Source organism: Thunnus maccoyii, chromosome 10, assembly GCF_910596095.1.
Source record: "Thunnus maccoyii chromosome 10, fThuMac1.1, whole genome shotgun sequence".
NCBI lineage: Eukaryota > Metazoa > Chordata > Actinopteri > Scombriformes > Scombridae > Thunnus > Thunnus maccoyii.
The window spans coordinates 22,386,558-22,674,915 of NC_056542.1; the positions used below are offsets into that span (position 1 = coordinate 22,386,558).

At 39.6% G+C, this 288,358-nt stretch overlaps 2 protein-coding genes and 1 long non-coding RNA gene across 7 annotated transcripts; 2 read left to right on the forward strand and 1 right to left on the reverse strand.

Moving 5' to 3' along the window:
- Nucleotides 1-48,027: 48,027 nt before the first annotated feature.
- LOC121906295 lies at nucleotides 48,028-54,297 on the forward strand. The gene is made up of 3 exons (XR_006098584.1): nucleotides 48,028-48,315; nucleotides 52,148-52,228; nucleotides 54,173-54,297. It is a non-coding gene; the product is annotated as an uncharacterized LOC121906295 (long non-coding RNA).
- A 48,876-nt stretch (nucleotides 54,298-103,173) lies between these two features.
- irx2a (iroquois homeobox 2a) lies at nucleotides 103,174-219,973 on the reverse strand. 5 transcript variants are annotated; one of them, XM_042423182.1, is made up of 5 exons: nucleotides 118,139-121,274; nucleotides 116,308-116,414; nucleotides 108,779-109,003; nucleotides 107,078-107,483; nucleotides 103,174-106,159 (listed from the first exon to the last, which is right to left on the reverse strand). In XM_042423182.1, exons 1-5 carry the CDS (start codon nucleotides 118,158-118,160, stop codon nucleotides 105,264-105,266), a joined length of 1,656 nt encoding a protein of 551 aa, XP_042279116.1. In that variant the 5' UTR covers nucleotides 118,161-121,274; the 3' UTR covers nucleotides 103,174-105,263. The 5 variants fall into 5 exon arrangements, with proteins under 5 accessions (XP_042279116.1, XP_042279119.1, XP_042279115.1 ...); XM_042423185.1 differs by lacking the exons at nucleotides 108,779-109,003; nucleotides 116,308-116,414; nucleotides 118,139-121,274 and adding exons at nucleotides 200,384-200,458; nucleotides 219,675-219,973; XM_042423181.1 differs by lacking the exon at nucleotides 118,139-121,274 and having other exon boundaries at nucleotides 116,308-117,187.
- Nucleotides 219,974-246,834: 26,861 nt separating this feature from the next.
- Nucleotides 246,835-251,629, forward strand: irx1a (iroquois homeobox 1a). The gene is made up of 4 exons (XM_042424640.1): nucleotides 246,835-247,272; nucleotides 248,688-249,777; nucleotides 250,135-250,210; nucleotides 251,201-251,629. The coding sequence occupies exons 1-4, from the start codon at nucleotides 247,030-247,032 to the stop codon at nucleotides 251,274-251,276; spliced, it is 1,485 nt and encodes a 494-aa protein (XP_042280574.1). The 5' UTR covers nucleotides 246,835-247,029; the 3' UTR covers nucleotides 251,277-251,629.
- The last annotated feature ends 36,729 nt before the right edge of the window (nucleotides 251,630-288,358 follow it).

The following is a 288,358-nucleotide window of genomic DNA, read 5'->3' on the forward strand; positions in this document are numbered from 1 at the left end:
CCCCACCACCACTTCACATACAGACTGCTCTTTCTCCTCCTGCCCTGCAGGTGTCGCTGTTGAAGCATTTTAACCAGAATTTCAATAATGGATTTTTTCCAAAGAAGAGAGAAAAAAATATTTTATAAATAATACTGAGATTTGGTAATGGTTCATTTCAACCAAATGTTCTTTTTTATATTTTGATCTCCCTCTTGCTTCTCAAAAAATAGAGGAGGAGCAACTTCCTCTGCCTCTATGGACCAGCCCCCACTGGTGCAGGTGCATGTGAGTCAATCCATGGGTTAACTGTCTAGTGGAGTAAACCATGTGTTCTTTTGCTGTTGCTCAGGAAGGGATTGAGTGTCACTTCAAGGGATTTTCTCTCATTTTCTTGCCAATAACACTCACTGTGCTAGCAGTGGGTGAATATTGGCTGAATTTGGAGGCCGTGTTGCTGTACACTATTGCCACAGAAAGTGTCCAAACATTTTCCTGCATGTATTCTACATAACACAAAACATACAATAGCTCGATCCTATAATAAACTCTTGAAAACCTTCCTGAATACTGACATATATAAAATTACTATCACTTTTACAGAATTACCTCACAGCACTGTAAAACTGGCTGGATGTTTTTGAGTGGAAATCCATCGACATCATACTGCTTTGAAGAGTCAAAATATGAATTAGAATGAAGTTAATATTAATGAATATTCAATAGAATAATTAATAACTCATAGAATAAATAGAAGGAAATGTTCCCCTCAATCCAAATTCTTATGAACTCTTGACTTCTTTTCCAAAATTTCAGGTGGCAATTAATATACCATTTGATACATTAAATTATTAAACGAAAAGAAAAGGAAAACTTAAATAATATAACATTAGTAATTTTTTTAAAGATGTCTTGGTGTCAATCACTGAGGATATAGTCTGAATTTTTACACACAGTGAGCAAGTATGCAAGACACATACTGTACACACACTCACTCACACACACACACACACACACACACACACATACACACACACACACACTCCCCTCTGAATCTCTATGTCTGCATGGGTTGAACCAGCTGCATCTGTGAACACTGATACCAGCATTGATCCAACCTGGGTCTTTGTAATGGACTCCAATAACAACTCCATTACTGCTGGCACACTGATTAGTGTGTGGGGCCGACTATAAAATTAGCTGCAAAGGAGCCCTCCAGCCCTCCCCCATGCTTACAGATACTACTCACATATCCAATCAGGTACTGGGGCAAAATGTATGCATGGACAACACAGACATTACAAATTAAATAAAACACAAACACACACACGTATACTGTGTCAATAGTCATTCAGTATGCAGGGAGAGATTAGCTGGCTACGGGAGAACAAAGGTGTCCCCTACATTGGCAGGCCGACATCCTCCTCGCCAAATTTAAGCCCAGATATTGATTTTCCTTAACCCCTCTTTCTCTCTCTATCACTCCTTTTCCTTTGTATTTCACACAGGAGTATGACATGTAGAGGAAGTACATATGCACTGAGGAGGAACAGGGGAGTGTGTGGTGACATGGTGACAACTGCATGCACACAAACACCCCATGACCACTCTCTCTAAACCTAAGTTCAATGTGTATCTGTCGCCTCTTTTTCTATAGGCACAAAGTGGGGCCCTGGTTGCATCTGGGGGTAAGACCACAAGGCAAATTAAATCAATGGGCTTCCCACTGGCAGATGGCTCACTTTAACACTCAGTTAGCCTTTAGATAATTGAGGCGTTGACTCTGCGGCGGTCATAAAAAAACGGATGGCTTGTTTACGTTTCACTGGAATAGATCAGCAGAGGTTAAATAAATGAAATCCCATTTGTCAGGGAGAGGAACCCTGGTAATAATAAATGCCCCCCTCCACGCCCCCCTCTGCAAACATCTCCACTGTTTGGCCTCATAAATAGAGAAGGAGAGGGAAGATGTTACCCACTCGCCCCATCCGCGCCGCCTGGCCACGACGCCATCCTGCCATTGATAGGGTAGCCCTGCTTAATGAAACGGTCCTTCCTTCCCCGCTTCTCCACTTGTTTTTTCGGGCCCTCCTCCCTCCTGCATGCAGTGTGATAAGTAGCGAACCAGCGAAGCCTGTAATTACAATCTTACAGAGGAACCCTGGCCCAATCTGTGTATAAATCTCACCATCCAATTACAAGATGTAATAATTTTGCAGTCAAGCTGGTAATGAGGTCTAATACTCATGCATGTGATAATCCCCCCTGGATGCTGACTCTATCAGATGTTAGCTTTGTAATTATACTGGCAGAAAATCATTATTTCATGTTCAGCAGAAAAATGAGCTTGGTGGGGGGAAGTTAATTTTCTCTATGCTCTGTGAAGCATAGACTAAATTTTAATGATCTAATCATTACCCCCGACTATCCCCGGCTGCAATTGACCCATGTTACTTGTGTGAAGCAACATTTTGCTCGTTTAAGAGTCCCTGATATGCAGTAAAGGTTTGCCAGGTAGGAGCCTTTTTATTTAGTAATTATACCACAATAAAACTATTATGCTAATGATATGGAAATCGATATCATTGGGCCACAGTGTCATTTAACAGCTGCACGGAACATAAATCACATTTTTAATTGTAAGCTGTTAACATTTCCACATTATTGCTTTATGTGGGTTTTTTTCCAAGCATGTGTGTGTGTTTTTTTGTGTTTGAAGGGTTGATACCAATAGTGAGAGAAAAGGTCAACCGCTGGCATCTACGAGCTAAGAACATCTCTGTTTCATCCTCTCTCTCTCTCTCTCTTTCTGATATGGACTGATGTAAATATCTGCAACATGGCATGCAGTAGCCAAAGTAATACAGTATGACCATATGCATAGATATCTACTGTGATCTATACTGTATAAACCAGCAAATACTGAATGCAAAGACATCTGTATCTTTCTAAGCCAGATTGCAGGCTAGCTGCAAATATTAGAATTTTTTCTTGACCTTCCTTGACCCCAACCCAAGTCCTGAGATAAACTACAAATTCATAGGACTACAATGATATGGTATGTCACTAAGCCATATAGGCAATGCACAGTGAAGAAGAGCTCAAGGGTGTCTCAACAAAATGTGTATTTTTAGCACTTGTTGTATGTACATGCCCACAAGTTACCAGTTAACATCATTACATAAATACAACAATTAACACTTGGGTCACATGAACTTCTAATTAAGTTATAGGCATGTATTATAATTATTATATTTTGAATGCATGTAAACACCACACTCCAAGTATGCGGTATGAAGCACACAACAGTTTTCAATCAAGTAAACAAGACGTGAAAAAAGAATCATCTTATTCTGTTGATATCTCGACTCAGGTTTCATTCATCATTCCTTATTAAATGAATTCACAGTAGTGAAACAAACTGTGTGCATGAACACCTTTATATACAGTCACATTCAGTCGTATTTTATCCCAACATTTGGGGAATTTTTGGGGCAGTTGGGGCTTTTTTTAATTTGCAACAGAAATTCCTTCTATAATAAAATCAAAAGTCATCCGGTCTTCACAGTAAGTTTCAGACTAGGCCAAACCATACTCAGTCTATATTGATAGGCCTAGAAAAAGCTACAACAGCTCAACTCAGAAGGTTTCACTCACTTTAACTGGAACAGCCGATGCTGCCGAGATGTCATGGTTTGAAACTGTTTTGCCTGTGAGGTATTAGACATTAAACCTATTCTATATATACTTTATATGGGAACATTTGAAAAATACAAGAACATGCTTGTCTTGAGCTATATTTCAAAACAAAATGCCTTTAGAAAGGTAACTGCAGGGAGCATACTTTGCAGTTTACAGTGGTTACTTTCTGATTAGTTTGACATGTTAATTAATTTATTAGTTTTAGGATATTAATTATTGTTAATTGTATTACCAACATTTTGGTTATATGTAATGCATTACAGTTAAAACAGAAAAAAAAAAAACATTCATACAATGAATATATAAGGTATATTACTTCTTTCAAGAACACAGTAATATTGTGCACTTATACTGAATTGGAAATTGGATTGGGTGATAGTAGTATACATAAATATTTTAGAGTTATTCATTTTAAAGGGATTGTCCCTGTTTTCAGCCTGTCTGAGATGTTTCAGGTTATATGGGTTACCACAGGGCCACAATGAGCAATTGTAGCAGCCTGATAAAACAACTACGAGACAACAGGATGCGTATAACACCACATCAGCAGACAGCAGAGAGAGGTGTAAAGCAACACAGGGGTGTCAGGGAAAGGAAAACGTGGCATGCATGCTGTGATAAAATCTGAGCTCAGCTGTCCAGGGGTCATGGCTGGCGGAGCGCGAGATATGGCCGTTAATAGAGATGATTGATTATAGTGGGGCAACCCAATAGCGTCTGTAACATGAGACATTATTAAACACATGATCTGCGTCTTTCCTAAAAATTCTGTTGTTTTGGGGGGATATGATAGAGTCAAATGCAACAGTTTAATATGCAGATAGTATACAGACAAGGAAGGACAAAGGTTAGGCTTTCTGACAAATGTTGGCCTAATCTGAATGTCAGTAAATGTCAAAGACTACACAGTGTTTTGTGTCCCAAGTAAAGTTCAGTGTTGATACATATTCTGCTTGCAGTTTTATGTTGCATGCCAAACTTGACCAGTTTATATGAATATTACATCTATTATACAACTGGATTTCATGAAAACACCAAATATTATCTTAGTGTCTAAAATTCAATGCTGATTCAGATTGTCGTGTATGTTAAAGCATTACACAGTGGGCTTATTTTCAGTATTGGGCCTCACACTTTTATCTTTTTACAGCCACTCTAGAATGTTCAGTAAACAATAAATAGCATGTGCACTCACATCTTGCATAACAAACTACATATGCGTGTGTTTTAGGAAGAAAGAACTGATAATAGACAATATTTGATACATTATCTTAACATTATTTCTCTGTCTGTCTTCTTAACGCTGTTATCCTAAACTGGAGAGGGATCATCCCAAAGGTAAAATGAAACTTCGCCTCGTACTGGTGTGATATTGATATTTACCAAAAAGAGCGCCTCTTATCACATATTTGATATGCAAAAATGTAAACACATTTGAGAATTTGCCTGTGCCCTTGACATAGTTATTGTTGTATGAGGGACGTCACAATCTAAGCAGATTATGTTTTCATATGTGGTCCCTCAAGGAGTGATACTGAAATCAGCATGCATTGCTCACTGGGGCGTACGTCACCTTTTTCTCAGCATGATGGATGTGCATCCTACTCCAAAGTGATAAGAGTCATTATTTGATGATCAACCATCCATTGTATAGCATACATTTAGTAGTCTTCATAAATAAGGTGCACTAAATCATATGTAATATCATATCCAATTGTGGCACTATTTGATGTAGTATTACCTCTCACAGATGAAGAGGACTTGTCTAATTTTCTGTTTGCGATGTGTTCATTCCACCTAAATTAACTTAATAAATTACTGGAAACATTGCATTGGTGTGTTTCGTTCTTGAGCATGGCCTACATTAGCCTCAGTACTATGAAACTGCACAAAGGCCTGTTTTAAATTCTCAGAGGACTCTGTTGTTGAGGAAGGAGAACTCTTACTTACTCTAACTTCCTATTAGATGTTATTTAAATGTTATTCAAGGCCCCCTGTGCATCTGGCATCCGTGCCATGTGAAATTTATTTATTGAAAGTTTTGGTCACACATGGAAAGTTAAGCAGATGGTGCATCTACAGCACTCAGACACTCATGCACACACACATACACACACACACACTCATGCACACACACACACACACACAATGCCATCAAGAGAGCCAGGAAGCGTGGGGCCCCTTTGTATCCTCCTTTCTCTCCTCTCTTCTATTTCCCCCCTCCTTCTCCCGATGCTGTTATATGTATTATCTTTATGCCTGCCCATCTCTGGACACAGACGCCTCTTGTTTCGCTATTTTAAACAGATCTAATCAGCAGTGTGTTAAACAAGAGTGGATCTTTTATGCATTGGGTGTTAGGACAAGCAAATCACCGCTGTAGATCAACCGAATAAACAACTCCACCCTGATTCAATTACAACAGCTGGGGTCTGTGCTTTTATCTGGCACGGACATCATTTCAATCAAAATGTAAAATAATCCAATCCAATAGATGCAATAGCTGAGATAGGATACAGACTGCTGAGCTTAGTTGTTTTATTTAAAAAAAAAAGAAAGAAATACAAGGCCTTCTCTGCCTGTTCTCTCGCTCTCTCTTTCTTTCTGACAGCTATCAAGAAGTTCCCATTCCCAAACTCCATTACCTTGTGTAATAGCATTCAAAACTGAATTGAAAGGAAGGTGAGGGAGAGATTGTTGGCTATATTTTTATTACTCAAAGCTGTTTTCCGAGACACAGCCTGGTGCACTTTTATTCATTTAATTAATAGTAGCATCAAATTTTTCTTGTCCCCTCATGGACATCCTCGCCTTTTTGTCTTACAGTCAACAGCAATTATTGTGTAAGATCATACTTAGCGGGAATTGAAAAGTCTGCATAGGCAGTATTAATGGCAAGTTAATGTAAATGTTTTCTCTCTAAGTTATGGATTTGATGGCAATAGGATACAGGCCACTGCACTTTAGCCCCCTTTAATTAACTGAGCAGAATGCACCATGACACAAATTTGGAACAATCTCGAGAAGGAAGAAAGAGAGAGACAGCAAGAGAAAGAGAGAGTGATTTCTCTCAATAATAATGTTCAAGGAAATTGAATGTAGGAGAATGTACAACAATGTTAATAATATGGCTTGGTCTATCTACAATAATGTAATCTAATAGAAAGCAATTAATTTAGGACACAGGCCACTGCACTTTTTACTCATTTAATTAACACATGGGATATTTGCAAGGAGTTGGAATATAAAGCTTTGTATAGTATTACACCTCCCCTGTCACACCATGAGATGTGGTGGCTAAACTCTCTCTAAGGTAAATTAAATGTAGTGTAAGCTATAACTGAATTTGTTGACTATTTTTTATATGAAATAAATCATATTATGTGTACTGTATGTTCAATTAAGTACAAATTATAGCATTTTGCTTTTTAAAGAAGTTCAAAACTGACCAGTCCACAACAGTGACAATAGGCTTGTAGGTTTTACACCAATGCTCTAATACTAAAGTCAATAAGAGTTACAGAATTGAAGTATGAAAACATGTATGGTTATGTAGTCACACATTTTTTTGACATCCTAATATATCATGTTCTGCTCAGGGTTGTTTCAGGAATTTTAGAACTACCTTTATTTATTTATGTTTTTCCCATAAATACTTAATCCCTAAACAAAACTGAGTCACAGAGAACACATCAGTGTGAACTGGCTACGCTCTTCATTTGGTGTGAGTTAATGTGGTAAGAATCAAATGGGTTTTGTATATACTGCTGATTTATTGAGAGTTTATTATGTACAGCATTGTTTGCTTGACAGTGTATCAAGCAAGCATACTGAAGCTTATTGAAGCAGCAATTTTGACCAGTAGCATTAATTGTGCCTGGACATAGGCTAGCATATTAGCAAACAATGTCCTACCTACATATATAACATATGTTTATAGCAGAAACAGAGTAGCAGAGGAATCCTATTGTGGTCCTCATTCTGCCCACTGTAAGTTCAGTGTGCACTCACCATCCTTGTACTGGTCCTCCAAAAAGTCTTTTTTTTTTTTTTTTAACCTCTTAGCTGTTCTACTTTTGTTAGCAATGTGTACCTCTACACCAGTTTACACTGGTTGGGTGTCTGAATTAATTGGCACTATCAACCCTCTCATACACCATAAAATAAATTATGTTCAATTCATTCAATGTTAATATGAAATAATTATTAATTGAAATTTAACGCTTTAATGCTCAATACACTCAACCTAATATAATCCATAGGCACTGTTGCTAACCTCTACATGACACTGAAAAGGTGTGAGGACAGTCAAAAAAACCCAAGCCTAGTATATCAGGGCACATCTCATCCACCCCTGGTGCCTTGCTACTGTTGAGCTTTTTGACTACCTTAGTGACCTCTGCTAGAAAAATAGGCAAGGCCTCTCTGGAGTCATAAAACTTCAACTGCCTTCCCTACTTAGGGCATGTCGGTCAGGTTCAGAAGTTCATCATAGTGTTCCTTCCACTGCCTGACAATATCCTCAGTCAAGCTCAGCAGTCTAAGGTCCTCCAATGCTGACAACAGCCTGACTTCTAGTCTTCCTTCCCAAGATTGTGCCTCAACCACAGAGGCTGAAGACCTGATACCTGTCTGCTGATTCAAGTGTTCCTTGAACAAACCAGGGCTTCCTTCTTTAACTTGATAGCTTCCATCACCAATGGTGGTGATTGTGGTGATGACAGAACACCATGAGGTTGCCTCTATGACAGGCACCTACAACCTTTGGCAGCACTGTGAGCAACCGCTTACTCAGCGGCGGCTTTGAGCATTATCAACTATAACAACAATATAATCGGGAGAAGGGAATTTAAGCCCTTGTGCAAAGTGGATTCACCAAGAGTTTCCAGTTCACCCTATGAATCTGGCAGCTGCCCCCTGCCACCCTTGGTCACATATAGCCAACCCTCTCATTCTTTTGACAATATTTCATCTCACAATGGATAACTCTGGAAAAGGAGTTGAGCTCCTATCCTGGATTCTGGTTCCAGAGCCAGTGCTTTGCATATAGATGAGCTCACCTAGTTGATATCACTTATCAGCTAGGTTGATATTGCATAAACTCTGGCTCCTTCCTCACCAGACAGGTGACATCCCACATCTTAAGCTCCCATTTTAAGATTCTGCGCAATATACACCAGACCCATGAGGAACCATGTTGCCTAGTGGGAAGTAGACCCACACAGTGGTGCCCCCATTCTGCTCCTTGGGGCTGAGGAGGACTGGGCTCCATGGCTACAGGACCTTTGGAGGCTGTTCACTCCAGAGGTTTGCCAATCTATATAAGTCTTTGGCTTATCTTTAGTCTGACACATCACTTGGAACCAGTTTGCTTGGGAGACCCTATTAGAAGTTGGTTAGATTGTTTTTACATTTGGGTAGGAGTTTCCATGCTGAGAAATGTTTTGAAGCACCAATTTGACCAATTTTATATTCATTTATTCTTCAATTGAGAGGTTCTCTCAGCTGAAAATGTCTAAGCCTGCAACTGCCAATTTCTTTCTAAAATCCCACACGTTTGAGAGATGTCTATCTGTTGTTGACAGTTTCCTTTGATTTCTTCCTGCTTATCACTAGTTTCAACAGAAAGAATATCCAAGTACAGGCAGTGAAACTACTTCCTGTTGTCTCCATTCACTTCTCCTGTAACTTTGTGATACTTGCGCATAGGAGTTGTTACCAGTTCCCACACATATTGACTAATGACATAGGTAATAATATGCATAAAACTCCCTTTTTTATTAAAACGTCCCAACAGTGATTTTCTCCCCCTCCTTTTTTTTATACAGGCATAGTAAAGGTTATAGAAGTAAGGAGAAGGAGGCACACTGCCACTTTTCCAGCTCCCTCACACCCAAACAAGCATTTTATAATTCATCACCAGGCCATGACAGATGAGTCCTGCTGGAGAATATTAGAAAATGTCTCAAATCTCATATATATGCTAATGGTATGCTGAGACCCGTTGAGTAGTGTGGCAGACTTTTTAATCTGCTCTTGCTACTACTAGGACCACTGAGTGAAAGTGGAGGAGACAAGTCATTGCACTTCAACAATGTATGATCAAACAACTTGGTTTCGGAAGCTGGACAGAAAGACAGAGAGAGAGACAGAAAGATGATAGAGAGGATGGAATAAAACAAAAGGGGACAGGGCTTGTTCTTGTAATTTAGCAAATGTGTAATCCCAAATAGCAGAAACTCAAGTCTTTGACCATAAAAGATGTTGAATTAGTCTTGTCACTGCCGCTTAGTCACTGTGCTGCATTGTAATCCATTTCATTTTCATTTTGATTTATGGCATTTTGTGTTCTGCATGAATGCATTATGCATTCCTGTTAAGCGAGGGACTTGTAATAGAGATATTACTGTGATAAACATATGTATGCCCAGTGCATTTATCTGCTGAGCTGAAAAAAAGTGTCAAAATACGGTTTGCTTTTTCATGCCTTGCAATGTATTAATGATGATTTGATGGTGACTGTGAGTAGTTACATGTAGTCCAGTCCACCAAAAAAAGAAATGAAAAATGTGGTGTACAATTTACATTACACTGATTGTTGGTGACATTATTATATTGCACCACATGTTCTCAGTGATAAACTGAATTGAATAATTGAAATGGACTCCCCTCCCCATCTTTCCATTTCCAATAAGTTGCCTCCTCTTTGTCAGGGAGTTTCCATCAGTTTTCATTGTACTTTAATATGCTATTTGTCAACTATGTTAATTTTCCCAATCCTTTAAGTAAAATGGAATAGAGTGCAGAGTATTTGCAAATATATCAAAACCTCTAAATGCATTTGAAAAATGTTATGCTTCCTTGTATTTTAATATATTGCATCCATGTAAGAGCACCTACTGCAAGATGCTGTTTCACATTTTCAAAGTCTACCTGCTCTTTTTTTTTAGCCTCCCTCTTCTAAACCTGTGCACGTCTATGCAAAACATACACTAAAAGTGATAACATAATCACTCAAAGCCCACGATTCCCTGCTCTATTGGAGCTTGTGATGAGGCATTAATAACAGTGAGGCTGGTGCTTTATTTTTCATAAATTACATATGTCAAAGATAAAACTCTTTTGTTGAATGTCCATAGGTTGCGTGCTGGGATAATAAAGGTTGACATAATTCTAAGGACATCCTTTCATAATCATTTTAAATGAAAAAAAACCAAAAAGGTGCACCAAGACGTTTGAAACAGACATATTTTCTAGATTTTAATCTTTTGCTTGCTGTATCATTATATTACAAAACTAAAAACATTCAAATAATTACTGTGCTTTGACCTGTAACAGTCACTTTTTTGTAAGAAAAAACAAATTACAAATAGATTGTTTATGAGTGTATATCATGCACATAAAACTCTTTGGAAACAAGCTGCAATTATATATCGCCTTCTTAAGGAAATAACAAATAAATCAAATATAATGTAGCTGCATTTCTTTACTTTTAGGTTACTGTGAGAAGGTTAGGGTGGGGGGAAATAAGTCAGAAATATTTTGGTGGTATGAGTTTAAACTGCTGAGGGAAAAATTGGGCTTATTTATGCAGGGATTAACCACGACAAGAGTTATTTTCAACAGGGGTCACTTCAAGTTTAAAATAATAATAATAATAATAATAACAATAATAATAATAATTGACTGCTAACTGTGTAGCCACAAGGGAACTTAACCTTGCCTCTCTTTGGCAATAAATGAAAAACCTGATCAAATGTGTGTCACAACAGGTTTTCTGATTTGGGTTTTCTGCTGCAATCTTACTCTTACTTCTAGAGCATTTACTATTGTTTGATACACTAGTAATTGATTGTAGTTGCCTCTTCCCACATCACACAATATGTTCCCTCATTTATTTGGATTGCTTCCAACTTCCTGTTTTTCTTTCTATTCACTCCTCCCCCTGCTGAGGAGACCTGCCTTGTCTACTAACTGACAGAAAATTATTATACATCATTACACTTCTGAAATCACAATTTACCCAGCCTCAGCAAATTACTCTCCGGTGGGTGACAGGGGTAATGGAAACTGTCTTCTCCACTTTACGTCCAGCACCTCTCCTGCTCTGTCAAAACCACACCAAGTATCTGTCTCTAGTGGCGAAGAAGAAGCCCTTCCTCCCCATCTTCCTATTTCACGTTCTCCCTTTCTTCATTTCCCTCTCCTACATCCTTCTCTCTTTCCTTGCTACTTGCTTCACTTCTTCCCTTATTTTGCCCTTCCTTCTCTTTTCCGTTTTCAAATCAAAAGGACTCCAGTGTGTCTCCTCAAGTTGACACTGTTTGTCGCAAAATTCGACATTATACCAGTAACCAAAGGTGCAGCACTCAAGCGTCTATTAGATTTGTTATGAGATGGAGCAGTACTGACAGGATGTTGTCTTACTCAATTTTATTTAAGTGACTGAGCAATGGCATATTTTTTTTTTCTTACATGCTGACTTAACTGTGGTTTTCATGGAGAGAAAGAATCAAAAAGGTAATCAGTTTATGGCTTCATACTGTAAGCCATCATGGATATTGCCAATTGGTTCAGCTCAAAAGACACCTGGACATTTTTTTGCCCACCTAACTATACAGTGTTAAACCTATTCGCCTACCCATTTTCTCCATGCAGTGGGCATTCTGGACTGGACTATGCATACCTTTTTAGTTTGACTTAAAGGCTCCACTTTGTACTGGCATTGTTCATGATGGGAAAGATACTCTGAGGGTATTAGCCTCTGGCCCTGCTTTCCTCTCTTTTTCTTTCTCTCACTGGCCTAGCTCTATCTCTCTCTTATGGGAGATTTCAGTCTTTCTTCTTCCTCACACTTTCTGCACCCCACTGACCTCTTCTCTATGTCCCTGCATTTATGAATCTCATCCCTTTTTCCCTCTCGCTTCGTTCTTCCCGCTGTTTTTCTCTTACCCTCCTCTTTCCTGTTAACTGTTCTTCCTGGCAGCTTCCACATACTTTCTTTGCTGGTTCTGTCAAACCAGACAGAGGCCAAAGTATTGCCTTTCTTGTAGGCCCACAAAGCTGCCACATTCATAACTGTAACTACAGCTTCCAGACATTTGTCTCAGCTTTGTCTGAAATAATTTTGGGGAGCTTGTATGGGCCAGGATGAATGGGCCTGGCTGGCGTTAAGTGCCCTAAAAGTGCCCGGGGATTTGAGCAGAGATGGAAAGAGTGAGAGCGGCAGACTGAGTGATGAGGGAGAAAAAATAATACAGAGATGGGTAAGAGTGGTAGAGAAGGGAGCAGTTTATTTCCAGATCATCCTTCTTTACTCCCCCTATTGCTTTCCAATCATCTTCTATACCTTTGCTTAACATCCAGTCCTCCCTCCTTGCCTGTTCCATTATGCCTCAGTGGGAGAATGATGATGAATCACCTGGCCGCAAGGAAGCAAAATATATCAAGTCCGGGTGGATTTGGGAATTGGTTAAGTACTTCTGCAGAGCCCTGACCTCATAATCGCTTTGAGCCTGCAAGGACCTCCTGATTTATAAAGTAGCCGTTGATTAATGCCCTTTTAAGTGGACAAGGCAGGCCAAAGACGCAGAGGCCCAACCACTCAAACATGAACAGCACTTGTAAAAAAGAGAAAGGAGTGTGTGTATGTCGGTGTGTGTACAAGGCAGCGGCTGTGGCAGCAGCCGATGGAATAACATGCAGTCAGTGTGTGAGTTTAGCAGTAAAGGTAATTGTGGCAGCAGCAGCAGCTTCTCGCCAGTCAAATCTTCCTGGCTATAAATCATCGCCGTTTGGCCTCTCTTTGACACCAATTGCTGCCTGTCCCCAAAGCCTGCCTAAAGCCTCTGTAGGTCAGCAGCCAGCTCTTTAAATACGTCTTGTCAGACAGACAGGCAAGGCGGATGGCTGCTGCTGCAATGGAATAAGTGATGGTAGGAATACTACCATTTAAAATAGTAATATCTATCCGTCTGTGTATGAGTGGTAGCATGCAAAACTACCTTGCATAATGAGCAGGGACAAAAAATTAAGAGAAATATCTTGCTCCTTCATCAGGACATTATGTATTGATGTTTGTTTTGTTTTATCTATAAAATCGTCATTTTTTTGTGAAAAAATACAGGAAAAACAGAAAATACTCATGAAATCACTTTTCTTTTTTGATGAGGCAATCATGGTTATATTTATTGGTGATTTTGTTTCTTATGACCACATTTACCACAGAAAAAGCTGACATTGTGCACCTCTAGCAAGTTCATATAGATCAGGTCATAAGTTGCCATTCAGGGGTCAGAGAGGCAAACCAGTGCCTTTTCTACTACAAGTCTCTGGACTAAGACACCTTCTGATCTCATTAGGTTACCCTAATTAGACAGTGTCACTTTCCATTTCAGAGACAGTATCTCAGGCGGTAATTCTGCTCTACTCTCTCTCCTTCTTTTATTGCTGCATGAGACCAGACACTGTCTGACTTATAATTGAATGAAGGCATATTAATTTACAGGGTGTTAATTGGTGAAATTGGTGGTGGGAAGTGACACACAGCAGTTCAGATTTCAGAGCTGCTGGCAAGGAAATTTAGACTGTAAAAATTGAATGAGGTATTTGACAGCTTGATTTTTCCTGAAGAGGTTTTCTTTTTTTTTTTTAAATAGTAATTTAAATATGTTAAAAGTATTACATTCACAACAATATGTATGCATAGCACTTGAGATTCTTTGTTATTATATTATCATCTGTGGAGGCAAAGCTGAATAAAAACAGGTATGTTATTTATTCAGATAGATACACAATGTTGACCATGTTCCACTTCACTAGAGTATGGTGCACCACGCCGATGAGGTGACATTTTGAAATCTATTTTTCTCAACGTAAAACTTTCCCCTCCTTGTCTCTTTCACAGCGCTGTGCTCTGAGATTGACAGCTTGCTCTCTGGGTTCTAGAGAAGGGTTTGAAAGGAAATTTACTCCAACTTCTCTCCTCCCCTCTCTTCACCTGCGGCAAGCGAGATGGCCTGGCGTGTGGGAGAAAGACGTGGCGATGGGGGGACGAGACTTCGCCGTGCAGCGGAAATGGCAGTGTCAATTAAATATCACTTTCAATTTCCTTGTTTTATGATCCCCGGGCTACTAAGCACCAATAATCCCCCCCTCGGCAGGCCCTCCTACCTTGTCTTGAGGAAGATTGATTACACTTGTCGTCTCCTATAAAAAAGACATTTACATGAAAATAAGAAAACAACTTCTTTGTTTGCATGGAAGTGAATCAAGGAAAAAAGCAATTCCCAATTTGATTTTCATACAAAGGCGAGGCAAGATAACAATCTCATGGCGTCTCATCTGAGTGAGTTTTGGAGGTAGAGCAAAGAGGGGGGCGAAGACGTATGTAGATTGAATAAAGCTGGCAAATTATTTCCATGCAACGTTGATGGATGTTGTCTTCACTCACACAATGAAGATGTCTTAGATTCTGCAGCAGAGATTGCTTTCGACATGTGTGTTACATGCTGTGTATTCCATATATTTCTGCCCTGAAGATTAATCGCATATAAGACACAAAATGAAGTTTGACTAGAAACATTTCAGTAATATTGCTACACTACATAAAATTGATTTATATACATGATTTGTTTCTTTTTTGTATCAGATTAAATGATATTTAGACATACTGAACAGTTTTTGTTTTAGTGTTCGAGAGAGGAGCTGTTTAATTTTTTATTTCATGCATTGTGTACTATACTGCCTCATAATGATTACGTAGATTTAGAAAGACAATTAAATATCCTCAATGCATGGGCCATTATGGTTTTGTTTTTTCTGTCCATGTGTTTTTTTGCTATAATACAGAGAACACAAGAACACAAGAATACAAGAGGGAAAATGACTATATGGCCTTAAAATTCTAATGCTTATTGGTAAATTAAGGCAATTAATTTTTGCCATGACCTAAAATGTGCATATCAATTGATTTAAGTGAAAATCAGGGTGAAAAATTACATCTCAGATTTGGATCTGTCTCTCTCTCCCCCTGTGTGTGTCTGTGTATATGTTATTAGCATTGTCCTCAAATTGGAATACATTTTTACAAATTCTTGTCCTTCGCAGTTTGTTCATTTTTCACTTAGAGGCCTATAAGGAAACTGTGCAGCAGGGGAAGTTTATTTATATAGCACATTTCATACACAAAGGCAATTCAGAATGCTTTACATAATGCATTGCTGTAGCTGAGGTCTAGTCAGCATGAAAATCATCTTGCAGAGGCTCGAAATTTGCATGTGTTAAGTAATCAATTACAATGTATATATGAATATATCATTTTTAATTTCATCAAAGTTCTCCAACTATTGCACTGAGATGTAAATGAGAGTGTGAACTGATTTCAAGTCTATTTGTGATAGTGTGTTCACGTGCGAGTCAGAGGCACTGAAGATGCAGGAGTGTGATGCTGAACAGCATAGCAATAATGCTGTTGGGAAATCACACACAGAACAGACTCAATAAGTAAATTTAGTGTCGTTAAAAGACTAATTTTACATTTGCATGTGCAGTGATCTGGAATTCCCATCCCTATGACCTTTTGACTGCATAAAAACCCACTGGAGACTTCTGCAAATGGCAAACAATCTACTTAGCATCTAGCCAAGTCACCCATACCTTCTCCAAACCAGCTAAACTCAAGTGTGGTATAAGAAGCTGTCCGTCATACAGAGAGGAGGGTTTGTCAAAGAGATCAGTTGGTAGCAGTAATGTACCTATTTGTTATTTGCCAATGACCCAATGTGCAATACATTGTGACACTTCCATACAAAAACATTGTGGTATGCTTTGACATATGATATCAAGTTACATTGTTACTGTTGAAGGATGAGGATGAGCATTTGTGTTAAGTACTTTGGTGATTTTGTGGCTCCAAATAAAAAGAAAACTTTCTTGTACTGAGATGGATGAAGTGCTGCAATTCCAGTTGTGTTTTTGCAGGCCAGGCCATGCAGTACAGTTTTGGTACTTTGTTTTGGCAATTTGCATTTCTGACTGCTAAAACTAGCTCCTATCACAAATGCAGGTGCAGAGGCTTTAATTGGCAGAGGTGCACACATAAAACCTTTCACAGATGACAAAATGAAAATTATTGTTGTGTTTTGCCTCTTTGAATTTTATATACATCTAGTTCAGATTTAAGTGCACATCAAAAAACACATTTGTGATTGCCATTAATGTCAAGCCTGTTATTCTAAGTTTGATGAATATGTGAGTCTGAACAGTAACATATTCACAGTTGCTTATGGAATGAACAAGGTCCATTCCTTTCATTTGATTTAATACCTGTAGCCATCATACAGCGGCACAAATGAAATGTGCATTTGATCTGACTCAAATTTAAAGAACATGCTGGTTATAATTATACACAGGTAATTAATTAATAGTCGAAATGCAACAAAATAGGCACATGACCTTTTGTGCTTTTCTATAAACCAAACTGTTAAGCATTTCTACACATATTCCAAGTTTCTTTAGCGAAATCAACTTCCACTGAAATCATCAGTCTTCACTTTACTGACCCATGTAACTGTATGAGTCTGCCATTGTGAAACGCAATGAGAAGATTGACTAATTATTGAAAAGCACTGCATCCATTTTCATACTTAAGCTCATCTGGTCAATCAAAGTGTTGAAAATGGTATGATGAAATTTCATAACATGACCTCCATGATACATACATACACACACACACACACACACACACTCACACACACACATACACACACACTAGTGGTCCAGGTCCTGCTAACACATTCCTTATTACCAGATTTAGAAGTATATGTGGTAAAATAAAGAGTTAAATCATAATACAGTAACAGTGAAATATGGTAGCCCAGTATCTCTCCTTCTCTCTTTCTGTTTCTCTCACATGAGGATATGTTGAACAACATGTCAGAGGAGAGACAATTCTCTCACTGCCATATAAGGATATGTTGGAGACAAATTTTACTAATCAGTTCACAATGGGATCAGTAATGTGTCTGTGTCTGCTTGTGATATGCTTGCTGTTTCCATAGAGCAGTTTCTGGTAAAGTTATCTCAAACATGGTCAAACTATTTTATACACAACACTGCCTTACAGTGGCCACTTCTGAGGAGATCAGCTCAGCAAAAATTGTTTTATTGTACAAATGATTCATTTTTAAAATCAGTATTGTATTGTATTGTATTACATGGTATTTTACTAAAAAATTAAGACAATGACATTCTCCAACCCAGACCACGGTGCAGTGAGAGAGAAAAAGAGAGATGGACAGGGGACACTGAGATGAGGTCATGTATGGAAAAAAAAAAAAAAAAAAGCGACAGAGACAGAAAAGTAGACAGGTGGCAAAGTAGAGAGTGAGTTAGAAAAAGGGAGGGGTGGGGTGGGCTGGGGTCAAATAGAGAAAAAGGGATTACACAGGCCATTATCAGATATAGCATCCATAGGTATTTCTCAAACAATGGCAGCAGCAGCTGATATGTCCATGCATATATGGTAAACAGTGAAGAGAGATTAGTTTAAACCAAATCTCCTCTGTGCACCTTTAAGTCTTTTGTCAGTGCCACAGAGGCTGTGTAGCAACCGGGTGTGTTGAGCATGTTTACACAAAGCATAAGAGCATCGGTGTCCAATAATTCCTGTCTCACATGGTCTTTCACCACTTAAACAAGGTCAGAGCAGCAACGTTAACAACTGAGCTTCCTCACACACACACACACACACACACACGCATTCGGTCATATCTGGGCTTTGAACAGTGCCGTATTGTGCCACTCTGTGTGTGTGCCGAGATAAGCTAGGCCGCTAATGCCGCGCGTAAGACACTAATAAACAAACAGTGTTTAAATTGGCCTGAAAGGAATCAGTGATGCGTAGGAAGCACCCCCGGCGCTTCAATGGCTTAATCTGCCTCCTTCTCACTCTACTTTTTCACATTCTCACAACAGATTAGGTTGTAAATGAACACAGAAGAAGGGATCTGGATCTCCTCGACACTGGAACTTTCCACCCTAACATGATTCTGTGTTATTTTGATGATTAGCTGCAGGTGCCCGCATAGGTTTGATGTACATATGTGTGTGCACAGTGCACGATTTTTTTTTTTTTTCCCCCCAAGTGTGTGTCTGACCTGTGTGACTGATTTCAGTCTAAATTATTTACCTTTTTAGTCTGGATCTCTGAAATGAAAAGTATGGGGCCAAAATTTTGCTGATCAGTGAACTTCATAATGTTATGTTCAGCATCATCAGTAAACATCATCTCAATTTGGAACCTAGAGCTATTAAAACTATATTTGGCCTTTTCTTGTCATATAAAGACAAGTCAAAGAGGATAACAAACATCCAAATTTGCAGCAAAAACCATACTGATAACATTCATAAGCCCAAAATTAATGATCAAATGACATATCTTTAAAACCTGCTGTGAAATTGCTATGATGTTAAAGTCGATACTTTTACTAACTTTATAAATTCATTATAAATCCTCTACTTTATTTCCAATGTTGCAACATCCTGACAGGCACAGTGTTTTTAAAGTGCACAGTGTGCGTGAGTGCACTTGTGTGCTGCATCTCTGTGGGATATACAGCAGTGTCACTGACTTAGTGGCAACTAGAGGGCAGACATTTGTCTTCATTGTGAAGTGTATGTATGTGCTTGGGTGTCGAATGTCTACTTGTCTACTTTACCTTTCTCTGAAGATTGATGTTTATTTATTGATTTAATTGAATGATCTCTGTTTCATTAATTATATGAATTCTGTCTATTAGGAGTTGTAAAACTCTCTTTTTGTGCTTAAGTTCTTGAACATGATAAAGCCTATTCCTCTTATTAACCACTGTGTTTGCGTAAATTGCCATTTCTGACAATGATAGATATTTTCATAAATAGATACACCCAAAAAGCAAACTGCATATATCATGTATCCCTCTAGATAAAGCCATGGAGTTATCATTTTTTCCATGGTGTAGTACCAGCATTCCAGCAGGGCATTACAACAGTGTGGAACCCTTAGAGTCATGTGTTGAAATGTATTAGTCATTGTGCTATTGGAGAACGCACAGGGGGAGAAAAAACACAGTCCTTCCGGAGAGCGATTCATCAGGTTTTTCCCAGAGCCCTCCCGGGTCAAGTTTTTATGGCGCCTGTTTGGTTTCCAAATGCTCTTTTCTCTCACCCCCTCTCAGCCACGCTATAGTGTCCAAACTTGTCTACATTTGCTTCTCGTGTTTTTGTGCATGGTAGATGTCCTTTTAAAAAGACCAATCTCAAATAAGTCTTTATTCTTGTTTTGTTGGCTCATATTCTCTGTTTTCATGAACTCTGGCCCCAACCATGGCAACAGCTAGAAAAATGTTAACATTGATTGACAGGATTAAAAAAGGCCCCCTTCCCCGGTACGCATTTCAAACACTTTGGGAACAATGGTGCTTGGTGTGATTGAATTAATGAGGTATTGCCGACTGTCAAAAGAGCACACATACTTTACATAAACCTGATTATCTTTGCATGGCAGAAATAGAAGAAAAGGGGAAGCGAGGGAACTGAAGGAGGAGGATGGAGGGAGCAGAGAGGAAAGAGAAGAGAGGGGGAGAGAGATTTGGATTTCAGTGGGCATCTCCCAAAAAAAGAGAAGAAAATAAAAAGGCATCAAAGTGTGCGCTGGATGTTGGGGGTGGAAGGGGTGCTCACAAAGTAGTGATGTTCTGGCTTGGGCTTGCCTTGGCCTCTCCCTCATGCCTGTGCTCTGTTTAGCATAAACCAACCATAGGGGCTTTAACAAATCTATTCAAGGAGCATGGGGCCCCAGAACAACATAGTTTTTCACAAGCCACCACCCCCAAGCAAGACGTTTTTTGCAGGGCAGCCATTGTTCCGCTTGAACCGCACAGAGATTTCATCGTCTCCCCGACCCTGAGCCGAAGGAAAAGAAGCGACGGTGCCCTTAGTGAACCCATGAAGTGACACCCGGAGTGACTGCCAAGAGTGTCACTAATTCTACCAACCTATTGAGACAGGAAAATAGAGTGGAGGAGTGGAGGGTGGGATGGATTGTGGGAGGGAGGGAGAGTGAAGGGGTGGATAGAGGTTCTCTGACTGAAATGCTCACCAGATCAGCAAAGTGAACCCTCTGAAACGTGAGCTAATTCTCTATTTAATCCTTTTAGCTGCTTTTTTCCCCCCTCTCTATCTATGTCACTTCTGTCCTCACTCTACCCCCCTCCCTCCCTCCATTTCTCTCTCTCTTACTCTTTCTTTCTCCTGTCCTCTTTTTTTAACACTCTTTTCTAGGAGAAGTGTCAGCAAAAGTTCTTGTTGAGCAGCAGAAGAAGAGGCAGGGAAGAACGAGGCTTCTAGGAACGATTCAATGTGTGTGTGTGTGTGTGTGTGTGTGTGTGTGTGTGTGTGTTTGTGTGTTAGTGTTGGCTAAGTGAAAGAGGGTAAGTGTGAAGAGAGCTGACTGTGTAGGCTGCTCCTTTTCCTCTCTGTTTTTTCTTCAAGAAAAGCTCTGACAGCTGCGGTTTGATTTCTCGGGTTGTCAAAAGTCATCTTTGTTAGTTCTCTCTCCCAATGAATGGCAGCGGATTAGAAAAAGAGGCGTGTTCGCACATCGAGCTGTAGGTGGGCTTTGCCTCGAGTGGTTTCCATAAAGGAAAAGGGGAAATCGCACAACATTACTCTAGGGGCCTCTGAAAGGAAAAGAAAATCACACATTACTCCAGAGGCCCCCATTGTCTTACCAACTAAACCCAAGCATATCAGATGCCTACAGATCCCCACCCTCCTGCCTCTGAACGTATAGCTGAGAGCCTGCATAGAAAGATACAAATTGTCTCTCGTGCTGTGAGGTTGCTGGAACATAAATTGAGGGGAGAGGCATTGTTGTCAGTGAGTAATATACTTAGCATTATTCACAAAGAAGAGGAGAAGATTAAAAGGTGTTGGCTGCTATTCAAAAAAAAAGGTACTTGACTGTGCGGCTGACACAGGAGTTACATATGGCCTAATGTGGGTTTTTATCTGCTGCAATTGTCAGAAATATATATCCCTGGGGTTGTATCCACTGTGCACGTCATTGTACTAATATGAACAAAACGAATGACAGGAATAATAATAATTCACTATCAGATTTATTGCCAGATGGAGCAAATTACTCCAGTGGAGTAGTGGATTACTGCTCAACTTTGTGGGTGTATGTATGATCCAAATTGTCATATTTATAATTATTCTATCAATATTGTTTTTGGTTATTTTATTTATATTTCCCATATTTTCTTTTTTTTTTTTTTTGCATACACTGAACAGTACAGAACTGTTGTATGGTAGTGAAATGTAATGTTTTATCAGAACATATCCTTTCACATATTATTTTTGACCAAATTAAACAACTGTAGCTGTTTGGGGGGATTAACAAGAATGGGAAGCTAAATACATAGTTTTCTGTCTCAGTGGGTTTTGGTTTTCTGCTCGATCAATTTCGCAGTGGAAGCTCTTAAACATGAAAAGTATTTCCTCTGTCTTAGTGAATAAGTTAATAAAATGGTTGTCAACCAGTTTTGTTAGGCAAAACGCTCCTCTGTGCAAACATGTGTTTAAGATATGGTTCCCAGCATAGTCAGTTGCTTGCTTGAAAGCAGCAACACTCAGAAGGGTTTGAAAGGCTAATCTTGTTTTTGGCACCTCTCTTCTTTTTCTTCTCTGCACCCCTCCAGCTCCCCTGTGTTCTTCCCTTAAGCCCTCAGGAATGGAGGAGAAAACACTGGCTGGCTTTGAAATGGGTTAATTTCACAAATATTTATTAGCAAAGCTTTACTCAACAACAAAGCTCAACCTTGGGTAAAGACTCATTGAAGACTTTTGAGTGATCCTAAAATATGAGCCTAATGTAGCTCTCAATGCTCGCTCCTATTATATCAACACTCTAAATGACTCAAACATTGAACACTCATCTAACCAGTGCCTTTTCTTTAAGCTGTCATAGGTGTTGGCAGTAAATTAAGCAGTGGGCTGAGCAACAACCCCTTGACTTTTATTGGGGCTAGGGTCTAATCATAATTCACCGGACCAGACCTTTTGTGTCACTGAGTGCTTCATTTGCAGTTTGCATGAACCCTGGAGACATTAACTCTGTCCTCTTCTCCATTCATTACAATGCTATTAGTCTCCGTGAATTGATCAATATATCATGTATAGAACATCTTGAATGTGGACGTCTGGCTCCTTTGTGAGCCCTGAGATAATGGTTTCCCCATTCAAGCCGGCTTGTAGGAACATGGAGATAAAGCAAGGCAGGGAAGAGTTATACCGCTTACAGCTATGGAGAGGGAGCTATCTCATCCAGATTATAAGTGGGTGAACTAAAAACGCATAAAAAGGGAGAGTTTATTGTGAGGAGGAGAGCAGCACTGGAGGAGGGTGTAAAGATCTGAAAGACTCAAACTGGCACCTTTTATTCTCCTCAGGCGTCCAGGAGGGAAGTAATCATCCATCCATTCTCCTCAGCACAGCCTGATAGAGCTGTGCACGCTGTGATGCAATGCCAGCTCCTGCTGAAAGACACTGTACTTTTACACAGAATATTTTTACATTTAAAATCTGTGTTAGTTATTTTTACCTTTTTACACTTGGAGTTGGTGGACAGGCATGCAGTGGCAGTGCATGGCAAATATTATCAAGGAAGCAGTCAGCTTGGTATGTAGATCATGATATGGAGATTAAATCTCCATATGATCACATGGAGATGTCATAGTTACTTGCTTTCACAAACCAGAATGAAAGAGTCCCGTTACTGTGGTAATGCTTCTCATTCACACTTACAGCATTTACAAGGCTTTTGTGGACAAAACAACACGAGATGCAATTTATTTTCTCTCTCCAAATACTGTACAACAACACGTGCAAACTTCTCACAGCCATAAGCTCTGATTATTAGTAACAGAATTATGTGCATACCTCTATGAGGGGACATCTCCAACAATGTAACTGCAAAAGAAACAATAATGCTGTTCGCTCTAAAAGATGTGCACAATCATACACTATCTATACATGCTACAACATGACGCCACCACTGATTTTCTTCTCATCATCTAAAGAATAAACACATAGCTGAAGATTAAATATCACAATTAATTGGATATTAACACAGTGCTACTGCAGTATGTTGCTGTAATGCTTAGACTGCTAATAACCCAATAGGTGGCAATAGTACGCAGACTACGGACCTCATATAAAAGTGAGTGACATTTCTATGCGTTATCAAAGTGAAGTAATTAAGACAACTATCATGTTCCCCAGAATATATATAAAACAATGTATGTAACCTTTTGCAAAATAACAAAGACTAAAACATTAGATTGATTGTATAATTGTACAAGAAAATATGTTGTCATGTAAAGACAACAATCCACATTATCAGAACAAAGGTAGCTTACTGCTACACACAGGTAACTTACTGATATAAGAGAGGTTTGCCAGATGAACGAATCCTGTTGTGCCCCATATGTTGTTCAAGGAGCAGCTTAACCGGTCAAATAGTAGGCAATGCCAGCAGAAAAGCTGGTTTATCTTTGCCATTCTAGCATAGTTCCCATCACAAAAAGACCTAGCTTTGCCCATAGCTCTCCCCTGAGTCAGGTCCAGCTTCATGGTAGGCCTCCCATTCTGTTTTATCTTCAGGTGCAGCTCAAAAGCAAGCTCAGTAAAGTCATTTTTCACGAGAAACTCGAGGTCCTAACTGGTCCAGCTGGTGCTACTCAGTACAGGCAGGTGGGGGTTTTTTTTGTTTTGTTTTTTGACAATGACAAGTCGTCATCATAAAAAACAAAACAAAACAAAAAAACTACTTGATGACAGTGATTTGATTGGTGAGAAGCCAGGTTCAACCTGGCCTCTTTTTTTAACGATGAATTGACCATTCATTCTTGCGTTCAATGTTACTTTTTTTTTTCTAAGCCAGGCAAAGCTGGCTAGTTTGGATAACAAGAGATCAAAAATAAGTAAAAGACACATATGTGAGAATAACACATTTTGTTTTCTTTATTAGAATATATTCATGGGGGAGGGGCCAGGCTTCCTTTGGCCTCCGCGAAAAACCGCCTCTGCAGGCATGTTGTATTTTTCCCTCTAATTGTAGCAGCAACCTACAAGCTATTTCTGCTTAAACGCCTGACGCCTGAGTTGTCCTCTACATTCTACTTGTTGTACATTTAAGTTTCCACCTCTTGTGATAATACACTTTAAATAAAAATGGAGCCCTTTTTTTAAATGCCAATCTAGTTGTCATCCGCTGCAGTATGATTCTCAAGTGGGCATAGGCCTACATGTCATAACATGTCAAAAATAAACACACATGCATGCAAACACATTCAGAGTAAGAAGCTTGGTCTCATCATATTTCCCTTGAAGTACATCCTCTCTGTACACTCTGGTGTCGGACCATACAGATAGTCTGCGTATTGTGGCACCCCTAGAGAAAGCTGACACAGAAGAAGGTCCTTGATAACATTTGTTGTTGGGAATTGAGATTCGGTGCGTTAACCGAATCTCTAGAGGGCAGTAGTACAAATGTTGTTTTTTTTTTCTATTCAGAGAAGACTTGCCTCTGCCTGTGATAAGCAGCAGTGATCCAACTGGCTTGAGAGAGAGTGGCAAGAGGGTTTTTAAAAAAGGAGAAGAGGCTGCTCAGACAAACTGCTTCAGAGGCCTCCCTCTTAGACTCTGGAGGTTGAAAAAAACGTCTTTGTCTGTACAAGATAAAGGGACCACAGTCACACTAAATAGTCCTGGGCTAGTATAGATTAATGGGGCATTAACATGAGTCAAATGCATGCTAACATCCCCATGTAGAAGTTAAGAAGGTTTTAAACATTCAATACTTCACTATGACAGAGAACAAACAAGTGGATTTGGGACTGTTTACACTGTACTTTATCATACCATGGACCTTTCCATTTGAGTTGTTGTTGTATTTATAGATTAAATAACACCATATATTTCCATGTCATTTTAAAATCCACCTATGCATATTAATTTCACCCAGTGCTATGATCACTGGTATCAAGTCAAGGACAAATGATGTTCTGATTGCCGTTCTTATTTTTATGCTGTAACTTTGCTCTGATAAATGTAAACGTATCTGGAAAACAGAAAGCTACTTTTACTCCACTGAGGTAACAGATGCAGTCAAATCACTGGAGCAATGTCACATTCTCTCCCTTGTGTTGTTACTTGATATTTACAGCGGTACTTGGGCCTAATCGATGATGTAAATGCATCTCTCTTGGCAAAACTCCTCTTCCTGTGGAAGCTAACCAATGTGCAGAGCTGTCAAACACCCAGGACAGAATCCAGCTTATGTTTGCTGTCCTCTCTCTACATTTCCTTGCAGAGTTTTGACCTTTAAGAGATGTCAGCGTGAAAAAAGTCATGCATTCCCACAGCCCTATGGCAGACGCATGCGTGTGGGGAGGGCAGGGGGAGACAAACTCTGTGTCTTGTGCACACACTCACACACACGTACACACACACATACACACACAAATCTCTGGCTAACAGCCGTGGAGCCTGGGTTTGAATTCACTCTGCGGTGGACCGTTTAAATGAGCTTTAATTTAGCATCCTGCTGGCTCAATTGGGATTGTAATAGAACACATTACACCTTGTCCTGCAACAGAAGCTCTCTCTCTCTCTCTTTCTCCCAGTCTTGGGAGAATTGATTTTTTTTTTTTTTTTTTCCAAATGCTGGGAAACAAATCAAAGGACAGAATGATTGTGTTGCAAAGAGAAACAGTATAGACATGGCATTGTAATCAATTTGACTATTAACTCACCAATGTTTTCCTTTACTCTACAAGAATTTTTAGATGATTATGTAATGAGTTAGAAACACTTTACTCTGTAGTAATTACAAACTTGATAAACAAAAACAGGGACACTGAATTGGTGAAGCCTTTAAAATTGTCAAGTGAGTTGTGAAACACGCATCAGCGTTAAAGTAATCAAGACAAAATGTAATTGGATGCAAAGGTATTTGCAATCACAGCCAGCAGCTCTTGTTCTGCACTGAGCTACAATACTGTATTCACCACCTGCAAGAGTTAGTTAGTTAGTCTCTCTCTCTCTTTGTATTTCTGTGTCACTAAATTTCTCTTACCCCATCAGCACTAATTAATTGTGACCAGAAGATTTCAGTAACTTTCCTGACTTCCCAGAATTACTTCCCCTGAGTTACAAAGACACAGTGAAGAATCGTGATAAAAAGAATGACATGAAACACTGCAGTAATGAACTTGTAGTACAAACTGAAGCAACAGACATACTTGAACAAAGCTGTTTAATGTTTTGTCTCCCAAACAAAACTGACTCCTCCCTCCTCTTTTGGTTCTGCCCCACAATATATCCATCCCATACCATCGAAGGAGCTCACCTTGACAGCTCCTCCAGTCACCCTGTTCTAAGTGGATGATTAAAAAGAGATGGAGGGGTTTTACTAGGGGCCAGTATGCGTGGCATCCCAAGAGCCCCCGCTCCAAGCTAGCCAAGCGGAGCGAGCTACAGCTGTCCTCCAAACAAGCCTGCCATCCTTTATTTATTTCTGTTGAAATATTGATGCATGTTATGAAAGGTTTAAAATAATGTGTCTGCCTTTTTCCTTTGCCCCAGCACACTGTTTTCTAATGCATAAATAATTCTTCCCTCGGACGCTGCGTGGACACTGGGTCCGGTACATTAGGTGGGTTGTATCCGCTGTATCACATTCTTTCTGCCTGAGAGAAAATACCCATCCCTTGTAATTTCCTACACTTATACAATCGGCGTTGACAGTAAATAATTGATGTATGAATTTAGGGCTAAAACTCCAACACAATATGACTTCATGTCAAGGGTTAGTCCCTGCAGATTTGAAGCCAAATCATCTCGCAAAATGGATTCTTCCTCTCCACAAAAGGGGTATCCTTTCTGAGTTCCTACTTTTTATTCCTCCCTTCATTGCTGCCCCCCTCATCCTCATCCATCCTCTCTTCCAATAGAGAGAGGAGACCTGGGTATTGTAGCCCCCTTGATGAGGTCTTGCTTTGCATGGCTGGTGATAACTGAGTGATTTAACCCATTATTAGTTGAGGATATGTTTTGTTTTTGAACACAAATGGGTTTTTCACACTGACATGAACCCGTTTTTGATTGTGTAGGAGAAGGAGTATGAGCCGGGCACAGTGCAGGGAGCGCCCTCTCACTTCTCATCTCAGTATCTGTGTTGTGATGTACAATTACGCCTCTAAATTTGCTGGCCAGATCCATTTGTGAGATAAGAAAGGAGGGAGCGGAGATGAAAGGTGAATGGGGTAGAATAGTAATTTCCCTCTATGCTTCAATTAACGCATTGTAGCAAATACAGTTGCTTTCTGCACTCCCCTCTTTTCTCTCAGTTCGGGCTGTACAAACGATGAGAACAAAAAATCCTCATAACTAAAAAATGAATTAGTATGTCAATGACTTCCAAAACGGCCAAAAAATGGCTCAAAAATGACATAGGAGAATTTTCTGATCTGTCATCTCTATGCTCAATGTGTGGTTAAGTTTAGACAAAACCAAAGTTGACTGTACTGTAGAAGACAGGATGTGAACCACAGTCTCTGGTGCCGACACCATACACTTTGTATACCCAATGATCCACCTAACCTCCTGCAGGTTTTTTGCAGTGGCAGCATCACACTGATAGAGGACATTTATTGTTTGTGTCACTGCAAGAAAGCTTTGTAATGTCCTGTCATTTTATTTTTTCAGATGAGGACTACAGTACTAATTGCTTGTCATCCGGATTTAGTCAAAGTTGTGCCTATGTAATGATATTGCAACCTCCTAACGCACGCAATCACCCACTGAAACATGCATGCTCCAATTCGACCCTTTCTGCCGCCAAACCTTCTATAAATGGAAGATTGACCCATGGGGAGCGTGTATCGAAAGGGCCGAGCCAACGGAGTGGTCTGTGAACGCATCACCATCGGCTGCCTCAACACAGCGTTAGATGTTGTGTCCACTTCCATATTTCCCACAGAAATAACCGGAGGGGAGTGGAGTAGACTTGATGTCTCCTCTCCTCAGTCCATGTGCAGGCCTGGGGCATTACTCTCTAAGGAGGAAGTAATGTTGCCAACTGCACTATTGTAAAACTGAGAGGTGAGCTGTGTATGCCGGTCCCATGTAGGGAAGCAGCGAAAACAGCGGGAGACAGTGCTGACACTAAGCAGACATGAAGCATCCTCTCCATGGTCAATGTGTGGGCGTGGGGCATAATTCCTCACTGAGGATATACTGCCGCTTGCCACCTCACCATCACCCAGAGAGACGAGCCACACTGGCTAGTCCAATAGATAACAGTGGCAGCGAGTGCAGCGAGAGACAGATCTGCTTCTCTATGTCACTATTTCAGGCAGGATGTGTTTCTTTCTTATAACATCGCGCCTAACGTAGCACTCATGAATGAGCTCAGCGCTGAGCTTTCTCCAGCTAGCGAATCATGCAGCTGAATGAGGCGGCTCACCGTCTGCTTCACTAACTGTGGGAGGAGAGGCAGGGGCATCAGCTGAGCGAGTGCTTCTATATTACGCAGCCTCTGTGACCAGTTGGATGAAGCGGGCTGGACTGCTATCATCCCAGCGCCATGGAAGGCCGGAGAGGGGAGGGTGGAGGATTTTGCTCTTTGGTGGAAAATGTAATTTGTTTTTATTAAAACATTTTCAACATGAACATGAACATTGGTGGGCGGGGGCGGTGAACTGCCAGCACATCCGTGGGGGGGCTGTTGAACATAGCCCTTACCGATGTGACGCTCCCTCCCTCTGACAGTCATTTTGGCATCGCAGACTTTCCCCGTGCGTAGGCCAGCTTCTGTGGGGGTCTGTCAGTGCTTTTCGCCCTGGCATGGGCCTCTACGCAGTTGCGGAGGGGCCAATGCTGCGGTGTCTTCATCAAGGTGGTCTGGGAGGTGGCTGATGCGGTGGGGGCTGGTGGAGCTCTGCCTCCTTGCTATAGTGTTGCAGCAATGCACCTCGTCTCCTCTCTGGCTAGCAGAAGGCACAACCGGCAGATGACGGCTCGGCTGTGCCATCTCCTCTTCCAGCCTCTTGAAGCGCTGATTAACAGAAGAAATGGACCCGAAAAACCCATCCAGAGCTGTGGGAACTCCCAGAAGGTCCTCTCTGTCCTTCCTCCGTAGGGCGGTGAGTCCCAGCCACACGAGACATGAGCCCACTGTGTCAAGCAACATCACCCGCTCTGCGGCAGTAGCAACTCCCTGAATCAGGTTATTTATCTGGCCGATGGTGCAGCCCAGAAAATCGGGCTGTTCTGCTGTGAGGGGTCTGTCCAGTGGTGTATTAGCTGCAGCGACATCCAACACTCCCAGATTGTTAGCTGCCATGGCAAGCTGCATGCCTAGGCAGAATATTTTCTCAAAATATTCCAGCGTGTCCCTATCCTGTACCAGCGGAGGCTGCGGATTCCTGCTCATGGTCCAGCCAGCTGAATGAGGAATCAGGAGGGCTGTGAGGGCCTCCTCCATGGGGGGCACACTGGGATAGCCTGTCTGTGGCCCTACGCTCTCAGGAAGGAAATCAGTCCTGCGACTGGTGACTTTGTTTTCAGCGGCACTTTCCAGGACACCTCCACAAACTGCCAAATGTCCGGGTGAGGAGGCAAAATAAAGGCAGGTTGAGCCAGATAATTCAGGCCTTCACAAAGCTGGCTGACCAGTTTGGGTGGGATAGGTGGGGGCAGTGATAGCCCTACACACTCCACCACCATGGCCATAACTTTCAGGAAATCATGGCGAACTGTGGTCAGTGGTGGATTTCTAAAGGTCAGTGGTGTTGCAGACACAGACAGGAGGAAGTCCATCTGCAAAGCCACTGGGACAGTATCAGCCAAGGCATCCGGCAGCAGCAGCGGAGGACTGGACGAAGTGGGGGACTAATCCTCAATGCGGAGATCATTCTTGATCTCTGGTTCGCCCTCGTCGCAGCGGAGTGAGACATCACACGGCCGAAAATGGTCCCATCGTTGCGTGGATGCATCATGCCGCTCTCTGCGTGGTCCAGTCCGAGGCACTCGAAGCAGAAGAGATGCCCGGTGCTGGCGCCAGTCCTGATTGGCCGGCTACGTACATGCAAATTTCAGTGGGCGATTGCGCACATGTGAGTAGAGGAGAGTATTACCCATAGAGTCCAGTAGACGGCAATGTCTATGTGAGATAGAACTGATTTGCAGTCAATTTAAACCTACGGGTGTTTATTTGCTGAACACAGAATAAGGATAATTCTACCTTTAAAAAATAAAATGATTAAATAAAAACATATCTTTTATAATTTCCTTCAGAAAATGTTTATCATCATTTTACACAATTTATAACACTTTATACGATCATCTGACTCTAACATAATTCAGTTTTTGCACAGGATCAGGAAAACATAGTCACAACTCTTATGATTAATCATGATCACAATCCATTTAGTTTCCAGGTCAGTAAATTGAGCACTTTTTAAACTCTTATGAAGATTTTCAGACATTTTATTGGGTTGTGCATCTTCCCTTGAGGCTGTTGTTTTCACACAGGCAAGATGGGCCTAGAATCACTTTAACTGAATTAAAATAGTTTGTTAGCATTAACATTATTGTTCTTCATATAAATGCATGATGTCATGGTATCCCATAATGTAACAGAGATTGGCTTGCCACCGGGGGTGGTGTAAGGGTCTTAAGGAGAGAAAAGGACTCAAAGCTTTTTGATAGATAAAATATTGTTATAGCACTGAATAAGCAGCAGTCAAGCAAAAATGAGTCACAATGTTCAAATATATAAAAAGTGTCTTGCATATCAAATTACTGTAACGGACAGGTAATTTTCATGTCATAATTGCTTACCAATAACTTTTTTGTTTCAGTTTACTGCTTTCGCTGACTATATGTGACTATATCTGTAAGTCTATATGATGTGCACGAAGGAAAGGGTTTTTTCCCCTTTGTGAAAAGTTTTCCAAGAATCACATAATGTGTGTGTAATAGAATGCATTGTTGGTGTTGTTGCATTTGGATAATGTGGGCTTGGCATTGTTATTGTTATTCCAACAATGGAAGGCTGACTGGAAACATGTCTGTAGAAAAGAAGATCAAGTAAACAGACAAACAAATATCTAAATAAATTTTTTTTTTTAATTCAGTGAAACCAAATTTACTTCAGCCATGACACGTTTAAAGTGTCCCATCAGCTGTTCTAAATATCCACTACTCTTCAGATATGTTTCAAGAGGAGGTTTGCTTACTTGTTTTTATTCATCATCTGCTTGAGACCCTAAAGTGTGTGACATGATGACAAAAAATAACATTACAACCATCAGTAACGCTCAACTCACACATTCTGCGGAACAAAGACAAATCTGCTTGAGATTGTTGTGTGCGGTAATGAGAGCGTGAGAGAGACAGATATTGTTTTGATATGAGATGGTCAGTCGTCATACCCTCAAGGGTATTTTTCCAGACATTTGTCATGAACAGAGATGACCCCGGGAACTGCCCTGACCCCTGTGAAGTCGTTGGATCAATGACATCATTGCCTTTCCTGCTCTTCCTCCACTCTGCTGCACTGGCTTTGGAAAGAAGAAGTGCTCGGGGCTACACACACGTGCTGCCCACCACCCCCTCTTTAGATTGTGTTGAGACGTGTCTGTGTGTGTGTGTGTGTGTGTGTCCAGGCCCTCTAGTGTACCCTTGATCACCTTGCACTGTAATCACCACACACAGCTGCCACCTGCCTCTCTCTCTTTCTCTCATTTGATCCTTCCGTCTCTCGCTCACCCCCTCCTACGCTATAACTGGTATGATCTCAACAGTGGATCCTAATGTCTCTAGCCATGATTAATCTGATAAATAATAAATATATCAATCTAGCCTCTCGACAAGGACTAATTCTAACCAGCGGGAAGGCACAAGCCCCCTTTAACTGCTGCCTGTAGCTGCTAGATTAATTATTTAATGATTAATTCTTTAGGAAATGGGAAAGTTTTGATTAATACTGTCCAGGCATCTGTCTTCAGTTGTTTGATGTATGTCAGAGAATTCAACCCTCGCTCTCTCTCTGTCCGACCTTTATGCACACACATAAGTACGCACGCGCTCACAGTCACACATGCACATACAGGCACATGTACGAATACACACACAGACACACACACTCAGGTTAGAAGAGAGACGTTTTAGCTCTTATGAACGAAGCCAGAGGCTACTGTCACTGAGATCAGATGCTGAATATCTCACAATAAATTACAGCTGGATCTCAGAGGCCCTCATCCTTGAACCTTGAACGTGTCAGCTTTGGATAACACCCCCCACCCCCCATACCCTTTGTGTGTGTGTGTGCACATTTGAGTGAGTTTTCGACCCTATTTACTAATGGAAGCCTCTAAGGCCCTTGAGTTGCTATACATTTTTAATGATGTCAAATTGTCATTTCGCTCTGTTGTTTGCTGTTCAAAGGAAAAAGAACGTTGCATCAAACACAAATGTAATAAATTGTGTGTAGACACAATAAAGAACAAAATAACATGGCTGTCCAACAGGAGTGATATCCAAGATTCAATCTTGGATATCACTGAGAGAAACAGGTTAACTTTTCAACATTTACACTATTCAAAGTAGAAGATTTTTTTGTCCCCACTTCAGTAGTGGTTAGGGTTAGGGTTTGTCATTTGTAGACAACAATTTTGAAAGCATTCTCATAACAGGCTAATAATGATAAATTCGCAAAAAATGTTATGTAATTGACCAATGATATTATACATTATACATTATGGATTGAATTTAATGTTAATATAGTACAAATGCTGAGAATCCAAATAAAATGTAATAAAGAACAAATCCCCAGTGATATATTGCTTATTGTAGCGATTAATCTCCAAGTCTTAAACTTTGAAATTAACAAATTAGCTTTATGTGTAACACAAAATTTACAAATTCTGACATATGACATAAAAAAAAATCTTCTGGATAGGCTTTTTCACATTTTGAAGTATGAATGCACCATTATTGCAGCACTTTGAAAGTTCTGAAAAAGGTTTGTATTTCTCGCTACACTTGAAACTGTAGTCATACTGGGGTAAACATAGGTCATACGTAGCCTGCTTCTATATTAATAGTTACTTACTTTGCTGGGGAACCAATGACACTTGTTGCCATGTATTCCACATGATAACCACTGCAGTTTATGCCATTTAATTCAGGTTACCCCAAATCCTCTTTACATCGGCTGTATTCTGACAAAGATCTACAGCTACGGTAATGTAACTGTATTGTAGATAACATTAGGCATTTCAATAACCTCCCCAACACATTCAGTGGCTCATAAAGAGGTAAGAGGGGAAGCTGTGAGATGTGCAAAATGATTCCATATAAAAGAAATACACTGTGATGTCCCCATAGCCGGATTAGTCTCTTCTGCTCTCTCCTCTTCTGTTTTTGACCCCGAAACATGATGTTATGGGACAGAATGTGAACGGGAAAGCTTATTCTCACCTAAGAATGACAAACTTTTGAATCTGTTGCTCATTTAACCTCTTTCAAATTCATTTTTTGGCCCATTTCACCAATCACTCAAAAACATACCACAGCTAAAATGTAAAATTCTTAAGTCAAAAAGGTTATGCTTGCATAAGGGCGTATTTGCTATGTAGTTATGAAAACTGAAGAAACTTAATTTCCTGTCAATAAATCAGTTTTACAATTTTTACTTTTCTTAATCTAAATAAAACTATTAAAATAAAAATCTAAATAGGAAATTCTGAAAAAAATTTGAACATTTCAGGTTCAAAGAAGCCAGCCGTTGTGATAAACAGTGTTCTGCAGTTTCATTCATCATTGTTTTGTTTTTAATCCTGATGTGGCTTCCTTTCACCTCTCACCCTTGCTAAAAACCAACCTGCCCTCGGGGTGAGGGGACAAGACCCGCCTTTAATAGGGCCAACAACCCAATAAATCTCGCTCTGTCTTCAACAATATATTTTCACATGCAGACACACACATACACACAAAAACATAACAAACACATGTTCTCCACACACGTGCATGCAAACACACACACACCCACAAGCGCTAAAAATGAGTGTTTCCGTTGGTGAGAAAGACAGGAGGCCGGCAACTCACCATCAGAGTGACAGACTGCATTGTCCAAGTGAGCTTTGGTGGTTGTAACAAGCATCAGGACATTAGAGCAAACAAAAGAAGGATTGGGAGTGTCATCAATCAATCGCCTGACAGTTGACTTCAGTTTGTTTGTCCCGCACTCTGCATAATAAGTGATTGGATCTCAGCTAATTAGATATTGGGTAATCAATCATTGCCAACAAGGCACTTGGCTGGCTGAGGGGACTCTCCCTTTGCGTGTGCCCGTTGTCATGAAATAAATTAGAAATAAAAATTATTTAGTGCCAGCCAAAAGGTAATTCCCACCAGTGAGCTGTCCAGCCACTGCTTTTGTGCAAAAGAGACACATGGAGAGAGGGAGGAGGGGGTCTCATGTCCTAACCAATTACTGAAATATTCAGTTGAGGAATTTACATAATAAATGAAGCAATGAAATATTGATATATTTGCTTGGAATGATGTTTTACCCTGCATAAACATGCATCTAACAATATGTCCACATGGAAGCGAGCATTTTTCATACATGGAACAACACTAACAAACATAATTTACAGACCTTCGTAGTTGGAAGTCGACTTTAATGAACAGATTAATGAAAAATAAATATGTAATTAATAATCTTAGCATACTGTCATATTAGCTTTTAAACCACAATTACCACAAAATATAAATATTGAGAATATGAACAGGCACTTTAATCACCTATTAAACTGTTTAATCGCTTTCATTTGTTTTATTCAGATTAATAAAAGTTAAGTTCAACAAAAACAAACGTAGCTAACTTGTTATTTTGGTGATAACTCAGCCAGCTTGGAGTAGAGCAGATGGTATGATATCAGGTAGCCATCTCAGTCCCTCATGCCTTCAAAATCACATTGGAAACTGAGAGCGAACTGCAGCAATGAAACACTGAGTATTTGTAGTGTCACAGTTTGTTCCCACCTTCTCTCTTCACGCTGTCAAAATGTCTTCCTCACGCCTTCTCTCTTTAAGCCCAGCCAACACTCCAGAGGTACAATGTTGGCTCTCTGTACTTCTCTCTTTTTCTTTTTTTTTACCCTCAGGTAGCCGCTGTAAGATGCACAATGTGTGTCTCCGCTAACACTGCAAAACATGCAGTTTGGGAAATCATAAGACACGACAGAGAAAAAGAGAAGGAGGGGACGAAGGAAAGAGGGACGGAGTGTTTTGCGAAAGTAAGCATGTGATGGAAAAGTACAAGCGAAAGAGTGAGGGAAGGAAGAAGAAGTTAGGAACAAATGAGGGATGAGTGAAAGAGAGAGAGTGAGCGAGACCACTGCTTGGGGTGGAGGAAACACTTCTTTATTTATTTATTTTTACACAAAGCCAGAATGTAAGTAAGTAAAGCAGCCAGCTGGGCCTCAGTCTCTCAGCAGTGTGTCGGAGCCTGTCACCGCCACTGCCACCGAGACAGCTACAAGTTTACAACAGCTGCCGACTAATGTTTGATCAGTGATAAAATATGCGGGGGTGACAACACCATGCTGTCCATGCATTTGTGGGGGCCTTGCACATTAAAAATTCAGTGCCTGGCAAGTATAGAGGGCCCTGATGGTCTCAGTGCTGCTGCCGCTCCCTGCCCGTTCTCCCTCCCCAAACGTATACCCAGGGATGGAGACAACTTCACAAGATGTCAGAAACCATCTCTGTTTTGTGTTCACCGGATGAGCTTTCCTCCGAGTAAACCCGCCCTCACGTCAGCTTTTGTACTGGAGGACCACCACTGAGACCTTCGAGGCAGAGAGGAAGAATTCAGTGGAAATGAAGGGAAGAACCAGACAACACTGACAGTGGACAAATAGAGCAGATGTGGATGACATGTAGGTCATGTAGGTGTCATAGACACAGTAAGCACTGCAGAAAAAAGACCACTGAAGAAAAAAGCACCGAGGAAAACAACTTTTTTTTTCATATTTTCTGACGGTTTCTTGGTTCAAATGGTTCGATCAGATCACCTTTTTTTTCATGTGATTTTTCAAGTATGACAAAAAGTTAAGTTAAGTAAAAGTTTTACGTCCAGCTGACTTCTTTTTTCATTCCATAACAAGAAAAACGCAACAGAAGATATAACATTAAGGTCACAAAATAGAAAGTTTTCTTGTGATTGCAAGAAAACAAAATATGAAACATCCCGTCCTCTCTGGCTTTCTGTACACCTTTAATAAAAGGTTAATCAGACAAACGCTCTGTCATTTAAATGTTAGGAAACTTAACGTCTTTGTTTGACATTGTTCATAAATTATTTAGGAGGTTATTAAGTGAAGCTTGATCATCGACTATGAGGCAATTTTGTCAGTTCTTTTCTGAAGCATTTCCAGTTGTCTGGTTGTCTGTTTGTTCGCGGTGAAGCCAACAACATGGGCATGCCAAGGAGAGTCTCCTGGTAAATGTCAACTGTCAGAGAATTGAGGCCTCCTCATCAATCGCCCTGCCATGAAGCCTTGGGCAATGAAACCCCTCCAAGAAACACCAGAGAGATAGAGAGAGGAGAAGAGAGAGAACACAATGGCACTGAATAACTGAAGGAAGACATGGTCAAAAAAGAGAGAGAGGGAGAGAGAGTGTGAGCGAATCAGATTTCCCTTCCCCTGTGACAAGGTCCTATGACAGTTTTGTTGCTGGCAGTCTGAGCAGTAGGCTATGATTGCCAGAGTGCATTAGAGGCCCTGTGTGTAATTTGACATCTCAATATTGAAATAGTAATGCATCCTCATACTGCATAAATTGGTGCCTAGTAATTGGATTCCAGACATGCAGTACAGGGAACCGAGATGTCCTTGCAAGCTTGATAATGCTGTGTCATGGTAGCTGGAGAGAGAGAATGATGTTAAAGTGAAAAATAAATCTGATGTGGTCTTGAAATGTGGTTATTATTTACCCATCTAAACATACAGTAGCATCCAGTATTTTCTCCTTCTTCAATGCAATATTAGGGATGATTTTTCTTTATTTTCTGGCTGTTTGAACATCAGGTCAGCACTTATACAGTACACTTAGAGCCACATTCAACATGTCACCCCTCCTCTCCTCCATGGACACACACCTATGCAGTGCACACAGCCCAACCTCTGCTCTTTTGTTCCTCCTTGTTCAGTTGCGGCTTCTTGCCCACCTAAATAATTCAGTCCTAGTGAGAATCAGCATATCTTACAGCATACTTAACATGCCAAAAAGAGCAACAGACAAGGAACAGGAGGCCGGGCTTCAATTAGGTCTTTTGTAACAGACAATAGGGCGACAAACTCATTTTGTTACAATGCCTGCTGTTTTGTGAGCCATCAATTTTGTGCCTGGCTATTTCCTCTGCCCTCTCTCCCCTCCTCTTGTGTTTTTTTTTTTTTTGTTGTTGTTTCACTAATGCTGTTGACGTCTGTGCCCACTCCCTTTCCCTGCCTCATTTTATCGTTACACCATGAGCCTCAGGTATCAGGTGTTTGTGTGTGCGTGTGTTTGTATGTATGTGTGTGCGTCCTGGGTTTTATGTTACCTTGGATCAAGTGACGGTGGAGCCTCGAAAAGCGCCGGCTATTCTTCAGGGTCGCTGAGATACTGCCGACTAATTGGATGAGGTGTAAGTCAAGCCAACAGGCCTCAGACTTTGATGTGACGCACCGGAGAGAGAGAGAGGGAGAGAGAGAGAGAGAGAGAGAAAGAGAGAGAGAGAGGTGCTGCACTGTTTGTTCCAAACACAAACCCTTTGTACCCACCTCCACCTGTTCACACACATACATGTGCACCATGCAAATGGCTGCGATCCGCTTCGTTTACGGTGGTTCATTAATTTTGCAACCAGTTCTTTGGTTTCCTTATGTTAAGCTACTTGCTTTTCATTTGCTCCACCTTGTTTGTTTGCTGTTTCATTGTATAAGGGGAATGTACAAGATAATTGACCAAAGTTGATTCAGTTTTTCCCTTCACGATAGTACATAAAGAATAAAGATGTTATACAGGAAGTTAAAATACAGAATAATAGCAGTATATTTTCATTATCTTTTTTTCTTAAGCTCAGTGACAATGCACTTTTGAGAAATCCAACAGAATGAAATGGTTCTATGAGATGTGAGAGAGCACTGATATTTAGCATTAAGCAACAAGACAATTTATTTATTTGTTTTTTTTGTTTGTTTGTTTGTTTTTCTTGTTTTTTCTATTTTTAAATGTTTATGTCAATCTGTAAAGTGTAAATGGAGAGCAGATTGGCATTTGGAAGAAGTGATGCAGTGAAGTAAGGTGGTTAGGTGGTTTTTGCCATATTTCATGAGGTTAGCAGTAATATCAGCTTTACAGAGACGTATTCTAACCATCAGTTCTTCATAAATGATAAATATACCATCCCATACAAGTTCTGGAAGTCACAAAAGTTGCAAAATAACTTTGAATAATTGTTGGAGAGGAAAGTGGACCATGGCATCAACACATAACAAGCTACACAAAAAATAGACATATCAGAAAAATGTACTACAGGACATAAAGATTTGTGATTTGTATCTTTTGAAAAAAAATACTGAATTACTGAAGTATTGAAAATACTCAATCAAAATTCTGACGAGTTCTGCTGAGAATCAAAAATGATTGAAACATAGAATACAGTGTGTACAGTTCTATACCCCAGGTGTTGACTTCACTGTACATTGCTAGATACTTATCAATGCAGTCAGATGACCATAAGGTACATATAAACTGAATGCTAAGTATGTCATATTTAGTATGGGCTAAATAAGCAATGGAGTAAAGATTAATCCTGAGCAGAGGTACTCCAGGATTGTTTCTACTGGCAGTACAACTTAGACCAAATGTCATATGTTGTCCAAAGTTTTTGAACACAGAAGTTTTTTGTGGTGGGAACAATGGAAGGGGACTGTGGTTTCATCAGCTTACCATAGAGTGTCCACTCTGGAGTTGCCTTTAGCTTGTCAAGGCTGAGCTCAACAACAGAGCCAGCCTTTATCACCAATTTGTTAATCCTGTCATAGTGCTGCCTTTTTAAAATGTCACTGCAAAGGACAGCGTACAGGCAGCAACAGATTACATGCAGGGAGTAGTCTGTTAAATGTGCTGAAAGACTCCAGCAGTGCATTTGTGATGTGATATAATCAGATACTTAAAAGGAGGAGCTTGTCACCAACTCTCACTTCTTCTGGCCTAAAGAGTTAGAAAAAAAAGAGTGAAAAAGAAATGGGGTGGAGGGGGAGGGAAAGGGGTTGAAGTTACAGCAACAGCTGGTGTATCCCGGGATGCCAGCCAGGATGTTGACTCTCTCTTTCACTTCCCATCTGCTTTCATATTCCTGCAATCCCTTGTCTGCACTCCCTCCTACTCTCTGCCCTTACCTACTGTAAATTTCTATGTCCTGACCTGCCTCTGCCTTATGCTTAATGTTTGTCTTTCCCTTTTATTTCCTTTACAGTGTTAGTAAAGGATTCCCCATTAACAGCTAGGACATAGTCAGTGAAAGCCATCATCTGTGGAAGCCACCGGGGCCCACTCCCTCACACAGTGCAATCAATTTCTGTTATGAATGAAGAGCATCCAGAAACAAACATCAATGATAGACAAACAATGGCATACAGGTTAGCTTCACTTAAATGACCTTTTAAAGAGGATTTTCATTTCCCATTCATCATACAGTGGTAGTGGAGGAAAATAGAAAGGGAGAGGCAGAATGTATTCAGGCACAGATCAGAATTACATGCCTTAGCCACAACATATAGGATTTGCCTATTATCATATGACTCAAACGGCAGCTGTTATGGTGTGCAACAATCACAGATGTTAACCTTTCAAAAAAGTCTGAGAAATTACTACAGGTTTACCCACAAAAAGCAAGGTTAGCAGCTGCACCCGGAAACATACACCACATATAGACAGAGGATTTTGTGTGTGTGTGTGTGTGTGTATGTGTGTTATACACCTTAATGCCACATTGTTGCCTCCCTTTAAAATGTCACGACAGGACATGCCATATTGAATGTAATTATGATATGAAAACATTGTAGTCCCTAATGTTGTGCGCTCCGTTCACCATGTTCAATTGTCTGTGCTTTGGTGGTGTTTTCAAATGGTAAAATCAAAGAGAGGCCATTGTACATCGCAGAGTAGACTGACATGTCCCACATTGTTAAAATAATCCTTTTAAAATGTGTGAAATAATTTAGTTCCCATAATCCCTAAAATCCCCAGTAAGTATTACAGGGTGAGAAATGGATGGAAAATGACTATTTACACAAGAAAAGAAAGAATCATTAAGGGTATTTCATTGCAAGGGTAATTTGACATGCAATGTGCAGTAAAATGCTTAAATGGTTAAAAAAAAAAAAGAAGAAGAAGAAGAAAAAAAGTCAGCTCCAGAGGCCTCTCATCTGCTTCTAACTAACTCATCCTGCCACCCTGCATTGTTAGAAGTGCTACTTGCCCTCTCTCTATTCACAGTGGGCTTTAATCTCAAGCGGGTAGCACAATCATTGGAGTGGCTGTACAACTGTGGGGACTTTTTGATTCGGAGTGCTGTTTATTAGCTTGAAGCATCTGGGCAAGGATCTTGTGATTAATTGGGGTGAGCCGCCCCCGATATAACAAGGTCAGCCCTCGCCAAGCCTTCTCCACTCTTTCCATTTACATCAATTAGAACTAAGAGGGAGAGCTGAGCCCAGAGCCCAGACACGCACGCACACACACACACACACACACACACACACACACACACACACACACAAGAGAGAAAGGACACACAATGTGTGTGTGTAAAAGAGAATGTGAGAAAAAGAATTATGCAGAGAATGTGTGAGAGAGAACGAATTCATACATGTTGCTCCAGTCAATCTTAGTTTAAATATAGCTCACAGTGGCCTATACTTAATTTAATGCAAATGAGACTTTTTGCTATGTTTCTGTGCTGCTTTAGCCATTTTACTACTACCCCTGTACAACGTCAGCCAATTAGTAGGCCAGCATGTCACAGTGAGAAGAGAAAAGGATGGAGGGAAGTGATAAATCTAATAACAATTTAGAAGACAGTGTCATGTGTGGAAAAAAGCAGCAAAGAGCAAATTTATGTGATTTTGTGCATGATTTTAGTGCTTTTTGCCACATTTCATGTTTTTTTTTTTCTTTTCTTGTGATGTGTTCTGTCTTCTTTGTTTTTATATTGCATTTAACGTTTTATGTTGGTGGTGGAGGGGGTTGATTCTACTAACGCATAATGTAAGCTGCTGTCTGCAGGCCAACACTTTTTAGAATATGTTGCAAATTGGGAGTGTCAAACCATCCTCTGGCTTTGTCTCTTGGTCCCTGATTAACTTTATATTCGTTAGTGAATTATATTAGTGATTATAGGCTCATCAACTCGGGATCCCCTTCTGTGCCAGTGGCAGCCCACCCACACATTGAGACATTATGAATGTTATTAGAGAGGCACACTCTGTCTGAAAGCTATCCAAATACAGCATGTACAGTAGAGGGCGTTTTCTATTACTTCAGACAGAGGGCGGCCTTGTGTCAGCTACCTCTCATTCTCACTCTCTCTCTCTCTCTCTCTCTCTCTCTCTCTCTCACCAGTGATATGAGGGATGTGAGGGAACACTGGAGATCAGAGACATATAGTGAGAGATGGCCTCTGTTTCTGTAAGGAAAGGACCATTAAATAGCTTATGACCAAATGTTCTTTATTATCGTTTTACACTGTTACACTATTGAAGTTTCCACCAATAAGCAGTGGGAACAGACACATTTGTCTGTTTGTTTGTACAATATGAGTACTGTAGTTGTTGTGTTCAAAGGGTGCTTGGAGAGTTACAATTTGTCCAGTCAAATAAATTACCTTTTTTTGTATCTGTTTTTTTTTTTTTTTTTTTTTGTATTTTGATTTAGAATCATTTCCAGCAAAAGAAATCCAACTCATTTTGTCTCATTTTGTACTGATGTAAATCTGGACTACTTACTAACACACTGTCAGAAGTTGTTTTAGTTTTCTAGAGTTTTTTTTTTTTTTAACTTACCTAATTTGTCATGTAAAACATCTTGAGTATCTAGAAAAGCACTCTATACGTAAAATGTATTACTTTTAGAAGTCGTGATTTCTGATGTGAGCTGGTTCATATTCTTGTATACCCATGACAAGGCTTCAGTAGCCACAGTAACAGTGTTTTAAAACAGATGGGACAATCTCTCCACGACTGCCACAGTAAGCTCTGATTGGTCATAATCTGTATGGGCAAAAAAAAAAAAGGAGGAAAAACAATAGAACAGGAAAAGAGGAGGAGGAAAAAAAGATGGCTGACCACAACGTTTTCTCCGCCATCAGATAAGGAGACAATACGTGGATGAACACATGTTTTCGACTGTAGATTATGACGGAGCACTGTTATTTCCTGTACGAATACACTTTCAATTTCCTGCCCGGCACTTTAGTTTTATTACATTGATAACACGATACCATCGCCCGTAGCCATGGGGACGAACCAACGGTGCTTACAATAGAGGAGAGTGATAAGAGAAATGATGTGAAAGACAGAATAAAAGAAAGAGGATAGGATAGAGCTGAGAACAATCAGTCCCTGACAGAAGTCTGGTTGCAGCCAGCAGGACATTCATAATTACTATTATTTCGCTATTAGTTACAAAGGACTATTTTATAAGGAACACCATTCTCCCAATTATGTTTCTTGAGCCCTTTTCAAGGCATTTAGATTAGGTTTCTTTGTGGACTCTATTCAGTGCAATTGTGTGTACCAAGTCACATCTATGTGGTAATTTGATGGAGAATGTGAATTGGATTTCCACTTTAAAGTCTTGATTGTCCATCATAACAAAATCTGTGTTTGGCAAAGACAGTATTGATGACATGGATTTTGTTCTTCACATGTTCAAGAAAAAGGAAAAACTGATATATCTTCATGTGTGCATGTCCTTGTGTTCGTAAGCGTGAGTGAGAAAAAGCGTGTGTAAATGCTTATTTACGTGCACGATTGTGTATGTGTGCACAGATACAAGCACGCATCTGTGTGTGTTTTTTCTCACCGTCCTCTCCTCTGTCCTTGTATCTCCTCAGGCTTCAGTCAATGACCCCTTGTTTCCACAAAGGTCCACAAACTGATTTCCTAGCAGCGCTGCAAATTTCCAGCCAGGTCCTGATCCCCACTTAGACCAATTGGAGTCAATTTGTTATTGCAAATATAAATTTGGTAACTTGTGAGCCAGGCAGGGGAGGCCACTGGCAAAGGCCAATGCTATTTTCACTTCTGACCCCTCATTGAGACAAGCCTTTGTTAGCTTAGGCATTCAGCTGCCAATCACAGCAGAGTTTTTCATTAAATTCACTTGAGAAACTCCCCAGGTCCCAACTGGGCAGCTACCACAAGAATTCATGGGATGGGGGATTCTTCTTGAAATAACTAGGGAGGAAATGCTGACCTGGTTCTCACTGCTAGGTTTAAATATGTCTATAAGCAGCAGGGGGAAATGTACTACTACCAACTACTATTTAAATTCAGTGGTTCAGATAAGATATGATTAAAGACAGAGAGTGAAAGTTTGCACATTTCATGAACTATACAGTATTTTACTGGGTTTGTCACTAGGGAGGATGAATCATGAAATAAGATTTAATAATTTGTTTGAAAATGTCTTCAACGTTACTATGAAAACACGTTCTAATATTTCTGTATCGGCCGTTACTGAGTATTTGTTGAAAGTCTTACTTACAGTCTTATCGAGGCTCCACAATGTACAATCACATGTCATTTTGTAATTAAAAGACATGGAGTGTTTGAATGTGTGTGTGTGAGTGTATATGTGCACAAGTGTAAGGGAGAAGGGACAGGAGTGGGCACTAGAAGTGTGAGGACTTACTTGACTCTTTGGCCTGAGGCAGCACACACATAGAGAAACACACACACTCTTTAGGACCAGTCTGATTCCCCCTGAAGCGGTTGACATTTCCCCCAGAAGGATAATTGAGGAATAACATTTGCGTTACAATTTAACATGACCCCTGCCTTTGGAAGCCCTTTCATATTACCCAGCTGAAGATGGCTGCTGACACCCACTTAGGCAGGGGGGATGATGTGCGTGTGTGTGTATCTAAGTCCACCTTTGTGTCTGTTTCCATATACTGTATGTTCACCTGCTTGTGTGTGTGTGTGTGTTTGCATGCTTATGTTCCTTTGCATGTAGGTATATTTAAATGTGTATGTGTGGTTCTGTGTGTGTGTGTGTCAATAGCCAGCCAACATATGGGAAGTGGATGGATGGCTTCAAGCACAGTGATAGGGTATTGTTGATGTTGGAGGAAAGAAAGGGAAAAGAGCTTATTATTACAATGGCAGAGTCAATGTCAAGAGGAGCTGCACTGACCTTTTCAAGTCTTTGCCTAGCAACTAAAAAATGTATCAAGGCGGGGGATGGTGTGCGTATGTGCGTGTGTATGTGTTTGTGTCCACATGGCAGTGTGCACATTTGTATGTGTGTCCAAGACTCAGAGGTAGTGACATGAAGCAGCCGCTAAAAGCTAAGGTTAATGGATTGACTGTTACCTGTTCTCAAGGCTTAACATTGGCCCATACACAAGGGGAATCATCAGTGTTTCTGCTGAAAGGCTAAATTAACAGAGCTGTGGCTTGTTTGTTTTAGGAATTTTGGAGGGTTTATCTCAGTCAAGGATACAAGGTCGAGACACAGTCTTTAATCACTGTACCTCACAGTGATAGCTTTATCCTGAGGTGGTGGGTGGTGCTTTCACTTTATGCTGTGTACACAGTGGCCATAATCCCATGAAACATTTATGCTATGAAAGAGACATCAGTTACACCTCATTGTGTGTTAAAGCTAAAATCTATAACTTGAAAAATATTCAAAAGTCAGAACATCTAGTATTGCATTTAGAAGTTGTGGTAACAACTTTACAATAAGGGTACATTAATTAACATTAGTTAATGCATGTAATAAGCATTAACTAACAGTTAATTAACAGTTAACTAATGTGTAATCATTTAGTAATGGTGTTCATGTTAATTGAGGTATTAATTTATACAATATTTAATAGTTTATGGGTGTGATATTAACATTAGTTAATGCAATAATACACTTTAAATAGCAGTTAATTAATACAATAATAAGCATTAAGTAACTGTTAACAAATGTCACTTGTTAACATTTATTAAGGGTTTACATGTTAATTAAGGTACTAACTAATATTAGTAAATGGTTGATAAATATGTTAATTAACATGTATGTCATGGAGCTCACAGCTAAGCCATTACATTGAGAGAAAACTGTTTTTATAAATGTTTATTTAAGAATTATGATTGTCCATTTACTTGTCCATCCTCCAACTTATGACTTATGATTTTTGGTAACAGGTTGAGCGCAGTGGACACGCTCCATGGTCTTCATGTGGAGGTTTGCTTTTTCCTTTATCTCATGTAGACGTTCCTTAAATTATAGCCTAACCTATACATCATTTTGCACGTTATACTTTATAAGCGTTACTTAATACTACATAATACATAATTGGCCATTAATGAATGCTCTTTATGACCTTTATTGTAAAGTTGAAATCATGTAAACAACACTTCATAAATGTGTAAGAGTGCTGAAAAATACATTACTTAACCATAATTAACCATGTATTAATGCTCTGTGTGACCCTTGTAAATTTGAAACACACATCACACAGCTATTAAACATTAGTGAAACATTTCCAACTGGAAATCAATTCATCATGACAACTATCTGTTATCAACATGATTGATTCCGCATTTAAAAAGAAGATTTGATGCTAAATGTTCAAAGAAATTGCAACTATTTTGCTTAGAAAATTCAACAATTTTAGCATCCTTTGAAACGAATAACCAAAATGTGATTTATCAATTTCACTGTTCTATGAAAATAACGACAAAAACATTATTTAAAATGCCACTTGCATGCCTTTTTGAAAACTAAATTTTCAACTAAAATTAAGAGCCTCCAAGAGGAGTTAATGGTAGAAAAACGTGTTTTAGAGTGGAGGAGATCTCTAAAAATGGGATCATAGATTTTACCATATCTGTTCTTCAACATTACTAACTAAGACATTACAATTTAAAGAGTAAGTAAATAAATTGAAAGAAATTGTACTGTAAAAGAAAGTGATGTTTAATCCCATGATATTACAAAGTCCTTACCACATGCTTTCATCAAAATGGATAGTTTCCTTTCCCATGCAATATAGACAAACTTGTACTATATATTCCATAGTGTTACTAAATAAAACATGACATTTTATTGAAAAGGTACGTTGAAACAGGAGAACTGTTAAAGAAAGTAACACTTAATGACATGGTAGTTACACTGTACAAAAAAAAGTCCGCTTGATATGTAAGGATCATAAAATAAACGTTATAATACAATGTAACTATATGTACCAACACAAAGCTTAAATTGTCATTTCCATGTTAAAATATAATTATTATGCACTTAATAGAAATTGGGTTCAAAGAGACAACTCCCTACTGTAGCACTTGTATTCAACTTAGGCTATGATACTACTTTGTTTACCTGAACTCTGAGGAGTCAATATAAGATTGAGTGGTTAATGAAACAGTTTGCATGTTTATTACAATGCATTCAACATTTCTCTTACAGTTTACAAAAAAAAACCATAAAGAGCTCTTGTAACCAAAAATAAAATGAAATAAAATAAAATAAAATTTCCTTAGTCTCTCTCTTTTTTTTTTTTTTTGCTTAAATGTCTCTCTATCTGGGTGTTTATGTTTTATCATCTTTTATCTACAGATTAGTTTCAAATGAGATTTCATCCACTCCCTCAATTTCACAACCCTATAGTCTAGGGATTTTTTCTTATAATTTTATAGTATTCCACCAAAACATTTCAGTGATGATTTAATTAAGAACTATTTTGAATTTTCAATTGAAAGTTGAATTTACCAGAAGGATTGTGATTAGCAAAATAATTTAAATTATTTACTACTTGTACATTATATGTGTGGCAGCAAGCAACATGTCTTTTGAATAGGGTTTGGCGGGACATTCAGGGTGACAGCGACATTCATGTTATACAGTAAACAAGCCAGGTCAGCCCTCCGAGTTAATGCATGCTAACGAATGAAATGTGCAACATTTTTTGCTGACACTAGATATCAAACAAAAGCCAGAGACTATATCGTATTAAGTTGCTGTGAGGTGTAAATTCACTACTTCTAAGCAGAAGGCAGAATATACCGTCATCTCGGAACCTGACAAGCCCCGGCAAGGCCTCTCTTCTCCGGGCAGGTCTCCTGCTCCAGCTTCCTTGTCTGACTCACCTAGGTTAGCGGCTGTCTCCTCGGCCTAACCCTGGGTGTGCAGCGCTATCTCCTTCTTTTTGCCATTTTGTGGTGGGTGGCAACCAGCATTAAGGTACATTCCTGCCTCCTACTATGTTTGAGTGTGAACCCGAGTTATCTAGCCCAACAAACAAACACAGTGAACCAGCAACTTTCTCCAGCGCATGTAGGAAATTCATTTTTCCCTACCGGCCAAAGTGGTGGGTGGTCTCCATAATTTACTCACCAAAGACTATATTTACCCATATTTGTGGAATGGCAAGTGTTAATTTTGGACCCTGGTTGTATTCATGATAATATGTTGAATGTAGTTATGCTAGGCTAATTTCTGTAAAAGCTATTCTGCTTTGTTGGATCCTGTTTAAAGGGATTATAATTTTATGCTATATGAGATACATGGGAAATGTATTTAATTTATATGAGCAATTCATTGCTTTAGTGATAAAATATGAAGTTAATTTTTGGTGGAATACTATAAAATCATAAGAAAAATCCCTAGACAATAGGGTTGTTGGGATGAGTTTTGAGGAAGTGGATGAGCTCTCATTTGACAGCAGGCTGTATGATGATTTATCTGATTTATTCTGGACTGTATATGCTAATGACACTGGATTTGTAGCTTGGAGTTAAAGGACCAGTGTGTAGGATTTTGTGGCATCCAGCGGTGAGGTTGCAGATTACAACCAACTGAATACCCCTCTCTCACCCTTCCCTTCCAAGTGAGTGGGAGAACCTAAGGTGGCTGTGAAAAAAAAAGTCCTCTCTAGAGCCAGTGTTTGGTTTGTCAATTCTGGGCTACTGTGGAAACATGGCAGTGGCCGGCTCCATGGAAGAGGACACACTCCCTATGTAGATATAAAGGGCTCATTCTAATGTCACAAAAACACAGCAATTCTCATTTTCAGGTCATTACACACTAATTAAAACATACTTATGAATGTTATATTTGATTTCTCCCAATAGATCCCCCTATATCTTACACACTGGCCCTATAACTCTTTGCTGGAACTCTTTGCCAGTCCCAGTGGTGAAACATTCTGAGGGAAACCTGGAAGTGGTGTAGCCAGCTGCTTCAGATTCTATTTTGCAGGATTGACACAATGGATTTGGAGAAAATTGCCAGATAAGGAATGATCATCACACACCAATTTATCCTTATTTATCCATAAATGTCTCTCCGGATAGAGAAACATCTAAGGGGAAAAAAAGAGAGACAGTAAGGGCATTTTATTTTATTTTATTTTGATTTTGGTTACAAGAGCTCTTTTCATTGTTTTTTTTTCTTTTTTAATTTTCGTAAACTGTAAGAGAAATGTTGACTGCACTGTAATAAACCTGCCAATTGATTTGTTAACCGCTCAATCTTTTCATTTACTCCTCAGAGCCCAGGTAAACAAAGTAGTATCATAGCCTAAGTTGAATACAAGTGTTACAGTAGGGAGGTGTCTCTTTAAACCCAGTTTCTATTAAGTGTATAATAGTTATATATCTACATGGTGAAAACAATTCAAGCTTTGTGTTGGTAAATATAGCTACATTGTATTATCACGTTTATTTTATGATCCTTACATCACAAGCACACTTGTTTTAGTAAAATGTAACTACCATGTCATTAAGCATTACTTCCTTTGACAGTTCTCCTGTTTCAATGCACTTATTCAATGAAATGTCATGTTTTAGTTAGTAACACTATGGAACATATAGTACAAGTTTGTCTATATTGCATAAGAAAGGAAACTATCCATTTTGATGAATATGGTAAGGACTTTGTAATACCCTGGGATTAAACAGTTTCAGTTTACTTACTCTGTGAATTGTAATGTCTTACTTACTAACGTTGAAGAACAGATATGGTAAAATCTATGGTCCCCATTTTTAGAGATCCCCTCGACTCAAAAACATGTTTTTTATGGTTAACTCCTCTTGGAGGCTCTTCAATTTTAGTTGAACATTTAATTTTCAAAATAACATGCAAGGGTCTGTGAGAAAAACATTTTTGTCGTTATTTTCATAGAACAGTGAAATTGTTAAATCACTTTTTCGTTATTCCTGTCAAAGAATGCTAAAATTGTTAAATTTTCTAACTAAAATAATTGCATTTTCTTTTAACATATAGCATTAAGTCTTTATCTTTTTAAATGTGGAATCAATCATGTTGATAGCAGATGGTTGTCATGATGAATTGATTTCCAGTTGGAAATGTTTCACTAATGTTTAGTAGCCATGTGATGTGTGTTTCAAATTTACAAGGGTCACAAAGAGCATTAATACATGGTTAATTATGGTTAAGTAATGCTTATTCAGTATTTTTATGCATTTATGAAGTGTTACTTAATGGATACATGTTTTCAATTTTAAAATAAGGGTCCCAAAGAGCATTCATTAATGCCAATTATGTTTAAGTAATGCTTATACAGTATAACATGCAAAATAATTTATAGGTAAGGTTATAAGTTAAGGAACGTCTACTTGAAGACCATAGAGCATGTCTACTGATCTCAACCTTTGCCAAAAGTAAGTCATAAGTTGGAGGATGGACAAGTAAATGGACAATCATTATTCTTAAATAAGAATTTATAAAAACAGTTTTCTCTTAATGTAATGGCTTAGCTGTGAACTCCACGACATACATGTTAATTAACATCTTTATCAACCATTTATTTATATTAGTTAGTACCTTAATTAACATGTAAACTCTTAATAATTGAGATTTGTTAACAGTTATGTAATGCTTACTATTGTTTTAATTAACTGTTAGTTAATAATTATTACTCTATTAACTAATTTTAATAGCATCTTTATAAACTATTAAATAATGTATAAATGAATAGCTCATTTAACATGACACCATTGGTAAATGATTACTAGACACATTAGTTAACTGTTAATTAACTGTTAGTTAATGCTTATTACTGCATTAACTAATGTCAATTAATGTACCCTTATTGTAAAGTGTTACCAAAGTTGTTAAATGTATTATAAAATAAACAGGTAACATGAGCCATCAATCAGTCAGTTGGTCCACCAATGTGGTCCAGACTGAAATATCTCAACAACTACAAGATGGATTGCCGTGGAATTTGGTACAGACATTCATGGTCCCCAGAGGATAAATTCTACTGACTTTGGTGACCTAGTGTATTTGTTAGAGAAGTTAAACCAAATTAATATCAGTTGGCATAACAATTCAGTAAGATTCCACATCACTCCAGGCAATTGTACAAATCTCATACCAAACCACATTCTCAAATGAGTCATATAATTACTGTAACCAACACAACTGCCATGTGAATCATCGTCTGAACATATCAGTGTGTTGCAACAGCGGGTTGCAATTTATCTAGTTTATCTGACAGCCCAAATGATTAGATGTAGGTAAACGGACATCTCATCTCTAGTTTAGGCAAGAGTGGAGAAACAGAACAACATGTATGTGGCAGTGGCTCTTACATGTATATGTCCACCGTCAGCACCAGTGTTATATTCTGCGTATTGACCATTTTTGGAAAATTATGTACAGCAATACTGATTTTGCTATTGAAGTCTGAACATTTACTTCTGAGTGCTGCAGTACTGAAGGTTGCATTATAAAGTAGCCCTTCTATATTGACTACATCTTTATTCTACAATGCTATTCCCATTCCTCTTCATCAGAGCAGCCAGGCACACCGTTTCACACCAGCTCGCACCATACCAACTGACTTCCACTGATAAATGAGAGGATTAGTGACTGGTACACTTTATTAAAAAGTAATAACAATTTTTGTTGGCACCCTTCACATGGTAAGGAGTGCCATGAATCACAGGATATTGGCTGTCTGTATCTGATGAATGCATCGTTTACCAGCCGAGGAGTTATTTAGTAGCTGCTATTAATTTAAATCACATTTATCTCCCCCCTGTAGCTCGGGATGGGGGAAACACAAGCTCTGCAGTGGAAGGAAAGCGGAAAGCAAAGAATTAGACTTCACAGAATGGATATCAAGGTATTATATCAAGGTAATTTCCTTCAGTATGTCTAAAATGATAATTAGGGATTTTGATACCACTGTTTGATAGTGCTGCTATCACAGAAATCAGCATTAATGCCTGACACTTCAACAATGAGTAGCTGCAATTCTTTTGGCTGCTCAGCAAAATTATAGTTCCTAAACTGGCTTTTTCCAAATCTCTTGCACATAAACTGTATTTATTTCATGATAGTATTATGAAACATTCTGTCAACCCCAAGTAAAATTCATTATGATCATTCATCATTTCAGACTGACAATTTGAATTAGGGTGACCTTTCTGTCAATTCTGGCTCTTTTCTGAAGTGAGTCTGCTAGCTAGTGCTCTGTCTGAGTGCTTATCATTGTTAGAGTCAGTATGCACCAATGCAAACCACACTGTTTTAGACTGACTGACAACTCCATCTTTGCAACTCCAAAGATAGAAAGCGTGTTTCCCTTACACATATTGTGCTACTAATTGGTGATATTTTTGAATAATCTTACAACTCATAAAAGTCTAATAAGCTGAATTACAGCACAGAGTATCTCATGTCTGGAAGATACAGTTTCTGTCTATCTTTGATATCCCTCACCCACACGACCATGTCATGAAACGTTGGTGGTCCCTCATTTCCTTTTTCCTCTAAAAGGCTTTTGAAGGCTATCCAAACATAAAATGGGGGGCTCATGTAAACATATAACAGCCTTAGCCAGACATATAATCAATTATTCAATACAATAACAGTGTTTCAAGACTGAATAATTTGCCCATGGCTATGCATTTGGAACTGTGAAGCAGGCACACCTGAGCAGGAGTTTATTACACTTTTTTAACGTCCCTGCTGCATGTTGGTATTCTTCTGCTCCAGAATGCTTCTGAAAAGACTTGAGCATTATCTAAAAAAAACCTCTTTACTATAAGGAGTTAGTGATGATCTGTATTGATTGTGCACTATAAAACCAGCTGTTTACTAATCACATGCAGGCCCTGCTTTATCTTATGGCATGTGCCTTTGAGTTTTCTTAGGATTTTGGTTCTCTTTACCACAACTCAGTTCAAGTTGTGATAAACCTAATTGCTTGCACCTTCACTGACTGAGTGCTTATAGAATATTCCTTGAACAATAAATTAGTTCCCTATACTGGTTTGTACAAAAGAACATTTGAGGAAAGTTGACATTTACAGCTCTGATAATAAAGCAATATAGTCAGTGATGTGTGGGTGTAAAACTGAAATGAAGTTGACTTTTAGAGAAAATGACTTCTGGATGACTTTTAAGCTTAGGGGCCACAACCCAAATTACCAGCTCCCTCATAAACCAGCCCAGGCTAATATTTACCATAAGTCTGGTCTTAAACTTAATTAAATAGGCAGATAGCAGCATTTAGGATGGAAATGTGTGCACCCATAGCCTAAGTATATACTTCATCATGTTTGCTTAACCTTCCTGTGGACTCCAAAGGTGCGTCTGGTAATTGAAACATAACAGAATTAGGTTACAAATGTCTAACAGAGCACTGTGTGTACAGTAGAAGCCCATACACCACTGAGCTTAGCACATGTTTTCATTTAATTAGTTTTTCATTTGGCCCTGAATGCCTTGTGTCAATACAGGCAAACAAGTTGGTGTAGGGGATTTTCTGTGTGCATGAGTTATGCCCAAATATATGTGCTCATTTTTGATTTTCTGCTCACCTCATTTGGCAAAATATTGACAAGCAAGATATTCATGAATGCTAAACTGGTGCCACGATTGCTTCAAACGCTGGCTACTATGTTAACTAAGAAATCAAAAGCTATTTTTTAAATTCATCATCTAGTTTTATTTATTGATTGGAAATGCCCAAACATATCTTTAATCTGTTGCCTTCTTGTCCGTATGATCTTGACAGTTAAACATTGTTTTGATTTTTTTTCCCCTCTGTCTTCCCACACAGACACCTGAGTAAGTGTGTCAAAAGTGAAGCTCAAAGGAGTATGAAATGCTAAAAGCTAAGGTATGGCTGGCTGCAAAGTGCTATTGATCTTTTTTTATCTTTGGTGTTAAAGAGGAATGCATATCCCCTGTCAACTTCTTTCAACTTCAACTTCACACACGCACAGCTCACTTCCCTGAACAGAGGCTTCACAAAAACACTTTCAGTTATTGACATTTGTTGTCAAAACCGTCAAAGCTTCATGCTTCAATTTTTATTGTTCTTAAATCTTCACAGTATGATGACGAAGAATAAAAAAGTTGATTGACAATTGACTGCATTACCTAAAGGATATTTACAGAACGCCTGCATATTTTTGTGCTTGTATTATTGAAGTTAAGTGTTCTGTACGTTTCTGCATGCCTGATTCCACACTCTCATACTATATGTGTATTTGTATATTTGATTTTGTGTGATTAGGTATGTCATATCATGTCCAGCAGAATCGTACAAATCCAGTAAGCCAAAGAAATAAAAAGTGTGGGGATAAAGAGTAAAGGTTACCTTATTTTTACTGTAACTTTGTAAAAGTTGACTTTTTGATACTGTGGGAGGGTTTTGTGGTACACTGGTGATATGTATCTCTATTCTCACTGCACTGTCACTCTGTCCGGATGATTAATGTAAAAGAGTTTGACAGAATTCCAGGCCTCATGTCCCTCCTGGGCGACGAGTGATAATCTGCCTGCTCCAGGCAGCTCTCGAGCAGGCAGGGAAGCTACGTAAGGCCTCCTGTCCCAGGTGAAGAGCCCCGGGGGTTTGGGTGTTGAGCCTGGAGGCTGCCCAGGTGTTCACAGTTATTACTGACTGCCTGTCCCAGCTGGGGAGAGAACAGCATGAATATCAGTGAATGTAATGTTTGTGTTCACTGTCAGGTTGTGTTCTCCGTCTGTCAGGTTTGTCTGACTGACTTTCTGCCTCCCTTTCCAATCCTTTCTGACCTTTCACATGCACACAGACAGACACTTTGTTTTAGAATAATGTTTAACATGACATTTTCATAACTTTGACTGCTGTGAAGCATCACTGGCATTGTTTTCTGCTTGATCTTCTCGTCTTTTTACACCCTTTAAAAACCCTTTGAGCGCTTTCTATGTAAATCATATATCCATTGTGAGGCAACAAAATACTAGCATTTGTTACAAAAATCACTCACCTCTCTTGGATTAACCGACTTCAAGTATCAACCTAGCTTTAAATTGATATTGAACACAGTGCTACTGTATCTGCACTGTGAAGGAATGAAAGCTGGCATGGAGGCAGCATAATTTCTAGGGCACAAAGCCGACACTAGATGGCTGCAGATAATGGAGAAAAGGAGCTAATGATACACACATACTGTAGGCAGGGTGACAGAGAGAGAGGAGGGAGGAGGTGGGGATGTGCGAGAAGAGGGTGAATACAGCAAGGGGAGACTGGAGAGATTAAAAGAGAATGAAAGGGAGAAAGACCAAGAGCAAAGAATGAGACTGTTGCTATTCAAATATAATTTTTATATGCATTTATATATTAATATTAGCCTTGATCTATTCACATCTGTTAGCATGTTTAAATGAAAATATACAGCAGATCATGACTGTGCCTCATGTATGGACATGCATAGATACTGTTTTACCTATCCTAATGACAAGTGGGTGATATGTCTAAATTTGGACCTTAATTGGGCCAAAAACAGATTTGTATCACATGAAGTATATAGGAACATGTCAAATGATATGATTTGATGACGCTTTGTGATTTATTCTACCATTTTTTTGTCCATTAAATTAGTTATAACATGTACATAATTACTGAAAACAATTTTCCTTTGAAGGAGATACTGTAAACATAATAGCACCTGCTCTTATACAGCATTAAATTCTTTCGAACTGTATTTAATGCCAAAACAAAACACTTACAGAACACAATAAAGCAGCAGATGTAAAAACCCACCTGTAAGCAGCAGCGATATTTCAAATGAAAATATAGTAATGGTTCTGGGCGAAAATGGGTGGTATACATCTCTTTGTCTATGGAAAGATTAAGCTATTTCACAATCAATAGAGCAGTCAGAATACATTTTTATTGGGCGCATTACACCGCAAATGAATTGTGGAGCTTGGTAAAAGCCAATTGGAAAGGTGATGGAATATCTGTGAGCGTCTGTCTGACAATTGGTTATATTTCCAGAACATGTAGATTAATGGTGTTCACAGCGTGCCACATCTTGGGCATTCATTACACACACAGACACACACACACACACATGCTTGCACATCATTTTCCTCCATTCAACACCCAAAGAAGGCTGTAGAGAGAGGGATAACAAGAGTCATTGATTATCTCTAAAAGGCAAGAGGAGGATCATAATCTCACAAGTGGGGGAAATCTTGAATGTAGTTTAAATATGTTCTCAGCGCTTCTGAAATATTTATCACTTTTGAAATGCAATTGGTGCATTTGCTTGGAGTTTATAGCATTTTCTTTTACTGCCGCTGAGGGAATAAATGGGAAAAGGGGGAAATATAAAGGATACGTCTTTATCAGGATTGGCTCAGACAGGCTTATTAGGGACTGCTATAGTATGTACAGTAGTGGATACTCTTGTCTAAGGCGCAGATCACAGCATGAACATCAGTGGAAAGATTGGTCTTATAAACTGTGGGGTATAAGTAATGTAATACATTTCCATGGCTTTGGGACTTCCATTTTATTTATGCTTTGTGATTTCAGAGGAACTATCTCCATTATTGAGATAAAGAGGCTGGTTAAAGTATAGGTGCGCTTTACAAAAACCATGCACTGTTTCTCTATCCTTCACACATGAGAAATGAGAAGAAAGTCGCCAGGCAATCAGCCAACACAAGTCATTGCAGCTTATTATTTAGATTGATTGTGTATGAACTCTGGTCTGCTAATAGCAATTCTACTGAAAAGCTAAGTGTAGTCAAACATCATAAATATGTATTTAAGTGGTATATCACATCAACTATTAAAACAATCATGAACTCTACATGGAAATGAATAGATACTTAAGTGTGATTTTCTGATTTATACCGCTTCTTAAAACTGATGTAAACATGTTTCTCTCTGAGTTTCAAATCAAACACTATCAATATGTGCAACCAGTACCTTCAATCATAACACAAGCACGATGTTTGGAAAGCTGTGATTGAAATTATCCAGCCAGATGAGTGGAGCTGTAGAGAATGAAGGAGGAAACTTATTTTAGACATATGGTCACACCTCGGTAGTGAATATTTTGCTTCCTTTTGTAAATAAGAAACTGATGCCTATGATGGAAGTGGAGTAACAAATTTAAAAGTAGGCGAGCTTAAAAATAAATCATCTTTCTTTCCACAAGACTGTGTGATGAATTGTGAGGGACTTTAGCTTAGATATTGGGGTTCAGGGCATCTCTACACATCTCTACACATACACACAGTCGTGCACAAACAGATCAATTTGCTCAAACACACATATGCACACTCAGGTTGATATATATTTGTGAGGGTTATCGCAGGGTTTGATACCAGTCCAATTTTCTTCAATGACAACTATAGTACAGAAATAATACAGAATTGACAGTCAAGTGTTTTCCTGATCTTACTCCCACTAGAGAAAAAGTTGAATACACACATACACACACACAATTACTAGCTGGTGTCTTGTTTAGTCCAACCACCTGGAATGAATAAGGAAATATACCCCTGAAAGGTTCTGTTCATCTTTTTCTGTCAGTCTCTCAATGCCATTCCTCATTTCTCTCGCTATACATTATATATACAGTTTCTTCCTCCCATAACATGTTCAATGTGCTAATTGGATTTGATGTGTACCATAATGCTAAAGACCCTTAAAGAGAAATCTTTATTCTCGACAGCTTAAATGTCTCATTTCCAAATGCTGCTATGCAGTATACACCACCTCAATTTGAGGGATTTAAAGCAATCATATTCCAGTGAATCCATTTCAGTAGGAATTTGGGTTTACATCTCATTATCATTTTCAAGCACACAGGTGATAGGCTTCTATTTCAACTCTGTGACAGCAAATATATATATTCCAATACAATATCTAATCTATTAGCTACTGTAGAGCAATAAACAGGGATAAATGCATCTTTAAAGTTCCCTTAACGTTCTTTAACATTTTATTGGCTTGGAGCTGTAAATCACCTCTTTTATTTTCCTTTTAACACTGTATGGATGCCAACTTCCTACAGAACAAACTTTTCTCTAGTCAGTGTTTGAATATCACAGTAGAGGATGTACAAAATTACATTGGCTGACACACACACGCTTTTTGAGGGCAGCTTCACAATCTACATACAATAGCTCTCCATGAGTTAAATTAGACTCTCCCTGAATGGGAATTTGATTCTTAATTCAGAACTTCAGAGGCATGTTCATTACATCGGCAAACAACATCTAACAATGAGTGATCTGACATCGACAGGCTTTGTTGTTACAAAAATGCAAATACTCACAATGCAGGATGGGTGCAAATACAAAGACAACACACATTCTTCCTATCAGTTCAAATTAAGGAAAAGGCAAAGAAAAGTGGTTCCATCGGGACGTGTTATCCTCTTCGCTGAGTTTATCTGGGCAAAGAAATGATTGGAGTAGCTGCTTTTAGACCGAAATAAACAGAATTATAAAGAGATTGTGATAAAATTGTATTTGGGTGATACAACAATGCATCATTAAGCTTCAAAAACAATGATTTTTGTGGTTAATTACTGTAGTTGACTCTCTATAAATTGTTTTAGCAATATTGAGGGTTTCTCCCAAACAAATCTACATTCTAGTGATGCTGTTGTTCAGCTGCAGCATGAACTGTAGCAGCCACAAAGAAGTAAAGTCTTCCTGTGACTTAAGACATGTTTTTGTTTTACTTACATTAACTTATGTGCCACAAGCTACATACAGTATTTACAAGTCTCGAGGATGGTGGAAAAGCCTTTACTTATGAATACACCATCAATATTTTACTGATTAGTCATGAAATATTCAAAAAAACAATGTTGATGAGTTCAGTGCATGGTTATATGTAATATAGTTTTGTATATTATATATGTTATTGTAGGAATATTGATGTAACTTCACTGTCTACATTTTGCTGAGTATCCGTGATAACAAGAAAAAACACCTCCAAACATCAAAACAGTCCCACAGTATATACAGTCTTACAAAAGATACTTAACAATTACGTGTTATTATTTTTTACATGTTTAAAGTTGTGTTTACTGTAGGAGGGCTAATTTCCAAGTTTCAACTGTCTTCAAAAGTTACTTTCATCAGTGAGACACAGAACATTTTGTATTTGTTTTGTATTCAGGCAGAAATAATACTACTGGGAACAATGTATTTATCTCCTGATGTTGGAAGCAGGGCTCCTCTAGGGCTGGCCTGGGGCCTGAGTGCCAAAGAACAGGACAGGAAGTCCCTTGTTACAATGCTGGTAGCATATTCAGGGGGCAAACAAGCCACAGAAGAATCGTTATTTGTGGATGTAGCAGAACTTTTCCTAGTATTTGTGACTTTTTTATTGTTGGGACATTAGAGTTGGTTAGATAGTATTTTCTGAAAATATGTTGATTAATTCCATTCATCAAGTTGTAGTAAATTCTGTATTATTCAAATGAAATGTGGGATGGGTGAATCTAGGTGCACATTTTACCTCTCACTATATAAATATTACTTAGTACAAATTAAATATCAAAGCCAACAGCAATGTTTTAATCACATGAGACCATGGTATAGGTTTACCAAACAATCACATTATGCATTTTTTTTTTTTTCAGTCATGTGATCATTTTTTAATGGCTCCTACAGGAGCACACATACCTTTCCTACTTCACACTTGGCTGCCTAGAGAGATAGGCAAACTGTGTTAATTCATCATCATGGGACTCTGATCATGCCCTGCAGCAGTAATATAGTATGCATATGACCTATGTTAATTAATGATATATTGTTTAATATTAACATGCTATGGTCAAGGTAAACGAGGATCAGAGTTAATTTAATTAAGTGCATGGCTTCACGTTCCTCTAGTTATGTTTCAGTGGTTTCATCTAATTCTGGGTTACTCATCACCCATTATTTCATACCATGGTCGGTCATCATCACTTGGGAAAAAAAAAGATAATTAGCATACATACATAGCAGATGGGGTTTCTGGTATCCTTCATACATGTTTGGTTTTATTGTTTCAATACTTTAAAAGTTATACTTGACATTCTTTGTAATATTATAAGCCTCAGCTTCTTTGGATTTTAAGGGGGCAGTTGAAAAACATTAACGATAGAAGAACTAACCAATGAGTCTTCTTTCCCTGTGTCTGTTTCTCCTGAGGCATTTCCTCAAGCAATTCCAGCCAACAGCCTTCATGGCGCCAATCTAGACCCTGTCTTCAACTTGATTTTACACCCCACTTCTTCAAAACAAGACCTTGTACACAACCTGACTTTGTTTTTTTGTCAAATCTCTTGTACAAAACCATACTCAAATAATCCTTTATGACACAAATGACCTGCTTTTACTTGAGAAGCATCTTCACATTTTGGGTATAGAACCAAGACTCTTTTTACCATAGAGTCCAGGATGATTGAATCCAGAGGTAGCGAACCTCTCTCTCTCTCTTTCACTTCTTTTCACTGTGACGTTTGAGACGCGGAGGCCGGCTAATTCCTGTTAGTCATGAGAGGTTACATGAATGATCCTTTAAGCCAGGTGAGGAGAGAGAAGGACGACGGTGATATTCCGACACAGGTTTTAGTTTCCAGACCATCTCATGTTTTCTCTACGTCATGTTAACACTGCTATTTGATACGTCAGGCAAAGTAGACATATTCATTACAAACAACTAGTACAGCTTCTAACACCCCTAGCTAAGATCCAGGCCCAGATAATGGAGCAGGGAGAGGCAGAGGATGTCTTGTTGTTGTCTAAGCACTGTCATTATAACATTTAAAGGACAAAATAGGATTGCATGACTTGGCGGGGCACGGTTACAGTGTCGGCCATCTTACATATACCTGTAGAAGACTCATAATGCAAACCCACAGAGATCAAATTGCACATCACATAGGAAGTTATAGGACGTGACAATTTCAGAAGGTCTTAACTTTATTTATCTTTTTAATGTCAGAGCGAAGTAGGTCATGGGTTGCTATAGTTACCACTTTCTTGTATATCATTCATTTTCCACACCCATTTTATTCTATCCAGGGTCACATGGGAGCTGGAGGCCAACCCAACATGCATTTGAAGACAAGGCAAAGAAAAAAACACAGATAGACCTCCAGTCCATCAAAAGGGTTCAAGGAAAATATAATTTTTTTGTACAATCTTACCACGGCAATTAAAAATATTCATCAAGGAAAAATGCACGTATGTCTTTTGTGTTTTTAATGGTAATTTATTAAATTTGTTCACCTGCTTTGTTCTTTTCTAGCACACCACTAAGAGAATCAAGACCCAAACAAGTCAAAACAATTACTCATGCTCATTGAAAGGGGTGATATAGCAGCATATTTTCCCTCTCCTCCGCTTCTTCACTGAAAACTGCATTTGTGCATATCTATGCATGGTTGGTCAGCCATATAGATGCTCATCTGTGTCTTTCATCAACTTGACAGCTTTTTTCTCCTCAGAAAGATAACATTTATTATAAGCGTAAGCAATACATATTGGCCCGGAGTAAGTTTGTGGCACATTCCCGCACCTCATAATCACGGCTGTCTGCAGTTAAGTATCCCCCATGATCTATTGACTCCATTTTTATTCACTGCATTTCTACCCTGGTAGGTAGAGGGAGTCAGTTAAGCACAGAATGCAGAGCAGCCATAATTCATAAAATATACCAGGGAATTAAATAAGATGTCTACATCTCCAGGTACTCAGTGATTAATCAGATTTAGTTGTTACTTGAAATATGAATATATGCATTTAAAAATCACTAACTCTAATTATGTAGAAGAACACAAGCCAATATCAAACCACTTAAAACATATTGGATAAAGATATATTTGGTAAAAATGATTTTATATTTCAAATAATTAACCATTTTAAGTATAAATCCAAGTGAAATGTATGACATTTATGCCAGTGATCTGATATAACTTGACTCTTCAGCGTGGCTCTCATTGTGCCAGAGCTGCATTAACCTTCATTACAATCATAAGTTATTGTTCTATTGTGTTTGTGGAATATGTAAATCTAGCCTTAAGAGAGTTGAACCTACAGCTGAGAAAAATAAAGAAAAAGGAGAAAAAAAATGAATTCACCAGGAAATTGATGTTTTATTAATTATGCTTAAGATAATATATGATAGGACTAATTTTACTCCTTTTCATAAAATAAATACAAGGGGAATGATATCTCATGAGAGAAACCACGTTCTTTAATTTATCATGAAATTAGCTTTTCTACACTAACTGCTGGCGTGCCATGGGATTTCACATTGTGTTGTGTTCTGTTCTCATATTTTAATCACTCTATGGGAAAAGCACTCTTGCTCCCAGCATTATGCTAATATTTATTTTGGTTTGTATTACCCTAGTGTTTACAGCAAATATGCTGGGGTCAAATGAGAGTCAGTATTACTAATGTGATCAAGTTTCATGTAATTTTCTTCCTCTTTTCTATTTATTTACAATAAACGGCATCCTTAAATAACATTAGGGACCATGTGTATGCTCAGACATTTACACAAATTCCAGGTTGATATGATTTCTTTAAGGATTCTGCAGGATTACAAGAAGCAAAAAACAAAGAACTGACAATCCACAGTTAAAATTAGATGAAAAATTCTCCTGTGGTGTATGTTTTCCACAGAAATCCTAACATGATAATCTTACATTGTCAGTCTATCTCTCAAAACAACAAAGCCTAATTGTCATGTGGGTTTTCAACATTTGTTTGGATATAGAGGGAAGAGTTGCCAGTTTTGCCAAGCCAGTATGCCATATGGCCTGTGCTGGTACGTCTCACAAGTGCCCCTTGTCGTATCCCAGCCTAGTGGCTTTCGATTACCTAGCTGTGGCAGTTCCTTTCCCAAGCTGCCACTACTTCTGGCAGATTATAATAAAGATGACTCTTTCACAGTGTGAACTGCTCTCTCAAGGCCAGGAAACCAGACACACACGCACACACACGGTGAACACATGCACAGGACACACGTAATACACACAACTGCATTCTCCTCATGCAAAATACACACACACATCACAACGTGTTAACAGCAGGCTGAAGCTGAGCAGGGCTGCGTGGTGACTGACTGGATGAAATGTGAGGATTAATGGATATTTATATTTCATTATGTTTTTATACTGGCCACAGAATAATGTATCACTCTCTGGGAGATACTGAAACATATGTCAGCCCCTATCCACTTACGGATATAATCCAATTTGACTTTAAACGCACTAATCAAATTTTATTAAAGTCTAATACATCTTCCAAAAAGGCACGCAGATACATTATAGCTGTTCCACATTCATCAGATAGGGGGGCACATGTAGAGCTGTAATCCAGTTTAGGGCATAATTTTGGCGTGTGTTTGACAAACAAAAAGTGATCACTGGAGGCTAATATACTGTGAGGGATTCTTATCTAATTGAAGGAATTAGCACTTTTACTAACGATAATTTAGAAATGTTATATTCAGTGCAGCAACTAACCATTATCTTCATTATTGATTAGTCTGCCACTTGTTTTGTCGATCAATTGATTAATCATTAGGTCAGAAAAGGGTTAAAGAAAATGCCTATTACAATTTCAGCTTGTTTTGTCCAATCCAAACAACAACAAAGTCCAAAACCTTTAGATATTCTACTATCATATCCGACTAAAAAAATCAGCAAATGTCCCAAAAAACAAAACAAAAAAAGCTGTGGATTAATTTTCTGTTGATCGACTTATCATTTAATAGTGTAATTGTTTTAGCCACATTCACTTTAATATCAACGTAACACATGTTGTACACTATTAAACTCACAAAACAGCATGGTAATCATTATGGGACAAATCACTTACAGATTCTTATTTAAACAATATTTATAATGTGATTTATTCACATCTGACACAAACATTAATTTCCTTATGTATCTTTTTTTTCTCTCACTGATACAGAGTCTTAATTTAACTTAAGTGCATTCTCTATTTTATTCATTTTTATGTAAACATTTGGGACAGGTAGTGCTGTTAATCTCATGAACTGACTGCATAAAGGGTTACATTACATTCTCATAGATGTAAATGTCATGAACATCTGTAACATATTAAGGGAAACTCAATACTGCTGCTGTAATATGGTCTATACTGTACATATTACCATTCTTTTCTATTATTTTAATTTTTTTAACTTGAAATGTTAAAATATCAGTTTTGCTATATATTGTCTTAATAATAAAGGCCGTTAAGTTTTAATACTTAAAAAAACAGTGTGCTTAAATTTGGGGGAAAACACATCCCCTTTTGGTGGACAGTATTTCGCCTGCTCATGTGTTTCATCACTGTCACACCAAGCAGTGCTTCCCCAACTGTTTTTTTGATACAATATTTTCCTTATGTGAAAAGGTACTTGCAACTTGCAGCTAATTGTCAGAAATCCACCAACTGCAACTCCTCTCCTCCTCCATCCACCTATGAGCAACAAAAGGCTCCAATCAGTAACCTTACCACAAACAAAAAAGCAATCCACATTACTTATAGCTGTCAACTTCCTGATTGAGGTAACCTGCCACCCTCCACAGCCAAATGACTCACCTCAGTGAAAGAGCATCACAACAGCCAGGACAATATGCTTCAAACGCAATGACAATAGCCATTCTATGACCATGGCCTGTTTGTGTGTGCGTGTGTGTGCATATGTGTGTGTGTGTGTTCTGCAGGTTTTGTTCAACCCGTCACACTACACTTGGCTCCTGGTGTTGCCAGTAATCAATACAGGCCTGAAATCACCTACTGTTACCCGCCTCCCATACTGCCTGTTTTGTCCCTGACTTAATAATGAATTAGATCCCCCTTCAAATGCAGTGGTGACTCTCTTTGTAGCCTCTCATGAAACACACACACACACACACACAAACACACACACACACACACACACACACACATTTATGTAAATACATATAATATACAACCACATAAGAGTGCTTACTTCATCCTGTGTGCATACAAAAGTGAACATGACTGCATACAAATAGCTAGTATGTTAATATGATCATATGAACATACACTTTTAAAGGGCTGACCAAATGGAAGGAGAGTGGTGACACACACACACACACACACTGCTCAGCCACCCACATCAAGGGTAACATTTCTATTGCATTTGCTAATCACTGATCAATAATTCAGAGCCCCCTCTCATCTTGAAGGGTCCCTGGCTTCCTGAAACATATGGCAGCTTTATGTGTGTATGCACGTGTGTCTGTGTTTGTGTGTGTGTGTGTGCACCCTTGTCTGACATCTTTTTATCTGCTATTCAAGTTACCATCTCCTTATCACAGAGGCCTGTCTGCTATGACGTCCAAACAGCGAAAGGAAACAACTTAGTTGAAGTTGTTTTTCAGAACTTGACTTTTGTTCCTTCCCTCCCCCAACCATGTTCCATCTAACGATGGAGCGCCTAATGCCAGTTATAACAGCCAGCCCAGTAATTTGCTGTGTAAGTCGACACGATGGTTATCTGTGTACAGGGCACCTTTCATTTCCTCCAAGCCGGGCTTTGCCTCGATTCATGCTGTCGTTATCTTTCTCACTAGGTCTTTTGGTAATTTGTCCAGCATGGGTTGACTCGCTAAAGGTCTCCTGTTCCACCCTCTCCACCCACCCCTACCCCTCATTTCTTTATCTGAAGAAAATTCTGATTAAATGGCTTGTATCTTTTATATCATTGACTTATGTATCTCAAAAACCTGATAAGTGCATAAATAGTTTCGTGGAAGTAACAACTTTCACTTATAAAAAACTTTTTTTGTGTGTGTCACTTATCTTTTTGTGGTACAAAATGTCAAATCAAAAGAATAAACCACATCTGTTGGACCTTTTAAGTTCTTAATTCCTTATTTCTATCACCCTCCTTTCATATGTTATGTCTTTGCTGGTGTATTCATTCCTCCCTGCTTTAATCCTACAGTATCGGTTCTTTCGTTTGCCATTCTCTTTATCTTAAACTTTTCTCTTCTCTCTCCTCTATCTTCCTTTATTCCATGCATTGGTCACATGCTCATAATAGACTTGTCTGAATAAACAAATGCAGACTTTTCTTATGGTTCTTAATTTTAACAAGTGGTTGAATACTGTACTTTCATTTAGGGAGCAAACAAGATATATCTTTTTTTTATTAAAAGGCCAATAACAGACCAGAAAAGTTAACCAACCAAAATCACAGAAACCTGATGAAGGTTTTTCAAAAGACTTTCAGTTTTCTCCTGTGTTACTGAAGAGGGAACAGTTGCATCATGCAGTTTTGGCTGGCAGTCTGTTTTGTTGTGCTGTGTGCTTGCATCTGTGTGTAAGAATCTCTTTCCTATTGAAGGATGGCTCTTCTCAGGCTTACCTACATCATGCTGTGCGCATGATAAATAGAGAGAGATGGTCTTAGTGGTTCATAGGAGGTCCAACCGTGACCCCGCAGCTCCCCTGTGGTACTACAGTACTCTGCTTTGTCCTGGAACAAACAACTATAAACAATGAGCTGAAAACTTTTCTTGAGAAGCTTGATGAGATCATACTAAAGTAGTCTAGGATTTCTTAGATCGTAATGAGTTAGATTTAATGGTTAAATATTGGAGTAGACAAGTTGAAAATGATAGGGAGAAATTACCATTCACAACCAGACATTTGATAACTATATCCAGCACTTTCTTTGTAACAAGTGGTTGGTCACGAATAATTAGTGTTGATAAACTTATGTGGGGATAATCACCAACCTCCTAATGTGGTCTCTTTGGATCACTGCTTAAATCACCCAACAGGAGAGGAAGCGAGGGAGAAAAGAAAGAAGAGGAGGGAGAGAGTGTTATGAAACTGAATCTCATCCCTTATTTATTTATTTCTCTCCCTGCCTCTCGTCTTGGGCTAATTCTAATGAAGAGGCCTCAAATGACTTCATTTAGAGTGAAGTTAATTGGGTTTGGTCCTACACGGCTGCACTTCCTGCCTGGATACTTTCCTATGTTTCCCTCCTGATTTATATACACAGAGAAGGGGGTGGGTGCAGAATATGAAAGAAAACAGATATAGATGGAGAGGAAGATAACAAATAACAGAAAGACGGAGAGTGAGATGAGAAAATTAAAGCGAACAAGAGAGAATGAGAGGAAGTGACAAACACGGAGAAATAGAGATGAGTAAGGGGCTGGGGGCCCTCATATCAGGCGCGTCACCCCCGTTAGCCCAGGACTGTAATTAGATCTGGCAGCCACCCCATAATGATAAATGCCGGGATGATGAATGGAAATGCAAATGTGTGTGAAGTAGCCCCAGCCATCAAAGGGGGAATATCATTAACACTTTCCTCTTGTCAAATCCATCATTGTCAGGGGTGGCTCCCTGCGTTCCCCATGTCCCACCAGCTACACAGGGGCAGCGTAGGAGTTAAGGAGGAGGCACTGATGAAGAAAGCAAAAGAGGAAGAGAGTGTATGTGTACCAGTTAAGGTACTACTGCATATCTGTGATTGGACACACACATAACTCAAAGTACAGAGGATACCCAGCTGTGTGTTATTCCAGTTAAATTGTGTGGCATATTTGATTTTCATAAGACCATATCCTATTCCATGCAAGGGAGGAAACTAGAAACAGACCCCACTGTGGTTGAGCATATACGTAATATATCTTACTGTATACTGTTCTGGAAAAGGCAGAAAGTGACATAAATATAGAAAAATATGGCTGTAAAGACACTAAAAGATGATTCCAGTATATTATAACTCGGGTCTTAATTCTATAGTCTTGATACATCAATACTGTAATCAATGTGGTAATGCTAACATGGTACTTAAGGTAATTTCTGAGATTTGGGAATGTAGTAACATCACTAAGTGGAAGTCCAATGGGGGAAGAAACCAAAGCACTCAGATAGACTGGTTTCAAACAAATCAACACATAAGCTTACACTTATTTAGCAGAGAAAACAAAGGAAATTGATAAAATTATTACCAAAACTATATGTTGTTATATTCTTCACAGTTTACAGACCGTCATGGTTCAAACATGATCTACCATTCTTACTGTAGTGCACACATAGTTTTGTTGTGCATCGAGACATTATTACCATCATTTTGGATGTGCTCACTTCCAGTTTAACTTTCTAGCTAAATTGTATAGTAGCTTGCTACTACCTGCCCAGTCATCTTACTGCTCATATTTTCATTGTAGCAATGGGTTTGTGTTGTGTTGTGCGAACATGGCAACATCACTACGACAACTGCGACAAAAGCTACAAAAGAGACCAAAGTTGAACTATCTGTGTCCTGAAATTATAAGTTTACAGTTTTGTAATATACATATTTTTAAGTCTTTTCAAGATTACAGTGTTCAAAACAGTCATAGGGACTAACATGGGAATGAATGAGTTTGGAGAAATGCTAATAATATACAAGCCTCTTAAAAACTATTGGGTGTTTAAAACAAGTTATTATCAAAAGCAGGGATTGGAAGGTGATGGCAGAGATGCAAATAACTATGAAAGGAACATTGGATGTTTTTCTTTGAGTCTCTGTCTCTCTTTCTCCAAGTCTCTCTCTCACACCTCTAGACACCAGCTACATCACTTGAGCATCTTGTTCTTCGCCCTTGCCAAGTTCCTACACCGTGCCAAAAAAGTGCCAACACTTCTGCATTCAAGGCAGCAAAGCCTTTACTCACACTATACTGGATTTGATTAGTCTACGTGCATTTGTCCGTCCAAACAATGTGTGTCCATAGCCCCTGTCAGTTTATGCTAAGCTAACCACATGTGTTTATATGCTCACATGTGTACCTGCTGCCCTGTGAGTGTCTTCTCATCTGACCTTGTGTCTCTCTGTCTTATGTTTGTCTGCCTGTACATGCGTCTCTCAGTCAGCAAGTGAGTGTTCCGAATGACGCCCGTCTGCCTGTCTTTTTTTCTTTTTTTTTTTACCCAAATGCAATAACTGGATTGACCTCTGAGTCACAGACACGATCCAATTACCTCCTCAAGGACGAGTGTGTAAGTTATACATGAGTAAATCTCACACCATTAGTCACAGAAACAAAAAAAAAATAAGTCAGGGACACAAGCTGTTTCGACAGTGGTCCTTATCCTTGTCACATTCTGGTTAATGGAGTAAACAAAGTGTCTGTGGTGTCAGTGAGCAAGGTGGGTCTGCACAGTGTTCGTGGTGATAAGGGGCTGTTAGCCATTAAAGTATGTAGGCTACAGAGCTACACAGTAAGCAAGAAAAAATACAGTATTAAAGTTAATCAGTTCTTTAAAGCCAAACTGTAGTAAACAACTCTCCAATTCATGAATTTGTTAGTTTCCAACTTAGTCTACAATCTGCAATTTTTGTGATTTCACAAACTAAATACTTCAATATAAGTATTTTATTGTAAGTTTTCACTTGAGATTGAAAGAAAACAGTCAACATTTAACTCACAATGTTTCTCGACGATGTGCTACAATATTAAGTAAGTAGGCCTTATTCCTGTTTCCACTACTGTTTTGTCTGCATGTATTCACCTCTAAACACAAATGTTTAATTGCGACAAGGAGGTGGTGGGGGGTAGAGATGTAAATCAGCGAAGCAAACGGTAGTGTCTTTTACAGGGGTTGTATGAGCCAGGGCAGCTTTGTCTGACACCTTGCACTGAATTATTGAGTGGAGGGGGGAAAGAAGCAGAGAAGAGGACGGCGTGACATTAGTGCTTGTTGTTGTGGCTGCTGCTCAGCCTAGCTTATAGCCGTACTGAGCATGTGAGCGTGTGTGTGTGTGTGTGTGTGTGTGAGTGTGTATGTGTGTACGCATGGCAATTATATAGTCATTGAAGGGAAATGGGAAGGAACTTTCTGACAGGTGAATTGTACCTGTACAGAGTGTCCTAACAGGATCTTTGATGCATTTAAGGATTATGCATGGAAAAATACTCTGACATACAGTACATCTACCCTACCTTGACAGATATAAGGAATTGCTAAAACTTTCTACATACTTTCATGTTGTTATTTTGATAGAATTTATACAATAATCATATGTAGTTCTGCACATTGCTTTTTGAATCCTTGTCAAAAGTCAAAGCACTGTGCACTGTAGCTCACCCAAGTAAGTGCTGGGAAAGTACATAACTATACTAAAGAACTACAACAGAGTATTCCTGCTTTAAGATGTGAAAATGTGTCTCTCTGTCAGACATCCTACCATCCTCATCCTCCTCCTCTGACCCAGACACTGATCTCATCGCAAGTAATAAGGGGGGCCTCTTGGTCCTAATCAAATCACTCATTAACTATTTAGTGGATCAAAAGTTCAGTGGACCATTGTTGCTGCATCAAGCATCTATTGCACCTAAACCACTTCAATTAAACACACAAACATTCATGCAAACACCAACAGGAGCATGAAACACTCAAGCAAAGTACACTTGAGCCACAGATGTGTATATGCACTTAACTCACACAGAGAGAGACACACACAGACTTTGATGAAGCCAAATTAGAGTACAAGGGTGGGGGTGGTTGGCTGGTGTGCTGCTTATAAATAATTTGGTATTCGGGCGACTCTGCTTACCGCCGTCTGTCGGCGACTAAGAGGTCATCTGGGCAACTAGCAGGAGAGCAGATCAACGTCACTCAACCTGAACCAAACCAGGATTAGAACTTTATTTTTTTTTAGTTTATATACTACTCATTCAAAAAGGGAACAATGGTTGCCTTATATAAACATACTTTTATATATATCTAGTTTAGGTAATTTCAGTCTGCAACTCAATTTGTAGATGGTTTATTATAAGAAATTATCATTTTTTAGATATTTTCTTTCCTGTACTTTTTTGTTGCTCTAGTAATTTTTACTATAAAGAAAATTTTTAGAAATGATGATCAATGGTTTAAATTGTTCCGAATGGCAAGAAAGCATTTTCTCCAAGGTAGAAACACTGTCAGCTGTCAAGGATGGCACCTGTCAAAATCAGAAAGTGGAGGCCAGCTGTAGACACATAAAGCTGTGTCCTTTATGCTGCCTCTGTTAGAGGGTGAGGGATTGTCTCTGGACACTGCGCTGTATGTGTCTTACTGTCAAGTATAATATGAACAGAACTGACAAGGTCTATAGTAGCAGCCTCTTCATTCACCTGTCCAGTTTCCATGTGTGTTTATGCCGTGTGTGTACATGTGTGTCTGTTCCTGGTGCAAGGGGAAACATTTCTGACACAGCAGAGGTGCACACAACATATGCACACACTGTACTCCCTACCCACCCTGTCTTGTTTGTGCTCCAGAACAGGACATCTTGAGAAGAGTTTCTGATGGACCTATCATCTGTTTAAATCTTTCATGGACAGATGTCCACTGAGGTTTGCTGCACTGTGTCCTAAGGACATAGCCTGAAGCTAAACACTCTCTTACTGTAGGTGGTCACTGCTGTATTACAATGCTTTTCCTTGTTCGTCAGCCACTCTTGGCCCCAGAAGAATGCCCTGTAATGGAATGGACTCGCACCTGAAAGGCCCAAGAGCAAATACGAACTAACAGCAGAAGAAGTTAAGGAGACATGAAAGACCATTTGTCAATTCCAATAACAGAGCATGTAACAACCACAATGACCAGTGTTCTTTGTTTTTGGGCATGACTTATTTAGAGATGCTGCTATGTGTCTCTTACCCCAGAGAAAAGTTTCTTCTAAGGCTCACGACCGGCGTGTGTTTGCTAGAGTCTAATAAACAGATTAACTTGTGTATTTGTTTAAAAGTTTATATTGTTTGAGCATTAGAATTATTGAATTTCACACTGTGACCAGAGGAATAAAAACATCCTCATAACATCATGCAATACAAGCTAATTTTAGCTTACTTTTGTCAAGATCGCTACTTATGTTGTTTGCAAATTTACTTTCTGACCATTTGTGCACCTCATTTGGAACAGCAAAAATCAACTTTAAAGAGGATATGTGCACATTGCCATGTCTATATTTATATTCTGGGGCTCTACTGGGATATACTTTTTTAATGATAAGTTTATTAATTTTGATAATATCATTAGAACCAATATCAACACACATTAAGACTCAACAACAGAACAGCAACAACAACAAAAACACAATGCAAAACTTTCCAGAGAAGTCCGGCCCCACCTCACTTTAGCTTTTAGTCCCATCAGTCCATCAGTGGTTCACAGTTCAGTATCCCTTCTCAAAGGCTTCCATTCCAGCGAACATTGTCCTTTCATCAGTGTATTGTACGTTTCAACAGAAAGCTGATCCAAGAAAGGCCTCCACAAGTTTATGAATTCATGAACATTTCCTTTGAGTACAGAGTTAGTTTTTTCATGCAGAAACATATTAAAATCTTCTCTATACCACATCGTAGCAGTAAGAGGAGTGTCCTTAATTCAAAAGAACACATTTTTACACATGTTTATCAGTAGTTTATGTATCAGAAAAGGAGGTGACACACTTTTAGCAGGTGGACTTAACAAAAGGAGTTCTGGTTCTTTCTTAATAGTGATTTTAAAAATACTACTAACTTCCTTGTCAATTGAATTCCCGAAACCGTGAAATGAAATGTATTTGCATTGCCAAAAAAGATTAGTCCATTATTCTACTGGAATATCTTGATTCTTGATGATATTGATCTTGACTGATGATCATGGTTTACAGTTCAAAAAACTACTTATTTAACTCATACTGACCCTCAGTTCAGCTGCTGTCTGAAACAGTTTCTGTCTCTTTATAGCACCACTTCCCCATGAGTCCACTCTGTTTTGATTGGCTAGCTTCCTGATGCTGCCCCTCAGCAGACTTCCAGCAGTTCCAAAAGCTATGTAAGCACACGTCAGTATTCTGATTTCACTCCTTTTTCTTCTTCTCTACTCGAAATGGAAACTACTCAAATACATCTGTACATGTGCAAGCTGGAATCTAATCTGAAATATGTGAGCGGACAATGCAAACGACCCCTGGATCAACCTTAGCAACAAAGAGTAAGGAACAGACAGCTGTTTTGTGGACATGCACGAACAATCTGATGTCATCACGAGGAGGAAGTAGAGGTAACATTGCAAATGTAGCATTCAGAGCAGGCTGAAACCTGGATTTTTGACTTGCATGGAGCATTTTTACAAAAATTCACCTCAAGTTTTGGAATTTTGACCATGTTTAACAGAGACATTCAACATCATAATGGTATAAAAAATAACAGCATATCACAAAAACATGATATGTCTTCTTTAAATATAATTCAATTCAATGCAATAACACCACAAATAGTGGCCTAAAAATAAGTCTAATAAAGGTAATGTTGATTAAAGGAATATTGTATTTTACTATGCTACAATGTAGACAGGGTTCTATTTTTTCTTTTCAACATTTCAGATTCAAATACTGAATGTGAAACTCAAGTTGGTACAACATGTACAACCCTCTCCATAAAATCTGTTATCTGACCACAGATGAGACTAGTATGTAATCAGCACTCTTATTTTGGTCAGGTTTCACAGTCTTAATTTTACTAAACTATTAATCATGAAGCAAAACACCTTGGTCTCATCTTGATAAGTAAAACTGTATAAATTTTTAGTATACAGTATATAACAAATGCTTGGTTCTGAGATGTGTGATAAACAATAATGATAATAATAATAATGATAATAATAATAATAATAATAACAACAACAACAACAACAACAACAACAACAACAATAATAATAATAATAATAATAATAATAATAATACTTCTTATTTATAAAGCGCTTTTCAAGGTACTCAAAGATGCGTGATGTATAACTTTGACATCCTCATCATTAAACAACCACATAGGTGGATTATACCAGGAACTCCAGAACGACCCATAGGAGCATTTTCTAATATGCCGCCTCTATCAGCAGCAAATGACTGTTAAAAAATAATTATGTTTTATGTTGCGACAATGCTGTAGTTAAGGTCTGGTAAGGTTTACTGTAGGCACAAAAAACACTTGGTTAGGGTGAGGGAAAGATCATGGTTTGCATCTAAATGATCACTTGAAACATGATGTGGGTTAAAGTTAATACTTCCTTAAAGTTAGGAAACCTCTGTCGTCATTGCAACAGTAAACACCACGTCAATCTCCTGCAGCAAAGTCCACTTTTTGCCATCTACCTATCTAGCCATCTACCCAACCCACCACCTCCAAATATGGAAATGTGTGACCTAATATCGACGTCATCTGAACTGCGTCACTTCTCCGGGTCATAATTACTATGGCTGCTAGATGGGATCTGTCACTCAAACTTAACTATAAGTCATGTTCGGCTACTGTTTTTCTTGAGAAGATGGGCTGAGCTTAGATGTCAACTTTTCCATCTATCAGTATGCCCTCAGGAACTTAAAGAAAATGCTAATGGCATCTTCCAGTGATCAAATTTCAAAAAAAGATGTTGATATATAAAAGGAAAAAACTACAGACCCCTTTCTCTTTTGCAGTGTAGACAACTGCTTAGCAACACAACCTGAAATACATACAAACACACAGACTAAGACCCGCGCACACAATACACATTCCCATTTCTCCAGGGTTTAAGCTTTGATGTGACGCCGTCTTAAGCTTGCCAAGGAGACTGCGTCAGGGTCTCAGCCAAGACTCTTCACCTGCAGCTACAGACATCTTGTCAGGCCCCAAAGAAGTGCATACACATACAGTCTCTCCCCCACTCTCTGTCTTTCTCTCTCTCTCTCTCAAACACACACACACACACACACACTCACTAAAGGGCTCTGCCTTAGATCTTCTACACTGTGTCAGTCCACTGATAAAATGTTTGAAATAATGTGTGTGTGAGAGAGACAGTAAGAGAGAAAGAGCTAATGAGAGAAAGAGAAGAGAGAAAATCAGAGAGAGGCAAAAATGAAACAACTCAAATTATAAACAATGAACTATGTATTAGACTGAATTTATGAATTTCATATTTATTTGTGTTTTCCTCCCATAGTTCTGCCTTTGATGAGGGTGATAGAGGATGTGCCTCATGTACACACACATACACACAACATTTTAACACACTATATTCACCAGTCCTTTAAATTTTGCCCTTTTTATAGCTACACACATACATTTTACATGGGCTTCTACAGTATATCCCCATTTCTAGGTATGTGGATCCGATATATAAAGCACAGTGTGTAACCCTGATGACAAGACCGGACAGTGAGAGCAACACAGCTCAGCATGTTTGCTGCAAATCCAATTATTACTCACCACCTTTGAATTCAGGAGCGGATCCACAGAGTCCTAAAGCAATTATGAGACTTGGTGAAGGAAGGAGGGAGAGACACACAGAGAGACAGAGAGAGACAGGTTAACTCTGTATTGTTTTTTGGTTCACACCAGAATCTCAGTGCCACTGCTCTTATGTTCTGAGGTATTAGGATCACTTGTTCCATCAGTCATATATTCCATTAAGCCAAACCAAAACCTGACGTCATCTTATAGCCTCAAACTATGTTTGCAGTGTGGCAGCCCCTGTTGAAACCCCGTCATCTTTGAAATAACAACACGGGCATATAATAGAGAGAAATTATAGTATTAATTTGTGTGCTTCAGGAAAGGACACATTGTCATAATATTAAGTACATACGTGATAGAACCATCAGGTTCTTTCACATATGTCACATATTTTTCATATTTTTATATACAGTATTTATTAATACAAACAAGATCTAAAATATATCATTATTTCTATGTGATGCTGTCTTATTGCTCTTGAAAACAGAAAAGCACTCTACATATATCCATATGCCAACTTAATAAGAGTAATAAGAATGATATTGGACAGAAATGATTTACGTGATGACAACACTGTCTCAGATATCCCCAACATGTTGTTTGGAGTGTAAAGAGGAAGTTAGTTGAAGTAGCTGAACTTTGTTTATGTAAGTAAATGCAACAGAATTTCTCTAAACACTGATTTAGAAGCTACAGTTGTGCAATCTAATGCAATCCAATACAACAGACAACAAATCCTACCTTTGTGCAGCTTATTATGTTCAGTTTTTGTTGACACTGTGTCAAATATGTGTTCAACACTGGTAATTTTGGAGGCTGTCATTATTAATGGTGGTGTCGTGGAATGCACCGCACTGATAATGAAAGGTAATTCTGATGTTTTGTCTGCCCACATCTACTGTACATGAATGAGGAACTGGATTCATCGCATGCTTTTGATTGCATTAGATTGTACAGGTGTGCTCTAATTACACTGGTAAATGGAGTCAAAGGCCAATCCTGTGAATTTTTGCTATAAGTAATTAGTTACCACAAACATGTCAAAATGTCTCCTCTTGCTTTAGTTCAGACTTTCCCTTTACAATTTGAATTTATAAAACAAACAACAAACAGTCAAATGCTCAAAGTTTCAACAGGGTCATAAATGACGATCTTTGGAAAAAATGCTGTTCCCTTTAATATTGGTACAAAGACAGTTATCTGGATCACCCTGCTGTTCTTTATCTAAATAGAGCTCCAAATGTGAGTAGTTGAAATAATAATGTTTTTTGTTTGGGAGGATCTCCAGGTAACTAGAGGTGCCTTAAGCTCTGTCTGTCTGTTACCTGACAGAGTGCTTTCATCATGAAGCACTACATAAGCATTCTGGCCCAAACATCCAGCCTTATATCATTCTTCTAAAAATAGTTTAACATCTTAACATCCTTTTTTTTGTCACCTTTTGATAGATACGTTCTAGATAATTGTTGAACAGATATTATTGTAGATTACACTTATACACATGACAAAACAGACTCATTCAAAGGTAAAAACTTGTCAGTTTTGAGTGTGACTAACAATTACATTTTTCCGTTTATAGCTTAAGCAACACAAAGAACTGAAAAGCTGATATAACCACTGTTGTGCCTGTTAATGTGGTCTATTTGACTGTATTGCACTCCATATACATTCCATAAACATTCAATCATTACACCTAATCAAATGTATTTTCTCTGCTACCACTATGGGACTTAATTATATGTATAAATGAAAGAAATTTAATAACTGAAGCTTAATTGCACCCTATAATCTTTTTTACAATCCTCAACTGTCTCATTGTACAGTAGTTGATTCTGGATAGTCCACATTTCTTTTTCGACACTGATCATAGATGGGGCTATTAAAGAAGACACTTGCATATCTAGTTTATCTATATTTGTGACAAATACACTGATAAATATTTATGTGGAAGAACAGCTACTGTAAAGAAATTCAGATGCACAGAAACAAGTCAATAGCAAGCGCAGGATCTACATTATTTTACTTTCATAGCAGCAACAGTGAACACCAAACCAAACCAAATCTGCATGCTAAAATTGTACTCAGATGAAAGATTGCAGTGCCTATTTTTTTGTTTTGTTTTGTTTTTTTGCGGGGGGTTTGGTACAAATATTAATCATAAAATCACAATATTGTGAAATAAAGAAACAGTCTTAGCATAGGCCTAAATAAATATGAAGCAATGCTCAGTACTGTCTGGGTGGGATCTTTAGGAACTGTCTTGTTTAATTACCTAGACTAAGCACAGAACAATGCCATTGTTGATTTAGCAATGATTTACTGTTAAGCCAAAGACAAAGCAAATTCCTCCATATAGACAATATTGCATGATCCCTATTCAAACGTGTAATACCACAGAGACATAAAAGACAACTAGAGGTCTTATACAATCAAAACTAACAACAACGGCACCACATATTGCATGTGCTGCATAATCCTGACAAGCAACCTTTTGATGATGATGAGACGATCATTGTTGTACAACCATGAGATGCTTTGAAAGAGCTCCTAATGCCCTTAAAATATTTGACTTGGCACCTTTTCCTCTTTCTGACTCTCCTCACTGCATTTGCATTTCAGTTGGGAGGTAGTGAGAAAAGAGGAAAGGAAAAAAAAAAAAACAGAGGAGTATTTTAGAGAGACTGGCAGCACAGGTACATCAGATGATCAATCACACTGACAGACCTGAAACAAACAGAATGGAATGAAGATGTGGCAGCCTGTTTGAGAACCCAGGTGTTTCTCTCCCTGATGCTTATCACTTCTGTTTAATCTGTCACTGCTTTTCTTTACTCTGTTTTTCTCTTTCACTCTCTTTCTCTTCACAGTCTCTGCTATATAAGACAAACATTGTTTTTTTTTTTTTCTTTCTTAAAGCAGGTTGAGCTTTAGAGTCAGCATGATTCAAACTTCAGTGCAAGGATGGTTGAAGTCATAATCATTTTTTTTCTCTCTCCATGTTTCCTTTGGAAATTCATTGTTGAGGCATGAGATGATCCACAAATGGAACGCCGCTGATTTTATACATCAAGGTGTGCAGAGTTTACAGGTCTTGGGGAGTACTAATGCATATGTGAAAAAGTTGTATAAAGCCTTTTGTGGCTCCAGACTTAAAGTGACTACTCAGTGGGGCTGAAGACTATAAGTTTGAAAATGAAAAAATTCTGAGGGTGTGAAGTGAGGTGAGGTTACCAGACCTGTGTAGCCTGCTCCTCATCTCTGCTTGAGGCTAGAGGGTCGAGGCTGTATTAGACACTATCAGCATAACACATATGAATCACCAACTGAACCTTTGGTGGTAGAGTTGCATTTTGGGTATAATGTTGGAGCCAGGTCTTGTACTCTTTTAAAACCACTGTGTTTTCAATGTGGATTAGCTGCTGAATTTATTATCTTCCTTTCTTTTTTATTTAGCAATCAGATATGATTGTCTTTTATAAGAGGTGTTCCGATCTCCTGAGCAGGACAGTACTTTAGGCAAAATACTTGGAGCTAGTCACTTCATATGCTAGACGCAAGGTGAGGTGTATGCCTAATGTAAGGCCTAAGAAGCCCTAAAGCATCACCTGACTGAATAGAGAAAGACACAACAATTCTAACAATAAATGATCCAGCAAGCTTACTTTGAAATAGAGCAATGACCTGAGTATCAAGTGTTAGTGCAACATTCAAGCAAAGTCTTACATATAGGTAACCCTTTTCTGTTTTTTAATATATATTTTGTTTGTTTGTTTAGTCCTTTTTTGCTTTATACGAATCACTGCTTCAGGACTACTGGTAAAAAGTGTTACACTGTAGGAATATTGCACATTCAAGAACATGACACACAGCTTAATGTTAATAGTAAGGCTATAAGAATGAACAGTAATCGATTTCCACAGACTTGATTAACTGGTATTTTTTACACCCTCTCAGTCACAGGTGAACAAATTCTTCCCAACATACACCTTTTGTGGATTTCTATGCTCCAGTAAGTTTTCAACACAGGTCATTGCAAAGGCCGGCCTTTAACTCCATACATACAACTGGCCACAGGGAGTGTGTGCGCGTTTGTGAGTGTAAAGGCTAGAGGGTGGCAGCGTCATAAAGCCATGAATGCATACACTAATGCCCAGTAATGCACACACTCATATTTGTGTGTTTCAATGTGTATGTGCTTGTGTGTATGAGTGCACTGGGCTGGGCTGGCTGACTGCTGGGAGTCTCATAAAGCTCTCAGTTTGATGACCAACTGAGCAGTAAATTAATTAATCATCATTTTATGCCTCATCAAGCGCTTTGCCCACACCTCGCCACGGGAGCCCGTCCCAATTAGCCAACAGCAGAGCCAATTGTTTTGTTTAGCTTAGGTATAAGAGACAAAGAGACAAAGACGCAGAGAAACAGAGAAACGGAGAGCAGTGTGTGTGAGTGAAGAGTGTAGATTGTAAAGTTGGCACAGTGGTAAAATAATAGTGTGTGTGTGTGTGTGTGCATGTGTGTGGATTCAAGTGCATGTCTTTATGTCAGTGTTATTGTTCTTTTGTGTATGTGTGTGTGTGTGTGTGCTTGTGAGAGAGAGAGAGTATGAACAAGGGCGAGGGCAGAGGAGGATCTGACAAGCTAATAAATATGTTATCTGTCTGTGTCAAGAGACTGCAGGCCTGCAGACCTGTAAGTAACTGAGACCCACTGGTAAAGAGCGAGAGAGGGAGAGAGAATGTGCTTCTACAGCAACATCCTCAGTGACCTGCCCCCTACAGCTACAGTAGTGTATTTAGAGCCAGGGCAGACACAGAAATGCCAAGGCAGAGGGTATCGCAGTGTGTGGAAGTATGATCTCTTTTTTTTTTTTTAAATTAAAGTTAAGTTTATACCAATTAAATGAATGTAACAGTTTTTATGTGTCCTAATTAGGATTTGAGGATTTTATGAAAAACATATTACAGTATTACTTGAAGTAAATTAATAAAATGTGTTATGTAGTATTTTCCTGCTATTGAATTATCAACATATCTGTGCTGCTAAGGAGCAGTTTTTATCTTTTTTTTTTTTAATTAGTGCTAATTCATCTTAATTGCAAATAACAAAAACAGAACCCTGTCCTGTGAGTAATTTGAGAGGAAATAACTGCCAAAATTAATATTTCTTTGATTTTCTTTAAAGGTGGTAGCAAGTATAGTGGAGGAAATACAGGTATATGTGGGTAAAGTCAAGACAATGGACAACTAGGACAGATGTCCCACAGTCTAAGGGGACCCAAACCAGAGCAATACAAGGTAATCAATTATATTTTCACAATAAAAAAGTAGGACCCATCATGGGAAGTAGAGCAGCCCTGGAAGATGACACCACGTCATTTTATTAGGCCTGTGTGCGAGCTGGAGCTACTGGTCCCAGGCTGATGAAAGAGAATGGGCCCATGCAAAAAAATGCCTGATTGTCACTACACATTTTAGTAATGGGTGACAGAGAGGCAGACAAGATGACATTGTGGCAGTGCAGCCAGGAGGAAGCCAGCAGCCACGCCAGGGGCAGGGACGGAGGGACGGATAAGCAGATGTTGTTCATCACCCAGGGGTGGTGGGGGTTGCCTGTGTGTGGGCTTCTGTGCGTGTATATGTGTGTGCATGTGTGTTTGAGGAGTCACAAGGTGGAGGTGGTTCATGATTGCGTATGAGTGAGCATGTATGTAATTCTGTTTGCGTGCATGTGATAATGTGTCTGTGTGCATCAGTGAGAGAGTGCACGCTATGCTGCATGTGTGCATGTGCGAGTGTGTATACCAGCATACGCAAAGAGCTTGAGGGAGAGGCACCTACAAAAGGCATCTGGCAAGGAGAGCCAAAACAACAAAGGTAACCTTGCCTCTAGTGATGTACTCTGTGTACAGTCACTGTAGTGGAGGAGAGTGTAATGTGGATGTGTCTGTGAGTTTCTATGGCTGGGCCTAGTGTGTCTTTGTGGGCATGTGTGTACTTTTAGTGTCTTTGTGTATCTGTAACTTTAAAACTGATGCACTAATGTATATAAATATACTGTATTGAAGCCTTCATTATAATCGATATCTAATATTCTAGCCATCCATCCGTCCATCCATCCATTTTCCACCACTTATCCAGGACCGCATCACAGTGGCATCAGACTGAGTATGGAAACCCAGACATCCTTCATCCCAACAATGCCCTCTAACTCCCAAGGCGTTCCCAGGCCAGAGGAGATATGTAGTCCCTCCAGCATGTTCTGGGTCTACCCTGGAGTCTCCTACCAGTTGGACGTCCCTGGAACACCTCCAGAGGGAGATGTCCCAGAGGCATCCTAACCAGGTGCTCACACCACCTCAGCTGGTTCCTTTCGATGCAAAAGGATGCCCGTGCTCCTCACCCAAACTCTCAGGCTGAGCACAGACACCCTCTGAGGGAAATTCAATTCAGCATTGTATCCGTGATCTCATTCTTTCAGTCACTACCCAAAGCTCGTGACTATAGGTGAGGGTTGGGACGTAGACTGAAGATACATGAACACCTTCACTTGGGGCAGCAACTCATTCCCTACCCAGAAGGAGCAGTCCAGCTTTTCCCAGCAGAGCATCATGGCCTCAGATTTGGAGGTGCTGACTCTCATCCTGACCGCTTAACATTCAGCTACAGACTGTCCCAGTGCCTGGTGGAGGTCATGGTATGTTGAAGCCAATAGAACCACATCATCTGCAAAAAGCAGAGAAGTAATCCTGAGGTCCTTAAACCGAAACTCTCCTCCCCCCGGCTGTGCCTTGAGATTTTGTCCATGAAAATCATAAACAGAATCGGTGACAAGGGACAACCCTGGTGGAGCCCAACACCCACTGAGAATGAGTCTGACTTACTGCAGAGAATGTGGACACAGATCCAACTGCGTTTATATAATGACTGAATGGCTCACAGTAACGGCCCTTGTACCCCATATCCCTGCAGCACCACCCACAAGGTGCCCCAAGGGACACGGTCATAAGCTTTGTCCAGGTCCACAAGGCACATGTAGACTGGATGTGCAAACTCCCATGACCCCTCAAGTATCCTTGCAAGGGTGAAGAGCCGATCCACTGTTCCACGGCTAGGACAAAATCTGCATTATTCCTCCTGAATCCAAGGTTCGACAGTCAGCTGGAGCCTCCTCTCCAGCACCCTGGCATAAGCTTTCCCTGGGAGGCTGAGTAGTGTGATCCCCCAATAGTTGAAGTACGCCATCCAGTCCCCTTTTTTGAAAATGGGAACCACCATCCTGGTCTGCCGGTCAACAGGCACTGTCCCCGACCTCCATGCGACACTGGAGAGGCATGACAGCCCAACAATATCCAGAGCCTTCAGCATCTAAGGGCGAATCTCATTCACACCCAGCGCCTTGCCACTGAGGAGATTTTTGACTACCTCAGAGACCTCTGCCAGGGATATGAGTGAAACTTCCCCTGAGCTGTCCAACTCTAGACCCTTTTACACAGCCTGTTCAAGGCGGGAATGCTGCACCTTTATTCCACTTTGCTGTTCTGTATAAAAGGTACAGACATGGAGTGGGGGGGGCAGAGTTACTCCGCAAATAAGCCTGCTACAGAGGTAGTCACAGAGCCGGATTGTGTGTGTAAAAGGGACAGCCGGTATGGCGGGACAGGGAGCTGACAGGGAAATGACACTGTTGTGTTACACGTCACACCTCTGAATCTGGAACACCAGCAAGCTATGTAAAAGAACACACGGGGGTGGCAGGTGAACTAGGTGAACTCCACCAGAACCAGCACAAGCTAAAGCTCACAAGAGGTGGGATCCATCTCCCAGAAATCCCTGCAGACAAAAATATGGTGCTGCAATGTGGAATCAGCTAGACAGGTCTACAAGGGAACAAATTAAAGTACAGCCTTTTGTTGCTATTATTTGATGTTTTAATTGCTTTGTTGTTTGAGTCTTGTGTTAATTAATATGTGTACCTCAAGCTGATAGAAAGCAGTGAGTGGTTTATCCTGGTGAAATTAAGTAACTGAATTTATTTAATGACCTATGATGGTTGCACCACATTGAGGATTGGTGGAGGACAGGTGCATGGCTGGTACTACTGAAGCACCAGTACATGGCTGCAACTAGATGCAGTGTCTGAAAAGGCAGAGCCAGCCTGAGGTAAAGTTAAGGTAGATTAAACTGACTCTGACATTAGTGGTATTATCTAAGCTGCTGCTGCAGTGTGTGAATGTGGGTGAAAATGCATGCAACTCTGTGTGTGTGTGTGAGTGTCATAGCGTGAGTGTGAAATACCTTTAAGCCGGTCTGACAATTGACCCAGGTATATGTGAAGGGTCAGGAAGCATATTGGTCCTCTCACTCATCAATCAAAGATTTCAAACCCCTAGCACCTCTGCAGTTTGGGGCCCCTGGGGGGTTGTGAGGGGACAAATGCTCTCTGAGGTTCCTGATAAGAACTCTAAGTGTCAGGTAGACTGTATTGCCCTAGTGAAAAGGCTACACAACAGCCAAGAAAAGAAAGAGTGTTGTAGTCACAAACTGGTGCATCCAGTTATGTGTTGTGTTCCTGTTGTATTTGTTGATTTGTTCATTCATTCACGTTCTTTGGCTTGAATTCAAATACACACTTGTACATAACACAAAGAAACATGTCATTGATGTTGATGTAGCCCTTCAGTTAAGCAAATACCAACCTCTAAATGAGTTCAGATTATGTCACCTGAAGATAACAGATATCCAACGATCTTTCTCTAATGTATTATTGACGGAGCTGAAACCGATACTTGTTTGTTGATGTGCTTTATTAAGGCCTTGGTTCTGTGTAACGCCTTCAAATTTTTTTGGATGGCAATCACAGTAAATTCAGTGTATGAAGTGAGGTTTGTGATCATCTCAAGTGCATCAGAGTAAGTTTTAAAACGGTGCAATTAACTTCAGTCTTCTTCCCGTCAGACTCATTTCTGTCCACCATCATAAGTGAATTTTTGATTTCAGAGAGGTGTAACCTGACCCTCATCAAAACCCCGAACATCACTGAAGTGCTCCAAAAAATGGATCTACTGAAGATCACATGGCATCAAAAAAATCATTTAAGAAATATTGTAAAAGAAAATGACACCTGACAGTTCACTAATTGCCCGTTTCTGATTTCAAAGAGCCACACTCGTGCTTGCCCCCACTCATGTTCCTCTTGCAAAGATTCTGATTGACAGACGGTTCGAGATGGAAGTGTAGGAACTGCTCCTCCCACATCCTCTTCATGTTTCTGTTATCGCCTTGAGAATTTTCTCTCGTTAGAGATACATTTACTGTGGAGAAAGAAAAAAAGAAAGTATCTTCAGCATCGGAGCTTATCTTTCCATCAAATATCCTGCAGGAGGAGTGTTTGGTGGTAGAGCGTGTGCAGGTGGGGAGGTTATCAAACTCTGGGTGTGAGGCAATGTTCGACACAGTCAAACTACCCTGATGCCCTGCCTAGCGATTTGTCAAAATGAATTGTGGTCAAGAATCTTATTAATAACTTTATAGAAAAAAAAAAAAAAAAAAGAAGTTACTGCTCTCTTATGTCTCTGCCTGTTTCTCTATATTTTCTCTCACTACAGCTCAGTTGACATCACTTACACTTTTTATTTCTGTGCCAATCTATTATCCTCTGATTGTGTTACAACCTTATTAATATCTACTTTCTACAAAGAGCAGAATTGACAGTACATGTTACAGTTCTTTGGTCCATCAAATGATTTTTAAATAAATCCAATCAATAAATCTTTTTTAACCTCTCTCAACCTTTTTCTATGTATATGTGTGTCTCTTTCTTCTCTCGCCAGGTCTCTGTAGTGGTTTTAAAATACTTCTCAATGAAATGCGCTGAATTCCCTCTCAGGCAAAAAGCATCATCTCACTGCAGGGCTTTGATAAATCACTGGCCAGGTGCTGCTCCAATTTGTCTTCATCATTAATTTTTACTGGGGTGTAACCTATCTGTCATTGAGCAGAACCCCTAAGCAGAGGTTTTTGATGTGTTCATGTGTGTGTGTACTCATTCAGCTTGCACTTGCTTAAACCCTCCATTAATTGAAAGGGCCTGAGGCAGTTGGAAGAAAAGTGAACTAGAAACACCTTTTTTTCCCCTATTTTAAAGCTCTTTTGTATGTATTTTGGGTGTTAATCATGGTGGGTAACATCTGTACAGTCATGACTTAGTCACCTCCAGCACTTGCATTTGAGAGTGTACCTGAGGAGCTGTGTACTTGATCAGTCATGAGGGAATTTTCCTGCATTGGTTTGCTTGAAGACAAGCTTTTGGCTTATCTTCATCACAAACTTGGGACAAAGACTGTATAGTGCCTATCCAATGTTATGTACTGTGTGTGTGTGTGTGTGCGTGTGTGTGCGTGTGTGTGAGAGAGAGAGGGAGGGAGAGAGAGAGAGAGTTGTACTTTCTGTGTATTTCAAACCTGACTTGCAGGATTTCCAGACCCTGTTGGCAGGTACCTCAACTTTGAGAGACAGAGTTCTAACAATTTATGTTCAAAGCTACTGAGTGATCCATTGCACAGTCAACTATGCGTTTGCGGTGGGTGGAGGCTTGCAGGTGTAATGGGATGAATTAAGTTAATGCCAATTCAGGTGTTCATAATGAAGCTGATATATTGCAGCATGATCTCAAACTGATGATGTGCGTGTGTGTGTGTGTCATACCATCAAGGGTGTTGACATCAACCTTGTGTGCATCTGCTTGTGCAGCGCTGAGTGTTTGGGTGTGTGAATGTGTTTGGGTATCACATCAAAGACATGCTTTGTGAGGAGGAAGAGCAGGAGGGAGAGATGGAAGAGGACAATGGGATGGTAAACGATTAGTGTCTCTCTCTCTTGCACACACACACACACACACACACACACACACATACACACACACACACACACAGACACTACTTAATGCATGCCTGCAGACACACTTCTGGGTAGCTAGGACTCTATGTTATCTGCCCTAGCCTGCAGATTCTTAGAAAAACCTAATTCCCTAGGTTGCATGTGTGCGTGTGTGTGTCAAGTAAAGGCAGAGAGGATTTAAACAGCGTCCTGCTCCATCTGCATTGCAAAGCACACATGTGGTAATTGACAGTGAAGAAGCACTGAGAGAAAGACAGAGGAGGTAGAGGGGGGTGGGTTGGCACATGTGACACTGGGTAGATGCTCTGTCGGGCTGGATGGTTTGTGTGTGAAAAAATGAAGAACACAGATATCATCCAGTCTATTCCCAGGGCCTGTAACAAAGCTTGACACCATGGGCTTAACTCAGGAAAAATAAAAAATAAACGTTTCTGAAATAGACTCTAAACTCTGTTTTTCTGAAACAGAGTTTTGCTGAAACAACAGCCTGGGTGTCCGAGATTCATGGTATATTGTCAATCATGTTCAGGTGTTGAGTTCAAAAAGCTGTAACTGTGGTTTCCATCTCCCAAAGAACCTGCAATACTGGTATCTGCTTCTGTTAAACTTGCCTCCTTGTTACATTACAAAAAGTGTAACTTTTTAGTTGAAATAGGCTCTTTGGTTTCATGTTGTCAGTGATTTTGAAGAAATATTTTCTTGAAGTATGTCATTAAAAAAATAAAAGGCTTCTATTACAAATACTTGTGAATAAAATAAGTAAAAGGTTCCACAGACACACATTTCATTTAATTTGTTTTATTGACAAGGACATCCTGTGTGTCAACGATATGCACATTCAGCCCATGCTGTAATGATGAGACAAAAATTGAAAACAATAATTTGTTGTATTTGAATTATGCTGTAGGTAGATGCAAGTTGCCTGATCAGATTTGATAAGAACATTTGATAAGCCCACACATTACAAAACTACTATACATGGAATTATCAAATTAGGAATTCAAGATTGCATATAGTCCCAAAAAATGGCTCTTTAGATGATGTGCATTAAAAGCCTATTCTGATTTGCCATCGATATGTTATTTTAAGAAGAATCGACTTATATCTTTAGTAATTTAATGTTTAAAAGTTGTTCAGCAGTTGTTCATATGTTTAATGTTCATATTATTACCAAAATTTCAACTGATATATAACAACTTTACGTTATACCTAGAGGGGATCTGTGGGTTCAGTTCAAACTTTGACCTGCTTAACACAATTTCTGTGAGTCTGCTATAAATATTCAAAGTGAAAAACACCACAGCGCAGCGTGGTTTGATGATCAAAGTTGAATGCTGAAGACATACAGGAATATCAATTATATATTATACATTATCAAAGAGGTAACACGGCAGTATATGATGAACTTAAACAAAGGCGTTCTTCCAGCATTCTGTTAATCGGCACTGACGGTTAATGAAGTTTTAATTTACACCTAATCAGATCCTGTAAACCATGCCCAGTCGCCTCGGACCGTACAGGGAGGCAGAAGGGCCAAAAGACTGGCTCCTCAGAGACCTCCACTCCACTCTCATTAATGTTCAGAGGTCTCTGCTCCTCCTTGTTGGCACGGGGTTCTTCAAATGTATGCTTTGAGCAAGTCAGTGTGTAATTTAAATGTTATTTTTATGTCACATCCTCTTTGTTACATGGTTAACAAATGAGACTGACAGGCAAAATGGGAAAAAGAGGGAGGCTACACACATGTTAAGCCATCAGATGGATTTGGAACGTCAAATGTTTGCACTGAAACCAGATGGGATACCAATAATTTATAGGTCTTTACATGCCACACATTATTCTCCTGATGTTTAACAGTTGGTGTAGGACCATCAAAAGGCACTACAATTTATGATAATCCTGACTTAGACTTAAAGGTATGAAGAATGAAAGCTTACAGTTATGCAAGTTTTAGACAAATAGATATGTGTATATTTATTGTGTATACTTTGTACATTCCCAACTCTTAAGGAATTTTAGATTGATTTCTGCTTTCAAGGTTTAGATGTTTGCTATACTCTAAAGTCAACAATATATTACCAATAAATTGTTGCCATTTTATTACTCTAGGTACCCTATTTAATAATTAATAAAGCTCTATAAAAAAACACACAGTTAAAGCAGTTATAATCACAATACTCTGTTTTAAAATGAAGTGACAAAACAGAGAGGAAAAACAGTAAATGTGAAATCATCATCGTTGTGTTCCCTGAATGGTTACTATGGAGTTTTGAACATTCAGACATGCTTTTTGTCATTACACTCTTGTAAATATGCTAATATTTAGTGAAATAATCACAATGTGCTTTCATTCTTTTATGATAGTTAAAGGAAAAGGAAAGAGAGACTAGAAACCTGTAAAAAAAACTGTGGTAAACTCTATTGCATTATTTCAATATGTATATATGTGTATATAGTCTGTTGTCCTTAATTCTACAGTTCCTTTATAGAGATACAAAGTTATCAACACAGCCATGAGACCTAAACTGACGGGTATCCTTTATCTGTATTTCCCCAGTTCTAACAGTGTACAAGACAGTGTATTACTGAATGTTATGGATTCTTCAAAATAAAGTGTCAGCCGTAACGATGCAGCTCTCCGTGTCATATGATCCAAGAGTAAAAATGCTTTCAATTTGAAGGGAATATTTTTTTATGTTTGTATACACTGTAGGCTGACTTCTAAAGCTTTGGCAGGACACATAGTGAAGAAAGGTGTTTGTTTCTTTTAGGTACCATATTAACCAACACACAATGGAACTAAGGCGGCCCGAAACTAGCGGGTGTGTGTTCTGAAAAGGCTCTCATTTACTTCTTCCCTCCTATTTTCTCCTCATAAAATTCCAGCTCTGCCTCTGTCATATTTTATATCTTTTTTATCTTTATCTTTCACACAAACATATACACTAACCCATAATATCACACATTAATTACCACATCTAGTTCAACTTCTATGAACATTACCACCGACACCTCATTTGCTTGGAAAAACAAATATTAGCCTATTGGATCAGTTTCTTCCTCACCGACCACAAAGCATTCCTGAGTTTGAGTTGTTTTCATTTGGCACAGTAAACACTTAAGAGTGTGGCACTATCAACCCGGCAGCCAAATAACAAAGATGGGCTAAAGAGATTGAAGTCAGGTGAAGGCATTTCACTTGAATTTGCGTTGACATGCTTTTAATTAAAGTTTTCCCACACATCTTTGTTCAAAGACCCGTGAGGTAAAATGAATCATTATATGCTATGTGTGTGTGCATAAATGTGTAAATGTTGGACCGAAAGTCAAAAAGAGGCATTCATGTCTGTGTTTGACAGTAATGCAGTAATACAACCCTGCAAAGACCTCACATTTTCCATCTAATATGTCTGTGTTTGAATTACTTGACAGCTGGTGTCTTCTATATAAGGAGATGTTGGAGGAAAGACAAACCATTAATCATGATTACATTACACAGATCCAAGGAAATTGTTGAGCAACGTTAAAATAAATAGTCACTAAAGTTATTTATTTATTTGTATTCTCTACATATCTTATCGACACCTGACATTGTGTCATCAGAGATACTGTGTAGTTTTGAGTTTAATAAGAGTACATTTGTCAAGTCAAGTCCATGCATTTTATTTGTTTATTTGATCTGATATAGTTTTTTGGACTTGCATCACATATCATTTAATTTTTTTTTTTTTTTTTTTTTTTTTTTAACAAAACCTGCCACAGTTCATGATAAACCAGAAAGGCTGAGTGAAGTCTAAGTTGGCAAAATCTAAATATTTCGTCTAACCTTTAAAGCGTAGTCATATGCAATACTAGAGTATTATATGATTATGTGCTGTGAATACCTCTTTGGCAGGAACTACATCGGTGTTATGGAAATGGACGTACAAAAATAGAAATACTCTTATGGGGGCGACACCTCTGTTAATGTGCATTCTGATCTATAAAATACCCCACGTCCTCACCCCAGTCACCTATACTTGGATAACAGCATGTATGCTCCCTTGATATTTGATCCGCTCTGTGGTCTATCTCGCTTGATTTTTGGTCTCCTCTAAAATGTGATGCAGTGGATCATATAAGGCATACCCCTCATAGGCCAAATGTCCTAACTGCATACTTTCTCATGGGAGGGAGAACTCAATCTGTGTGTAGTGTGAAATCTACGATATGTCATAGCAGCCCCATCAGCTGTGCCGTTCATTCACGTACTGTATTGTTGACTCAAAATAAAGATGGTTTGATTTCACTCTTATAGTGAAGACGAGGAGAGAAGCCAGATCAGATTCCAGTTAAGATAATGTCAACAGCAAAGTGTGGTCTCCAAGGAATCTGTGAGATGTGTGATGATGGAGGAGTCTTGGCGATGGGCTGTGATGGGAAAATGTGTATCATTATGGTTGACTTTTGTTTTTGTTACTCGCAACTTTCCCAGAGTAGAGTGTTTGATACTACTATATCGATTTTTTTTAAATCTTTCCATCATTTTAATCAAATCAATTAAGTACCAGCCTAAGATTTTATCACGTTTACTATAACTCAATTTACTGACATGAGATCTAAGAGTTCCTCAACACTATTACAAGGTCACAGATTCTTATTTATGATTATAGTGTTTGTTCTGCGAGTGTTAAATAGCAGATACTGACTTAACTGCTGCCTTTAAACATTGCTGTATGTAAAATTACAGACATTTAAGATATATCAACTACCATCCAAAACAACAGCAAAAACCCCCAAAACCCTTAATTTGTCTTACATTTATATCCATTGTTAATAGAAAAGACTTGACCTCTACTGAGTGACTAAGAGCATATCAATTTATAAATGAAGGCATATAGCTTGAACCACTATCAATAAAGATGTACACTGAATGCAACCATGTAAACAGACAGTCACCATGAAATATAGCAATGTTAAGAGGTAGCCAGGATAAATGATTTAAATCTCAATCCTTTAGCGGTATAACTCATCAGAATTCTAAAAAAAGCTGAACTATGCTTAATCCAACAAACGAAAAGCACTTTGGTGTTTAGCTTCTGATAATACACATCACATTAGAACAGTTGAGTGTGGCATCTCGTTCTCTCTCCCTCTCTCTCCCGCTCGCTCTTGCTCTCTTGACTTGTGCTCATTCAAACAGAAGTAACAGCAACTGCCAGCAACACATTTTGACATCTGCTGTTGGTGGCAGTATTTCATGACAAACATCCACACTGCCTGTCTACATCCACATTTGACACAAATGTGTAGCCGTCATCATCGCTTTCACAAAGCAGCTACAGGCCGGTAAGCTGCAAATCCTATTTTTGACCACAGCCGATAATTCTTGCAAAAACCAGAGAGTCAATATTTTATCACAGGGGTACAGCAAACACATGCAGATGCATTGTTGGTATGTTTTCCTCTTAAATATTGATTCCTAAGCCACTCTGCAGCCATCTGGTCTGTGGAGTATATTCTGCATAAAACACACACGCACGCACATGCACACAGGTGCGTGCAGACGGGCACACACACACACACACATAGAGCCGCATATGCAAATCCATCTCCTTCTCTCTCTCACACACACACACTAGCATATAAAGATGAGCACACACAAATAGACACATGAACATGATTCTTTCTGGCCAGCATGCACACAAAGACACTTTCACACACTCTCTTCACACACGTCCTTGCTCAGGGGGGAGTGAGCTTTCTTTCCGAAACTGAGTAACAAAACACATGAAAGGAATTTGTTTTGTCCTAGACTCCAAATGTAATTTTACGTGTCCTCTCTAAACCGCAGCCATGTTGCCTGCAACAATGGCCTTGTTCCACTCATTTCCCTCTTTCTCTATATGTCACCACTGAAGTGCCTTTGGACAGCTTCAAGCTGCAGATGTTGCTACAGCACCTCCTTCCTTCTATACAAGCACTTTTTTTTCATCAGCGTAATTGTATTAGAATGCACCTCCAATCCTCTGTAACAGAAAGATGTAAGCCGCTTCACTTGCTTGTGGAGGGATCAACAGTCTCTCTTTTAAAAGCCTTGCAAAGCTGTATGTGTGTGTGTGTGTGTGTGTGTGTGTGTGTGTACATATACAGTATGTGCATGCACAGCTATATGTGTACACAGACTCCTCTACACACAATCCTTCACCTCAAACACTCGCACACACATACAATCACACAGTATACGCAGAACCACCTCTGTGTAGTGTGATTAGGTATAGCTGTCGCTGAATTGTGCTGAGCACAGCCAGGGCATTGCTGAGGATTGGGTTGCCCTGTCTCCACAGAAAAAGGGAGAGAGAGAGAACACACACACACACACACACACACAGAGCCTGTCTGTCTCCACCTTGTCTTTAGCCAGTCGCCAGGAAGCAGCTGGCCTGAATATCTGAGTGCCTTTAATGAATTGAAATCTTTTGGGTGCGAGGATTCAGTGATTAAATGCAATAAGACTAATATTCCTGGGTGGGTTGGGAGTCGAAAGAGGATTGTCCTCAGAGAGGGAGAGATTGAGGAAGGCAGAGAAAGAGAGGAGTGAGCTTGGCTCAAAGTGCAGTCTCCCTGTGCTCCTTCCCCCCTCCCCACCTCTTGGGGAATAACCCTATTTAGAGCAGAGGAGGAGTACAGTTGGAGCTTTAGAAGAGGGAAAGGAGGGAGGGAGAGACATTTGCTGGTGGGTGGTGGAAGTGGAGGGCATTTGTGCTTATGGATTGAAGATTATGTTTCATTTAAACTGTGATGGAGAACTTTGACCTTCCGAAACGTGTACTTAAAACAATGGCAATACACATATCAATGCAATAAAATCACTCCATAAAAAAATACTGTATCTCACAATTGATGACCTTCATTCTTTGCGTAACAAGTTCAGTCCTCGATATTTAGATATTCAACCTGGTTCTTCTTTCTTGATGAATGGCTTGGAGACCTTCCCTTTTTTTCATAATTTGCATCTTTGTGTATTGACTGACAAGTCCTAATGGCCCCTTTTCCTTTCAATCAAGAATCAAAGTTGTATTGAAGAGCTACAGTATACAGAAGTTAAGCTATGAGAGCTGTGATATGCCGCATAGTAGGTAAATTTGACTGACCTCATGAAGGACACCGCTGACATCATAATGCTGGCCTGCACATCTGTGACACCTAATTATAGAACTTATTTTGTGTAATCTGGTGTGCTACACGTACCATCATAACATTATATTCTAGTGACTTAGAAACTTTAGTAGACATTCAGACCAAAATGGCCATGGTGACAATGGTTTTATCTTTCTTAATGATTGTAAAGGGAAAGAGAAGAATAATGCTATTTACATTAGAAAGTATCAACCAAGAATCAAAAAGGTGCAAACCTTTTTACTTACTAGACTAAACTTGCCTTACTAGACATCATTGCATTTCATAGCAGCAAATGTTGAGACAGCTTCACCTGTTTTGCAAGATGACCCGTTTTTTTTTTTGTGCCGGACCCCTTGGCATTGCTAATGACTCATTGAAATGAATGTGGAGGCTGTTGTTGGTCTAAACATCGCCCTTATCAAAGCAGTTGGATCCTTTTTATTATTGAGAGACTCCAACTGTGCATTCATGGTATCAGAAAGTTATGACATTAATAATATTCCTGAAAGTAAGTCGAGATAAAAAAAAAAAGCTTGCTGTAGTCAGGTTAATGATTTAAAGCACTTGAATGAACTTATTTTTGAAAGATGTTATACAAATAAACTTGACTTGTCATGATTTAGTCTTGTTCAAATATTGCCGTGGCTGGCATCCTCATTGCACAGAGGAAAAACACTCACCCAGCATTTCTTTCAGAGTGGGAAGCCAGTGAAGGATCACCAGTAGGTCAGAATGCCTCTACAGACTATGGAAGTGTGGGGTAAAGTTTGAGCTTTGGCAAGTGTTACCCTGTCTGGACTTGTTACCCACTCTGGCTCAACTGCAGGTGAAAAGAAGCGACTGGTAACTGTGTTATTACGTGACAGTCTACACTCTCCCAATGGACAGCAAAGACATTGGAGACAAACACTGTATTTGCTGACCAGTCCAATTTAGGAGTAAAAGGGGAAAATAAGTGCCATCTGCCAGTACTCAACATTTTCTCAAGCTTTTTTTGGTTATTGACATTAATATGATTCATCTTCCCTTTTTTTTGCATTCAACAGCTACATGATCCTGAAACAGCCCAGTATCCCTCGGAATTACATCCATATTGGACAATTCTGCACTTCACAATTAATGTCCAATTCCAACATTCAGTGGCCTCACATCAGAGCATTTTAATTAATTGTGGGTAAACACTTTGGGTTTAATGAAAAAGTGAGGGTATGTTGCGTTTATATTAACCCCAAAGTGTTTTTGTTGCCTTATCTTAACTATACCTTAATCATATCTTATTTGCTATAACCGCAGTCTTTCTCTTTTATTTTAAAATAATTTGAAAAACATTAACATGGGATTTAAAAAAACGGATCAAAGGTTTTGCAGAATCATCCAATATTGAAGTTCTTGTCTTGCAATAGATTTGTTTTGATGATGAACATTTGAAATGGACTCGCATGGAACTTAACATGGTAATTAGATAATAAAATTTGCATTTACCTTAAATAAAGTGCATCCCACTCGTCATTTATCCAGGTGGATATCTTGCAGTTAAAGCTGTTTGGTGTTAAAGATGTTTCCCAACTGCTCGAAAGGGCTTCTTCAGCTGCCTTTGATTTTCTACATCTAGATATAATCTGAAGTGATGGAACATGTTTAAAGAATATTCCTAAAATGAACATTTTGGCAGCTAATGTATAGTGCCTCAGACTGTGCCTCCAGGCATGTCTTCTGGGTTATTTTCATTTCACACTAGCATCATAGGTCAGAGTTTTTCTTTTATACATTTACATTTAATGCTGTTTGATTTGCACACTACCCCATTACTCAGTGGCTACTAGCTTAGGTTGAAAGCTGTAGATTTAAGTGAAAAGTCATGACACTAAAGTGTACGCTTAAAGCAAAGCTTCATTTAATTAGCCGACAAGTCTGACAGATACTATTTAACATGAATCACTTCCCTGATATGTCTCACAGAGTACGTGATGGGGAAAAAAAAAGGTTCTATGCAGACATGTTGAGCTCATTTATAAAACACGCCAGACAGACAGGAGGAGAAAACCACGTTTTCTCACGTCTGTCTCATCCACTTGGACTCACTGATCTTAAAAGCTGACAGTTCGCAATTCAGGATGGAGGGCTAACTGAGTGTTAACTGCACTCAGACGTACATCACAGCATGTAGAGAAACAGTCACATATGCATCTACGGAGCATGTGGAAACACCTTCACACACACATATTGCCCATATGGAAAAAAGTGAATAATATGTTGTCAGTTGAGATTAAATCACATCATGGGTTGTAAAGTATCTCATGCAAGTGTTACACATAAAATAAAAGTTGAAAGTTTCAGTGTTATTCAAGATTTTCAGTATGTTGCAGGATGTAACTCAATTCTATTGATCATGTTTTATTTTGAAATCACTGACTGCTATTTATCTGATAACTAATGATGCAGGAGAAGAAATTCAACCAAAATTATTTTACCTCATAATTCACTGGATTGAATTTGTTTCACTTTGTACTTCTGTCCTTCTTTTCCTCAGCCTACACATATCTATAGTTAAACCAGTCTGCCCTGTTGTCTCATTTGAGCTGTGTCCAAAATCTTAACCTCTTGTCCTGTAGGCCTCACACTAACATGAAGGAGTTCCTGGTGTATGTGTGTGTGTGTGTGTGTGTGTTGGTGTGTGTGTGTGTTGGTGTGTGCATTAGGGATGCCACGGTGAGGAACTTTTCCCACCGGTTTATAATGGTGTGACAACACCGGGGTTACCAGTTACACCTGACATTTTACAAGATAAGATATTCATCGATGACGCTCAATATCTGTAGAGCGCTTACTTTGATCTTTAACATTAGATCTTTAGCTCTTCCCCTAACAACATCAATGTTTAGAGGGCGTTGTTAGGCCTGGCCGTCTGAGGCTACAGCCCCAAATATTTTATGAATAGCCCCAGATCTCTGTTTTTTTTTTTTTAATTACAAAATAAAAATAATAAAAAAATAGCCCCAGATTCATCTGTTATTCTGATCATGCATTAAAAAGTAATACATCATCGATCAAAAATGCAAGTACATTTCGGTCCTCTGTGTGTCGTTCAAGCAGCAGATCTGCTTCACACTACTTGGCACGTGAGCATTTTGTGTGAGTGTGAGAGAGAGAAAGAGAGAGAGACTCCACAGTGGTTTCAGGGCTTGTCATTTGCTGCGGTTACATGCACACTTTTTTTTTTTCATTCTGATTGAAATCATGCCGATTGAAGATTTCGGGTCAACTGTTGATGTGATCTAAGATGTTCTGGTTTTTACATGTGCCGACGCATTTAATACGAACAGCTCTGTGACATGCGCAAAAGTGATGAACACATCAGGGCGATATGTGAAAATGTTCCTACTGGCCACCAATGCACCCAACAACAAGGGGGGTGGAGGGGAATCAGCCATGTATTATTCCACTCTATGTTTAGGAGTGGCTGAGAGTGTCACTGTAATGAGAATAGCTGGTTCACCTTAACTCAGTCCACCTTAAGTGAACTGGTTAGATTAGGCTAACCCATTGTTGCTAACTTCAGGGCTAACCCCCATTCACTTTTATCAGCAGGTGGCAAGCAGGACAGGGGAACTTGGCTTGGGTCTTGAGGAGTTGTAGCATTTATTCACTGACAAATAGCCTAAACTACACACACTGCACTGCTACGTTCACAGGTATAGGCCTACTGCTAACTTCATACTCATTGTCACACACATGCTCTCTCTCTATTGTCACGTCACCTAATATTACCCCCACGTGGGCAAACATGCACAGAAAGAATATAGTGAATGTTATTCCAACCAATAAGAAACATTCGGAGTAAGCATTTATGTGGTTATTAGGCGCTAATAATTTCCTATTGAACGGATTATCAAAGGTTTACACAACCCCTCAGAACCCGATTGAAAATTCCCTCCCATCAGGCCGGATCAGGCCAGTCTCTTCTGATTGAGGAGGTTACATGAGGCATTTTTATTCTAATTGGGCTATTATTCCAATTATCAGTGGAATATTAAGGTCCATGAAGACTATAGATATAAGAGGCTTTTTCAAAAAGAAAAAGGATGAAGGCAACGAGGCACAGGCGAGGCTAGAGGAGGTGGAGGAAGAGTTATCTCTTGTTGCTGTAGCAGCGGATGCGTGAGAGTGCCACTGCCCCATCTACAAGCTCAGGTTGGTGAAGAAGAGGGCTCTTTAGCTAGCTAGCTAGCTAGCTAACTAGCTAATCTAACTCAGTGCTTCTCAAATGTTTTTTTCACAAGGCACAGCATTTATGAAAACAAGTATTTCCAAGGCACAACTTTACATGTGTTAATGATCTAATTATCACATCAAAAAAATGAGACTTAGATTTTGGTTGACATATGCTTATTGCATCTTTTTCGTGACCAGGACAGGACAGACACCAACTCCTCTGCCATCGTCTTGTCAGTCAACTCTCCTTACTCTTATCACATGATAAGTGAAATCTGATTCCGCTAGCTACTCTGTGATGCGACTCTGCTGCTGCTGCACACAGTCACAGAGTAGACACTTTCACTTTATAATTGTAGCATCCATCATCCAACCAAGTATTGACAAGTATACGCTTGTTATTTTACAAATTATTTTTTTTATTTGATGAACGTGGGTGCTTATATGCAAAAATGAACTACATGTGTACATGTGTATATACCTGCTATTGCGTATGTGCATGGTGTAATGTTTCTGTTGTGCAGTTGTGCACCAGACAAACAACGACTTACTGAACAGCAACATGGTTTATTAACCGAGGCTTGTACACAGTTATCTGTGTCTCGCTGACTTACTGTATATTATGTATCTCCATCAGGTGGCGTAGTTTCACTATGAACACATAATATTCCTGTGAACATCACACATGGGTTTCAGTGCCTTCTTGAAGTCTGTTGGAACAACCACAGTGTATAAATGGTTAAACGCTAAGCGAGTCTTGTGTTGTTTTGTGTGTGACTGTACTCAAAAAATGTACGTGTGCGGTCATGCGAGTGTGTCACTTAATGACAGAGATGGGGACAGTGGTAACATTTATGTAACAGTAGCTTCCTTTTACTGGTCTTACAGTAACTTAAGTCACATGTCACCACTCCATCACTCACAGTCTAACACTGTACATGTGTGTGTGCTTTTAATGGCAAACTATATTGCATATTATGCATGTTTTATAATTGTCCTATACCTTAAATGTCATTCTGCTATTGTAAAATTAAGAGGAACACATGAGAAATATTCAGACCTGTGGATGGGATTTCACATTAAATATAGATGTAAACATTATGTATTCAACATACAACTAATCAATGAAATACCTTCTGATTCTGAAATGTTAATCCTTTGTTTTATACTTTGTCTTACACAAACACAACAAAGTTGTATTACACGCTTTCATACTTGTGAATAATAAGTGCACAAAACACCGTAGCCATAACACACACTCACACAGACAGACACACAAGCACTGCATTAATCACACCAATAGTTCCATAAATTGCATTTTATGTCTTTTGCACCTCACCTTTTACATTCACCTTTGCAGGAGTTTATTTACAGCCCAAAGGTGCAGTCCACTACTCTGAAGTGTTTACTCACCACAGGCATTAAACATAACTGTCAATTAGGACTGGAAGTCAGGGCTCCTAATGGTCTTGTTTAGACTGTCGTGTGGACAAGCATTAGCGTGTGCGTGTGTGTGTGTGTGTGTGCGTGTGTGGTAGGGTAGAGAGTGAAAAGCATGTTAGGATCTGTGTGTCTGCATATCTGTGTGTGTGTGTGTGTGTGTGTGTGTGTGTGTGTGTGTGTGTGTGTGTGTGTGTGTGTGTGTGTGTGTGTGTCAAAATCCTGCACAGCTTACTCCCCTTGATCACCCAAAGTAGTGAACATTTCACCTGACACCTTTACGAGAGGACAGGACCCCGGACTCATTTTTAAAGTCCCCTGTCCACTTTGATGTGCGTTATTAAACACACCTGTACCTGATTTGTATGCTGCTCTCTTTCGTCTCTCACTCTCCCCTTTTTATTGAATATAGGACTGCAAATGCTTGCTATGAAAAATAATTGGAAGCATTGTTGATATCATTGGTCTATACAATTTCTTTAAACCTTCATCCTACCTATATTTTTAACATACAAGAACTACCGACTTGGGTCCCTGGTGACCTAAAGAATAAACTACTGTAAGAAACAACCATCATAGCAAAATGTTAACGTATTTCTTCTCAAAACATTATTAGTTATGAAATTAATGTCATCTGAAAAAAAACAGATTATTATTATTTTGGGAAAGTTACAGTTAATTTGCATATTGTGTAAAATGAAAACATATACTTTTCTTTAATACAAATTGCAGCTTTTATCCCAAGTACAATCTTTCCACAAAGCCTTCAAAATGACTGACAGAGTGTCCTTACTCCCTTGATAGTGTGTAATACTTTAAATTAGGACCCATGGCAAACATGAACTCAATAAATAGTTCCATCTATTAAAACTGAACAGGCAGCATCGGGTGTTAAAAAGCACTAATTAAAACAGAAACAGAAAACAATAGTATGAAGTCATTAAGAACAAATTGATTGACAAAGTCATGAAAAATTGGAATGACAGAATAAAGACCATGTGAGATTTGAAAAAAAAGTAGACCTCTGGGGTCTGTGGTTACCCCAGTCGGTAGGATTAAGGTTAAAAGTAAGTTTACACCTTTAAATTTCAAACAATCTTTGACAAATGTTAAGGTTTTCTTTTCCAGTTTTATCTCAATGGATTTGTCAGTGGAGACACCTGTATTAATACATCCTAGTTTAAAGGAAAGGCTAATTAATCTAGCTTGTGTCTGCCCTCAAGAGACGCAAGTTTAGGTCCATGAATACATACTGTTAAATATCATGCAAGTTGAATTTTAGTGTCATTTCCCTTTAAGTTTTATTGTACCTGTGTATAATTCAGCACTTTCTACTAGTCACATTTAACATCCCACCTGCAAGCCTGAAGCCACAAGCACAGTTTGTTGAAAAAAAAGACTATTGCTATGATAAAACTTTGGCTGCATTAACTTGTTGGTGAGGCACACAGGTGTGCGTCAGAGATTAATGTCTGAAGCATTTTGGAGGAGAAAGGGTTGATGGGAGGATAAAGGATACAAAGAGCTCATAAATTATCTGCATATATGAGCTGCTTATTTGATCAACGATAAGGGAAATGAGTCTACTTGCTCCCAGTCTACACTCATGTGAAGCCTATGAGCCCTGCGATACCATCAATTTAGCTTTCAATGACAACTAGTCCTTAGTATGGATGAACACACCCTCATTGGTAAGCAATATGATAGGATTATGACTGTATTTGATATGCAATGGATGGAATTATCTAGATATGTTTAAATTGTTTCCTTACTCTAAAGCAAAGGCTTAGCTAGGCCTTATATTTTACCGTAGACTTGGCAATGCAGTAAATTGTCTGCTTTGCCCTTGAGGATCAATATCTAGACTGTGTCAAGGGCACCCTGGTTTTCTTCTGCTAATAGTTTGTGAGGCGAAGAGGTTCTTCAAAAGGAACGGAAATGCCTCTGTACAATTGTGACTAATTGTGGCATGAATTCACAATCGTTTCTCATAACAGGCTTCACAGCTTGAGGTTTGTCATGTGCAATGGACGCCTTGCTCCCATTTTCACCTGCCGTTGCTCTCAATCAAACAAAGAGGTGGAGTGGAAGTTTCTTTTCATGTGTTCAAAGGCGGCCGGTGGCTTGGCATTTTTTTTTTTTTTTTTTCTTTTTTAACAGAAACAATAACTCTTTTCATTGAGAACAAATGTTGACATTTGGAGGGAGCAGCAGCGGGTGAGAGAGAGAGAGAGAGAGAGAGAGAGAGAGAGAGAGAGGCAGGGCCCCTGTGTGCTTTGGAGAGTGCCTCTGGTGCTATTTGACAACAGTGCTGAGTCCCCGAGGGAGCCCACCTGAGAATAAAGCATGCATTTCAATAAATCATCTCCTAATGAAAGCATTTGGGCTGAGCAAAAGGAAGCTGGCCAGGGGCTATAGCATCCATGACTTCCATATAGATGGCCGCCAGTAAAGCAAAGGTAAATAAAAAGGTGAGTAAAAAATATCAGTTTCCGGCAGTGATGATCAAAAGAGGAACAACCTCCAGTATAAACAAAAAAAATCAATATGTTTCAGAAAAAGCATCACTGAATGTTTTTTTTTTTGTTCACCTTACAAGACTCGGAGCCTACACATAACATTTTCGTTTCTGACAGTGCAGCACTATTCACTGCAAAGTACACCATGAATTTATGTTACAAAGACTTCTGTCACCCTAAAAGGTGGGTTAACTGAGTTTTGGTGGGTTTACCCTGCACTACATCCCTGGTGGCAGCCAAATATTACTACCTTGGATGAAGCAGTTGGAAGGGGGCGAAAGGAAGAGGAGGAGGAGGAGGAGGAGGAGGAGGAGGAGGAGGTGGAGAAGGAGGAGGAGGAGGAAAACCAAGGTGAAAGGGAGTCCCATGAGATTTGGACAACACTCAAGCTCAAATTCAACTGGAAAATGAAGGATTAGCTTTTAGTCTGGCTGGGAGCGATGATGGAGGCCTCTTCTTGGAGGATGGGAATAAGATATATTTGATCTTGAGTATTTCACACTCCACACGGCCACAACTGTGAGTGACATAATATTGGAATACATATTTTTTTAATCAAATAACAAAAATGAATAAAAAATAAAATTGAATATGTATGTAACTGTGTAATTATTATTATTATTATTATTATTATTAATTTCATCAGAATTAAGCTTTTTTTTTTCTAAATTGTTTAATTAGCTGTGTCCTAAAGCCGCCGTAATAACCAAGCCATGATGAAAAGCAGAGGAAAGCCTGTCCGATTAGTGCCCATCACACAGCCCATTGGAGCTGGCAGATGCTTAGATAGACTTTTATGGATTGCTCAATGCCTTGCCGTAATGAAGCAGGCAGGGCTGACCCATCCTGAACCAGGCTAAAAAGCTCCAGGGACGGGCCCCGCTGGGAGCCCATAATGCCCGATGCGTCCCACGGCTGTATTAATCACACTGAAAAATAAATGTGTGGCAGGGCGAGAGGAGAGGGGAAAGGGGAAGAAAAATGAAATAAGTATGTCGTTTATCCCAATCAAGGTCGTGAATATGTGGCCGAGGGAGCTTCCCTGACCAGAATGAGGCCCTAAAAGGAAATGATGGTCCATTTAGAAAGAATGGATCGTGCAATCTGTGAAAACTCATAATGTTTATGAAAAGCGAGATTCATCAAGCATTTCCCATCTGCGTTTGACTGACAGAATATAATAGCCAGAGTAAATAAAAATGTCTCAGTGTTAAATACAGGTCTGTTATGAATAAAAGAATGACTCTCCAAGATTTATGTAATAGTTGGGAAAACAGTTTAATATTTTCTCATTTGAATAATGGATATCATACCCCGCCAGTACATCTATACTAGCGCTTTTTATTTTATTTACATTCAAAGATATAAATTAGTAAAAGTACTCCTGATAACAAGATTGTGTAGCTTTTTTCCAAATAAAAACCGGCGTCCATGTATATATTTACAAAACAAACAGACGATGTCAGTTTCCCATTTTTTTGCAATACAACTTGCATAAATATAGGCATCATTTCGCCATCATTTAAAAAAATAAATATCAAATGTAGGCTATTCCACTTTGAAGTCCTCAAGTTCACTTCAGCTCCCGTCCGCCTTGCGTCCCAATAATACACCTCCTTTTGCAAATACGGTTTCACAGAAAGGCCAAATTATTGTTGTTGTTTTTTTTTCCACACGTAAATATATACTAAAATAACAAACCGTGGCAAATAAGCAAACTATAGGAACCTGAGAAATAACATGTAAATCACATATAATGGGAGATCTTTTTCAAACCAGCATATGAAATTATCCACAATGCATCAAAACAAAAAAAAACAAAAACAAAAAAGATATAATACAATACTAATCTGACAAACGTGTGCTGTAGAGAGAGTCTCAGCCTGTGTGGGGCTGAGAAGGCGGTAGCAGCTTTTTCATTCCGACTATACGGTGGCACTAGATCCGGTTTGGAGTAAAGGTTATGGGGGTTAAAACATGAGGCTAAAAGGTGGTGTCCGTACTCGCCTTATAGTCAAAGCAATTGTGACACCTACCTGCAGACCATGGAAATTAAAAAAAAAAAAAAAAATCCCACACGATCAAATGATCAATTCCCTCCACAATCCCAGAAAACATAAAGTTTATCAAGCTGGCTTTACCCAAAACACCTCTATACTGCAAGTGCTTATTAAAATCCCCATTGCTTAATTGCCAGTAAAAACCTATAGTCCTATATGCTATCCAGCGGCATTTACGCTTTGAATGTGCGTAAGGAAAGTAACCACCACCACAGCAACCTCACTGATATATTAAAGTGCAAATTTGCACTTGATGAATGCAGAGCAAAGTAACTGATTGTTTGCTTTTGGCTGACCCTGTGTAATTATAATTATCCAAAGCTGAAAGATAAGGTTTGGGGCCCAGGCGCGCGCGCGCGCACACACACACACACACACACACACACACACACACAAACACACACACACACACACAAACACACACATCAGAGGGGACATTTAAAATATAATTCCTGCTCAAAGTTATGGCAACACGTCTCTGCTTTTTGAATTCCCAAGTTGCCACTGTATTGGTGTGTGTGTGTGTGTGTGTGTGTGTGTGTGTGTGTGTGTGTATGTGCGCGTGCGTGACTGCGCGTGGTTAGGCTGAGGTGAGGCCTGTCCTTATGTGGTCTTATTTTAATGTCTATATCTGCAGGTGTACTCTTACACATTTGTTTACAATAGGCTTTACTTATTATATCCCTATCGTTTATAATGCGAGCCAGCTGCAATTGAAAATCCCGCCGCATGTTACTTAATGATTTAATGAGATTCAGAGAGATCAAAATATGCATATAGTTTAAAAAAAAAAAAAAAAAAAAAAGAAGGAGGACGATTATAAACTGATCATTCCACAAAAATAACTGCGCTGAAAACGAATTATAGGCCATAGTACACGTTCATTTGCTTAGACGGTGCAGTAAATTGTCCATCTTAATAAGTCATTTAGTCTCATATTTGCTCCTAAAATCGTATTGATCTTAAAACAAGTGAAAACCACCCAGTAGTGTGAGATAATGCCACTTGTTTCTCATGCAAGACTGCTTGAAACAAGTCTTCATTTTTGTTGAAACAAGGCAAAAAAACCAAAACAAAACAAAACAAAAAAAAAAATAACAGCCAGATCATCCAATGGCATCAGGACAATGACACATGAAAGTGACACAAAGAAAAACCAGTTGATTTGCATTGGAAACGAGTGAGCTCATTTGACTTCCACTTTTTTTGGAGCGATTTCCCCCTCACGTGTTTTAAGAAAAAATACAACCTCAAGATTCAACACTAGATTAAATAAGTTTTCAAAATGGTTTATCATTTCTCAGCAGCGGTACCGCGTCGTTATTACGTACCTTTCTTTGCCTCTAAATTTGCGGGTCTGAAATGCTGTTGTTGCTGCTGCTCGACAACAACAATCTGGTTTGGGTTATTTTTAACGAGGGGAGAGTCTGGCCTGTGTTTGGGGTTTGTGCTCGCCTCCAGAGAGCTGAGACCCTCGTTTGCAGCAGCAGCGGCGGCGGCGGCAGCGGCGGCGGCAGCCAGACTCACTCCAGATGAATTAGTGTACCGCAGGATCCCTTGGCCCTGCAGGGGGCTGAAGTTGCCATAGTTTGTGTAATTGCTATAAAAGGGAGAAGTGTAATAAATAGGTCTTCCAAGGATGGAGGGGGCCGGGTAGAGGGAGGGAGAACTGGAAGCCGGGGAGGTGGTGGAGGGCGTGGGGGGAGTAAGGAGGCCACCGCTGGAGGAGGGGCAATTCGGTTGCCCGGGCTGCCCCAGTTGCTGTTGCTGATGCTGCTGCTTTTGGTCTGAGGTAGCAATCTCCGCCAGCGACCACAATTTGGGCTTGACTGTAGGGTTTTGAGGCGCCCCCGATGAAGGTCTGCTGTCAAGGCATGAAGACGATTTATTGGTGTTAATATTGTTGCTATTGACGAGGCTCCGGGCCAAATCCTCGCGTTGGTTGTGAAGATGGTGGAGATGATGGAGGTGGTGGTGGTGATGGTGTTGGTGATGACTGAGAACCGGCGCTTCGACCCCCGTTAGAGGTGATGATGTGACGGGTTTAGGGGAGAGCTGGAACCGCGGCGGGTTGTGGTTCTGGTCCTCGCTGTCCTCCTCGTCGCATTTGTCGCCGCTCTGGTCGGAGCCCAGCTCTCCCACACGACAGCTGACCTTCTCCCCGTCAGACTCCGCCGAGCAGGAGTGGTCCGTCAGAGTGTCAACGTGCAAGCTGATACCTGAGAAAAAGAAAAAAGAAGAAAGAGAAGAAAAAAAGAAATAAGAAAAAAAACATAGTATGTTAGAGAAAAGACATATAGAGAGGAAGAACGAACGAAAAATGGCTAAAAGAGAGGACAAAAAGAAAAGAAACGGACAGTAGACACGTCTCTTATTTAATTAATGACAAATATTATTCTAAAAGAAAAAAAAGAGCAGCTGAGAAGGTTTGAAAATGAATGATCTCAAACTTATTTTGCGGTTCATGTATATTCCACCTTCATGTGTATTCAAACCAATCAGTTGTGTGTTTTACAACACACCTCGATAAGAAATCAATTATCTACATCACGTCTAAAACTAGCCTATTTTTATGTGATAATAATGTCTTTTTTTTTTTTTACATAATTAATGACATTATTAAAATGCAATCAAGAGAATACTTTGTAACATTAACAATCTAATTTCGTTGAAGCAACTTATGCACTCATGGTGATTGTATGTGTGTCTGCAGTGACATGTCATCAATAATAACAATAAACTCTTCACCTGAACAGGTCTAGTGTTGGTTCTTTAACCAAAACCACATTTTCATTCAAAATAAATAAATAAATAAATAAATAAAAATCAATCAACATAGTAAATAAAATAATACATAAAGCCAGATCTCTTGCATGAACTAAAACTATTATAATACACATATGCCTATTAAAAGCTGTCAACTTTCTCATTTTCTTTCCATATAGATAATTTATATATAATATAATATTCAAACCAGATTATTTGTATTAGAAATTATTTCATGCCCTAAATGTATTATTGCTGTAAACAACTAATAAAGTAAATAAAAGGGGTCCACACTTCCCCTCCTTCTCACCCCCCATCCTACCCTCAATTGTTAAATGGATCATTGGCTCGGTCGCCAGATTATAGCCCACCTTCATCCTCCGCTGAAGCCTCGCTGTTATCCAGGGTTTTGTCAGAGCGCTCCACCTCTTTCCTCTCTCCGTCCCCGTCCTCCTCGTCCTCGTCTTCGCTCTTATTCCTGGGCGCCCATGTCATCTTGTTCTCCTTCTTGAGCCTCCTCCTGGCGTTGGCGAACCATGTGGATACCTGCGTCAGGGTCATCTTGGTGATAATGGCCAGCATGATCTTCTCCCCTTTCGTCGGGTATGGGTTCTTCCTGTGTTCCTGCAGCCAGGCCTTCAGGGTGGCCGTGGCGTCCCTGGTGGCGTTTTTGCGGTACGCCGGGTCGTTGAGTTGGTAGGGGTACCCTGGACTCCCGTATGGGTGGTAACTTAATGCCCCGGCCATGCCCGTCGTGTGCGCGTCATATGGAGAGCTCTGGAGGAAAGTTGAAAAAAGTCTTAAGTCTGCCGTGTGCCTTCTGGTACCTAGTTTTATAACTGTGTTTTCCCTTAATATTATTTTAAAGGGTGACAGTAATGTAGGGTTTGTAGTAAGGTGACTAATTCACAAAACAAATATACTGTATGCTCCAAAAACAAATATTAAAAAAAAATCTTAAAACTCGTGAAACCATGGATTACATTCTGCTACTTAAAACAATCGACTCATGATTTTTGGAGACCTGTTGGAACAGGTGAAAAGTGACTATACAGTTGTATAAATACATTGTCAGGTTTTATCCCCACTTTTTGTTTTCTATTAAAAATATGATTTAAATATTTTGTTGTGTATGTTTTTTTTTTCACAAAGTAAAAAAAAAAACTAAATCTGCAATCTGTGTAATTGCAAGCAGGGACACTGAACACACCGTGTGGAAAAGCAGGCCGCACAAAAGCATAAACTAATGCTTAACTAATAGTTAAGATCATTATCGGATTAACTAATAACAGGGCTCCAGTTAATATAGCTGTTAAGGTCATAAAAGGGATATTTCAATTTTCAGTAATCACCTATTAACTTCCTAATTTTCTTTCGGTGGCTGCTTTTTGTTTTGTTGTGGCAGCCGCAATGTGTTAACATATCTTCTCTTTGCAGCATTACAAATCCCATTAGCAAATCACTTGATATGCACCTTTCCTAAAACGCTTGAAGTGCCCTGTGACATTAGCATTGCGAGTCTTGCTTTTCATGTTCAAATTCCGTTTATTCAACTCAGAATAAAGTCAATAACTTCATCCCCTGGTGATTTTAATGACTGCTGGGGAAGAAAGAGTTATAGCTTTGGTGTTATGTTAATTTCCTATGACACATAAAGTCACTGCTAAGAGACTAAACGGTTCAAATGAAAATATTAGTTAATATTCAGTTTTACATAATTAGCTGCGCAGTGAGTGTTAAGCGTTGGTCAAGCCGGTACAATTTGCAGCTCATGCTTAAAAATCCCATTTAAGCCAAAGGGGTCAAGGATTTTATAGCAAGGACCCGACGACTAGGCCACTAGATATGAATGTATGGCAATCGTGCATTCACTAGAAAAGTTCCGCAAACACATACTGATGGCTGAATCATAACATAAACATTGTAAACCTGCGCCGGTTTAATCGCGCTGTATGTCTGTGATAGACAGTTTAACATTTTGCGCATTAAAGGCTTTAACACGCCGACACATTCACCTACTGTGAAACCTTAGAATTTTACAGAATCATACACGGATTGATGTTATATTTTACCATGTAGGATGGGAATCCCGTGGTTGGATCCGTGGAGTATGACAGTGGACTGGAGAAGCCTGCACCAGCCGAGGCGGAGAAAGCAGCCGATCCAGGGTAAGGGCTGAAGGCTGAGCCAGAGGACGACCTCGCCAAGTCTTCGTTCCGCGGGGCAGCCAGAGCCGAGGCCCCGTAAGCCGGACACGAATAAAGAGCCAAAGAGCCCGGGGGCTGGTAGAGGTAACCCTGAGGATAGGACATTGGAGAGCGCGGTATGGGTCGCCGATTCCAAAAAGGAAGGGAAAAAACGCGCAGGGCGGCGGGCAACAACAGCCAAAACAGTAAACAATCAACTCAATAATCAGCCGTGCAAACAGTCATCAGACAATGAAAATAAAAAAAAAAAGTCCTCCCTCCACAGCCCCCTTACTGGGAAAAAAACCCGAAAGATCTGTTAAAGTGCCCACATAGAGGCAATGTGGCATGCGTCTTGATCCCCTAGCGTCCGGTGTTTTTAGTACGCAGCACTATGAAGTGAGGAGTTAGCAGGGAAGGAGCCAGTGGAGTTTCAGACACACAGAGCATTGGGGGAAACTGGAGCTGTCACTCCGGCTCATCTGAATATCCCATCCCCGCCCCCTTTCTGCCTCATAGAAATGGAGCCTCGGAACAAAACCAAGACTCCACACTGCAAAAAGTAGCTAGGGTCTATGCATCTTGACTAGAGTTGTTTCGTTTAGTGTGGAGGTTAAAACAGATTTTTTTTTTTAAATAAAATAAGAAAATACACCAGCTAGGTGAGACTGTGACTGTTGCTAATGCAAATCGACTGGTCAACAGCTGCGGTCTGCCTTATTTGTCATCTGTTTCAGGAGGATTCACCTCACAGGTGATGCGGATCAGAATTTAAAATTGAGTCATTTTGACATTTCCTTTTTTTTTTATTTTCATAATTTCGATCAATGTTAAAACGCTCATATTACGTTAATTTACAATGATATATTGGATATTTTTTGCAGTACAGGGCACAAATAGAGATACGTGGAGTGAAAAGTATACACAATTAGTTGTCCTGCTTTATAGAACTCAATCATTTTTTGCACCACCCGGTTATTTGTTGTTATTGTTTTTAAAAAAAAAAATGAGGATGACTGTGGCACAAAACGTCTGTCTGATCAAAACTTGCGCGCACTCCCATTACAACTGTACGAGAGAGAGAGAGAGAGCGAGAGAGAGAGAGGGAGAGAGATGTGGGGAGAGAGAGAGGGGGAGAGAGACTATAAAATGGCCAGTGCTCTCCACTTGCAGCTGGTTGTTTCGTCAGTCCGGCTATCAAACGTGGACACATCCATGAATGCGTGCGAGCACCGATAAGTGCGCGCGCGCTTCCTCGGGCAGTGAGCGCTCTGGCCTGCGGGAGGCGTAACCGGCTCCTTAATTTCCACCACTTAGCGCATCTCAAATACGCTCATCCCTTATTATTACAATTACATTCATCAGCAATAATAAAGCTGTTGTTGTTGGCTGATTGTCTCTGTATGAGGGACAGACTCGCTTCTATACAGACACTAAGCCAACCACCAACACTATTTAAGTGTGTGTGTGTGTTCGCACTTGTATCAGTGAGTTTGACAGTTTTTGGTTTTTTTTGCCAGTCTGTTTGGGCAGTCACCTGTCTCCACAGTTGTGTATCTATGTGTGCGCTTTTGGACGTGTCTACATGCAAAACAGGGCATAGCCTTGTCCTTTATTATTGTGATTACAGACATTATGACCTCTGTTGGAGACAAGCGATACAGCACAGCATGTTGGAAACCTGAAACTATGACAGCGGTTTTTGGGACGGGCAGTCAAGGTGGCAACTATTGGACAGACGAGTGGGCTAGCAGTCTTCCTCATCAGCATTCATCCAAATGAATGTATTCATCCATCAGGTGCTTCCCCCTCTCTCTCTCTCTCTGCCCCCCCTCCACCTCCACTGCAGTGTGGTCTAGCAATGTTGTAAACAGCAACACCACAATTTAAATCGGTGCAATACAGCGTGCCTGTTAGCAGGACTGACACATTTATTTATAACACATAAACACCTGCATGTATTATGGTGTGCAAACGATCTTTTACTCCTTAAAGATTACTTATGTGCGTCCACACACATTATAATCATTATACAGTGCAGTTTTGTTAATTAATACACAATATCCCACAATGCCCTGTATTCTAATCCAGACTTAATTAGAGCCGTAATGGGGGCAATTTTTCAATTTAGGCTACACTTACAGAGGAGACACGGCAATGTTATGACTATTATACGTCTAATAGCGCATATTGTTATCACATGCCTGTATGTATTAAGTACAATATTGCCAGGAATTTTTTTTATTATTATTAAATACCTACATTTAATACCAAATAGAATAAAGCATATTTAAAGAAGTCTACTGATAATGTTTTTTTTAACATCATAACTTCTATTCTTATTTTGAAGATGATACTATCATTGACACTCCACATTAGACACAAAGTTAACTGTATAAAAAGTACTGCATACTCTGTTACATCTTATAGAGCTTCACTGTAGGAAAATGTGTCTGAATACATTATAACACAGCAGTCAATGTGTTTAATTATGATATTATAGTAAAAACAGGTATAGTATAGTCCCCATTTACATCTGGTTACTGAGAAATTAAACATTAAAAACATTAAAAATAGTTTAGGTAGTTGTTTAAGAAGCAGGTCTAACCGTATCCTGGGACTGGGCATGAACAACTTTATGAGAACATCAGAGAAAAAAACCCAGAAAAACATCCAATATTAGTGTCAGATATCCTCGACATGCATGGCTGTATAAGCAGATACTTCCTGTCCTAATAATCTCCATTGTTTCCAGTCTAAGAAAAGTTTCCTTCTTGTGGCATATGGAGCATTATTATATCTTCATATTTATATCATCTGTCTCCTATTCAGGAAATGGTTTGTATTTTTAGGATAATATAACCAGTGTCTCTGTTTCAGGCAGGAGTAATCAATCTCAGAAGAGTAAATGAGTAGTCTTATTATAGATTGGGTCCAGATATGGCTGACTGGGAGTACTGTTTGGCCCACACCAGGGGGCACTGTCTCCTCTACACACAGACCATAGGCTAACCATCAGTACTGTACCTTCACTGTGAACGTGAGTGTGTGTGTGTGTGTATGCGTGGTCTGTGTGTTCATTTGTATGGGTGCAAGTGCATACAATGGTGTGTGTGTGTATATGTGTGTGCATGTAAATGTCTGCGTGTGTCCATATGCATATTGTCAGCGTGAAAGTACACCTGTGGGCCTGTTAAGGTGTATAACTTTGTGTGTGTCGTGTGTGTGTGTGTGTGTTGAACTCTGCAGTAGTACATTCCGGTCTCAGTTTCAGAGTCAGGCTGGTGCTCCTAAGATATTTTAGTCCCAGCCTGATGGAGATATAGGAGATGGGAGAGAGGAGAGAGACAGACAGAGAAGCAGACAGACGGTATAGAGAACACAGAGACAGTAAAGCAGACAGATGCAGCAAGACAGAGAAGCATCAGGTCAGACAGACAGATGTAGAGTTAGACAGATACTCTCTCCTTATTATCAGCAGTTTAAACTATCATAAATTAGTCGTAGAGGTGACTGTTAAAACTGTGTAAAGATAACAGTTTTGTTGGTGATGTTAAGATGAGTGATGACAAGTTATAAACATGGAGGGAAAAGAACATCTTGATCAACAGTATATACTGTACTTTTTTGTACAGTTGACCTTATATATAAAAAGGGCATGAATGTCTGAGAGCAACACAATTTGTATCCTTGGAAAAAATTTCGTTTGACATTTTTTAGTTGATAAAAATTACTTTTTCCCATTGATTTTCTTTTTAATTTTGGAGAATTTGCAAGCCATCCACACAAATACACCTTGCCTTAACACACACATTTAAAAAATAAAATAAAATGATGTGTTATATTTATATAAAATCCCCCCAAATAAATTAGCTTTTAATATTTGCTAAAACAACAAAAACAATCAAGACACACAAAATACATATGGTTGTTTAAAGGACAGAAGTAGCTTCACTGCCTCTACTCACTCATAATAACTCCATACCAGATCCAGTCATTTTATGAAAAATGTCATCCTTCATAAATGAGGGAAACAGCTATTGATTTCTCATCTGTTCACTCCCAACAGAATTTACTACTGAATAATGTAGAACTGGAGGAGTTGCTTGTATTGCATTAGTTGATGATTGCTAACTGCTAATCCTTTTTGATATTGAGTAAATTGCCCAGAGTTCAACTGAATATCTAAAGGATTTCACTATGATGTCATGCCCTTTGTTTATTACACATATGACTAAATAAGTATTGATTTTAAATATTTCATATGCTTTTGAACCTCTGGAGTGCAGCTGTTATGAACATTTTGTATCTTATCAACTTATATGACTTGCATTGAAATAAAGGGTTTTGTGTGTTAACTATGTGGGTGTTTAGGGGTAATGTGGGGTGGAGTTGGGGCAAATCTGCATGTATGTGTCTGTTGTTCTATCACTGTCTAACTAGATGATGCATTGCTAACAGTGCGGTGTTGTAGCAGCATGATTAAGGCCTGAGCCTGGCTGTTGCTCACAGTAACGACTGCCTCTATGTCATTGTGACTTATCAGAATGGTACACTAGAGTTTGTCCACCTTGAAAAACTATTTTGTCTTTTTGTCTGTATCTCTGTAGCTTCGGGCTCATCCTTCAGATTTTTTTTTTTTTTTAATATGGAGTGAGGTGTTGTGCTCATCTTTGCTGGAGAAAGTCTTAATTTCACATCAGTCGAGAGTAGTGTGCATTATGCTCTTACCACGTGACTACTTACTCTCCTGAAACACCCAAAAAGCTCTAAACGTTTCATCCTCTGTGGGCTGGTGAGAGAATGTTCAGTATCCCAAACTTGCACAAAGCACAGCGCATGTGTGTTTGTGTGATCGTGTTTGTGCGTGGGCGTGCGGAGAGAAAGAGAAAAACTGCATTGTGATCTCTCATGGTCTAACTTAGTTAGCCGAGCAGACTTTCTGTCAGCTTCATGTGATCAAAACCACTTCTCCAAAACTCTCGAGATCAATTAAAAAAAAAAAAAACGTCAAAATGTTACACGTGTCTTTGCGTATATGTCATTACAACAGTGTCACATATGATGCATTTTGATACAAAGCACTTCTAGAATTGATCCCCTCCCCCCTTTGGGTTTTGTCACGGAAATGTCTTTGGTCTTTTTTTTTTTTGTACAATGGGGGAGGGGTCAGTAAGGGGAGGGAGTAACTGGGGGGACGAGGGGTTGGGTGGCAGACTGGCGACAGGCCGTCATCTCTCTCCCCGCCTGGCATCTGCCCACTGCTGCCAACCCTCTTCTAATCAGCAGCCGTCCATGTGCTTGGCAGCAGAGGGGGTTTCAAATCAGCCCCTCGCCCCGAGTTAAAAACCCTAAGCTCTATCACTTTGTAAACGGGTACCTTTAGGGCGACTGAAGCAGGGATGCCTCTGATGTGCTGAAGTGGAGAACATCGGTTGCCACGTTGCCTCGAATACGTTATGCTGCTAGCACTGTTGTTGCTGTTGTTCTTGTTCTTGTTTATCTTTTTTTTTTTTTTTTTTTTTTTTTTTTAAACCAAAATCACAAGGCAGCTCTTTCTTTAGGTTTGATTTGTTTAACATGCTGCTAACTGACATGGATGTTGGGAAAACAGTTCTCGGGGAGGAAAGTGAAACAGTAAACCGATGGGCTTGAAGTGTAATTCCTCTTGAAAAAAGCAGGCAACAACTGCACTTGTAGTGAAACACAAGTTAGCTATAGTATTTTGCTTTATTCTGACATGTTGTCTGAATTGGTAAGACAAGGAGAAAGATGTTTCTGCTTCCTAATTCATGGCTGAAAACAAACTTCTTGCACAAGTGCTGTCTTGGAAACCACAAATATTACATTTTTTTGACAAAATACTGTCTTGCAGATTCCAAGTGTATGACAAAAAGGCTTACAATGAAAACTTCAAATATGATGACACTGGGGCCATTAGGCTTACATCCCAATCATTATATGGAACAAAAAAAAAATAGATAAAAATGAATTTTGCGGTGTATAGCATGAAACTACATGGCTCATTCATGTGTGGGGTGGAAGGTGGTGGTGGGGGGGATTAAGGTGGGATGGCTGTTGGCTTCAGAAGTAACAAGCACAAAGAATGGGCTATGTGGAAGGGGAAGAAGAAAAAAAAAATCCACAAATTATAGGAATTATGTGCAGCATGGGTTTCAAACACACACACATCCAGACAAGCTGATTGATGAACCAAACGAGTCGCCGAAAATCAAAGGGGGGAAATAAAGGGAGACACAAAGGGGGAACAATTTGAAATGGACTAACCCTCTCTGGTGGCTCTGTAGCCAAGGGTCGGACAGATAGGGTTGCCTAGAAAGAGTCTGCTGACAGCCAGTGTCACTGGGCTTTGTAATCATTGTGCTGGACCTGATAGGGTTACTAGCGGCTAATCCAGGCTGACCTTGGTTAGGTGCCCTGAATGAGGATGGCTTTGTACAGTTGGGACAAGCTAACAGTATGACGGTGATGCTGACATATAATGTCTGCGTGGGGACTTGCCACCACAGCTCTTTTGTTGTGCTATCGAGTTGCAAGTCTCAGCCACACACACAAAAAATGTTTTTCTCTTTTCGCTTTGGATGGAAGAAAGGTGGCATTTAAATTGTCGCTGGGGAGAAGGTAAGGTTGTATCTCAAGGTTCGAGAGGTCAGCTCTTGTGTTGGATGGTGTTCGAATGACTTCAAAACAAATCCTATCGTGATGAAATTTCATGTTGTTGCCACATAATCGCCCGTGTGTGTGCTACCACGTATGTGTGTCTGCAGCAGATGTGATAGAAATGCCACCTCACATCGACAACATGTTCCTACAAATAGTATCTCTAAGACAAGGCCAAACTGATACAGCTGCATCCCCCCCCCCTCCAATGGAAACATGTTTTTTCACAAAACTGACATTCTTCAGGAGAAAAAGGGGAGCGAATTAAGAAAGTTTGTTTATCTAGATATACACTCAGACTTGATGTCACGGGCTCAACTATGCAAATAACTAAGAATAAAATCTAACTAATAGCATTTTTTAAAATTTCTGCATATTATTAATTAGGGGTACCTAATTAGGAGAAACAATAATTTTATATTGACTAAAAATGTACATAAGCTATGCCACATGAAAACATGTCTCCTCCTTTCTTTTTTTTTTTTTTTTTTTTTTTTTTTTTTTTTAATGGTAAACAAATCCTGCACCATCTAATACACAAGATGATACAATATTAACCAGAAAACCCACAGAATTATTACTTTTGTAAGACACTGTATCACATTGATGAAAGAACAGGAGAGATGGAGAAAACTGCATTTTATGTCAGGCATCATATAATACACACACACACCAGCTTCCATCTGACGTCCACATATACACATCATCTCAACAAAACACACACACACACACACCTTCAGGCTCCAACCGGTGTGAAGGCAGTAGAGAGAAGGCATCCTTTCCTTTCTTCCTGCCAGGGAGAGCTGTAAACGGGAATGGGATTCCCATCCCCTGGAGCCTGCTACTAATCCACAACAGGCCCACTGCTGGATTACTGGGGACATCAGCTGACATGCCAGCTAGTGTACACACACATGCACACACACACACACACACACACACAGGGGTGCAAACACACGTGCACACTCACCTACACACACACATGAACACACATTAGTGCATGGACACATTTATGCCAGCCACACAATATGTGCAACATATACACTCACATACATGCACATCAGTGGTCATGCATACAGACGTGGATGGAGACACACACACACCAAATGTATACACAAAAACAGACAAATCACACACATAATCAAGACCTGGAATGCAGCTCATAGCTTTAATACATTGGCAGGACAATATAGAGATTGCCATATTTCTACAGTCAGGAGTTGGCAGTAATGGCTAAGACTGTCCTCTATTGTCCCTGCTGGTCTGGATGCTGATTGATGTATATGCAGTCCCTCACAGTGCAATTATACACATCTATCCTGCATTGTGTGTGATTATGTGCTTTGTAATCGCTGTGATTACTTTTGTAGCTGAGGTGGAGTTTTAAACTAATCTTTCTGAAACTGCAATTCACAAAATATGTCTTTGTGTCTCCTGTCACCCCAACCACGTGGCAAAATATGAAATGTCAACAACAAATACCCCAGGAAATCAAAATTAGAATCAAGTGTATTTGTCAAAATGTATTGATGTATAGAATTTGAGGTTGGTTGTCAATAGCTCTCAGCGCTACATCATACAAACTGAAAGATAAATGGATATAATTATGTGTAACATTAAAAATATTATGTGAAATATGCATTTTACTCCAATACTTCATAATTTTACATGAATATTTGTTCCTTCAGAATATATACTCATTTTATTGTACTTCTGTATACCTCAAAATGACATTCTTTACATCGGTGCCAAAAATACCCATTGCACCCATCACAAGTCATTTAATATAGACTGATTTCTACCATGGTGCACCATGAGAAGCTGCTGAGAAGAATCACATTTACAAGCTTCTGTATGTTATGTTAAAAAAAAAATGCAGAAGACACAAGCAAACAATGATGTAATGAAAAGGATAATATAATTTTGACAGCTCCTGTTTGTAATGTGCAAACAAGCTTTTTTAAACAAATTACAAAATACTGACAGACCAAGAGTACATTTTCACACAACCAATCAACCAAAAATGCATCAGTATCTTTGTTTTAGGTAATGTAGGGACAAATGCACATATTATCCATTGATGTTATTATTTATGTTAAACCTTTGCTTTTTTTATATTATCTGCATTATGCAAATTTGCATTCGATTTCACAAAAGTTATCGTATCATCATTTAATAATATTTATAATTCCATATTTAAAATAGTTTTATTGGATGTCCAATTTTAATGAGTTTAAAAAAAAAATTGGCACTTGTTTGGAAGCTCAGATGCAGCGCTAAGTCAGTATTGCTAGAAAATATCAGCTCCAACACACAAATCAGCTGTAACGCATTTCAAATGCAGTCAGGTAAATCTCAGCCCATGATTAGGTCAAGCGTGGTGGCGGTATTTGTGGTAAACACTGTTCCGCTCTGGGGGCTAAACGTTTGTGTCAGTAAAGAATAATTACACCCTTCGATGTTGTATCTATCGTGTTAATCTTGGTCCACAGCAGCCACTTTATTCTCTCGTTTGTTTAATAGCTCACTAGCAGCTTTATTGTTTCAAAGTGCTCAATAGCAAACCTGTAAATTCTCTGTTCAACATTTGCCCCCGTGGCGTTGTGGTTCACCGGTGCTGAATGTTGAAATAAAGCAAACAGTCATTGATCTGCAATCAAAGATCCAGGACAGGAGGTCATTTACATGTAGAGAGGGGAGCCATTAGGAACTGTGCTGCAAGGCATGTGTGGAGTTAATTTCATTTAGCAGGGGTTTGCTGGCATTATCGACTTACCTGCACTAGGTATATGTTGCAAAAAAAAAAAAAAAAAATCACTAAGCTGTTCTAAAATATTGTGTGCAGTAGTACTAGATGCTGTCTGTTGCTAATTAGAAATGGATGTGCATGTGTGCTGTTCACAACAAAGCCAAGTTAATTATCTGGGGACCAAGAGAAAGAGACAGGCTTTATACTGTGGGCCTTGATATGAGGCAAAGGAATCAGATATGAGGCAAATGGCTCTTGAAAATTAGGCACAACCACTTATTGGCAGTTGGTCAAGTTTGCAACTGTCCCAGGAGTCCTGAGTGCTTATGCAATGTGTTGCAGCTTCTGTTAAAATTTGATGATTAAATGGGCAAATACTTCCTAGATTTGTAGACTGAGAGTGGGGCCTGTTTATTTTATTTATTCATAGCGTGAATATGAATAATTTACTGGTCAGCAGTTTTTGTCAGAGGAAAATCATTATTGTGTGTGGCAGGCTAAAGGTTTGTGATTTCTACATTTGGCACTTTTCCACTGTATTGACAGCCGCCAGCTCAGTCAGGGGCATCTCACTCTATTTGCTTAGGAAGCAGGTCCGTCACTTTGGATGCTGGTTTAACAGGTTGTCATCATCTTGTGAATTCTAAAAAAAAAACATCTCCTATGTTTAATGGCTTTATTTTACCTGCATGTTTCCCACCATTTAAGAAGGATTTTTTATCATTTGCTTAGTTCCAGACAACAATTACATTTGACAATGCCAACAGAAAAGAAAAGTTCTTTGCTGGCAAATACTAGTTTTATAACTTATTTCAGCTTTGCAAGCTAAAGCTAGTTGATTTGGATGTAGATCTAATGTTTTATTTTGGTCACCTGAGCCTCAATTTGCTATTTAAAAGAACTGTTGTTGTTGTTGCCTTGACTTGTGAAAAATAGGCCTATATATTGTTTAAGTCATTTTTGTCATGATCTGGTTAATCTTACTGTCATCACAAAAACAACAAAGAATTGTATCCATTATTTTCGAGCCAGCCCGAATAGAAAAGAAGAAGAAAAAAAACAAAACAAAACAAATTAAAAAAAACAAGTCTAAGAGTATATTGCCGAGCAGAGCAGTGTTTTGAGCATGCTAATATGCTCATAATGACAATGTAACCATGTGTGACACGATCAGTCACATGCTGATTATTGAACAAAGTCTGTCCAAAATGTAATGTAACTTAAAAGAGGCTTGTGTTTTCTGTGTAGTATTATGAATTTATGGGAAAAAGTGTTATTGTTAATAATGTAGGAGATAGTTTTATACAATGCCAGTATCATTGCTAGTCAGTAACAGTAAATTTCCAGTAGGTGTCAGTGTCATCAACATCAGGGGATCACTAAAGTCATTAAGACATGTCATCTGAGAACCATGATTATCTGTCCAAAATTGTTTGCTGATCCATCACGTAGATGTTGAGATATTCCACTGAATATGAGATCATTTTGACCTGCTAGCGGCACTGGATGAAAAGTCAGGGGATCACCAAAGTAAGTGGAGTCTACCACTAGTACCTTCCACTTGCTGTCATAGCGAATTATTGTCGTGACCACATCTCCTTTTATCTCCTGAACAACAAAACATCCCGGCCAGGATGCAACTGGGTTGAGTGTGTTTGGACAGCGGGAGAAACACACACAAACATGCAAATCCATCACAAAAGTGCAACAGTTCAGTTTGCTCTGTTTAGTTTGTCAGTCATTGGTTTGGCAACAGTTTTACTAAGGCTGTAGTCAACCAAAGGAAATCTGTGTCGACTGAAAATACCTACTCTTCAACCAATTGGTTGGTTGATGGGGCAGGGGGTGACGTTTACGTAATATAGTAGCCTAAACGAGTCAAGTTAGCTCTCCAAGCTAACGCGCTAACGACATTGCGTAGTTAGCATGCATCTAGTCTCAGTCTCTGCAACATTTTTTGCCAATTTTTTTCCCTCTTCTTTCTGTTTTATGGTGGGTGGCAACCAGTGTTATGGTGCATTACCGTCACTGACCACATTGGAGTGTGAAACAGTCTCAGCCGCAGTTATCTAGCCCCACAAATAAACACAGCGCTATCTTTTCGCTAAACTTTCAGGGGTTGTCCGACCAATGAGAATTTGGTCGGACAGGAGCACGTCAACCAACCAATCGACCAATCAACAGGGAGACTGCAGCCCTAATTTTCACTTGATCAACATTATGAAGAAAAGTGAGAAATACAGCAAACATGACATCACACTCATTTTAATCCTAACCAACATACTGCTCCCTTTTAACAAGTGACATTTTAAATTTGTGAAAAACAGGTTGGCAGACAGAGAGACGGTTTCCTTTGCCCTGTTTTCCTCAGTACTACAAGTGTCTTCTCTCCTACACTCAGTCAAGGTCAATTGAGTTCTCCAGTCTGTTATCAGTGTGTTTTTTTGATGGTATAGTGGAGATAACAGTGTAGTCAGAAAAGATGGAAGGAAGCAGGAGATCAAGAACTGCTGGTTTGGAAATAATTACTGCACCTTCTCCACATAGCAACAGATTTATTTCTAACCTTTAACATACTGTATTTCAACACACTCAGCTGTGCCCAAGGTGGTTAGCAGCAGAGGGTGGATTTATTGGGTTATAGGTTTGGAAATAGCTTGAAGTGTTTGACCGATTTTACAGAAAAGTAAATATGGATTTTAAATATTTGTTGTCCTTTTCTGTTTTGACTTCGCTCAGGATAATGAGGATGATGACTTACTGACATAGATTCAGAATATGGTTAAAAAAATCAAAAGAACTTGGTAAGTTTTAAGCCAAAACAGTATAACAAGGAAATGGAAAGACATGTCTGATAGTGGTGCAACGGATCGTAGTTGATCCGATCGTCCTCGACGGTTCGGCACTCATGTGAACCGCGGATTAATTGCAAAATTCAATGTCCCATTTAAGACAAAGTAAACAAACTGCTGTTAGTACAAGTCATGGACAGACAGCGCGTCGCTTACAGGGATTTTGAAGAGCAACGACCAAACCAGCATCTAACGGGTCCGAAATGACATCTGCAGGTATGTTAACATACTGTTTAATGTGCTGCAGCTGAGCAGCTAATTAGTGATCTAGCTGCATTTAAGACCATGGGCAAAAGTTCCTTGCTGTAAGTGTTTTACAGAATATATGGAAAACAAAGTTTTATTTGTCTCCCCTTTTTTTTTCTTTTTGCCGATCCGAAAAATGATCTGATCCGTGACTCAAATCCGTAATATGATCCGAACTGTGAGTTTTGTGATCTGTTGCACCCCTAATGTCTGATAGTCTTTACACCAAGTCTCAGAGACTCATCAGATGTTTTGACACTAGCTATCAAATAATTCCTGATAGCTGCCTTCAAGATGTAGTTACCTATTGGCAACATCACAGATGAGAAATGACTGGTGCCAAACTGGCTGCACTTTGGGGATGACAATCCTGTTATATCCAAGCCACAGCCCTGTATGTTTTATTATAACAGAAGTCAGTAAAACTGTTGTATAAAGTGGTAGATTTGTTAACATTTTTCAAGCTTTGAATAGGTAACAATGCCATGGGGGCCAATAAGGGTCATTCTGATGATGTTATACTATTGAATGTGACCACAGCCAAGTCTGTTACCATTACCAGAGCGTTACCCGCTACCATAGTAAAACAAGAGGGGCCTTGATTTTTATTGAATAAGCTATTTTTTGGTGTTGTTTTGATCTTCAATTTGTGTATCTTGTAGTAAAAAACAAAATAAAGTAAAATAGATGTCTGCCGTTTTACAACCACCACAATGTACAAACACACACAACCACATACACTGTAATCAGGACTTGCCTCAGTCGATAGGATCATCACTAAAAAGTACCGACAACACTTTGGCGGACCTCCATCTAACCAGACCTTTTCCCATCAAGGCACGATTATGTGACTAGCCCCGAGTTACTAGCAATAAAAGAAATGTCTCTCTTCTTTATTACATCTTCCAATCGTGAACAATGGAACGTTTGCCTCTGAGCCATTTATTCAGCTCTGATGTATGATTAGCACAGGGCAAATCAATACCATGTTGGATGATCTTAACGGAAAAGTACTGTGATTTCCCCTCCGTCACAGGGCCAAGCGCTGATATTTGTCTGTCAGCAGTGACATGCTATCTCTGGAAGGGGCACTAGGGCCAAAACACAGGTATTGATCCTGTCAACATTGATGGCCCTAATGGTATGGAGGATGAGGGGAACTGCCTGCCACTGGAAATGTAATGCACTGTATGGAATGGCCTCCTGCACCGGTGGAAGGAACATGATGTTTATCTGTTTTTATTGTGAATTATACTGGAGGTCCACAGTGAACATTGCACAAAGTGAATACGCTAACAAGGATAAACTTGAATGATCATGACTTGAGGAGAATCTTTTTTTTCTGTATTGGTAAACACACCAAGAGAAAATGTGCTGCTCAGCTCTGCTCATATTTTGTTGGACCATTAATGATTATGATTAAATTTTAGTATTTTTCTCCAGATTTCTCCAGTTTAATTCAACAATAAACTTTTGTTTGTCTGTTTTTCTTCCACGGTACAGCAGGTTTTCATCCTCTGCTGCTCCTAAAGGGAATATAAAAAGGTACCACCACCACTTTAGAAGAATGAGAAAATCGCATGCATGTTTCTGTGTGTGCTTGTCTACTGGGACCAATGAGTGCAGGTTTATAGTTACACATGTTGTGCTTTAAGATGAGGCATGTATTCCTGTGATTGTAACATGATTTACATACATTTCTGTACTACAGAAGACAGTCACATATCAGCTGAAACTCTGCTTGCTCCCTTGTTTAGTGAAGGTCAGTCCATTATAATAAAGGCAGTGCCAGTAGGGTTCTTACTATTTGACTTTGCTTATAACAGAAGGAGAATGACAAAAACAAATCTTATTTATTGGTGAAACACATAGTAAAGGGTTTTGTGTTGTGTTATATTTATATTGGACACCGGGAGCTGTTGGATTATCAAGAGGGAAATGTATTTAAGTAGTATCAGAGAGATTATTAGAGGTGTATGTGTTGCATGTTTGCATGCATATTTATTTTTCAACACCTTTAATATGGGACTGTAAGAAAAAAAGAGTCTTTTTACAACAGATGTCCAGCAACCTTTATCAAAAAGCCGGCAGCTGCACTCAAGAACCTTGTTGTACCCCCACCCTGTACACGTACACACACACACACACACACACACACACACACACACACACACACACACACACACACACACACACACACACACACACACACACCTTCCATTTTAGATTTACAGAAGAATAGTATGGTAAAAAGTCAAGCTAAGCAGTTAATCCGCTAGTTTGGCAGAAGTTGGCAGAAAAATATAAAAAAGGGGTCTAAGGAATTGAAACTCAACACAGGAGCCTGTGATTGCTTTAAAACAGCTGGCTTGCTGACCATTAACTTCATAATGTGTGTGTGTGTGTGTGCATGTGTGTGTACGTGCGTGTGTGTGTGTGTAGGGTGGGATGGGAGACTGAGGTGGTGACTGGCAAATAGCAAATAGTACATACAATATGTTGGAAGTATTGGAACTATGCATATGCAATATGTGTACTTGCCAGTGCGTGCATGTGTTACATTAGTTTGTGTGTGTGAGTCTGTGTGTAGTCAGTGCCCCTGGCTAAGTCTCCTCAGATCTTTTCTTGTTTATGTATTCCCCTTCCTAGACTGAGGCCCCAGGAATATGCTGGGGGCTATACAGACACAGAAGAGTAGAAGGAACATTTTATTTATTCATTGTCAGGAATTATCACTCAGCATAAATATCAATACAGCCAAAGGATGTGAAGATTTGAGTTCTAATAGCATGGAAAATGATGGAGAATTGCAACTGGAGGAACAGAGGTTTCGATCTTTGATACACTGGCTTTATTTTAAAGTCAAATTTAGGTGAGAAGTCAAGTATAATTATCAAAAACAATGTGGTTTTTATGGCCATGAGGCTGCAGTTTTTTTTTAAAAATAAAGTCTGTTTCTTGCTTGAATGAGACTGCGTCCAAGTTTGAAGCATCTCAGGATTTGGATCCTCAACAACAAATAGTTTTATTTCCTGTATCACTCATCACTTCAGTTTTCTTCCTGAGTCAAAATACATAAACGCTGTCCTCACAAATCTTTCTAGCTACCACCCTGCCCATTACAAAATTATGTAAACTCATTGTCTTGTTAGTCATCTGTTATTCCAGCTCTTCAAGAAAAAGCCAACATTGAGGTTAAGCTACAGTACATAACACAGAGCACAATGCCATCAGATATCTTGTCAGTCACGGACAGCTGGAAAAGGCACATGCACACAAACGCACACACTAAGATGTGCCAAGACATACTCTGAGTGCTTCTGGATAGAAACAGAGAGTGACAGTGATAGAATTTACTGCGATGGTATCAGCAAAGCAGCCATCACAGCTTTGGCAGATTGGAAGGCCATCAGGACCCATCTCCCTGGCTCTGATCAGTGTTCGCATCCTGACATCAGCCTGCGATGTTAACTCCAGGCCCTGAAAGGGGGCTATGAACCATGATCAGCGATATCTAGCCACCAGAAATAGAAATCCATTTTCCTTGCCTTGAGGAGGCGGAGCAGGAGGAGGGGGTAAATGAATATCAGTGGCCTCCTGGTCTGGTCTGGTCGGGTCTTAGTTGGGTGTCTCTCTCCCTCTGCTTCGCCATGCGGGGCCCTTCAGCTGTTTTTCCCTCTCCTCTTGTTCTGAAGGTTAAAGGATTAGGAGCTGTGTTTTCAGACCGGATTGCTGTCCTGGCATGGATTTAGATTTTGGCCACACACACCAGAAACTAGAGCCCCAACACACGCGCAGGTGCACATATGTACATGCAAACACACACACCAGACCACCAGCACCACCGCTGAGCAGGAGGTTGTGGGGATTAGCAGGAAATACCACAAGATGGTGGCCAAAGCATTTTTTTCCCCTTTCTTCATGGAGCTAAATAACAAAATGAGAACAAACCAGAGGTGCTTGTACAAAGTTGTTTTTTTCACTCCCCCACCCCCTCCACCCCCCCTCACCCCCCCCCCAGTCTTCCATCCTCCTTCCTTCCTTTGGTCCTGTCTAAACATGCTGACCAAGTGCATTGTGGCATTTCCAAAAGCAAAAAGCCATTAAATATAAACATGGTATGGGTGTGTTTCTTTTTTCTGATCTTTCAGCTTTCATTTGATTCTTTTCTGTTTTGCTTAGAAACTTATTGTGATGCCTGTATAGCCTAGCAAAGTTGTGATGAATTATTGATCGATGACAGCTTCATCAAAGCGCTGTGTTGTACACGTACTTGTCATTTCTTAACACTGACTTTACAGAGAACCGACACTAATGCGCTCATGTCGTCCATACTTGTTTACAAATTGGGGCGAGTTAGTGGACCTTTTGCATTAAAAAAAAAAAAAAAAAAAAAATTGTCGTCCAGGTGCTGGCGGAACTGGCCTGAAAGCATGTGCACGGAGGAGAGAGTGCGTCCGTGTGTATGACTGTATGTGTTTGGGTTTGCATGAGGGAACATACACCAGATTTTAAAAAATGTATGAAGAACACAGCCTTTTTCTTTCTCGACACAGAGAGAAAGAGAGCAAACGGTTCCCAGAATGCCAGGGGAAAACACAGTTCAAATAGTGTGAGGGCGAAGGGAGCAGATCAGAGAGAAAGCTGTTTGCAGTTCAGGCCTACAAGGCAATTCTTCCCCCGACTCCCAGGTGAGAGAACTCAAAGAGAAATAAACCTGAGGTACCAATTTGCTGAGTTTTGTTCAATAGATGGGAGAGTGCCTAGAGATTTTACCCTGAATGCACAGGAGCCAGGGCCAGTAAACAAAATTACTTAAGGATGGTTACATATTCTCGCTCTGTCTTCTTTCATGCTTGAAGGAGACAAGCTCTTTGTCTTTGCTCTGCCCAACTTGTGTTTCATGTGAGCGCGGGGTGATCGAGCGCGGGCGACGTGTACTCTATCGTCTCAATCTTGACAACTTCTAGGGCTGTTTTCCTTGTCTCTTTTACAAATCTTTTTTTTCACTCACCTGAAGTGCAGACTCAAGACCTGAATGGAAAACTTTATCAAAGTAGATTTTAACTCTGGAGCGCTGCGAAAGTGTGGTTTATTTACAGTACTTCTTGAATTCTCTACCACTTCGCAGGCAACATTTCTTATCAAGCCTTGAGGTTTTAGCCTATATGTAGCCGTGTGTTGATTTTTATAATGTGATGATGATTTATGTATAGACAATTGTGAATAACTTTTTCATACACCATATATTCTCCTCGGTACACAGACGGGAGCTCTGCACGTTTGAATAATTGCAGCAATGAATATTCCGCAGCGAAGATAACACACGGCGTTATTTCAAAACCCTACAGACACAGAAGTTTCATCATAACGCTCGTGATAAACCTGACTGTGACATACATCGCGGGACACCTCTTGTCCATTTTTACAATATGCTATTCCTTGCTAAACAGTGAAATGAATTCCAACACATCACCATCGCCAAACCCAGACCCCCCCTCTATTCTCATCGGTCCCTTGGAACAATCCATTAATTCACCAAGATCACAATCTGCACAGATTCAATTATTCCTGAAACCATAACCATAATACAAAGCTATGACAGGGCTATATATTCAAACCAATATTTATTTGTAATAATGCCAGCACTCTCTCTGTCAAAGCACCAGCAGACAGGTGGAAAAGGCACCGAGCGGAAACAGGACACAAGTCTATTGAAAGGCCCTGCTGATTTATTAATGCTCACCCATTTAAAAGTCACTTCATTTTTTCCATGCCTTCAGTCTACATACAGTATTCCTATATGTATGTATGTTTGTGTTGTTGAAATACACGGTACGGTATGCAAAGGCTGTATCATTTCAACAAACTAAAAATTCACACAAGGCTCAGCACGAGATTTATATTGCTTTAAGTTTAAATATTTTGATGAAGCTTTCTGCACACCAGTGATGCTTGAAAGGCCAGCTCGGAGTTGGGCATATTTTCTTACAATTGACTGTGAAGGGGAAAAGGGGAAAAAAAAAAAAGAAAAGATAAATGGTTGTGAAGTAGAGAGAAAGTGGGTGAATGCCTCAGAGACTTGAGATGTAGAATTCAGATGTATGGTAACAGATGGCAAACCATGCAAAAATCAAAAAATAGTTTTCATTTTTCTTTGATTTTGCAGTGGTAATATTAGATGCAAATGGAAGCCATACTACAGAATGGATGGTCTCAAAGACAAAGACAAACATCGCTTGAAGTTTGCTTTCCCCGGCGCCGCTTTTTTTTTTTTTTTTTTTTGCAAAAATGAGTATTGCAGATTGCTTCACCTGTTTGTGTTGAGCACATTCATTTCTGGGAGCCGGAAACTACAGAGGAGCAGACTCCAAACAATCATCTGTCAAATGTAGAGAAGGTCTGGAAAAAAAGCCATCATTGTTTACACTTGACCAACATTACCAAAGCCACATGAAGAGGGAACAAAGTAAAAAAAAAAAAAAAAAAATCTTGTGCACACACACACATACACACATGTGCGCACACAAAGCGATATCACTTTGGCGTATAACTCCTCTCCGAGTTGTTTGATCCTAATTGCAATATGTCTCAAAAGCCAGGTCCCGGTACTACGTAGTTGTTTTCAAGAGTGAGAGAAATTAATTCACATTGTGTGGCTGTTGTAATGTCACAGATGAGGACTGCCCTGACCTGAGCTTGAACTCATCAGTTGAAATGAAGTTGTTCACTCAGCTGTAGAAGACAAACCATAGTTGCTGCAGATTAATCAACCCCATCAGGGCGCCTGCAATAGAGGGCTCCTGCTGGAAATGGCTTCCACCCACTTCCACTTTGACCCCAGGAAATGCTGCATTAGAGGGGAGTGTGCATGAGTAAAGAGCAAGACCCTGACGTACTGTATGTATGATATACTAAATTATATAGAGACTTAAATTAGATGTCTCACTTAATGTGTGGTTGTGGATTGGTGTGCTTGTTTGTGTATGTGTGTGTGTGTGCTTTATGAAGTGCACTTCCTGCCTACCATCATTTCTTTTTGGTTATTCTGTCATTTTGTGTGTATATGGGGGTGGAGGGGGGGGGGGATTTTAACAATGCAATTACGGCACCAGGCATGTTATGATTTCCGTATGATTTCTATGCTGTGCCATTTGCGGCACAGCTGTTGAAGGAGTGCTACCATGCGAAGACTAACATTTTATGCTGTGCTGCTTTCCAGATGTCCTTGAAAACACACTTCAGACATAAAAAAAAACAGGGAGAAAAGACAAGTCGGTTTTGGAGGGAGATGTCATTTCTGATGGAGTTGGAGTTGGAGTAGTCAGTCTGGCTATTTATCAGTCAGCAGGAAGCCACTGCTCCACTGGAATTGCTTATAGTAAAGCCAAATGGTTGTATTTTAGATGGAGATATCAAGACAGAATTGTAAACATTTGGACACCACTCAAGAATGGGTTTTTTTTTTTTTTATGAGTAGACAAACAATGCTTGTGCTACATCAAAAGTAGAAGCTGTGATGTTTCTGATTCTCAGATGACACAATTCTGAATTTTCATGAGGCTGTTTTTTATTTTTTTTTTACACTCATTACTTTGTAAAGGAAAAAAAAAACATCTTTGGTTGTGAAATCGACAAAATCCATCAAAGCTCGCAAAGCAGATGTCCTTTGCTTAACTTGTGTTTTACCTCCTTCGAGTACTTTTTATACACTGTAAACTAAACTCCAATCCTTTGCGTTTTGTCCAATGTCGTTGGCAGTATGTGTAGGTAAGTCGGTGTAGCTATCATTGGCTGTGATGGGGCTTCACAGGCTAGATACTAAAAGCCATACATTATGTAGCTGTCAAGGGATGTTGATTTGTCAGAGTCTTTAGAATTTCCTGGGTATTGAAACTAGAAGCTTTTTGCTTTTGTATAAAACTTTGATAGGCGGAAGAGAATGGAATATGATCCCATTATTTTCTGGCTTTACACAAGCCTGACCATATGATTTACTCCCCGCCTTCTAAACACAGAGAGAGGAAGCGTGAGGGAAAGAAAGGAAACGAGAGAGAGAGAGAGAAAGAAAGAGAGAGGGAGAGAGGCAGCCTGCTTGAGTCATTGCATTTGCACGCATTAGAGTTTGCAAGACTAATGTTTTGGAAAACAAGAATAGGGAAAAGTAGAATGCTGCAAATGGCTCTGCGTGACTGGATTTGGTTTGAAAAGGATATGTACGCTTTTGAGGAAAGGTTCCCAATGATATATCCAACTGGAAATTTTTAATCTCACAGCTGAAAACTTTAAATACAAAAGCGTTCTTCGAGTTCACTCACTCTGCCTGGATTTATGTTGCCACAGATTACAGTCTGAAAACTGATTACTCCTCCTACCCAGACAACTTATACCAGTTTTTGTGTAAACTTATAGCTACAACGTGCAGTGATTGTCTTAAAATGTTTGATTCTCAACCAAACTGATCAACTATCAAGAAATGTCAGTTTTATTTCCTCAGCCGCGCAGGTTAAGTAACTTCTATCGTGATTTTTTTATACTTGTTCATTTGCACTATCACTTGAAACAAAACTAACTATAACCAGATTCTGCTGTAACACAGTATTTTTCCATTACATGAAACAAACAGTAAACATTGGCTAAGGATAAGTGCAGTTGGATTGTTGTTTTCCAAAAGCTGCCGGGCGATGTTACAATACAGGGAGCACTTCACGTCTCCATCCAGCACCAAATCTCTTCCAGTGTTTGTCATACACACCATTGTTGAAGTACTTACAAAGATTGAAGATTATCTCCCCCTCACTGGGCAACGCATGTTTGCAGCAGTCTCACATGTATAATTCATCGGGAAAATAAATTGTCAAGACTTTAAAGAACACAATGCATTTTGTACTGGGCAACACTTTGCTTTTTACCCTCCAAATTATTTATTGTTTCCTCTGCTCCCTCGGGCCTTGGCCTGACCTTAAGCAACTTCTAATTGGCTCTGCTGCCACACTAGTCTCTCTGTTTACCCGCCCCTCTGGTGTTTGGTGCAACAGTCGAACAAAAGTGCTGCAGCCTGCTCTGTAAATGTAGGTGTATACAACAGAAATACAGAGTAAAAATAAACACTGTCGTCTCCTTTGCTTTATTAATTTGAAGGTACAATTTGACCAACTCCAACAGAGTGCAGATAAATAAGGGGATATGTTCTAATGCTGTTATTTTATTACTTTGTAATGAAAAAGTCCCCACTGTCCACACTCCAGATTCAGTATACAAGCAGGCGGGGTGGCAGCATTATTGAGGATGAGGGTGAACCCAGAGGATAGTACACTGATAATTAGGAAGTAATTACACAGTACACAATGAGACAACAAATGCCTTTGCCCATTGCTTCAAAAGTAAATCTTAACTGCATATCCTGTTGTTTTACATTTCCAACACATATGTGTTTCTTGTGTGGAAGAATATGTGTTTCCGGTACTTATGAGGACTACATATTGTATATTAATTCCACATATTGAGGCTATACAGTCTACTAACTAGAGTGGTTTTGGGAAGAAACACAACTCTGTGTTGTCCCAGTGATGGATGGATCATTATTTGAGTACAAGATGAAAAAAAAAAAAGTACATAAATGAAAATGTTTCACCATATCCCCGCACAACCGGATGAGAAAACTTTATAGGCTAATAGAATTATCTGTGCTATTCTCCATCTATTGTTTGATGCGTAAACTCATCAGTCATGCTGCCTTTATTTTATTACACACACAAGAGGGGCAGGAGGGGGGGGGGGGAGATGGGAGGGCTTCTGCTGCCACATCTCACACAGTGTAATTACATAAACAATAGTATGTGATATGTTCTTAGGAGTGAAGAGGGGAGTTTGGGGAAAGGGGGTGTGGGAGTGAGTGGGGGGGGGGGAGTAGACTCCTCTGAGGTCTTTGTAATTCCCTATTTGATAGTAAGGCTTACAGCAATTAAGATGTTTAATTTAAGGATTTAAGCACTAAAGATTCAGACAAGAAGAAAAAAAAAATAATAATCATGGGTGGTGGCTGAAGTTTGGGGTGGATCTGACTACATTTGAATGTTGATAATTCTCTTTCTCCCTCTTCATCTCTCTCTCTCTCTCATTCTGTCTTTACCCCCCCCTCCACCCCACCCACCCCCCACCCTCCCTATCATAGTCCCTTTCTCTCTCCCCCCCCCCCCCAGTCCCTCTTGAAGTCTCTAAGGGACTGGGGAGGATGTGAGGAGAGTTGATCGTTGCATTGCACTGATAAGCAAAAATGTTTCCAGAGCGTAAAAGAACTCTGTGGTGTGTGAGAGGGATAAACTATAATCTGCAACCACACACTGAACTTGACTGCTAATATTTGCATTGGAAATCAGACAGAAGTTATGCTAAGCTTTCCCCATTATAGCCCGACGTGTGTGTGAAAGGTCTTCCCCTCCTTCATTTGAATATGGCCTCTCATGCATTAGAAAAATACACATTTGGACGAGTGGAGGATGGGATGACAATTTATGAGGATGCATTTTTGAAATGATCTCCTAGCGAGGTGGATCCCCCTCCCCACCCCCCTCCCTCTCTCGCTCTTGCTTTCGCTCACTCTGGCTTCATATAGAGTATATAAACCTATTTAAGAAGCTAAGTGAAATGTTTTATTGGGATTAACGTGACTGAATTTCTTATTTTTTTCCCCCACTTCTTTTTTCTCTCTTGTGCAAATAAATAAAAGCCTCTCACTTGCTTACATGTATTATATGCCTTTAATATGTAGCATATATATAATTTGGTAAATGTTCTTAATTTAAAATTCCTGTCGTTTTTTTAAAATGATTTTTATTGTAGCACACAAGTGAGGTAAGATGAGTTGACTGATCAGATCATTGCATCTTAAAAACGCAGCAGCCCGATGGGAATTCAGACACCCCTTTTGTTGCTTTTGTTTGGTTAAATTATTTTTTTCCCTCTCTTTCATCTCCCTCTTAACTTTCACATTTCCCTGAACTGCCTTTTTTTTTTTTTAATTAATCCGGTAACTTTTTTTTCCCCCCCTTCCCTAGACCCACCACAGGAAATGTGTTCATTTGATCAACACTGTGTTGTGCAGGATTGATAAGATTGGCAATCAAAAGCATTAGTGATTCAAAGTGTTACAATTAATGTTCCCATTATGAAAAATCAGTGAATTAAGGGGTTGTTTCTAGAGGGGGAAATCACACTGCCGTCGTCATGCATATCTGTTAACATGAAGAACCACGCAGCAGAGGGTGAAGCTGAAGGGGAATACTTCAAATGTGAAATGTTGACTATTTTGTCAATGACATAAACAATTTTTTTTTTCTCTTTAAGTTACATAACCCTCCGACAATTCCCATTTCAACAGTCCATTGGGTTGATTTTAGTGTAATGGACACTTACACCTGCATCTAATCACTGTTTATACCTGGTCTGCAAACTGTCATTGTGCTTTGTGTCACCAGCTCTCATGGGGACATTAGAGTCAGTGTCTCTGGACCACACAGGCAGCTTCCTATATGCTATAGTCATTTCCTCACCGACTTACCTTATAATCACTGTTTTAGTTCTCTGCCCACAGGATGTCTATAATGACTTGATGTACATCAGATTTAATTATACAGTTTGGCCACCTTGGTTGCTTAAGTGTAAACTACCCTACACCTGTATCAGCAACATTCTGGGCTCATTAAATTGAAACAGCATTCAGTCAGACTCAGACATGGTGTCTCAACAACCTGGTACAGTGCAATACAGTAGTATAGTGCTTGTGTACATGAGTAAATGTTTGTTTTTAACTGAATATTGATTGAATAGTTAATTTGTTCAAATCTTTGTTGTCAGAATTTATCCGGCTTATCGATCTTAAATAAAGAACACGCATTTAGGAAACTATTGGTTGCAATATTTAAGAGTTGTTGCTCGTTGCTGGATTTTTTTTTTGCCTTTTCTGCCAGAATGCATGTTTAAAAAAGGCCAGTGAATTGGTATTAGTGCTTGTAAATGCTACCATATATTGTGTGTGCACCATGGTAAAACACTGAAGCATCACATAGTTATATTCAGTTGAGTTGACAGGCATTTAGCACATTTCCAGATGACCTAACATTAAGAGAAATACCATCGGAAAAGCCTCTCCACAGTGTCGGGCTTTGAAAAGTGATTAAAAAAATATTTTTATCATGCAATGTCATTTAGAATCACACAGGGAAAAAAAGCTGTGTGAAATTGTGCAGATAATCAGCTAAATCTCTCAACATGAAAAGATAATTGCTCCAGAAATTAGCTGTACCTGAGGTCCATTTGTTTGGTCATGGCTAGTTTCATATATGGCAATGATCGGATATTACCACTAATTAGAACTGGGTCAGAGTTCTTGAAGGTCGGACATTAATGTGTAGGATCATTGAAATGGTAATTATAAACAGATTAGAAAGTTACGGTGCTTTATGGGGGGCCATTTGGTAATTCAAGCACTGGTTTTGGTGTAATAAAGGATTATCCACGAGCAGAGGAAATTAAGCTTTACTCTTTTTTTTCTATTTCCTTTTTTAATTGAATTTTTTTTTTTTGTACTTTTCTTTTCCAGTACTAAATCATGCAAATTTTACACAAGAAAAACATAGCACAATTGCTGGAATACACTAAGAAACACATGATTTTGTATTTCTTACGATTATAAAAGGTTCCTTGCGTCCATCATGGGAAACCATCATTTGGTATGACAGCAAGTATGTAACAAAGACGACACAAACAAATATCTGTTTTGTTTTCCTCACTTATCTGCATGTTGAAATACCTTTCTGACCTGATTTTGGATGTCGGTGGTGTTGTTTCTTGTAATAGCAACATCGGTATTACTCAACTGTCACCTTGGTGGAAACCCACAGTTGCCCACCCAGCTCAATCTTCTCTCTCTCACCTGCCCTCACCCCCAGCTCTCTAGCTCTCCTTATCAGTAAAGGAACTTCCCATTTAGGGCTAACTGAAAACCGTTTATTCACTGCTTCACCCAAAGCCTTACTTTCACATTAGAGGAAACCACATTCTGTTGGTGTCCCTTTGTCTAGTGCACACTTCCACACACAGACACACACACACACACACACATAATACAGTGAAAAGACACATACTGTTGCCTCCTTTTGAATCTTCTTCTGACCTCGATTTGAACATATGCTCATCAAACACAGACTTGATGATCAACAACTTTGCTTGATAAAGATTGTCAGATTAAAATAAATATCTGCACTAGTAACTTGACAATTCTAGCTTTTGTAAAGAGGCATTTTTAGTATTGGTTTTCATGTCTTACCTTGCCTTTCTTCATTGTCTATGAAGAGAATCTGAGCTGATTTTATTCCAATATAGATACTTCTATATTCTAATACAGATATTCTCAATCGACAATCACAATTTGACAAGTAAATAGCAAGAATAACTGGACAAATTCAAAATGTCAATGCTGGTGGGATTACAAAGGTTTGTGGATTGGTCTCAGACAGTATCTCTTCTTCAGCTCTCTTTCTCTCACCCATCATATTCTCCCCTTCTGCACTCTCTCTTTCTCTCTCTGATATCTAGTAACTGAGAGGCAAGAAGTCTTAAGGGGCTTGGGCTGACTCAGCAGATCAGAAGAGAGAAAAGCACTGCTGGTAGCTGGGAGCCTGTCTGTGCACACGTGTGTGTGTGTATCCATGTGGTTTGTGTGTGTGTGTGTGTGTGTGTGTGTGTGTGTGTGTGTGTGTGTGTGTGTATGTATAAGTATGGTTGTAGGGTGGCAGCATGTCTTTTTTTGTATGTTTTTTCTGCGCGCTTGTAGCCAGGAGGTTCGAACCATGTTGCCTCCCTCCTTCCTGATGAAATTGTCATCAGAACATGAAAGGATCAAAACATCAAACGGGACCTTTAATTGTGTGTGTGCGTGTGTGTGTGTGTGTGTGTGTGTGTGTGTGTGTGCGTGGAGAGGTGGTGTCATGTTCACATGCTGTATGTCTGTGATCGTTGTATGTATCTTTTGGCCTGTGTGAATTTATGTGCTTCTGATTTTATGTGTTTTGTGCATGTTTTGTGTTATTTTAGGGAATGGACATTATCATTATGTATGAATCTTAAAAGGTTAATGACCTTTCACAAAATATAGAAATGAAACAAAGTTGGATGTGCCTAATATACACTCATATACTGTACACACACCCTGAAAACGCTGAAAAAAACGACTGAACCGACATATACCTCTACATAAACACGCACTCGTGTCAGAGTTAAAACATTTCCTTTAAGACAGACATTAAGTGACAAATTTGCAACCATTTGTCTCCTTTTCTCTCTGTGTCTGTCAGTCATTGCCAACTCGTCTGTGCTTCCGGCTGCTCGTCTTCTTCAATGCCTCTCTCTGACTATCGTTCGCTCCTTCTGTCCCTCCATCCCTCTGCCTGTGCATCCATTTGTCTGCCTGTCAGTCTGTCTGTCCATGACAAAGACAGACAAGCCTGTGCATCTCTGATCACACCCCTCCCACACCCACCCACAAAAAAAAAAACCCACCCACCCACCAGCTCTGCCGAGGCAAGATTAAACAACAAAGTGGCTCGATTAATCCATTTGAAGTGATGTGGCATTAGGGCTTGGAAGGAGATGGGCTAACAAACACACAGCACCGCAGCTGTGTGGGCTGCAGATAGAGAGAGGGGGGAGTGAAATTAATTGACCTCCACGGTAGCAATTAAAAACAAAGAGGGGAGAAAACAAAACAAAACATGGGCTTGTGCCTGTGAAACAACATGCTACTGCTTGGATGAAGAGATGGGAAGAGAAATGGGAATGAGTCTGAAGTGTGGTTGATTGGCTGGGATTTGGCACACGTCGCCGCATGTATGGACACCCTTTCTGATAAACGCTCTACACGATACACCTTTCCGTGCATATATGAACAAACGACACGCACACAAACTACAGAGGCTGACAAGAAAACAGTGTGTTCTGTTTTTTTTGACACCCCCATACTCAAATTTCAATCACTTTAGGCTTTTACTAGGCTGACTTAAACAAGGGATTACTGAGAACACTCATTGGGAGTGTTTGAACGGAAAAAGGATCTGAACTGTCATCCTAACAATGACATGACTTTAAGTAACTATCAATAAACAAGAAAAACGTCTCGACGCCCGTACCTCGTTCATACCTTCACTTCTTTGTGGTCTTTTATGAATCCGGGTTGAAATGTGCTCTTTGACTGCTTTGTCTGTCTCTCTTCAGACCTCTCCAGGCCAAGCATCTTCCCTCTGACTGAGCATTCAAATTGAAATACACAAGGCCTCCCACATATCCAGCTTGTTGTTTCTTGTGTAAATGATGTTGTGTGTTCAAGCATTCGTTTATTCTTAATCCTTACTTTATCCTCCCTGATATAAACCCAGTGATTTTTTGGCATCAGGGCCGGCAGCACAGCAGAGGCATGCCAGTGGCAGAGGCTGCCTTTGATCCTTCATCTCAACCACACACCTGAGTGATGATGGCTCTGCTTGTAGCGTTATCCCTCTGTACTCCAAGTCTTTCATTACGTACCCCTCCCATGAATGCTGTCATTGATGGGCAGTGGAGACACCCATGTTTAATGTGCTTATAGGCGTTTAGAGGAGATCATTTCTGGAGCTGATGTTTTGTCTTGCAAAGTTGAGCGGTGATGGGGGCTCCAGGCGGGTTTTCAAACTCTTTAATAGCTTCTGTTTGGTAAACATGCATCTTGTTTGCAGAGTAGCCTAAGCATGATCTTCCATATATAATGTCTCATAGCTTTACGTCCCAAACATATACTGCACCTAAACATTATCTGTCTGGATTTTTCACAAATGGATGGGTAGTGAGTACAGTTAAATAACAACAGATCCGCCACAGTAACAACCTGCATCTGTGGTGCACATGGCACCAACCGGTTAGCACGTTGGCATGTAGCATAGGCTAGCATGTTGCACCCATGGTTGTAAAGCTGCAGTAATCAATATTTTTATACTAACAATGGGTCATCATGACAACATCGCTCTTAATGACAAACTCTTTTAAGTGAAACAGCTGGTCAATATGGTGGAGCATTCAACAGCTAAAGATCCAGATGTTTCCCTGTTGAGTTCCCAAACCTGAGCTAAAAGGAGAGTGATGTCCGTTGAGTGGTCAGAAACATGACTCCAAATTAATATTGCTCCATGTCTGCAGGTTGTGTAAATAGGAAACATACCAGGTGATAATATGTCAACGTTGTGTTTACAGCCTGTTCTGTTGCCACCCAAGTGGCCAAAAAATAAAACCTTTCTATACTACATAAAATAGTCAAAAAAAGGCTGGTTGGCTGAGTGTACACTCCAAAAGCCAGTATTAAATGTCACAACCGAGAGAGTCACAACAGAGGGAATGGGAGGAAAAAGACTATAACAATTGTAACTGAGTGGAGATTTATGATGTAGGTGCAGTAGGTGACTTGGAACTATATGCTGCTCTTTTGTCTATAGTCCTGCTGTTGAGTTTCAGATTTTGAAAACATGATCTTTTTTGAAAACCATCTACCTAGACTGCTCTCTATGACCTCAGCTACAACCCAGAACATGTGCTCTGTAACATCAAATGGCATATTATACTTTGAAAAACTGAAAGTTGCACGCCAGTTCCATGTACACTTGTCAATAACGAGGTGCTTTCAAATAAACCGGCTGTAAAGTGCATTTTAGGTGTTCGTTTATGGTATCTGTGTATCTTTTCAAAGGTTAAATATTATAGTTTGCCAGGAAAGTTCACATTTTGACATAAAAACCAGAGCAACATCTGGGTTTTATTCACATTCTTAATACAGTTAAGCCAGCCTTATATTACATCCCTTGACTTCTCAGCTGACTCAAATGAGAAATATGCACTGATCGTTCGCTTCTGTTTCCTCCCATTTAAGATTATGTCATTTTGATATACGCACAGTGAAATATGGAAAATATCAGCTCTCTCCCCTAACAATGTAAACATTTTTCATTTCTTATGGTTTCTTATGGCCCCTAATGCATCTCTATATATTGTATTACAGACATATGTCTTTAGTCTACCCTCTGCTGAGAGGGGGAAATTGGATTTATGACCGACAAAATACTGCAGGGATTTAAATGTTCACCAGAAACTTGTATAGATTTGTTCACTTGTTACTGCATGTCATACAGTGAGTGTTTCATCAAATACAGCGCAGTGTCTAAGGAGTACCACGTTTCTGTGGTACTTGTGTTTTTGAAACACATTTTAAGTGGTCAGACAAGGGTTGAATAATGTGAAGAAGAGGCCCTCCGGATGAAACTGGGTGTGTTGCCCTCCTACATCTCTAGGTATATATCTTTGCCACAGTAAATGGGTGAACAAAGCAGTTTGGCAGATAAGAGTCCATAAACAGCTGATAAACAGTGGATTCTCTTAGATTATATTACAGTTATAATACAAATGAAAAATTTGTGTGAGCTCATGAGTTAGGACTAGCTGACAGGATATAATGGGTTCAAAACAGGTGAAGGTTGCATAGAGTGAAAGACTGGGTTACTGATTCTCAATGAGATCGGCACTACAATCAACCTTTTGACAAGGAGTATTCTGATTCAGTGTTAGAATCAAAAGTGTTGTTTGTCCATATTTTAAAGCATCGTAAACCTCACTGAACCATCACTGAAAATTGGGTGAAATTTAAATAGAGAGGTGAAACTTTACCCTTCCATTAAAAAAATTAAATTTAACTTAACCTTTAGACTTAATTCTCAAAACATACTTGTAACCTGGTTTACAAAGAGGACCCATATACAGTATGAAATACATCACCATCACATCTAGATCTATCAGACTGTGTCAATCATAATTTACTGAATAACAGCATTTTCTAGTCTGTCTTAATACTGAAAGCATTTCAGCAAGACACGTTTTATATCTATGTGTGCATTTATAATCTCCCACCACAGGTAAAAATCATGTTCTGAGTTTTATTCACATCCCTGCTTTGAGAAACAGAATCCTTTAGCTTTCATCTAAACAGGTACCTCTGTTACCATATAGCGAGTCGTGTGCAAGCATTTATTATTTCAACACTTAATAACAGACAACCCTAATAGGTCCCCGGTGAATGCCATGTCTGTGTGTGTGCATGTGTGCAAGTGGGTGGGTGGGGATATGGAATGGGTAACCGACAACAGTAAAAGAGGGGGGAAAAAAATGAAAAGGGGTTAATTTGGTTTGGCTCAGGTGAGGTAATTATTCCTTTCCCCCACTTCATTGCACACCCATAATGATTATTAACAAGCTTAAAGTACTTGAGGAGCACTGGGAGCTGGTGGCTAACAACACAAGGCCCAGGAAAGGAGGGAGGGAAGGAGGGATAGGATGGCGGGATGGATGGAGAGAAAAGGGAGGATGGGAAATCATTATGCTAATGAGGCTGGCCTTAATCACACAGTGCCCATGATAATCTGTTGGGAGGAACCCAGGTTACGTGGGTCACTGGTTTGTTCCACGGCAGGCACTCGTTTTTTTTTTTTTTTTGTGTTTTCGTCTCTCACTCTTGTTCTCTTTTCCCTATTCTGCAATTTTCTCACTTATTCCCCTCTCCTCCCTCTCTTAAATTTCTCCTCTTGTGTGTAAATGGTGTAGAATTCGGGGTCAAAGGGGTGCATAAGTACATCTGGGCACGGCTCCACAGTGTGCATGCGTTTAAAAATGTGGATAATAGCAATTAAGCCATTCAGTTCATTCAGGATCACAGCACACAGTATATTATAATTGGCCGTGAAGCCGTTTTTCCAACAACACACAGGTATTATAGTGGCTGACTAACAGTAGCTAGCTCACACTGCTCTGTGTGGTAGTGTGTTTAAGGGCAGGTGGGAGTGTTTTTAATGCAACGGTTGCTCTGAGCTGCTCTACTTGAGTAAAACTTTAACTATCCCACTGTTATTTTCAGACTAAATAATGTTAAACTGAAAACGGAAAGGAGTGAATGAGGAGGTAGCTAACGTTCGGGAGGCTAGAGGATGTGAGCAAGGTTAGACACATGAAGCAGCGATCCTTAACTTTGCCGTATTCAATGTACAGCGATTTATTTTTCATATTTCCATCCTATTTTAGTATTCACTTGCTTCCCACCCGTGAATCATGCCCACTGTTTTCATTGGAGCTTGCTGTCATAACAGATGCAATGCTGAAAGTTATGCAGTGGTGGGAAAAGTAAAAGTCCCCTCACCTGACATATTTATATATACTTTTTTCACATTTTGATCTGTTTTAAGTTCGCTAGTTATCTAAATGGTGCTTTGAAACACTGTTGTTCTTCTTATATTCGTCCAATGGTTTCTCTGTCTCCAAGACTAAAGAGGAAGTTTTAGATTTTAACCTCTCTTATTTAAGACTTTATGTGTAAATAATAATAATAATAATAATCCCAAATGTTGTAGGAACACAAAAACCATAAGCTTAGCAACACAGGTTTTCAAATCTCTGAATGGAATCCCATATTTCCAGACGGCACCAGCAGATCCTACGGTTCACCTAATCTGCCTCCATGTGCTTCCTCTCTCTTTCTCTTCCTCTCTCTCTCTCACTCCTTTTCTCTCACTGGGCTGGTATTTCTTGGACATCTGTTCTTGGCAAGCACAGCACCACTGCACCCGCTCCCTGGGGGACGAGGAGGGATGTAGGCATGGAGGTTGGAGGGGAGGGAGGGAAGGAAAGACGGAGGGAGAACAGAAAACAAGAGAGTGAAAAGGATAGAGGAAGAGAGGAAAAAAAAAAAGTATGAGAGACACACACACACACACACAGAACCCACACAGCAGTGAAAACAGTGAAAGACAGCAATATGGAAGTGGTGAGGCAGGTTTTGAGTAAGTCTGTTAGCGGTAATTGGGAGAAGGGGGACCACCACAGGGGACCAGCCCTCTGGGTCACACAACAGCACTGGGCAGGCTGTCAGGGCCCAGCGCAGGAGTTACAAGGATTGGGATGCTTGAGATTAGTTCAGTTTCCCCAAGAAAATGTTTCTGATGGAAGGGTGGAGAGGAAATTAACATTTAAAGCATGCAACACTCAACTCTTCACTGAAACAACTAAACGCTTCACTCTTAAAACTGCTGTTTGTCTTGTTATATTTGGTATGTTTGTCTTAATACATCTATAGCTACATATAGAAACTAATAGTTTGAACAGAATGCAGCTGTAAGAGTTTTAAAAGGTTTGATAAAATTGTTTCTTGGATTCTTAAAACCTGATACATTTCAAGCTTTTTTTTTTTTTTTTTTTTTTTTTTGGTCAAACAAAATAATCTCCTTCACACCTACTTCCTTAGAAGCAATCTGAAGCTCAGTAAAACAGTCAGCAGTCAAGAATGTTGAACTGTGCGAGGTTCAAAGTAACATTTTTAAACAATTACAGATGGCAGTTTGGAGCGAGAGAGAGGCCGAAGGACTGAGAGGTTGTCGAATTGTCTGGACATATAATTGACAGGGAAATCAGCAAAGGGAGGGAGACAGAGTGAGCGGTATCTTGACAGGCTTCAGGTTAAAATGATTAATTACCTCCAAGGCTTCTGTGGGCCTGGCAACTTCCTCTGGTTGCTGCTGCGTTGTGTGCTGCAGGGGCCCGGGGCCCAAGGCCTAAGGTGATGCTGTCACAGTTACTTCTTTTTCCAATCATAGTGCAAAATCTGCCTTTATTTACTTTTTCTCCTTCCTTCCTTCCTTCTCTCTCTCTCTCTACTCTTTCTATTTCTATTTTTACTACAGCATGGTAGGTAAGCCCAGTTCAACTGGGTCAGCACCGTCAGGAACTGGCGATCAACTTATCGTGACTGTGCATCAAGTTGAACAACAGACAATAACTTCACACAGGGCACATGGTCTTTTAGAAATGTATAAATGTTCAAAGACAGATGGCATGTTGTGGACAAGTAATTTCAGCCAAAGGTTCTAGGAATTACATTCATATTGGACAATTCTGTGCCCCATAATTCATGTCCAAAGCCAACATTCAGTCCAAATGCAAGAAGTAGTATGCCTTGTGGATTTCAGGGGGTTTCAGTGCACCACTAGCCGAATGGTTTAGGTGTGCATCACATGACCGCAACGTCAACAGTTCAATTCCGACCAGGGACCTTTGTTGCATGTCATACCCCCTTCTTTCTAAACTTGTTTCCTTTATCTCTCTATACTGTCAAATAAATGCAAAATGCCACACAAACAAACTTTAAAACTTCATGTAGCACACTGGAAGTTGTTTCCTTTCAGTGACCTGCTATAACTGTTTGCCTTTTTAGTAACTGTAACCACTATCTTTCCCTAACCTTAACCAAATGCTTTAGTTGCCTAACCCTAACCATGGTTTCTTAGCCACAACCATGATCCATACTCTTAGCCATAGCACAGATGCCATGCACAGATATTATAGAAAGCAAGGATGTAAACACATTGCACTGCACACATAGTAAAATAAATATTGTTATGGAATGTAATTCAAGGTTTTACAGAATTGTCTACACAAAGGTAACTATGAACTTTCCAAATCTGAACCTTTGAGAATCCACAGATAAATTCTGAGATTGCTTTTCATTTCTGTTTCCACTGTAGCCTCTTTCAAAAACAGTAAAAACAGAGAAATGCATTGTGAAAAAAACATGTTAATTCCTTGATCTCAGACTAAATTTCACCTTCTGGGAAGTGCCAAAATGAGGTTCTACAAACTACATTCAGAACTGCTGTGCCATCACTTGTGGAAGAAATTCTGAACCCACAGGCTTGGTTTCACAGCACAACATGGACCAAATAAATGGGTCTATTGTACTTTACATCTCTGCCAGCTTTGGACAAAGAGTAGAGAAACATCTTGATAGAAACAAGAAAAAGAAAAGAGATATTGTTCAGGGCAGCAAAGGCAGGGTAACTGAAAGGAAAGAGAGTAGAGAAAGAGAAGGAAGAGAATGAATGCTACAAGAGGTCCTGCTCTCTTATCCCAATATTTTCATCATTTTCTCTTGTTACCTTCTGTGTCTTTATCCATTTTTTACTTACATTAACCATGTTTTAACAGCAAGGTCTCTCTCCCCCTCTTTCTATCTTTCTCTATCTCCCCCATTCCATCTTCTATCACCCCGAACCCCCTCTATTCCTCGCAGTTTTCGCTCTCTACCGCTTTCTCCATGTACCCTCATACCTCCCTTCTATTTTTCCAAGAAGAATTTTAGGTTTGTAATTTATTATTTGCAAGAGAAACTGTTATCAGAGTCAGTTTGCTATCGTGGGCCACTTCATTAATCACAGAACCCTCTCTCTTCATTTGTTCCAGATAGGCTGTGGTTCACTCCAGACACTGATATAAATATGGAGGAACACTCCCCTCCTCTGTTTATCACCAAAAAAAGTATATACACATATATATATATATATATATATATATATATATATATATGTATATAAAAAAAATCTCCTTCTCACCCCCCTCTCATGGGAGGTGGTGGTGTGTCTTCCTCAAGCTTGGGTCCTCTTGGGCCTGGGAGTTTGAGGGTTCTATATATATATATATATAGAACCAAATAGTAGCTAAGTATAGTCCCATATGTGTTGGACAGACTGCAGTGTTTAATTTACGCTTTACACTTCTAACAAAAGACACTGCGTTCAAAAAAAAAAATGTTAACAGGGCTAGACTGGATAGGGGCACAGTATGTTTAAGTATGACCCCAGCATATGGGGCTGATCAGGATCCTGAGGGGCGTTCACAAAGAAGTAGAACAAACAGAATAGGGCTTCCAGTTCAAGTCAACCTCTTTGAGTCTGGTGTCCACAGCAAAACATAAAAATGCTTTTTAGTTTGAAGGAAAGATGTGTGACCACATCATTTAATATTTCGACATCAGAACAATTCTATGGTTGTGTGGTCTATCCAGCTTGTACAGATTTTCACTAGCGTCAAAGGACCAGATTTCTTGGGGAAAAAATGATGACCACATGAGCAAAGGTGTTACTAAAATGCATGCACATATTTCTGAAGATTTTATTTCAACAAAATAGAGCCTCATAATTTTAGCTTCTGCATGTCTACTTGGAGGAAACTCTTAATACGGTTTCAATCTATCCGATCTAGTTCTATGTTTGTGTGTATTCAGTGACCCACAAGGGATTATGGGAGAGTAAGTGAAAGGTGGCCTTGAACTGTAAAGGGATAATCCTATTTTGATACCCCACAAAGAACCCAAACTCAATTTACCCAATTTACCCTCCCAACTACCAGCCTCACTGTTCAGTTAAGATGGTTTAACTGGTATTGTGGGTTCTTTCTTTCTCTCTTTCTCTCTCTGTGTATATGTCTCTTTTGTCTTTTCTGTTTTGTTTTTTGTCTTATTTTCTTGATGTCTTATCGGCTTTGTCTTCCAACTACTTCTCTTTCTGTGTTTGCATGATGTGGCCATATTGGGAGATGTGGATGGGTAACAGGTATCTTAGCAACAGTAATTCAACTGTAAGACTGGGTTTCCAGACCTTTTGTGGGTTGTATCACTCGTGAACTTGGTTTTGATACCTGGTTGCGGTACAGTAGAAAAGATACAGAAAGTTGTAAAGCTTGTAAAAACTTCTAGTGAAGCAACAGTGCAGCTGGAGGCCTGTAGGAGGCAACTATGTAAAAAGTAGGGCCTCTGTGATTGTAATGCTTACTCCCACTAGCGGGTCAGGTCAAAAACTTGGTTCAGTTTGGAAACTGTGTGCTCAGTTATACCTTTAAATTGGAGAATTATGATCTTATGGGTTGAGAAAGTTGTAGAACACTTGGAATTTTAAAACATTTTCAGGGCCTATTGGCTTACTTGCATGGTCATGAAGCTAAATTCGAGGCTGTATTTTCTAAGTTCCTGAAAAGTTGACGTTTTAAAGGTGCATGCTTTTGAAAATTATAGTGTATGTTGAGGGAATTGAAACTCTTAGCATTCTTAAGTTTTAATCCAAAAGGCACTACCTAACAACAGCCTGAATTGCTTTTACAGGTATAACAGGAAAAAAAAATAACACTATAAATCATACAGCCACGACAACTTCCTCATCTTTTTCAGCCAAGTAAAAAAAGAATGGAAACTACATGACAGACATAATGAAATCATCACCTCTTTGATACCTGCACTGGGACCCCTTTAGCCTTCTCATGCCAGGGTTTTGTCTAGTCAACTCCATGCTGCTCAGTTCAAGTAAAGCTGTGGCATGTCACACACGAGGTCTGATTGTAAACATAATTCCGTGATAAGATTAAATATGATGTTAATGTCATTCTCATGTTTGTTTGTGGGGTTTTTTTTCCCTTTGTGTGAGGGCTTAAACTCTGACTGGGAGTTCCGAGGGCTCAGTTTGTTTACATCAAGGACTTCCGACTTCAATGCTTTCGCAATATGGCGTTTTCCCTTTGAAGGCGGCATTTTGAGCGCGCTGATTAATAACGGGGACTACCTCTGTCTTTTGTTCCGCAGGAAGAATTGTCATATCTGTTCAACCCTCTGACCTATTTCATGGTTAAAAGACAGACCCTACTTCATTATTAGAACTACAATCCTATTTATACAAGCAGCTCACTCTTGTATGTAAATTCAAAACTGGGGTTACAAACCCACCCCCTCAAAACATAAACATGCACGAGCGTATACATGCCACCGCCGCCACAGCTCAAAATATCAGCAATAATTCCGTGTCTCAAATCCTTTTATTCTCTGGCTATATGAGCTATGAGCTTTGGTAATGAATGGTTTCCTCTGGGTATTTGTGCTTATGGTGATGTGTTGTTTTTCCAACAAGTCTTTTTCAAAATGCGTTAATTTACTTAGCGTCAACAGTGGCTTTGTATCAAGCAGCGGCATTGTTGTATCATTATTATGGTATGGAGAGAGGGGAGGCGGGGGTTAGCGTCGAGGGGAAGCAGGGGAGGGATTTCCCCGATGTGAGTTCAAGCACACACTTAGACACAGATAGACTTGCTCCCTTGGGTGGGGTGTACTTGTGTGTGTGTGTGTGTGTTGGGGGGGAGACGAGGAAAGGGTAGAAATGCAGATGAGATTGACAGTCTGAGGTGTAGAAAATAAACATTATTAAAAAATAAACAAAGCCCAAACTAGGAAGGGAGACTGCGGGTTTACAGAGAGAGGCGAGATCATTAGATAACTTTAAAAAGGTGATATTTTTACATGTCGGTAATAAGACATGACAGGTTTGTAAAACTTGCCACTTGCTGTTTAAGGGGCTGTAAATTGACTCCGAAGCTGAGCAACGCAAAGCATGTTTAACTTTAAGGGACCATTCTAATGACGGGGATTATTGTGCTAGTGGAATGGAAATAAAACTTTAATTCCCCTGGCTAAGCCAATCTGTATGCTTCGCTGTGCACTCGTTAAAAAGGAAAGATGATGGTGGGTTGAAGGAATAAGGGAGGGTTAGGGGGACAGTGTGTGTTGCTTGGTAGTGGGGTCCGGGGGGGTGGGGGGTGGGGGGGCGCTCATTGCGATTCCCAGGGCACTCAGCGGCTGCGATTATAGGGTGAAAAAAAAAAATCTCTGTTGCTTTCAGTTTGCAAAGGCAATGAGAATCTAATGAGGCTTGACTTTTTTTTTTTTTTTTTTTTTTTTTTTTTCCCCTCAGCGTTCACAGCCATTCGACTCTCCACTCCACAACAGGTTCCCCTGAGGAGAAGCACACGGGATAGGAGAAATGGTTAGGCTTTTCTACACAGGGTGCGTTGATGGATCGGTAGAAGGATGAATGAGTGGAGGATGCGAGAGGGAGGAGGGATGGCAGTTTGGAGTGCGAGGGCGTGAGGGAGTAAGAGAAGGAAAGGAAAGACTGAGGGAGAGAGAGAGAGAGGGGAAAATGATGGTAGGAAGGAAGGGCGAAGCTAAAGATTTGGGGGGGAGAGAGGGGCTGCAGCCAGGTTGACAAAAGTGTGGATAAACCCTTTTCACAGCTATGAGGGATGGGAAGTTGAGGGGAGGCAGGGTGAGTGTGCGTGAATTTTGTGATTGGACAGTGGTGAGGAAAGAGGCAGGTATGAAAGGGCAGAACTAAACTGTTATATTTACACAGTCACAATGATTTTGACTAGTACTGTATGTACAGTTGCTTGGTGTGAAAATGACCCCCCCCCTTCCCATGTCTTAAGCTGGTCCAGTCCTGTCCCATCACTTGTCACTCATACTGATGCTGTTATCTGGAAATGACATCTAGCCACAGGCTGAGATACAGCCATCACAGTCAAGGAGTTGATGCTATTTCTGTTTGTTCTTTTTGGTCCTTACTACTTTCTACCAACTGCTGTTGCTAAGAGTGCTATGGCTGCTCACATTCACTGGATAACACAACTTAGCTCAATATTGGACATGACCAGATAACACACCTATGACAAAAGCTATAGGCAGATTGAAAATGTGCCAAATTTCCATCAAAAGATAGTTTGGAGAATATAATGCTGTATATTCTATTAGTAATGTATGATATATCCCAATGATTTATTGCTGTTTTAGTGTCAAAGAAAACAATTAAAGAAGTCCTCCAAAATAAGTTTTTTAGTGCTTTCTGAAACAAGTTACTCTTTCAAAAATAAACCATTTTCTGATGCACTATGGATAAAGTTTGGTTGGGTTTAGGAACAACTACTTGGTTAGGGTTAGAGAAACTTTGTGCTAAAATGACTTTGTTATGATTAGCAAACCTTCGTCGTCATGGTTACAGTCATGAACATTGTTTTGCTGACCCATCCATCCATCCCGACCTCCTCCCTATGTAGACTTTCTGACTCTTTATTGTCCCACTTCCTCCTTCTTTGCTCCCTATGGATAAAAGTTATACTTTCTATGGCTGGATTTTGTTACTTGACTGTAAACATGCTGTTTGGAACATTTGCTGAAATGACTAATGCTGTCATTTTTCTGGTGAGGACAGTCTAAAAATGTTGAAAGTTGTCGTTCATACATTGAAGGTTTGAGTGAAGTCGATTCATTCCTGCCTTTAGAAGGATCACTAAAAGACATTATTAACCCTCTGAAAACAGACGTCCCGCGGGCGGCCCTAGACTGGCCGCGAGAGGGCGCTGTTTACAAGGTCCGATTCAAATAGATCTAAAATAAAAACCATAACAGCTAGAGCTTTCATTCTTTTTTCAGTTGAAAGCTAAGGCTCTCATCTTTTACGCAATCACGTTGTACACTTGTGTCGGAAGATGATGACGCCATTATATCACGTTACGTGCGGGTAATAAAACCGGGTAAAATGTAATGAGGATGTGGGGTGGCGCAATGGAGCGGAGTGGGGCAGAGCGGAGAAGCAGGTCCAAGTCAGAGAGATTGAGAGAAAGTTTAGAGATTCAGATATTGAGAGAGTAAGTGTATTTTTGGAGCATATAAGTGTCTTTTTTTTGTCGTGATGACGAAGAAAAGAGGGCTTTGGGGGTTTTGTTCGCGGGTGGTGACCAAACAGAAGAGGCACTTTCTTCTGATCCGGACTAGTTCAGTGAGGATGAAGACCATTTTGCTGAAGGCATCAATCCATATCAGGATACGCAAGTACATTTTTAAGGATTATTATTTATTTATTTATTTGTTTTTTACATTTTAGAGAGTTGGTTTTTGTGCTGTGTGCGTGTGTGTATGGCGGGTGTGTGTGATTTTCGCGGGTGTGGGAAGTTTCAGACTTTCTGCACAAAGCAGAATGTTTCTGCTTGTCAAAGGATTATATTTTCAAGTTCATCATTATTTTTAATGATATGTTTTTTATGTTTTTTCTAATGTCATTTTCATTTATCTTTGTTTTAGCCCCACTGGAGATGAAGGAGCAACAGAGGACCACCCAGAGGCAACACACATTTTGTATTTTGTAATTTATGACACAATTTCAATACTTAGGCCTATATCAATCATTATGGTTTATTGGCTTGCATAACCTTTTAACTTAGGTTGTACAGATGTTAGGGATATGAAGCATTTTAAGATATTCTGGGAAATGACATCACAATAAGCAAAAATACCAACGTAGGCACTGGACAATGACATATCTCAAAAACTAAAAAATGTACATAGTTCAAATAACTTAGAGAATGTTAAGAAATATTTTGTCCATGTTTCTACATTCAGAAATGTTTTGGATCAATGTATGTTTGTGTGTTTATTCAGTAAAATTTGATGAAAAAACATGTCCGATTTTTGTATTTTTTAAATATATGACACAATTTCAATACCTATATCAATTATTATGGTTTATTGACTTACATAACCTTTTAGCTTAGGTTGTACAGATTCTAGAGATATGAAGCATTTGAAGATACTCCAAAAAATGACATCACAATAAGCAAAAATACCGAGGTAGGCACTGGCGGACCATTTCTATTGCAGAGTTCAAAGGGTTAAGTGTTTGGAAGTCTTTAGAGCACTCTGAAGTCTCAACTTATGTTGGTGAGCTTAAAAAGTGTGCAAACTTGGTTAAGAAACGAATGAAAGCATTGCCCTCATGAAGGTTTGAAGTGAAACTTTTTTATTTAATGAGGATGCAGAGCCCATAAACAGTTTTGGTATTTTGTTAGAGTTCGTGGGAAAAGCCGTCACATCACATGCGATGTGGAATTTGTCCCTCACCGTTGAGAGGTAGGTTGTACTGGCACTGCATTTTCTGCTAACTGGCAAAACATAACAGTGTAAGTAATGAGTTGGGTCACATTTCGGTACCTATTCAGTAACTAAAGCATCATTACAGTGCATCATTTGACATATCGTTTCCTACTTTTGAGACATATGAGTGTCTTTGAAACACATCTGTGGCTTTTTTCACTCGTTGTTTGCGTTCTTGAAAAGCTGTTTGATTCGCAGTGCTGCAAACCCACATCTAATGAACCAGGCCATTTTGGGGTCATTAAGATAATAATAAATTGATGCATGAGCCACTCCTCTGATTGGCTTGCGGTATTCCCTAACACATCCGTCCCTTGACAGAAATCACGGATGCTCACCAGAGGTACACAAACCTAATTTTGACCCTGAAAATGGAAGATTCTGGAAAAAAAAGAAGATAAAAAAAATGGTCTTGAGGTAACACCAACAGACAGTTTAAAATGACATATCCAATAGGTTGGATATTATGTAGGTTAGCATTACCAGCTAACACAGAAAAACAAATTTGAATTTGAAATCTAAGGAAAAACTATGTTGGATGATATTGCTTATAAGTCACAGCTAAAATGAGCTGTTTATATTTGCATATTTGAGAAATGTATATATTTAACTTAGCAACGGATGGATCAGTCAGCCTTGCTCTGTGAAAAGCCTCAGCTGCACCACCATATAAAGGTGCTCTTAACCCTCATATATCACCAACCTCTCTGCTCCCCTTTAAACCCTGTTGATAATGTTAGACTTTGACTTTATCTGGAAAATTAGCCTGATGAAAAGATCCGAGACGGACTTTTCCTGTCATTGACCTTGTGTTACACTGCCAGGCCAGGATGACTCTTCATCCCTTATTTCCCCTCCACCAACTGCTCCTCCTTTACTTTGACTTTTAAAGTCAGAGGTTCACTCATGCTTTCAGGCTGCCTTAATGAGGCCTATAGTGGGCCACTGGTGATAGGACTGTTAATGAGAGAGACATCTAAAAGAGAGGAGACTTCGGGTGGTGGTGGTGGTGGAATGGGGGGGGGGCTGTAGAGGGAGAGAGCAGGAGGAAGGGAGGAGGAAAAACAAATGGTTAAATGCTGTACCAGGTAAGTATGGGCACTGCTTTAGATCTTGAGTGTAATTTAAGTAAAGGATTTTTTTTTTTTTTTTCCCGCAAATTGTTCGAGTTGTTGGGTTGGTGTGTGTGTGTCTGTGTATGTGTGTGGAAGGGACCTTGGGCCCTTTCAAGAGCATTTTGCTGGCATCCTTGTTGAGAATTGATTGTCTTTGTTGTGGTAATCTGAAATTAATTTGCACTTGAACCCATCTTTCTTCTGGGCTCAATTTTAAAACGCTGTTATAATTACGTGCCCCCCACATGAAAACCAAGAACTAAGACACTGATATGATGAGCCGGAATATCTTAATTCCCCAGGTACTTAAGAGCCCCCTTTCTCTCTCTTTTTTTTCTCATCTTACTCTCTCTCTCTCTCTCTCTGCCCATCCCTCCCTCTGTCTTCACTCACGACTTATCTTGCAAGGTAATAAAACAAAATGTTCCCATGCGTGGGGCTTAAGCAAAAGGTATTTGCCTGAGGGGGAACAGTAATAAGCGCTGTATTGCTACACATTTACTCATGTACTTTCTCAGTAGGTCACCTCATGCTCTTGAATGATGTTAAACTTTGGTTAATGCAAGCTGATGCCCGGATGAGTGCTGTCAATGAAAAGCTGCTCTGTGATGACAGAGCAGAGGAGAACATGCACTCGGTACATAACAATACACACAGTTAAACCCCCTGCGCATGCTCACGTACATGCCAGTATACAAGGATATTGAGTGACCTAACTAGTCACTCAATGAACTTCTCTTTCCCTTTCATTTTATTGTCTTTAATATATCTTAGTTATAGTGTTATATCAAGTTTCGCCTCAAATTTCCCAGTAGGGGCTCAAACACATGCAAGCACACACACATATCAGGGTTGTTAACAAGATTTGTTTTGCATTAGTCCATTCTGACAGGGGGTATTTGTAATATAAAACTATTTAAGACTACCTGCTAACATCTGCTATTGATCTTAGCTGTGTGCCTCCCCCTTTGTTCCCAGCATGAGCTGCTAATAACCTTATCAGCCATCTTTTAGTTTTAGCTGTCTGCTGTTTGTTGTTAGGGATTTTTTTAATGGGAGGGGGGCAGTATTATCTCGCTAAATGCTGCAGGAACCATCTTCAGTGATTTCCTGCAGTGTTGCCTTTTGCTAAAAGGGCCTCAGAGGTCACTGGCCCTGGGCAGAAATTCTTTCAGTGTGACACCTCATGTGGGACTCTGAGAGATAAGCAAACAGAGAGCTAGACCCACTGCTGAACATAATTAGTAAGAACAAACATTTCTCAAATAGCTGATTGTCTGTACTGCGGAATGAGGGGGAAAAAAAGACATTGAGTGTTGATAAATTGCCTTGTGTAGTTGTGTAAATGTACTCAATTTATGTGATTTACATGGCTGATATTTTTAAGTATTTTGTTTTTTGTATATTATGTACTTTATTGTAGGTTTCACATGCTAACAACCTGTCATGGATCATCCCCTCTCTCACTGTTTCTTCCTCTTTCATGCGTCCTCTCTGTCTCAATCTAATGATGCAAAACTACTATGAAAAATATGAAAAAAAAAACTCTACTAATTGTCTGTCTTCCCATTGATTGAAGGCTAAGTGTGTGTGTGTGTACAGAGTATCCCCTACAGCGAGAGCTGCTGTCTGCTGACAGACATGGCCTGCTGCTAAAGCCATTGAAATAATCATAAAGATTAGGTTAACAGTGGGAAACGGCCGAGGAAGACAAGTGTTCACAGTGGGCTGTTATTTTTGCAATGGTACTCACAAAAAAATAACAACCTGCAACTGTAGGCTGGCGTGCTGTTTTGGACGTGACCCTGGAGAGAGAGTGTGTGTGTGTGTGTGTGTCTGTGTGTGTGTGTGTGCACATTTTCAGTTTACATGGATGACAGTGCATACGTACATCATCATGTGCAGCATTACATGTATGTTTTAGTATTTATGTGAGTGTATCCATGTATATATATTTATGCATGCAGAATCATGCAGTCAGGTCACAATAATAATAAAATAACAGGAAATAACACAGCAAAAATAACAATTGGATTAAAAGACGCATGTTTTAAAAGTCTTCCAATATTTTGCATTTTTGAAGTACTAATAAATAATCAGCTAAAATAATGATTGAACTTGTTTTAAAGCGCAATCCCACGCTTTGATAAACTGCTACAACTTTATGTACATTGCACATACACACATGTAGTTATTGCAGAACTTGCATCAGACTATACATAATCAAAGAACAGCAGTATACTGTTGTACCAGAGCAGTACACTGAGAAACTTGTCATGCAAATGTGTGTGACAGATCTCTTCATAGAGAGAGAAGAACAAAGTAATAAAACAATGCTTACTAGAAACAAAACTTGTGAAGACGACATTCTGTCACTAATTGAATCTGATGGCAGGACAGAAATAGAGAAATATTGTTCATTTGTTATACAAAAACAAATTTTATTATACATAATTCACTTTATGCACATTTTGTTATTGCAATTCACAGTGTATTACTCTCTGAATTATCATTCTGAATATGCAAGAGCTTTTAATAATTTAACACGTCAGTGTTTATTTTCAACATGCCGTAGTTGAAATGAATTTGTTTGAATTTTGTCTCAGTTTTGTTTATTTCCTCTTTTGATATCGCGTGTTTTCTTCCCCCTCAAGAAAGTGTGTCATTTGAAGAAACAGTTTTTCAATCCTCAAACAGATCAACATTCCTCTTGAGTTAGAATCAGAACACATTTGGCTCACAAATGTTGAGCATCTCTCTTCATTATTAACAAATACATTTCGCAGCCTTCAAAGCTTTACATTTGCTACAAGATATCTGCTGAATCTCTTTGAATGTGGCTACATGGTGTCCCACATTTTTTCTGGATACTTTATCTGTTGATCCCTGCCTGTTAGGTGCTTTAGGTCCAGCATATGGCCAGCAGATTTTGACTGTTACGTATCTGACATAAACCTCAGTGAGTCGCCAAACAACAGAAGCCATATTATTCTTCCACTTTACACTGCCTGCTTTTAGCGATAACATCTCGGCTCATAGCGTTTGACTTGTACGTTACTGACACCAACCTCAAAAGGGGCTTGCCACATTTTCCACACACATTCATAGTCTCTTCTTTCTATCACTTTCTTTCTCCCTCAAATGGAAAAGCAGACACATGATTGATAGCATCTCCCAGCCACAGCTGGGCTTTGCTGGTGTTAGCAATAGGCCACATTTGTTTCCTGAGAAGTCAGAAACAGAAAACATGAGGTACCACAATACTGCTATTTGGACTGTGTGAGAGCGCGTGTGCGTGTGCGTGCATGGAAGTGTGAGTGTGTACAGTATGTCCCCGTATGTATAGCACTGTATGTGTATGTTTGCACTCCACTGATAGGGCAGTGGGCTTTTTTTTTTTCTAAAAACAATACGAAGCAAAACAAAGCAGCAACACGCTTAATCTTCTCTCTTATCTCTGTTCATGAGGCCTTCCAGGCAATTTTCCATTCCAACTATTGATCTTTATCAACCACTAACCCCACATAACGGATTATTTCCCCAAAACTAAAGCTACTTGTTTCTTTTCACAGCATTTGCAATGATATACAGAGATATGAATACAACTGAAACTGAGTCTATCCATATTCAAATCATTCAAACATATACAGCCAAACACATCATTTTCCTTTAATCAGATAACTTGTTTCAGGCCTCTGTGATCTCTGAATCAGAGAAACAAAGATTTCAAGCAGGTTTTTTGTTTGTTTTGTTTTTTTAGAATTATGCATAAAACTGTACCAACAATGATGTCTAGTATCATTTATATTAGCCTACACCTTCTCTGTGCTGCTCATGTATATGCATGTAAGAAAATCAATACTACCCAGGTGTCAGATACACAGAGGTATGAAGAGAGAGAAACTACAGACTCCTCTTCCTGACAGTTAACTCAGATTTACGGTAATTTTTTAAAATAATTAAGTGGCTTTATGGAATCATTTGGGATTTAAGGATGATCATTTGAAGGTTTACTATAGAGCGTAAGAAAAATCTGTGTAGCCTAAAAGAAGTAAAAGCGGAAACATGAGGGTGCAACATGCAAACATGTCTTTGAAACTTACTGTCTGACTCTTTATTCATCACTCATGACACATATTAGACTTTATTACATTTAAACTGCATATTGTGATCATTTTTTATTTCTTAAATTACCAAAAAGTCACTATTTTGGGCCTTTACTCAGACACATCCACATGTCCAGGACCGCTCTGCATTCCGACTATATAATACTGCAGAGGACAGACGCACTGCTCTTTTACACCTGCCATGATATTGGAGGCCCTGGAACTACAGCGTGGCGAAATGGTCATGATGGTAGATTGCGCGAGTTAGTATGGATTTGCTGTCAGTTGCTCGTGCACTTCTCCCGACTGTGACTGACTGACGGGTTGAGAGCTCAGGTAGGGAGCAGGAAGACAGGAGGCTGGAGTTAAGCGCTACTTTACCTGTCTGATTTGCTGGGGTATAGTCTCTCTGTCTTCCTCTGCCTTATGTCTGTCTGTCTCTCTCTCCCTTCCTTGTCTTCTTCACACATACACTCCCTCCAAACCACCACCCCGCTATACACGCAGACGGATGGACACGCATAAGTCACTGCGCACATGTGCGTGCTAGAAGATATGCAAAAGCACATGCGCGTGCCCCAGACCCCGGTGCGAAAAAATACAACACAGTGACATAGACACACAGAGACACGGCGGGGGCTGATGACATGATGGATTGCTTGTGTCAGTGTCAGAACAGTCAGAATCAGCCTGGTGCTGATAAGGTGCACTAGACCAGACCTACCTTACCCACTACCAATCCAGCCTAATAGCTCTCTTCCTCCCTTTTTTTTACCCTGAATACAACCTGTGTGTGTAAGAGAGTGTGTGTTTTAGCGGTGTGTGTGTGTGTGCCTGTATGAGTGTCAGGATGTTGTACTGTTTATTTGTCAGCTTTTATGTCTTATATGTGAAAGTGGGTGGGAAGTTCAAAGCAGTATGTGTGTATGTGTGTGTGTGTTGTGGGTACTTTACATGTGTTTTTTTTGTGTGAGGGGGGGTTTGTGTGTGTGTGTCTGCATGTTGTTGCATGTACACGTGTGTGCATGTGAGTGCCCGCGTCACTTTTTGAAAAAGAGAGGTTTGGCACGACAGCAGGCTGAATTGAGTACCTGCAGCAGCTTGCCACCTGTCGTTTGTTATCCATCACATGAAGCGACACCCCGGCTTCGGTTATTGATGGTGCGTATGGTAATTCCACTTCTATCAATTTGCTGATGGGAAGCTGATACCGTGAATGAGAGAATGTGGATGGCGTCAAATCTACTCAATTACTTCTATGAATAGTTTCTTCAAACTATCCTGAATTGACCATTTATCTTTCCTGATACGGCTTGACAAAGTAGTCATATCAAATCCGTGGCAATATAGTCACTCACACAATTCCGAGTAACAGCGTTTTAAATTCATTATGCGGGGTGTACATTTTGCATGAGCGTTGTTGGGTTTTATACCTCTAGACCAGTTAATAGTAAAATAAAATTTCAAGATCTGCTCCCAGTGTGTGGTTCTTTAAGGGCTTTAGTCGTGTCACATGAGTTCAAACGGGGATACCTCTGTAAACAAAGTAAGTGAGCTTGTTTGGTATTGTGTTCTCATTTGCCCAATTAGACCAGCAACACTGTGCTCTCCCTAGGTGCTAACTCGCTAAATGGGAAATTACACCATAAAGATAAGGGAGTGTCGGAGAATGTTTAGGGTCTCGGAGTAGTGCTTTCAGCATGACTGCTCAGCACAGCCTGAGTAGAATTAATGAACCCTCTGTGGCGGGTTCCTGATGCATTTTTAAACAGCTCCTTTTCATTCCTGCAATGACATTTTGATTGCATTTGTTTCAGCAATATCTGCATGAGAGCTAGTGAGGAAGACAGACACACACACGCACACACACAGAGAGAGAGAGAAAGAGAGAGAGCACATGCCCTAAAAATAAATACATCACTGTTCCACCAAAGTGACTCTGACATGGGTTGTACAGACAGATATCACATTTAATATGAGGACAGAAATAATGGGTTTTGCAGCAAACTGTAATTTGATAGCGACTGATTCTTACTACTGTGCATGGTGTTGTGAATTAGTTCATGTATTAATTCTTAGGAAGTCTAACGCAAACAAATGATGTGATGGTTAAACTGTATTTTTTTTTGTGTGTCCGTGTGTGTTTGTGGAGGGTTGTCCTGATCAATTTAAATAATGCGTCAAAATTCTTTTTACATCTTCAGCGATAAAGTCATAATGTAGGGATGGATTCGTGTTAGAAGCACATACGGAGAGCAGGGCAACTGAACGGTTTAATGACTTATACAATTAGTAGCCGTAGTGAAAGGACATTTGTGGAATAATACTGCACCCTTGCGAAAGGGTTACCCTGATATTTTAATAGATAAGTGCCCTGAGAGAGATGGAGAGAGAGAGAGAACAGGAGGGGGAAAAAAAAAAAAGCTAAGGTCACTGATGTTGCAAGGCACCACAGGATAATAAGCACCACAATCTCTGGTTACACATTGTTTTTAAATTCTTTTAATTGCATCTTCCCGGCTCTCATCAGGGGTGGCGACCCTAGAAGTGGGGTACGAGGTCATTCTCTAGCAGCAGCCTTTGAAGCCCAGGCACCTACCTCTCTCTCCCTCTCCCCATCACTTTGTGTGGCCTTGAATTGCAAATTGTTTTAAAATACGCATAATGAGCACCATGGCAAAATGTTGAGGCTCTTTGTCTTTCCCTCACTCAGCCTTTAGCACAACTAAATGAGTTAAGATTGCTCTATTGAATTACAAACGATTATTTTACTTACTCCTACTCAGTGCATGCATAATGAAAGAGAGAGGAAGATGGAATGGAAGCTCCAGTGATTGTGATTGTGTGGACTGTGAACCTTAGGCATGTTCATCTAGATATAAATGATGATTTTAATGATGCTACCAGAGGTTATTGTTAAGTAAACTTCCAGGGAATGTGTGCCATTACAGGCAGGAGGAAAGTTTTCATATTGGCAGATGATATAACTGCCTATCCCTTTGATAGTCGGCTCCCATGCATACAAATCCTTTTGTCTTTGTTCTTAAAATACAGCCAGACAGCTTGGCTATCTCAGGTTTCTGCGGCATATTGAGTAACAATATGTTTTACAAGCATATTTAAGCTTGTTTAAACTAAAACCAGCTCGTATGTTCAGTGTGCCATCGTATCCCTTCAAAACAATAGTGTGTTTCAGTTCTGGAGTAAATTATATAGTACTACAAAACGATTTGCTGCTGAAATTGCGAGCAGATACTGAAAAGAAGTGTTTCACTGAGTGCTGCAGGCCTGCATTGCTATCATACTTTAGCAATTAGTTGATCACCACAACCATGACATTTGCAGTTAAAAGGAAATAAACTAGGTGTGGTGGCTCAACAGGTCAGGATACGCATACCATGTAACACTGTGGGTTTGAGTCCAGCCCACCAACAGCCATGGGCCCTTCTGTCTTTGATATCGCTTTCTATTACACATTTGTCTAAAAAGAAAAAGAAGGAAAAAAAAAAAAGCTGAAATCTTCATCTGCCAGCCACTCAGATGTATTTTAAGCTTAACACCATGTGCACTCTTCCATTAGTGCCTGCAGGAAGGGTCCCACAAGCATCAAGAAGATACTATGATTTAAGGTTTGGCTGGTGGACAACTTGTAGGCTACCAAGCTCTTAGTCACCACCTAGAATCAAGTAGCTGCTTGCAGCATCAGCGATCGCTGTAAGGTAAGATGTTGTGCAATATTAATTAGGAAATCACCGAGCCTTTTGTCCCAAATCCAAGTTATAAAAGGGAAAAGGAAAAACAAGGTTTTAAATTGACCCTAATCTCATTTACTAGTTTAACAAGTCAGAAAATTACTTTGGCCTCTAATCCACACTGAAGCTTGTAACGTCAAGCTAGAGTGCCACAGGGGTCTCTGCTTGTGCACAAATATTTTTATAAAAGTAAGTTGATAATTGTGTTTCCAGTAGTTTAACCAAACATACAGCGATGGAACTAGTCATGCAGTCGAAATACTTTAAATCTTTTGTTAAAAGGCAGACTGTGGCAAATACTCCAGCTGAAACATGTGATGCTCTGCCCTGGATACATTTTGCTCCATGATCACTTTATCAGGGTATCTTGGAAAATGTGTATACCAGCTGCCCCGCTGTGCAGTATGAAAATCCAATAAGAGATGCCTTCAGTGCTAAACCAAACATTTCAATTCATCCAAACAAATCACTCAGGTAATCAGTCACTTACGAAGCTTGCAGATTTATCAATAACAGCTTAATACCGCTTCACGAGTCAAGAGGTCAAACCTCTGTCACTGCAAGCTTATTGTCTCCTCTCCGGTTTTTTTTCTAAATCTAGAGTTATATTGTCCCGCCGCTATCAATAACTGACTCGACACTCCCTTTGACACTTACACAGTGGACAAGATGGCTACACGCCATTCTGAGAAGCGATTAAGCTCGTCTTTGGAAGAGCCACGGTGACATCATTGGTGGTTCAAAAGCTGCCTCTAAACTCAAAAAGAGCATTAGAATGCATTTCATGCTCGGCTCACTGAAAAGTGCAGAGCTGAAATTTACACCTTATTTGATGTCCGTCTCCCTGCTGTTAATTGGTAAAAGGATCCCTGACCCTTTTGATCTCCTCCACAATCCCCTAAATGCCCAAGTCTGCTAAACTGTTCGGCAGGAGATATATCCTGCAGTTGCCCGGCAATGTAAAGACTCTCTCTCTCTCTCTCTCACTGTCCCCCTTGCTTTTTTTTTTTTTTTCTTACTCCATCCTTTCGGCTTTCTTGCCTTTGGTTTACGTCCAGGCTGTGGAGAAATAAGAGATGACAGTTGTTACAGATATGCCGGTTTAATTACTTGTCAGCTTATAGTCCATATCTCTGCTGCCCAACGCTGAAGCTTAACTTTTTCTAGTAGCTTAAAGCATGACCAGCCTCCAGTGCTTTAGTATTTAGCCATAAAACCCAGGAAATCTGAAAGATAAAAAATCCACGAACAGCTTTTCTAATTTTATGGGGGAAGAGTGGGCAGTTTTCTGTCACTGTTGGAATTGGCTTTCTCTCTCTGTTCCCCTCTGTGCAATAGTGACAGAAGAAGAGGGGCAAAAAGAGAGAATCTTGTAGAGAATGAAATTACATCACATGAAGGGGTGCATTGGTGTAGGATAAGCAGAAGGTTTCTTATGGCTTGTGTGCCACTGTTGACACTTTTAAGTCTGTTTGCAAATTGATAGATGTGCTCAAGCTTTTTTTTTTTTTTTTTCTTGTGGAGGAGGACCATCCCAGACTCTCAAATCCAGTTAAGGGTATTTGGAAAACACAGCTGCTTATTTTGCAAGCTTCTCCACTTTGGCCATGGTGACTATAAGTGGCTGGTATCAGCAGGTGTATACAAAGTGTACTTGAAATTTTACACCTTGTGGATTATTGAATTTTGGGATTTATACATGTTACAATAACACTGATAGATTTTATTACAGTGAAAAGATGTATATATACTGCATCCATAGAATATCTTAAATGTAAATGGAAAGGAATCAAATGTGAATTATGACAAAAAAATTATATATTAGTAGATATTTCGCTGTTGGTATGTTATGGACATAATGAAACTACGTGCTGTCATCATATTTAATTAACTCATTAATAACATCAGCACAGTGATTGAACCATAGATTACATTATGATACATGTGCCGGGAAGCAAAGCCAATTGATTGCGTAAAAAATGCAATCAACAGCTCTGCTGAAAGCCATTCTGATGTGGGGAGCTTTAGTATTCTTTTCCACACCTCAGAATGCAATGTGTTTCTTTCACTTATTCACATATTCATCATACCTCAATAGTTAATCCTTTTAGTAAATCATCTTTTCTGTTTCTCCTCAGCTGTCTTTGTAGCAACGTCAACTAACCTTACCACGTTTCAAACCATATTAAAACGGAAATAAAGACACATTAACTACACGCTTAAAGCTGATTTGTGTTTAAAGAAATGTAATACAACGTGAGCGATGTAACACGTGTAAGTCCTTACATTTTAGTATGGCTAAGAGTGATAATGTAATGTAATGCAACGATGTTACACATTTACTTTGGATGTCTGTCATTTTGTTACACATTAAGGTAGCGCAGCCTCCAGTGTGAGGGTTTTTTTTTTTTTTTAGGAAATGGAATACAATACAGAGCCACACGGGGACAGGGATGGATGGCAGTGAGCAAAAAGAGCAGCAGAGTTTTGGACACACGCCTGTATGGGCCCATTGTTCAGAGTTCCCTCAGTGTTTATCCCTGGCTTTGTCTCCCACCATGATACATACTTTTCATTGAAGCAAAACAGATTATTTGTTACCATAGTTTCACCATTGCTCAGTTTTACAGCAAAGCATAATAGGTTTAAAGGAGGAGAAAAAATAAAAGCCTCCCTCTGGATGGAAAAAAAATAAATAAAATAAAAGATTACCTGGTCTTTTCATCAGTGATGATCACATTGTCAGCGCCTGGCAGAAGCTTTGTGTCCTACAAAGTCAATTTCTCAGGAATCTGGGTGCATTTCACCATTGTTGCTTATATGCTTTGTTTGTTGTTGTTTTTTTTTTTAGAGTACACTTCCATGATATACATTTGTTGCAGGGTTTTGAAGAAAGTTTATGTTGGAGGAAATGCAAGCTGTGAGTGACCTTAAAAAGACAAAAGTTCACAGACACAAGGCTATAAAGGATAGAAACAAGAGATCTGATGAGTGAACAAAGAGTTCTTGCTTCTCTTGCATTTATAAATCAAGATTATTGCAGCTGGCAAAATGTCTTAAAGGGCCTCAGTTTTTGCACCACCTAAAGAGATGGACATGTTTTTAGGAGAGCGACACACACACTGAAAATTGTGTAATAATCTAAATTGGACTGTTTGCTATGATGGCCATTGTCGCTTTCTTTGTAATTTCATCAAATATTTTTATATAGCTATGCTTCACTTTTATAGCTGCAAACAACAAGGAACTGGAATTAGCATGTAGGAAATTGCAGAAATTGGCTTCTTTTTTTTTTTAAGTACAAATGCTTCTATAAATTAAATTTTTATTCCTGCCACTGTCCTACAAACACCCTGCCATACTGTATGTATCACACTGTCACATAAAAGCATACTGTCCCATAACCCTCATGCCTCATTCTTCCTTCACTGTGCTGTAGTTACCTCATTGTTAGTCTACAACGTATTGATGATCATCCTGCATCGCTGAGCAGTAAGGTTTTATACATAGTAGTAATGGCATTATTTTATGGCCATCATTTCAATGGGTTTTGGAATGGATCATAAAGCAAAACAGTTTGCAGTTCTCTCACAGACCCTCCGCCTTAATAATAAAAAGCCAAGATCAGCTGACTGCTAACTCTATTTACAAGCTCACATAATTCCATTGTGGCAGCACTATCAGAGTAAATACACTTAGCCCAGTGATGCATACCCCCGTAGAAAATGAAAGCAAGATGAGATAGAGGTCACATGACTGCAGAAACACCTTTTAAAACACTTAATGTGCCTTAGCTGATGTCCAAAGCATGTAGGTTATTACCACAGTTGTGTGAAAGCTAATTAATGGATAATTTGAATGATATCCAAGATGCCTCACTCACACAGTCGGTGGCTTTGACCTTCGCGAACCTGATCATTTCTCACCCTGAGCTCTCTCTCTCTCTTTTTTTTTTTTTTTTTTTTTTTTTCTTTTTCCAAGGGAGGCCATCATCAGTATGATGTCTGCTTATTTTGTGTGATCGGACCTAAATTGAAATTCTGCCTTGAAGGGCAATATTATAAGGGGTAGTCATCTGTGAAAATTGGTAAACTATAAATCTCATATTACAATTGAATGTTAAGGCTTATCATTCCACATGAGCTTTATAAAAATGAAGATGATTCAATAAGAAATGAAAAAAATAAGAAGTTACTTACTACTTATTACTCTCAAATACTGACAACTGGATTCAGCCACTGCACTAATCGAATCATATATCTACCAGCTACAGTAGTGTTTTCAACAATGTCATTTCTAAGCCATTGTGGATTTGCATTTAGTAAAGATCAGCACGCAAACAAACAAGCAAGAGTGTGCGTTAATAAATCTGATAAGAAAAACGGTTACCAATAAATTTGAGACTGAAGCGCACATTTCAGAGATTTTCCTTTCTGGGTGAGTGAGTGAGTGAGTGAGTGAGTGAGTGAGTGAGGGGACTGGCGAGGGAGTATCTTTTAATATTGCTTCAAGCAAAGATATCCCATTTAGACATCGTTCAAACAGTTATTAACAGTATTGATTTATGTTTGAGTGATTGGAAGCCAGGGGAGGGAGATGAAGTCAACCGTCATGACCTCTCGCCTGGGGACGGAAACTGCCTGACACAGATCACGGCTATCTCACATGTGAAACTGCTCCTGCCTGTGACATCTTAGATTACTGGATATGGGCTACAGTGTGATAACTCTCAGTGTATGATATTGAACTAGTCTTCACGTTGCTTTCTCTCAAAAACACATTGCTCTTTGTTGAAATATGCCCCTTGTCACCACATTCGCACATGGCATTCTTGAGACAAAGATGGGTGTTTTTCTGACAATTATAACCAAAAACAATTATATATACTGTAGGATTATGTATTGTCACAACACACTGAATGGCCACATGGTGTAACGATATGCAGAATATGTTGTTGTATGATGACAACATTTATATGCGGCGCTATAAGCGGTTACAATGTGAGGAATTAATTGGACTTCAGCACATTGTTTTCTCTTTACTTAAACAGCTGAAAAAGACAGCTGACAGTGTGCTTATTAAACACCAAATTAAATATCTTTTTTTGGCATTTTCCCCATCTCTCCTTTTTGGTCTATATCCCATGAACTCAACTGGAGGAGCTTAGCATACCAAATCTGTTCTTAATTATTTCTTATACATTCCTCAGAACCTCCCCCGGATTTGTAGTCTAGCCCACCCAAAATATGTGTGGAGTTGGCTAAAAAAAAAAAAAAAAAAAAAAAAAAAACAGCACAATAGAAGATCATCTATTTCAAAAGGCAGAACTGAGCTGTTAGAGATCATAAAACATTAGTGAGGCATGTCATTAGGTTATTGCAGGCTTATCCAGTAATTATATTAGTACATTACCATGCAACCGTTTAAAGAAAGGAGCAGTTTCCAGAAATAGGATTTTACAGCCCTCTCATGACTTGCCCTCAGCAACCAGGCGCAGGACAAAATGTCAATTAAATGGTTGCTGGTGGTTCCTCGTCTTAGAACAGGAGCTTTGGAAATTATATAGACCTCACGGTGTACTGCTAATAAATTATTATTTTCTTTGGTTTGTCAGCTGACCTGAATCCACTCTGCTGCTAAAGTTACACACAACTCTGTTACTGTTAAATCAGACATGTTTGTTTGCATGGATTAAAGAGGGCTATACTGTATTGTACTGTACGTATGTGTTTGCTTACTTTAGCATATACATTAAAATCCAGCCACTTTTTGATTGTCTTGAATTGCATTCAACATTTTTTTTTTTTTTTTTTTTTTTACCCCCACAATTTTGCATCACATACCTGAGTTGGCAGAAGCTGCTGTAGTTTACATCTGTTCCAGGAAGAATAACTAATTGGCAGTTCTTCTTTCAGACTGAATTATTTCTACCTTTTTTTTTTTTTCAATCTCCAAACAAGTGGCATTTCAGGCAGCAGTCTGCGCCCTCCCCGAGTTATTGAGCTCGCTGATTGAAAAAGAGCTTCTTTTAAGAAATCAAACCCAGCAACGGAATTCTCCATGGTCAAAAGGTTAAGCTTTTGATCCAAGCAAAGAGATGCTTTGAGGAGAGGAAAAAAAAAATAAATATTGTTAAATGAATACATGTTTGCATTCAACCTTACCTTTTCTGCAGAGCACACACCCTTTGAAGTCTTGTTTGTTCGGAAACACTCCCATCTCATTGAGTCCAGGAAATTCCCCACCGTACTAGTGCCTAGATTAGAGGTAGTAATCCAAACTAACCCCAGAAATTCAAAGAACAGGCTCAAAACTAATATTTGAGCTCATGTCTCACAAGTGAGCCTATTGTTAGTTTGTGACTCATAAAACGTGTACTGTCATCTTGGATCTGCTCATGATAGATAGAGCGATTTAAGCGTAACTGCTGATCTTTTACAAACATGGCAGACGCTGCCTCAAAGAATTCCCATATAATGCTCAACATGACTGTGGCTGTGTGTTTTGGCTAGCGGGGAAGCTTGGTGTGCATTTTAATAATATGCTTATTTATATGTTTAACCTCATATGAACAATACACACACATTTTCAGGACATGTACAGACCACACGGTTCCTCCTATGTGTGTGTGTGTGTGTGTGTGTGTGTCTGTATGTGTGTGTGTGTGTGTGTGTGTGTGGTGTGTGCCACATGGCTGGCCTCAGTTTTGGGGTCGGGGAGGAGAACGGAGAGGGAGCTCACATTCGCCGGAGCCCGCAGAAGATGATTCCAGATGATTCCTCGGCACGCCGCTGTCAGAGGAGGCCATGATGAATGAAAGGGCTCCGGTGGGCCTCACTGTTTATTTAGACCTCTTGTTTCTGACACAGTTCCCGCACAAAGAAGCAGTGCTGAAGTGTCTCAGTATTAAAACATAACCTTACCCGACAACAATCAGCCACCAGGGGCTTTCACCCCCCCCCCCCCCCCCCCCCCCTCCTTTTTCCTAATCCAACAGAAAAGCCTGATTGTTCTCCATTGTGGAACTTGTGGGACTGAGACCTGTTCAGGACCAGAAATGAGGGGCAGCCGACTGTGGAAGGCTTTCCAGTACATTAGGAGTATATGAAAGAGCAACTGACCAGGCTTAGATTGATATGGCTGTGTCTGCACAGGACAACATATGGGAAAGCAGTAATCCTTTCTCTGTCCTGGAACTGTGGGTATTTTTCTTGGGGATTTGAGTGTAGGAGAGACAAATATGGATGGCCCTGCAATCCTGGAAATGGTGTAGACAGCTGCTGGTACTTTGTGGATGTGTGTCCTGATAAATAATTGTTTCCTATCTATCATAGCTCTCTTTTCACATCTTTGCTGGCTGAGAACTGTATGAAAATTTCCGCCTTTTAAATGTTAGTGCACTTGTAACGCAGTGCCGCGTCTGCTCTGAATGTAGCATGCATGTAAAACATTGCTTCTTTTCCGTATAGGTATAATATATTGCTGTTTCCCCCTTTGTGTGCAACATGGACATTTATAGCAGTTTTGGTTTTTTTAGCGCACCATTCCAGGTTCATCTTGTCATGGCTCCTTCCAAGCATATGTCAAACCTTAAATGTTTTATTGTCTGCTGAGATCATGACAAATCAACATTTCGGAGTAGTACTGGCATGATGCACAAAGTAAACAACACATCTATTCAAGATCACCACCATGCTAAAACCGACTTAACGTGAGATACACATACTGTGCCTTAAGATATTGAGTTTTTGCTTTGTTTTCACTCCAAAATCACAAATATGATGCAGATAGATGGAAGGACTGCTGAATGTTTTTTTTTTTTCTTGCGAGAAACACGACTGAATAGGATGTGATGCAACACAGTGTGTTTTGAACGCTTCAGAGATGCCTTTCATTGAAAAAGGTTTTGTTGACAAGCTCCATTCGCTTGGAGAATAAATGATGAGGAGTAGACTATGGCAAAAAAAAAAAAAAAAAAAAATGCGATCAACTAACTATGAATATGCATATTCAAACAGCCAGAATTGACTCCAAATCTCTTTTCATGGGGGAGAATGTGCACATTCTCTCCCACTTATTAATTCCAAATCCTATTCATGGCAAAAGAATGGAGGTGAGTATAATTGTGTATTTTGTCAAATGTGATCAAATTAAACTGGAAGCAGAATGAATTCTGCGTATTTGTATGCTAGTTTTTCAGAAGTGGTGTCCTGGTTTTAAATCCCCAAGTCTCAAGTGGGCACATCACAAAACCAACACAGTTTGGCAGCAAGCTGGCAGTCTTTGCTCGTATGAGGCCCAGAATTTAATGAGCATGAATAATGAATACTACTCAACATGCTGGTGACTGAGTAGGCTGCCAGTTATTAGGTCAATGAAGGCCTTGTTTAGCAGGGAACACTCACTGTCTCACTGAATGATGGACTCCCAGCATCCTCCAATCCACACAGCATTTCCTACACACTGGAAATAACTTTTTTTTTTTTTTAACGCAGCAAATCAGCCGTCAACGACAGACACTAAATTTCAACTGAATCCTGTCCGTGACGTCTGTTAAGACACTGCGGTCCTAATGGTATACACTGTAGATTGATACCGTTTGATCTCAAATCCTCGTAGCATTTTAAGCATGTAACAAGCTGAATTAAAAAAGGGAACTATGCGCTAACAAGCTGTGCGGATGCCTACACTTCACATCATTCTCTCAAAACTCAACTGGCAATTTTCCAGCTCTGCTATTTAAGTCATAGTCTCGTTCTGTTCATCTTCATGGATTAGACTGTTGGCTTCTCACAGGAAGAACTGTTCCAAATATTCTACGTCTTGCCCCACTTGAAAAAACATTCATCCACCCCTCTGTCTGCGAAGTGATAAGTGTGTTATATGAGTTGTAAAGGACACGTTACCTAGAACAACCTGGTAAATACCAAATTCCAATGCAGGGAGGAGCTTTTTTTTTTGCCCTGCAGCTACAACTCCCATGCCATAGATGCTACACTACTTGCAGAGGATTTAAGGGATAAAAAGAGTGGGGTGAGAGCAAGAGGGAAACACATTAGAGAGAGAGAGAGAGAGAGAGAGAGAGAGAGAGAGAGAGAGAGAGAGAGAGAGAGCATCCAGCAGTAGCAGGGTAGCAAGAGCCAGAGCATGCAGATCAAATGCTCCCAATCTGTCAATCAAAACAGCTGTCATATCAACAACCACTGCATCGAACAATCTGATGATTAATTATTGACAATCGCCGTCTTTGTTGCTTTCTCACACCTTCTCTCTCTCTGTCTGTCTCAGCGTCTCTCCCTTCCTTCATTCCTTTTCTTTTCCAAAGATTAGACGCCGGCTCCAACATGAAAGCTGCCGACCTGTGTTTGGGTCTGTCACAAGTGATTTTGCTGCTTCTGCCATGCCCCCCTCCCTCCCCACCACCCCCCTCCTTTACCGGGATATCCTCTGTCTCTCTCTCTCTCTCTCTCTCTCTCTCTCTCTCTGTCTGTCCTTCCTATCTTCCCACCCTCTGTTGCTATGGCACCTGTCAGGTCGCCACAGGGACCCTCATATCTCCACTCATCCGCCTGCTCAACCCCGGTGTTGATTCTATCCAACCCAGCTTCATGTCAGAGAAAAGCAGGAGTAAGACCCCTCGCTGTTTAACACTCCAGAAGTTAACCGGGGTCTCTCTCCCCTCGTCTCCCTTCCTCTCTCTCTCTCCTCCCCCAGAGAGACACCTTATTTTCTCCTGTGGAAAAAAAAAAGAAGACATTCTTGCCACATTGAAAAAAAGCTAGATTTTTTTTGGTACAACTAATATGGAACTTGTCATTTTTGTTAGCCGCGTCCGAGGGCGGTTACATTAAAATCCACATTATTATGAGATTTACGCTACTGTAGATGATTTATATTGTCAGTGTAAAACAAGATGTGACGTGTGAATGTTTCTGTCTTTATATGTCATCGCATCACTGCAAAAAGCCCTAACTTAAAATAAATACGGCAGCATAGCTGAAGAAAGAAGATAACTCCTTTTCATTGAAATCAATTCCAATAAAAGGAATCAATGTAATTGTAAAGTATTTATTTTGTTGTTTACTTGACTATAATAATTATATTACATGTACACCATTGGCCAACTCATAATATCCCAGTGATATAACTAAATCAAACTACACACATAAAACCTTATTCCTATTGTCATATGAACGTTTTCTGTGAATGAAGAGAAGGAAATCTTGTCAAATGTGAGGTTGTTAAAAAATCAGGATCGTGTTGTTGTTAGTCAGGTAGTAAAGGTAGAAAAAAAAAAAAAAAGAAGTCATCTGCATTGCCGGGGCTGCCATGCCTCTCACTGTCAGATGACATCCTGTCACAAACACGACGCTGTGGGCCCTGGCGGAACTGCATCCCATCCAGGTATCAGCCCCTTTTTCCTGTCTCAGGCCATATGTTTCTGCTATTTCTGTCGGTAAAATCACATTTACAACAACCACTGCTGGTTGTTTACAGAAGTTTAAGCTCCTCTGATACATTCCTGCTTATGTTTGCATGCTTTTTAGCCCCATAGATAATACATGAGCTCGCTCGCTTGTTTTAACGAAGGGGAGATGCTGCCATATGCATGGAAGAATAAACGAAGACCTAAACTGACAGCACCATCTGCCAAACACAGTTGACGTCAAGAGAATGGCCCCCGCTCAACATTTTGCCCAGCTCTCAGGAGGATGCCACATTGTCATCAGTGCTAATACTAAATATTAATAATTTGTTGACCCCAAAGTGTTTAGAAATCACTGATGCAGACACATATTGCCCTTCTGAATGGCATATGCAGATGTCAGGTGAGTACCACCGGACTGTGCTGCTCAGTGTGTGTGCATGTGTGTGTGTGTGTGTGTGTGTGTGTGCATGAGTGGGTGTGTGGTGTTTTCCAGGAGCTCAGAGACTAGACAACTTCCACCAGGACTGGCATGAATATTACATCGTTCCACATAGCCACATAGCTCCTCCTCTCTCTCTCTCTCTCTCTCCCTCTCTCTCACACACACACACTCACACACACACGTCTGTCCGAGAAACAAGGCTGAGGAGTGGCAATAAACCATAAGTCGTAAAAATGCAGATATTTGATCATAAGTATATTCATGCATATATAATAATACAAAAAAGACTGCTGAAGCCTCATATTAGCTTCAGTACTATTTTGTTTATTTTATTATTTCATTATTATTATTATCTTAAATCTTGTTATATTTTTATTCTTCTATGTTTGGCATTTATGGGAGCAAACGCCAAGAAAAATTCGTTGTCTGCTTGCATACTTGGCTAATAAACGAGAGTCTGATTCTGATTATAAGATAAACTTTCAAATACATTTTTGCACAGAATGAGGACTGTGGATTTTCATCACTTTTAAATTAAAATGACTATCGGAATGGATTACTTGATGGCCAATATCAACTGGAGGAATAATTAAAGTGAGCAAAATACTTCAGTGTTGGTATGGGCATGTGAATATTGTTTAAAGAGAGACTTGGAAAAAATGTTTGGCTAGAGTTTGGCTCATTTTTCTTTTAAGCCAAAAAATGAATAAAAAAAAGTTTTGTTTTCATTTTCTTCATCTCATAAAGTGCTCTCCTTAGTTCCTGTTTACTTTCCCACAGCATTGTTTACATTATCATTGCATAGTCAGAGCCATACTGCAGACCTTTGCAGCTGTATGTGGTTGTCTGTAATTTTGGTAAAACAACACCTGGACTTCAATCTGGCCTTAAAGAAAAATGTTTTAATATAAAGCTGCACCACAAATTGCTACTGAAAAGGATTCTATGATACAGTATGACAGCCCCAACATTTAAAACGCAGTGACATCGCTAATAGTTCCTGATGGACTTCTCAGACTTGACATATCTCTCCAGACACTGGATGCATTTCACCTTGGCATCTGCTGTGATCGCTTCTGTTTTCCTCCCATACGTCTTTATTAGTTCGTAACTGATGGGGACACCGCAGGATGTCACTTGATGAGAGGCACCATGTCACTGAGACTGATTTATTCCCAGCATTTGCTCTGCGGTCGTGCCAGCTGACCCAGTCCAGCCCACTCCCCACACCGAGCCCTCCGCGCACACACACAGACCCTAACGTCCCGGAGAGCTCTGCTTACCCTCAGAATAGGACCCGTCCCACCAAGGTGCGGTAACTTTATATGTAAAACATCCCGCGAGTCATTTCACAGATATCCGATTGAATTTCGCCTGAGATGCGAGTTGATGATGCAATGAGTGATTTTCGCGTGCCGTCAGCATAAGGCAGTTTTCTGCTGACGTTTTTATCATGAATTATAGCGGTACGAACAACCACACATTTTTGGATTAATCCTCAGATCACAAGGCGGTTCATATGGACAGCGAGTTTCAGATGTTTGACAGAATATAGTGGATAGCAAGGCTACCAACTCAGGGATAACATGGAGTGGACGGCTAGCATCAGGCTTAGATCATGTTGCTAAAATATGTCGAGTGCTGTTGTAGTCGTTAAATGGCGATAATAAATGGTAAACAGCATACCACGTATAATAAGATATCCTTCCTCATTTTATTTTAGTCTGTTCATTTATTATATTATATAATTTCTTATGAATTTACACTCTAATCATACTTTTGATTTGTTCATTTGTTGTTCCATCAACTGTTACTGACCAGAACATTTTAGGGGGGAAATATCTGAACCTTCACTTTATAAACTCCCATCACAAGAATAACACAACTACATACAACACTGCATGCATTTTGCAGCACAGGTGCTGTTTTATTAAGCCCATCAATTTGTATGATATTTTTTTTCTCTTCAGGTTCTCTTCAGTGAGGATGTCAGTGCCATAAAAGTCTTGGTAGATGAGTTGAGTTTGGCAGGAAACGTTGGTTGTCACTGTTCAGGAAGCAACAGCTCTATTACCCGGCTAACATAGGCTTTCTGGGCGTTTATACAGTCACCCCATTGATTGCAGTGAGTCACAGGGCTGAAATGCATTTGTTGGCAGGCAGCAGTGGCAGACACAAAAGCATGGGTGGGTGTCAGCTTTTAATTGTAACTGTCTTGCAGAATGGGTGTTGTTTTAATATCCTGTATAGATTTTTATGTAATACACTTACTTGTGCAATGCAGCCCTGAGCAAGAATCAATTCAGCCCAAAGGATCCCGTCCTCCTCCCCTTTTGTTAAAAGCCAATCTTGTTTTAATGATGCATGAAGAAATATTCAAGCATTGACATTTCACTGTCAGCTTTCTTTAGAAAAATCAATTAAGATAATACAGCTTTGACCCAGTTATCCAGTTAATGCTTATTAGGGATGTAATATGATTTACTGTCAGCATTTATAATTCTTTGCATCTCATCCCATTAGCCCTGTGACTGTTTCATAGAGCGCCGTATAACGGTCACTTCTAGGAAACTACAGTCGCTAGGAGCTGATAAAATGGAGTGGAAAGGAGTAATGACATTGATTGGGATTGGTGGGCAGGTTAAATGAGAGCCCCTGAGGCATTCTCTCTCTCTCTCTCTCTCTAGCTTTCACCCTGTCTGTCTCCTTCTGTCTTTTCTTTTTTCCACCGACCGTAACATGATGGAGTGCGGAATACTGCTCAGCTGCAAAATTACACATTTGTCAGTATCATAGGAATACAACAGGGACATTTATTGTCATTTATCTGAGTTACCTTAATTATTTGTGTTGGCTACCTGTCATGCCAAGATATTTAACTCTGGGAGTTTATTAGATTCAGTACCGCTTTCCCCACTGCTGTCCCTGACTCTGCATGTCATACAGTCAGTTGTAAAAGTCACAAAACTACCATCATCAAAAGTTTAAATGGAATGTATTGCTTCATCTTTAATTTATCCTGACCTGGATATGCAAATATTTGCATTTAGCTTTAGCTTAATCAGCTAATTAGTTAGTAATCTTTGTAAAAAATATGAACATTTACTGAACTATAGAAGCCAAAAGGATAAATGCATAGAAGTATCCATCAACTGTACAAAAACTTTTATCCAAAGATGAAATTATTTCTAGAGAAGACATAGAAAAATGAAGAAAAAAAATCCTGCTAAATTAGTGCTGCTGCACACAGCAAGAACAAAAAACACCGTATCCCGTGGGGCACTGTGGAAGATCACTGATGTCTCCATAACAGAAAATGTTAAACCAGTTTTACATTGTTAAATGCTTCTTTCCTCGCTTGAAGTGCCGATACTCTGTGTTGTAAGAACTAATTGTCTCGTTGGAAAGAGGAAGTCAGGCTTTAAGTCACTGTTTCTGAACCCTGTTCAACTTTTTGGCATTTCAAAGCTGACAATGGTGAACCTAGAGAGCTGCAACATCACTTCTCTGCAACATTAAGGGAATGGCATTGCTCTGACATCGGGGGGCTGCTGGAACAGGAAATGTTTAGAGTGCACTGGAATTCATTCATTTGCTATATTTACAATTAATTACATAACTTGAAAATTAATTTATTGTACATGCACATCTATATTGAATTTGTTTACATGCAAAATCAAGTTTGCATCTGTGCATGGTGCAGCATGTCTGCATACTGTGTTCCATTTAGAGTATTTGTGTTAATATGCATGCCCACCAAATCCGTGCACGCCAAAACTGTGCACATCTACGTTACAGTATATGTTTTAGAGTCCACAATGTGTGTGTGTTCTTTGTGTGCTTTAATGCACTGCTGCTAATGCCTTTACTGCCTGGAGCCTGCTATCATCTCTCTAAAGGTCAGGGGTTAAGTGTCAGAAAAAGTGACACTGTCTTACTCTGCCCTTTATAATATTTTGTGCAAAGGAGGAAACACTAAACGAAGGCTGATTACTGTCAGCTTGAAATTAAATTGAGCCTCAGAATAATTTAAATGTAATCTAAACTGGTGAGATGGAGATGGTACACTCAAAAAGAATGAACACAGTGTTTGTCTTTTATAATATGTGTTTAAACCTTTATGTTGCAACTATAAAATTGCTACTGTTTGCCACAAAGCAACCCACTTTTTAATTAAAAAGAACATATACAGTAGATGATTGTATAGTCTACAAAGCTGTGTCTCATTGTGGCGTTTTAGAGACAAAACAAAACAAAACCAAAAAAAAAAAAAGCTGTGGCAAAGTGTACAAAGGCTGCCTGTTGTTTTCATTTAAGATACACAAACTCAATTACAATGCTTACAACCAAGGAATAAGAAACTTGCGTATTTCATCCAACCTGTGTGAATGAATCCCCAAACACACTCCTCTTTAAACTAACTCCTGTTCCACTGCTGCTTTGTCTTTTGCTTTACTTCTGCAGTCATATGCCAAATAAACCCACATCCCTCCCTACCTACCTAAATGCATATCGGCAATCCACTGACACAAAGGCATCATCTGCCTGTGTGTACAGAGCAGCAGCAGCCACTTTGGATCCTGAATCTCAATGGGCTCATAGTGCCTCCGACGCCCATCTGTTCCAAGCCAGCCAGCGAGCCACTAAGCAGCAAACTTTGATCCCCATGTAGATTTTTTCCAAACCCATCCGGATTTGCCTGCCCCTTAAGAGCCATTGTGAGGCTGCCCTGGAGTACAAATTCTAGATTCATTATGAGTGTGGGCGGCAACCTTTGTATTCCCCAAAGCACAGATGTATGCAGACAACATATTATGCAGCATATTATGCTATTTGGTAGCATAAAAGCTTAAGCCCATTGTTCATTGTTGATTCATATATCACAAGTAGCTCTCTAATGCAAAAAGAGCAGAGTACTTGCCATGAAATACTTGCCATTAACCATTAAAGATGTTTTTTTGTTGTTTTTTTTTTTTTCACTCATACTTGACCCTAACACCTATTTGTTCATGTTGGTTTATTGGAGAAAGCTTCAATTAGACTACTGTTTAATCTATAGATGACTACATGCTTGCAGTACATTTTATGTTTGATCAGGGGGCATCTTTAATTATTTATTGCGCGTACATTTTTTTTTTTTTTCCACAGGCTTTACAGATCGTGACACACAGGTGATATTTTGAGAAAACATTCATGAGCAACTACTAAAAATTATGGCCACATTTTTTTGTTATATATACATATATGCAGAACGTATGATTCCCAAAATACTGAAAACATTTACATTCAAGGTGTTGTTTTATACACTTATGTTTATAGACATCACTTTAAACACAGCAATTTAAAAAGTCTTAGTGTTCGAATGTTAACCCTTTTTTAACCCTTTTTTTGGGGGGGGGTTGTATATAAGAAGAGGATCATTTACCTTCCTTTTGCAAAAATAGAAAAAAAAAAATATGTCAAATTATCATATAGAAAATGTGGGTGGCCAATAGGTGACAGGCAGGCATTAATTCTAAAACACACAATTATGTAGAAAAATGTTGACTGATAAAAAAAAAAAAAAAAACTTGCGTGATGACACCTCCACATTTTTTTTTTTTTTTCCCCCCCGTTTTTAGAGACATGGCAGCGACATTAGCATTGGTCATTAGTGGCAGACACATCCGTGGAGTGTCGAATACAGAGGCTCATACGCAGACCCTATTTGGTTACCTGTGTGACAGGCTTGTTCAGGACACCAGAAACAGCTGTCCTGGCCTGTGTGAGCCGAAATAATTAGGCCTGTCATCTCAGTGCTCTGATTTCCCCTTCAGCCCGCTCCACAAAATGCTAATATTTTGCTTTCATTGTCACATTCACCTTGACACGGATATTGCCTTGGTGCATAACTGGATGAGATGACTCTAAATTTGCATTGTTCGTTCTAATAAATTTGCTTCCTCTGTACCTCATGGCAGGACCCATCAGATAAAGTCTCCCGGAGTGTCATCAATCATGGCCCGGGCTGACAGACGGCTTTCGCCTTCATTTGTTACATAGAGGAACATGCTTAATTATTTGTACTGTAATTAGTTGGGAAAATGTCAGGAAATGTCAACTCTCTGTTCACTGTGGAAGGGCTCTGCTTGAAAGCCACAATGACTGAAGTGTCATTAATGCCACGTAACAAGACGAGGATCAGCTGGGGGAAGAGAGAAGGGGGGGAGAGGCTTCTTAGAATGTAATCATGGAGAGAGTTAGAGGGAGACACAAATCAGTGGTGCTAGCTAGCATGATGGGCATCTTATTAGCCAAGCAGCCAGCCAGCTGCATTTTTCAACCACATCTTGTTTCCCTCCGCTTTTCTCACACTGGCATGAAATAAAGGCAGCAAGTGGGGAAAAGAAATGAAGTCAAGTAAACAATTCCGGCTTCCCACTTGCTGTCAAACCGGCCGTGCTTTGCTATGTTATATTGCCTGTCATAAACAGGCATTATGCCAAATACAAAAACAATGGAGAGGCATTTTGCTTGAGCCCCTGCTAAAGCACAACTTTTACAATGCAATTAATAGCAAGTCAAACTGTACCCGCAGAAATATTATCACTTAAGTAGTTAACAGGGTGATTATCTGTCAACACAGTAATAGCTTTGGTCCTTTCCCCTCAAGCCAAGCTCATAATTTCATCACATTTCTTCCCTTTAATTATACAAAACAATTATTTATTGCAAAATTAGAGGACAGAGTCATTATATAACCTTCACAGCATATTATATCAATGCTAATTATTGCATTCAGCTGCTAGCATCTGTGAAATACATATTTTAGTGCCTATTTGTTTTAGCGACAATTGGCTAATGTGTGTGGACAGGCCACTTGAACACTCATCCAAAAGGCAAGGTAATTTACACTTGTTTGAAAAGGGAGGAGGAGACAATGGGAAAAAAAAGGGAAATAGGAATCCCATAAGGGACATCTTTTGTTTTGGATGAAAATATGTAGCATTATGAGGTCCCGAGGGGGTTTCAGTGGCCATTCGTCTTTTCAAGGCCTCGCAGTGGGAGCGTGGCGGAGCAAGGCTCAGCCCGCTACCTTGCCCACCGACAGGCACTGATGGTCATCCAAGAAGCTCCTTAATTAGCCTGCAATCTGGCAACGACCCGTGTTCCTGAGATGTGGCAGCCCTGTTTAAATATGATGCCAGATGCAGTCCCACCTTCAGCATGTCATCTCATTGTCCTAGGAAGCCAGCGGGAGAGAGAGAAAAGGAGAGAGAGAGCACAACATCCCACAACGCAGCATGTGTTGTGGGATGTTGTTGCTTATTCTCCGTTTCCTTCTTTCTATTTCGCTTTCTGTCTTTCGGTGGGCGCTCTTGCTCTGGCACACCCAGCTGAAGGGGAGATATGGCACAGGAGACCCGACGTGACCTCGACCCTGAGAAGTGATACGATTTAGGTTTAAAAAAGGTTGAACCCAAAGGTATTCCACGGTCTTAAAAGAGGAGAGTGCACCGGAGTGTATGCAAACACAGCATCTATGAATGTTCCAACAGTTCTGTAACGCAACTGTAGCTCTTCTTAGAATCTCAATGAGGCTTACGATTATAAGAAATGTTATATGTGAATACGCAGCCAGTGTATATACCAACATCAGTAGGTCTACGCTTGAAGTTAAGGCTCATTTCTCCACCTCAGACTATTTCCCTAGGCAGACGCCATGAGGATAAAGAATCTAAAACTTGGAAACCATTTTCAGAAAACACATTAAATCCAACTGAGTTTGACCTCCTTTTACACAGACGTAGTGTAATACTTGATATTAGACTAATCTGCGATTCAATATGTAGAGCAAGAGCGGGCATTATCTAAAACGGTGTAAACATGTCCCAGAGCCGTCTAAGATTCCCTTCTTATAATAGTTTTATTTCAGAACATATAAATACTGGATATGGTGTTATACTAACAGCAGCCTCTGTTCAGCTTGTTTGCTCGTGTGCTTCCTCTAGGATTTAAGCCGTCACAGCACACAACTTTGTGTTGCTGTCCTCATAGTAAAAGTGGATAAGCTCAGAGGACTTTTTATAGACCAGTCAGTACAGCTCTTTCATGCTATATCTACTTCTTTTCCTCAAATACTCCGGCGTCACCGAGTCCACTCGCACTGTATCTGCTTTACAGATTTTGTACTTATGATTTGACAAACAATTCCTTTTAGGCATGGAGTGATAATGCAATTGTAGGACAGAATATGTGTAAATATGCCTACATAAATGCATATAATTGGCTCATGTTTGCTTGGTATTAATTTTTTTGGTGTGTGTGTGTGGTTTAATATCAGTGGTATTCAACAAGAAGTGGTGTTTGTTCTCCCACTCACTACATTACGTTGGAAATGATCTTTTCCCTTACAGATTTGGATGGGTATGTAAATTGCCCATACATCACCCCAGATTTATCAATGGGGACGAATGGCATCAACTTGAATGCAAAGTTTGCATCGTGAAACCTCCTTCATTTGTTGCTGCTTGCGTGGAGAAGGGAGATAATCTAATCAATTTTCAGAGGAGAGAAAGATGCAAAAAAAAAAAACAAAAAGGAGAGGTGGGGGATCGAATATAACATTAAGGAACATTGAGAAATATCCAATTGTCTGAGCATATGTAAAATGCCAAAGCCTCTTAGAACATTGTATGTCTTTATTCAGTAATACATTATCATGCATATTTCATACGGGGAGATTACTAAAACGGAATTGTGTGTCTTTCTGTTGTATGTCTTTATAATTACACCTTGAAGCCATAGCTGAATTTTTTCCTCCCTTTTTCCTCCATATTCATGAAAAGCAGACTTGTAATTTGATAAAGAGAAGCTTGTGTTCTCAACTTCATTCAAACGGCATCATGGCGCCGTATTAAAGTGGGCATCTGTGTTCTCGCGGCATTAATCTCTTCAAGCACATTCCAGCTGCTGTGATGTGCGAGAGGGAGATAAGTCTTAAACAGTCTAAAGCTAAGCAAACCAGACAACTCTATTATTGGCTTCATAATTGCTTAATTAAACTTTTGTCACTAATCATTATGAGGGCAATAGAGCTGTTATACAGGCTTTCTGTCGAGCAGGAAAAAAAAAAAATCAATAAACTGTGTTGGGGAGCTGATCCCCTCCACATCTCTCTCTCTCACTCTCTCTCTCTCTCTCTCTTTCTCTCTCTCTCTCTCCCTCCCTCCCTCCCTCCCTCACTCACTCTTTTTGTCCTCCGCAAATGAAATTCATTGCTGCCGGTTAGTGATCTGTAGGTCTGGAGCTCGACTGATATGAGCTGCCATCACCATTTGAATTGAGGGGTATTCAGTAGCACATGAATATGAACAAATGGCAAACATAAATCTCTTGCATGAAGTACACCTTCTATCCCTTTATTATGGAACAATTGACCCATCTAAAATGAATTCTAATGCCAGGGAAAGCATTTAGATTTAAATTACACCGTAGGTCCCCTGGACCACAGAGATGACGGCATAAAAAAGATTAATATGCTAATTATTTTTTCTCCCCTCTCTTTATTCCTCTTTTCGACATTTGCGTAGGGTTATTGTGAGCCTTGTAAATAAGATGACTGTTTTGTCAAGGAATGACTGCGAGGTTCCCTTCCGTAAAGTATGCTTTAGATCACTGACATGCATCTAGCCGTGGCATTATCTTTATTGTTTTTTTTATTAGCCAGTTGATTTTTTTTTTTTTTTTTTTTAACCTTCCTGAAGCACTTCATAAAATGTGTGTTCGGATGCGTGTGTTCAATATGCAAATAATTATTTTCTCGCTGCTGACCCAGAAAGTCCATCAGATGCAAGAAGAACATGATGCAGATTGCAGGTTCCTCTCTCTCTCCCTCTCTCTCTCTCTCTCTCTCTCTCTCTCCTCTCTCTCTCTATGGGAAATGTTTTGTGTCCCTCCAGAGCAGTCAGAGCACCCTTAGATGGGCTATTACAGGGGCCACTGTTCATTCCAAGGTTCTGCCAAACGATCAGAGTTTAAATTATGTTGTTTTTCATATCCTTTAATTGGCCTGGCTTTGAAAAACCAACTTTTCGCTTTGAATGTGCCATAGGCAGCCAATTGGCAAGAGCGCAATGAGGGCAAAAGCCTCATTTCATAATTTGTAGGCACTTTAAAGTTGGCTAAGCCTCTGCGGCAAATTGAAAAGTGTCCAAAATGTAAGAAGGGAAAGGGGCTTTTTGACTGCGCATCACCATGAGAATACTTGACGACATGGTGCAATACAGTATGTGCCTTATCTTGCAGGCATTATATATTGGGGAAACCTCAAGTGACTTACCAGCTTTTATCAGGCTTTTTACATGACATAGTGACTGCATTGAAGCGAGGTGTAATTTGACACTGCTACTGTGACTCTAACAAAGTTACTCCAGAAGTCATTTATTAGTGGTAGAAACAGCAGCAGTCTCATGTCTACTCATGTAAACATCACAACATTTCAGCTGTGATAAATGCAAAGGTGGTATCATCTCTCTAGAATGTAATGTTTTAGCAATATTGCACTTTACTGGACAGAATAAAAGTAGTTAGCTTTTCTAAATATTTTAGAATATAAGTTTTGGGCTGGAAGGGATAGCAGATAAACAGATGGGAAAGATTTTGGTGGCACATCATAAAAAAAAAAAGTATTTTTAGGGGAAAGAAACATTGTCACCCTTTTTCATCCATGAAGCATGAGTGTGCGCTTTTCTCTTGGCATCTGTCTAAATTCAAACATGATCAGTTTCACATGGTACAACAAGAACCACTGTTCCACTCAGGCAGGCAGACAGTAGAGGCCAGACTGCCATCTACAGTTATAGTCATCATAGAGGATGCAGTTCTACACATTTCCTGTGCCTCCTTCACATAGTTGCTCCACCACAAAATGAAACTTACGAAACATCCTGCAAAAACAAGGTTGTCGGACTTGTACAATAACCACCACTGTAAAGATTTATTAATTGATCAGTTTAAAAAAAATATGTGGGATCATAATTCCCCAAAACTTCATGTGTCCTTTAAGATGTGCACAAAAAAAAAAAAGATATAGCAAGTCACTAAGATGAAGAAATTGACTTAGTAGCCGAAATGTTCGGGAAAACGATGACAAACCAATATTTAAAAACATCATGTAGCTTTTAATGACTTTACTGTGGAACATCAATTATTGTATTGCAAAACTCATTATGAGAAATATTAATTATAACAAACTGCAGGGAAAAAGTTACCCATGGTTAGTCTAAAAACGTAAAATATCATTTAATAAATTAACTTTCCTTGTGTAATGAATGGCATTACTTTCTGCATCTCAGCTGAGAGTGAGAGACTGTGTTAATGAATTGCTTCGAAAGCATCTGAAGACAGACTTAATTACAGAGCCCACAGTTCTTGCATTATTATGCCATATATCCCCAGTTGAATACAATTCAGCAGCTAGATAAACAAATTTCATGGCAGCCTTTATGGCACTACTTTCTGGCCAACCATTGATACCAGTGTTTATTCGCAGGGCTGCGTGAAGCGTGGCAGGCATGAAAATGTGGCATTAAAAGTGAAATCCTTCATTTTCATCTCATTAAAAAAAAAGGGGGGAGAAAGGGGGGGGGGGGAAATGAGTAGAATGCAAATACAAAACCATGAGCGTGTACAATACTTACAAGTCTTCCATATTCCCACCAATGGTTCATTATGTGGTGAAGTGAACGAATGAGGGAAGATAGAAGTGGTGATGATACACTGTACATGCTGACTGATTTAAATTGTTGGTTTCTGGACTAGAAAATGCTTAGATGATGTTTAGACACAAGAAAAGATTCATTACAACATTTACCCTTACTAAAATCTAATTTAACCCTCGTTAGATGTCAATTAATTTTGTACAGCGCAGGTAGTTTTCAGTATATACTTATAGAAGTGTATCATTTTGGTTCTGTGGAGTTTGCTGGCTGCCTCATGCCCTGGCCAAACAACTAGAGCATTGTGTGTTACATGTTACATTACCGTGTGTGTGTGTGTGTGTGTGTGTGCTTGTTTCCAGCTACAATCCTTTATGCACAGTATGCTATCCACTGTGGCTACTGCATGCTCAACAAGACACTTCCTTTCCATTTGGTGTATGTGTGTGTGTGTGTGTGTTTATGTGTGTATACCCTGGGTAACACTGAGAACACTGGCGACAGTGCCCACGCCCTGGGGCCCCGCCATGCCTCCTTACACCCTTCATTTTCAGTCTGGGGACTTCAGCCTTCATGTAAATATCTGTTTTTGACTCAAATAATACAACGAGTGTGCGGACAGCTGTATTTTACACAAATCCTGTAAAATTACAGGGGGAATAAAAAGTCCAGAGGAAGGACGGAAGACAATGCTTTTTTGTTCGTTTTTTTTTTTTCAGGTCCTAAATGGTTATCATTCTGCATCAAAATTCTTTCTAAATATGTTTATTAATTTATTCATAGATTAACTCTCAATGTGGACAAAATCCTGCAATTTAAGCAAAAAAAGTGGGTTTTTACACCACTTTATGTCATTTTATGTTAATTGTGGGTGTCAGACATTATTTTGACGCTTTCAATCTAAAGAAAATTGATACATTTTATTAAGATATGTTTGCAAAACTGAAAAAATAATAAAATAAATCAATATTTTAAGATCATATTTTACTTAGATCGACCTGAGATGTCTCATGTTATTAACAGCACACTCTCACACACACACTTTTTTTTTTTCTTTCCACTATAGGACATTTATCTGAAGTCAAACAGTGAATTGCCTTAAAATGTAAAGGAAAGCAGTAAAGTGCTTCTTTAAAGTACAGTACACACAAGCGGAAATCATTTAATAGCATGTTTGTTTCTCCCCTAATCCTTAAGCATTCTTTTAAAAAATGCTCACTCGGTAGTGAAACATATAATTGCTAGCTTGGCAGCTCACAAAGGTATACCCAGGTTTTCGGCTTGATAGAAGTAGCCCGGTCAATTAAAATAATTATAGTATTTCTGTGATAACTGCAAGGTCTGGGTATTTTGGAACATTTAGGGATTTGCAGTTGCACATAATTGGAGCCGTGAAGTCCAACTCCTACTTTTCTTATAAAGCAGCTGATTATATGGAAGAGCACACAGTCATTTGGTTAGGGTTAGCTTTAATACAGTGTTTCTCAATCTGTGGGTCGGCACCAAACATGGATCTGGAAGTGTGTATATGGAAGACTGTAAATGTCATGTGGATGTGTTTCAGGATGACACTGCATTTAGGTATTTTAACGGTTTAAAGTTGCTCTAATTTCAAAAATAATTGAACGTTTTAAAAATGATCTTCAGATGAGTTAAGAGGAAATGCTGAATAAATAATAATAATAATAAATAAAAATTATTAACACTTGGGATAATGCATTTTGTCAAAAATATATGCATATATTTTTTGATACAAATGTTGTTTTTTTTTGTTTCTTTCTTTTTTCAGGGCCAAGTTTTCATATGAGCTATTCATGAAGTTATGTACAATATGTCTAGTGACCTCCTGAAATATTTGCCTTCATCATCATCACTGACGCTATTACCACCACCACTGTGATTCTCATCAATAATCTTGTTCATGTTAATGATCGCCAACCGAACAGACTTGTACTGCCTCAGCTTTTGTGACTTCACATTCCTCGACAACCAATACAAGCTCATAGCAGTCCCATTGCAACCAGCCTGGTCCAAGGCCTGGCTCAGTGTTGAGCTATTAGCGCCAGTGGCAAGCCAACCATAACACTAGCCATAGTTGGAGCGATAGCCCCATTTCAGTGTGGGGTCAGCAACTCAGCCATATTGTTAAGATGATTGTTCTGCCAGCCTTCTGTCATGGCTGATGTGGCTGGAGCACTTGGCTTGGTAGCCGGCTGCCTGGATCCTCGCTGCCTGGAAAGCGGCTTTGCTGTAGGCAGCTCCGAGGCCTTAAAACCCTTATTGTCTATCCTTCCCCCGGCTAGCTCTTTTCTCTCTCTGCTCCCTCCGTAGAATGGTCTGCAGTCAGAGGGATGAAGAGAGAGGGAGGCAGGGAGGGAAGGAAGGAGGAAGGAGCCAAGCACATTCAAGGGCCTAGTCCAATGTATCATGATCAGCATAGGGCTTTCACGGCAGCTACTGCCTGCATCCCAGAGCATTGTTCAGCCCCTTTCTCCCTGGCAGCACTTTCGTTTGAACAGAATTTTGACACTGCAGTGGGGAATTCTGCAGATTAAAGGGGACATATTTGGTACACTTCCTTCTTGGCACTTTAATAGTGTTGGGGGAAGGTACAAATTTTTAATCAAGGCATTAAGTAGGCATGGGCAGTCGAGATGTTATTTTTCTTGCCTTTATTCTTTGATTCAAAATAGTATTCGTCACAAAAAATATTATCCATCCACCCATCAATCCTTTTATCAATGTATTTATCTGTATATTTATACTAGAATGTGGGCCATTGCTTTTTTTCTCTTTTGGTTTCTTTTCTCAGTTGTTTTCTTTTTTCCTCTTTAAAGCATATCCTATTTATTAATGTGCGCATACATACTATGCAGCTATGGTGCTGAACCTCTGTGTTGCAGATAAGACAATTAAGGAGAAAATGACACCATTAGCAGAGGACTTTCTATGAGCAGCTTGTTTCATCACGTCTATGTAACATGCCTATTGTTCCTCTTTCTCTCTTTCTACACCCTCTTCTGTCCTTGCCCTCGGTACGAAAACACACCTTTCTTTCTGTCAGAGCATCATTCTCATCCAGGTGTAGTTAACCCTTTCGCGTTCCTCACAGATCGAGCGCAACCCTGATACCTCCTCTTTGTGCTCTACGGAAGAGTCGGCGTAGCAACTAGGCTCGAAACGTTGTTGATTGCCCAAATATTTGCATGCCACCGTGTGTCTGTGTGTGTGTGTGTGTGCATATCTGTATTATATGTGTGCAAATGCTAGGATTCTTGGAGAGAGTGATTCATTTAGGGGCCCCTCTCCTCTCCTCAGCTGCTCCCTGCCTTCCCCAGTAATTAGCCTAGTGTGGCTGCCACCTCTCACTGCTCAGTCTGGGAGAGACACTTGACACGGCAGACATCAGAGAGATTTTTCAGGAGGCTCTCCCGGCGCCCCAACAGCTCTTAATTAACCACTTAGGTATCCCCACTCGTTCCCCCGGCCGGCACTTTCCAAATGGTAAGGAGGTTCTGTGCCACGGATCTAAACACCGGGGGAAGCGTGCTATCAAAAGATCTGGATAAATGAAGGCTTGTGTAAATTATTTTTAATGATTCCCTCCTGGCACATCATTATGTTTGTAGTTACACACAGGCACTTCTGAGACGGCTCATCTTCGCTAAGGTCATCAGCAGGACCAACTGTAACTAGCTGCTAGTCTGTAAATGGCTTATTAATTAGTGCTGTGGTTTTACATAGCTGTGAGCTCTGATATATAGTGCAGGGATCGTAATTGTGCGGAATCGAAAATGATGATGATGATGACGACGATAACCCATCTCCAGGCTATTTATGCAAATTGCCTCCTCATATTAGAAAATCATTACCTATCCAAACACTGCAACACTCAGCCTGTGTGAATCACAATGATGGATTTTATGATAATTGCGATTTAATTTTCTCCCGCTTCCCTCTCTCTCTTTTGTCTGTCTGGAGTTTGAAAATAATTTGGTCATTGTGAATGCTATTAATTCTGTATTAGTTAAAGCTGAATGGATGGGTTTATTCAATTTCCTCTCAACTGAGCAACAAGTCCTCCAGATTAATCGACCAAATAGGTCGTTTGACCGTGCACTCCAGAACGACCCCTAGGAGCATTTTCTACTCAGACGCCTCTATCAGCAATAATCTGCAGGACAACATCATTTGTCTTTGCTTCCTAAAACCAAATCACTGTTAAAAAATAATGATGTTTTATGATGTGAAAATGCTGTGATTAAAGGTCTGGTTAGGTTTAGGCACAAAAACCACTTGGTTAGGGTTAGGGAAAGATCATAGTTTGGGTTAAAAATGATCTTGAAACGTGGCAAAACTTCATTAAAGTGAGGCCACCTTTGTCGTCATGGCAACAGTAAAGACAATGATGACTGTAGTTACGTTTTTTAAAAAACTGTCCCGACTCGCAGTTGGAAACGTGACACTGGCGTTGGAAACGGGAAGCGAACAGTGGTCTCCTGCAGCTAAGTCCACTAAGTCTACTTTTTGCAAGTTAGGATCTAAACAACCATCCAATCCGCCATATATGGACTATGGAAATTTGTTGTTACCCTGTATAGACATCATCTTAACCACTTCTCTGGGTCATAATTACTATGGCCGTTAGATGGCATCTGTCAATCAAATGTAACTATAGGTCATTTTTGACCGGATTGAGATTCATAAATTATCATCATTTTGTGGAACAGAAGATCACTTGTTACTTTTTATTTTTATATATAATTCAGGAATATTTAAAAAGACCGTTTAACCATTGGGTGATCATGTTTCATGTTTCATGTACCAGTTATAAAAATCTAGACCAACAGCTTATATTCTCAATTTGAACATGTGTACTCTCATTGAGAGTATAGATATTTCCACTGCATATAATCTATAACCACTGTTACAGACCGATAACGAAAAAATCTTATATTCATAGTAAATCACAAGTCACAATGGAAAAAATGCTCACTCGAATCAGGTATTCTGTTATAAATGTCTATGTGCAACACTTACAAATACTAAAATAGAAAGAATATTATTTAATTCAAAGGTGTATCTGTCTTTTGAATCTTACAAACAATGCAGAACACAAAAACACAAACAGCAACAGCACAACAGAGAAACATTACAATGAGATCAACAAGTTCTGGAAGCCAGCAATTAATTTTTAGGAAATTTCAGCTTCCCTGTCCAGCACTGTGAGATGCTTCAACTGGGAGGGTTGAATTTAATTATCTGCCAAGCTCTGCTCTAACAAGTGCTTTGTAGTTCAGCATTCAAATCTCACTGAAAGTCTTCAGAGAGGCAAAGCCAACTTTGCATTCATGAGGGAAGCAAATACTACAGCAGCCCTCCATAACCTTGATGAAATGTGCATTTCACCTTAGGCTATGAGAGGGGAACATAAAAACCCTGAATCATTACATTAAAACGGGTTCCTTCCCTGACAACTTTGAAACAGAGCCATGGCAGATCAAAAACGGTTAACTCTTTGGTGTTTTTATTTATTTTTAATCTTTTTCTGGAAGTTTGAGGTTTACATGGACAGGTCAGTTGACAGCAGGAAAAGAACATAGTGTAAAAAAACATAAAATGAAAGCATATCTGCGGTTGTGCTTTTACACATGCCATGAGCTGGGGGGGTCTCTCTGGCTCCGTGTATCGCTCTTCCTCATCCAGTTCAACCACCCTTCCGATGTCTCTCTCAGAGCCTTTTGGTATGCTGACAGTATCCAGACTGCAATCAACATCTGCTAATTTCTGTCTATTAACCGTATTGTCGTAACACACGATCATGATGTTTTGTTTGTACGGCTGAACTGAGACTTATGACCCTAATCCATCATCTGCTTGTCATATTTTTATGTGTTGTCTGTGCAGTTCCCTGCAGCCCAAAGCAAGCATGTTACAAGGCCCTGTTTAAGTTATTGGCCAGCTGCTAGAGCCGTGCCCAGCTGAAGAGGTCATTGTGTTTCTCTCTCTTTTTTCCCCCCCTCCACTCTCCTCTCAGAATATCACACTGTAGCACAGTCAATGCCAAGCATAATACAAACCGTATGTCCTGAGAAGCTATCGTTTGCATCCACTGTGCCTGAATATTTTAGCAGGCCCCACATCTTCCTCACACACAGGCAAAGACACAACTGTAGACACAATAAGGACATTTTGATTTTTTTTTTTTTTTAACGAAATTGGATCATAACGCAATTATTTCACAGCTTTGCACACTGTAATCGCCGTATAGACATTACACATTCATGAGCAACTGCTGACAAACTTTTAATGGCGTGAAACACGTATTCCAATATCATATTTTAACACCAGTGGAAACAAAGAAGGCAAATGTTCAAATCTATAATTTTAGATTTATGTTATGCAGCTGCTTGAATTTCAATGTCGTAAATACTCGATGGCTTCACAATAAACATATCTTTATTAGAATCCAAATGTTCTGCTTGTCATGATGCAATGTCACGCACTCCATGGCAACAGTCAGGAACAACTGCCATCTAAGATCAACAGCGATAGCTAATGATTTAATGCTTTATCAAACTTTGAGAGAGCCACTTAGTGGTAACGAGTTCAACAAAAATGTATAAAATTTAAATAGGTCTTGAGTGAATTTTGCTGAGAAATACATATTCATATATCTGTCCTGTCATATTTTACACACACACACACACACATATATATATACACATATATATCTCATATATTCGTACGCACCATTCTCATCATATTCCATGAAGACATGCAGTCCTCTATGAAGACATAATTGCTCAATACATTACTTATTGTGTAGTGAAATTGTGAGTGTATAAGTGAATGGCGCATTGTATCATCTATGATAAATGTTATGGTTATGGGATTTCTGCCCATTGTGAGATGAACAGGCTTAGAGACTTCGCCCATTGTGAAATGAATGGGTTTAGAGTAAATGTCCTCTTGAGGATAGTCGATGCATATCACCGCAGACTGGAGAGCCTTTCCTTTTTCCCTGCTCGACACTGTGTTGATAGACACGGGCAGTATTTTTCCTTGTTAAGAAAGGGCCTTGTTTATTCTGCAGGTAACGATCCAAATCCAGCAGACATTTGCCCCACAGGAAGGGGTGCGCTCACTCAAGTTTGTCATTTCATTTCTACTGTGAAATCCATTAAGTCCACACACTGAGGGTCTCTTTTTTCATGCTTGTACAGTATTTGTCAGGATTTTTTTTTTTTTTTTTAATGGGGGGAGGAGGGGGCAGTATGTAGGATCTTCTTCCAAGAACTTAAGTTTACACAAGTGTTGAAATGCTTTTAAAAGAATCACTTGATGAGATAATCCAAAAAGGTTGAATCAGCTAAAATGTTCTCTCTACTGTTGCAGTCATTTACAGCACTGAGACTCACACAGTATGTAATATGTGTATGGATTAGACACTGTTGATGCCATATCCACAAGTATTTCTGTTGATGGCGTTTGCTTCACTAGGTGGGGGGGAGGGGGGGGTTGCTCCCATTCGGAGTGTTGTTTTTTGTTTGTTTTGTGTTTGTCTCCCCCTCTCTCCAGCAGATTTCTGGTCAGCCATGTGAAATTAATCTGAGAGAAAATAAACAGAGGAGCCCAACAACTAATACAGTTAATTGTCTTAGTGCTTTTCTGGCTGGCCGCTCGCTAACAGCTGGTCATACTGGCTCATGGCACCACTTCAGCCAGCCTTTGAGATAATAACTTTTGCATCTGCCAAAGAAGTGGCTGTTACTGCCCACAGAATTTACAACTCACAAGTGGAAACACAGACTCCGACAGAATTTTCTATGCACGGGTCTTTGAATTTTATTAATGTAATGCAAACACAGTCCTTCCAACACATTAAATTGTTGATGTTATGCGAATACACTCCGGAATTGCAGATCCTCATTAACATTATTTGCATGTTAATCTGCATCTTTTTAATTAGTGATATTATTTATGCACATAATTTTCACCCGGTGATGCCAAGTCGCAGGCACATTAATTAATCTACAGAGATGCCAAACTGTTTTTCCTCCACTTTTATTTGTTTACACCGTGTTCTGGATTCAGGGGGAAGTTGAGGGAAAAAAAGAAGAAAAAAATGCCTAAAGATGAATAAAAGTAGAAAGACAAGATTAACTAAAAGTCCTTTTTGTTTTCATAATTCATATTGTAATATTAGCCAAATGTCACGTGTGTATTTTTTCTCTCCCCTCTTCCTCTCCTCTTCCCTTTGAGATCGGTTATTCAGTTACACTACCTTGATGTATTATTAAAATCCATAATGGACTCCGGAGGCTTCCTTTGCTTCTCTTCTTCATTTACAGAATATAGTCAGTGTTATTCTAATCTCCCAACAACACCGTCATGCATAGGCAATGAGCCCCCAACCCCAACCCCACCACCTACCCAGCAGCCCCCGTGAGATCATCCACCTCTACACACAGCCACCAGATAAACACTGCGGCGTGGCTCGCGAAAAAGTCTCAAGATGAGACCTCAGTGATGATACTTTATGCAAAGCAGAGACAATAGCAGTCGGTGTTGTTACTGCTACATTACTACAGACTGTTTTATCACCGAATCCAAATTACCCTGAGACATGCAAAATAACTATTTGAACAAAGAGGCACCATAAATGTGCAGCAAATTTAAAATATATTAATTGCGCGCAATCTTTGATTGTACATGTTCGCACGTGTTTGCTGAGACGGATTGTTTCAACGTGCAAATTTGCACATCTGAAATTCACTGTTGTTTTGAGACGTGTGCAACTTTGTGCTGCGCCTGTTGTTCTTGTTTGTTTGGAGGGTTTTTTTTTAGGCAAAAGTGTTTCAGAGTAGCTTGGATCTTTGCAGTAAAACTGGTTTTAGAAGACGATACAGGGCGGTATGTTATAACAGAATGTGATGCAATGTGCTGCAAACAGTAGAATTGGGTCGTACCATAAATTACAGCTTCATACAACACACCTTAACGCAGAGAGAGTTGTAAAGAATGTCAGAGTGTGGCCTAGCCGCTACTCTGTTTACATAACATATGTTCATACTGCATGTGGTGACACATTGCCATAATGTGCTTATCTCCTTTGTACGCAACATGTTCATATACTGATGGTGTTACAGAATTTTAATATTTTTAATGTCATTGCACACTTTTATATTTAGGATATGTTTATCAGAGGAGGATGGTAAACATTCTATTAAGTGTAAGTCATTCTCTGAATTCATTCAGTCTTCCTACTGCACTCCTACTGCATTCCTGCCATTTTTTCCAAGTTATCATACAAGTTGTCATATTTATAGCAACTGAAATATGAATATGTTTGATAGAGTTTGAACATTTTGAATGTCAATATTCTGCATGTTGTAATAAATGTTGTGGTCATTATGTCACTATTATGACACTGATGAGTTTTTGAATTCCCTCTCCAATCCCTCCTTTGTTGGAGATTTGAAATATTTACAGTAAATCGTATAGGTTGATTGAAGCCTTAATCCAGAGAATGTGTAATAGATTTGAGAAATAAAACCCTTATTTTGCATCATATAATCGTTCTACTGTAATTATTGATTTATAAAATCATTCACTTACTTAAATCATTCATTTAAAACAAAAATATATTTGTTTATGTTATCAATAACGCTAATTTTGTCTGTTTGTCTCTCTGTCTGTTATTTTTTGTCTCTATTCCTTAAATCTACATTTTATTGTCTGGCCCCTTTGACTGGTTCCTTTCTTGACAATGTTTATAAACAGTATATAAAGTTCAAGTGTGAGATCATCACCTCTGAAAGGCATAAAAATAAATGTGTGAAATTACAAAATAAGGCCAGCAGTTTGTTAGATTGAGGTTGAATGCGTGTGCGAATGATACTTAACAAAAAAACAGCATGCACACTGCTCAATATTATTCAATTGAAACCACTATAGTAATCATATTGACCTTTGCTAATTTTCATTAGAAATAAAGAGTAATTAAGACTTAATTTCCTTAAGTGTTCCAGCATGGGAGTGGTGTTAAGCAGCTTTGTATACTGATATTGTAAAGGATATTAGCCTCATCCACTGCTGTACATAAATGCTGAATAGTAACACTAGGGTGCAATTACATAATGCAGACCCCCAGTCTTCCTGCTTTGTTGGCCTGTTATTGGAGACTATCCAAAAACGAAACAATCCATCCAACCCTAATAAACTGAAAGCACAACCACAATTAATGAGACATCCAACAGAGACGATTCCTAAAGGAGCACAAAGGGCCATCATCATTAAGCATAGTGGTTTATACATACTTTAACTTTATTATATTAATAAACTGAGAGGGATCTCAGGGACACAAATATGGTAATTCAGGGTTTCAGGATTTGTATTCAGCACAAATGGTGGCTGCCACCACAGCCCAAGTAAAAGTTTCCCTTTCCACAACTATTTGGCATTTTCTATAAATACTGAGTATTATTTATCCAATTTTAGAGTGGTTATTTATTTTTGGAGCATTTATTTCACTCATTGACTAGCAAAACTGATTTTTTTTTTTTTCCAAACAATCACCTTTTGGGAGAAGGATAAATGTGCAAGAGCTTTGCAGCAAGAGTGCTGCAAAAAAGTGTAACTTCCACAGCAGATTTATCTGAGTGGATTTACAAAGGATGAAGTAAGATGGCTTCTTATGTATGATGACTTGGAACAATGATTCATATGTTGTATAACATCTGTGAGCTGAGATACTGTGGCAGGGGATGTCAAAACATGATATCCACGGGGGATCAGGTTCACAATGACCACTAAGTTATGACCTGCATGGCTTTAACATTAAAATATAGCATCTTAGTGACTCATCTGCAATGTTAACATGCTTTTTTATTGCCGTGAACTACTGTATCTATGGTATAAGGAACATGAAAATGTTAGCCTTTGTAAAAGCCTAATAAAGTGACATGTTAGGATCTTAGACATGAATGATTACCCTGATCAAATCTCATCTTAGTCCCTCAATTCGTAACAGCTCCTCGTCTTGCCAGTGCACGTAGTTATTCTGTTATGATAATACCAGACCTAAGCTCTCAACTTCAGAAGGCGTCTCTTTTGTACCGCCACTTTCCAAAGACAATGAAGTTAGTGACAGTGGTGAGGCAAATCCTTCTAAGGGGTTTGTGTGGAATTTACAAGCTTACAATGCATCGCCAGTGGCACAACTGATACCGCAGGTAATTTGGCATATCATGTCCAGGAACCAGATCCTGAGGAGGGAATGACAAACCAATTTAAAAAAGAGAGAGAAAGAAAGAAATCTGGTGGGAAAAAGGCAGACTAAAATCTTGGCATTCCAGTGGCCATTCACATGAAACCGATAAGTCTGAAAAAAGCCAAAAGACTCCCATTTTTCTTCCCCTTGTCTCCACCTCCGAGAGGCTGATGAAAGTGCCTTTTGTTTCTCAAACCTCTTACTGTTGTGTTAAATTGTGGAATAATTGATATGTGGTGAGGATATCTAATACTTAACTATGATCTGAACAAAGATCAAACAACACAGAAGTTGTGAGATAACCATGCACAGGTGCACGACTCCCACACCACATGCAACATATGTGTGCGAAAATTCAATGCGTTGCTTTTTTTTTTTTTCTTCCCTTTACTCTGGTTTGTAAATGCGGGTCGCTGCACATGTGTTGCTTTAACTTTTTGTCCACATTCTTTTCTCAAACTCAGTTTTATATTACCATTGTGTTATGATTTATCATCAGGCGAACTTCTAAAGTTGAAATCATAGCGATTTTAAAAAAGTGCTACCAAGAAAATGGCATTCCACAGACCTCATTTTGTCCAGTCCTTGAGCAGTTCAAAAGACAATTTGTAATTATTGCAGACAATTATGTGAGGAAGTGATATCTCCCCCTCTGAGCAAAGCTGGGCGGTTTAAGATTTCTACGGCCAGTCTTGTTCCAGTCATTATGGCGGTGCACATCAAGATGTCCCCTTGACCTTAATGACAGACTGAGGACTAGCCCCCACATTATAATCTACAGACTTGATTTCTCATGTCAGGGGAGGGCCCTAAATGGATTTTTAATCCTAAACTAACCATGCTGCACATTGCATATAGTGTTCAGGTGAAAAGTTCTTTCCACCACCCTATTATACTGGGGCAAGTTGGGTCTGTAACCTGAATCACTGGAAAAATAATGCGCTAAGCCCCCCAGTACTGTATAGGCGTTACACCGCAACAATGTGTTTCTTTCTTTCTGTTGATGCCACGGACTCCTCTTTGATGCGGCTCTGAAATGACTGAGCGCCATAGGCTATTTTCTCCCTGTTCAGGCAACTCAATAGCCGGTCTGTCTGGCCTGTTTGTTTTCAGCTAATTGCCTCAAGATCTAATAAGTTAGTGATGATGTACGTCGAGTCACCCGTGACCCCTGCCAAAAGAAATATTATGTCGCACTAAAAGGGAAGGAGTAGGGACCCTCTTTATCAGTCTAAATATTTCTTGCCTCCAAAGCTCCCGGTTTCAAATGTTTGGGTCAGTATGTGTTAAAGTAAGGTCACGAGAGCCCTGTAATTACGATATTATGCAAGGCATTTAGGACAAGACCAGGGAAACTCAAGACCTGCCTCGGCTCAGGACAGAGGTGGAAAAGACACTGCAGTTTGCAAGTCTGGAGCCACTGTTTCATGAAGCAGAAAGAGAGCTGACCTGTGATTAGGAACATTATGAACATGATCAAAAAACATTTGTTTTTGAATACCAAAGTAAGGTTTTTCCTCTTGCTGATATAATTGGTTTTACATGAATTAACTTCAGGTAAAACAATTCATTTTTCAGTGTTCATATCTGTGGTTTGACATGTGTTTATTGGTACTAAGACTTGTCTCACACCTTTTACTGTAAAGCTGTTGCTGAGGTACTATGAGGCAAACAACTGATGTCTATGCTAGTGATAAACTACACAACGCTGAACTGCAGCAGCAATAATCCCCTAAAACAATCCCATATTCATAAAAGCATCAGTGATTGAAGACAGCACTGGTTTATGGAGCCATGAGTCATTCATCACAGACCAGTTCAGGGCAGTTAAACTGGTGAAACTAGCTTAAGTTCAGACAATTTGTAGCTTAACGTGTTAACATTTTGGTTGAATAGCTGATACAAGCATCTTTATAGTTGTTACAATGACATCATAGCCACGCCTATAGCATGATGTCTGTTCTATCATTCCAAAACATGGGCTAACAAAAGCACATCTTTTTGGGAAAACTATCAATGGAAATGTTGTTCTCTTTTAATCAAATACATATACCTCCCTAACCCAAACATTAAGTAAATAAACACATAAAAATCTGCATTTATGGAGTTAGATATGTATACATCACAGTATATGCAGTAAATCCTTGCTTAAACTTCACAGTTTCAACCACTTTATTAACTATTGTTTATGAGGAGAAAAAAATATCAGAAAGGATACCACTAAGGTTGCTGCACTGACCATGCGTGGCTCATGCATTTTGATTGCATACATTTCTGTGGGGATATTTATTTTTTTCCCCCCGGTGAAGTATCTATGATACCCCACCTCCGCCTCTTTTATTTTCTGAACGACAGACAGCAGTCCAAGCCAAAAAGCCATTTCACCTGCATTAAAACACAATGAATAATTTATAAATCCCAATTATTTGGTATCATTTATGCAAAGAGTGTCACACAAGGCATACATAAAGCATTAAGGATGGTTAACCCATAAAGGAATGGGAGACTAGGAGAAGAGTGGAAGGTCACAGCTGAAAGTCAGGTGTTTTTTTTTTCTTTCCTCTACAGTATCTCACTTACTGTCTCTGTTCATGTTATTTTATACTGCAAAAGCTCACTGCACATTATTATTGCCCACTATACCTGATAAATACTGTGACATTAGAGTTGTTAATTCATGTACTCATGATGTAAGTGTATGTTACAACTGAAAAATTCACAAGGAACAATTACACATGATGCTCAATGGCTAAAAGAGAAAACATCTGAGCTAGAATGGAGACCAACAGTACAATAACATGTCAAACATCTTGATTATTGACATCAGCTTTCTACATATTGTGGCACTATGAATTCAAAATCACATTGCATTGCTGGACTAACATAGTACTCGACTTTGCTGTGATCTCCTTATCTAAACAAATGCAATTATGGTTGGGTTAGCGGTGGTGCTTCCCAGGAGATGGACCGTCCCCCCTTGTCGCTGACTATCTCCCCCACTAATCCTGTCTTAGAAGGGTCTCTGTTAACAGGGATAAGGCATTGGCCTGGTATCCTAGGCTAGTAAGCTAAAGCTTATGTACAAAATGCTATTCAAGAGGCGCTGCCTGCAGCTATTGGAACTGCGTAGATGTCCATATCATTCAGCCAGCCTAAATATGGAGGAATTTAGCCGTGGCTAAATCTTGGAGACTGACGTGGACATGTTCGCTGATAAGGAATGGGGGCCTATGCGGGAGTCTTATTTGGAATCAAATTGATGCGTTATAGAGTCTGGAACATGGAGATCTGGTCTTTTCCAATGACAAATCCATAAACTCTCCAGCAAACATGCCCCTACTATTGAAATCCCTTCCCGACTTGCCCATGCTTTACTGTCCTACCAATCATGATGCTCATTCAAGCTATGGAAGCCACTGAGCTTACAGCAGTAATTCTACAGTATGTCCACAACTATTTGTGCCCACTGACAGTCAAGCCTTGTTTCAGTTTTTGCTTCATATTGATAACTGTCAATCATGTCTAGAGGTCAAAAACTTATTCACTGTTGACAGCATCACGTGCTAGTCTAATACATCAGTTCAGCACTTTATGTGTGCGTCTCTCTTAAACAGTTGGCTGGAAGTTAAATCATTATGAAGGGTCATGTTATTGACCCCAACCTTTTATGGGAAAGCAAAGTGCTTGACACCAAATCTCAGTCAATTTACTCCTTCTGGTGTGAACAAAATACTTCTCAGTTTCACACATTTGGATGGATTAAGCTTTTAACACTTGGTGAAATCCAGCACTTATCCTACAAACACTTGTGAAGTGTATGCGACAGTGGATCTATATTAAGTGTGACTGGGCAAGCTCCACAAGACCGGAAAAGGCAGCACATCTGTTCCCTTGCGTGATAACTTTGAGCAATACTCACACGCTGTGTTTTTCAATGACAAATGGCCAGTAAATGACCAGTTTCAGATTTTAAGAATGTTTCCTACAACAGTCCCAACAGAAGTGCATTTTTGGTAGAGCAGTACATCAGCATATTACTTAAATCTGAGTGTTGAGAATTTCCCTCTTTACGAATCTAATCCCAGAGACTACTTGTTCAAAGTCATGTAAACTGATATTCTGAGCTCACTTCCCATGTTGAAAGCAGTTTTAACCACAACAATCAGCGGCAGCTTTGTATGTTTGCTACTCACATTCCTGCATATTTTATCACACGCTCTGAGCCACATTAATATCACACTCCTTTGATGAGGAATGATGCACAAACATTAGTGATACAGAGATATGGTGCATATGACATGCTGGCTGCATTTGTAGATATGTGACCTTCATTTGTGGTTTCAGAGGGCTGGTAAATAATAACACCAAGGGTTAATGGATTTCATATGCTCTTCAGCCTCACTGCTGCAGTCACCTGATGCAACAGTACATGCAACCTTGCCCTCGAGGAAATGAGAGAACTCTGTCAATCACCCGGCGCTTCCTGCTGTTAGGTCTAGATACATATAGAAATACACATATGCATACGCATACATTTAAATACACTTCTTCTGCTCACCACACACCATACAACCAGAATCTTTAGACGCTTTCTTGATTGGTTTGGTGTAGATCCTTAAAGATTCCATCAAGACATGTTTGAAGACATATAAAAACATTCTGCTTTGACTAATAATTTGAGTCTGATATGTTTTTTTTTAACAAATACCTTACTAAAAATCCAAAAACAACATCTACTCATCCTCCCTCTTTGGAAAATCCAGAATATCAATATGAAAATATTTTTATATCACTGAAAGTCCATTCTCAGTGTATGTGCACTGGATGCTTCAAGTTTCCACTTCTGTAAGTTACATACTGGACCACGATTGGCTCCAGAATTGTTGTGATGTCACAAGTCATGCTCATAGATATATGCTTTTAACTCAGATTTGAGGTGAGCACAGAGAAACCCTCCAGTTTCAGCAGGTGAATGTGAAAATTGTCTTCAAGTGTCAAACTCTGCATATACATCATTTTGCACAATGAAGCTCAAACATCCAATTGAAGAAACAAGAAGAAAAACACATTTAAGATGTACAGCACTGTCTAAACTCTCACCACTGCAGATGTTTATTTTCCCACTGAGACCAATTGATTGCCTTTTTAAATCTTAGAGCGTGGACCCTAATTGAATAAATAAAGGCCTACCACTGGGGTCTAATTTCAGCACAGGTGTAAATTTGTTATCAGTTTTGGTGCTACAGGGGAGCTGTGGCTCACATCCTTGCATCAGTAATTTATGAATTGACAACTACTTCTGTAGAGTTTGGCCACAGACGATAATGAACTCCACTATACTGCTGTATTTGTTATTTAATTACAGCCACTGAGCCAAAATATTATTATTAGCAGTTTAAAATATGTTAATAGTATGTTATATAAAATATGTAGTAGTAGTAGTGGTAGTAGTAGTAGTAGAAGTAGTAGTAGTAGTGGTGGTGGTGGTGGTGCTATTTATCACCTTTTCCTGACTGGAGCCTTAAAAGAGTGTTAACAAATCAAGAAAATATATTCAAACTAGCTATAGGGTACTAACAAAATCAGTATCTTTATTAAAGCATGAATGCTGCACAATTTACATTCTGCTCCTTATTAAGTTAATTAGATGATTAACAGCTGTGTCTACTTAACATTAACAGACATTAAGTTTATATGAGAACATAATCTATGTGCTTGCTTTGGGATTTTGACAGCATATATCATAATGCAAACAAACAGAAGGTACAGTACACTGTATGCCGAGAAGAAAATACATGTGCCCACTATACATAAGCAAATGATTCAATTTCAAAATTAATAGTGATCAGCCTGCAATGTCACTGTAAACAGTGGTTCATAGAGAATCTATGAAAATCAAATAACTGCACATACCATCTAAAGTTAGAGAGAATACCTGTGTAGAGAGTTCAGTGAATACTCTCACTATCTGTTACCCACACATGCTTGTATGATGTATGGTGGACATCCCTTTCAGTTACTTAACTCCTTGTAGCCATTTGAAGGCAAAATATATGCCTGCATAGAGATGAACATGCAAGTATTATGGAGAATGTATTGCAAAATTATGTATGCATCATTTATAATAAGAATCTTAGACATTCAGTGCTACCAGTAGACTAATCATTTTAGTGTGTTTGTGTGGCCCACACTGTGCAGCTGCCACTTAACATTGTCGGTGTAGAATGGGTACAGTTTATTCTGAGGACCAAATGTTCTACAGAATCATCCATTCCCACCAATCTTAGCTCTGCACTAAGACACTGCTAGCTGTCTTCATCCAAAAGAGCGGAGCTGCAACAACAGGATGTATCCTCTACTGAAAAAACCTTTTTTTAAAAAAGGTTAAAAAAAAAATGCATGTCATGCTCCGTAGGAAAGATTTTTACAAGAGTACAGGCCGTTAACCGTTAACAATGAAACAAGGGCCATGTTTAAATGACTCAACATGACATCTGTTTATTAGAAACTACAGAAAGGTCTCCTGGTACGAACACAAGTATCAAGACCTATATAAAGATGGAAAAAGGGTATATGACCGAAAATAAAGCCCAGCAACTGCTTCAAGTGCAAACTGCCTTCTCATATGGGGCATCAACTCAAAGGTTTTCTTGCAAAGCATTTTTTTTTCTTTTTTTCCAGTGCTTCCCATGCTCTATTAGAGAGTCCCCAGTCCATATTTCCAAGCATCCTTGCCACCAAACCATACGTATAATCTCAATCTCATATGTTATGACAGAGTTCAACAATCATATACAGTATTTCCACTGCTTCTTCAAGACAGACAGAGGTTCAGGAAGCCGTCCACTGAAAGCAACTTAATTCACAGAGTCACTAAGGACCACAATTTGTCTCGTATTGGCTAACCAGTCCAGATTCCTGTGCCAGGCCGAAAGCTTTATCCTTTATATGGCCTCCTCACATCTCTCTCTCTCCCACTCCATTTCGTGCTGTCTCTCCCCACTGTGCTGTTAGTGTATTCCACATCTGACTGAATTATTGCCTAGCTGTTAGTCTTTTGGCCGCCATTCCTATTTGTGCTACAAAAAGACATGAGATTTGCATTACACTCATTTCAGGCGCTTGCCAAAATATTTCACATTAGTTTCAGCTGAATGTGTGAATTATTGTTCAAATTTGATGAGCTTAGTAATGCAAATAAAGGTCACATCAGAATTTCCAGATGTGCTTGTGTCAATGGACGTGAGCGCATTTGGAAAACAAGGATACCATTCAAACGGCAATGTGTTATGATTCTGTCATACTAAACTCATCCGTCAAAGTGCATGTTTTCAAACGGCCAGCGAGAGAGACCAGGACTCGAATTGGAAGAGCCTCTGTCGAACCGTAGTTTATCCCTTGTGTTTACAACTCACAAAAAAAGGTCATTGATATAAAAAAGCAAAACACTCGAACCTGCTCTGAGCGGGGCCTTTTCTTTATCTCACCCCAGCATTCCAGCAGCGCTTGAGGGGTGTAGCAGACAGCAAACTAGCGAGCAAGACACAGAGAGGAAGAGAGGGAGGCAGGCATGAAAATCTGCATGCTGGAAGAAACAAGATGGACATAAAAGATGGACTAAATTGCAGAGAGGACTTTTCTTGTCAAAGGCTAATGGAAACATTTCCACACAACACAGAGAGGGGAATGGAGGCTCCATTATCACAGCCGAGCAGACGGAGCTGGCAGCCATTCCAGAGAAGCGCTGAGATGTGCACACTGGCCCGGCTTAGCGCCCTCAGCCAGCCCCTCAGGCCTCCACCTGAATAATCTGTGTCAACAGGTTCCAAAATGCCCAGAAGAATCACATAAACAGAGGCAGAGAAAAAACACTTACAAAATAATTGTCCCTATGTTTTGTTTTTGTCGTTCCCCCTCTTTTTTTCTTTTTTTTTTTTTTTTTGTCTTCACTTGAACCTTCTAATTAAGCAAGAGCAGCCCCCAACCCCTAAGATTCCTGTTGTACCCTGAGAAGAGAGGACTTGTATGTTGTTGTTTTCCAGAGGGGTTTGTAGCAACTTTCTTACAGTCTGCAGAAATCTCAACTCTTACCAAAAAAGACACAAAGCAAAAAAGATATGAATGTGAAATATCAGCACACATGTATTGACGATATTTGTTGACGCAGATCCCTTTCAAAACCAATTTTAGGAGGACTCGAAGATCTGACACCATGTGCTATTATTGTTTTCACTGACAATACTTTATGTCAACTTAGGATTGCCCAACATGCACTAAAAGCCAGCCAAAGCTGCGTAGTGTCATACATTTCTTCCTGGTGTTTATTCTCACACTCAAACTCATGTCTCATGAGGCCCATGAGAGATTGATTTGGTGGTAGCATTTTTCACCGACAATTCCTCGAGGCAGGGGGGCATTTGCGTGCTCCCTGACACCCTACATGCCCCGAGGACAGTACCGAGCCTCACAGCCTGTTAGGGCCAAATCTGGATTTGTCGGTTACTGATAAGTAAACAGAAAAAAAAAAATGGAGATAAAAGCAGACGATGAAGGACAGGATGACTTTTCAAATCTCTGACTGCCATTTCATGATGTCAAAAAAACCCACCACAGCGCACTCACCGATTGAACTGGATGCAGTTTAATAAGACAACAAAAAAAAAAAAGCAGACTATATAGGACTCTATAATCAAAAACAATCTGCATGCAAAATGGTAAACAACCAAGTTGAATAAGAGAGATGGAGATGAAGCCAATCTGATGACTTGTTCATCTCATCTGCCTGTCTTCCACTGGAAGTCATCCATTTATAATAAGCCTAGCTGATAAATGTTTTAATAAACTTATTGCATAATTCATTTTTGGCAGGCCTAGTTTTAATTGACTTATCGCAGAATTGTACTGGAGATCAAAAGCCTGATTAAAGCAATGTATATATTAGTGCCCCGTGGTTTTCCCCCAACACCATGTTTCAAAAAACATCAGAGAAGAAGTGTGTTGTGAAATATTATCAATTATTCACCAGGATAATTAATTAAATGATTGATTAGTGGATTACTTTTGACAATGTTGATGTCACAAATACTTTATGTTGACTGATGACGCACAGTAGAAAACCTGAAGGCCAACGAGATCGTGCAACACATTCTCGTAACTAAATGACCACGTAGGTGGATCGTACCATGTGCTCAAGAACGACCTGTAGGAGCGTTTTCTAATATGGTGAGGGAAAGATCACGGTTTGGGTAAAAATGATCACTTGAAACGTGAAGTGGGTTAAAGTTACTACTTCCTTAAAGTTAGGAAACCTTCATTGTCAAGGCAACAATAAACCCCACGACAAGCGTAGTTACAGTTTTTAGAAAAATATCCCAACTCCAGCCATCCAAACAACCCACCTCCTCCGAAAGTTGTCACCTAATACTGACGTCATCTGAACTGTGTCATTTCTCTGGGTCATAATCACTACAGCCACTAGGTAGCGTCTGTCGTTTTTAGGCTCGTTTTTGTTGGCTACTATACTGTTGTTTTTCTTTTGAGGATGGGTTGAGATTGTGATACAGTACTGAGCAGCGTTCAACAAAAAACACTCATCAGAATCTTTAGAAAAGGAATTTATTTTGAATTTTTATTACAGTAACCGGAAAGGTTTTTTTTTATGATTTATCTTCCAAAAATGTAATTCCCCAATTCTTTTAAAAAGGAGCAAAATTGACAGATAACACAGCAATCACACATCACAGCTTTGACACCTAATTACACAGCTCTTAATACGGGGTTCTCTGTCTGTGTGCCCTGAGTTCACACTGTCTCACAGTATAATTATCTCGTCTCAGTATTTGACAGTGTATTGTTTAACCTAGATACAGTGGGGATTCCACAAGCTTTCCACCAGCTTACAGAGGTACTGGTAGCTGTGCTTTTCTTATTAATCTCACAAAAGACCTGACATTACCTCATAGGTTTATGTTGAACAGGTGTTGTTTATGTCTAACATGCCTCTTTGTCCTGAACCCAATCCGAATCGATCAAAAGTCTTTGTAATGCTGAGTGCTACAGCATGTGTTGAAGAGATTTATTGGGCTATTTTTCGCTGTGGAATGTAGTTTGTTAAAATAAAGACTTTTTTGTCTGAGATTTGATTTTGTTATTGCTGATCAAAAGAGATAATTTATATAGTCAAGTGGCCTTACGGATGCTACAGGGAAGTGTTGGTGATAAATACACAAAATGTTCAAAATATGGGGACATTGACTCTTTTGATGAAATAGAGTGATGAGGTCCAGACAAAAGATGATCCCATATACTGAAACTATACCAATTACAAAGAAGTGGATGTAGCTGAGGAAAGTCGTGTTAGAGAGAGAGAACAATTTAACCTTAGAGACAGTTGAAATACTAATTGTGCCAAAAGGTGCAGAAACTCAGTTTAAGCACTGTTTGGTCAGCACTGAGTAACGTGTTACAGTAATGTGACTAATGTTTTCAGTAATGACTGATGTAAGGGATTATTATTTAAAATTATGTCATTACAATGCAGTTGCAAATTCCATTAATGTTGTGTAACTTTAATATTTTGGTGCTCAGCTGTTTCTCTGTCTTACCAGGAGTTAGATGAGAGGGTTGACACCAGCTGTCTCTCATCCAAAAGACATGGAGTGTGCCTTCCTTTAATTTCCAGTAAGGTTACAGTATGGAAACAAACTGGATATTGTGTTGCAAGATGGCGACCCATTCATTCAGATGAAAGTTGCTCACTGGGCGTGTACTGGGCTGAGTAACGGAAAGTATACTAATGTTGTTTTGCTGTTGCGCAATTAGTACGTTTCATAATGAGTAAGAAGTAATGAGTAATTGACTACATGTTTTAAATAGCGTGCCCAACAATGTGTACTGCTAATTTACAGTTGATGCATTTATGTTATGACTGAAGCAACATATTTGTGTTACATCAAACACTGTTGGGTAAAAAGTACCCCGTCCCCTTGTCATTCAGAATAAACTAGATCTTTGCTCAACTATTATTTAGAACAAACTTGTTATTAATTAAAGCTACCGTGAAAATCTGTGCTGCAAACATCTTCAGTGACTCTTCAGTAATTTCAGGATCAGAATAATAAAATGGATAGTTCCGGTCCTTGATTATGATTGGCTGAGCCACCTTCAAAGCACACCTGTGACTGCATTACACCTCACAGCAAGCGAGCATGCTACTATCATGTCGCATCACGTAACATTGGACGCTCTCTGTTCACACTGAATTCATTAAATATGCGCTTCTGTTATGAAATGTACACAGACCACGTATCTATCAGCTGTGCACTCAAGATCAGACTGGAGATGTAACCACTCAAGTAAAAGATGGGTGAGTACTTGCTATCTTACGTTTATACTTTTTAAACAGAAAACACACGTTTAATATTGTGATATTTAGATGGGTTTTTTTTACTGGAAATGACATACAATATAGCCAACAGCAACTTAACCAGAAACTTCCAGCTCCCTGGCAGTGTTTCCCCTATAACAGTACAGGCCTGGCAGAGGCCACCAGGCCAACTAGAGCCCCCGCCAGGCCAAAAAAATCTTTTTAAAATAATGCCAAATATCCATTCATGCAGAAATCATTAGCGCTTGGGAGCCTCTGTGCAGCGCTGTTTTGAAACATGAGTTAATTTCTGTATTGTTGCCTAGGAAACTCTTGGTAGCGTAACTCCTTTTAAAGAATACGGCAGTAAGTAATATGTGTGCGTAGCTGCAGGTGAGTGAGAGAGCGAGCGGCGGAAAAGTGACGGTGAATGCGAGCGGAGCAGAGGAAAAGGTTAGCAGTGACTTGTCAATCTGGCAGTAAATGTACAGGCTACAGTGTGTCAGTTAAGAAATGCTGCAGCTTTTCAAGACCAGGAAAATACTTGTATATTGTTTCCCAACTGCTGGAAAAGTGAAGGGGGTTAGCTCCGAAGTTAGCAGCAATGGGTTAGGCTAACTCATTGGCTAGAGTTGTCTTGTAGCTCATTTTCAAAAAAATGCAGTGGTTGCAAGCATCATTTAATTTAATGACTAAATAATTACCTTTGCAAGAGGAACGTAAAGTATATAGCGAATACTTTTACGCTCTCACTAACGTTAGCGGAGCGGAGCAGCAAACTCCAGCACCAACGCACACGGCAGCATTAAACAACTTAAACCAACTCTGAGGTGAAGAAAATAACTCGGTGCTCAGTCTGTTTCAACTCAAAAACCCTGCGCCCTCTCAGCATGTGGAACAACAATGTCTTTCCCCCGGAGCTGACGGTGCAGCAGAGAGGCTGCTCTCCACTGCTGGAGACATAACGTTAATAACAACACAGTGGAAAACTCCCCTCATTTTGTTATTCTCATACAGGCAGGAGACTGTGAGATGCTTTCAAATTAATTAATTAATTAATTAATTAATTAATGCAGTTAACTTTTTCAAATAAAAAGGCTGCGGCACATTTATTTTATCAGCCAGTAATGATTCATACTGTATCTTGGTATAAAACTTAAATTTCTATGGACACTTTTGTCAGTCAAATCATGATTTTTTTTTTCTTTTATGTGCACGACACTCAACACACGACACAGACTGGGTGGGCTAAGTATGGATGAGTGGTGGAAAGAGATGGTTAAAGCAGCTGACACCGAGACAATCTACACCAACCACTGTTTGTGAAGCACCACTGTGCAGAAACTCTCTGATGCTGGCCTAGAGGCAAGAGAAATCATGTCAGTTACAGGGCATATATGTGAATTGTCAAACACCCCTGTACAAGCAAAGAGGAGTGCTGACAAAATTGAACTTCACAATTGCACAATTAATGGTGATATCCCGATAAATGTTAATAATCACCTCAATCTTTAAACATGCTTGACTAGCCTGATTAGCATGCTTTCCACTGTGTCTGTGTGTTGCTTGGCAACCATTCTGCTAAATGTCGCTGAAGAACTACATTCCTTGGCAGAAGATTGATTACTTGTTATCAATAAATTATTTCATTTTTTTGTTGTTGTGAGTTTATTTTATGAAACCTTGCCAGGTGTGTGTAGTAACCGTTTTATAAAAGCAAGAAGCCACACGAGGCCGTGATTTACAATCATTTTAGAACAGCTAAGGGCTCCACGTCGTGCCTAACACGCCCCTCGGCTGTTCTAAAATCACTGTAAACCACGGCCTCTTAATCAAAACACAATTGTTAATCCATGTTTGATTGCTGCATTACAAAATTCTGAATTTACATTGGTTTGGCTTCACTGTTGACATTGGCTTTCCTTCGTTTCACCCGCACACAACATATACACTATGACACATCAAAGTGCGGGTTTCACGATCAAAGAACAGTGAGAGTGCCACTTCTCCATGATAGTGTTTAAGCAGCCATACAATTTGTATTTATCAATGAGTTATGGCATTGACGTTAAACGTAAAGACAAGTGTATCAGATATGAACATTCACTCCTGTCTTATCCCGACACTCCCTGCTTATCTTTAATAAATATCAGAGAGAGTGAGGTCATTCCTGGGCCATTCTACTCCAGCTCACAGCTTGCCAACAGAGCTTTCATATATTTTCGAAGGCTATATGTAGCTTTCACTGACTGTGCTCTATGACTGACATTAAAATGTGTGGCTTTGCTCTTCCTAGTGGCCACCGTTTTTGAAAATGTTTGCTTTTCAGATCGTTATGAAATAAAGACATTAATTCTGAATCTAATCTGTGTCACATTCTGGGAAGTTCCTTTCTAGCCTACAACAGTGCTTTGTTTGCCAATAAAGCAAGCATTTGGTCCAAGTTTGACTGCATCATAAATGACACAAGGGTAGTTTAATTTTGAATAATAGTTTGACTTTCCTCCAGCAAAAGACACAAATATGTGCTGAGTTGTGGATTGCTGAGGAAAGAGTGAAATTTCCTGTTTTGTCACTTATAGCTAGTAATTGCCATGTAATGAAGTTAATGTTTTGTGGAATTTACAACCTTGTATTGATGGTCATGGTCTCTCTTCTCATTATTTCAGTTTCCTCCTCTTCTGTTTTCTTCCCTTTTTTTTCCTTTTCCATTGTATTTTAACTTGGCATTCTTTTGTTCTCCCAAAGCACAAAGGAGACACTATATGAGGGGTCATTAATTTCCTTTCTCTTTGTCTTTGACTGTTTTGTTTTTCGCCCTCTTCTCTTTGCCCTGACTCTTTCTTAAAGCAGCAGCGTGCAAAGAAACAAAACTGACTTTCCACAAATTCAAACGGTTGTCAAATGTCAGTGGTACCGAGCACAAATGCCTGTTTACTGTATATACACACTGACTTGATGTTTGTTCAGTTTAACTCAACACCAGATGTCAAGAAATCACATATAAACTATAAGATAAGATGGGACACTTTTTAAAATTATAATTACATACAGTCCCTGCTTACAGAGTCATATCAGAGCATAAATCGCTCTCAAAAGTCCAGCAAGTCTCTCTTCAAACTGATCTATTTTAGATATGTGCAAAAGAATTCATAAGTAAATAGTCATGGCCTACGCACTGTTAACACACCTACATATATATATATAAAGTATGTCTTTTACTCTCTCCACTCTCACCCTCCTCTGTCTCTCTCTTCACTCCTTTTTTTTTACCCAACAACTTTTCCTCAGTGGTAAAATGAGAGAGGCAACTTTAAGCCCTAACCATAAATCCACCAGTGCCAAGTAAATTGAGAGTAGCAACCACCGCCGCAACAACAAACAAACATGACTCAGCCCCCACTGGGTATAAAAACACACACACACACACTCACATCCCCACCTACAAGTACACATTAACACACAGACCCAAAAATCAAAAAAAAAAAAAGTTTTTTATTTTTTATATTGTTTTAAAATGCCAAAACAAAACTTTAGATGCAGAAGCAGAAGTGTATTGTTTTTTGCTGTTTTATGCTTGATTGCCAAGAATTTATCATTAAATATAAACTAGCATGCTCAGAATACAAACTTATTTTAGCAGGTTATTATTTGGCTGATGCCATAAAGAAAAAAAACACTAGAAAAAAATATATGGATCTGTTTGTCCATATAAACGCTGGAATGAAGATGAATCAGATCAGATTTGAATATTCAGGTTCTTGTGAGTAGTTTGGGTTGAGACTAATTCTGCACATGCATCACCTCAGGCTCTCTCTCTCTCTCTTTCACATATACACACAGAGTCTCCTGGTATATTGTTCTGACCTCAGGTCATCCTTCTCACACAGCCACTGACCTTTCAATACTGAAAGCAAAAACAGCCTGTGCCCTGAATAGTTCACACTCAACGTGCGCAACAAACACTCATTTGCGCACAACTGCAAACACACCTTCCTACACTCACGCACCAATTAATAAACACACTCTCTACACACAAACCCACACACACACACACACACATACACACATTGACAAAAAGGATACCGCTTGGTGTGAGAGGTCACTAGGGGTGAAATCGATGGGTGTAAAACCAAAGGTGATAAATTATTGGGTCTGGGAGCCCACAGACAAATTGCAAGACAGTAAAAAATAAACAGAAAAAAAAAGTTTTATCCATCTCCTCTGTGCTCTATCCTTTTGTTTTCTTATCATAAATCTTAATACAGTTTCATTTGTGCGTGCAAGAACTGGAATTACTTCAAGACACCAAGGCGTCTGTTAAGTGGAGCGGCAAATTCCATCCAAACTTTAATAGCTGTTGTTTTTTTTTTCCTCTGTGGTGTGAATACAATAGATACAGAATAAACTATATGTGCTGTGTGCCTTCACGCCAGGTGATGTTATTGTTTACATTCAATTAAGATGATTATCACTAATCAATTTGTGTGATTTAAAGTGTACTTTCCACACTGACTTCAGCTTCAGTTTCTGAAACTGAACCCTGTGTGTGTGTGTGTGTGTGTGTGTGTGTGTGTGTGCAACCTTCTCTTCTTATGTGTGTGCGTGTGCGCACATATAGATCTCTATGAGCCAGGGACTAGCGGATATGGTATTAGTTGTGGTCGGTGAGTGATCCCATAATGAAGACTGGCTTTACTGTATGTCAAAACCTTTCACCTACACACACACACACTATCTATCTGTCTCCTTTTTCTTCTTTTTTCTTTCTTTCTTTCTCTCTTCCTTTCTGTCGCCATCTCTCTCTCTTTTCCACAGCAGATAACTAACTGGCTTCCTCACTCAAACAAACTGCTTGATAATGGAATCATCTCTATTCAATTAGTGGTCTAACAGTCTCCTGTCTCGGCAGCCCAAAACACACACATGCACACACACACATACACACATGCTCCCCAGCCTTTCCTCTCTCCCAGCTTTAATGCAGCCAGACACCAGTAATGTTGATGATGGCAGTAGATGCTGATTGCTCCTCTTTCCCTTCCTCTCATTCTCTCACTGCCATTAATCAGCGGTGAAGGAGAGAGAGGGTGAGAGACTGTGCGATACAGAGGGAGTGAGAGAGAGCAAAGAAAGGGGAGAGAGAGCTCTGTGGAGTTTGGTCGGTCAGCCGCACCGGAGTGAGTAATTAACTGGCATTAACTCATTAAACTGTCCCAGATGTGGCCATGAATATCTGAGTGGTGGGGAGACACAGAAGTGAAGAGCAAGAGATAAAGAGAGAAAGAGAGAAAGAGAGAGAGAGAGAGAGAGAGAGAGAGAGAGAGAGAGAGAGAGAGAGAGAGAGAGAGAGTCCAGGCCTCCCTGCATCCTGCTGACAGCAGAAGAAGACAGAGACTGTGGAAGAAAGAAAATGTATGTGTACTGAAGGAGTGTGTGTGTGTGTGTGTGTGTGTGTGTGTGTGTGTGTGTGTGTGTGTGTGTGTGTGAGAGAGAGCTCCATGGGAAACCCATGCCTCACAGTGTGGCTCAGCCCGACATACATGCCGTGATGATTTATATACTATTTCAAGTTGATGAAGATTTATTATAAATATGCCCAAATTTAATCACTCAGTGACATCTAATGAAAACTAAATAATGTCAGATGCTTTATAGGTTCTGTTGTAACTGGCTTAAGTTTATTACAGTTGGAAGATAAAACAATACATTTTATCTTTCTGCATTATGTCATATTTCATTTTTGTACTTTTTACTGTCTGGTACTTGTCTCATCATTACCACTTGTTGTCATGAAATGTTTTAACCCTAATGTTACCACTTCAATACTACTGCAATAATACTTTTCTACATATCTGCTTTCAATGGAGTCAGACGGAAAAAAAAAAAAAAGAAAAATGGTTTATTTTGCAATTATTATCATTATTTTACATATACAGCAGTGGGGTGTGCAAACAATGAGGAAGTGAACCAAATGTCAACAGAACACAAGGGTTACATTTTGATTATCTATGCAAAGCGCCTTGTTACTTTATTTTGAATGGTGCTGTACAAACAAATGTTATTATTGTATTATGATGGTGATGACAGAACACAGAAGCTACATAGGTCAAATTCTTGTTGTCACAAGTAGCTACAGTACAATAAGCTTGGGTGTTCCAGTTGAAGGAAGGCCTCTCTATTATCATCACACCACCCTGCTGACGTAAAAAAGACAACCAGGTTGATTACACGAGCTGATTACACATCCATGGCCCAGAACAGAAGTTTGGATTTTGGGAACGGTTATTTGCATTTCTTCTTGTTTGAAGCATTTGGCTGAGTCAGACTTCTTTAAACAGGTGTTTATACTGAATTGAATGGCTTCATCATGATAAATTGTGGGTTTTAGATTAGTTTTGATTACTCACTGATTCGATGGTATTGTAGATGTCAGCTGCGAGAAAGGAAAAAAACAGATGCCACATCATAGATCTAACCGGACTTAGCTGAGTTCTTTAGTATGTTTGTGTATTCTTTCGGTGATTAGCATGTTTTTATTTAATCTATATTTCAGTGTGTCTATCTCGCTGGGGCAAATATTTGAACTTCTTGAGGTTCAATTGATTTGACTTGCCAGAGTCTGATTAAAGCATAGAAAGTGGACACACGGCTTGCATGATAAGATAAGAGAGTTCTTGTATTTTTGCCGGCTTTCCATGCACATTCATGTCCTTCTTTGCACAGGTGCTAGGTCTCTTACGAGGAAATAATAAAATATGTGCTATTCATTTCAACGCTCAGGAAATACAGCACTTATTTTGAACCACATGCCTCTCTGGCACTGTCAACTATGCTATGTGTACGAGTGATTGAATTGAAATGACTCACATTAACATTACAAATCTAACAACTGGTTGTTAAGCAAGGTAAAATATGTAAAACATGTGTTGGTGTAGGCGAAGGAACACCTTTGAAATCAGAGATGGCTGCTTGATAAATTGTCTTTCGCAGTAATTGCTTGGGAGTTGTTGTTTTTTTTTTTCTGACAGTTTTTTTTTCTATACTTTGTTTATCTAGGGTTCAATTTACAGAATGTTATATGTATACGTGCACATGTATTTCTTTTAAGGCCCCAGTGACAAATGCATCCCTTGGTATTTACCATGTTTATCCTCAAAACAACAGGAACAGTATGAACTAAGATCTCACATTAACAATATTACTGCATGTCCTCACATGGTAACATTGTTTGCATTTTTTCCTCAGCTACTCAACCTTTATCTGGAAGTAGTAGTTCATTCGTTTCACCATCACTTCTTGGTCAGCTTTATTTAAAATGTTGGAAGTGCTTCTACAGATGACCTGCGCTCCTTGAGGAGAGAAAGGGCTTAAGTAGTGAGTAAGAACTGCTTGTTTAATTACAGTACTTCAACACAAGGAGTTAAACTGCTTTGCTTTTACACAGTTGAAACTCTCGAGTGTAGGCCAGTGTCTGCAAAAATAAAACAAAACAAAGAGACATTATTCATTTTGCTGCATGAGATCTGCTCCACAACAACTTCATTTGCATTTATCCAGTGTCAGGCAGTGGTGAAAGAGAGAGAGAGGGGCGTTCATCTGAAATGATGCATGGCTGACACACTGTGAGTGATAAAAGTAATCACTCTTGATGCCATCTTTGGAGAAAGTGTATTTGTGTGTGTGTGTGTGTGTGTATTCATGCATCCAAAAGTGCATAAAGTGTGCATTCTGTCTTGCAAGTTTGTGTATGTGTGTGCATGTGTGTATTTATGTAAAATGTGCTTGTGTGTTTGTGCATGAGCATATGTGCCTAATGTGGCTACTGGTGAGCCTGCATGAGCGTGTGCCTGCATGTGTGCCTGCACCTTTTGTGTGTTTGACGGCGTCTATTAAAGTGTCATTTAGACAGACACTTCTCAGAGTCTGGCCCCAGGCAGCCTGATAGATTGTAATCATGGACTAAATTACTACTTTCCCAAGCTGTAATCACAGACTATGTGTGTGTGTGTGTTTGCGAGAGACAGACAGAGAACCTCATCATTGTTTGGCATGTGTATGTTATGATTCTAGTGAATCTAACAATCTGCCTGATTGATTTACCTCCTTACTTTGTAACTCATCTGTGCCACCACGCAGCCTTCGCTTTCACAGGATTATACTCTACATACATGGGCCATTCTGCTGGTTTACAACTTGTTATGAGTGTCTGAAAGTATTTAAGTTATTGATTTGCCTTTTTTTTGTGTGTGTGTGTGTGTTCGTCTTGGCATTAAGTCACTGAAACTCAGCGCCTTAATAATGAGGTCATGCATCTGGATAATGCCTGAAGGCAGTTATTAATGCCTTCTTTGTTTATCAAAGACCACGCTCAAGAGAACAATTAAAGAAAAAAAAATACTCTCAATGTTTGGATTTGTGGTAGTATTACTCTTGAATTTATATTATAACTGTACATCAGGTGTGCAGGTCTTATACTTATCTTATACTTTATTATACATGATTTATCAAAGCAGTCACTGCTTTAAAAAAAGCTCCATTCCTTTGATGTGACAGTGATGACGGCGCTGTCTGGCAACACCGAGCCTTGTTGAACTGTGACTCCAAACTGCTCAAGGTCCCTATCTGTGTCGAGCTTCCATCACTTGACTATTTTAAGATACCGTGGAGGGAGGAGGACGCACGCACGTACATACACACGCGGGTACAATTATAAACATACATGTGCGCTAGTCGTCCACCTGGGAAGCGCATGAACACACATACATTGCTTGCACACAATCTTTTGCCCTTTAGCGAAGCACACGATGACAAGAACTATCTTTCCTTTTAACCTTCTCGCCCCCACTCTTACGTGGTTATCGCCTCCCCTCTCAGACATCACCCAGATTATGTCTCTTCACAGCTCGACCACTATGAGCAGGACGTCGGCTAAAGGGAAAAGGAACTAAATGAACCAACGGGAGACGTCATGTTTTATTTCTGAGTTGTGACTCATGGCAATTAAGATCACAAGCTTGAGTAATGAGTTGTTAAGGAAATAAAATGGGACATTAAAAAGGGCGCAGATGCCTGCTATTAGTAATCTGATAGTTTTGTGTTACACTGAACACTTTTGGATTTATTACACTTCCCTCTAATGTAGTCTACTGTTAAGCTGTAACACTTGAAGATGACATAGGGCCTTATTTGAAGTATTGCTGATGAGCAAACACATTAACACACACACACACACACACACACACACACATTCTCTGCCCCCACCTTCTGCTTTAAAACCTACAGTATTTAATTTCCTCTGGCCATGTCTATTTGGCCAGCGAGGTGGTAAGTTGATTGGTCAGCTGTGTGCTTTTCCTGTCTGATGATTGGATTTGGTTCTCATGTGTCCGGAGCACACCCCGGCACACCGGGATGAAGCAGATTAACTAGATTTTCTGTTTTTCTATGCTTTCTCTTTCTCTCTCCATCCCTGGCACTGTTATTGGAAGAAAGTGATAATTCCCTTGCACTTCAAACACAGGCCCCTAACTAAGACTCTGCTTAAGTCTCCTCCAAGGAAAAGCTGCCTGCCTGCGCACAGATGTCTCTGATTAAATAGTATCTCAGAGAGAGAAAAAGAGAGAGTCCTCTTTACAGCTCCCCCCCCCCCCCCTCCTTCATGCTCCCTCTCTCTCTCTTTCTCCCTCTCTCTCTCTCTCTCTCTCTCTCTCTCTCTCTCATCCCCCCTCATGTCTCTCTATCTGTCTCTCTGTTAGCTTGCTCAACTGGCTGTTGCCAAAAGAGCCTTGGGCGACGAATAAATTGCTTTGGTTTCAGCAGACAGAGAAGTTGGCTGAGACAAGCTGAATCAGTGCATTAGATGCGAAGGCCCCCTCATAGACTGGAAGTTAGCCTTTAGCACAATCATTGACCGTGAGTGATGATTATGTCTAATTGAAGGAGACTTTCACTACCTGTAACACAGCTGGGGGGCCTTGAGCATATTGGACAGAGGAAAACAGGGCAAGGAGAAAAAGAACAGAGTGTGTGTTACAGGAGGTGGTGGGGGCAATGAGATAAGTTACAGAGGGATGGAGGAAGATAGATGTGGGAAGTAGAGGAATGAAGGAAAGGTGGATAAAAGATGAACTGGCGTTGAGAGGAGGAGGAGAGAACTGCTCTACAAATTAGAGGGATAGCAACATTATCCAGTGGTGGCATTTGTACAATGGTTTATACATTTTAAAAGTCCTCTGATGAAGCAAAACCAACACGCTTCTTTCATGTAAGGCCTGTAGATATTTAGCTGTCAGCATTTGGGTAGTTGAACAAATCTGGTTGCTAAATATGCATCAGCTTAAAAAGCTGCTTTTAACAAGGAAAATGTGTGCAGAAATTAGAGCTAACAAAGGGGTTTCCAGCCTATCTCGCAGCCTTTCAAATCGCTCCTAAAACCCATATAAACAGTGTATTTGAATGTGACTGGACCAGGGCTCGATATACAATATGCAAATGCTTCCAAGCAATTTAGAGGAGAAAAAAATCAATATGTTCATTGTGCATCAGCGGGCAAAAAAAAAAAAACACATTCTCTCCAAATTTGAACACTGGAAATAATAGGATATCGTGCCATTTTCTTCAGGCTTCATTACAGCTAGTGTGCCAGTGTTGGGAAGTGTGTGCATGAGCATGAGTGCTTGGGAATATGAAGTTGCCCTTTTTTGTTTGTGTGTATGAGCTTGTAGATGCATATGTGTGTGTAGATAGAGTGTGGACACGTGCATGCTTGTAATTGCTTATGTAGGCCCAGTGTGTGTGTGTGTCTGTGTGTGTGTGTAGGAATGAATGCTTGAGCTGAGCAGACGGGTGCCAAAGACAAAAACAGCCACAGTCACCCGCCGCCCCCCCCGCCGCCCCACCTCCTCCTCCCATCCCTCCGTTTCCACATGGCACTGGGCTCCCTGGCATGAACGGTGGCCACGGGAGTCGCTTCAGATCATCTAGGAGGGTATTGGATGGCCGTGGCTGCCTTTTGCAATAACCTGGCAAGGTCCAAATTCATTAGGGTAAAATTTGGCCCTGGCTGTAGCACTGTTAGTGCCCACAGCATTTGGCCCTGCTGCGCTGTGCTGCGCTAGACCGAGCTGCGGAGCGTTTTTGCTGGATCCAGAGAGAGCCATTAGCGGCTGCTTGTGATGATGGTTATGCTCCCCAGTGTCAAACACAGATAGTTGCCTTTGAATGATTTGAGCGATTACCCTTTTCACACAAGCTATGGAATAATGGGTTAGGTGAGAGAGCGGAGAGGAGAGCGAGGAGGCAGAGGGAGGGTAAAAGAGTCACGGAGGGAAGAGAGAGAGAAAATTGAGAAGAGAGCTTTAGATGGAACAGGTTCCTGTGTCATTTTAATTGAGAGAGTAATCTTTTTTGAAACTCTGTAAAATAAATGTATTGTAATATTGTCCTTATTCTGCTTTCTGAACCTGAAAAATAGCATCAAATAAAGCTTTCTGAACAAATAAAACATCATTTCTTACAGATGAAAATAACACCAGTGCTAAATGCTAACATACATTTGGCAAATGTAACCTAACTTAGCCACAACTAAACATTGCTGTTGATTTCATACTGAAGAAAATACTTAAGTGACATAACAATCCTACACATATATAGCCTATGTACACAATTACATCCTGCAAGTGCATTGGGTTTTGTTCCTCTCCTGGACATATAATGCATCAGGACAACAGTCTGTATAAAAGTGAACATTTAAAAAAAACACTTCCCTCAAAGACTGGAACATTGAGGTTTACTACAACTTCACCTGACTAACATTATGTTGACATGTTAGAAAGTGACAAAAATGTTTGCAAGACAATAGTCTCACATCTAATTCAAGCATACCTGTGTCTCAGTCCACTGTCAAACAAAAGGGCTACCTGTATGGCCCTTAAAGATACTAATAAGAGAGCAACGATCCTTCAAAAGCTTGTTCTAATATACAACAAAGTGTATATTAATGATGTGTGTACAGTGTTAGCACTGTCGGACGAAGCTCTATAAAAGCAGATTCTCATATATTTTTCAACACACTCCTCATACAATAGCAGAAACATTTTCATTGGCTGTATTTCACCTGACCACTCAGCAGCTAGTCTATTACACCGGAGGTGCTTTGTGTCTGGTGACCGGTGAAACACCAATGGGCCTGGTTGCTGACTTCAGAGAGCAAAGTTGAATCAATACTTTGCCAAAGAAAGCAAACAGAACTGAGGTGCTGACGAGAACCTGCCCTCCAATCAGAGTTCACACTGTGCAGTTTTTGTGTTTCTTTCAGATTTTGCTCCTCTGGGGTTGCTTGCTTGGTTGAAGTTTACAGCGATGCGATCTGAAACCTACAGGCTTTGCTTTAATCTTTCTGTCTGCCTTACAATGTGAAAATACCATTTTAGTTTGTTACTGTTGTCTTTGTTTTAACACATCTAAGATCTTTGTTTTTTTGTCTCCAACACTTTTACCTGTAGTGCTTGTTGCTAAGACATTTTGTCTACCTGACTATGTTGTTCACTTTTGCACTGCCTCTTAGTCTTCAGAGCAGCAAACTAACGTTTTTATCTAGTGTTTTTGTACCATAACTCTGGCATACCTTCAACTTCTGAATCAAGCTGTGAAACGATTGCTCTTGTTCAAACATGCAGTTATGCTGTTAAAACTGTAAATTCTTCTCCACTGAGGTGTCAGCATGCGTACTTATACAATTTGTTGAATACAGGTAGAGGTAGGTATTTGAGTGCACCATGAATCGCCTTCTTTGCTTCTTCTCAATTAAACAACGATGAATCCACAGTCCGCTGAGGTGTCTTTTAATTGTGTTTGTCATACATTGATGCTCAAGGGATGCAGTGGTGCTCTACGCTGCTGCATACACGGCTTGCGATATTTTCTTATAATCTTTTGTCGGTTGCGTATGTTTACATGATTCTTCTGTTTTCAAATTGTGTTGTTTTCACTGTATCCTGTATTCCCTGATAAAACTGCTTAATTATCTTCCCAGAGCTCATTAAAGTTTTAACTCATCTATTTTATATTAGGGGACCCGCATTAAGAACAATGTGTGCGGCACTTGTGTACAATTATAGATGCATGGTTACCACGGTAATAAGGTGGCAGGTTTAATGCGACGACAAGAGTGTACTGTATACAGTAGACATGACAAAAACTCACACACAACTGCAAATGTCACATGTGTCTATGCACTGAACAACAACAAACCCACTGCTCTCACATCACAGACATACAGCACACTACACACACACACATATACAAGCTGGGAGCACAAGTCCTCAGACAAACAGCTGGCGCAGATCTCCAGATGGACAACAGCTCACAGTGTTAACTGAATTATAGATTTCATAACACAAGGTGCCTATACAAATATACTAGAGTAAGATGAGCTGATCAAGCCAAGCATGCAAACAGCATTGAATGTGTCTGTGTTTGTGTGCCAGGCTCATACTATATGGACCCCGTGTGCCTGCACATGGTTGTGTAGAAAAAGCATGTGTGAGTTCACATTCACATACATGTGTGTGCCCATCCCACCCTGCTGTACAGTGGAGCAGCGCCATAAACAGGGGGCACCTCTCCTATTTGATAACAGATAGGCTCCCGTAGGATCAGCCATTATTCCTTTGCATTTCGCCGAGCAAATGAACTTGACAGATGGCTGTGTCACCCAAACCCTTGACTACCAACCTGATTATGCAGAAAACAATACAATAGAATAGAGCAGGGGAATCATTATCGAAGGTAGGGATTGTGAGTTCGAGAGCACACCCCAACACCTCACCCACAGTTGAGGACAATGCATCGCAACCGAACAGAATTACACTTGTGAAATTGAACAGCAAGAATGAGTTTAACATAAACTGGGTTACGGTCAGGCAATCTGTCATCAGGCTAAAGCCATTGTCTAGGGCTGCTTGCATGGCATATGAACTCATCCGTCATCTCCAGCTCTATTAATGGCTGCAGCTCAGGTTTTAAACTGTAGAGGCATACTGGCTGGGGCTAGGCTCCCCAGCTGCCTGTATATACTTTATGAGGAATGTGTCATTTTATGTACCGAGTATGGGGAAGTGACTGAGTGAGATTGGTGTTTGGTGAGGCCTAAGGTTAGGTAAATATGTGTGTGGCTTACTCTGCAGTCAAAAAACTCTAAATATATAAAAATGTATAAGATGTATAAATTTGATCTTTTTATACGTTGACTTCCCATGACTAGTGTGTGGTATCTAATGAGTTCCAATGTCATTGAGTTTTCTTAATCTGTAAAGGAGCAGGACATTCTAAAACATGAAACTCAACAAAACTAGAAATGCAAGTTTTTAGCAAAAGTGGCATACAGGGATGGGTTGATTCATCATCACACACAAAACATACTGTACACAGCAGTGGCAGCTGGTGACTCAAAAAATTGGGGAGGACAGGAGGAAAATAAACCTACGGCATCATGTTGTTTTACACTAGTTGGCTACTTATCTCTACTTTCTTATGTTCAAGTTATGTTATGTTCTTATGTTCAAACGCAGGGCCATGCAGAGACATTTAGAGGAGCAGGTGCTCAGAGTTAAAAAAGGGGCACATAAACAAGACTGTAAAACACCATCCACCAACATAATTTATAGCACAACCTGTTGAATTATAGCAACCCATATTCAAACAGAATGTAACATGGAATAGGACACCAAACTGTATCACACTATATCATTGTCCAACACAAAATTAAATTGGAGGTGGGAACAATTTTATATGCCATTCAATGAATGGCATGTGTTTCCTATGTATTTTCTTAGTATACAGAAATAAAGTACCACAGAGCTTATAATCTCATCCAGGTACAGATTAGTGCTGAATACTAGAAAGATTGAACACTGAAACATTCACAGATCTAAAAGTGTAGGTTCACATTAAAAGGTATTATTGCATGTATCAAATACATGACTTACACTCTTATCTATATGCAGGACATACAAAAAGCTACAAAGCTGACAGTGTTAACACTGTTGTTATTCTAGTTGCTTTTAGTAAGCTATTTAAAAAGTTACTATACTTTCTAGTTACTTTAAGCTTACTACTCGTATACAGCTCAGCTTAAAAACAAATAAGAAGGAAGAAACTCTCACAAGCAAGCAGCCAGACCTGCACACAAAATCAACAGGTGACTGAACAACCCCTCAATTAAAAACTGGATCAATCCCAATTGAATCAGACTCTTTCCATGTGAGTCCAGACAGCTCACTGTAACTCCTCAACAGCCAAAAAGAGACATTTAACCATCAGAGAAGAAATTAGCGACCAAAGAGACAGAGAGAAATAGAGGAGCTTTATCTGACTCACGTTTTCTGATGTCTTCTTTCTTTCATGGTGATGAAGTATCCATGTCATAACGTCCCATTGCATTGGTGGCTGCTGGTCATCTTGTTTGTTTGTTTACAGAACTTTGTCGCTGCTGTTTAACCAGTCTGATATCATTGGCAACAATGACAAACAAGCTAACCGTAGTCCCGCAGGATGTCCCGCCCGAACAGCTGAGCAGCAAGGCCCGAGGCTGAGCCAGTAGAGATGGACAGCCCGTCCATTCGCTCCCTGGCGTCGTCCTGCCGCTGCCGCGCCCCCAGTCCCAATCCATTTTCCCGGTAGCTAGCTCTTGCGTTGGCTAATGCAAGCAGCTATCTACTGCTCGATAAAAAAAGGGAAACGTAAATCTGAAAAAAGGGCATTTGGACTCTGTTGAAAAGGCCTAAATAATGTGTAACTTTTTTAGTGATGTGTTTAAAAGTAATATTAGTTTGCAATTTGCATATTCTGAGTTATTTTCTAATATGCGACTCATAGACTGTATGTATATCCTACCGCTATGGAAAAGTGAAGCCAAGATGTCTCCTTCCCGGGAGCTGACATCTTGCTTGTGTGACGTCATTTGGAGACAGAGTCTGCGCAGTAGAGTCGGGCGGCGGGATGATGCCCCACGGAACACGACCCATCAGCCGTTCCGCGGCCTGACGAGGTTTGAGAGCGGTTGTCACAGCTGTCAATCATGACGTCAGACCCCCCTTTTTATATCGTCAAATAACTAATTAAAAACAAACTTATAAGGCAATTGAGCACTTTGAAAATCATCAGCATGATAAGAATTACCTGCAGTCAGCCACCAGGGGGCGATCGAGATGTTTTGGCTTCACTTCCGGGGGGCTGCCATGAGTCCATCTTTATATACAGCCTATTATGCCACGTCATGATTCTATCTAACACTTTACCGTGATGAAATTCGGAGACTGTCACTGGACCAACGCGATGTCAATATTGTGTTCTGGTTGTTGATTGGTTAGAGAGGTACTCCCTTGGAGTGTCATTTTACGTGTGTTGGCCAATAACAGATTAGCATGAATAAAAAGTATCCCGATCCCGCCCTAAGGAGGACAGTAGGAGTGTGTCCTCCTCCGTGGTCCTCCTCTGCTCTCTTCTCACTGCTTTCCTTTACCCTATTGCCTGTTGAATTTTTTTAATCAGAATTTCAATAATGAATTTTTTCCAGAGAAGATAATATATATATATATATATATAAATTGGTTTCTTTAAACCAATTACTCGTTTTTATATTTTGATCTCCCTCTTGCCTCTCAAAAATAGAGGAGGAGCAACCTATGGACAAGCCTCCTCTGGTACATAGTATTACATGTGAAGAAAACAACAGAATTACTGATTATTGATTGTTAACTCATTGTGTGATTACAGCTGAGAAACTGACTGCCTACACTAAAATATGTCCAATGTAATCATTGTGTCAATCAAATGTTGTTTATTTCACCTTTCATTCTCAGAGCCTGGTCCAACAGGTCTTGTTTGACTCTGCCTTGTCAACACAACTGCTAACACAGAAGAATTTGTGATCAACTGAAAGAAGAGTCCTAACCTAGCGAACAGGTGCCATACTTGGGCAGATGGACAGTGCACACCCAGAGATAGAGTGCACTGCCATACAGAACATATATTGTGGACTTCAATGAATCGCCACTACATGGGTGCTTTCCATTTCACCCCGTCATCATGGGTCATATCTGGAGGTGGATCTCTGCTGTTTCATTTGGCACTGAAAACCTTATCAATAACTTCATAGCAGTGAATGGGCTCATGATTGACTAAACATGTGGACACTGACAGGCTGTCTGTGAAGCTGTATTAGAGGACAAAGCCTGTGTTCATTGAACTCCTGTTACAATAAGTAACCATTTTACCAGTTATATGAAATATGTGTGTGTAAATCATTATTTTAACATACGCACTGTATGATATTTGCATCTTTAATACTTTCATATACTTAGTTAGGTAGTTAGTGGTTTATTTTGTATGTATTTTCATATATTTTTGTTTGGTTCTTAGTAATATATAACAAGTTATTCTTGTGTAGGAAATGTGATTTTTTGAGTTTCACAAGAATTCTGATCAATATTCTTTAATATAGATAGATAGATAGATAGATAGATAGATAGATAGATAGATAGATAGATAGATAGATAGATATTTTACTTTGTTTTTTATTACCAAAAAGATAATGTGAAGTTATCATTTGTGGCAATGATAATATGAGCATGCTCTGTCTAAGAAGTTGCATTTTTCTCTCTCAAGCAACATGAATATTGTCTTGCTAATGAAAAACCACATACCTGCGTTCCAATGAGCTGTTGCCCTCACCCTGAGGCATTTTTGACCTCATCCCCACCACTTGCATAAACACAGAGCCCAAACGAGACCGCATTGCACACATTCTCTCAGTCCAGGGTGTGTGAGTTTCATTAAGTTTGTGTTTGAATAGGCAAAATAGACTTTCTCCGTCACTCAAAACATTAAGCTGTTAAGATAACAAAATGAAGTGAATGTGCCTCTTCTTTCACACTGTAACATGAACTTTGCTAGTGTAGTGGCAAGAGTGTACTTTACTACTTCAACCTCATATTCTGAACTTGGCAGTTTGGTCAAAGTATTTGTGAAGCACGCAGTGTAAACAAGGCTTAACAGGCCCTGAATGACATAAATAAGAAGCCTCGAGTCTGCGGTAGGAAGTTTGTTCAACCTGTACCGTTTCCCCTCCCTTCAGCGAACGTGTTTCCCTCCCCATGCTGTTGACAGTGTGTCACGCTGCGTTGCCAACTTTCAAAGCAAACCAACAGTAGCCTTGCATCAGTTTAGCACCACAGTGTTAGGTATGTACACACAGCAGCTCAAATCAAAGACCTTGTTTGTGCTTCAGCACAGTGCAGGTTTTCAGTGGGGAGAAATAAACCTTAAATAGGAAATCTCACACTGTCTTGTAAGTGGGCTAAAGGAGGTGCAGGCTGAGATGAGGTGAACAAGTAAGGAGTGAGGGAAAGGGAAAAAAAACCACTGTCTTTAAATGACTTCGATCTCTGGTGTGATGAATCACAGAGTTGCAAATCCCTTTTTAGCTAATTGCTACCAGCATGTGAGATTTCTCCCCTACTCCTCCACCATGTTCAATATCAATTTTCAGGGCCGGCAGAGAAAGATAGCCCTGGTCTGTTCCCCTGAGTCTCGCCAGTGGCCTCGCTGATAAAAACTGCACTAACAGCACTTAGCCATTTCAGAGACTGGGCAAACAAACACACATACACACACATACACACACACAGACTCTCTTATTCACAGCTGTGTGCGGTAATGAAGGAGAAAAGATGGGCCAATCGAAGTGAAACAGGGAACAGGCTGGTGTCATCTGCTCTGTGACCTTCTGAGAAGAGTGTGAGTGTGAGTGTGTGTATGTGAGTGTGTGTGAGTGTGAGTGTGAGTGTGTGTGTGTGTGTGTGTGTGTGTGTGTGTGTTCGCTCTCCTCAAGAAGTCTGGAGGTCAGACCTGTGCTCACTGAAGGGAATTAACATTTGTCTGCTTCGCTAAGGACAGGCTGTCCCCCATGGAGAATGCAGGAATTGTGCGCAGATTGGAGAGCCTTAGCCTGTTTTCATTGCAGTGTAGTTAATGGTCATATGGTATGCAATTAGTTTTAAGATACTGTATAGTGCAAGTTAGTTCAAAGAGAAACTATTGTATAAGGAAATGAGATGGTTCATCTTAAGGGAGTTTATCCTTTAATGTTGAATATGAAATGGTATAGAAATAGAGGGAGTAGAATGTATTAATATTTTGACAACCTAACTTTGCAAAGTTACTATACATCTACTGTGTTACAAATAATGTAAAATGGCTAAAATTCATATGTGCAATGGCGATAATATTCATAGCATTAAAGTGCATGTTTGTGTGTGTTGTGTGTGCGTGTGCTCCAGCGGCAGCTTGCCCTTGACCATACTCAAGAGGAGAGGCGACACAGCAGAATTCCCCTGACACCTTCTGCTCCACTCAGGCAGCTGCCTTGACAATTAAAGGACCACCTCCACCTCAGAATCCATCATAGAAAAGTGTGAATCCAATGTACTCCAGTCAATAACAATAGCCATGCACTTTACAAGAGTTTGTGGTGTGTATATGTGTCTGTGTGTAAGAGAGTTGTGTGTGAGTGTAAACTAGCAACCTTAAATATTGTCTGTAGTACGGTGAATTGGTGCCCTGCAGTGGCATGGCCAAGAAAAAAAAATGGATTTGTAGATTACGACCTACCTAGATTGATGATTGCTTTATTTTTAGTGTCCCGTGAAGTTCAGTCTTTCTTTTCCAAGTGTAGTTATATAATGGAGGCCAGGTCTTGGCAATCCAGAGATTCGTGTGCTTTGATAAACTGTCTTCTCTTAAACCCAAATTATATTTTCCGTGTCTGTGCGATCGGAGGGGCTGCATGACATAAATTTAATCCTCTGCCCATATCCGCGAGGGTCCGCACAATCATAAATTATGGGTTCCACGTGCAGTGTCTGTGCCAGCAAATGTGTGAACATATCGGTGTATGCAGACACCCAATGTAAACAGAACCGTGTACATGTAACTCGATGTAACTGAAACCACTGACGCTGGCTAGTTCATCAACTCTTTGCCGTGTGTTTTGTTGGGTGGAGGAATGATGGTCAGGAGGCCTGCATCTATTTCTGTACTGTCATTCATTGTCTGTATGCAGTCTGGGAGTAGAATATACAGTATATACTGGTCAGTCGTACAGTTGACTCGCCACAGTCGGCTTAGACCCAGAACATTGTAAAAGATCCACAAGTTATTTTAGCTCAAAGGCTAGCTAGCTAGTTCACTAGAGTGCACTATTCCATGTTATATGATCAATTTAAGTACTGTAAAATGCAAATACAAAACACCCACTCATTAGTACTCCGTGGTGGCATGTCAAAAAGTATGTTTGTTCAAGCTGAGCAACCTACCAGCGATTTTTAATTGAGAGAAGGTGCCCCATGAGCCAATAATCCAATACTACTGGATATATGGCAAGTACAATTACACACTGTACATACCTTGTTATATGCACATCCACTCTCCGCATCCGTTTAATGGACCGTATAACTATAGTCCATAGTCAAGACTTGACTTGATTAGATAACTATAGTTTTAGATTTCCACAATGTCTCAATCTTCCCAGCACCAAATAAAGTAAATACTTCCTCTCAACTAGAGCTGTTAACCAGCCAGCTCACAGGCAATTCCCAAAATTTTTGTCACTACTTCAGTAACAACAGGTATACAGTATATTGAGCCAGTTTGCCTCGCACAGTTCAATATCACTACTGGGCACACTTGGGTATGTTTATCTGATGTGTTTCACACACTTTGCTAAGTAAAACACATTAAACTTAAAAACTAACTTAAAAAAAAAAAAAATCTTAACTCATTGTAACTCATGTATTCATTCTTTGTATTATGGAAAAATAAAAAGTCACAAATTACACTACCCTGAAACACACACCACCACTACCATCAGTCAGTTTTGCTACTGTATTGTAGAACATTACACTACATATGTGAATGAGTAGCCAGAGAAGGTTCAAATGATAAATTAACATCATTATGCACCTCCAAGCCATAGTGGACATTTTACCTTTCTCTCAACCCCTTCATGTTTTTGTTTCATCTTTGGCTAAGAGGCTTTTTGGGGGCTAAAGTCACCTACTCCCCTCCCTGATTATGCAAAAAGCTTTTAAAAGAGGCAAGGTGGAGGGAGGTTTGAGAGATCTGTGGCCTTCGCACCCTGCTCCCTCTCACCCTCTCCTCTTTTCTTCACTCTAATCTGATTTCTAGCAGGCATCTTTGATCTAGGCATGGGCCAGAGGAAAGCAAGCTGCTGGGGCCTTGCCTCTACAGATGAAGTGAGTATGGAGATTAGCAGCCTTCCCTTACAGCTTTAGTGGCTAATACCTGATTAGGGCCCCGAGTCAGCCAATTGTCTCAATGCTGGCTATCAATGCTAGCATTGGCTCTAAAGGGAGAGTGGGGGGGGGGTGGCGGGATGGATGGAGGCGAGTGGAGGAAAGAGGGATGGAGTAGTAATGGTGGTAATATGGGGGAGAGAGGGTTGGGATGAAGGTTGATTCCGTAATGGATACTCATTTTATCCCACCCCACTAAGAAGATTAGGCCTTGGGGTGTCATATTAGCTGTGCTCTCTGGGCCTTTGGTGGTCCATGCAGCTTTCTAGTGGTTCTCTTCTCTTCTCTTCTCTTCTCTTCTCTTCTCTTCTCTTCTCTTCTCTTCTCTTCTCTTCTCTTCTCTTCTCTTCTCTTCTCTTCTCTTCTCTTCTCTTCTCTTCTATGTTGTGGAATATTGTATTGCATTACACCGTACTACTGGATCACAAAGGCTCTGAGAGTTAAATACCCCCCTTTCCTTTTAAAAAAATAAAATAAAATGCTTAACATCTGTTTCAAGTTAGAGAGAAATTCTCATATTTAAAGGAATAAGCTACACAGTGCAGACATTTTAATAAGAGATTGCAAGACTCGTTTGACGTATGAAGTGAGAGACATTGCAAGTGCATTTTGGAAAAAAGACCACTTCAGCTCTTGATAATGCTTGCCAACAAATGACACAACACTTTGTTCATTTTCCAGGTCTTGCTTGCTTTTCTTCTAAACTATGTTTAGGGAGTGTTGTGTCTTAATTAATGAATGTCATATCATTAATTCAAGACCAACACAATCTTGAGTGTTCTCTTACGTTGACAGTGGAGTGCTCTGAGACATACTGTACCTGGCATAGAGGCCAAACGGGAGGCCATGAAAGTTTAAAAAATGTGTTGAGATAGACTGTAGACATCTCATTCCAGTGGAGGGCTGTAGCTCTCTCTCCATCTTGCTCTCTCTGACTCTATCTGTCAGTTTAACAAAGACAGAGCAGACCTTTGAGAACGACAAGCTTAGCCAATTAGAGCACTTGAGACAGGCAAATGCCTCTCTCCTTTATAACTTGGGTTTGCAGTTATGCTACAACTAGTGCAAATAATTGGTTATTAATAAAATTGGACAACTACCAAGGACAGATTTTATGTTTTTAAGCTTGTATGAGAATTTCTCTAATTTGCAGCTGGTTATAAGCATTATACTCTACAGTGGGGGGTTAAGAGCTTCAAATGTCAATCAACAATATGTCAAGTTCAGCTGTTCAACCTACAGCAGTTAGAACGCAATTAAAACCCTGATTGTTATTCTATAGGGAAAAAAACTCTTGGTGCTTGTCATTTACAGCGAGACTTAAAAGCAAAGAGACAGAGAACTACACAACCATATACACACACTCATGTTTGCACAAATGTGATATGCACGTTATGCAGGAATTGCATATTTTCTTTTAACAGGTAGCACTTCTGTAAAGAAAAAAAAAAAGGATGGGGGAAGAGGGGACACAAAATAAGGAGAAAGGTGCAGGATGAGGATGAGGAGTAGGAGAAGCTCTTTCAGTGAAGCTCCAGCAGCCTCATTATACTAAGAGTTGCATCTCCTTGAGTGTACTCTTTATCTACTTATCTCTTCCTCTTTGTTCTGCAGTCCATGGCTCATAACACCTTTTAATCTGTGTGTGAGTGTGTGTGTGCGTGTGTGTGTGTGTGTGAAAGGAGGGGGCTAGAACACATGCTTGCGTAGCTGTGTAAGTATGCCTTATTAGTGTGGTGCTGAACCTCTGGATGGGAAATTAATAGAAAAATGTGCAGATTAGCTCCATGTGTGCGCTATTTGTTTTTTAGGGAAATTAGGCCTGACGGACTTAACTGATGCGGATGATTAGTCCCTCATTATCTAAATCCTTTATCTCAACCTTGCTAGTCAAAGCGGCCTATTTGTCTACTAACATCTCCTAGCTACCTGGTAGTTTAATGACAGGGTGTGTGAGATTAATTAACTAAAGAGTGTAATCTCATTTACCAAACCACTGTGATGTCTTGTTCTTAAAGAGGTGCTTTTATTGCGTTGTTTGTGTGTGTGTGTGTGTGTGTGTGTGTGTGTGTGCACTTATGTGTGTTCTTGAATGTAATGCTAATTTGCATACCTACAGTGTTTGTTTCATGTATCACCACCACTTTGTCTCCCTAGTCACTTTGCATGAGGTTATTAGCATCCCAGTCAGTCTGATGCAGAAAAAAAGTTAGCTTAACTCAATACTGAAGCCAGTTTTGCGGTGGTGAACCCCCCCCCCCCCCCCTCCTCCCCATCAGTGGTGGCCCTAGACCCATTTAGAGTCCCAAAGGAAAAGACAAAGTTAACGCCTCCACTCCCCCACTGTCAGCTAATGAGAAGGGGAGAAGGGGCATGCACTGCCACAATCCTCCTTTCTCTCTGCCTCTCTCAGCCCTCTCAGGGTGGAATCGATCCTTGATGTCAAAGGCCTAACATTTCTGGCCTACTCAGCCACCCCCCCGCCCCCCAGCAGAGCCAAATTAGCAGACCCTCAACACACACATCAGGTTCTAAATAAGATAAAGGTTATTCTAAGGCCCTTCCCTCTATACTTTAACTCTCTTGCCCTGTGTACATTTTGGTCATACCACCTATTTACCAACTTCTAAAGGATTATGACAAACTGACTTGATATTGAACCTGTGGTGTAGAGCAAGGAACCATTCTTTGTCATTTGAGTGCCATTGATATTGTAGCACAGGATGCAGTTGACACAGCCTTTGTTATTTTCAAACTCTGTTAATAATCTATGATCTCCTTGTGCTCCTCGCCCCTAGAATGGTTTCAGGCTGTTTACATAAATTGACAAGGACGCCAAAAGCCATGCTGTGAAATGTTCAAAAGTATTTTAGCCCCCAGAAGACATGATAAAAATGGTATTTATTAATTGGATGGTATCCGGGCTCTGTTTACGTACTTCATATTCATTTATTATGTTTTCTTTGCCCAGCTATGGAAAGGCATTTGACTGACACAAATACATTATTCTATTTGTGTGTTATGTCCCATGGGGCTGTTAATTATTTGTTTTTCTTGAGTGGGAAAATTTAAAGGAAATACATCACAAGTCTAACACCCGAGGATGATGTCTGTTTTTTTTTTTTCTTTTTTGCCTCCCTTTATGCTTTCTCTTTCCTTATGTCTCTCATGTTTGCATGTGCTCAAAGGAAATCAAACCATGATACAGTTGAATACATTAATTAACCACAAAGTTGATAAACAAGACTTATAACATTGGAGAGCATTCAGTTTATATCCTTTTAGGTCAGTCTACAGTCTAATCATTTGTCAACAACAAGAAAACTGAGTTTTATCAACAGCCTTCATATTGAAATTCATCATTTTGAAGACAAAATATGGAGCAAGAAAATGCAAAAGATAAAACAATCTATTTTGCAATTTATTATTTTGAAGTAATGAATTCTCTACAGGAAAATTTAGCTGTCAGGACCATTTTGGGTGAGGGATGATTGACATTTTGCTCTGGCTGACAAACAATGATTTGACTGGTCATTTGCACCATCACTTGACAGAGTGTGGACCAGATTATGCTTTTTGTGAAATATATGCAAATGTACACTTTAGCTGGGACGAAGACAAGGACTAGCACTGAAGCCAAAGAGTCATTTTCACCTTTACTTAATAGTCCAATGACAACCCAGTTTTTTCTTTCCCAAGATGAAAGAAAGAACTTGTGAAAATGTTGTTATTTTCTAAACATACAACCCCCAATACACATGCATGAACATCCATACACTTGCCATTCAGTTTTTTTTGTACTATATCTTCAGTGACATTGTTGTAAATGATATTAGGTGCAGCAATTTCTGAGCTGCAGGAGCCTCTGTTAACACTGCTCTTGTTCTTTCATCCACCAAGGTTGGGTTGTGAAAAAAAAGTGTGGAGAAGAATCTTCAATTTAGTGAGCACAACCTGAGTCATTATTAGAAATGACAGTTGAACCTGATGAAATTGTATTCCCAATTGGAAAACCAAATTGCTATCAGACCGACATGATTTCCTTGTGCTAGGACCATGCTAATTCTGCATCAAAACATTGGTAAATGTATTTAAAAGCCATAATAGCATATTACCATGCAGTCCTCCTTCGCCCTCATACATGGACCCTATTAATCTGGAACTTCGATTTGCATGTAAATGTGGTCAACTTTCATATCATCAAAATACATGAGTCCTACACCATCAGCAAGCCAGGAGGCCATGTTTGTGTGTGTGTGTACATGAATATGGGAGCTGCAAGCTTGTGTGTGACTGTATGCATGTGTGTTTGTATATGCACATGCAAATACATATTTATATATGTTTGCACCTGTGACTGTACTGTATATGAGTGCAGTTTCTGCAAGTGTGTGTTTGTGTGTAGGGGGGAGGAATGTAGTTTGGGGTTGAAAATAATGCATTGAGGTTTGATGTGCAATTACTGGCATATATTAGGGATTTCAGGGAGGTCAGACTAGCGTGACAGAATGGGTGAAGAGATACGAAGAGTTAAAGAGAAAAAATAATATCAATATTGCAAGTGGGTCTGTGTGTATATGTGTTCTGGTATATTTGTCGATGTCAGTAAAGCAGCAAGGGCTACTATGACTTTAAGGCACCCTGTACAGTTTTCTTGTAAACAAATAGAATTAATAACAAAACCCATGTTATGCATATCTTTCCAGATAAAACATTTACAAAGCTTATTTTTTTCTCCAATATTTTAAATTGTGGCTTGTTTACGTTCATGTTTGCTAGGTTGCCATCTTCCTCTTTCTTCCCTTTGTTGGTGCATTCCTACCTTCTTGCAGTGTTGCTGACACCTACTTTCAATCTGATTAGCATGACACTGGCAGCAGGAATGTGTATTGCAATGCAACTGTGCTCTATAGCATGTGCATGTATGTTCTTGTGTGCATACATGATGCAAACAAAATGGTGACCCGCTCATAAAAACATTGCTCCACCCCGCTACTAGTGAGATTCTGTGAGCCTTTATTGGTCTAAATTACAGCAGTAGACCACTTTCACCACATTTTTGAGACTACAATTCAGACAGTAGTCTTGTGTGTTTGCTAACTTGTCACACTTTCAAAATGTCATCAAGTGCGTATTAGCTTGGAAAGCTTCAGAAAATCATAGTACCTAAGATTTAACATCACAAATTGGGTGTCAACAAAGAGAAAGAACTCCCTAAGTTAAATGAATTTACTTAGAATATGTTCACCTATTGCCAAGATGGAGCATCTGAGCCATTTTGATGCTAAGATCAGTGGCTACAAGTATTACCTCACACCATCACCTTGGCTGCTTATTCTTATTTAAGGAATTAGTACAGGTGAATCATTTTGTTTTTTGTCACAGCTTTAATTTTAAAGCATAGCATTAAATTAGCAGCCATAAAGTTGCCATGCCAGGTCTTCCGTTGGCACCAACTTAACCCATTTCAAACTTCCCACAATACCTTTCACCTTCCCAGGTTCCCACATTACAAACTCTCCAACCAAGTCTCTATCCAGAGGGAATCAATCACACAGAGAGTGACACAGACAGCCAAAGCACTGTCTGTCTTTGAGAGGATGTAAGGATGGATAGATGGATGAATTGAGCGAGGCGAGGGGGTTACGAGGAAAAGTGGAATTAGGAGTTAAGGGTGGGGCGGAAGAGAGGATCAAGGGATGGTGAAAGGTATGATAAGAGAGGATGATGGGAAGGAGAAAATGTGAGGAAGAGCCAGTGAGAGGGTCTATCTTGGTCGGGAAAGGGTGGGGGCAGAGATATGGGGGAGCTGTGCAGGATGCTGTGATTGGTCACTCTGTCTGTAGATTCATCACTATTTCATATGCTGTTTAACCTTTGTTAGGCTCACTTACCTCAGGACTCTACAGCTGTTTGATACAGGAAGGACAGAATGATTCATCCCACAGTACTATTTTTTTCACTGCCTGGTCTCTGCTCACAGACAACAGTGCTTTCAACAAAAACAAGACAGATTTCAACAAGACAAATAAGGTCTGTGAGAAGTAATCCATATCTCTAACTACTTTTAGATGTTTCTAAAATAGAAACTACTGTCTATCAGCATTTTTGATAGACAGCATTCCTCACTTTTGCTTTCTTGTTATATACCACAGCACAGAAGACAGAGAAGGGATGGTAGAAAGAGATGGTGACAGAAAATATAGGGGCAGAGAGAAAAAAGGGGAAGGAGGAAAAGGAAAGAGAGAGAGAGAGAGAGACAAACGTCCAACAGAATCTTTACATGCAGAATTCTGCAGATACATTTAACACATACACAGAAAAATACCAACAAATGCATATAGAGCAGAATTAGGCAGATACCCACTGATAATTAACATTCAAAAGAGGGCACTCAAATCACCTTAATCCAGCCCCCTAAACACCCTCCATTCCAAAACCCTCCAAACTCAAGAGCTGAGCCCAGAAAAGAGTCCCCTATGTCAGTTGGTGCTGAGTCTCATTCCCCCTTCTCAGACACACTCCGACCAGTCTCACACCAACACTGCTTTCCAAACACCAATCAGAGTAAACCAAATTATAACACAATGTGAAGAAACCTATTTGGAACGTTGGAAAGAAGAAAGTAGATTAGAATGTTATCTGGCCCTGAAAAGAGATTATGAATTGGCAGAATATCTCTCTACTGTTAGAGACAGAAAGCAGAGACAGATCCTAACCAAGTACAGGCTCAGTGACCACAAATTGGCAATCGAAAAAGGATGACAGAAAAAAATCATGGCAACCAAAAGAAAACAGAATCTGTGGTCACTGTTCGACAGACAAGTTTGAGACGGAGATGCACTTCCTCCTACAATGTAAAACATTCAATGAAATAAGGAACATTTACTTTAACAAGTTCAACTCTGTATTTTCAGATTTCAAAGAGTTTAATGACCTCAAAATGAAAAATATTCCTAAGAGAAGGAGACAGAGCATATAATTGATACATATCAATCTTAATATAATTAATATATATCAATCTTAATGTTGTGTTAATGTTCATATTATTATTTTACTGTCCACATATAATAATATATACTAATTGTATTTTGATGCTTTGGCAACATTATTCTCAAAATTTTCATACCAATAAAGCCCATTGAATTGAATTGAGAGAGAGAGAGAGAGAGAGAGAGAGAGAGAGAGAGAGAGAGAGAGAGAGAGAGAGAGAGAGAGAGAGAGAGAGAGAGAGAGCACTCACTAAGGAGGCAAATCTACTTTCCATCATTATCTTGTAAAATATCATTTGATTGGCTGCTCAGTGGCAGGAGCCTGTGGCTGCAGCTCTGTTGTCGAGCTAAGAAGGGAAACACACAGCTTTTCACTTTTTCTGTCAAAACTAGCTTTGCCCAAATGGTATCATTTTAAATGCCATGACAGTGGAAGGTGGAAGGGAGTGTGATGGGCCTAAGGGTATACATAGACCCCATATGCTAGTGACACTGATACAAGTGTAATTCTAGACTATTAGAGTGACACGGGAGATCCTCCCAACCCCAGCTACACACACATACACACACACACAATGCAGAACCCGAAGCAGCTGAAGGGGGGGGGGGGGGGGGGGGGGATATGTGGAACAGGCTGTCATGCCATGAAAATTTAAGAAATTCTTTAACCTGGCCTTTGCCTGATCCCCTCCTCCTTTGAATATTTTATAATACCAAAATGATTTATTAACTTGAGACAGGTACAGCTCAGTAGGGCCAGGTAGAGAGCCACAGGGACAACAGCAGGGTAAGACCCACAGGGTACCACATTGATCAAAAGACAGAGGGAAAAGAATGATTTCTCCCTTATTTAACAGCAGATGTTTTTTTAAATAATGTTTGCTTGATGGAAGTAGAGGGAAGAGGAAAGAAATATTTTTTGTTTAAACTGAATGCTTCTTCTTTAGGAAATGAGGATAATCATTAAATTGTGTCTAAAACCAATTTTTGTGTAAAAATAAAAAGTGTTTAATTTTTTTTAACCTTACAAAACATTTAAACATGTCTCTCAAACTACTGTTTTAAAGCATTTTTCTTCTATTATTCCTCCTACAGAATAATAATATCATGGGATAAGGAGATTTAATATAGAAAAATAAAAAAAAACAAGACAAAAGAATTGATAACATGATATGAATAATGTAAACTTCTATGTAAGTTTAAATATGAAGGACTAAAAACTAACACAGGGAAGCATGCACACAAACACACACACACAGCATGTTAACTTAATTTGCCGCCTGCTGTTTAATTGCCTTTTAGGCAACAGCTAATGTTTATGATGTATAAAAGTGTATAAAAATCTGTCCGCTAATATCTGCTTATAATTCCATCTCTTTTTATGGCTCACGATTGGCAGAGACACCGTTTGGCCAACAATGTCACAAAGGTCACTGAGCAAGGGTGGGCTGGGAAGAGAAATATGGCAAGCGGACACTTAATATCTCAAATAATCCATGTCAGAGAGAGACACGGGAAAGATGAAGGGATGAGATGGAGAATATGACTGACAAAGTAAAGATACAAAGAAAGTGAACAGGAAGAAAGAGGAACAGAATGAAACAAAAGAAATTACACAACCAAAGAGAGATAGAAAACCATGAACAGATAAATGAGACAGAAAGTGGGAACCATCGAAACGGAGAGAGAGCGAGGGAGCAGTGAAGCAGATAGGGCCCATGGGAGCCAGTGAGAGAACAAAAGCGGCCCTTCTGCTAATTGACTGCAGAATTAGCCCCATCTCCCCCAGTGGGACTGCGGCGAGGCAGTGGCAGATGGAGGCAGACTGGACACCAGAGCAGAAAAAAGGCCTGCAAAACCTGCCGTGAAGCTGCCCACAATTGTGGGTCACAACACCGCAACACGTTCCTTGTTTAACAGGACATGGCCAAGCACAGAGAAAGGACTGAGAGAGCTGGGGGGGAGGATTAAAAAGGTCAAAAGAGGAGATTGGGACTACTGGATGAGGGAGAGAGAGATAGAAAACTAGAGAGAATGAGTCAGAAGAGATAGAGGGAGGAGAGAGGTTAGGGAGAGCAGAATCAGGATTGCTATTAGTTTGTATGATGTCTAAAGGTTCACATTTTGGAAATTTAATGGAAATTTTAAACATGGTTTTTCCAAATAAAGGTCTAAATGTATAAGTAAAATATATGCATGGGCCAATACATATTGAGCATTTCAGGGTAATAATGAATTCATGTGATGAATGCACCGCAGCCAAGACTGCTGGATCAAAACTAGAGATAAAATGATTAATTCAAGCAATCACTTAGTCAATCCATTAAGATTAATCGTCTTATCAATTTTTAAATCAATTATTAACAAAATTTGAAAAAATTTGTTCCAGCTCCCCAAATGTGAAAAATTGCTGGTTTTCTTAGTCTTCTAATAAGCCTACTATATATTAGAGGTTTGCCTTTGGTTGTACAAAACAAGGAATTTAAATATGTCCACCTGGGCTCTGGCAAATTGATTTTTTCCCCTTTTTTGTATATTTTATAGTCCAAACAATGAATCAATCAATGGAGAAAATAATCGGCACATCAATCAAATCAAACAAATTGTTAGTTCACCTTCAGTTCAGTTGTATTTGCAGTACTATGCCACTATTTATGTTGTGATTGTAAGTTCCCACTCTCAAACATTTGCCACAAGCTAGCAGCATTTAGCTAAAGAATTGCATGTATTTGAAGATGTAAGACAATAGTTTACGTTGGTAATATCTGTAAGTGCCTCATCTTTAAAGATATAGCAGGGATGATGCACTTTGGAACTGTGTTCTATGTTAACAAACCACAAACTAATAATGAATTATTGTAATGAGAGTGCTGTAATCAAAACTGTTACCTCAATTATATTTTAGGCAGCACTGGAAGATTTTGTCGAAAATGATGATGATGATGATGATGATGATGATGATGATGATGTGTTTTGCCAGTGTGTTATAGGGAGTTTACCCCAGAACTTTTTTTTTTTTTTTTTTTTTTTAAATATCACATTATTACAGGTGGTCCACATCAAATAAGAACCATATGGATTCCACCAGGCATATTTTACATAAAACTAAAACCATTAATTTAATTTAAAGCAAATAATTAATAATTGTTACTGTAAGATAAGATAAGATAAGATAAGATGGTTCTGGACTGGACTGGTTCTGACAACACTTCTAGCAGTAAACATGTAGCTATTTGTAGTTATCTTAGAAAACTCTATATACATTTGCTAAAATACATAAATAAATTAACACTGCCCATACTGTATTCTCATTCTTGGACCATGGTCTGTGATTTACAAAAAATCTCAACAGTCAACAAATGGGAAAAGAAACTATTACATTGTCACAAATTATTTATAAATTCACTATTTTCTCATGTCAAGTTTCAGAGCTTAAATAAGTTATTAAAATCTGAATCAATAACTCCCCAGATGCCAGGTTCCAAAAAGATGATAAAAGGATGGATGACAGCAGTACACACGCACTCACACCATACCACCCTGCATAACCAAGTAGCTACTGTTACTATGAAGTTGAATTACATTGCTCAAAGCACTTTTTTAAAGTGCCAAAAGCAGCCATTCCTCTTTCTAGGGATTACTCTGAGGAATGTATTTACAGTTTCTTTCTCTCATATAAAGGCTGTATGGAAATCAGAGGACTACAGACACCACTCATAGGCTGTTTTGAAATTCAAAAAAGGTGGGGAGTAAAACTATATTGTCCTTTTGAGGATGCAGGAGGATGCTTTCCATTCTGTGCTGCACCATGACTGTCATAGTAATCTGATATGACAAATTCACATACAGTGGATTAGCTGCCGGTGGTGAAAGCCAGAGCGGTTAATATTTGTTGATGTTGCTTTTATCCAGCAGGTCTGGTGTCCCTGGGCTGTGGTTACCCTGGCAATGAGGAAGGAGAATGAGAGGGAAGGAAAAGAGAGGAAAGGAAAGGAAACTTTTTTTTCTGGCTACCAAGAAGAGTAAAAAAAAAAAAAAATCTCAGGGCCACTGGGCCTGCTCATCACTTTGTATGCTGTCAAAATCTTTGATGTTCCCCGACTCTTGATGTCGGGGGCTATGAAAAATGCTTAGCTCAATTTAAGCCTCTCGCAAAAAAGGGCTAACAACTGTAATTAAATCATTAAATTCTTGTCTACGCTTCACAGAGCATAGAGAAAATTAACTTCCCACCAACCTCATTTTCTACTTGAACATGAAATAATGATTTTTTTTTCTCGAGCTCATATAATTACAAAGCTAACATCTGATAGAGTCAGCATCCAGGGGGGATTATCACATGCATGAGTATTAGACCTCATTACCAGCTTGACTGCAAAATTATTACATCTTGTAATTGGATGGTGAGATTTATACACAGATTGGCTGGGTTTCTGTAAGATTGTAATTACAAGCTTCATTGGTTTGCTACTTATCGGAACTTCACAGAGAAAACAACTGGTAAAATGAAATGAGCATTTCATTAACCTATCGCCTTATCAGGGGAAAAACCTGTGTAACGTTCATGTATGCATTAACATAAATAGGATCATTCATTCTGCCGCCAGATAGCCTGGGCTGGAGTTCTATTTTTTTTTCTCTTTTTTTTCAGGCAATGAGGGTGGAGGGTGGAGAGAAAGAGGGTGGTGGTGGTGGTGTGGGTTTGATTGCAGTCGGGGTAGCAGGGGAGGAGGTTGGTGGCAATATTCATTCATTTTCACAGAGTTTATTTAACCTTCATAATCCTGTGTTGATGGGGAATGAAGGGAAAAGGGACACAGAGGGAGAGAGGGGGGAAGAGATGGAAGGGGAAAAGGAGAAAGGGGGGGCTGCAAAGGGTGAGGGGAAGAGGAAAAAAATAATAAATTAGTTGTCTAACGTTACAAGGGATGAACTCAATATATCTATTACTTAAAGACTAACTGACTGTGAAAGTGCTCATTTCACGAGAGACGAGGCAGCGAGCTGGCGGGTACTCATGGGGCTCCGAGGTGGCTGCTCTTCCCTTCCTTTCTCTCTCTCTCTCTCTCCCTCCCTCTCTGTCTCTCCCCCTCTCTCTCTCTCTCTCTCAGCTTTGATGTTTCCCCTTTCACTGTTAACAAACTCTGGCCGTGTTCCCCTCTTGCTCAAACACAACGGCAGGTGCAGATTGGATGCCCACCTAAATAACCTCCTCACACAATGACACCAGGGGATCGATCCCGATTTTGATGGGTGCTGCTGCTCATACAAAAGGAGTGTGCGTGTGTGTGTGTGTGTGTGTGTGTGTGTGTGTGTGTGTGTGTATGTGACTGTCTGTGTGTTAAGGGTGAGTGGAAAACAAATGGGGACGAGCAGGATGGGACAGAAGGAAAGAAGGTGGAAAAGGGGGTAACAGTAGTGATAGAGGGGCTGGGAGGAGGAGGAGGGAAGTATAAAATGGTTCAATTACAAGCCAAACACTATTTCTCTCTTCTTAACAAGAGATTTCATGGTGTGGGCCAATGTTTGGCAGAAACAGCTGAGTGCCACTAATGCTAAAGCATTACACTGCGCCAGATCAGCTGGCTCCTTTTGAGATGGGAATCAGTTGTTATTGAACTTCATTGTCCAGATTGGTTTCTTTTTCAGCTGGGATCAATGATGCTTCAACATGGGCGTGATGTAAAAAAGCCATGCTGCAACCTGCCACCCACTCCCAGTAAGACCAACTCTGTACTTGAAATAGAAGCGCGCACCCATGTTCCTTTAAGGGCTTTTTTATTTGGCCTTGTGTGGATGAACCTTTACACAACCATTTTATTTCTGCTGTTAACATCATCCAATCAAGTATCTTTCAGAAAGAATTCAGATTTTACAGGTTGACTGTTTTCAAGGGTTTCTGTAAATTTCAGAGAAATAAAATAGTCCACTTACACTGGATTAGATTCTAGGATTTTAAGAGAATTTGATGCATTGCAATGGCTGTGTTAGTTAAGGTTGATAAGTTGAGGAAAAACAATACTGCGCAATATAAGTCTAAATTAAGTTTTATAAACTATTTTTTCATAAACCATTTTTATCCACAATTATCATATTCTACAAACCAACAAAACAATCTTGTTTAAGATCATACAGAAGTTTGAGCAAACTGTTATATCTTGGTCAGTGTGTCAGTCCGGATTTAGGAAAACTTACTCCACTGATTCATATTTACTCTATCTGACTGATTACATTAGAGAAGAAATTGATGGAGGGAAACTCTGTGGAATGGTGATGTTAGACCTTCAAAAGGCATTTGACATTGCTGATTTACTGGGGTTTACTGAGTTAGTAGTCAAATGGGTAGATTCTTATCTCAAAGACAGAATAAAAATGGTGGATGTTAATGGATTACAATCCAGTCCAGTCTGGAGTTCCACAAGGAAGCATCCTAGGGCCTCTTTTTTTCCTTCTGTATGTGAATTATTTAAAATCGGCATGTTCATGTAGTCTCTTACTCTGTGCAGACAATTCTGCCTTAGTTATGTTGCATAAAGATAAAACTGTGACTGAAAAAACCTTAAGCTCAGAGCTTACATTGGTTGGTAGATGGCTAAGTGACAATAACAAAATTGTAACACAAAATACTTCAGTTTGATGCCTTGCACACAACAACTTTTGAACATCAGTACAATTTGAATGCAATATAATTCAGCTTCTATGTAGTTTGTCCTTGCTCAGGCATAGGGAGATCTAATCTCTGCCACAAACAGCTAATCTAATACATCAATAGCCTTTAAACCCTTTTGGAACCCTGTTTTTTTAGGGTGTTTGCACTCTAACATCCCCTCTCCCCTCCCCAGATCGGTGTCTATAACTCATTACTGCATAAGTGGATTTGACAGACTGCTGTTTTCATCTGTGACCCCGTAACACCCAAGGCTAGGGGGTGGGACCAATGGTTAGCCTACTCAGAAGGCATGATGACATCAATAATTTGAATTCAAATCGTAGTTTCTGGTCCCAAAGATGTCAAGAACAATATCCTATGACAGATGAATGACAGGTATGCTATTGGAAGTTAGTTTTCCACTGAAATAATGGTACATATGACTATGCTCTGTATTTTTCATAAAATGAAAAAAGCATTTAATCCAAAATGTCTTACACTAAACTACAAGTGAAATATTTGTCTTTCAGGTCAGCAACTACAGCAGACAGCACTATCTGAAAAGTCTGACTTTTTACTCTCTTCAGTTTTTTTTTTAGACTTGTGTGTTTATTATGTTTACGGGCAATTAAACACTTCTGCAAGTTAAAGCAAAGCAAAGCAGCTGAAACAGAGTCAGTCTGATCAGTGATCAAGGTGATAGCAGTGTTGTTAAGAGTGAGAGGCCGAGGCATCCCACAGAGCATGTCCAGCAACATAAAAACAGCAGGTTTCAACTACTATCAATAGTTAGTACAAAGACACACCAAAGCAAAAAGCAGCACAACATGATAACAGATGAAAGAAACAACCTCATTAAAATCCCATTTGTCATGCTGTCTGTTGATCATTTTATCTATAAGTCTATCCTTTGCACCACTATCAAAGGGTATAATTTCAAAAGAATACTTCAGTGTACAAAAATCTTTTTCCCCAAGAAGGCCTTTCCTTAAAATTCAATTAACTCTGTTGATAAATAAACGTGGGAATTCTATCATCTGAAAGCAGATTTGCATGCTCCCATTTCCCCCCATTTCTCAGGAAGCAAATAAACATCTGAAATGGGAGACTAACTCTTATGAATATTTCTAAGCTAGTGTTTCAAATCAATGTTTGAGTCCTTATGCTCAGATTTAGCATAAAATTATATGTGGGACAAAAAGAAGATTTTGATATCACTGTTCGCTTTGTCCAATGTCTTTTTTTGTACATCTCACACATTTACTGTACTTTGCATACATCTGCAACTGAATTGTGCAGATGTACATATACAATATAGGCTAGGAGTGTGTGGCTTGCAGCCTGTTGGCTCACTAAAATTTAGTTGGTTATTCATGCAGAAGTTAAATACCAAGTAATGGAATTATCTTGTGAATTGCCAAATTAGTTAATTAGCATCTGGAGTCTTCACTGTTGTGATCACATGTATGCTGACTTGTACAGTATTTGTGAATCTATGTGCAACAGGTTTAAAAGTAGAGAGTGTTCATATCCAATAAAGGTAAAATAAAATGACAATATTGCTTTTAGAAGAGAAATTATGCTTTCATCTTTAAATTCATGGTTGAAGTTGTCCTTGGAGTCATGCGCTGTACAGTTGCAAATAGCTGTGCTTGCGACTTTAGATGTCTCATTTGAAAAAAAAAAAAATTTCATATAAAAATACTTTCATGAGTTCTTAATGTTAATCCTCTTAGGTCAGTACTGCAATAAAACACTCAGCTCAAAGCAGTTAAAACCATTTAAAGGCCAATAAATGCTACATCCTCTTTTTCTCCCCTCTCACTGTATCTCTCTCTCTCCTTGGCTAGCTATAGCTATTCATTAGCTCCAGCCCCTATGGCAATGAGAGTCTTTAACCTCCATTAGATCTAATGTTGATATGTTTCCCCAGCAAAGAGCCAAAACAATTAACACCCCTTCTCACATTTCTCTCCCCTTGGCCCCTAACCACATCAAAATCTGGGCCCACCCGTTCATTACCCACCCCTGAGAATGCCCTTGGGGAGGAGAAAAGTCAGATCCTTGGCTGTTGTCTTTTGTATGGTATGCAGTAAGAAGCCGGAACGAGTTAAAAGAAACTTGTCAACAATAATGAAGTACAGTGTTTTCCCTTCAACTTTACCTCAATGTTGTAGCAAGTGGTACTTATCAGGACTCAATGAAATACTTAGTCAGTATGAGGTAACACCTTGTTGTATTTTGTCTTGTTTTTGTATATTTTATTATACCTTCAGCAACAGTAATGGGAGTAATGTTCTTGCTGCATTAGCCCATCATCACCGGAAGATACAATGCCGTACTTTGGTAAGTTCAAGTTACCTTAAATGCACTTATGTGAACCCATTTCCACCCTGTCTCCTGGAAATAACATATACTACTAATATGCAACAGAAAATACATTTATAGAGAAATGTAACATATCTCATATTCTTTTTCTTACAGCATAATGAGGAAACTTTATTAATAAATGTTCACTGACCTGACAACAGTTGATCTACAATACAGTGTATGCTTATTGCAACTGGAGCATGATTAAACTTTTTTACACTCCTTCAGAAACCCCAAAGAGTTTTTGTTGCCTAAATCTAACACATGGAACTTAAGATGCAAACAAAACAGTCTATGTTTCCCATAAAACAGTAACAGACAAAACAAATGAGTTACATATAAACATAATTTCTAGGGACATGGTTGCCTATTTTCATCTATATCGTCGACTGAAAGAGGGAGCAACAAAGAAGTGTCACAAAAGAGCAAAAACATAGTTGATTTGACAAAAACTGCAAGGCAATGACTTAGAAGGTCATTTTAAATGAGTCCTTAACTTTAAGGACTTGTACCAATCACTTTTGACCGTATGCAACACACACTGTTGCCTCAAATCCCAACTTGAATTAGCACTTAATTTTAGGCAAACAAAATCCACGTGGTACAAAACATTAAGAGATAATGGTTGCAGCTGCAAAATGTCAGGTATGTTTTGAATTGACTGATCACTGCAGAGACCTATACAGTAATCTAAGTATTAATAAAAGAAAGAAAACGACATTAAATATGAACTATAACTGTGAATGCATGTCTATTTGAAGACCTTAACATCCCTCATAGGCCCAAGGAGACGTATGTCTTGACACTATTATTATAAATGGAAATTCTAGTCATTTGGAGTAAAATTATTTATTACCCAGTGCTTGTTGCAGGGCTAAACATGTACAGTATTGGAGAAACTACTGCACATCCAACTGCTGCCAAGCGCATTTAAACTTGGCAACAGTTTGAGCCCAGAAGGTCTTTGTCATGTCCAAACTGGGGAACACCACCCCTCCAAGTGTTTAGCTGTCAAGTGCATAATATCTTGACCTTCTAAGACCCAGAATAGACCTCTTTTATTATCCAGGAAATTCCTAGTTTCCTTACCTATAGGTGTGGTGCAGTTGTCTGTGTATCGAATATCTCACAGTAACACCAGTGGTCCTCTGACTCTAACCCACAGCTAAATAGTTTAGTTGCTGTGACGCAGTTCAGGGAGTACGTTGGAACCGTGCGTGAGTGTGTGTGTACATGTTTGTGTGCGATGTTAAAGGGAAGACGACTAACAGTTGTGATGGTCCATTGATATCATTGATATTCATCTAATCTCCTCTCTTCTAGGGGAAAAGGAGTTTTGGTTTCAACGCTTAATTTGATAATCTGCGAGAAAAGCACAAAAGGGACATTCTGTGGATTCTTAACCTTTCCTCAACTTTGGCACTCCCAGAGGCAGGAAAGGAGTATCTTTCACCACAGTTATTAGTTCACAGAGACACCCTTGACCTCTGCGGTGGTAGCCAACTGTCAACAAAACTGATGTTATTGTAATGCAGGTTCACTCTCGTTGACTTCTATTTGAGTCACTGGGGTCTGTTGCCTGAGTTCAAGCATGTGTAGCTTTAAATTAAACTGAATTAAGCTAAATTATACATCTACATTAGCATAATTTGAGATTAACATTTTTGTTTTGAAAAATATAAATGACAACAGGTATCCTTTTAAGACAAACTATACAACATATTATATTTTAATCAAAAAGACAAAAAAATGTAATAGAACAAAGTTTACATTTCCAGTTATTTGCTACACAACAGCGCTTCTTTGTTTTTTAATGTATTTTTCACTGTCATGCATGCAAATCTGTTTGGATATAGCCAAGTTTGTAAAATAGCGTTAGCTTTACTTGTCTGTATTGATTAGTCATATTATTTAACTGAAGTGTTTGTGTTGTCATTTATTGATAAACTGCAGTATTTATTCAATCAAATGTGTGACAGATAAATGCTGCTCAGTCTTATTTATGCATTGGACATGAGCAACGATTGAGGTTACTATGCTCCAACAGAGTTACTGGGAAAATGTCTGTTCCTTTTAACAGCATTAGAGGTTCCAACTCTATAGGCCGAGAGAGAGAGAGAGAGAGAGAGACAGAGAGAGAGAGAGAGAGGGGGAGAGAGGGAGAGAGAGAGAGAGAGAGAGAGGCTGGGCTTTACTATCCTTTGATCTCTCTTAGATTTTGTAGGTGACAGTCTAGGTGGATGTAGCTGCAAGCTTCCAGGCCATTTCACATTTATACACACAGCAATTGCATATAAACAATAATAACAAAGATCATCTGTTTAATTTTTATTTCTGCATGAAGGCTTGCATCTAGAAAATAAAAATACGATTATGTAATTGATGACAAAAAATTTTAAATGCGGAAGTCAGGTAGTTAAATAAAAGAACTTGAGTGACTTATAGGTGAATGTGGCCATTAAGGCATAACAGCTTATGAAGAGCCTCCTGTAGATTTACATGATAAAACTATCTGATACGGAAAGCTGGAGGATTTGCTTTCTTTTCGCAAATTGAGGGAGTATTAAAAAAATCTTTCAGTAATGACAGTGTGCACGTTCGTGTGTGTGTGTGTGTGTGTGTGTACTATGTGTATGTACGCGTGTGTGTAAACGCGCGTGCGCATCGTGAGACGGCGGATGTGCAGATACTGATGGTGGAAGCCCATTTGTTTCGAGGAAATGCATTAGAAGTGAACGTGCTGTGGAGGAGGGATAAACGGCGAGAGGAACAAAGTTTTCCGCTCTCTCTCTGTCTCTCTCTCTCTCTCTCTCTCTCTCTCTCTCTCTCTCTCTCTCTCTCTCTCTCTCTCTCCGGGTTAAAGCTGAGGAGCTTGTGGTGGCAATGAGACTTTAACAAGACCCAATAAATCAGTTAACGATGATGGTTTAATGCCCTCAACATGTGTCATTGTTTACTAGGAATTTCTATTTTACAAAATAAATAAATAAATAAATAATCAATAAACAGTGGGGACAGCAATCATAAAATTAAATATTGCTAATCTCTTGATTATTATTATTATTATTATTATTATTATTATTATTATTATTATTATTATTATTATTATTATTAATTATTTCTTAAATCGCTCTGTGGCTTTGATATAATAATTTCAATCAAGTCGATTTTGTTTTTTTGTTTTCTTATCTCTCGTTTTCACCAATGTCTCTTTCGTCTCTTTTTAGAGATATTTGCAGTCTCTTACTCCCAACCCCCCCACCTCCACCTAACCATCATATTTAGCCCCCTGCACACATTTCCAGCAGGTTATCACAATTGCCATTCCTCCCCTCCTTTCTGATGTGTTACCCAGATTACCATCAGTGCCCCTCAGATATTTTTTAACAGATCCTCGGCGCTCGGCAATATCCACTCGGAGCCATCTGGTGCAGATCAAAATCTACTGACTTCTTGGGCTTCAGTCGTTAAGGCATTAAATCTAGATCTACAGAATACCCCCTTTGACTTGGGCGGTGGGTGATATAAGAATCAAATGAAATAAAAATAGAACTGTTAAAACATGAACACCCCCCTCTCGTGAGCCACATAGCAGTGTCAGGAGTGGACAGCTAAGGAAAGTGGAGGTTAGTGTCCGACCCTTTTCTTTTCTGAGCTGGAAATTGGATAAGCGGTTCAAGAGGTGCTGAGAAACTACAGCATCAGATTTTTTTTTCTTCTTACAATTCAGCTCTCGAGGATTACATTTTCCCGGAGTCTATTTTATAATAAAATAAAAATACAAAGTAGTGAAAGTCATTTTTTTTGTTGCTGTGATTAAAAAAAAATGCAAAAGTGCCAGTAAACTGAATTATTTTCTGATCTACAACGGAAAAATTATATTTCATCTTCACTTTCACTGAGTACGGTAAATGTGTTAAAAGTGGAGGTGCAGGTCACTATAAAGCAAATTATAGGCTCAAAATATACATACGAATATTTTAAGGCGCGTTCAGGGACCTGCAGACTTTCCAGCCTGGTGTCTCCGTGTTTGAGTTTGTCCCTGGCTTTAACTCATTCCTTTTCAAAACAAGGAAACGTGAAGTGGCTCTGTTGTTACAAAGGACAACAACAATCTGGTTTAAGTCTACACACACGCGCGCGCGCGCGCGAGCGTGCAGATGGAAGGAGGGTGAGAAAGAGAGAGGTGGAGGGTGGTGGGGGAGTAGAGAGAGAATTTGGCTGATGAAACCTTTATGAATAAATCAAAGGAAACCAAAACAGAAGTCAATAAAAACATCAAGAGTTACCAAATGATATGAAGATATTCACAAGGTTTTCCTTAATAGTTTTGACTATTGGAAGAAAAGCGTCTTGTACTGAACTATTAAAATTTTAAACTTTTATGGTACATACATTACTGCGATATAACACTTTATTTATAGTAGTTGTCTCTTATAATGTAGCTACAATCCTAATAAACGTACCCAACTAGGCCTGTTACGTCGCTTTAACAAGTACACAAGTTTTAAATCCATTAGATGAAGAAGAATTGTACAAAGAATTAATCCAACTAAGAGAAAGAAAGTTTTAGAGCAAATTGATCACTATGAATTAAATAAACGCACCAGCAGCCCGTGATACCAAACACTAATTCCTCCGCGGAGAGGAATTTCCCCCTTTAATTATAATTTAAATCTATTCAAAGTAAGTTCCTTCTTCTGACGGGTTTACTTCCCCCTGTGTCGGACAGCTGTAAAATCGTGTAGACAGGTTGTCATACAACAATCAAAGCCTTCGGTGAATGGACTCTAATGCTTGAACATTTAACATACAATAAGTCCAAACACGGAGGGAGAGAGAGAGAGAGAAAGAGAAAGAGAGAGAGAGAGAGAGAGAGAGAGAGAGAGAGAGAGAGAGAGAGAGAGAGAGAGAGAGAGAGAGAAAAGGAGAGAGATAGAGAGAGAGAGAGGCCCCAGCCAATGTGCTCACTCTATATTCACATTAGGCTATCCACATTGCTCCAAACGAGGAGGAGCTTGTAGGCTCAAGTAGGGGATGCCAATCAAAGCATCAACTTCAAATTGTATCTGAGAGATCAGCCTGGAGACCTCAGGGCCAGGCGCGTCAGTCGGTGCGCAATTGTTGATCAGATCACATCCAGTGGACTTTGCGCGAGAAAAGAGAGGAAGCCGAGATTTAAGAGCGGGTTGTTTTGACTGCACACCACTGTATGTCTGTAGTAGCTGTGACTTTGGCTTAAACACTCTCCCTTTACTCCTCCGGGTTCTTTTTTTCTTTTTTCTCTCGCACACTTTTTACGCACAGTTTGTCGGACCATAGAGCTGTGCGACAATCCGGCGGTGGAGATGTCTTTCCCCCAGCTAGGCTACCCGCAGTACTTAAGTGCCTCCCAGGCGGTGTACGGGAGCGAGAGACCGGGAGTGCTAACGCCTTCGTCCCGGGGAGGGAGCACTGAAATCGGAGGAAGTCCGTCCGCCACCGCAGCGGCGGTCACGTCGGTGTTGGGCATGTACGCCAACCCGTACGCACACAACTACAGCGCTTTCTTACCATACACCAGCGCGGACTTGGCTCTTTTTTCACAAATGGTAAGAATAAACGTTGTTGTTTGTCTCTGTTCAGGGACTGAAGTTGCACAGACAACAATTAATGCTCGATGCTTCAACTACGCTGTCTGGGAAAAAAACACAACGAAGATAGTCAACATTAAGTGATCTCAACTAAAACAATTATGTTTATTTATTCTAGTACGTCTGGATTTTTTTATATCGATTATTAAATATTTGTCATTATATTTGCTCGATTTTTGACATTTCGAGAGGTTTGTTAAGTTGAGTTAGAAACGTGGAAAGTTTGACTTGTGATCATAAACAAAATAAAGCAAAATCGGGCTCGGAGTTTTTTCTGTGTCCGTAAAGAAAAACACGTAAAGAGGAAACGTAATCCACACCCACCATACGGTTATTATTAGCCTACATATTGTTAGAAAAATCGATTGCAATGTTTAAATAAATTTCACGGAAGAAAAGCCGTGCAATCGATCTGCGTTTTAGCATGCAGTATGACAAGAAAAAGTTTCTACTTCTGGGCCGCTCAGATATTTTTTTTTTATCAGTTCGTTAGAAATAATCTCTGTCATCGTACAAAAGCCTAAAAATACGCGTGAAGTTTTCATTGTGTAGGCTTTGTTTTATCTGATTTTATGCTTGACTGCCACGTGGATTTTTACTGTGTCTAGATGAAGAATTGTCAGTCATATATCAGCCAGAAATATACCTGGTGATAATAACAAACTTGCAGTGTGTTAATGTGTTGGCTAACGAGTGTATTAGGCCCCCAGGGCAGAGAATCGCGCTAAAGCCCCAAAACAAGAACTATTATCCGAAATCCAAGCTTATGCGTTGCTTGAGTTGATCGATATGACTGAATGCTTTGTCCAAAACAAATATAAACGACGTGGGGCTGTTGAGTTATTATTAATTATTAAAGAAAAGTGTAACTGTGGGAGACGCTTGGAAAACTTAACCTAGGCCTTAACTGCTTTGACGTACTTGAGGAGTGTGGAAGGGTGTTTGACATGAAAGCTGGGAAATTGCACGCCATCTGTGTGTTCACAGTGCAACGAACTTTCTGACATTCTGATGACTTCGTTTGTTCTGTTATTAGACTGACATGTATGAGAGATGTTTGCTAATAAAAGGTATTTGCCTTTTGACGGAGTAGTTTCGTGCAGGTGCTGCAGGCCTTGCATGTGGCGTGTTGCAAGTTGAGACGCTTATTTGTGGAAAGCTCAGAGTCAGGTGCAACTGCAACTGTTGGATTTTTTAAAAAAAAAAAGAAACCGTCTTCACTTGTTTGAATTTCAGATTTATACAATAGCCAAATTGCAGTTGAGCTACATTGTTTAACAAGTTTAAAGCTTGTATTTTATAATTCAATGTACCATCAGATTTATGCATATTTATGGTTCTAGTGTGGTAACATATTATCCTTAATTTTCAAGGGATCACAGTATGAGCTGAAGGACAGCCCTGGCGTCCATCCTGCCAGCTTCGCTGCCCACACCTCTCCGGCCTTCTATCCATACGGCCAGTTTCAGTACGGAGACCCAGCCAGGCCCAAGAACGCCACTCGGGAGAGCACCAGCACCCTAAAAGCCTGGCTCAACGAGCACAGGAAGAACCCGTACCCAACCAAGGGGGAGAAGATCATGCTGGCCATCATCACCAAAATGACCCTGACGCAGGTCTCCACTTGGTTCGCCAACGCCAGGAGGAGGCTCAAGAAGGAGAACAAGGTGACCTGGGGTAGCAGGAGCAAAGAGGACGGGGAGGACGGTAACTTGTTCGGCAGCGGGGACGAGGCGGAGAAAAACGAAGACGAGGAGGAGATTGATTTGGAGAGCATTGATATAGACAAAATCGACGATAACGACGGGGATCAAAGCAACGAGGACGATGACGATAAATCAACAGAGGGGAGCAGGGACCACAGGGGCGGTGGCGGTGCGGGTGGAGAGTTGGACAGCTTGGAGAAAAGACGGGCCTTTGCCCTACAGGCCCATGAGGCCTTTGACAAATCTAAAAGCACACTTTCAGTTCACCCAGGGAGTAAAGAGAACTCGGACGGCAACAACAACAACACCACAAGAGTTTTGTCCCCAGACAGACCTGGGAGCTTTCCTCTCCCGTCTAATAATAAGCCTAAAATATGGTCTTTAGCAGAGACCGCCACTAGTCCCGACAGTTCATCTCAGAAACCCACGTCCCCATGTGGCCCAGCGGCCACCACTCACCCATCAGCACCCCACCACCAGATCCAGACCCACCCGGCCTTCCTCCCCAGTCATGGACTGTACACTTGCCAGATTGGGAAGTTCCACAACTGGACAAATGGAGCTTTCCTGGGCCAGAACTCCTTGCTGAACGTGAGGTCGTTTCTGGGCGTAAACCAGCACCATCACCATCACCACAAGCACCACTTGCCGGCCCAGCAGCAGCCGACATCAGTGGTGGTGTCGCCGGTCGCAGCTGCAGCAGCACTTAGCAATGAAAGCAAGGCCTCACCAGAGACCCACAGTCCCAAGCACATAGGTAAGATAACAGTTACATGCCTGCACAAGTATTATTTTACACTGAATAAAACCCGTGTGCAGTGCACAATTTTTCATGGTAAACTCACTTTTTTAATTCATATATATATAATATATATAATATATATAATGTGTATATATATATATATATATATATATATATATATATATATATATATATATATATATATATATATATATACACACACACACATATGCACACACACTAGATGCACAAAAACATTGGGTTCATTTTTATTTACATGTGTTCTTATATGTTAACAGGCCTCTTAATATACATATATAATTTATCCAGCACTCGAGTATTAATGGATGTTATTGTTTATTTCCTTTGTAGACCATGAAAACGGTGTAAGGTCTGATTCGCCTCCAACACAGACCCTGAAGTCTTCCTTTCGACCCATTCATGACAGGTGAGACAAGTTCTCCTTTTTTTTTTTTTTTTTCTTTGTGGTTTGCTGAAAACGCACTGAAGGAAATAATAATTATTAAAATAATAAATTCAAGTGATATTGCTGTTGCATGAATCAAAATAAGAACAGATTTGCACAATTATTTTAAAGCAATATTCATATCAGTGTTATTTATTATTAAAATTAAAAAGTAAAATCAAACGTCAGGGAAGGTAGAAATCTGGATGAAATTATAATTCCAGTAATTATTCGACACATAAAGATAATAACAGGGGATGCAAACCTTAAGCAAAGCGTTCAAATAATTATAGTAAATAAACACTGAAGTTTATTTTTGGTTGCTTTGAAAATTGAGAAATTTCTCCCAACATAAAACACAGTTTGCTTAGCGGGTGACAGGGGTCTTGACTCCCAACCCACACCCCCTTTAATTCCTCCCCTCCGGGGAGAGTGTGGCTACTTATCAAGTCACCGAGTAAAACGGGCTCTGTCTGGGCTGTGTGCTTTCCCTAAAGACCCCTGGGAGTCCCGGAGCCCAGGGGAGCGCTCTCTCTCCGAAAGAGAGAGAGAGAAAAAAAAAGTTTACCTCTGTTTCAAGTAGGCTATTACAAAATACCCCCTTTGTGTCTGTGCTACAGTCCTATAGAAATGATATTTAACTGAATCATAGTTGTTGATAATAGTTGCATTAATAGGATCCTTGTTTTTATCACAGAACAAATATTTTCAAATTCTCAAATTATTATTACCATTGATTGCTAATTATTATTATTATTATTATTATTATTATTATTATTATTATTATTATTATTATTATTATTATTATTATTATTATTATTATTATTATTATTCAGTGGAGAGTGTAAGATTGGAGAGGGGGGTTGCAGTCTGTTTCAGCTATTCAGCCAGACACTTGAGATGCATATTGAAACCCGCTGTCCAAACACGGCGGGGGTATTTATCTACCTTTCTGTATTATTCTTTATCCAGATCCTCTCTGCCTTCCAGCGCCAGGAGTCCACAAGACGCCACGCAACGGGTCCTCACTGCTCTCTCCTCGGCTTGATCAAGACGTTTTTTTTTTTTTTTTTTTTTTTTCGTGCTTGAAAAAAAAAAGAAAAGAAAAGAAAAACAGATAAAGACTTTACACCCCCTTAAAAGGACAATGAGAAATAATAATGCAGCGTAGCATTCAGTCGGTACAGAGCAAATGGCGTAATTTGGTAATATCCTGTGGATGGATGGATTACTTCCTCTATTGTTGTGTAGCCTATAATCGCGCCTATAATGTTACTCTCTCTCTCCACTTTGCCCAGGCAGGCTGGGACATTTTGGTAGGCTTTTTACTTTATTATTATTATTATTATATTATTTTTTGTCTCTATCTTGTGTTTTTTGGTGTCCTTTCTTTAATGTAAATACCATGTGATTTAAATTTGTAAATAGGAAGCGTTGAAGGAATTTGTCCAGATCGTATATTTTGCCTAATAAACTAAATGAAATTATAGAGAAAATCCAAGTCTATTCCCAGCCTATATTTCTTTTCTACGTGGGTATTATTATTATTATTATTATTATTATTATTATTATTATTATTATTATTATACAAATACTACTACTTGCAAACACTACCAATTTTATTTGAAGTAGGGTGGGAATGAAGGGGGAAAAATGATATTGGCAGTCTGCAACCAGGCTTAATTTTATTCAAGTTTGGGAGGAAAGCAGCGTGGAAGCATTGAGGTGCTAATAAGTGTCCAGATGGTTGCTGGTGACAGAAAATGGACAGGAGCAGCTGGGAAGGTCATTAAGTAATAATATGGGAACGCCCAGTCCAAACAAAATCAAATGGTTAAAATCTAATCTGTCAGAGAGAGAAGTCGATTCGAAGATAAATTATTAATATTTTCTTTTTTGGTTGGTGGTGGTGGTGTTGGGGGAGTGTGTGGGGACGTGGAGGGGAAGAGGGTGGGGGGGTAAGGGGGGGCAGGATCCGTGTTTTGGGGTCCTGTCTGTTCCGAGGCTGATAGGGATCATTAGCCTATAAAAGCAGCTTCTTGGTCCTCAATCGGTGACCAAAACCAAATATTGATTTACCACAGGAGCCTAATGTGGTTTAAACATAATAAGGAGGGGAAAGAACAATAATTAACTGTGATGGGATGATGATATGAGCATTGTATCTTTATACATTTCTTTTTTTATTTAGTGGAGGCCCAAATAACACACAGATATAAACGTAGAAATAACATTTTTAACGAGCTGCTGTGAAATGTGACTGTAATGTTTAAGCTTTCTCTACAATACCTACAACACAACACAATTACACATCTATTTATTGGCTGGTTAAAAACAATTAGACAAGTGTGTGTGTGTTTTTTTAAAAAAAAAGTTTGTCTTAAAATAACGTGGATATAATATGACAAAATGTTCATTATTTGAGTTCGGGGCAGTTTTGTAAATTACAGCAAGCTGCAAAGTGAGCTGTTGAAGAGGGTGAATGATTTGAGTGGCCTAAACTTGTAGAGTGACTTATGCACATCTGTTTTGCAATATCACAGCGACCTCTATAGGCAAGTAATAGATCGCTTAAGATGGAAACATTTTTCACCCTCACAAGAGCCATAAATCACACTCTTATTGTACTGTATTATCACACACAACGCAGGACGTGCTTTATAGCTTGATTTAAACCTATTGCACTTGACTGTATTATGCTATCACACACTCTAGAGGAATACAATCCCTTTATTAATGTGAATATTATGACACTGAGTGCGCATAAAATATTATAAGAAAAAAAATGTGTGTCCGAAGGGGGTTTCGTTAGGGGCCGAGATCATTTTTCAATTTCCAAATAATAATCTGCATTAAATCATTCTCTGTTTGTAGTTACAATATTATTACCTTTTGAAAAGCCAGCATGCCTTCCAAATGAAGTCATTACAAATATTTCCACGATACATGACAGCAAACGTGCAAAAGGGCAAAAGTTATGTCTTTCCTTTTTTTTTCTTTTTCTTTGAATGCTTGGTAAACATTGACCAGACTGTATGTGCGCGTCAGAGGGGGACGTCTATGCGCATAAATCTGTGTCACTTAGGCTAAATGGCTATTCGCTAAACAGTCACGCAGCGGAGGACCGTGTTGAAAAATTAACAAAGGTCACTGAAGGTTTTGTTGACCGGAGCAGGGCCATTCCGCTGTTAAAGTTACATTAACACAATATTAGGCTACTCAAAACGCAAGCACCTCATGAGATGCAAATAGGATTTTTTTTTTGTTGTAGTTCAGAGAGACAGAAAATCATCAACCCAAGAAGCACGTTTAATATACTTGTGTCAATATTAACTTAAATCACCTTTTTTTGTTTTTCGTTCTCTCCTTTTGTAGCAGAAAAAAAACCCCAATTGATATAAAACATTACAATATGTAAGGTAAAGAGGGTTCCAGCCCCCGTCATTAGATATCGCTCTGTAGAAATTACAATATTATTATGCCATGTGAAGACCGAACTGACTCTTGTCAATTTCACTTATGTTATAACACGTGCTTTGGCAATAATGACTCTCATATTGTGGCGGAAAAAAGGCAGGTGTGTGTGAATTTCATATTCCCTCCCTCCCTCCTCGCTCCATTTGCACATGACATCCTCTCATGAGGTGGCTTTTGGGGCTAAAATTAAATAACCTCTCGGTGTCCCATTTATTTCTTTTGTACTGGAACAGCGTGAGGTTAGCGCAAAGGCGTTAGCTGCAGGCCATAATATTGTGTTTCCATAATATATACAAAATTATTCATTTAGTAAGTGGATGTACAGTGGATTGTCTAATGGGTAATGAGCGGAGTTGGAGCTGATAATTAGGCTGTCACTTCCAGCCATTTCATCCCTGCATGCCCTGGGCCACGATGTAGGGGAGGGAAAGAAAAATAAAGACCATGAAATAAAAATTAAAAAAGAACAGCAGATAAATGAATTAAAAATAAATATAAAGCTAAAGAATAATACTCTTTGGGATTACAGAGGTAAATATACATATTATTATGTGATTTCTAAAACACTGTAGCCATTGCTAGACATAATAAACAATGCTTATTATATGATAATTGCCCTATAATGGTAATAATGATAATAAGGTAATTACAATTCAAATTAATAACTATTATCCAGTATATCATAAATCTATTTACTCATTACTAGACTAAAAGAGTTGTTTTGCTGCTTTTTTATGATCAAAGTGTTATTTTAAAAGAAAGAAAAAGAAAGAAAGAAAGAAAGAAAGAAAGAAAGAAAGAAAAGAAAAAAGGTATTTCTAGCAACTTTGAAAGGCTATAACTCGTTCAAAGGCTAGAGGAGGTTGTGCTATTTTCATTTGAGGACTGAAGGCTGAAAGCTACTCAGGAGATATGTAAATTGTGGCTCATGCAAAGACAATAAGTTGTTGACCCTAAAACAATTTAGCATTCTGTCACAGGCTGTGGCCCCCCATAATACCACAGTCTTTTGTTGGCGAACAAGGACCATCTCCCCCTGCAACTGAGACGTGTCACACTGTGGCAATCCATTCATTTTAGTGGTGAATTGTGTGTTGTGACAGTTAGTGAGTGTGTATGTGTGCGTGCGCGCTTGCGTGTAACAGGGAGAGTGAGGGGGAGAGAGGTGACTGCATGGGGAGGAAAGTTTATCACTGTCTTGTCTTTTTTGGCAGAAGCAGGCTATTCTTACAACTGACTCGACCCCTTGTAGTCCAACAACACAAATGTCTTTGCCTCCTCCTATCCCTCACCCTCCTCTTCCAACCCCCGCTTCCCTTAAACATCTCCGTTGTCTTTTCTCAAAGATGCCCGCCCATATCTGCGCCCCTCTAATCCATTTATCTGGTTTCATGAGTGCGGCGATGGTCGAAGGCTGACACAAAAGTCATCCCCGGACCCGGCCCTGGCCCCAGCTGGGGGAAACACACAACAACAACCCAACAACAAGTCACTGGAGCCCAGTAGCAGCAGCCACAGCAGGGGCCACCGTCGAAACCCTGCTACACCATGTTTAACTGACTACTTCTGCTCCTTGTTTCAGCAACACAATGGCAGTGAAAGGAACGGATGCCTTGGTCACAGGCTTTTCATTCCAGGAGCGATAGGCTGCTGTAAGACACGATTCTTGCCACAGGAAGAGGTTGGAGGATTCGGTTGGAAAAGGGAAAACAGAGGGAGGGAGGCTCTCGGCACGGCTACACTCAAACACAAATAGCAACAAGGAACTGGTACTTGCCTGACAACTGGCTGGCTGACTGACTCGCTGCCGGTTCAACAGCAACTCAACGACAACTCAACAACCCATGCAGACCCCTGCTGACACAAAAACCTGGCCTGGCTTATAGACATACTAGAAATAAACACGGTCTCTCGCTCATGTTTGCCTGGTTATCTTTATTTGGCCACTCAAAGCGACATTCTTGTGTTTTGATCGAGCAAGAAAGAGAGAAAGAGATAACAAAGCGAGGCAGAGAGAGCATTCGAGTAAAGTTTTCTCTGTCTCAGCTGAACATTCTTTCTGACTCTGAGTGAAGAACACAGAAAAGCTCTTTCACTCTTCTGCGATGAGGACAATATGCTTATTTGGATCGCAGTCAAAGCGCCGTGCCAGATATTGGGGCACTAATTAGCTGGCCTAATCTAGAAATATTATCCTCAAATCTGATATATCCTAGTTGAAATGGTCTATTTTAAGAGACCTCGGCTGAACATGGAGGTTCATTATTATCTTCTTGTTTGCTACATGTTTGTTGATCAAAGTTATTTCCATGTGTCTGTTGTTGTTTAAAGGGCACTGACAGGGTCCAATATACACACATAAGCGCTCATGTTCAGACACACACACACACACACACACTTGTATTGGAGTTGCGCTTCTGTTCCATTAATGACTCCACAAACCAATTAAAGCTGGTCTGTCTTGAGTTCTCCTGAAGTATCCGTACATAGCAGCTCCACCAGAACGGAACTATATTTAGGGGAGAATGCCTTGTGATTCTCGCCCTCCCTCTCATACACACTCTCTCTCTCTCACACACACACACACACACATATACACAAGCACAACAAATACATAGAAGCACGGGTACGTATGCACACATTCCTGGTACAGCCTGTTGGAGGATCAGAAATATTTTGCCTTAATTATCCTTCGGTATGGATCATGTTCTTCAGGGGGGACTAGTAATGATGGGGGTATTTATAGTCATTCATTCTCTCCCTGTAATTATACACTACTTAAAATCGGGGTTTTTTTACATTTGGCATGTGCTTGAAAACGTAAATTAGACAGACAGCACTGTTGTTGAGATCTCTTTGAAGTGAATCCCCTCCCCAAACACAATTTGATGGAAAGTTTTATTCTCTGCGATACCACTTCTCTTCGTTAGCAAAGGGCTCCTTTCCCAGCGCTAGTTGAAAAGTGTTCCTTCAGGCTTGATGTAGGATTGATATAGTTTGACATTATAGTGCTGCAGCAATTATTCTACAGCAAAAGAAATTTACAGTTGCAACACATCATAGATAAGGGATTACTTTTACTGCAACCTGTACCATAAATCAGTTTTTAATTCCTCAAGATTTGTACTATTAAAAAGGAAAAGTGTGCCAATGTTTACATGTCAGTACTGTGCAAAATCATCCTTAAGCACAGGTATCACAACAGTGGGTTAAGTTGACACTTATTTGAAGACAGACAGTTGTGTGTGTGTGTGTTTGTGTGTGTGTGTGTGTGTGTGCGTGTGTGTGTTTTCAATAATAAAATACAGGTTGACATTGCAAGGAAGCCAAGGGCCCCGTGCCTCCTTTTCCTCCCTGCACAAATATTTCCACAGCGACAGATAATAAAGTCTGATTTTCCTGCCGTCTTTTCTGATGTGATGCCATTGTGGTTTGGGCTAATTCCAGGGGGCTGTACAAAGGGAAGCGTGGCCATCTGAAGTGTCATACTGCAGCTGTGGCTGAAGCACAGGAATTTCCATTTAGTAGAGGACGCTTCTCTCTCACAGAACACTCGCAGCACATGTGCAGCGCAGAAGGTGATATCAAATGCAACTCACCATATTTGTCTATATGAAATGAAATCTTTTCCCTTTCTGTCCAACTCTCCCTTTCTGCCTCTCTGAGGCTGCATTTGAAGAGTGCATACGTTTTGGTTAAATCAATCCACATTCAGGATGCTACTGTAATTGCAAACAGTTCATTGCAGATATTTTTTTCCACTTTTCACTGTTTATTTCAAGATATATGGAGAGTAAAAAGTGTCAGAAAATTCAGTATGATAAAGGTTTTTATTTATAGCTTAAATACAATTCAAAAAATTGTTATTTGTGTGATTTGACTTTGTATAAATAATTAAACTATTATTTAATTGTTACATTTAAGGAGGTGACATCTGTAAAGGCTGTAATATAACAGGTAAACTCTTGGGGTGGTCAGGTGACACTTGACACGTAACCTCAACACTATTGTACTGACTGTACAGGAATTTACTCTTGCGGTGATGTCTTCCATATACAGTATTTTTCCTTTGGTTTGTGTGGGAACAGTACCTTGCTACAGTAAAAGTAAAGTTCCCTATAATGTATTATTCACAAATACATACTGCAGGAGTATTTTTGAAGATTACCATATGAACTACCAATGACATATCTAAGATGTATCATTGGTGTTTAATTAAAGTAAATTCCTTGAAACTTATAACCAAATGTTTGATAATCAGTCAAATCATAGATTTGTGATATAATTCCAGAATTATTTTGTAAATCTTTGTAAATTACCATCATCAATCAAGACTTGCTCAGGCCAGGTTAGTGATACCAACACCACCTCTCAGCGCCAGTTATCAATAATTTCTACTGAAAGGAAACATAAGATGTATTACACCCTCCATCCCCTTGCCCACAGCAGACAATTACAATGTCAGAAGCTGTCACCTAGCGTACAGTAGCCAGTACATCCAATGCCGGGTCACCTGCCAAAGCTGAAACAGAAGAAGAGCAGAACAAGAACACAATGTGTTGGAACTATCACTTCACACACACGCAAACCTGAACTTAACAGAGCAAGCCGGTCAACAGGCAGACTACCTTGCAGTGATACCTTTCCCCTCTGCTTGAACCGGAGGCTCTTTCTTCACGCCTGCCGTTCCCCTGTACAGTACCCCATGTAATGTTAGCCAAGACACATGGCACAGAATGCCGGGAGTTTGAACAGAAGCTAGTTATGTCAAATATTAACTGCAGCGCTATCCACCATAACAGGTGCCTGGATGGTTTTAATGTATGTCAGGCAAATTACGTAGGAAAAGACGAGCTTTTGCTCCCTTAAAGATGCAGTTTATGATATTTTAAATCAATCATTTAAAGGAAAGTATGCATAGATGTGTAAATGATATAAGCGGAAAAGTATTTCTGAGCAACGCCAAGAAAATCACAAGAATATAAACCAAATGTTTACAATAATGTCAGAAACTTACAGTGCATCAGTTTTGTTCCACAAAGGATTCTGTGATTTTTAACTAGTTCTTCAACCTCAGATGCATTCATTGTAGACGGACAACCTTTTGGCCTCTAGAGAAGAAGTGACAGTTCAGATAAAGTCAACGTGGGTAATAAAATGGGCTTCAATCGGAAGAAAACACTATTAAGGAACAAAAAAATGTTGGTTGGCTGCCGGAAAAAATATCCATCTACACAGCTTTAAGATGTTGCATGTGTATGACAGCCTTTAGATGTTAACATTTGTTTGATCACATTTTATTAAATCATGTCATGTCTTTTAACTGCTTGGCTAATGTATTCAAAGAGAAGCCTGCACAAAGGACCTGTAGTCATACATGACCTCAAAATGAAAAGTGTTGTTGTAGCCATGATACCAACTGTCTCAGCCACTGACATGCTATGCATGTTATCCCTGTCGTCAAAGTAATATTTAACTAAGTGCACCATTTTTCTTCACCAGAAAGCTCATCCTGTATGCTGATAAATGTCCTGAGATCAACATACACTATTACTGAGACTAAAAAAGTTCTGGATAGTTCTGGATTAAGCTCCGTTATTAAGACCATGTGAATCACACGAACAAAGCATTTTTTCATGGCAAATCATGTTCACATCAAAGTTTAAAAATACACATCCACATCTTGAGGAAATGCCATCACATTTTCTCTGTGATCTGTCTGGGCACATCTGTGGCCAATACTGTCTAGCATGTGGTCAGCTCAGTTTCTACTGCTTTATCTCTGCTTCAGTCCACAGGAACAATGGCAGTGGACCCTAGGCTGCTAGTGCACACATGCACATGCACAGATGCATGCAGTCGTTTACGTATGCACACAATGTATACAGTATACTCACAAACATGCATATCATGGGCATGTTTGGACATCCATGCATACAAGCATATACAGTCTTTGTGTAGCCGTGCACACAACATACAAACATTCACACAACTTGGTCAAACAATATCCGGCATGCAGTCCACATCTCACCACTGTCAGAACAGCAGTGAACACTGGGTTTTTTCATGCAATCAGAAAATTTCCCTCACTGTCAGGACTCCCAATAACTAATATCTCAAAATAAATGTAATATAAAATTATAGATTAGTATATGCAACATCTTGTGGTTTCCAAAAACTAAAAGTTTGAAATACTTTGGCTCTTGAGCAGTGATTGGCAACAAAATCCTTACCAAATATAATTAAATAAAAGTGAATGGATGAGTTGTTTGCAAGCAACCTTGCTGAAAATGAACCAAATTATAATAATTATAATTATTATTTTCCAAGCAATTCCTGTTGGGGATAAAGCAATAGTAGCATTAATCCGTTTTTGCATACCATGCATTAGCTGAAAAAGTGAAACTTCTGCGTTGCCTTAATCCGTATACATTGGCCAACGGGTATATATTTGCCCATTTTTAAAATTTCATAAGCCTGTCGATCCATGCACAGCTTGTGTGTCCTTCCTTCCCAGCAATTTGCAGCAGGAGCTGCTGGGCCTCTATGCAGGACGAAAACGGTATATGGTGCCTTGCCTTTTAACTAAGATTAGTACAGTTCTGAAGCACTGCAGCCTTTTAAAATATGTATCAAAGCTGTTCAAATGCCAGCAGTTGGTATGTGGCAGGCAGGGGTGGCAGTGGCTTGGACGATTGGAGTTATCCCAACTTCCACGTCCTTAGCAGGCCACCCCCTGCCTGTTGTTGGCTTGCCCAACGTTGCAATCACTGGTTCTTCACATGAAAAAAAAAAAAAAAAAAGAGGGGGAAGAGTGCAGTCAAGAATGGAAAGAGAGATAGACAGATAGCAGGACAGAGAGAGGGATGAAGGCGGGAAGTGTGGTGGCTCTATCTTGTCTCTGAGCAAGGTCTGCCCCTTGATTGCCCAGCTGCCTTGCTCACCCTCCCTCTCTCTCTCTCTCTCTCTCGGTCTCCCTCCTCTCATCTCTCTCTCGCTTTCCTTGGGAAAGCACTTGCTGAGAAAATCTTTATGAACTACTGGGCCTGTCGGCAATGCTGGGGCTGCTTAAAAACCTGCCAGTTTAACAGCTGTGTGTATGGGCTCGGCCCCGGATAAAGCACTTGGAAGTGGCAGGGCTTACACCATAGGGTGAGTCTTTATGAGGGGCCCTCCTGTGTGGCGGCCGCTGCTGGGGCTGTTAATTGGCACACTCTGAAGTGCTGTATATCTGCCCTTCATAATCCAGACACAGGCGGAGGCAGCGGGGAAAACCAAACGTTTATCCAACGCTCAGGCCCCAAGTCACACCCTCTACTTCACCGGTGTTTATATAGTCTGTAGGCACATACACTATATACTTGACCAAATGCACACTTTTACTGACTGAGCAAAAAAAAGCCTTCCATTTCTAAGGATTAATACAAACTTCCATACACAAGCCAAGCCTTTGTCTGTACATTTGTATCAGTATAAAAAGAAGAAAATGTATGTACATGCACACAGTAACACATGCATGAACACACATATTGCCCATGCATTAGAGAAATAATAACTCTACCAACCACATTTACACACATATTTGCTTGCAAACAATCACACACACACACATACAGTATACAGAGCCCCACAGGAGCCCTGGCCCCGCGTTAAGCAGCTTGGCCCTGGTGCACCATGGGAGGAAAATAAACACACTGGTCCAGCTAAAGACCCCAGGATGCCATTTCCTCCTCAGCTGTGTTTTCTCTTGTGTGTGTATGTGCATGTGTGTATATGTGTGTGTTAGTCAGTTAGTTTTGCTGTTTTACCTGGTGCTGGTGTTAGCGATGTTTACCAAGTCCTGCAGGGAGATCAAACACTGCTTATGTCACAGTAATTAGCATCCAAGTTTTTTTTTTCTCTCTCTGCAGTACTACTTAGGACCTAAACTTCATCAAAGGCATCTTTCTTTTTCTCTTCTATGTGATAAGATTACCAATGTGGTTTGTTCTGGTATCAGACAAATTCTTTCCTTCAAAAAGCATATATCACTAAGATTTTTCTGAGCAGAATCTGCTTCAGCAGTGTTTCCAGCTATCATAGGTTTTAGATTATTGAATTCATTTCCCTACCCATCAATAAGCACCTAAATGCACTAGCAAGCAATAAATTTTAAGAGTCCCTGCTCTTACTTGCATTACTGCACAATGACTGACTAACTTTGACAAAAATAAAAGAAGACAGGATTTTCATGCTGTACTGAAAAGAATGAATACCACTGGCAGAAAAGTAATGCTGTGTCAGTCCAAAACATATAGTCCCCTGATGGAAATAGTTAGAAGTGGTTATCTTTGAGATGCTCAGAGTGCGTCTGAACTCAAGTCTAGCCAACTATGATGAGCAACACTGCTCTACACAAAGGACAACAATGGCCAATGCTGTTAGTTGCTACTCAGCTTAATCTTTTATTGTATGTTGCACTGTAAAAAAAAAAGATGTATAAGGAATATACAGTAAGAAAGGGACACGTGACCATTTGACTAGAAACTAATAATTTGAGATTCTATTCCCTCACCATTGATAGGATTATATGACAACAATGTTGACTAATAGCCAAACTATTTCACCTGTTTGTGACAGGAACAGGTTGCAAAACAGTTTCTTGAACACAGTTAAAACAACCAAGAGCAGCAGGGCAGTAATAGTTACATTCATGATTACATTTTGGAAACAGAAATAACATTGGTTAACCCTAACCCAAAGATTTTTAGTTATGGTTGAATAAGAAAAACTTTTCCTAAAAACAATATCATCTTTGTAGGGGCTGAGACTGAATCCCAGCTTTGTGAAGTTGAAAACAGATGATGTATGGAGATGCCTTCCCACTACCCCAGCCACAGCACACTTACATGTTAATGCACTCTTTCAGTTTCAAAATACTCTTTCTACTTGTGTTTCCTTCACTTCCTTACTGTGTTATGTTGTTTTTCCTAATTTATTTACATTTACGCAGTTGCTATACAGCACTGTATATCATAAATACACATTTATTTCACAAATTTTGAGGGACTGGCTCTGTTTGTGTTAAATGATTTCAGGAACGCAAGCTCTCTGCAGCAATCATTTCAAATCACCATCTTACTGCATTTCTGCTTATTGCACACAGTGCAGTGATGCCAGCAGTCATTCTGCATGAGTTTGTGTCACTTTCTTTTTTTTTTCAAATGGCAAATGTATCAATTTGAAATGAAAGACTTAATATTTCTCCACTCATGTATTTCTTGTGGAAGTGACATCATTGCTGAGTCAGACCATTACATCAGTCCGACATTAAAAAAATGCCGGTCTGGCATTAAACTTAACTCAACAGCTCGCCCGGGTCGTGTTTCAGCCTTGAATAAAAATCAGAATAAGTGCCACAGAAGTACAGTACCACTTAATGTGGATGTTTGTGTTCTTCATTCCTCTAAATATATTACAGCAGTGGATTTTTGAGGCCAGTGAGAACAAACTGACACTGTGATGGGAGAGAAGACAGGAGACGAGCCACAAAGCCTGTTCATGAACCTATGCACTCAGCAGATTTCGCTCATATGACAAATTGATTTACTCGAGCTACATCCCATTCCAGCCATTGCTACACACGATGCACACATGAAAGCCCTGCTAAAACTCAGCCATCAGCACATACCAGCGGATGACATGTATGACTAGAGACAGCTGATACGTTGAGTGGCTTCACAAAAACAGAAAAGAAGTGTTGAGAGCGTGGAGTAAGAAGAGACTTGGACGCAAAAGCGAAGAAATGCCAAAATTATAAGAAGAAAAGAATCAGAGAATCAAAAATTAACAGGGAAGGGGTAAAAAAAGAGAAGTGAGGGGGAAAGGAAGAAGTGTGAGAGAGGGAGAGGACAGGAGAAAAAGGAGCGACAGGAGCTTTAGAGTGGATGAGCAGCACATAAGGTTGCCAGATGAGCTTCAGCTTAACCACAATCCTCAAAATGGAGACAAACATACGCCAGTGTCTCCTGTATGCCTTCCACGGACTCCCCTAAACGATTGTAAACATTAGTTCTCGAAAAAAAGGGAGGGTTCCCCGGGGCCACTTCTGTGCACTGGATCGCACTACCTCAGCAGTGGTGCTAGATAATCACCAACAGATAATGTTTGGTTAGTACAGACATTTCTGAGGACTGATTTCACTGCTGATCATGAAGGCAGCGTGTTTCAGACTGGCTTTGGCAAATGGCTGCAAATGCTGTCATTGCAAACCTGGAACTTGTGCTATTGTTGGATATTTACGCTTGTGGCTTCACTGGAGCTGAGTTAGTCATTCCTCTGTCATTATGGAAGACAACAAGAATTAAAGTAACAGTGATTAACACTTGTACTGCTTGAAAAAGGGCCATGAGGCCACATTGCATTGGTATGTTTTGAGAGTAAAAACTGATAAATTAATTTAGTCTTGTGGGAGAATATTTTTAAAAGTTGCAGATGGCTTCTCTCATACTTGTCTGTACAAATATGTTAGGTTTGTATAATTTCATATTTATACAAATTTCTTTATCTAAAGTCATAAAAAAGTTAAGAGTTCCAAATTGAATGTTTACTATATGTGCATACAGACTAATATAAAGGAATCTGATGAACCTTGTGTAACTTTTTTTTTTTTCTCTTTTCTTTACCTTCAATTCTTGAAAAAGTGCAGTTCATAAGAAATACATCTGCAAACATGTAATTTACTTTCATCAATGAAATGAATGGGGGCAATTTGTGAATGGGAATTTTGAAAGAAAAAAACAAAAACAAAACAAAAACAAACATTTGTAGTGAAGGAATTTTTCCACATCCTGCATTTTTCCCAGCATAGTCTTGACTCCCAGCCAGTGGCAGAGGTGTTTACAGTAGATCTCTTATGTTATTGCGGCCCTGAGGTTTGGTTCCTGAAGAACTCCACATTGCTCTGAATCAGCTAATTATTTACTAGATTTGACACCACACAAATCCAACCTCTCTGAGTTTACGTTAAACAGGCCGTGGCTCTCTGGTGTTTTTCACATGATGAAACATTGCTTATGTCACACAGCGTACGTCTCCCTTTGTGCCTTGTTTTCATCCCTCGAGGACTACTTTACTTTGTTTGAAGTCTCATTTATTTTACCTACGTATCAGCTTCAGAATTGATTAGGCCTTTCTTACAAACACCCACAGCAGAGTGTTGGTTTTACATGGACATTTGGAGGTAAGGTCCTCCTTGCCTGAGCCATTTAACACATAGCACGTCTTGACATTATTACCGTTTCCAAGCTTCCCCATGGGAATACAAGAGGAAACGAAATGTAAACAAACCAGACATCTGAAAGAAGATATTTGATTCAAACTTTCACCTCCTCTTTTTAAAGGTTGCTTGAAAATGGAAACCTGGACTTTGTTTAGGTTTGTGTCCTCTGGGATTGGTAACATTTGGCCCCTAAGTATTAATTGGTGAACTGACAGAATGTCCACAGCTGCTCAAGGTCTCTACAGAAAATTAAAAATGCTTGAAAGTAAATACAAGATGTAATGTACACTGGGGCTAGCTTCATTTTCAGACTTAACCAGACTGTAGAGTTTAACGTGAACCTCATACTGTTCTTTCAGGATCTCTATAAGTGTTTGAAAGCAGCCAGGCCAAGAAATGACTGTCTGACTTGCACTGTGATTAAAATCCTGTCTCTGTAGACAAGGACTGATACTTAAATTAAACAACCATCTAATTAGATTACACTCTTTACGTGTGACGCTGAACAGAATCTCTCGTGTATTATTCTTGTTCCCATTTATATTATTTAGTGCTCTGATTTATTGTGCTAGGCAAAATGTGCGCGGAGAGCGGGATCAAGTTTAACGTTAGAATTTGTCACGTATATTTACAAAAATAAGGGCACTTGTTATTAGGTCATGTTAAGTCACCTTGGGGGAGAGAATTAATATCATAAAGTATTCAAGAATGTCAACAACTCGAGATTCAGACCGTCTGGAACAGCGGCCTATCTAAACAATGAGAACATTGTTATTTTCGTAAACCTGTTGACACAAGTCATTGAGGACTGTATTATATGCCAGACAGCTGTTTCGCCATGAACTCAGGGGTAAAGACGGAAAAGGGAAAAAAAAAAGAAATTAATGTGTTAAACCTCAATGAAGTATGATTACATTATCCAGTGTCCCAGGCTGTATACTGTAATCAAACAATTACAGGGCAGCAATTTACTGGTTGACTACCGCTGAACCAGTCAGCTATAGTGTCAAAGCTGACTCTCTTACATGTGATATAAACAGAACAATTACCATTATCAGAGGATATGATCAAGTTTCATAGTTTGACCTAAACAAATGCAAAGACGAGAACATTTTCACAAGATGAGATGCTCCTAAACAGGAAGGTTCCCACGTGGGCCGATGGCTTATTAACCCCTGGAGGGTTAGAGGTAGAAATATGTATAAATGTGTGAGATCATGTGCGAATGTGTCATATTTGTATTTTCAATTAAAGAAAAGAAAGGAAGGAAATAAAAAAGTAAAGAAGAAAAGAAAGAGGCAGTGGAAGGTTTCTCAGTGACTGAAAATGGGGGAAGTTGTAGACACATTGCTTTCAGGCCGACACTCGCTTTGTTCGCCTTTAAAGAGAAAGAACGATAGAAAGAAGACAAGAAAAGAAAGAAAGAACAGAGAAGAAGTAGCACAAGAAATGTAGAAAGTGGCCCCCTCTTGGCAGCCCAGCACCGTCCAACAGACATGCTTTAGGGGCTGCATTGGTGGCATTCTGGTAGAGAATCAGGGTAGCATTCATCCGAGCATGCCACACAGAGCTTCTGTGGCCAATCCACGCTGGAGGCCCTAGGACAGGAAGTTTGTGCCGCTGAAAGCTTGGGACAACACAGCTCAACAGCATCACACACACACACACGCACACACAAACACACAGCGAGAGAAAAGACAGGCTGGTTTCCCACAGGGCAGGACTGAAAGCTACACCATGTTCAGCTGGTACAACATGATGAAAGTGAACTGGAACACATTGTGCTGGACTGCCACCGAAGGGACATCGCGTCTCCGGTGATCTTTTTTAAGCATGAAGCAATGTGGTTTTTTTTGTGTGTAAACCCTATAATGTCAAGCAGAGTTGCTGGAAATACCGCTGCCATGTAGCCATCAATCGATTAAGTGACTTAAACTTGTGAAGCAACTGTTGGACAGTAAAGGATTTCTGTAGGACTGATGTTTACAGGGAAGGGATGATGTATTCATAAGTGATCATAGGAGGCCATTTTGCTACAACATAGCTTTTTTTAAATCTATGTAGCAATGTAATCACTGATTAAATCATAAAAAACTGTATTTATGGTACTTTAAGACACTTTACACAGTAGCTGGAGGATTTTATTTTTAACTTTATTTCCTAACAAATTTTCATATCAGATAATTTAATTTTATAAATTTTTAAAATATACTCAGTTGATTTATCAAGTTTTATAGTCAGCAATATTTAAATGAAAAGCAAAAACTGAACACTGTCAGCTATTGCTTATCAGTCCTTTTTGGATGTCGTGTTGAAACAATGAAAGAGTTCAACTTACCTTTCCAATGTGGAGAACTTTACCAGTTAGTGAAGCCAGCAGTGCACATCCCTCACCCACATGGATACACTCCGTGTCAGCCATGTTTTGAGCAAGATTTTGTGTGTTAGGGTCAAAGGCGACCTCTTGACACAAGGAGTTTATACATGCTAATGAGGGCTGCACTCTAACCTCATCTCTAAGTGCATATGGCGTGCACACAGGCTCGTTCCTTGTGTTTATGTGGGATCAGCATGTCCATCATTGAACTGAGTGGGAAGGAGCTGGAGGAGGAGGCTGGAAAATCTCATAGGATAGATTTAAGCGCAAGTTTGGAGAGGTATCAAATTCATCTTCAGATTTAAATGAATTTCCTTACTTACTTAGTGAAGTCAGTTTCTAATTAAATCATTTCAATAATCACTTCATAAATATCCTCCATGCGGGTACAGCTCAGCAACTTAACCTACAAACGTGACTGTGGAAATGAATGCCTTATCATTTTACTGTTCTTAGAATTAACTTAATTTTAAAGTTTACAACAGTATTTAAATCCAAATGGTGCCTAATATTATATTTAAACCCACTTTCATTTAAGGAAGTGAACTTTGTTCATTGACAAAGTTCTTTGTCAGACACACGCACGCACACACACACACACACACACACGCACGCACACACACACACACACACACACACACACACACACACACACACACACACACACACACACACACACACAAAGAAATAAATAAAATTATATGCTTTGGAAAAGTTGCAGCTTTGAAAACTCACTTTTCTCAGCCAAACTTCTCATACATATTTGCAAGAAAATCAAAGCCTCTTTGTGGGGCTGGCCCTAATCCTTTCTCCGGCACATAAAGGATGTACCTTTAAACTGGCTTTCACTCCTCTGACAACCATGCAAATTGGTGAGAGGTAGGATGCCATCTCATTGACATTGTTTGTTAGAATAACATAGCACAGGGGAAAGGTCCCGTCTCTGGCATTCCACTGAAGCCCTCCCCTCTGTGAAGTTGCCTGATGAATTGTCACAAGCTTGTTATTTGCCATTAGATTCTAGCATTTCTTCCTTCTGTTGGCCAAACTAATTCAATCTTTTTGGGGGGTAATCTCATTGAATCCCCCAGGAGGTTTGGGGGAACTTTTCTCCCTTTATTCCCTCTTTTTTTTCTTCTTCTTCTTTTTTTCTCCACAGAGTGCTATACCTGACCCAGTTTATCAGGATGCAGTTTCCTTATGTTATTATCTCAAATTTTATTTTATTATTTTTTTTACTTATGTTTTATAATCAGCAGCTACATTTATCATGTTTTATGAAGTCAAGTCTAAAATTCAAGTCTTATGAATTTTAGTTTTTTTCCTACTGTTGTCATGAAAGATTCACATCTATTTAATTATGTCAGTAATATAAAAACTGTATTTCTTCAAAGTGCATATCATAAATTAATTTTAACATATTTAAGATACATTGTAGCATTATTGACAGAGTACATTGTTACAAAACAGACATACTGTATTTCTAACATTTTTTTCTATTTAGTTCTTGCTTACATATAAAAAAACATATAAACACTGCCAGCAGTATTTATACAAGGATATGAAAGATAAAATTCCCCAAACATTAGATTTTTTCTTGAATTTTGACAAAACTATGGTCCAACATCAGTTCTGCTACTGTGTTGATTCTAAAATAATAACGATTAATATAATTTCACAACTGCTCTGTGACAGAATCATGAAAAGAACAGGAATATGTGTGTTTACTCACAATGATCCACCCTAAAGGGTATCAATCAGAAGTCATATTGTAATAAGATCCAGAAGTGTGCTCAGATCAGAGCAGGGCACTGCTAACAACCATATCCTTTTGATAGCAGTGTGACTAAGAGTTTAATTTGGGAGCAGCCGTCACTTCAAAGGGAGATGTGAGTATTTTCCTGCTTATTTGCACCCCCAATGGGGCCTATACATTATAGTATAACCATGCCTTGGTCCTCTGCTCATGCACTAATGCCATCCTGATTGCCTAATTTCTCATGTCAGCAACTTCTTCTGGGGAGAGAGAAGAGGACAATTAGGGGACAATTGAACATGATTGTGATGGGAATGTTCTGTGCAGCAGCAGGCAGCCTGCAAGCCGCCACACTGTAGGCTGGTTTTAGTTAAGAAGAAGATGCATTTTTTTTTTCCAATCCATGTTTTTCTCAAAGTTCATCCTCAGGACACATCAGGAAGCGACTGTGATGGGCAGGCAGTAAGCAGTCACAGAGGGAACATCACGGCTTCTAGCTAATTAAAAACATTTAGAGACTCAGAGCAAACGGTGGAATCACGGGTGGTTTGGATTGTTTGACAATCCATGTGGCTTTGCATATGTGTGTGTCACACCTTACATTTAACTTGTTTATTTACTGTAATTATCACGAGATTACATATGAAAATTGCTCATATTGAAACATTTCTTACTGATTTCATTTTAGATGTGCACCAACTTTTTGTCAAATGTTTGCATGTGTATTGAAATGTAGAATAAACCTTACAGAACAATGATCAAACAAAGTTATTGCTGCAGTTTTACACTCAAAATCAAATTATACAGCGCTTTTGCGACACAGACATTTCAAATAAAACTGCACACTTCAAAAATTACATTTGTGAACCGGAGATGACCACTGGCAGATTATAACAGCATAAACACTTGTATAGATTAAACTTTGTAAGACACACATTGGACCCACTAAGGTTACATGTACCTAATGTGACTGTGGTTGCATGCTCTGATTAGGTAAGTGCATTCATGTGGCTGGAGAAAACTCACCAAAAGAGAAACTGTCATGTGCTGTTTTAACCAAAGCCAAAAGCTGGCATATGGGTGGTTTTAAGTCTAAGAACATGTGGTTTTCTATAAAAGAAAATACTGTTCAGACTTAAACCCGGCCACTGCCATCAAACTTAAATCTATGAAGTTAAGGGTTGAAGATGTGTATACATGATGAATTAGAATACTTTTAAGGCAAAATGTGTTTAATGGAAAGCCACAGCAGTACACTCAACTTTCTAAGTGCTATCTCGTTTCCAAAATGTCAAACCTTTCAAATATTTCCAGACAACATATTCACTCCTGTGTTGGGATCTTGAGTTTCACTGATATAGTCTTTGGTCAGTGCAGTGATAAATGCGCTGTTGCCAATGCCAAAAAACACAACATCAAAGCTCACCTAAAAAAGGTGAACGTCTAATAATTCCCAGTCACAATTCAACAGTGGCATTATCTGGTTTCGGAGCCATGTATGTATTATCTTCTGTTATTGGACTATTTGTCATAAGAGAGCACTTCCCTTTGTTTAAACAAACCAGCCAGTGTTGCAGGTCCAGAGCAAATGAGGGGTGGGGGGTGGGTTGGGGGGGGTGGGGGGGCATTCTGGTTTATCTTTCCTCTAGACAAATAAACTATAATGCTGACTAATAACTGGCCTGGAATGTGAGAAGAGCTTAACTCTCAACTTGGTGTGTTGTTAAGTATAATGAATATTACAGGCCCCTCTGTATACAATACCATGGCTGGGTTTACTTTGCTACACATGGCTGAGGCCTTTAACTGAACATTGACCCCTGACTGAGACAAGAGAATTCACTTACGCATAAATAACAGACTTGAATTAGCATAATGATAAAGGTAAGGAATCATGGGCAACTTTTCAAAGCAAAAGTGATGGGAAATGTCATGTCCAGGAGATGAAAATGCAAGTATATTAACACATTTATAGGGTAAAACAATATAAAGGTATACAAATATTTTAGAAATATGCTCATAATTGTTCACAAAACTTTTTCTGGAAATTATGGAGGTACCAAACACATCACTACACTATGATATTATGGAAAACAGTAGATTGTGTCTCTATCAATCACATCACAATGTCTTCACACAAGTAGAAAGGGGCTGTGTTAGGGCAAATACTTTATACAGAAAATATTGTACATGTACTGCTGATTTTTTTTCATTGCTATACTCATGAACGTACCAAAGTTATTTAATTTCAGTTAAACACACAAAAAGGGCATTATGTCCAAAAATAAGCAGGCAAAAAGGTTCATGCCACTCTGTGTTATGAAGGAAAGAATAGCAGAGTAGCACGGCTGTCCCGTCTGTCTATCGTTAACAGAAGACACAGCGAGGCCACTCGGTGCCTCAGCAGGCTGTAGCTGTCAAGCTTTCCAGTGAGTCAACCGCCCGAGTGATAAGAACACTTTAAAGGAGAAATATTCTCCTCTCCTCCCCTTTAAGAGGAAATCTGCTTAAAATACCATGACTGTCTTAGGGTGTGATCATTGGTGTCTGCTTTAAGAGTAATAAACTCAATACAGTGACTGTTTCCCTCTGTTCCCGGCTCAGTGAGTGGCACAAGCCCTTAAAAGCAGAGAGTTTGTCACTGTTTCCATCCCACTGTAAGCCAAATATCTGCTTTGATGCATTCAACAGGGAAAATAAGCTGTACTGTATGATATAAACTGCTATATGGTGGCAAGTAGACGATCAATACATTAAAATGAACGTTGTGAGATGTTTCTTCATAGAGCGATAATGTCCTCTGTGGAAAGCTTTCCATACATATTTATACAATAAGAGATTGTATGAATAATGGCAACAAACTGACAATGAGATCAAGGTTGAGAGGATCAAAAGGATGTCAGGGGTGAAGTATGAAGGACACTGGATAGGTTACAGTTTGAAAGAGTATTTCCCATCCGCTGCATGTATACGCTGTTGTGGCAGTGCACACAGCTTTAGCTGAAGAAATACAGCTCGACTCCCCTGAGCCCTCTGTCTCTCTCCCATCCCTCCGTGACCTAAATCCCCAGAGGTTTCCAACTGCCTGTCAAAGTTTTGCACCAACTATCGAAATGGGAAGGGGGTTTCTGCGGCATGAATACCCTTTACGATCAACCGAGTTGTAGGTATCTATTTTGCTTGGAGTTGCAGAACTGAGGCAACATTCTGATGAGGACGCGTGGAGGTCAACACCTCGGTGAAAACAATGACAGATGCAGTAGCACGATATAAATTCACCATGGCATCCAGCCTCAGCTCCAACTGTCAGCAGCATCAGAGGGCATCAGGGGAGCCCTCTGCAAAAATGAGGCGGGGGGGGGGAGGAACTAGCAGAGGAGAAAGGCAGCAGAGTTTGTAACAGTGTCTATTACGCTGCACAAGAATTTGCCTGGGAGCTTGGCTTGACAGATTAGCCCAGCGCCCAGATGGGGCAGTGCATCGGTGAAACAAGAGCTACTTTTATGAGGTACGTAACACAAGCCTGGGGTAGCCACGGCAAGGCCTGGTAAGCGATCCCTTGATGAAAGTGAGGGCAGTGCTCCACCTTTCATGTTTCCATAGGTTTTATTTGGAGCGCGCACAGACGGGGCTGCAGACAGAAATGACAGACAATTAAGATTGCACAAAGGCAAGGGAAATTCAGTATCGGGCTACATGACCCCTGCTTGCCGGCAGTATTTCAATGCATATGGCTGCCTTTTGTAATGAAATTCTTAGGGAAAACCTGTGTGTGTGTGAGTGAGAAAGACAGAGAGGAAGAGAGAGAGGGGGAGAAAAAGAAGGCCTGAAGCTCAAGCGATGGGTAAAACATGCAGTTATATATACCTGGCAGATTCCAGTTTCTAAACCCACCTTCATGCATCAAAGAGCCAAAGCAATAGACGGGTGTGGGGATTAATGTGGAAATAAACCTTGGGCTTTCTACATATCAAAGACCAGATAAGCTTATGAAGTTTAATTCATATGTTTTATTCCGCTGAAAAATGGCCATTTGTGATGATGGCTGGGCTGTCCCGGCGGAATGATAGCACGCCGATAACGATCCGGCGCCAACACTTCAACTGAATCCATTTCTAAGGAGAAAGGAACAGGTTTGAGAAATATAAATTAACCTCACCTCGCTGAGAGTGAGAATGGGGGGGTGGTGGGGGGGGGGATTCTCCCACAAATGTCCACTGACAGGGATTTCTTCATCCCAATAACTAAGACATCTAGTTTGAGCCATAAAGGAATGATGCCACAGACAGGCAGTCTGTGGCTGCAGACGGAATAGAACATTTTTTGGTGGAGAGAGATGTCTAAATCTCGGAATGGATTTTATATTTCCAGCGTAATATCAAGGGCGAGCAGGTGAGCTTCCTGGGTTTTCATTCTGCAGACACCTAATCTTGATCTCCCTGCACATGTGGATGAGGGAATGAAGTCAGACAGCATTGAAAATGTGTCCATATTGGGAAAGAATTAGAATGAACTTGGCACATGTTTTTTATAAAGTTCTCAGATGAACATCCCCAAACTAATGAAAAATATGTATTGCCTGTGTAGGCAAGAGAGTGGAATTAGGTATGTTTTAAATACATGCATATACACACACATTACATCGGCATGTTAGAGGTGGAATATCAAAACCATGTCAGGATTTCTACATTTTATGGAAGCTCTGCAAATGTATCTTTAGTATACACATATTTCACATGTGTAAGGATGAAAAACAAGACAAGAATGTGTTCTCCCAATCATTGTATATAGTATATAATATTTAAACACACTTGCCTTTTAAAATATATTTAACTACATGCGCCACTGATTTGATATTCTGAGTTTAAAATACAGGAGAACCTTCAGATTAAATGAACTGAACACACAAATAAAATGGAACCAGTGCTTACTGTGGAATTAGTCACACTTTTAGATTATCATTTTGTATTTGTTTGGTTTTTGGGAGATTAAAAAGGAAGAAACAAATTTATCATGTTCGAACAATGATGCTAAGCCAATTTTGTTACAAAAATAATACTGGGGGATCAGGTACAGGATGTTTTCCTTCAGAGCGGCCACCACGACTGGAAACATTTTTCTCATTGAGCATGTAAATTATAACAAAATGTTCCTCTGCAGTCACTTTTCAACAGCACGCTGAAACTCCATGAAGAATTTCTTCTTCTTCCTCTTTTTTTTTTTTATTCAGAGAGCTTCTTCACAGTAGAATTTCACCCAGGAGGTTTTACAGGATTGTTCCCTTTAATGAGGCCCTGGAAAAGCTTATTTTCCCATCTGTGGCCTCACTCGTTCCCATTCAGTTAATCAAATTACACGGCATCTTTAATCTTGCCTTATGAACCAGTTTATTAACTTAAATTCTTCAAACCCTGCAGCAATGAGTGGGTGAGATTCAAAAGAGATCTATATGCAGCGCAGGGAAACGGTGCATTTCTCTCTCTTTGACAGTTAGGCGTAGTGATGATGACACCTCCGATGTATTTTTCACCACAAACAGTGCTCAAAATTGAAATTTACTTTCAAATGGAAGAGTAAACACATTTCAAAATCACAATCTACAAATCATATAACTAGCTTTGTTAATTTTCCAAAAAACAGTGATGTGAGTGCAATCACAGCATACAGTTGGGGACTACTCCAGCCCTCTTGGGTGGAGTTATTAATGGATGCAACTGTTCTGCCAATCCGTTAATCGCAACCACGCTGAACCACATCATATATCACACAGCCTCACTCAGACAGCCAGCCAGCCAACCAATCAGTCAACCAGTCAGGCACTGAGGCAGCAAGCCAACCACAGAATCTACCAGCTAATCAGGCTGTAAGGCAGTCATTCAGTCAGCCAGCCAGGTAGACATGCAGCCGGCTAGACGGCCACTCAGGTAGTCAAAGGTGACAAAGTCAAACCAACAGAACTAAATTCAGAGTCAGCCTGTCTGCCAGCCAAAGCTGTCCTGGCCCATGCCTTGGAGAAAACAAGCAGTATGCAATCTGTACACCATAAACACAATGTGACACTTAGCACCGGGCTGAGCAAGATTTATCACACACACATTCTTGGCTCCTCAGCTAATATACTGCACTCTGCAATTACCGAACTTTCACCTCAGGCTCGCAGGCAATGGCTCTGTGACACCCCTGCCCCTTGCCATTAACATCACCTCTTTTGCCTACCAAAATACTTTCCAAATATCTTACAAGTAGTAAATCTGTTTTTGGGATTGGTACTGAGCAGCATGGCATTTGAGCCCTTCTTGTCAAAGCCAAACTAAAGCTCTCTAAAGCGCAACCAAGTTATGTTTTTAAGCTCTTGATGTATGAAATAGTACATTGGTATTAACAGGGTTCTGCAAACTAGTTGGATGCATAGTCTGTCTAATACGGGCGGTAGGCAGGGTCATATTTCCTTGTTGTTATGGAGCTACAGATTATTTTTAGGTGCACATATTAAAACGTTTATGTTTCACTCAAGTTTCACTGCAGCAAATGAAACTGCATATTCTGACTTGGTCGGACATCTGTAGCGCAAATGACGTACACCAGCGTCTCTCTTTTGCACCACCAGATTCTTACTGTATGACCCAGGAAATAATAAATCATCAAATGCCAAATGTCAGGAGTCATAAAATGATGACATGTTATCCCGGTTGTACTAGGGTCAGATGAATTTGTTCACAGGTTGCTTAGGGACAGACAACAAATACATTTTATGCATGTTGTTAAAGAATCTATTTCACAAAGCTTGTACTATGGGATCTCTGAGTAAACCAAGCCCCTAGTTTTGCTTTCTAAAAGCTGAAAACCCATAGTTGTGTGACAGGTTGGTGTCACATCCAAACATAGTTGAAAAACAGATTGTGAACACATGGTAGACTTTCTGTGTTCAAGAATTTGCCTCACACTGGAATTCAAATGCTATATATTTACTCATTTGGGAGCCTTTCCAAAATAATGATGGATTCCATTCCCAATATCTTATTCCTTTCATTTTGTTATTTGCATTTTTTCCACTCCCCTTGATCTATGATAGCTTCATGCCTTAGCTATTTCAACCAGAATGATGTGAGTGACATTCACCAGAGCAAGCATATTACAAGATAAAATCATTAAAATGGAGCTCAAAAAGAAAAAAAAGTGTTTTATTTTCAATATTTATAGCAACAAATACAAAATAAAAAACACAAATAACAGCCTGTTAAAGACACCTCACATGCGCAAAAGCTACATTATATCAATATTATATAGCAAACTGCAAAGGACATGAGATAAAACAAGAAAGGACACTAAAAGAAACTAGTAGACAACAAAAAAGATACATAGTAATTGTTAAAACAAATAAAATGACAGAATATTAATTTTATATGTTTAGTACAGAAGATACTGTATGTGTGGAATAATTGTGGAGCTGCTAAATTTTATGGAAATATTTTAAATATTTGATACACACACAAGATTTTCTTTAAGGAACCATATAGTTGTAGATGATAACTCTAATGGCATCTACATAATTGAGGGAATAAAGCCAGATTAAAAGTAAGTTGGGTATATTTTATGATTATAAATGTGTTTATAGGAATGTTAACAATCACAGTGTTTTGTTTTTTTTTTGTTTGTTTGTTTGTTTGTTTTTTTTTTCAAAGGTTCCAAATCCCTGGCCTAACGACAAAAAAATCAAGAAAAGTGATATATGTTGGAATTAAACCAAACAGACATCTTACAGAGCTCTCAATTTAATGCCCTGACAACTGCAGCAGGATCTTTATGCAAACAGAAGACTGTTGTCAGGGTATAAAATTATCAGACACTTTATTAGGGACATTAGAACGATCATTGATGCAATATCAAAAATAGCAGAAGCCCAAGATGTGATCTTTGGTATGCCACATGGTATACAGGAAGAGGGGGGGAATCAGTTCTATAATAAGATACAAGCTGCATCCTTTGATTGTGGTGAGCGAGCAAACAGTGCAGTTCTTACACTGAGATAAAAAAGGTTTTAAAACGTAATTAGTGAAAGACAAAACTCATTTTGATTAGAGAAGTAATTAACAGAAATGTAGAATCTTGGAAAAATAAATAAGCAGGGAATCATGGTTTAAAAAACTTAATTTCTCTTAAAACTCCAATATTTAATTAATGTTTATTAGATCCTCTGATAAGATGATTTATTTGTGTTTTTATGGTCTATAAATCTAATTGAACAATGTATAACATACAGTATATAACTCTATTCAGTCTAGCACTGTTAACTGTAGTATACTTCAATACAGTCATGGCACCTTTGTCCAATCGGGTTGATTACAACTCACTGAACTCACCCTCACTGCATTGCCAGTATTACCAAAGTGGGAAATGACTTCCTGTTACAAAGCTGGGTACATCTATCAGTCTGTCAGTATGAGACAGTGACGGAAGGGATTAAGCAGTTTGCTGACCCCAGTGCTTCCAACAAGATCTCTGTTGACAGGGTGTAAATACACCAGATAGATTTGGTCACTGTAGTTTATTCTGTAACCTCAAAGACCGACTGCACATCTAAAATATGACAGGGCCATCATTTTGCCTAAATGGAAGTACAGTAATGAAGGGACAAAAACAGGACACAGCTTAGCTTTGTTTGGCACTATTTAACACATGGGCAACAGATAAAATGCAAATGTTGAAATACTTGTCTCATGTGGTCTGTAATGTCTCATCTCATCACAACCCAGTGCAAAACACCCATGGTTCATCTGTGCGTCAGTCTGTGCCTCTGTGTCCAAAATATACCTTAACTCCAGTGTTGACCCAAGATTTGTTTCCCACAATGTCATTTGAGAGCAGCATGGAAAGAGTATCACTCTGCTGTTGATATGACAAATATAGAGTGGAGCCTTGAGAACGTAGCATAAAGGTCAGCCAGAGTACAGCCGATAAGACTGTATACATCCAAGACCATCAAAGTGCTTTAAAGATGCCCTCTGCATGGTAACAAGTTACCAAAGCTGTTGGCTGTTCACTAAAGCTAATGCTAAGCTATTCTCCTTCGCAGAATGGTGACTTCTGTGAAAACAAACTGTTGAAATGTGATACTTTATTAGACAGTCGCATGTTTACTTAACAGTTTTCAAAGGGTCAAGAGGTCAATTCTTGTTTGAATGACCTTTGCTAATCTCATCCTCATGGCAAAGACATGTCAGTGTAACAACCATTTGAGAACAAATAACTTCAATTATCATTCATGACATTTATTTAAATTTTTATTCGAACATTTAAATGTATCTCTTTTCTCATAATCATTATCAATTTTTAGGTTAATGGGTAGAAAAATCTCCTTGAAATTTCTAAGACCCACAGTCCAACCAAATTAATATGGAGAAAACACAGAGTTGTTTAAAAAAATAATTATTTTCTGTTAACAATTCATCTGTTTAAAAAAAGGAAGAGAGAAAGAAAGAAAGAAAAAGAGAGAGATACCGTGTTTCTTCTATTGAATATGCAGGAAAGCAAAACAAAACCTTCCCCAGGCAAACATATGGCGAAAGAATGCCAGGATGGAAATTAGGCCAGAGTTATAATAATATTTGTAGCCAGAAGCCTACTGAGGACGTCTGATACGAAGCCGGTAAATAAATTCATTTCTCAGGTAGGAAACCGCTCAGGTATTATTTCATTCCAATGAGCCAATGTACAGTTGCGGGCCCTCGTCTCATTTGTTCTTCATACAGTATGTTTGTACACATGCTGAGCTGGTCACCTGGCCCAGAGGATTAGAATGCTAACCAGTTTACATTCTGCCCACAGCTTTTGAAATGATTCAATTTTCCTAATCTTGTTTAGCTTTAGAGTATGTGGCTTTGAGGCAATATGGCATCCTTTTTCAATCATGGATCCTTTGAGGACATTTGCATATCTAAATTTTGCACTGAAATTCAGGACAGGCTCTGCTTTGCGGCCCTCTGAAAAACCCAAACTAAGAAGCATTGCTGGGTCAACCTGGAGGCTTAATATATGTTTGATGTGTAGAGATAGCCACCTGCTTTTTTCCTCTTACTCCAGTTTCTGAGAAATGCTAAACTCCCTCTTGATGTTAATGGGATAGACTGCTATTCTTCATAATTCACATCCTCAGATGTAGAAAGGACATTGAGTTTATTCCTCCCAAATGGATAACATGAATGCTGCTTCTTTTTCTGTGCAAATAAAATATACTCTTAAAGTTTTAGCCATGAGTCATATTTGTTTTCTTGCTCGTGTATTTCCCTCCATCTTTCTTTAATTTCAGATGTTATTGGATAAGTGTGAGCCAAAACATATGAATTGTTGTTTCTCTAACTTTCTTTCTTTTTTTCAAACATAGAACATTTTATATTTTACTTCATTTAGAGAATTTGAGCTAATGATTACTCAGGATAATCCTCCAACCATCTGATTCTACAGGCAGACTAAAAGTATTTCAGTCAATTCAAAGATCCCTGCTATGTTGCAAAAAAGAAAAAGAAAAAAAAAAAACCTACACACCCACATGTCCTTCATTGGTTTTTACTCACAGACCCCGGCTTGCTGCAATTACCTGCAAGAGTTAATGTGCGCCGATCTGTAAAGTAATTGTGAAGTGCTGAGAGGTTTTCCATTCCAAGTGGTCCCCAATGAATTGAGTGTTAAGTCCTCATGGCACGATGATGCAGAAGACATTTGTTCCTCAGATTAAGCCAGCAGGGAAGCAGCAGCAGACTAAATGAAACCAGATTTCCTCCTCATAATATAGTATATACAACTATGCACTGTATCTTACAAGCTTATTTCTATTTTGATGTGCTGGTTGCTGTAAATACTGACACAGAATTTCTCTTTAGGATTTTAGAATTCAGCACCTCTATTGTAAACACTACCTGAGAGGTGTATTTAAAATCAAACATTATAAATAATTTACTAAAAAATCTTGTTGTTGCTGGTTGGCATTTATTTTTTTATGACGATACACTATTATCTACTTTTTTTAAAAGTCACAATTTCAGGTAAAGTGTTACTTCAAATAATTACTTTTAGTGATAAATTGTAATTCTGTCAATATTCTAAAATGCTACTTGTACAAAGAGCGTAAACAAGCTTTTATCAGTGGGACTTTAGAGCTCCTTCTCTTGTAAAGGATGCACGTCACATGATACGAATATTGTTTCAGAGGCTTGAAAATATGACATGAAAAAAAAAAGATTAATCTTTCTAATCCCAAAAGACCATCTTGATCTCAGAGCTTGGATGCTCACTGTGAATCGAGTGGAGAAAAAAAAAAAAAGTATTAAAAAGGGACAAATATCACTTCTCCATTCGCAGCTAGATGTATGTGATAAAGCGAAATGTCAGCAAAAATACTAAAGCCGTATGTCAGCAGAGCCGGCTGACAGACGGGAGGGAAGAGGTAAAAATGTTCTATCATGTCCGACAAGGTGTTCTTTTTGAGATTTAAAGATCACTGCACAACTTTAAACATGTTTGTCACTTTTTACTCTGACGCAGGGAACTATCATGGGCTTCACAAGAACTTTATCGGCTCAGGCTCAAGGTAAGGGAGAGGGGGAAAAAAAGTCCATTCCCATTTATCTTAGCCAGGTTCCCTTCAAAGGCAACAAATAAATTACAGTGTACATTTGATACAAATTGATTTCTTAACTCAAATAACAATGTTGTCCCCCCGGTCAGGGCCATGTGTCACTCAGTCGCCAGTCTGAGTGAAAGCCTCAATCTGTCTCTGTGATAGAAATAGGGCTGACACATCTCCACCAAGGAATGCTAATCACGCGGGTCTGGCCTGGCCCTTTGTGGGCAGGCCATGATAAGGAAAATCAGTTTCCCCTCCTGTCAGACAGTGGGGCCTGCGCCCTGATCGCTGTCTGGGAGGAAACAAGCCATGGGCCTGGAAGTTACTGTCCTAGTTGTTTTGTTGTCTCGGTGTAGCTACATGACGGAGGAGAGAGAGAAAGAGAGAGGTGTAGGGGAATAGGTGTGGTGAGTGAAAAAAAGAGCGAGGGAAATGGAAGGAAGTCAGGAAGAGGCAGAAGTGACAGGTGAATGGTGGAGGAGCGGGGTGAAAGATCGAGAATGAGAAGGGAAGAGAATGAAGGAAAGAAAGAGACTGTGAGCAAGCAAGAGAAGGAGAGACAGAGAGAGAGAAAGGGAGAGATCAGGACGGATGCTGTGGTTTTAAAGCCTCGGCGGCAGCTGTAGCATCTGAGATGGAGCCGGAGTGAACCCCACTGAATATCTTGAGCCGATCTTATCAACGACTGGGAGAAATGAGATATTGGCAGGAGCTGTTGAGTGCTCTCACAGCTGAGCAGGTTAATAGGGTTGGAAGGCAGGCCACAGGCTAATTGGATTTGCCGTGGCTTGATAAACAGTGGCAAGCCTTTTTTTGCCAGCCAAACATACAGGTCGACTTCACCACCACACTCACTACACACACACGCCCCCCCACCCTCCCCCCAACACACACACACACACACAGCCCACTTCTCTTCCAAACCCCCTCCATAACCACAACAACCTTCTAGAGAGAGACGAGGAGAGCAGAATGAAGGCTATTTTCTTCTCCTTATTCCCAACAGGCCAGACTAGGAGGGTCTGTTTGTGTATCTGTGTGTGTGTGTGTGTATGTGTACATGTGTGAAAGAGAGAGAGAGGGAGAGTTGGCCATCTACTGATTTTAATCAAATACCATTTAACCTGTCTGACCTCCAAGAGTCATCACACATGGCCAGATCAAGCAGGGTTGTTCTTCTCTCTTGCTCGGCATTAGAGGAGCCGGTGTAAAGAGGCGCCTCTGTGTAGACTGTTATTTCAACACCTTTTCTTTTAGAAGAAATGCTGGTTTCCACACCATCACCCTTTTTAATCCCAGATCAAAACAAGTTTTATTTATTTGATAAGACACAGTCAGAGCACCATGTTGTGGGAAAGCCTTTGGTAAAAAAATGGATCCTTCAGTTGAAATAATATCTACTGACTAAACTCGCATATACAGATAATTGCATTGCAAGTTACATTGTTGAATATAACATGCAATACAAAATGAAAATAACAAAAAAAAGAGCTGGAATTCCAATGAGAATCATACACATCCAATCCATTAAATGTTATCAAATGGACCGTTCTTCTTACAGTGACTTCGTCTGATGTGCCGAGCTGAAACCTCGCTGCTCATCTGGAGGTGTTGTTTTTGTCCAAACAACCGTTAGCAAACACATAAGTGATACCCTACAAATGATCCAGTCAGGTTGTTTACGTGCACAAACCTATGCCCAGCAGGAGGCTCACATCAAAAGACTACACTTCCCACTCTCCTGGTTAAAGGTCGTCCAATCAGCAAACACAAAATCCATACATCTTTGTTTGAGTGTATAAGGCAGAGGCTTCACTCACTAACTTTTGTTCCCACACTTGTTTTGATCACACTCTAGAAGGTGGCCAGTGTTTGATTCTGTGTGTTTTTGCCAATGTGCTGCGTACACTTGCACTGAAGTGGGTAGTGGGACTTATGTGGTGGAATTATTTGTACTTCGAGTGTGAGGGCGAGGAGGAAAGCGTATCCATCAAAATCTATTTACAAGGCGAGGGACTTTGAGGAGCAAGCGACACAGACAGATTCATTTTTTTTTTCTTCTTCCTTTTTTTTTTTTTTTTTAAGGGATAGTACCCACTGTGAAACACCCTGGGGTGTCACACTGTCCTCATTTATATAAACAGCCCCAACCGGTGGATAACTCCTCTGCATGCTTGGGTGTAGCCAGATTGGCTTAGTTAGTGAGCACCCCACACAAGACAACCCAAGGAAAAAGTGTTTGGAAATAGAGAGGGAGAAAGAGAGGACAGTGCATCAGGCTGCCTCTGGATATCCATTCGCAAAAGAAAAACATCAAGGCTGCAGACAGCTTTGAAAGGAGAAACTAAAACAGTGATTGATGTGGAAAAGGATGTTGGACGTCAACTGTTGGACAGACTGCATTTGGTAAAAGTTCACAAATTTGCAGATAAGCCTCAATGTAAACGCAGAGCGAACCAGCCAAAAGAATGATAATGGCCTTCGGGGACAGGCATGCTACTATCTTTTTGTAAAGTCCATTTTGGGATGGATAGGTTTGTAACATTAGACGAACAAGGCCAATCTTACAGTGTATGTACATTATGTAGGAAAAATTCTATCAGCACTCTCTGAGAGGGATAAGAGCACCGAAAACAAAGTCTTAGTTTGCTCCTAGGGGTCCTGCTAAATGGATACAGTTTTTACATTGTAAGAGGAAGAGTTAAAAAAGAGAGAGAGAGAGAGAGAAAGGAGACGGTAGCATGAGAGAAAAAAGAAAGAGAGAGAAGGGAAGGAGACTAAGAAGGAGAGACAGACTTTTCCTTTATCTCTTTATCTCGACTATTGTGGGTGATGGCGGGGTTAGTGGTGGGGATGGGGGGTGGGGGGTGGGGGGGAGCATTTGGCATGGGCCATCTCACAGACTGAATTCATCAGCTCCTATAACTTCAACTTGCCCATAAAGAATTTATGAATCCTCGGATAGTAATCGGCTGCATCCATTTCCTGAAGAAGAAAGGACAACTGATGTCTGTTAAACAGCCCAAAGGGACTGACCTCCACTCTCATCTGATGGGTACAGAAGAGGGACACACACACACACACACAGGCATGTATGCAGATACTGTATGTTCAGAATGCGTGTGCTCTCTCACACACGTTCAACACAAACAAACAAATACACACTCCAATGGCAGAGATAAAAATACTTCCACTCAGTAACCTTCTCACACCCTGGACGGCTTGTATTTGAAATGGTAACTACTGTAAACATCGCTTTCTTTCTATCTGCAAAAAACACATTCAGTTGGTTTTACTGAGTTATAACTAGAAATAGTGAGCAGCTATTTATAATTGATGCAGAAAATAGACAAAGATAAACAATTATGTTGGGATGTTTAAGAACATTTAAATTATGGCTCTTCTAAACATTTCTTAGACGGGTCAAGAGGAAATACAGCCAAGCCCCAAGAAAACCCCCTAGAAATCAAAAGACAAGTTAATTCAGGTAGTAAACTCAATGCAACTAAAACATAGCGTATGCAGATATAAGTAGTGTGTCATCAGATTTGCCTTTGCAGTATTCCACATTTATCATATGGCAATAAGACAAGAGAAAGACGTTGGCCTCTTAATAAATTATTATGAGATATAGCTACTGATAGCTACCGGGGACAACAAAAGCTCTATCCTCTTCCTCTTTTGGTTGCGCAATAGTTGACGCACTTCCTTTGTACCATAAATCGAGCTTTCATTTTCCCTGGAGATCGTACCCGGTGGTGGACAGACTTGCATAGTGAAAACGAGGCTTATAGGGAACCAATCTAAACGCAGATGGTGTTATTATTTTATTGCCATTACACTGTGCAATCAACATTTACTTTAAAATGATAAGTTAAAGCAAAAAACTTTTTTCCAAAACTTATTTCCACTTTAAACAGAGATAAAAATTGTCATGTTCTTTCTGTTTCTTTCTCTCTGTCTCTCTCTCCCTCTCTCTGCAGCAGTAGGTAGCACATAATTAGCACCTTAAGTTGTTTTTGGACCCACAAACTCTTCCAGGTTTGGGATCTGGCTCTGCATGAAATGGACAGAACACAAGCGCCTTATCTGGCGTTGCCCATGTTTTCACAGCTGACCATTCCCTTCTTTTTTCCTGACTATCGTCTTTCAGGCTGTGCTCGGATTCCATTCCTCACACATCAGAACGGAGACATTCATCTCAAGGATGACATCTGTGGTGAATTTCTCTATAACCTAATAGTCATTCGGCACAGGAGGGGCTAGGGAGGGGGTTATGATGGTGGGGAATAGGGGATTATGACATATAAAATGCTAAAACCCTGCTAGGTGGGTGTGGGGTGGTTGCCCATAAAGTTCAAATTTGGTAATTCAAGCTAATGTGGTTTGTGGTCCTCTAGAGGCTGGACCATAATCCATGGCATGATACATTCAAGCCCAGATATGTAATACGTTTTACCAAGGCCATAGGTTCCATATAATATCATTAGCTTGCAGTTAACACAAGAATTCGTAAAAGAAGCAAGTGTTCGTTTACTTTCCTCTCAAGAAAAAAGCTGTTAAAGCCAAAAGTAACACCACATTTTACATTGTAGGAACACATGTCATGCATTGAAATGCTTATGTCGGTCTTACATGGTTACAGAGTGGATTGAATTTCTTCTCTATTCTCACACCAGACGTACATCAATTTTGTTAGTGGTTTTAAATCGAGCATTATCAATTTGTACAAACAAATTACAAATCCTCAGTTTATAAGGCTCTTAATACTATAAAAGACCGCACCCTGACACATTGTCAGACAACGGTGTTTTATGAGAACTATCTTTTGCCCCAACACCTATATGTGATTTGTATCTGCCATGATCCATATGGTGTGGATGATGTGCTTTAAAGAGGCCCATCAGTCAGTTAATCTAAAAGAAAATAGTCGCGGCAGATATCTTTCTCTCTTTAAGACAAACCAAAGAGAGAGAAGGAGAGAGGGGGATTCAAAGCAGAGCAAAATCAGCTCCTCTCAGAGATGGAGAGGGTGGTTTAGAGGGGGATTAAGGCGCTCCCTCACTGTGGAGCCAGCTTTTATAAGGTACATCATATTACTTCAGCTTCACACTTTCATAGATATATTATCATCTGCCTCCCACCAAAGCCTGGCTGTTATGCCTGTGTATTCTGTCTCAAACAAGATTAATACTTACACACTTGTGTGTGTAAGGAAACATAGTGACAGTAAGCTGACAGTACCTACTGTATGTAAAGCTTACGCTCAATTCAATATCTTGTTTAATGTGTGACCCTGTGGAGATCATGCTCTAATGCACTTCAACTCTGGATCAGCTCTGGTACCAAACCTCATGTATAACGTAACTATAGCACTTATATTATCAGATAAATAGTGTTCAGTTTTCCTCTAATGTTTCTAATGAATCTAATACTGTTTCATATATTTGCAATCTAGCTTTGTGACTAACTTGATGTACTGCTATGTCTTTTGAAAAGTTATTGGATGTCCTTCACAAAAACATGGACCGATACAGGGATCAAACCTCCTGTGAACTGGAGAGGCTGTAACTGCTGCACAACTATCTTTCCATCTATTTACAGCAAGCTGTAGAAAGAGGAATAATGCACAGGTTGTATCCTGGACTTCAGACACATTTCAGGTCCTGACTCAGTTTATCCCCCACCTGAATTCTGAAAGATCACTCTTTATTTTGCACCAATTAAAAAAAAAAAATAGAAACCAAATAAAACTAATGTGTGAAAAAAAGAGTTATATAGTAGATATAATAGTCTTTCATGTCATGTCGGTGTCCTAGAGTAAGATTAGGGCTGCTGTGAACATGTTTGACTAGTCAGTTCATTGCCTGGGGAGAGTCCCTAGGCTAAATCCATACTCTGAGTCCAGGGCTGCCTTTAGAAGCAAGCCATGGAAATGATTAGTGCTGCTCAGTTGAAAGGCACAAAGGGGCCCGTTGGCCGGCCCTGAAAGTTTCAAAGTGAAACCGGTACACCTTGTGTCTGTGTTAATTGATCACAGGCACATTATCTTGCCTGTTCAAGGCTTAATTTGCCCTCTGAATCAACACCTTTTGTCGACTACTGCAGTCATTTGTTGGAAGAGGAAAAAAGAATTAATCATTCCAAGCAGGTGTGAGTCCCAGCCAATTTTCTGCTCCCTTTTGTCATTTAGTTTTCTCATACAGGTTGTGTTTTCAGAATGTGTTTCATTACATAGAGTGGAATTTAGTGGCCTTTTGCAGTGCGAGGAATAAACATGATAGAAAACAAAGTAGGAATGCAACATGCCACTGTAACAATGTTCCTGCATTTTGCAATAAATGAAATGAAATTATTTGGCTGAAAAGATGTGACAGGGGTCTGGTAAGAATACCAGTTCTCCTTAATGTTATGGGTCAAAAAACATCAAGATCCTGAACTGCAATAACTATATGTGTATTTGCTTATGTTTTTAAATAAATGATGGGTGTAAAGAACATAAAAGCATATTTTCCATACAAAAATACAACACAATACAATAAGTGTTTCAAAAAATGGTATTTTTTATTTAATCTAGGCTTTTGACAATTCATGCATCAGTGCCTCAGAAGATCAGGAATCCATGAATACATAAAGTCAGAAAAATAATGTGAAAAAGAGTGGCGTAACTTAAGAATAAATCTCTCATGTAGCTCACTGACGACTATAATACATTTATACATTATTTTGTTGTACATCGCAAATCTATTTTATTTTCAAGCTATAAACAATGAATACTGGTACATGATGCATGTTTCTTAAAGCTTTGTCAAATGGATGGGACTTATTTTTATTCCAATTGAAATAATATTTTTACCTTGGTGAAATATTAATGTGGTTGATAAGCCTTTGTGGTAAGCACACAGAAGAATAAATTACAGACAGTTTACAGACAAAAAAGTGAAGCTAACTTGACAGAAATTAGGATCAAATGACTGTAAAAGCTGTGGCAAACCTATCTATCTTCTTCCTCTGGTTAGGATGACAGGGTGCATATCCTGCTGCACAGACCTTGAAGACACCTGTCTTTGTTTATTAGTGACATGCTTGAAATAACTTCTTAATTGCATTTATCAGCCTTAGCACACTTGATATTACATGAAAAATTATATTACATGACATTCATGAAACCCCAGGGAAAGCACTGATAGATACGCAGACACACCGGAATGACAAAATCAAACTGGATTAATGTTTCGGGGAATCCTGATGATGTAGTCAGCTGAGGTAGAGAACATTAAAGGGAACCTATTATGCTTTTCCTTACTTTCAGTCATATATGATATGTTACAATGTCAGATGTTCATATTAAACATGGCTAAAGTGTCAAATAATGAGGCAAACATATGTAAAAGTTACCCCTGTGAGCAAAAAGCACCAGCTTCAGGCTGCTCTGAATGCTCGGTTTCCAATATTTTTTCTACTTTCAGCCCAGGCCGACGTCCACTTGTGATGGATTTCTTTATATGGTCATCTGCTCCAGGCACAGCGCACGAGTTCACTGCTCCGCTCCGCTAACAGTATGGCATTTTTCATTGTTTTGGAGGTAGTCACACCGAGCCATGACTGGAGTCGAGCTGGCACGCTGTGAGTGTTTTTCC

Bases quoted from the DNA above. Each gene is read 5' to 3' on its own strand.
- irx2a (XM_042423181.1), bottom strand. From the start codon at position 116,457: ATGTCCCCAGTAATCCAGCAGTGGGCCTGTTGTGGATTAGTAGCAGGC. The intron at 107,484-108,778 runs GTAAAATATAAC...ACTTTCCTCCAG, and splicing joins CGGGATTCCCATCCTACATG to AGCTCTCCATATGACGCGCA. The intron at 106,160-107,077 runs GTGGGCTATAAT...TCTTTTTCTCAG, and splicing joins GGCTTCAGCGGAGGATGAAG to GTATCAGCTTGCACGTTGAC.
- irx1a (XM_042424640.1), top strand. From the start codon at position 247,030: ATGTCTTTCCCCCAGCTAGGCTACCCGCAGTACTTAAGTGCCTCCCAG. The intron at 247,273-248,687 runs GTAAGAATAAAC...TTAATTTTCAAG, and splicing joins TGGCTCTTTTTTCACAAATG to GGATCACAGTATGAGCTGAA. The intron at 250,211-251,200 runs GTGAGACAAGTT...TTCTTTATCCAG, and splicing joins TTTCGACCCATTCATGACAG to ATCCTCTCTGCCTTCCAGCG.